This window comes from Heptranchias perlo, chromosome 7 (genome assembly GCF_035084215.1).
Source record: "Heptranchias perlo isolate sHepPer1 chromosome 7, sHepPer1.hap1, whole genome shotgun sequence".
Lineage (NCBI taxonomy): Eukaryota > Metazoa > Chordata > Chondrichthyes > Hexanchiformes > Hexanchidae > Heptranchias > Heptranchias perlo.
This window is the reverse complement of record NC_090331.1, coordinates 72,727,406-72,960,062: the sequence shown is the minus strand read 5'-3', so window position 1 is coordinate 72,960,062 and position 232,657 is coordinate 72,727,406. Positions and strand designations below refer to the sequence as shown.

General features: G+C 42.2%; 9 protein-coding genes, 1 long non-coding RNA gene and 2 pseudogenes across 16 annotated transcripts; 10 read left to right on the top strand and 2 right to left on the bottom strand.

Annotated features, from left to right (window-relative positions):
* Positions 1–5,801: 5,801 nt before the first annotated feature.
* LOC137323871 (uncharacterized) lies at positions 5,802–12,303 on the bottom strand. Of its 2 annotated transcripts, XR_010963459.1 has the most exons (4): positions 12,012–12,303; positions 10,453–10,576; positions 10,175–10,265; positions 5,802–8,830 (listed from the first exon to the last, which is right to left on the bottom strand). It is a non-coding gene; the product is annotated as an uncharacterized lncRNA (long non-coding RNA). The 2 variants fall into 2 exon arrangements; XR_010963458.1 differs by having other exon boundaries at positions 10,175–10,576.
* On the top strand, positions 11,842–30,312 carry idh1 (isocitrate dehydrogenase (NADP(+)) 1). Of its 2 annotated transcripts, XM_067987887.1 has the most exons (9): positions 11,842–11,974; positions 13,040–13,179; positions 16,932–17,223; positions 22,744–22,849; positions 23,567–23,744; positions 24,193–24,344; positions 24,753–24,893; positions 27,508–27,670; positions 29,041–30,312. In XM_067987887.1, the coding sequence occupies exons 2-9, from the start codon at positions 13,055–13,057 to the stop codon at positions 29,132–29,134; spliced, it is 1,251 nt and encodes a 416-aa protein (XP_067843988.1). In that variant the 5' UTR covers positions 11,842–11,974; positions 13,040–13,054; the 3' UTR covers positions 29,135–30,312. The 2 variants fall into 2 exon arrangements, with proteins under 2 accessions (XP_067843988.1, XP_067843989.1); XM_067987888.1 differs by lacking the exon at positions 13,040–13,179 and having other exon boundaries at positions 11,858–11,974.
* Positions 30,313–31,422: 1,110 nt separating this feature from the next.
* LOC137323869 (shugoshin 2-like) lies at positions 31,423–69,403 on the bottom strand. Its single transcript, XM_067987886.1, has 9 exons — positions 69,264–69,403; positions 64,821–64,988; positions 61,679–61,854; positions 59,254–59,358; positions 56,708–56,781; positions 54,656–54,897; positions 49,047–51,329; positions 39,397–39,559; positions 31,423–35,190 (listed from the first exon to the last, which is right to left on the bottom strand). Exons 2-9 carry the CDS (start codon positions 64,960–64,962, stop codon positions 35,055–35,057), a joined length of 3,321 nt encoding a protein of 1,106 aa, XP_067843987.1. The 5' UTR covers positions 64,963–64,988; positions 69,264–69,403; the 3' UTR covers positions 31,423–35,054.
* Positions 69,404–69,811: 408 nt separating this feature from the next.
* Positions 69,812–111,351, top strand: LOC137323356 (uncharacterized protein C2orf80-like). Of its 2 annotated transcripts, XM_067986842.1 has the most exons (10): positions 69,812–70,029; positions 76,712–76,772; positions 76,940–77,051; positions 77,691–77,772; positions 86,229–86,311; positions 87,230–87,317; positions 97,177–97,254; positions 106,557–106,641; positions 107,672–107,787; positions 108,729–111,351. In XM_067986842.1, the coding sequence occupies exons 3-10, from the start codon at positions 76,999–77,001 to the stop codon at positions 108,780–108,782; spliced, it is 639 nt and encodes a 212-aa protein (XP_067842943.1). In that variant the 5' UTR covers positions 69,812–70,029; positions 76,712–76,772; positions 76,940–76,998; the 3' UTR covers positions 108,783–111,351. The 2 variants fall into 2 exon arrangements, with proteins under 2 accessions (XP_067842943.1, XP_067842944.1); XM_067986843.1 differs by lacking the exon at positions 87,230–87,317 and having other exon boundaries at positions 97,182–97,254.
* Positions 111,352–127,081: 15,730 nt separating this feature from the next.
* On the top strand, positions 127,082–128,774 carry LOC137323867 (gamma-crystallin M2-like). The gene is made up of 3 exons (XM_067987881.1): positions 127,082–127,236; positions 127,323–127,565; positions 128,488–128,774. The coding sequence occupies exons 1-3, from the start codon at positions 127,228–127,230 to the stop codon at positions 128,761–128,763; spliced, it is 528 nt and encodes a 175-aa protein (XP_067843982.1). The 5' UTR covers positions 127,082–127,227; the 3' UTR covers positions 128,764–128,774.
* A 7,800-nt stretch (positions 128,775–136,574) lies between these two features.
* On the top strand, positions 136,575–140,218 carry LOC137323868 (gamma-crystallin M2). Of its 3 annotated transcripts, XM_067987885.1 has the most exons (4): positions 136,575–136,583; positions 137,224–137,466; positions 137,659–137,660; positions 139,948–140,218. In XM_067987885.1, exons 1-4 carry the CDS (start codon positions 136,575–136,577, stop codon positions 140,216–140,218), a joined length of 525 nt encoding a protein of 174 aa, XP_067843986.1. The 3 variants fall into 3 exon arrangements, with proteins under 3 accessions (XP_067843986.1, XP_067843985.1, XP_067843984.1); XM_067987884.1 differs by lacking the exon at positions 137,659–137,660 and having other exon boundaries at positions 139,943–140,218; XM_067987883.1 differs by lacking the exon at positions 137,659–137,660 and having other exon boundaries at positions 136,575–136,595; positions 139,943–140,218.
* A 9,825-nt stretch (positions 140,219–150,043) lies between these two features.
* Positions 150,044–161,346, top strand: LOC137324042 (gamma-crystallin M2-like). Its single transcript, XM_067988213.1, has 2 exons — positions 150,044–150,278; positions 161,072–161,346. The coding sequence occupies exons 1-2, from the start codon at positions 150,044–150,046 to the stop codon at positions 161,344–161,346; spliced, it is 510 nt and encodes a 169-aa protein (XP_067844314.1).
* A 6,958-nt stretch (positions 161,347–168,304) lies between these two features.
* LOC137324041 (gamma-crystallin M2-like) lies at positions 168,305–170,147 on the top strand. Its single transcript, XM_067988211.1, has 2 exons — positions 168,305–168,664; positions 169,872–170,147. Exons 1-2 carry the CDS (start codon positions 168,305–168,307, stop codon positions 170,145–170,147), a joined length of 636 nt encoding a protein of 211 aa, XP_067844312.1.
* A 1,482-nt stretch (positions 170,148–171,629) lies between these two features.
* On the top strand, positions 171,630–176,965 carry LOC137324040 (gamma-crystallin S-1-like; annotated as a pseudogene).
* Positions 176,966–183,946: 6,981 nt separating this feature from the next.
* Positions 183,947–191,837, top strand: LOC137323866 (uncharacterized; annotated as a pseudogene).
* Positions 191,838–197,108: 5,271 nt separating this feature from the next.
* Positions 197,109–200,277, top strand: LOC137324039 (gamma-crystallin M2-like). The gene is made up of 3 exons (XM_067988210.1): positions 197,109–197,238; positions 198,811–199,157; positions 200,002–200,277. Exons 1-3 carry the CDS (start codon positions 197,109–197,111, stop codon positions 200,275–200,277), a joined length of 753 nt encoding a protein of 250 aa, XP_067844311.1.
* Positions 200,278–207,603: 7,326 nt separating this feature from the next.
* On the top strand, positions 207,604–213,363 carry LOC137323865 (gamma-crystallin S-1-like). Of its 2 annotated transcripts, none has more exons than XM_067987879.1 (3): positions 207,604–207,621; positions 211,499–211,741; positions 213,088–213,363. In XM_067987879.1, exons 1-3 carry the CDS (start codon positions 207,604–207,606, stop codon positions 213,361–213,363), a joined length of 537 nt encoding a protein of 178 aa, XP_067843980.1. The 2 variants fall into 2 exon arrangements, with proteins under 2 accessions (XP_067843980.1, XP_067843981.1); XM_067987880.1 differs by lacking the exon at positions 207,604–207,621 and adding an exon at positions 211,387–211,395.
* Positions 213,364–232,657: the final 19,294 nt, after the last annotated feature.

Genomic DNA, 232,657 nt, shown 5'->3' with positions numbered 1-232,657 from the left:
TGCGGTCTCACCAATACCTTATATAACTGCAGCAATACCTCCCTGTTTTTATATTCTATCCCCCTAGCAATAAAAGCCAACATTCTGTTGGCCTTCTTGATCACCTGCTGCACCTGCATACTAACTTTTTGATTTTCTTGCACTGGGACCCCCAGATCCCTTTGTACTGCAGTACTTTCCAGTTTCTCGCCATTAAGATAATAACTTGCTCTCTGATTTTTCCTGCCAAAGTGCATAACCTCACATTTTCCAATATTGTATTGCATCTGCCAAATCTCCGCCCACTCACCCAGCCTGTCTATATCCCCCTGTAGGTTTTTTATGTCCTCCTCACTCTCCACTTTCCCTCCCATCTTTGTATCATCTGCAAACTTTGATATGTTACACTCGGTCCCCTCCTCCAAATCGTTAACAGACCTCATTGAGTGGAGATTTTGGTAGGGGTGCAATTTTGAAGGATCCTCAGCGTGTTTCCCGTGCTGTGGGAAACACTCCCTGTTAGAGCAGACGTGATTCAGCCAGCAGTTGGGGGCAATACCTCATTTATTGCAGCAGGGCACTCTGTCACTTCAGACAAAGTTTTGGCTGCAACACTTTTGTCTTTCCACTCAAAATTATTAATTTATACCCTAAACTCTGCTGTGCAAACACATTTACCTACTTTGCAGACCCCCTCAAACTCACACCATCAGGATGGGGGGGCACCATTGCTACATTCATCACTTCATCCGAGGATGAGCAACATCACCAGCCTCGCCAGGCACGCCGTCCACCTCCGCTACGTGGAGCTCCACAGCACAGAGCTGCGCCACAGGCGCCTGCACAAAACTGTCGTGCAACTACACATATACCCACTGTAGGGTGACCCAATGGGTGGCATCAAGTGTGGGTGTTCTTGGTGAACCTCATGAAAGGGACTTATTACACAAGCCAGTCAAGAATGGCCAAGACGTGGCAGTAGTGGTGACCATAATAATATTTAAAGTGCCATTAACAAAAATCAAATATAAATTAAAAAATGACAAACCGTTAAACACCTTTGTGCTCACAAAACCTTTGCCTTACGCTTACGAGTACTCCTACATGGTGCTTCACCTGTGGCTGCAGCAGAGGTAGTGGCAGGTTGCTCTTGTTCATGCCCTGACCGATTAGATGCTTTGGGCCTACGCCCTCTGGGTTTTGATGCCCATGAGGGCCTCTCCAAAGACTGCTCCACCTGCACCTGTGCAGGGGCAGACTCGACCACCTGGAGATAAGGCAGCATTGCAGGTACTGGTTGAGAGGGGGGCAACGGGTGAGATGTGGGAGCGCTTTGAGTGGCGTCCCCACTTCCATGTCCCCTTTTGCCATCATCCCTCTCCTGGGCCAGGCCCACATCACTCCTACCACCCTGCTGGACAACAGTTTGGAGGACATGTGTGAAGCCTTGTAAGGCCAGTGCTAGTGTATCTGCCTGCCCGTTTAAGGCGACAGAAAGTTGCTCACCCTGAGTCCGAAGGGTCGTTGTCAGGGCCTCAATGGACTCATTGGTGAGCCGTGCTTGAAGCTCGATGGAGGCTGGCCTTCCCTCCATCGCAGACATTTGCGCACTTACCCACGACACTATCTCAGAGATGCCCTCGTCCCTGTGACAGTATCTCAGAGATTCCCTCCTGTACCTGTGCCACCACTCCACTCATGCAGGAGTCCATCCATCCATCCATCCTCTGCGCGATTGTGGAGAGATTGCGTGGCATCTGTTCCAGCAACTCGCAAATGTGCTGCTGCCCCTCGATCATTCTCCTTTTAAAGGATGGCCCCCAGGGTTCAGCATCTGTGTCAGCTGAGCAGAGCCAGGAGAAGAATGCTCCCACTGACGCGGAATCTCTGCAGCTGCCCCTGCCACCAGTGTCTGCTCGTGCTCACATGTGTGTGGTGACTCACCATGTGCAACCCCAACTAAGTGAGGACGGGGACTCACTGAGGTGTGTGTATCTGCGCTGGTGGATGGCTCGCTTAGATGTGACGGTGCCCCCTCAGAGGCCGGCAGGTCCTCTGAGGAATCGCCCTCTGCTGTCACAGCAGTCACTGAAGGCCCTGTAAGAAAACAGAAGACAATATTAAGCATGATGACAGATGTTGAGGTGCAGAAGATGGCAAGGCATGTTAACATCATTTGCTGTTGTGAGTGCTGAATGTTAAAGTTCCATCACCAGCCATTTGTCGGGTGGCAGTCTCGGCGCCCCGATGGACAGACACTCGAGGGTGCGGCTCACTTCAAGAGCCTCCTGCTCCGCGTCCGTGAGGACGACCTGATGTTGCGGCCCCCCTCCGGTCTTTGCCCTCTCCCGTGCATTCTGGGCTCTCTTCTCCAATAAGGGGAGAAAGTAGAGAGGCGTGAGTGAGGGATGGTGACATGGCCAACCGCTGAATGCATTAGTTTGGGTGAGGCTGACCGTGAAAGATGCATCAGAGGATGAGTATGAGACAGAGCCATGACATTGTGTGAGGATTGGGTTGAGTGGTAGTGGTGGGATGAGTACTGGGGAGGTGAGTAACTGCAGGTAAGTTGAGGATGAGGTTTGAGTGGGTGTGAGGAGTGATGTGATATAGTGTTGACATGTACAGAATGAGTTGTGGGGGTGGGGGCGATGATGTGAAAGACGGAGTGTAGAATGAGTAAGTGTACTCACTTTGGCTGACCTAGTTAGGTCATTGAAGCGCTTCCTGCACTTGATCCATGTGCAGGAGACGTTGCTGCTGCTGGTGACCTTCTCTGCCACCTCGAGCCAGGCCTTCTTGGTGGCAGAGACAGGCCACTTCCTCCCGTCTGCCGGGTAGAAAATATCCCTCCTCCTCCTCACCCCATCCAGTAAGACCTGGAGTGAGACATCAATAAATCTGGAAGCAGCCTTTCCCCTGGGCTGCTCCATTCTATAATTTTGGTTCTTTGCTGCAGGAGCAGCCATTGGAGGACTGACCCTTTAAATAGGGCTCCTCCAGCTGACAGCTTGTGATTCAGGTGTGCAGTCCGCCCGCTGCGCAGGTTTCCGACGGGAATCCTGGAAGCCACGTTAAGTTGCCCAGTTGCCCCCTGCTGCCATCCCGCCTCCCTGGTAATATCGGGCCCTTGAAGTTTCTGTTCATAAGCCACTTAGGCTTGCTTCTAAACTACTAGTAACCTACTAGTCTATAATACATGATAGAATTACAAACCACTTGGAGAAATATGAGTTAATCAGAGCCAAACACATTTTTATAAAGGGAATGCTGTGCTTAGCGAACCTTATAGGCTTCTTTGAAGAATTAACAGAGAATAGGTAAAAGACATGAAATGGATGTGGTTTATATGGATTTTCAAAAAATATTTGATAATGTACCACAGAAAAGACTTACGACAACGATACTGGTGTTTCAAATTATGGGGGATGTAAAAAGCCATTGATAAGGAGATATACACTGACACGTGGAATTAAGGAAATGTAGCCACATGGATAGAGATGATTGGAGGGCAGAACACAAAGGATAGAGGTAAAGGAAAGTTCTTTGGACTGAAAAATATGGCGGGTGGTTTCCACAGTGGCATGTGTTGAGGCTGCACTTTATTTGGAATTGAAAGAGCAATATCAAAATTTGCTGATGAGGCCAAATTGAGGGTTATGGAAAATTTTGACAAGGACTGCAAAAAGTTAGCACAAGAACATAGTTAGGCTAGCAAAATGGGCAAATCGGTGTCAGATGCTGTTGAATGTACAGAAGTATGAAGTAATCCATTTTTGAAATAAGAACAGGGAGAGGAAATACATCTTAAATGGTAAGGCTTAAAATGAAGTAATTAAGAAGTGTGCAAATACACAGGTTTTGAAAAGTGGCAGTGCAAGTAGATAAGGGCATTAAAAAGATAAACAGAATCCTTGGTTTTGTAGCTAAAAACATGGAATACAAGAGAGGTAACACTGAACTTGTACAAGACTTCAGTTATGCCATAATTGGAATATTGCATATAACTTTGGGCATCCCATTATAGGGTATAAAAACAATGGGAAAAGTGCAGTGCAGATTCATTAGGATGTTATCATGGATGAGGAGTTACTGGCCTAGAAATTGCTGGGGCATTTTGCTGCGAAAAACATGAATTGGATTTTTTACCTCATCCTTTGGATCGCACTATATTTGCACCCAAATTGCTGGAAATGCGAATTGATGACACCACAATGTCAACGTTGCATCTGGGACCTTTTGAGCATTGTACCCAATGGTTTATCTCACAGACCAACCACATGGCACTATAAATAGCTGAAAACAGATGCCATAATTCAGTTAAGGTGTGGCACCGAGAGGTAAGTGACCTGTAACTTCTGAAATGACCTTAAACTAACTTTAAAAAGTTAATATTTTAAAAAACTTTTATAAACTTTTTACAAAACAGTAGAAAGGAATTAGCAGCGTATTGCATATACACTTTTTCACAGAAAAGAATTTTAAAAAGATGTCGCGCAAAGTCGCAAGAGGAGAAGAGGTCCCAAGCTTTGTGGATGAGGACCTGAGGGCACTCTTAGACCAAGTGGAGATGAGGCGTGAGCGGCTGCTGGGGAATGTGAGGTCCAGGGCTCCCCACAAGATATGCATGATGGCATGGAAGGAGGTGGTAGAGACTCTCACCGCAACATCCACAGTCCACGGACAGCAGGTCAATGCAGGAAGTACAATGATCTGACCAGAGCAGACAACGTAAACATTCACTATTTTAAAAACTGCAGTCTGTGTACCTTCTTGCAGATGGTGAGCTCTTATTTGGTTTACTACTTGTTTGTTCAAGGCTGAAGCCAAAGGCAAGTAAGTTGTAGAAGTCAGTTACCATGGGAAACAGCCTTTCCAAAGTGACAAATTTCACACCTTTATTTCTGCTGGAGAGAGCAGATTTGAATGCATCCCTCGCTCAGTAAGCATAAAAAGAACTCTCCAGTAGGCAACCCATGTGATGGTCTCTCTCCTCTTTAATCTGTGCAGGGCAAGATGGCTCATAATGCATGGGAGCGGATAATGATGTGTGAGGGTACTCCCTTCCCGAGGGAGAATAGCCCCCATGAGGACAGGGGTCTGTAGATGCAAGGTTACAAGGGTGCAGCAACTGTGGCCCAAGCAGACGTTGGGGTCAATGTGGCGTGGCAAGATGAGTGTCACATCCTCATGCTTTGTCTCCTGGCCAAGAGGCACCAAAGGTTGAGACAGAAAGGAGGGGCATCTGAGATTTGTGAAATGCATGTGTTCCATGGGCTGCATGTTTAAAATCTCCTTTGCGGCTGCAGAGTGGGAAAAGAAAATTAAGGAGTGGGAGGATGCTTATACAGCATGTGAGCACTTGCATAGATCGCTTGAGGTGAATTGCCTCTTTCCATGTTGTGCATTGAATATGAAGATAAAATTTATGTGATGTGGCAAATGAACATGCTGCACCATTGTAACATTTTGTTCTTCCTTCCCACAGGTCCACAGCAACCTCAGGAGGCAAGGGTCGCAGAAGGCACTAAGGACTGTGACTGAGCGGGTGAAGGAGGAACAAGGAGTGGGGGGGGGGCTGCAGGAAGAAGAGGTTGCATGCCTGGGGTGGGGGGGGGGGGGGTGGGGGAGGGAACGGAAAGTGGCATCAGCACTCCTGTCCCCACGCTGCACCTTGAGGGTGCTGATGTGGGGGAGATGCTTGACTGTAACAAACTTCCCTACATCTCACCTGGGAGCCCACTCTCTCCAACTCCTGGATCCTCTTGCTCTGGGCGAAACACATGTGCCTCCCCTCTCACAGGCAGCCATTGTTAGACTCGAATTTTTGGAGCAAAACCAGACGGAGACGGAACTGCTGACCAAGTTAAAGTTTATTAGAAAACCTTGTGCACAAAGGGAGAGTGGCAAGCTTCCTCAAGCTCGTGACTACTCTCAAAGGAACGTCAGCACTACAAGCATGTTTATACCTTTCAATAAGCAACACCCACCTGCTGTGGAAGGTGGTACAGGTCTACGTAACTACAGTGGGTTTCATTAGGTGGTATAGCCTGCCACTCACTTGTCAGGGCTACCTTGGGTTGTCCCATGACATTAAACATCTCACATTCCTGAGGAGGACCCTTATGAATAAACACAAATCCCAGACATTGAAACTACACAAAGGGTCTTCAGAGTTCTGAGCAGCTGCTTCCTATCTGACTCCCTTTTGAGCTGGGGTAACCTTGGAGACATCCACCGCTCACCCTTAATCATCCGAAGTGAGCTAATTAGGATAAACAATGTCGGCTTCCGCTTTGGATAAACTTTCCCTAGTGTGTTCTGGAGATAAGCGAGGTGGTAGCCACAAATCCAACAAACCTGCCTTTGTCAGCTTTTACAGTGTGGGTTACAAGCTGCTCCCATAATGGTCAAGTATCCCATCATGTTTTGCTGCTACCTAAATGTGGCTAATCATTCTTTAATATATATATATATATATACATACATAATCAGGTAAGGTAAGGGGAGGCTGGAGGTTTTGGATTTCTGTTCACAAGCCTATTTTTCCAGCGCAACACCATGAAGCTGCTGCCATGGGGCTTGTGAGAGGGGATTTGCAGTCTGAGTCCGACCTGTCAGGGGGAATGAGGGACCACTGGGAGATGCATCCTGGTCCCCTGTAAGATGGGGTAGACATCAGGGCCAGCATGAGGTCAACTGGGAGGAGGACTACGGTGGTCCAGAAATGCGAAGCAAGTTGATTGAAAAGCATGACAGGTACCTGCAATCTTTTGGGTCCATGCACCAGGAGATAAGGCTCCTCAATCAAACTGTGGGGTAACTGTTGCCAGCTTGCTGCACGGGATGTTGACGTGTTCGTAGCAAGTACCACTGTGCTGCAGCTGATACCTGTATGCCCCCCCTGCAGCGGCAACCGTTACAGTGACAATTCAGGGCCATGAAGGACATGCTGATGACCAACACTAAGGCAGCAGGTGCCAGGACTACTTCCTTCCACCCCTCCAGGTTTAGTGCCAGACACACAGGCCTTGCAGGACCTGGCTGCTGAGGATGATCCTCCAGTGATGCAGCCAACAGCTGTCAGTAGTTGCAGCTCACCTGCTCCCCATGTCTCCTTGGAGCAGCATCAGGAACCCAACTCCCTGATCCCAACCAACAGGCCCTACGAAGAGGCCGTGCCCTTGGCACAAGAGTTTGTGCACGTAATGGGGCGAGGTGTAGGAGGGAATAGGGTGCCCCTCTCGCGCAGAGTCCACCTCCTCCCGCTCAGTCTCACTCACATGCCTGTGAGGCTTCTGGTCATGTAAATAATTTCACATTGCTATTGTTGTTGTGTTATTTATTGATAGTTATTTTTATTAATTACTCTTAATGCTATTGTTGTAGGAGGCATATTCCTGCTATCCGTATCCGAATGACTGAGCCACCAGCTGCTCTCTAGCCGGCCTACCCACGACAGCCGTGCCTTCCATGGCTCCTGCGCCATCCAGGTTTGGATCCTCTAGATCCACTGGGATCTCATCTGCCAGGTTATGGGTTAGTGCTTACTGCAGGGCAAAGTTGTGCAATGCCACCACAGTCCTCACCACTTTGCTAGGCAACTACTGCAAAACACCCCCTGACATATCCAGGCACCGGTAATGTGATTTCAGCACCCCTATTGTTCTCTCCCACTACTTGGCGTGTACACACGTGTGCACTGTTGTACCGCTCCTGTGCTGCATTATTGGTGATGCGGAAGGGTGTCATCAACCAAGGCTTCAGCGAGTATGCCTTATCCCCTAAAATCCATCCACTTCCTTGTCCCACCCTGGCGAATAAGTCATGTAAGTTCGAGTGTCGAAGGACGAAGGCATCATGAGCACTTCCCCGATGCTCTACATTAAGATTTATAATCTGCAGTGGGTTCCATCGATGGCCGCCTGCACTCTGGGGAAGCCAGCGATTCTGTGGAATGCGATGGACCTCTCTCCTTGCTGCACTGGGGACATATCAAAGCTGATGAAGTCAGATACCCTATGGAATATGGCATCTGTGACCTGTTGAAGGCAGGCCCTCATGTAGCCCTGGGCGATGTTACACATGTCACCAGTGCCTGCCTGAAATGAACCGGATGCATAAAAGTTGAAGGTTACCTTCATGGCCATCGACAAGGCCCTGTGGGAGGTAGACCATGGCTGCAGGTCATCTTTACACAAAGGTGGCCGATTGCCTCCTTGTTGAAGCACAGCCTTCTCATACAGAGCTCCTCTGATATCATCTCAAAAGACATCTGCCTGTAGACTCTCTGGGGGGGCCATAATAGTTCATCCTCGTCAGCTTCCGGCCATGGTGCCTCACCCTGCAGGCCTGTTCTCTGCACTCCTCTTCCAGGTTTTCGATTAACAGCAGAAACAGTGGAATTCCAAGTGGATAAGCCATTTTACTTCTTTCGCCCTCTTCTGAGTCTCACAAGAGCTTTGGGTCCTGGAAATTATCACCTTCAAGCAGTTGCAGGAATGTTGATGGCAGATGAATTTAACAAAAACAGATTCCAGAGACAGATTTAGGCTTCAGAGACTCTTACAAACAATTGCTGTATCTGCAGTAGAGATTTCCAGTGCTTGAATGCGTGGATCATAAATCACATCTTTGACAGGGTTATTGCGACATGAATTACCAGCCCTAAATGTCTGCGTCAAGATTATTTCACATTTATAGTGCAAATCCATCAATTTCATGTCAATGGAGAGCCTCATGGTGAGTTGAATAAGCAAATATTTTCAGTAACTTGGTGATTCAGCAATTTTTGAAATTTCAACTCAAAGTATGGTGAGTACATTGACTCAAGTGCACCAATCGGCATTCCCTGTTTTATGAAACAGAGGCAGAAGAAAAAAATTGATTGCCTGAAAATATAGCAATAATTTTCATTTTAGTTAAGTTCAAAAATATCAATATGGAGGAATGATGTGGCGATGCCGGTGATGGACTGGGGTTGACAATTTCTTGTCAACCCCAGTCCATCACTTGATTCTTCAGAATCAGTTTCTTTCTTGGACACACGAATCTCCATCAAAGACGGGCACCTCAGCACCTCACTCTACCGCAAGCCCACGGACAACCTCACGATGCTCCACTTTTCCAGCTTCCACCCTAACCACGTCAAAGAGGCCATCCCCTATGGACAGGCCCTGCGAATACACAGGGTCTGCTCAGACGAGGAGGAACGCGATGGACACCTACAGACGCTGAAAGACGCCCTAGTAAGAACGGGATATGACGCTCGACTCATCGATCGACAGTTCCGACGGGCCACAGCAAAAAATCGCATAGACCTCCTCAGGAGACTAACACGGGACGCAACTAACAGAGTACCCTTTGTCGTCCAGTACTTCCCCGGAGCGGAGAAACTACGCCATGTTCTCCGCAGCCTTCAACATGTCATCAATGACGACGAACACCTCGCTATGGCCATCCCCACACCTCCACTACTCGCCTTTAAACAGCCACCCAACCTCAAACAGACCATCGTTCGCAGCAAATTACCTAGCTTTCAAGAGAACAGCGTCCACGACACCACACAACCCTGCCGCGGTAACCTCTGCAAGACATGCCAGATCATCGACACAGATACCACCATCACACGAGAGGACACCACCCACCAGGTGCATGGTTCATACTCCTGTGACTCGGCCAACGTTGTCTACCTCATACGTTGCAGGAAAGGATGCCCCAGAGCATGGTACATTGGCGAGACCATGCAGACACTGCGACAACGGATGAACGGACACCGCGCAACAATCGCCAAACAGGAGGGTTCCCTCCCAGTCGGGGAACACTTCAGCAGTCAAGGACATTCAGCCACCGACCTTCGGGTAAGCATACTCCAAGACGGCCTTCGAGACACACGACTCAAAATCGTCGAGCAGAAATTGATTGCCAAGTTCCGCACCCATGAGGACGGCCTCAACCGGGATCTTGGGTTCATGTCACGCTACACGTTACCCCACCAGCGAACAAATGTTATCTGTTTTTAATATAACGGGTCAGTTGCTGTCTTTTCTATGTTTCTACCTCTCTATCTCTGTTTTTTTTTGTTTGTTGTTTTTTTGGTGATTTGTATATTCTGTGAGACCTGGCAGGTAACACCTGTCTGTCTGCACACTGATTGCCTTGGCAACGGGCAGTTGAAAAAACTGTCTGTACTCACCAAGCATTGTTCTGTGAATTATAAATGCGACTTCATTTCGAGGATTTCATTTCCACATCGTTCACCTGAGGAAGGAGGTAGCCTCCGAAAGCTTGTGAATTTAAAATAAAATTGCTGGACTATAACTTGGTGTTGTAAAATTGTTTACAATATGGAGGAATTGAAGAATTATTTTTTAAACAAAATATGGATTTCATTCATTTTCTTTTTTGTTGAGTGATTAAAAACAAGCTCAATTAATAAAAGCTACATGTTTTTAATGTTCTTTAAAATACAACCTGTGTAGGTCTATCTCCATATAGGGGAAGAGGAGTTTCTCTTTGATCTGGTCATCTCATCTCCTTTCATTTCCACCACAGAACCAACTTGGATCTTTTTGGTTGACATTGTTTTGTTTAGCTTCTGCAGAGAAAAAATAGCCATTAATGACAAATGAACCCATTTAGAGTTGTTTTTCTACTAACAGTAGCATACAAGGACGTGAATCTATGGGCTATTTCCTAAATGTAGGTGTTGTTCTAGCCTTGATCCTTGACAAATCAGGTCTCAAATTTCAACAGCTAAATTTCACAATAACGCCAAAGAATTTAGCAAGGTGGAACTGACACGCTGAACAGGTTTGTCGGATCTCATAAATCAGGTCACCTGAGCTCCAAAAACTGGCGTTACAACTTCACACCTTTCCACTTCATACTAAGTACGATGCATACACCCACTTTAATGCGGATCTGCCTCAGTCTGTGTCCCGTCACTTGTCAAACGTTCATCTGTCAGTGACTCTAGATGATCACGAGATTAATATTTACTAAAATCTATAAAGACCATTGGATGAGATCAGCATAGCAGGACCATGGCCAGCGCTATCAGGACTCTGATACATGCTACTCAAAATGAGCTGATTTTTGCAAAAATACGGCCTAACCCATTCATCATCCTCCTGTCAGGAATGTTTGACAAGTAATTTCTCCACAGCAAAACTTGGGATCTCAAGGTGCATTCCCCAAACGAAAGCTCCGTAAATAACGGCACAATTTGCGCCACCTTTTGACCCAACTCCCTCTTCGATCGCACCCAGAGTGAGAAAGGCGATGCTATCCGTCTGTTGAAACCGCCGCCCTCGAGCACTAACCGCCCGCCCGCCCTCGAGCACCAACCGCCCGCCCGCCCTCGAGCACCAACCGCCCTCCCTCGAGCACTAACTGCCCGCCCGCCCTCGATCACCAATCCGCCCTCCCTCGAGCACCAACTGCCCTCCCTCCCTCGATCACCAATCCGCCCTCCCTCGAGCAGCAACTGCCCTCCCTCCCTCCCTCCCTCGAGCACCAACCGCCCGCCCTCCCTCGAGCAGCAACCCGCCCTCCCTCGAGCAGCAACCCGCCCTCCCTCGAGCACCAACCGCCCGCCCGCCCTCCCTCGAGCACCAACCGCCCGCCCGCCCTCCCTCGAGCACCAACCGCCCGCCCTCCCTCGAGCACCAACCGCCCTCCCTCCCTCGAGCACCAACCGCCCTCCCTCGAGCACCAACCGCCCGCCCTCCCTCGAGCACCAACCCGCGCAGCCTTCCACTGGCTCCCGACTCAGAACGCTTCGCTGATTCGATGTGGTGCGTCCCAATTGGCCAAACCAACGCTACCCCGCCTTGCGTCCCGCTGATTGGACGGCGCGGATCACGTGACGCGCGAGGCTGCTCGGGTTGAGACACCGAGCTCGAGCTGTCACCGCAGTTGAATTGTGTAAACGGCGACTGCAGCAGCGATCAGCGAGAGCCCGCAATCCCCTTATTGACATTGACTTAAACAGGTGAGGAATTTTACACCAAGCTAGTGGGTCTTCTCACTCTTATTTTGGTGCCGTGTCGTTTGGAAATGATGTGACTTAAAGTAGGTCGAAACTTCTGGCGATGAATTGCTGTCTTTGTGCCAGATCTGCGGCTGTGCCAGGAGAGGAACTGCTGGTGATACCCAGAAGTGGCTTCCCTGTTTTCCTGATGATTCATGCGGGGATTTAAAATGTAACGACTCCTGTCATCTTCTGTGTTTTGACCTTGAGCTGTACTGCTTGTTGTTGTGATCGAGTTGCTTCCTCCCGTTCCCGGTTCGATCCCATTCAATGGATTGTAGGTGCGTTTCCCGGCACACCCAAAGGACGCACGTAGCATTGCAATGGGGGAATGACTCATTGGTGCAAAGTGCAAGATCTGTGAAAGAAGTGGCGACAGGCAAAAAGACGGTTGTATGGGGAATATTGTGATTAGCTCGAGAATAACCATTAATCTGGAATAATGTGTATCTTTAGGTCAGCGTGCTTTTTTTTTTGCATTTTTTGGTCGTTTGCCTGTCACTTGGCTGTTTAAAATCGACTGGACACAGTTCACGGCGTGGGAAATTGCAGTGGCAATGTCGGCTCTACTGCCCTTATCTTCATATTTCCTAATATCAACTGATGATCCAAACGATTTTTTTTTCATGTGATCATCTAGAGTCACTGACAGATGAACGTTTGACAAGTGACGGGACACAGACTGAGGCAGATCCGCATTAAAATCATTAAAGTGGGTGTATGCATCGTACTTAGTATGAAGTGGAAAGGTGTGAAGTTGTAACGCCAGTTTTTGGAGCTCAGGTGACCTGATTTATGAGATCCGACAAACCTGTTCAGCGTGTCAGTTCCACCTTGCTAAATTCTTTGGCGTTATTGTGAAATTTAGCTGTTGAAATTTGAGACCTGATTTGTCAAGGATCAAGGCTAGAACAACACCTACATTTAGGAAATAGCCCATAGATTCACGTCCTTGTATGCTACTGTTAGTAGAAAAACAACTCTAAATGGGTTCATTTGTCATTAATGGCTATTTTTTCTCTGCAGAAGCTAAACAAAACAATGTCAACCAAAAAGATCCAAGTTGGTTCTGTGGTGGAAATGAAAGGAGATGAGATGACCAGAGTTATATGGGAACTGATCAAAGAGAAACTCCTCTTCCCCTATATGGAGATAGACCTACACAGGTTGTAATTTAAAGAACATTAAAAACATGTAGCTTTTATTAATTGAGCTTGTTTTTAATGGCTCAACAAAAAAGAAAATGAATAAAATCCACATTTTGTTTAAAAAATAATTCTTCAATTCCTCCATATTGATATTTTTGAACTTAACTAAAATGAAAATTATTGCTATATTTTCAGGCAATCAATTTTTTTCTTCTGCCTCTGTCTCATAAAACAGGGAATGCTGATTGGTGCACTTGAGTTAATATACTCACCATACTTTGAGTTGAAATTTCAAAAATTGCTGAATCACCAAGTTACTGAAAATATTTACTTAGTGATGATTCAACTCCTTTTTATTGTATGGTTCAGCGATTACTCCAAACAAAATTAAATTAAAAGGAGTTAGTCAATAAATATCAAACTATGCCATGTTTACTTTTGAGTGTGTATTAAGTTGCCTTGCTGGGTTTCCAGAACTCTCCAAATATGTGCTAGATAACTTATAAAATACCAGACAGATGTACTTAAATAAAAGTTTTTTTCCTTAATTTTTGTCTCCTTACACTTTTGCTGAGGGTGATAAATACTGATGGGTTTGGTTTCCCAGGTAATAGTTGCCTCAAAGCTGTTGACAAGTATTTCTGTATGAGCCAAGCCAGATGGTATTTTCTGGAACTATTACAGTTGGGAGCATTACAGCTGAGCTTTTTTCCTATTCTCCACTGACATTCACACATGGCACACTTCCAGCAAGGGGTACTGGAAAGAAATCAGGAGTAGGTCATGACTGATGTGTTTCTTTCCCTAACTTGGCCACATTAAAGCAAATTGTAATGTCTGTATCTTCCCCCACCCACCCTGCACTATCCTGGTTTACATTTGGCTAACTCTATACAAACCAAGGCTCGAACATGGGTATATATAGCTCAGTACCACACCAATTGACCCAATAGGTGTGTCAATTTATTAACCGGTGAGTAGAAAGGTTTATAATTTCCCTATAAGCAAATGGCTCCCATTAATCAGTATAATTAACCTGTGCCTCGCAGGAATGTTTAGCTAATGTGTGCTAATGATTCTTTGCAGCTGCTTGACTTTTAAAACAAAAAATTTGATAATGACGATGCACTCTCACTTATTTTATGGACGTATTTGAAAAACTCTTTGGAAATCCAGAAAATAAAGTTGAAACAAAATAAAAAATGTTGTCTTTTAATTTTTTAAATTGAAATTTGTAACATTCACCATTTTGTAGATTATTGGTAATTAGAGTGTTGTGTAATTACTGTGTACGTTCGAGAGTTTGGGTTTAACCTGCTGTCTCTATGAACTGGATCGCCAATAGCCAGTGAAAATGAAAGAGGAGACTAACATTTATAAGGCTGGTCAGTTAGGCTGCTTGTTATAGATGGAATGAATTTAGAGACCTTAGTACGTGTATATTCAGCCTTGATTTCCCTCCCCCTCCCCCACCCCGGCTAAGGTAACAAACATACAGTTGAGCTATTTTTTGGATGTAAAACACAATCTAAATGAGTTCTTATGGTAGAAATTAATGGAAAGTGTTATTTTGCAAAATGTGCTTTTAACTTTTTAAGTGCTTATTGCCATAGTAAGGTAGAGAACAGATAAGGATTCTCTAATCTCAGAATTTGCCTTTGGGGGAAGAATTTGGAACTGGGTGAAAGTTGAAGCTGGAGATTTTATGCAACACAGTGCTGCCTTTTAATGCTGTAGGAATTGTGGTTAGATGAATCTCTGGAGATTTTGTTCTGTATCTCCTCTTGAAAAATGCTTGAGTTTTTTTTGAATGGGAAGAAGGAGGAATAGTGCTTTCTGTTGAAGTTGGTGCATATTATAATTTCTTCATTTTCAAAACTATGCAAGGGTTTGTTTGTGTTTGTCTTTACAACATTGAATTCACTATAAGTATAAATTCTTTCTCCTATTTTTTTTTAACCTCTTCCTATGCGTGATAGGAATGATATAATGATATAACAGTACTCTGTATCATACCTGTGATCGCTGACCAACATTGGCTCCCAGTCCAGCAATGCCTCGATTTTAAAATTCTCATTCTTGTTTTCAAATCCTTCCATGGCCTCGCCCCTTCCTATCTCTGTAGCCTCCTCCAGCCCTAGAGCCTTCCAAGCTCTCTGCCCTCCTCCAATTTTGGCCTCTTGTGCATCCCCCCGTTTTCATCGCTGCACCTTTGGCAGCCGTGCCTTCAGCTGCCTAGACCCTAAGCTCTGGAATTTCCTCCCTAAACCTCTCTGCTTCTGTACCTCTCTCCCCTCCTTTTTGACCAAACTTTTGGTCACCTGTACTAATATCTCCTTATGTGGCTCAGTGTCAAATTTTATTTTATATCGCTCCTGTGGAGTGCCTTGGGACGTTTTACTAAGTTAAAGGTGCTATATAAATGCACGTTGTTGTATAATAGAAAATTGAGCCTATTTGCACCCATCTTTTGCTTGCAGAAAAAACTATGGCCGAGAGTAATAGAGCATTAAGTTTTGTTACTATCTCTCTATTTTAATGTTTTCCTTGGTTTATTTTTGTAAGTGATTTTCATCCCACTGTTTTACCATTATTCTTTCAAGTAAAAGGAGGGGAAAGGTGAAGGGAGCAATTTTGATCCAAAATGCACCCTTCTGTTCTATCTCGTTTAGAATAAAGAATAAGATAATATCTGCTAGCTAATAGTTTTGTGGTTTGAGAACCTCTGGATCAACCTGCAGGCTGGTTTAAGCACCTTGAAAGGAATGGAGCCACTGCAACATAAATTGCCATAGTGACTCAGGGTGCAAGCAGAGACCTGAAATGGCCAGTCTCTGGGAGGGGGATAACTGATGTCTCATCAGATAAGAGATGCATTCTCCATTTTAAAAAAATAGTAGATGCGAGTACTTTGTTTGCAGTGAGTTAATATGTGTCTGATAGTGGAAAAAAAAGCTTTGTTCTTGATAGGAGAAAGCAAAGGAGGCATGATTGAAGTTGAATGAAGTGCAAGAGAGTGAGAGTAGCAGAAACTGCATTCATGGATTTACACAGTGAGTGTAAACTGGATGTTTAGAAGCAGCCTAATTGCAGACTAGCAGTAGCTCAGCTATTAAATTTCATACTTTTATGTGAAAAAGTATAAATGCATTCACATTTAATTACTGACTAACAAGATGGAAAGCCAAGTAATGGTAATTTTAAAATAATCAACTTGCACTAATAATTCCTGGTTTCAGGGTTTTTTTGCCATCCTGCTCTGCCCAAGAAGAGCTTAAATTGCCTGTTTCACATACAAAAAATTCTGGAAGCTTTCTGTGCTACAGAAAATATTTTTTTAGCAGTATAAACAAAATCAATGTTTATAATAAATCAATATTTTTATGCTGAAACCTGGGGCTTGGAGAAACAGCTTGAATGCGCCAGGAGACTTTGGAACGAACGGGATGACCTTTAATTTGTGGATACAAAATGAGACTGTTCCTTTAGATTTCCCTTTTAGTTTTAAGTTTTTGGATTAACTCACAGTCTGAACCAGAAACTCCAGTCACTTTTGAATAGACATAGGAGAAGTTCTCTTTCATGAATTCATAACAGTCCTGCATATAGCTTATTGGAGCAATGATACCATAACATTCTTTAATTAGGTGCACATTCAGAGGAGAAATACAGAATTTTTTTTTAGAAAATGCTAACATCAATATCAAATATGTTTCAAACTGATCTTGTTTAAGAATAGAATCTTGAATTAACTTTTTTTTAAATTTAAGTTATGACCTGGCAATTGAGCAGCGTGATACTACTAATGACCAGGTGACCATCGATGCCGCTGAAGCTATTAAAAAATATAATGTAGGAATAAAATGTGCCACCATTACCCCTGACGAGGGCAGAGTGGAGGAATTCAAGTTAAAGAAAATGTGGAAATCACCCAACGGGACCATCCGCAACATCCTTGGAGGCACAGTGTTTCGAGAAGCGATCATCTGTAAGAACATTCCTAGACTGGTATCTGGCTGGATCAAGCCAATCATCATTGGACGTCATGCATATGGTGACCAAGTAAGCTGAAATCACAGTATCCAAAAAGAAATTCCATATTTAAAAATTTGCAGAACAAAATACAGCCAAGTAATTTTTTAATAGTACTTTTAAGTCCCTTTCTAAAAGAATTTTGACCTAGAATGTTATTTTGAGAATCCTTGAAAAAGGTAAAATCTTTTAAGCTTGTTTTATAGGTTTTTAAGACCCTGTTGATCTTAACTGAATATATTTGAATTGTTACCTGATTTAGTGTTTTGAACAACATCGGTTGAAGGACATGCAGCAGTTGCTCCGAAGTTTCTGCCAATGCTTCACTGTAACCAGCTATTGAAAACAGACCAAACTTTTTGACCCTCCTCCTTTGTTTCCTTTTGTTGGCCCATCTTTAAAAGAATTACTTCAAGGAGCCATTCAACCTTCCAGTGGCCAGAAAACATGGTTGCCCCTGCTTCTAGTGGCAATATTTTATATAACCACAAAGCCAGAGTGTCAGCAAAAAATATCTTTTTAAGTAGGTCCTAGATCTTAGAGAGGCAGCAATGCTGTCTCATTTACTGTGCTGGAACTAAAGTCATGATTTACTGTCAATGATAGTGTAGTAAAGTATTTGGAGCTTCAGTTTGGTTGTAACAGTATTATATGGGTCACATTAATCTGCAAAACCTTTGATCCAAATGTTTTATTTCAAGTAAAGATGAGTACAAATATCTCTCCTGCACTGATATTAGCAAGTTGCTGTAACTAAGTGAACATTCAAATGTGAGTTTCCAGTCTCCAGTGTAAATAGGTCTGTTGCCAGTCCAATCATTTAAAATATTTTCTGATATATTGTCACTGATCTATCTTTTCTTTGGGATGTCCTGAGGTCACAAAAGGCACTATATAAATGCAAGTTTTCTTTTCTGCATGGGTTTTACTTTGCAGATTTGGTAATAAATTATAACCTAAATAGGAGATAGACCGGTTAATGCATATAATATGGATTTCATCCAAGATCAAACTTGACTATGTAAAATAACTGCAACCCTGCCTGTACTGAATAAAATAGAAGGAAAGTGTGGAGAGTTGGAGTACTCTCAATACGTGACATACTCATTTATTGATTGTGTGGATGAGGGGGGATCCTACCTGCCCATGGATACCTGCCTTTTTGATTCTCTTCTCATATGGAGCTGCTCTGATGACCTAGATTATGGGAGCATTCCATATATCTTCATTGACTAAGTTAAATCTCAGTACTTTGGACTGGCATGGATGTAAATCTGGAGGTGCCCAATTAAGAAAAACTCAACACTTGTATTTGCTTTTCCTGCCTTGGATGCCTCCAGATTGGCAACCGGGCCAGTCTGAAACACTGACTACTGGGTTAGGCAATGGAACCACTCCAAGGGGGTGATTTTAAACCCCAAGAGCGGGTGGGTTGGGAGCAGGTGGAAGTTGAAAATAGTTGTTTTTTTGGGTCACAACCGCAAAATTTTTGAACTTTGCATTCCCAGTGGGAATCCTGTACTTTTACGCGCCAACGTTAAACCCAGAAATAAAGCCGGGTTGCGGTCGCGACCCAAAAAACAACTATTTTCAACTCCCACCCGTTCCCAGCCCACCCGTTCTTGGGGTTTAAAATCACCCCCCAAGTGTCAGAGGGCAGCCAACATGATGGTTCTCAAAAGGAAGGAAAATTAAATTGTCTTTTTTATTATTTGTTCATGGGATGTGGGCATCGCTGGCAAGGCCAGCATTTATTGCCCATCCCTAATTGCCCTCGAGAAGGTGGTGATGAGCTGCCTTCTTGAACCGCTGCAGTCAGTGTGATGAAGGTTCTCCCACAGTGCTGTTACGTAGGGAGATCCAGGATTTTGACCCAGTGATGAAGGAATGGCGATATATTTCCAAGTCGGGATGGTGTGTGACTTGGAGGGGAACGTGCAGGTGGTGTTGTTCCCATATGCCTGCTGCCCTTGTCCTTCTAGGTGGTAGAGGTTGCGGGTTTGGGGGGTGCTGTTGAAGAAGCCTTGGCGAGTTGCTGCTGTGCATCCTGTAGATGGTACACACTGCAGCCATGGTGCGCCGGTGGTGAAGGGAGTGAATATTTAGGGTGGTGGATGGGGTGCCAATCAAGCGGGCTGCTTTGTCCTGGATGGTGTCGAGCTTCTTGAGTGTTGTTGGAGCTGCACTCATCCAGGCAAGTGGAGAGTATTCCATCACACTCCTGACTTGTGCCTTGTAGATGGTGGAAAGGCTTTGGGGAGTCTGGAGGTGAGTCACTCGCTGCAGAACACCCAGCCTCTGACCTGCTCTTGTAGCCACAGTATTTATGTGGCTGGTCCAGTTAAGTTTCTGGTCAATGGTGACCCTCAGGATGTTGATTGTGGGGGATTCGGCAATGGTAATGCTGTTGAATGTCAATGGGAGGTGGTTAGACTCTTGTTGGAGATGGTCATTGCCTGGCACTTGTCTGGCGCGAATGTTACTTGCCACTTATCAGCCCAAGCCTGGATGTTGTCCAGGTCTTGCTGCATGTGGGCACGGACTGCTTCATTATCTGATATAAAAAGGGTGATATGACATACATGGTAAAAAATATATTCCCATATTATATGAAAAGAGCAGAGGGGTGGTTTATACTGAAAGTACTCCTCTTTCCTCTGCCCGTCCTCACTTTCCATTGTGCTGTCCTTCATCTTTATCTTGTAAGTATGTGTGGCCATTGTATTGTAAAGTTATCAAGAAAATACTGTGTTTTGGATAATGTTTGAAAACAAGAGGTCACTTAATACTTAACACCTTTTGGATGATGCCTGTTAAGAGTAATTAACATCTGCTTTTGGAAGTCACTGGTAAACATTTTGCTCCCTTTATTTTACGGATATCTGGTCCTTAGCCCTTGTCCACATACAGGGACTAGGGATACCAGTGCAGAGACTGCACAATATGAAAATAAATTTATATAATTTATAATTTTTTGTAGAAGTACAAAGTGGCACCATTTAGTGGTTGCATTGAGATGCATGCAGAATTAATCTGCAAACAATGTTGCAAAGTCAAAGTCAGTAAACGTGTGATCCTAGTGTGCCCATAGAATTGTGAAACCAAATGTGAACTTTGCTTTGCAAAGCAGTTCTGTATATTATGCAATCAAATTGAAGGTGAAGAGGGTTAACTAATCCAGTGATTGATGTCACAGCTTTATATAGAGTGTGAATCCTAGTCTTTATACAAGCCTAATTTCAGCAGATCTTACACATAAACTAAAAGTTGTACAATAATTTAAATTAAATATTAGTTGGTCTCCCATGTATACTTATAGAAGAAAAAATACTCACCCTTAAACTGCTTCTTTCCCTGTAATTTTCTGTTTCCTTGCTTTCCCCCATACTTTGCATCACTCTCTCTTTTCTCCCTGCTTCCTTATTTCTCTATCACACCCTTTTTCCTTTTACTTGCTCAGTTTCTGTCTTCCCACATATTTTTACTTAGCTCATCTCTTTCCTCTTTCTCACTACGTAATTTACATTCTCTGAGTTCAGGCTTTAGGTCGTGGTGTCACTTGTGCATATATCAGCCATGTGCACGTCATTGAAGGGCATAATGCAGCATGCATGTGAGAAGACCTGAAAAAAACAGTACTGAGTGGCACAGAAGTCACACAATCATGGAGCAGTAAAAGTACTGGGGGAGATGCCCCAGCTGGACAGATTCAGGATTGGAGCAGAAAGCAAGCCTAATCTCCATCTTCCAATCTTTACTTACTAGCAGCTAGTAGGTAAAGACAGGAGGAAGGAGATTGGGTAGTAAGGTTTAAAAGGAGGCGACAATGTCAACTTTTTAGTCACCTGTCATATCTCCTTCTTTGGCTTGGTGTCAATTTTCATCTTATTACGCTCCTGTGAAGCATCTTGGGATGTTTTCCTACATTAAAGCGCTATACAAATGCAAGTTGTTGTTCTTGTTTTCATTGTGATTAATAGTTGAAAAGGCTGATAGGAAGGAAGGAAGGTTAAGGTTAGTATACTGGACTCATTTTAGAAACAATGTATTCTAGAAGAGACCAAATAGGTTGAAAGGTTATTTTTCATCCAAACCTATCTTGTGGTACAAAGATAACATTTTTGGCCTGTGTAGACATTCATGAATTTGAGAAACACCTGGCTGATCAGTTCCACTGGGTCAGTCAAATATACCTTTCCAAAGGCAGCCTATGTTAATTTAAACAATACTATAGACTATGGATAAGCATTTCTATCATAGCATGATTTCTTTCTGAGAGAAATGCTTACTAAGAAATGCCACAGAGAGAAAGGAGATCAGAAAGAAGGCCGAACTGTGCTGATGTGCCAGCACACAACAGCCTGTATGATAGAGTGCTAGGATGTGGGTTCACGTAAATCTCATAGTAACTAATTTCTATCATGTTGGTTGGGGAATGGCCAGTGGAGATGCACAAAAGATAATAAATATATGGAATATATTACTAGAGCAGGGCATTGATGCAAATAGTACAAATAGATTGAAGAAACTACTAGATACATTTCTGGAGAACAGGGGATTAAGTGATTTGATCAGAAGGTGGAGTTGAAAATTCTTCACATGTTGAGATCATGATATATTAAGAAAGGTAAATTTCTCCACAATATTGTCCATGAATCAATAGAATAACTAAAAAGAGATATTAGCTGAATATTTTCAACTTTTATTGAGTGGAGCTGGGTGCACAACATAATAGTCAATTTTCTAAACAGAATTGACATGGTCTTTTCAGGGCTGAAAATCATACATTACTTTTTGCGCACTGAACAATTCTATCCCTATCCACCTGTAATCATGAGGTCACTGGCTATCTTTCAGTTGGAGAGTTATTGTAGCTGGCATCAGCAAAGAAAATATGCTTTTTGATGTCAAAAATTGGATCACCAATGAAGATTAGAAACCATTTAAAACAGCTTTCAAAATATTAATGCTATGCACAATTGAATTAGGATCATAAATGTTGATTTGAATTAGTGATGTTTTTATTCTCTTTTTTGTTACTCCTGGTAATTTGCAATCCTGATATTAGACTTGGGATCAGTTTTTCCACGGCAGACATATATTTACATTAAATTAACAAAGTGCACGCGTGAACGTTAAATGATGACAGAATCAGCCTCAGCTGTGATTGCCCCTGTAATTGAAAAGACTGTTGACACTCATTGTCAAAGCTCAGGCATAAATAATAGCCACATGGGTGAGATCCCAGATGATAACTGACACCATGGAACTGTATTCCAACAAGAAGTTAATGCCTTCAGCAGGGAGAAAATGAAACAGAAAAAGAGCAAATAAAAACATAATGCCATTTTGACTGTAACATTACTACTTGTAAAGTGCTTATATAATTGTTTATTTTCTATCTGGATTTTGGCTGATGAACTTTAGTTCCAGTAGTACAAGAATGCTAAATTTAAACCTCCCACTGAATGTGGTTTGCAGAATATTAAGTGTAAACATTTATCTTTTTGGTTCAAATTTAGTAACAAATATTATACTTTTTGTCCACAGTACAGAGCTACAGATTTTGTTGTGCCTGGTCCTGGAACAGTTGAAATCAAATACACACCTGATAATGGTGGTGAGCCTGTCACCTATGCTGTTCATAACTTTACAGGTAAAGTTTGCATGATTTGCAGATGCATGCGTTATGAAATTAGTATGTTTACATGTTCTGAACTATGCATGGTAAGTGATGCTTTAAGTTGACTAGACTATGTTAGACCTCAAGTTTGTTAATGCTTAGCTGGCCAATAACAGAGACATATTCAGTAACACTTTTATATGTTTGCATCAAACAGCTTACACTGGCAGCACCATTGCCTGTGTGCTGTGTTGTGCTTTCTTTAAATTTTGGAAGAACCCCCCTCACCCCACATTGTATAGAGACAGGGGTAACCTGGTTACGCATATTAATTACTGGCATGGATCTACTGGCTGTATCGGCTAGACTTAGAAAGGTATAGGAGAGTTTCAATTCACACTCCTTTTTAGGGTAGGTTAGGATCTATATAGCAAGCAAGAAAAAAATGATTGCATACAAATTGAGAAGAGCTCATGATTATAAGCTAGGTTTATAGTTAGGTCACCAGTGTTCTGGAGGAATGGAAGGAAAATTCAACACTGGTACATGAATATAAGTTGGGTTCATTTTTACACTTGCAAACAGGATAGGAGTGGGAAGAGGATCTAGGAATCAAAGAGTGCTTTTGATAATAGGTGTTAAGATTTAAAAGCAATTGGAGTACATTATGACAAACACAAAATGCTACTTTTGGTATATGTAGTTATGTGGCTTGGTAACCAATGTCACAGTACTTGCTTTCTGTTACAGATGGCGGAGGAGTTGCTTTGGGAATGTACAACACTGACTCCTCTATTAGGGACTTTGCTCATAGCTCCTTCCAGCAAGCTCTTGCTAAAGGTTGGCCGTTATACATGAGCACAAAGAATACCATACTAAAGAGATATGATGGAAGATTCAAGGACATATTCCAGGAAATCTATGAAAAGTAACTTTTTTAAAATAACCATTTCAAAAATGTTGTTTTTCTTTCCCTCCCTCCCCCACTCACTTCTCTCCCACTTCATTACTTTATGTTCCTGCAAGAAACTTTGCTGTTGGAAACTCCTTCAGTTGCAAGAGGATGGGCTCTTTGGGCTGAGGATTACTCGCTCATGTCATTCCTTGATTAGTGAACAAGAGATGTGATCACTATGGCATTGAGCCATAAGGATGTCTGTGGACCAGACTGGCTAGCCCTACCAACTGAAGGAAGAAACGCAGTGGCAGGAGACAATAGTTGGGAACCTAAAAAGAGGAGGGCAGTGTAAATTTAAACATTTGGAAAGCTTGACTTTATGGTACAATTGTTGAGGTAAGAAGAAAGGCTAATGATATGTCTTTGTTTTAGACCATGAAATATTGTTCTGTAACTAAAGAATTCCTTTCTCTTGCAGACAATACAAAGCACAATTTGAAGCCAAAGGAATCTGGTATGAGCACAGACTAATTGATGACATGGTAGCTCAAGCACTAAAATCTGAGGGAGGCTTCATCTGGGCCTGTAAGAACTATGATGGTGATGTGCAGTCCGATTCTATTGCCCAAGGTAATTTTGCCAGTAGCAGCTATATTTATCTATATGTTAGGCTCTGCTTGATAATGTGTAGTAAACAGCTAATTCTGATAATGGATTTATAGATTATATTGTACAGTTTGACCTGACATTTCTGCATCAGAATAAGTTGAAAATACTTTGCAAATTCAGAAATGTTCTTACAATACCAGATTGCCCAGCAGATGATGAAGAAATGGCTCGTCAAATTTGCCAAAAAATTCAAGAATTATTGAGAGAAGATTGCCTCTAGTTCTGTCAAATAGGGACACTGAGTAGAGATTAAGAAAATTAGAAACTGTTACTCCAGTCTATTTTTTTAAGCTAACTACTCCTGTACTGAAATATGATTCCTTTATTTTGATTGTGTTTTAAAGAAAACATTTTTCTAATTGTGTGCAGGATATGGCTCACTGGGAATGATGACAAGTGTATTGCTTTGTCCTGATGGCAAGACAGTGGAAGCTGAGGCTGCCCATGGAACTGTGACACGTCATTACCGTATGCACCAGCAGGGCAAGGAAACCTCAACCAATCCAATTGGTAAAATTCTTTTGCTTTGCCTCCCTTATACAAATTTAATTATAAGTAAACGCCAGTCTGTTTATTTGATGTACGATAGTGCATTGTGTTACAAGGCAGCCCCAAGGTATTGCCTTGGAACATATTCCAGATTACATTACTTGATATTAGTCCTTGATAGAAACCCACAATTCCCATTCTGCAAGTAGTATAGTTTATTTGATAAGAAGTAAGTTTTCATCATGGAAGAGATAATAGGAGTCACGGCAATAATTCCAAATCATTTCTATTTTATGAAAGGCAGGTTATGCAGATTTGGGTAATGTGGTGTATATTTGATATTTAGGGGGTAAATTTCCCACTCCCACTCATCCACTGTAACTTGGGCAGAAGAGCTGTGGAAACCCTGGGATACAATGTAAATATTTTACCGGAGTTTCTGTAGCTCATCCACCGAAATTGTAGCAGACGAGTGGGGAGAAGCGTCGCGGAAATTCATCCCCTTAAACTTTCAGAAAGCAAATCGTAGAGTCTCATAAGATTTGGAACTAAAAGATTATGAAGACAACAACATCAACTTGCATTTATATAACACCTTTTAATGTAGTAAAACATCCTAAGGCGCTTTCACCGGAGCGTTATCAAACACAATTTGACACTGAGTCACATAGGAGATGTTAGAACAGGTGACTAAAAGCTTGGTCAAAGAGGTAGGTATTAAGGAACATCTTAAAGGAAGATGGAGAGGCTTAGGGAGGGAATTCCAGAACTTAGGGCCTAGGCAGCTGAAAGACACAGTAGACTGGGTAATAAATTGGTTATATAACAGGAAACAAAGGGTAATGATTGGTAGTTTTATTTTTATTTGTTTTCAGGATGTGGACAATGCTGGCAAGGCAGCATTTATTGTCCATCACAGTTGCCCTGAGGGTATGAATAGTTAACCACATAGTGTGGGACTGGAGTCATGTGTAGACCAGACCAGGTAGAGATGGTAGGTTCCCTTCTTTGAAGGGCATTAGTGAACTAGATGAGTCTCTACAACAATCCAGCAGCTTTCATGGTTATTTTGTTTTCCTGGTGCTAGACTACAAATTACCAAATTTATTGAATCCACAACTTGCCCTGGTAGGATTTGAACTCAGGATATCTGGGTTGCTGGTCCTTTTACCATAACCACTACACTGGGGATAGGTGTGGCCAGCAGAATGCTCCAGGATCTTGTTCTCAAATTAATGATAGTCAAATTAATGAGTATTTAAGTTTGTGGGCGATACCATGTCTTGTGTGAAGCTCAATGTTTAGAAAAAAGCATAAAATTCATCAGTTAATAACCAGATAGGTGAATTGTAAATTGTAAATTTTAAGAAATGTAAGGTAATATAGAACTGTTCAAGTTTAGAACCATTGACATTTACGTCACACGAGGCCATTTGTGTCTGTCATCTTTGTTAGAGTAATCCAAAACTGATCCCACTGCCCTCCTCTCTCCTCTCAGTCCTGTATCTTCCTCTGATTCAAATCTGTATCTACTTTCCCATAGAAGTGGCAATGGTCGCTGCCTTAACCATTTTCTGCTTAAACAAAGCAGTCCACACTCTACCAACCCGCTAAAGAAATTTCTCCTACCCCTTCACACTTTTAATGCCAACTTTAAATTGATGACTCCTTGTAACTGACTCCCCAAGAAATGTTTTTTCTCGAATCACTATCAAAGCCCTTTATAATTTTATAAATAATATATTGCCATATCCTTGCCACTTCTCAGATCTCTGCCCACTTCCTAGTCTCCCTTACAACCCACATTGTCTTCCTCTAACTGAACTATCCTCGCCCTTTACTTTCCACAGCTTCTTCACAAATTCCTTACTACCTGAGCTGAGTTTCAAACCCCCTATCCTATCCTTTATCAAGACTGCTTACTTCCATCTCCACAATGTCTTCTGCCTGTGCTACTAATTCACTCACTGCCACTAAAACCTTTATCTGTACTTTTGACACCTGCCAGACTTGATTTCACAGTCTTCCTTGCTAGTCCCCCATCCTCCCAATGCATTCAAAATTCATCTGCCTGTATACTGTCCTGCACTGCAGTAAGCCCTGCTCGCCCATCACCCCTGTCCGGACTAAGCCCTGCTTGCCTATCCATGCTGAATTATTCTGGTTACCTGTTCCTAAAGGTTTGAATTTAAACTTCTTGCTCTCATCTTCAATCCCCTCCATGGTCTCATGTACTTTATCTTTGCAACTTTCTCCAACCTTATGCCCCTCGCTTCAACCATCAATGATGGTAGAGCCTTCAGTTGCTTTAGCCTTATTATCTGGAACTCTCTCCTTAAAATCATCAGCTTCTTTATTTCTCTCCTGCCTTTAAAAGCCACGTTCAAACCTGTCTTTCCACTGAACTTTTGGTCACCTTTCCTAACTCTTCCACCGTAGCTCAGCAGCCGTTCCTTTTTTATTTTTCCTTCTGTAAACCGTGAAACACCAGAGGATGTTTTTCAGTATTTAAGATGTTATAATAATGGTGCAATAAATACAATCTATTGAAGCATAAGTTTGGTTAAAAGGACTTTTCTTGCCCTTTTGTACATAATGTTTTAATGAAAGTCTCTTCACCTCCCATTGTTTAAAGCCTCCATCTTTGCTTGGACTCGAGGACTAGCCCATCGAGCAAAGCTGGATGACAACTCTGCGCTGCAGAACTTCTGTACCTTGTTAGAAGAAGTTTGTGTGGAAACTATTGAGTCTGGTTTCATGACTAAAGATTTGGCTGCATGTATCAAAGGTCTACCAAAGTAAGTATAAACACTACTTGGGGCGAACATTCTCATTCAGTTTAAGGAATGCTGAGTTTTTCTTGTAAATCTATTACTCACTTATTTTCCTGGTGTGACAAAATCTATTTTGGATTGTTAATTAACTTTCCTGCCAGTCACAGTGCACACATAGTTAATATTAAGCACTGTGTACCAATTCATAAATCAGCAGAGAATATACTTTATGGTCTGATCTGCTGATGGTATCAATATGCACTTCTAACTTGTTCCTACTGGGACAAAAGGCAATTAAATATATTAACGTCTGTTCAGTTCAGAGCCATAAACCATATTCTGTCCCAAGTTTCCTTGATAGTTGATTAGACAAGTGTTAAGTTCCTGCAATCACAGGTTAAGCAAAGTGGTTCAAACAAATTAATGGGTATCTTGGAAACAAGCCACTCCATTCAATTAATACATTCTATATAAATTGACATCCTGGGTATCTTTTTAAAAGTAAAAAATTTGATTGGTAAAGATACCTGTGTCGGAGACTTTAATCAGATGTGAAGCAGGTCGGCCATGACCCTTGGTGAATAATTCTGTGCCAAAGACCTGCAGGTTGTAGGTCTAGTTTTGGCTGCCTACATTCAGCTCACTAGCCAGTCTTGAAGCCACTAAGGTTTGACTCTAGTCAGAGGACTCTGGTTAAGACTCTTATGGTAGTGGGTACCATGTAAGAAATAAAGGATTGAAAGGATTTTGACCTTAAGGAGATTAGTTACTGTAAATACATTTGTATTGAGTACTGTTCTTTTACTTGTTTTATTTTCAATAAATTTGTCTGGTGGTTTATTGCCTGAATCACAGTCCAATATTATTCTTCTTCCTCTTCAACTTCAATAGGAAGAATATATATCTCCTGTAAACTGGAGTATAGTTATAAGGGTTTTTTCTTTGACTCCTAGGCATAGCTACATTTACCTAGATATTGGACAGGTAAAGGCACTCTGGTTCATAGGGAACTCGAGGTCCACGAGTGATCAGTTACACTGAACCCAAGAAAATACCTAGGATAAAAACTTAACACTTGGTAACCATAAGTTGGAAATGTATAATACCATCTTAATTCATAAATAAGTATCCTCCCCTCATCTAAAATTTTAACTCCCTATACATTGTTCTGTCAAAATTCTTTATCACTGGTTTAAAGTGCACTTGAAAATTTTGTATAAGTACTAAAATAGCATCAATGGAAATGTATTGTAGGCAAATGTGAATTAGAAAGAGATCAAGCTTTTATAAAGGGGTCAAACTGGCTTCTTAATAAATACTTAGTTTTTGTGAGCATTTCTTATTACAAGTTTAATTCTTGATTGAAATTCACTAATTTTGTTTTGTTTTTGAAGAGTGCAACGCTCTGACTATCTCAACACCTTTGAATTCATGGACAAGCTTGCAGAAAATCTAAAACTGAAGCATGTGTCATCACATAAGCTTTAAAACTGTCTAAGTATGCAATGTAGACGGTACACTACATTATTAAACATGGTCTCTTTAATATACTGAATACTAGAATGTCTAAAAAAAACTTTAACTCAATCTAGCTTTTATATTGATAGCCATAATCTGAATATTAAATTTGCATTGAGGGCGTCACTGTATTTAGCAGGTAATAAAACTTGGAACACTCATTGTTACATACTATTTTTGAGCAGTTGGAAAAGTTGCTGCTGGTTTTGATCATGACTTTTTAACTGATGCATTTTCTGAGACTACTTAGTATTCATTGCTAAATAATCAAGTGTAATGTTTACAATATGACACTTCCATTACTTTTGAAATGGTGGCATGTATATACCCCAATACAACCAGTCAGAAGACACCATTTAATAATACTCTTAATGGCTACACACAACTTGTAGAAATCTGAATTGTTTTCAGGTATTAATGAATGTAATGTCTTTTTTCAGTCCATGTTCATCATATGTACTGCAGTTTTTAAGACTTAAAGGGGAGGAAAGACTGAGGGGAATGCTCTTTGTTCAAAGCATTCTCCTGTTTTAGAATATTAGCCTTAGGAGAAAACAATTTTCTTACCAGTGTTGAGGCCATTGGTTGCTATGCCACTCTAGTGATATCAGAAGGGATTTAGCTCCAAAAGAACCAGTGAAGACTGACTGCTACTCTGACAAACCCTGCTAACAAATAAAAATGATAAGTTCCCAGCCAGTTGCTTAGTTTCCTAGGATCAGGAAGTTCTGGGCAAGTTTTTAAGTCCACAGGTGGCACTTTTGGCTATGGGGTGCTCCTTTTGCTGTAACCTAAGTGGCTTAAAAAAGGTCTTCATGATGATGATTTTTGCCTGGAATTTCTGCAGGGATTCTCCCACTCTTCTGCCATAACATCGGTAGGGAAACCCATGGAAATTCTAGCCCTAAATTTTTAAGTCAGTTAAAATTCTCTCGAGGCTAATGTTTCTTGTATAAAATGAAGGAGTATTTTGAACGAAGGATAAACTTTTTGTCCCCATTAGGCTTTGATGACTTCAGGTCTATTTTCACATTTGTAAAATAATTGTCAATAATTGTTCTTGTAAACCTGCTAAAGATAATTTACTAATGTTAATGTATAATTGTTCATGAGAACATTGTTACTCAAATAAAATTTACTTTAAAACATTTTCCTCCTGAGAGAATTTGTGTTTTACCTCTTACAAAATAAAGCTACCACTTGAAGACCCTACAAAGGAGATACTCTGACTTTGACACACATGAGGATGGACCCATTGTCAAAAAGGGGAGAATCAATGACTAAGGGGTTTATTCACTTCAATCTTATGAAAAGTGATCTTTCCCCTAAACTGTGCTGTACTGAACAACAGCTGTAATCAAGCTTAGCTGAAAGAATTTTTTTGTAACTTATTAAACTGACTCAATTTGAGATTAACAAGGGAAGAACAAGAACTATGCATGTGGAGGATAACTTTTAAATCAAGAAATGAAGAAACTATACTGAATAACCTCCAAATATTTTCAAACTATATGCTACAATAGTGCCAAAAATGGAAGGGATTGTGTTTGGAAACAGTAGCAATGGTGTTATAAAAAAACAACTTAACTTCCCAGGTTAACCAACCAGGATTATATATAGTATTACTGGAGGCCATCTGCACAATTGCAACACAAAAGAAGAAACACTGTCTATGTGGGTAATTACATTTGAAAATAAATAGGTTCTTTTCCCACATCTGATCATGCCAATTAACCATTTCTGATTTATTGATGAATTGTGCCAATGCTTCAGATATCCATCCTGGGTATACAAGTCCCACTTTTGTTAATGCAGCCTCTAACTCACAACCAACAGAAATTTCTGTTACTGTTCTGAATGCTAATTGCTCAAAGTTAATATTGTCTAGAATTGCATTGCTCCAATGCACAAATTGTCCTCTCTGCATTTCTATGATCTGATCTACTGATCTCTTCAGTCTAGCAATATGGTTTTGGAGGCAAGATTACATAGTGATTCCAAGTGCACGTGACCAATGAATTATGTAAAATAACCCTGCTGATTCCCACAATTTGACATTATCTAGGTTAAAGACATGGGTATTATCTTAAAGGGAGTCTCTGTCAGCATGTTGCATGTGCCTCTTTAGATACCACTGGAGTCATACCCAGCTAGAGGTCATCAAAAAGGGGCAATGCCCTTTTGAGCTATTAAATCAAGAATGTTACCCTGTCGATGTTTTTTCCTTCTGATATATAAAAAAGTTAGGAAGTCCAATGTTAAGTTGACAGTGTTTACCTTTAATACTTTTAACTTTGCTCATTAATGCTCTAATGGGAACTCCAATGTTAAATGACAACACTGACAGTTAACAATTATGGCATTCCACTAGGTGGTGCTACATTATTGTTTGCTCAAAAATCACAATGCTTTCTGAAAAAGAGAATTCTCAGCAACTACAATTTCTAATGTCCAAAAGATGGGTTTTTAAACAAAAATAATACATTTCAGTTAAATTGTCTTTTAATGCCTGAAAGTTTTTACTTGAAGGCCCAACTTCTCCAAACTTTTTGGGAGATATTTTTTGCTCAGAGCTGCAACACTGTTCGCTGACGGCAGAGTGTGCAGTCTAAACATCTGTAGCTTACTCAATTTTTCAGGAAGCATCAGTAGCATTTAGTCAGCTCCTAGTTTGTGCTCAGTTGCTCTTCAAAATTATTTGAAGAAAAGCTAGAGGACAAATTTCAGAAGCTTTATTTTGGTAAAGTTTATTTAAAATGTTTTCTTTAAAAGGTTTCTGAGCAAGAGATGACAGACTCTACTGATTATAGAGCAGTTGTAGTTTTTGTTGTATTCTATAAATTTATAACCTATTAAACGGAGACCAGTCATTGCTCATCCTAATTTAAGTTCATTTAGGTTAAGAGCTGAAGTTGGAAGTATAATTTGTTAATAATTCTACTAGCTATCAGACAGCGTATCTTTCCTCACCTTCAATTGAGTTCTTCTTTTACCGACAAATAAATTAGTTGAATTTTGAAAGCAATCAGAAAAGCTCCATTTAAAAAAAAATGGAGTGAGCTATAGACACTTGTTGGGCATTCCCAGGCAGCTCACCGGTAAAAGGTTTGAATTTTGGACTGCTGGAAGTAGCCCTCATATGTTCTGAGGGAGGGGAGTGACCGGTAATGGGGGGGGTAAGGGAAGAAAGCAGCAACCGAGAGAGGGTGAGCGGCCCGTGGTTTTAATGTGAAGTTGGGAGGAGCACTCAGCTCCACATTCAGGCAAGTACTTTTGGTAGTAAGAATAAGGAGGCCACATATTCCTTGGAAAATAAGAGTTTAAATGGGGTGCAGGAGCAGAGGGATCTGTGGATACAAATACATGAATCACTAAAAGTAGCAACGCGGGTTAATAAGGCCATAAAAAAAGCAAACCAAGCACTGGGGTTCATTCCTAGAGGGAGAGAACTGAAAAGCAGAGAAGTTATGTTAATCTTGTATAAAACCTTGGTTAGACCACACTTGGAGTGCTGCGAACAGTTCTGGTCTCCATATTATAAAATGGAGTCACTGTAGAGGGTGCAAAATAGATTTACTAGGATGATACTAGAACTGAGAGGTTATACATAATCAGGAAAAATTGAGTAGGCTAGGGCTCTTTTCTCTAGGAAAAAGACTGAGGGATGACTTGATAGAGGTCTTTAACGGTTTGATAGGGTAGAAGTAGAGAAGATGTTTCCATTTGTGGGGGAGACCAGAACTAGGGACCATAAATATAAGACAGTCACTAATAAATCCAATAGGGAATTCAGGAGAAACTTCTTTACCCAGAGAGTGGTTAGAATATGGAACTCGCCAGCACAAGTAGTTGAGGTGACTAGCATAGATGCATTAAGGGGAAGCTAGATAAACACATGAGAAAAAGGAATAGAAGGATATGCTGATGGTTAGATGAAGTAGGGTGGGAGGAAGCTTGTGTGGAGCATAAAGACCGGCACGGACTTGTTGGGCCGAATGGCGTGTTTCTGTGCTGTCCATTCTATGGATGGATTTTTTTTTTAAACATACCTTTTTGGAGGTGGCTTGCAAGGATGGTGAGAACTCAAGTGGAACCATAGACTGAAGTAGACATTTTCAGAATGTGCATAAATTCAAAAACTAAACATGTATCGCTATTTTTGAACGGTAGTAAATTCTTGATTACAAATTGCAGCCAAGAGATTTTTAAAAAAATACAAAATCACCGTAATCAAATTTGTTGTATGGATTTCACCCTTTCAGCCCAGTTATAGCAGATGGAAATAAAAATCTATTATGGAAAAACAATATACACCAGGGGGCTGGCAATTATTTGCAGTGGAGTATGTAAGGTTAAGCAGTTTTCAAAGCAGTAATATAACTTTCTAATTACAGATTGGAAAGAATTCTAAGACAGTAGTAACTTGTAATTCCAAAATAACCCATCATTTTGGGTGAAAGTTTTCATAACTTTCCTGTCCATTGCTGGTTTGAAACAAAGATCCAGTGGATATAATATATTGTAGTGACAATTTAATACAACCATATAAGTTGTATTGCACCATACAGGTTTTGTTTTCATTTTCAACTATTACTTCAAAAAGCAGAAACACGCAATAAAAAGATACACTAAGCTAAAACCTACTTCAAAACAAATCCATGACAGTGAGTGGATAAATGACATAATGAACTGAGCAAAGATTATGAACAATTGTAAATAAGCTGGCCAACACATACACATTATCTAAAATAAGTGATAATTTACCCAATTTATACAAATCTTAATAAGTCAGTTGCAAATCTGTTATGGCAACTTTAAGTGTCAAAATCGCAAAGGTGTTTTTGCAACAATTTGTTAGTTATGTACATTTGCACAATTGGTACTTTCTGCTGTTCTAAAATATTATTAACAATTTAACTCCTATAGAGACGAACAGGTGTGGATTTTGAGGCCTCCCGCCCATCAGAAATGGGGCAATAGCACCAGGAAAATGGTGGGGAACGATTACTCCCATTCCTGGCTGCCGCAATCTTCCCATGGGCCTACCGCTAGATGGCCGGAATAGCAGTCAGGTAGTAGGCCCTTTTAATATAAAAATCATGATCATATGACCTGATTTGCCATTTTAGGATAACACAGGGTGGAGCATGTGCTGCACACAATCCGCCCAGTATTATATGGTGGTCCAGCTGAAAGGCAAGTTTTACTGTATTTGAGAGGCTGGAAGCAGCCTGGGCCAACGCTGCACTGGCTCGCCCTTACCTTCTTCCTGCCCAGAAGCCGCCCAATATTGCAGAAGCTGGCAGGCTGCCCCAGTGCGCATACTTTCCGTCCGCGGCCCCAATGCTAATGAGGCCCGGCCAGGCATCCTGCTGGGACTATCGGGTGGCCATTGGGCACGCTCTGCTATCACATAGTCCCTACACGGATCCTATAGCTATCTTACCTGACTTTATACTTTGACTGTCTGTACACATTTATATACACAGTGTGTATTAACTTTATATTGCACTAGAATATACAAATTGGTAGTTTTAATATTAGCATATTTGCAATGGTTTTGAAATACCTCCACTACAAATATGCCAACCCAATTTGATCTATTGTCATGATGCACCTCTAATAACAGATTCTAAGTTGCACACAGATAATCACAGACAGTTTTAGCTATCTTCTCTGATAACTATTTGAAAACTCTCCTGTACCAAACTATATAATCTACATTGTAATGACAATATCACATAATACATTGAGGCAACTTTATTCAGGTAGCATGACAATAAAATTTCAGAGAAAGGAAAAAAACAGTAAGAAACGTAAGTGCTACTTTTCTTGATCTCTGAAATTTTTAGTTGGAAATTAAGGTCATTACAAAATCGAAGAAAATCAACTAAGTTGCCTCTTCTGCATCCCATGTGTACTTTTCTGTACTTTTGGTACACCTTTTATTTTTTTTCTTTCCCGTTTTAAACATAGGTGAATGCAGAAACTTTGAGTCTGTGAATTGATCCCCTCGACGCAGTTTGCTGCAAAAGAAAAAATAGTTTTGCACAATAGTTCATTACTGCCATTGGAGATATTGTAGCACTAAGCAGGATAAATCAGCATATAAAATTACCATTTTTAAAACTTTTGTAGGACAATTTTTAAAAGTTAAACCGAAATACTACAAATAATCACAAATTCATGGAGCAAACCATGACAATACAACGTAATCAAAAGTTTCAGTGCTGTACCACAAGTATATAGGAAAGCAAGTAATATTGAGAACGATGTAGTTGTACTGACTGGAAGAAGGCAGCCAGTTATATCTAAAAAGTCAAGTGAGGCAACAAACAGAAACTGAAGCTTGTAGAACTAAGCTATATATAGGTCCCTAACCCAATAAGATGCCATAAAACTGCCATGATGCATTTCTACTTTTGTGGTCAGAGGACTATAGTAAACAGCTCAAGATAAATGATCAGAATGAAGACTGAACACTGTACTGTCCTCCTCCCTGCATCCCCCGTATCTGTTGCTGAACCACTGTAATAGTGTTTTGTCCTGGCCAACATTTCTCCCTTAACTAACACCACCAAAAAAAAAATCATCTCATTGTTGTTTATGGAATCTTATACAAAATGGCTGCTATATTTGCCTATATAATAGTCATTGTGCCTCAAAAGTAATTAATTGTCTGTGAAGTTTAAGACATTTTTTCCAAGTTCAAGAGAAGTGTCTTACATAGACTCCCTGCCACAGCGCACTGAATTTAAACTGCTCTTCAAATTCCGCCACAATTTCACTACAAATCATTTTTGCAACCTCCTCCAGTCTTCTAGACCTTCCTGTACCCTCTGGTTCTCCAACTCTAAGTTTTTTGTACACTCACTTTGTCCTATCACTGGTGGCAGAACCTTCTTATTTTCCAAAATTACCTCCCTAAAAGCATCGACTTTTCAAAACCTTCTCAAAATTCAACTTTTCAAATCAATAAAGAAGAAAAAAACTTGCATCTATATAGCACATTTCACAACCTCAGGACATCCCAAAGCGCTTTGCAGCCAATTAAGTATTTTTTTGAAGTGTAGCCACTGTTGCAATATAGGAAACATTTTGCGCACAGCAAGGTCCCACAAACAGCAATGTGGTAATGACCAGATTGCTTTATTTTGTATAAGAGTGGTATTGGTTGAAGGATAGATGTTGGCCAGAATACTGGGGGAAATCCCTGCTCTTCTTCGAAATAGTGCCATGGGATCTTTTTCATCCTCTTTAGGAGGCAGATGGCACTTGGTTTAACGTATCATTTGAAAGATGGCACCTCCAACAGTACAGCACCGCACTGGAGTGTCAGCCTGGATTATGTGCTCAAGTTTCTGTAGTGAGGCTTGAACACGCAGCATAAGCCCTAAGCTCTGGAATTCCCTCCCTAACTCTCTCCGCCTCTCTATTCTCCTTAAAAGCTACCTGTTTGACCAAGTTGCCCTAATCTCTATGTGGTTCAGCGTCAAATTTTGTTTGATAGTAAACATCCCAGGGCACTTCACAGGAGCACTGTGTTAAAAAAGGTGCCATATAAATGCAAGTTGTTTTGTAGTGACTTAGAGGAAAGAGTGCTACCAATGAGCCAAGGATTTGTATCACCTTTTCTAACTTCCCACCATGGTTCAGCATCCTTTCCTTTATCTATTTCCCCAGCTCCAAAAAAAACTTGGCTGTTTTCTACATTAAAGATGCTATACAAATGCAAGTTTTGTTGAAACGATTAGAGGATTTGTGTGGAACCTACACAGAAATATTGATGGTTTGCCTGTACATCTTCAAAGTTTGAAAAGGTGCCTTCCATTTTGTTTTTGGAAAGTTCAGACCTTTGGACGGATGGACGGACACACACAATTGACTGATTTCTTTGATATGAGGCAGATATCATGAACTGGGTAATGCATTATTTGAAATCCTGTCCCATCTGATGGTAGATAAATGCACCAAGTATATTGCATAAATGTTGATGCAGTCATGCATGGTGTCCGTTTTGATAAAAATATACATTTTTGCTGAAATGCTCTGTCTGTGGAATTGTACTCAGTAGGAAATTCATACACTTGTTTGAAAAACACAATTGGAAGTATCCCTATTCAACGCAGCTTCTAGGAACCTTCTCACAACTGACTGCACTGGTCTTAACTGATAAGAACATAATTTTTATGATCAACTGGGCCCAGCAAACCTAGAGATAAACCCACCTATTCGATTTCTCAATTCCTTCTATCTCCCTCTTCCCCCTAAAAAATGTATTCAATATTCACAAACACATTTATACTCAATGCCTCAGTGACCTTCCACAGTAACTTATTGCACAAGAATCATAGACTGTTACTACACAAATAGATCATTTGGCCCATCAAATCTGAGTCAGTGTTTCTTCCCCCCCCCCCCCCCCCCCATATAAGCCCCAGTCTAATCCCACTCTCCTGATCACTCCCCATACATTTCAATATTTCTCTTTTTCAAACAACTATCCAATTACATTTTAAAAGTCTATCACTATTTGGGTAAAAATGTTTCTCCTGACTTTATTAACTTCCTAATTTGTGAACATTGAACGGTAACTGCCGCCTATGGGCCCAGTTACTTAAAGGATCTAAAACCGTTAGATCTGAATGCATTCTTATTTACTCCACCTCCTCTGATTTTGATATCATGTGTAAAACGAGATTTTGCTTAGAATACCTCAATCTAATTATCTTTAATCCACTCTAATCCATAATTTAAAAAAAATTGTTCTCCTCCCCCTCCCCTGAAATTTGATGTCAATTAAGTGTATGGTGGTACATTTTGGTTTTTAAAAAGTAATAAATCTTGAATGGGGGAAGGTTGCATGATGTGGAAGAGCAGAGATTTGTGGTTCACAAGGCATCTCAAGTGAATAAGGCCATAATTAAAAACCTAATGGAATACTGGGTTTTATGGCAAGAGGTACAGAATATAAATTGGAGGCGTAAAGGCAAATCTATATGAAACCTTGGTAAGATCACAGTTGGAGTATGGTGTGTAGTTTTGAGCCTCTCACCACAGGAAAGATGTTGAGGCAATAGGGAGAGTACAGCGCAGATTCATTAGGACGCATAAGGAAATATAAATATGATGAAACATGTATAAAAATTGGGATCATTTTCATTAAAGCAGAGGAAATTACAGGATGATTTGACAGAGGTGTTTTAAATTATGAAGGAATGGGACAAAGCAGATAGAAACACTTTCCAGTAGTTGACGTGTCTAGAATAAAGACATTGATATAAGATTGAAGACAGAAAGAGAATTAAAAAAAACCATAAAAGGTTGTGAGTTTGTGGAATGCATTACTAGAGTTAGTAATTGAAGCAGAGAACATGTCAACTCTTAAGAATAGCTGGGATTGGTGGCTGAAGGAAAAGGCATAAAGGAAACAAGTGGACACACAGAATTAGGACTATTGCTTACGTGGAGCATAAAAACCAATACGGACTGGTTGGGCCGAATAGCCTGTTTCCACGTTGTAATTTCTATGTAATTCTATGCATGACCCTGTAAGGTTCTAAATCACTTATAAAATAGCATAAAGATTTGATCAAGAGGTAATTCTTACAGTAGGGAACTGAAATCCAGTGCTCGCAAACACTACCTCGCCCAATGCTTGATCATTCCAAAACACAGGTCTCTACTCATCATGGATGAGATGGTATCAAGATAAATGAATCATATGGGCTGGCTCATTTAAGCCATGCCTTTCCTGGTTGATGAACTTAATCTCAAAGCCTTAACCTTGGAGTGTACCTATATCAGCGGCAGGGACACAAATGGCTCTATCAGGATCATCTACGGGTAACAAGGCCTTGAATCACTCAGGCCACTGCATTTTAAAATATTTTTGGTTTCCGAAGAAAACCTTCAATGTTAGACCCTGTCTACCATGGGTAAGACGACATCTGCAATCAGGGATATAATTTTTTCAATGTTCTTTCCTGCAGAAACCAATTGATCTTTCACTACTGTATCTAATAAAGACTGCTCCTTTGCCTAGCCACTTTATTTTCAACCAGATTTGGAATCTTAGTATAAAAGGATTTGTTAAGAGATTTACAAACACATTCCCCAGGTTTGGGAGAAGAAACATAATTCTTGAACATGAATTTGATCCAGTATGCTATTTGAAAGAATTTGGCTTTCGAAGTAGCAAACAAAGTGATGAACAAAATTAATTCACATACCTGCGGAGCAGTGGTTCTTTGTAGTTTAATGTTGTAGTAGCTCGACGTTTGCTGCGCAAATAGACAAGACCTTCTTGGTTTCCTTTAGTGAGTTTTGACTGACAATCAAGTTTGCTAGGAGTTACATTTGTCATATCTTTTAGGGCTTTACATTCTTTATTGCCTGTATAAGAGATGGGAGGGGGGAAAAAAAACTAATTTTAAGACTGCTATAAGTACAAATCAAACACATTTAGGCCTATACAAACATTTACAGTTAATGATGCAATCTAGTACAGATTAGGGAAAGAGATAGGTTATTCACCTTTACATGTAGTAACATTTCAAAAGAAATGTAAAGGGAAATTACTTACCTGTTATTTTATTCCAGTGTAAAGTGTAAAGGGAGATCATGAACGATATAAGCCCTACAAGACCATTGGCATGACATTACCCCCATGATCTTCCCTTCTAAAAAAGGTAGAGAGTGTTACTAATTGATTCCACTTGAACACACTACTGGTGGAGATTCAAGATTTAACAACACTTTCTGGGAAAGAAAGACAACTTGTTGGCAGACCATTGGAACATTGCATTTCTCTTCATGAAACACAAACCACTCAAAGAGTAATAGAAAGCTGATAGATTGGTCAAAGCTCCATGGCAGTGTAAACAGAGCCAAATAACATTGCAATTGAGTTTGCTCTGCAATTCCTAGTGCAGGAAAAGGGAATTCATTGGGAAAAATTAAGGCAGCAATTGCTTCATCTTAATAAGATCATGGAAGCATTTGTCTCAAGTTCATGTACTCAAACGCCAAAATATTAAGCAATGGTCCAGTAATTGATACTTCATTGGATTAGTTCACAGCTCAGTTCCCATGCAGTGTGCTGTGGGGAGGGGAGAATTACAGTGTAGTTTAGAGATTAATGACTAGAAAAATTTGGTGAATTGACAAAGTGTATGGGTCTCAAATCTTCACACTAGAATCATACGAGTCAGAAATTCTTGAAATTGTAAACAAGTATTTCAAGCTAGACGAGGGAGCAGTGGAATTGTTAAAAAAAAAGGGCAGCTTAGGATGTATGCATCAGAGCCAGAATAAAGAATGAAAAACAAGCACCAAATGCGAAGTCTGAAGAGGGAATCTGAAATTTGGCTGCAGCCTTTTTTCCCTGAAGTGGGAACATGCAGTTTGTCAGCTAAAGACCGTTCTTCCTGTCCTGCAAAGCTGTGTCAATCACAATAGAAATTTTGATCGATGCCATGACAGTGCTGAAGTTTTTGATAAGAACTCCTGCTCATCAGTGATTACACTTTACTTTCTAATTTAATTTTGCTCAGAACTCTGCAGCTGCTTTGTTGTAAGGCTGAGTAAATTTGTAATTGTGCTGGAAGAAATTGCCTGAGCTTCTGAAATAACGGGCTCGATGTTAGCAGGGCTGCGGGTTCGCAGCGGGGGTGGGGGGGGGCTATTGGGCGCGTGGGTAACGCGCCCGGTGAAATCAGTGTGCTCCTCGCACAATTATGGGATAATTGAAGCCACTTACCTTTGGTTCTGGGTTTGCCGCTGCTCAGCTGCACGCCTGCGGACTGCGCATGCGCAGTGACGTCCGAGAGCTGGTGGAGCTCTATTTAAAGGGGCAGTCCACCAATGCTTCTCCTGCTGCAAACAAGGACTAGAATACCATGAAGCACCCCAGGGGGAAGGCTGCCCCAAGATTTTCAGACTCCTCACTCCAGCTGCTGCTGGATGGGGTGAGGAGGAGAAGGGAAACGTTGTTCCCGTCGGATGGGAGGAAGTGCCCTCCCTCCACCACCAGGAAGGCACGGTCGGAGGTGGCAGCAGAGGCCTGCAGCGGCGGCAACATCACACGGACGTGGATCCAGTGCCGCAAGAGATTTAATGACCTAACTAGGTCCGGCAAAGTGAGTACACTTACGCATTCTCCCACACTCCGTCTTCCACATCACCTCCACCACCACACAACCCCTTCTGCACTGCCACCACAACGCTCTCGCATCACTCCTCACATCCACTCAACTATCATCCTCACCATGCCTGCACGTACTCACCGCCCCTGTCCCCATTCGAACACTACCACACACCCCAATCCCCATACAATGTCATGGCCATGTGGCACACGCACCCTCCCATCCATCTCCCTCACGCTCAACCCACCCACACCAATGCATGCAGTGTCTCACCATGCAAGCATCACTCAATCACGCCTCTGTTTTGCCTAGACAGGAGAAGAGATGCAAGAACGCCCGGGAGAGGGCACGGACTGGAGGGGGCCCGCCACACGAGATGGTGCTAACAGACACGGAGCAGGAGGCGTTAGAGCTCAGCCACACGCTGGAGTGCTTGTCCGTGGCGGATGGCGAGGCTGGGGCTGCAGAAACGGCCGGTGACAGAGAGCTGACACTCAGCACTCATGATAGCGAATGATCTTAGCATCACTTGGCATCTGCCGCACCGCAACATCTGTCCACATGCCTAATATTGCTTTCTGTTCTCTTGCAGGGCCATCTGCGAGTGCCGTGACTGAGGAGGGCGATTACTCAGAGGACCTGCCGGTCTCTGAGGGTCCATCGTCACATCCGAGCCATGCATCCACCAGCGCAGATACACACACCTCGGTGGGTCCCCGTCCTCACGTAGTTGGGCTTGCACATGGTGAGTCACCACACACACGTGAGCACGAGCAGACCCTGGTGGCAGGGGCAGCCGTGGAGAGTCCGCGTCGGTGGGAGCACTCTTCTCCAGGCTCTGCTCAGCCGGACCCAGATGCTGAACCCTGGGGGCCAGCCGTGAAAAGGAGAGTCATCGAGGGGCACCAGCACATTGCTGAGGTGCTGGAACAGGTGCCACGCGCACTCTCCACAATCGCGCAGGTGGCGGAGGAGTCCAACTCCTGCATGAGGGGAATGGTGGCACAAGTATAGGAGGGTATCTGCGTGATAGTGTCGCGGGTAGGTGCGGGAACGTCTGCGATGGAGGAAAGGCTAGCCTCCCTCGAGCGTCACGCACAGCTCAACGAGTCCATCCAGGCCCTGACAACAGCTGTTCGGATTCAGGGTGAGCAACATTCTGCCGCCTCAAACAGGCTGACAGATACTTTACAAGTGGCCTTCCAAGGCCTCACACGGGTCCTCCAAACTGCCGTCCAGCAGGGTGGAAGGAATGATGTGGGCCTGGGCCACAAGAGGGATGATGGTGAAAGGGGACATGGAAGTGGGGATGCCACTCAAAGTGCCCCCACATCTCACCCGTTGCCCCCCTCTCAACCAGTACCCGCAATGCTGCCTCCTCTCCAGGTGGCCGAGTCTGCCCCTGCGCAGGTACAGGAGGAGCAGTCTTTGGAGGGACCCTCATGGGCACCGAAACCCAGAGGGCGTCGGCCCAAAGCATCTACTCGGTCAGGGCATGAACAAGAGCAACCTGCCACTACCTCTGCTGGAGCCACAGGGGTAGCACCACGTAGGGGTTCCCGGAAGCGTAAGGCAAAGGTGTTGTGAACACAAAGGGAATGCACAAGGGTGTATGACTGTCATGTTTTTATTTATATTTGTTTAGTGCACATCCACAATAAACCCCATTGTTATCACCACTACTGCCACGTCTTGTCCATTCTTGACCGGTTTGTGCAATAGGTCCCTTTCGTGGGGCTCACCAAGAAGACGAACACCTGGTCCCACCCATTGGGTCATACTACAGTGGGTGCAGGAGTAATCGCACCACTGTTCCGTGCAGGGGGCAGGGGAGGGGGCTGGTATGGCCGCTCCTCTGTCCAGGTGATGAGGTCTGGACTCTTCAGACAGTCTGATGTTAGGAGAACCTTTGACATATCAGTGCCTCCCTGGCCTGACTAGCAGCCAGGTGAGCCGATGTTCTGCCCATGGGTCGTTCCTCCTCCTCGGCCGCCTCCTCCTCCTCGTCGTCAATATGGGTGGCGGATGTGGAAGGGGCCTCCTCCAGCGGCACCCCTCTCTGTAGTGCCATGTTGTGCAGGGCACAACAGACAACTATAATGCGTCCCACTCTGCGTGGCGCGTATTGGAGCGCTCCCTCAGAACGATCAAGGCACCTGAAGCGCATCTTGAGCAGCTCTATAGCCTGCTCAGTTGTAGACCTGGTAGTGATGCGGCTGTCGTTATATCGACGCTGTGGCTCGGTGGTGGGGTTCCTCATAGGTGTCATAAGCCACGAGTGCAGGGGATATCCCTTGTCGCCGAGGAGCCAGCCGTTGCCGGTGTTGGGTGAGTGGAAGAGGGGCGGCACGGTGGACTCCGAGGATGAAGGAATCGTGGCAGCTGCCAGGGTATCTGGCGCACACGTGTAGGAATCTCTGGCGGTGGTACAGATGAGCTGAGCGTTCATGGAGTGATACCCCTTCCTGTTGATGAACAGTCCTGGCTCATGTGGAGGTGCCCGTATTGCTATATGGGTGCAATCGATTACACCCTGCACCCGTGGGAAGCCAGCCACATCATGGAATCCAACCGCCCTCTCCATCTGGCTGCGGTCATCCATGGGGAAGTTGATGTAGTGCGAGGCCCTGTGAAACAAGCCATCGGTAACCTGCCGTATGCACTTGTGTGCAAACGACTGACAGACCCCGGTGATGTCCCCGGTGGCACCCTGGAAGGATCCGGAGGCGAAGAAGTTGAGGGCAGTAGTGACTTTGACGGCGAGGGGTAAGAAGATGCTGCTTGGTCCGTCCGGGAGCAGCTCGTCATTAAGGAGGCTGCAGATGTCCGTGACTACCTGGTGACTGACTCTGAGCCTCCGTATGCACTGCTCCTCAGAGAGGTCCAGGAAGCTGAGCCTTGGTCTGTAGACCCTGTGGCGAGGGTAGTGCCTCCTGCGACGCATCTCTCTCTGCGGTTGCCCTCCCTCCTGCTGTGCAGGTGGATGTGCCACAGCACCGTGTTGTGGAGTTCCACGCGTCAGGGGCGGATGGCTTGGCCGGCGAGGCTGGTGATGCTGTTCGTCCTCCGAGGAGGTCATGACTGCGACTACGGCGGCCCCCATCTGGAAGGTGTAGGTCTGAGGGGGTCCGCAAGGTAGGTAAGTGTGTCCTCACACCGGGGTTGCGGTTCCAGGTCGGTGAGTTTTCTTGTTAGGGGGAGGGCGGTGGAGGCCAACCTTTGTCCAATGTGACGGAGTGGCCTCCTGCGATGGTGAAGGGTCTCCCCCACCTGTCGAATGGACCTTTGCAGCTGCCATAGGTTGCTGGCTACAACACCTCCGTTTGAACTGGGAGTGTTTCCCCCATTATGGGAAACAGTCTCAGTTCAGTGTAAAATCCCACCCCTAATAAAACAGCCCAATCAGGTCTGTAAACGACCTGAACTAGCAACATAAATACTTTCAAGTGGCATCCCGCTGGCTTTAATTGCCTGCGGGATTGCCACCTGCGGGGGCTGCGCGCGCACGCCGGCGCGTCAGTGGGGAACCCGGAAGTGGGCGCGTTGGAGCTGGGCTCCGGACCCGCTCCGGGATTCCCCGATTTTCGGAGCCCCCCCTGCCAGGAACGCACCCGATAGCGGGTGCTAAAATGAAGCCCCATGTCCCTGCTACATGAATTAGTGTGGAACACTTGTCCAACTGCTAAGTTTTGTTGAACACTCCTGACACCACTCTACCCCACTCAAATTTTTCTCAGAGCCTGATATTGAGATGGAAGAGCTGGAATGTAATCTCTTTGCATTTGGAGGAATTAAAGTTTGCAGATTTTGCAGCAAATGATGGTCACAATGAGCCCTTTTGCTGAGTTTGGAGCTTGTTTCAGTTTTGAAAATTGCTCAATGTTGCAAGCAGGTGTTTTGGGCACTGATCACTGGGAATGATCTGTTACTTTAGTGTTAACTAGAGGCCAAAGAGCCAACTGAAACTGATGATTCCAGAGGTGGGCCTTGGCACACTAACAGAGGTATGAATAAAAAGGGTGAAATTACTTCTAACAGAAATTTGGAGAATGTCTGTTTCCGCCCCCCAATTAACAACCCATGAGTAGAATTTTCAGAAAATTGCACTTTCAAACCCTCGTCTTGCAATTTTGATAGCAGTTTAATTATGGAGAAAAACAGGATTTTTTTGGTTGACAGAGCAATTTCACCTCCATAGAGTTTAGAACGAGAGGGGATCTCATTGAAACATAAAATTCTGATAGGGCTTGACAGACTGGATGCAGGGAGTATGTTTCCCCTGGCTGGGGGGTCCAGAACGAGGGGTCAGTCTCAGGATACAGGGTAAGTCATTTAGGACAGAGATGAGGAGAAATTTCTTCACTCAGAAGGTGGTGAACCTGTGGAATCCTCTACCACAGAAGGCTGTGGAGGCCAAGTCACTGAATATATTTAAGAAGCAGCTAGATAGATCTCTAGACACAAAAGGCATCAAGGGGTATGGGGAGAGAGCAGGAATATGGTATTGAGTTAGGGGATCAGCCATGATCATATTGAATGGCGGAGCAGGCTCGAAGGGCCTAATGGCCTACTCCTGCTCCTATGTTCTATAGTGCAATTCAGCGGAGATGATGTTTAAAATCAGAACTTTGTCAAAAACTAATTATTGCTGTTGGTGACAAGAGCACTTACTCTTGACCATAGCTGAACTGACAGAAGAACCAACTGGTCTGTCAATGGCAGTAAAGGTGCAACATTAAAGTATGAGACAAGTGCATTGTGGCCAGCCACTGCAGAATGATGTCAGGGTCCCACCACGTATGGCGTCCAAACTGCAAATGAATAATCCAAATAATGGTCTGGAGAGTACTGGCCCTCTGCGGTGGCTCCACAGACTACAAACAGATATGGTAGGGAAAAGTTTCTCATGTGGGAAGAAGGTTTACATGTGATTTGGTTAGATCAAACCTCTCAAAGCTATGAACCAAGAATAAGCCTTTGGAAACTTGCGATAAATGCCTAAAAATGCAAACATGGGCTGTGAGAAGCTTTTAACAGAAGTGTATTGGAATAGATATAAAGAATAAATGCAAAGATTTTAGGTCCAAGTGAATTATAATGGAATTATATTGGAAAGTTAATTAGATTGAAAAAAGGTTCCAACTAATTTGCTCTGGATCAGAAAAGTAGAGAAATGGTATGTGAATTAATACACAAGAAAGTAGCCAAAAGCATTTTTCAGATGGGAGGCTTGAAATTGGAAACAAAATAATTCATTGTTAACATAATTCAACTATATGCACTGGAAAATATGAAGATGTGGTGGCAGAACAATTCTATGAGGAGGTAGAGTCAATGCTGAAAATGGAAAAAAATATTCATCACTTGATATGAATTCTACAGTAAGAAAGGAAAGTTATGAGGTTTGATGGAACTAAACATACCTGGTATAGAAAAATGAGGAACCAGACTAAATTGTGTCAAAAGTACAATTTGGTTGTGATGAATGCTTGGTTTAACCATCTGCTTAGATGGTTATACAAATGGAAAAGGATCAAAAGGCAATGAAGAGCAAGTCATATTAAAAAAAAATCAAACAGACTACATCATAACAGGAATGCAACTACAAAATACAGTAAAGAAAATGGAAAAAATACCTCATACTGACTGCATAACCATTGTTTGCAGAGATAATCATTAACAAAGCCTTGTTAATAATTAACATTTATGGTTTAAAAGATCAAATTGCAAAAAATATGCTGAGGAGCTTGAATCAAATACAGAAGCATAAGAATGTATTATTTGCAAATACACAAACAACTTTAAAATAGCTTCAGGTGGAATAGCAGAAAATTCATTGGGAAGACGACAAAGGAAAAGAGATCATTGATAACAAAAGAAATCCTCAGATTAATGAGCAGGAAATGCAATGGAGGAGATGATTTAAAATATAAGGAACTAGATAAAAAAGATAAACTGTTTTGAAGCAAAAGAAATTAGACGGAAGAACATGGCAAAAAAAACTGAAGAATTAAACACAGATTTTCCTGTGGGTTTTTCTGCTTAGAAGTGTAGTCATTGTTGTAATGTAGGAAAATGTGGCAGCCAATTCACATACAGCAAGGATTTTTATACAGCAATGAGATGAATGACCAGATAATTTGCTTTACTGATGTTGATTGAGGGATAAATATTGGCCAGGACACCAGGATAAATCCCCTGCTCTTCTTTGAATAGTGCCATGGGATCTTTAACGTCTAGCTCGGAGTGCAGATGGGGTCTTGGCTTAACATCTCATCCAAACTACAACACTGCAGCACACTCGCAGTACTGCACTGAAGTGTCAGCCTAGATTATGTGTTCAAGTCTTTGGAGTGGGGCTTGAACCCACAACCTGCTCACTCAGAGGTGACTGCTACCACTAAACCAAGGCTAACATCTTGAACTATGACAAGATTACTTCCGACTAGTGAAAATGAACTAAGACTGAAACAGAATGCAGCTCAAGTAGTTGAAGATCATGACCAAAGAGGCAGTCCCTGGCAACTTCTTTCAACTTGAAGATGATAGCAATTCTTATTTATATGTAGATGGTGAATGAATATACAAGTAGTATCAGGAAAGTAATTTGTTGGTGGGAATAAATATAGAAAGAAAGCCTACAGCCCTCATGTAGTGGAAACCCAGATTAGGAAGTTGAATCAAAATAGATATTGGAGGTTGTGGGGGGGGGGGGGGTGCAACCTCAAGAGTTCAGGTAGATAATCATTAATATTTAATTTGTCAGTGTCAGTTTGGCTCAATGGTAGTGCTCTCATCTGAGTCAGAAGGTTATGGTTTCAAGCCCCTTTCTAAGGCCCGAGGACATAATCTAAATATGACACTCAGTACAGTGCTATGGGAGTGCTGCACTGTTAGAGGTGCTGTCTTTCAGATGAGACATAATAGAGGCCATGTCATGTCTGCCTGTTCAGTTGGATGTCATAGTGTAGATATTCCTGGGTCTGCACCCAGATGCCCTGGATCATTCAAGCACAATAAATATCAGAAAATTGGGTGGATCAGAGAGCATTTAAATAAATAAAAGAAAAATAGTGCAGGTTCCTTTGAAGGCATGCACTTTGATTGCAGTGATTTTCTGACATTCACTGCACCCTGGCAATCTAGTACATTTGGGTGTAGACCCAGAAAAAAAGTCCCCTAAAAAGGTCCCATGACACTTTGTCGAAGAGCGAGGAGTTCTTCCAGTGTCCTACTCCACACAAGCCTCCTCCCACTATGCCATCATATCCCTTTATTTTCTTTTCCATCATGTATGAATCACACTTCCTTTTAAATACATCAATGTTATTCTGCTTCAGCCACTCCATGTGGCAGCAAGTTCCACATTCTCACCACTCAAGAAATTCCTCCTAAGTTCTTTATTTGATCCGTTCGTGACTATCTTATATTTAAGTGGGAACAGTTTCTCCACATCCACTCCATCATAATTTTGAAGACCTTCATTAAGTCTCCTCTTAGCCTTCTCTTTTCCAGAGAAAAGAGCCCCAACTACGTTACTACTAGGACCTTGTCGTCATACTTGTCTGCAGAACAGTGATGATAATTCAAGACAAAAAGTAATTCATTGTAAAGTGCTTTGGGACATCTTGAGGATGGAATAAGTATAGTCTTATTTCCATATAGTACATTCTATGCAAGTACACAGTTAATTTTTTACCCAAAGACTGAATTATGCAGTTCATATCTTGGCATACCTTGAACCTTTGAACACTCTGCAGTTGAAAGATCCATGGCAATACTGTCCTCTCCGGATAGCTGCAGAACAGATTCACTGGAGGTGTTTACCCAGATTTTTCCTGCATGTTTTCTTCCTTTTTTTGAAATAGCCATCCGATCACTCTTCTTTAAAATTACGTGGGTGTTCGGTTCCCACTCTACTTGTTCATTCTTCACTTTATACTGCAATGCATTTTGCTCTGGCTCAACTGAATCAGTTGCAACTTCTTCAATGCTTTTACAAACTACAATTGTTCTATCTGACATTTCCTTTACATTGCTAAGGTTTTCTGGAGAAATATCTATATTCTGGTTGCAGTTTTTCAGGTTCCTCCCCTCCAAGTTATTCAAATGATGTTTAATCTCCATTGGATACAGTTCTTCACCTTCCTTCTCCATAATTAGATTAGATGAACTTGCAACATTCTTTGGTATTTTGTATGCCACAAATGTCCTTTGGTCAGCTATTTCTTTCATATTATCTCGTGACACATTAGAGGTTCCACTGCTTTCTTCTGTACTAGATAGATGGTCAGCCATCATGTACTGTTCTTCATCTTTTTCCTCTTTAATTCGTTTAGAGAAACGTTGTTTACACACAAACGTTCTTTGGTAAGCCTCATCCTTTTTATTGCTGAAGTCTTTTTCTGAGGCATCACAACTCTTGTTGCCCTCTTCCAGACATTCACCCATTACCATTTCATGCTGCTCTCTACATTTCTCTTGCTTAGATGAATTCTTTTGCCTTTTAGGCACTATAAACGTCCTTCGGCCAGCCTTTTTATTATTTTCATTACCATCTTCTAGGTCACCTATATGCTCAGCCATCTCCACTTCAGGTTGTTCTCTGCTTTTCTGCCGTATTACTGAATTTGACGGACATTCTTTAACAGTCTTGTGCTGTTTACACACCACAAGTGTCCTTCGGCTAGCCCTGCCTTTATTACTAATATTTTCTTCTAAAGCATTACAGGTCCTGTTATCCTCTTCTGGACTATCCGAAGAGTCATTTATTACCATTTCATGCTGCTTTCTACGTTTCTCCTGTCCAGTTGGTTTAGACAAGCTTTCTTTAATGCTCTTATGCTCTTCTGCCATCACAAATGTCCTTTGGCTAGCCTTTCTGTTACTTAAATTCCCATAACCGTCCCTACTTAAATGTTCAGCCACCTCAACTTCATGTTCAGCACTTTTTCGTATAGCTGGATTAGATGTACTTCCTTTAATGCTTTTGTGCTCTTTAGTCACACTAAATGTCCTTCGGCTAACCTTTTCTTTTACATTACAAAGGTTTTCTCGCAAAGCACTTGAAATTCCACTGCTCTCTTCCACATAGTTTGGATGTTCTCCACTATTCCACTGTACAATTGAATTAAGTGAACTTTCTTTAATGCTCTTTTTCCTTTTATGAACTCTAAATGTTTTTCTCTCGGCCGTTTCTTTTATATTACTACGGTTTTCTTCTGAAGCATTGATAACCTGGCTACACTCCTCATTACTGTTTATGTGGACATTTTCTTTATGCGCTAGCCAATCTTTTAGTCCATTGTTTGGAATACCAATATTGGACTCATTGTTATTTATAAATCCTTGGTCAAAGACAGAAAATTCCTCATTATTTTGAGAATACTTTCTTTGTTTCTTTTCACACACCAGAGAATCAGTGCTGCAATTCCTTTTAGCACTGTTGGAATTCTTTCTCTTTGTCTGTTTTACTTTTCTCAGTGTGTCCACATTCTCAGAGCATGTTTCAATTTCCACATTATTTCCTTCAGGCTTTTCCATTCTGCCTTTTGTGGATTTAGTTGGAACAGTAACAATTTCTACTGCTTCATTGGTAGTTAGATCCATTTCTGCATCAAAGATAGTCTCTTCAGGTTTCCGTAGCTCATCTGACTGTTCCTCAGTGAACAGTTCTGCACCACACTTTTTTAGATCAGAAAGCTGTGGAGTGTATCGTACTGGAGTAATTACAACTTGTGGGACAACTAAACTTGTCCTGCTAAATTCACAGGTTATAGAATTTCTTGAAAAAGATGTTCTTGCCAAGGAAGTACTGTTTTTCGCGATTAATTCCACAGACATTTTAGAACTTCGAGAACAGGAATCTTTCTTTCTTAAGGTAATATTTTGATTTGCAAATATAGTCTCGCTCAGCTCAGTTCCAGGCATTTGCTCAGTAAACGTTACTGGAATATGAACACTATTCAGGGTCGATGTTCCGGAATTCTGAGGAAGACCAGGATGATTTGAAACACTACCTGGAATACATATAAAAACAAAGGTTTCAATTTTTTTTTGAAAGGGGCAACAAAAATCACCATTTCTACCCAGCTGCATACTGATGTACAACAAAACTGAGGCTCCAAACAAATTAACTCAAAAGGAGTTGCGAAAGTGAAAATTCAGCTAGTAGGCACCATTCTAGTAACTTTTACTTTCCTAGTCATTCCCCAATCAAACTGAACTTGCAACACCATCACTCATGGTTTCTATTGACAAAAAAGTCTGAAGCTGGAAATAGCAATTTCAACAACTTGAATTAGCAATAGCAATTTCAGCACCTTTGTAATGTAGAAAAATGTCCCAAGGCACTTTACAGAGGTGCAATCAGAAATAAATGGACATCAAGCTAAAGGAGATATTAGGAGGGGTGGCTAAAAGCTTAGTCAAAGATATGAGTTTTAAGGAGGGTTCTAAAAGCACAGAGGGCCTCAGGAAGGGAATTCCAGAGCGTGGGTCATAAGCACTTGAAGACATAGCCACTAATGGTGGGGTGAAGGAGGAAATGCACAAAAAAGTCAGAATTATTGGAATCAAGAGTTTGAGGAAGATTTCAAAACTGGAGGAGATTACAGAGATAGGAAGGGGTGGGGCCATGATGGGATTTAAAAACTAAGATGAGAATTTTAAAATTGTGGGCTGGGGGGGGAAAAGAGGTGGTGGTGGTGGTGGGGGGTGAAAAACAGGAGCCAATGTAAGTCAGCAAGGGCAGGGATGATAGGTGAGTAGGACTTGCTGCAGGACAGGATATGGTCAGCAGAGCTTTGGATAAGTTGAAATTTACGGAAAGTGGCAGATGGGAGGCTGGCCAGGAGAGCATTGGAATAGTTAAGTCTGGAAGTCACAAAGGCATGATTGAGGTAGGAGGTGGAGGTGGAAGTAGGTGGTCTTTGTGATGGAGAAGATATGAGGTCAGAAGCTCAGCTTGGGATTGAAGAGGACACTGAGGATGCAAACAATCTGGTTCAGTCTGACACAGTGGCCAGGGAGGGGAATGGAATTGGTGACAAAGGCATGGAGTTTGTGGTAGGGGCCGAAGACAGTCCACCTAATGTTTAACTGAAAGAAATTGCAGTTCATCCAAGGCTGGATGTTGGACAAGCAGTCTGACAACACAGACTGTTGAGGTGGTGGAGAGGTACAGATGGGTGTTGGCAGAGTACATATGAAAAGTGACCCATGTTAGACAATGTCGTCAAGGGGCAACATGTAGATGAGGAAGAGAAGGGGGCCAAGGGGGATTCTGGATGCTACAGTGCAGGGGTGGGAAGAGAAGCCATTGTTGCATATTTCATTCATATGCAGATGTAACTTAATGAATGACTTGCACAATAGTTCAAAACTATGCATTTTAGTACACTGTTGGAACACAAAATACAAATCTGGAATTATCCTCAGTTATATAGAAACTATATAACTCACTCCTTTGATTCACTATTGCTGGCAAAGTTATCCTTTTTAAAAGAAGTTTTAATTGTTGGATACCTTAATCTTAACAGCACCAACTCTTGCAGTAAAATGAAGAATTACAAAGGTGTTAAATACCACATCTTTACCTTCAATTATGTATGATGTGGAGATGCCGGTGATGGACTGGGGTTGACAAATGTAAGGAAATCTTACAACACCAGGTTATAGTCCACCTGTTTTATTTGAAAATCACAAGCTTTCGGAGGCTTTCTCCTTCGTCAGGTGAGTGTGGGATTCCATGGAAGGTTACCGCATTTATAGTCAGAGAACAATACCTGGTGATTACAGATAATCTTTCCAACTGCCCGTTATCAAGGCAATCAAAGTGTTCAGACAGAGAGATGTTACCTACAGGACCACCGAATATACAAACGGCCAGAACAAAAGACAGAGAGAGAGAGAGAGAGAAACATCCGAAAGGAAGAGAAAGACAGAGAATGACCCGTTGTATTAAAAACAGATAACTTTTTTTCACTGGTGGGGTTACGTGTAGCGTGATATGAACCCAAGATCCTGGTTGAGGCCGTCCTCATGGACCATGCAGACACTGCGACAACGGATGAACAGGCACCGCGCAATAATCGCCGGACAGGAGGGTTGCCTCCCAGTCGGGGAACACTTCAGCAGTCAAGGACATTCAGCCACCGATCTTCGGGTAAGCGTTCTCCAAGGCGGCCTTCGAGACACACGACAACGCAAAATCGTCGAGCAGAAATTGATAGCCAAGTTCCGCACCCATGAGGACGGCCTCAACCGGGATCTTGGGTTCATGTCACGCTACACGTAACCCCACCAGAGAAAAAAAGTTATCTGTTTTTAATACAACGGGTCATTCTCTGTCTTTCTCTTCCTTTCGGATGTTTCTCTCTCTCTCTCTCTCTGTCTGTCTGTCTCTTTTGTTCTGGCCGTTTGTATATTCGGTGGTCCTGTAGGCAACATCTCTCTGTCTGAACACTTTGATTGCCTTGACAACGGGCAGTTGGAAAGATTATCTGTAATCACCAGGTATTGTTCTCTGACTATAAATGCGGTAACGTTCAAGAAATCGCACACTTCACCTGACGAAGGAGAAACCTCCGAAAGCTTGTGATTTTCAAATAAAACAGTTGGACTATAACCTGGTGTTGTAAGATTCCTTACATTCAATTATGTACACAGTGAATGGACTCAAAATATAGAGAATCACAAATCTGATATATCTTAAATCATGTAAAAAGTTGGTTTGTATTTTTTACATTTGGTCAGATCTTCCACACTCACACTTCAATAATTAACCACCAGTACAGTAGAAAACTTATTGGGATTGGTTCATATTTTCTTGCAACTTTCTTGAGATAAGTCTCCCTCTCACTCTAGCTTTATGAACAAAGCAACAAAATTCCACACATGTGGATGCATTTATTCAAATCTCCCACATACAATTTCTAGAAAAAAAATATGGTGGCTGTTTTGGTGGCCAATGGTTTCCAGTAGATATACAAGCTGAGTTGTTTTCCCAGTGCACACCATAGGAGGAGGTGTATTCAAACACACTATTCTTCAGTTCCCGATCTGAGCCAGTAACTCTGGAGAGGCACTAAGTTAAGGCCAAAACAGAAAGCCAAGTAGGTGAGAGGGAAACAAGAGCTAGCCAGTCACTCTAAAACACACTCAAACCTTTTGAGTGACTATATGGTGGATCACTTACTCTTACAGCAGCTATTTACCCCATTTCATTTCCCAGAACTACATTAGTTGCTTAAATTTTATGTAGACAGTGAATGTAATAAATGAGCATCAGCAATAGTAGCATTAATATTTTTAAAATTTTATTTTCTTTCTTAACTGTACTTACCCCAAACAGGTTGTCCAACCTCAATCTGCTTTCCAATATTTGGGTCATTTACAGAAACATTTTCATGGAAATTCACAGTAAAGGCTTGACATGTAGGTGCACCAGTTGAAGACGCAGGTCCCTCTAATGCAATCTCTACAGCTTGTTTAAAGGAATCAATCTGGTCATCCTGGATGTCATTGGCTTGGTATCTTTCTTCAATTCCAAGCTTTTGTAGGACACTCTGTGGTAACCTTGTGTTTCTGTAATCAAGAGAGCCCGGCATTCATGAGGTTAATTTCTTTCACAGAGCAGTTTTTATTTTGCTTTTGCATTTCATTGTACCTCCTAAGAAACATCATGGCTCTTATCGCTAAACTTACTAGTCTAAGACCATACTTAAGTCATCTTTAACCTTCCAACACTTTATCCTCCACACATCCAAGGATTAAGGCCAGACAACTAAAGGAAAGATTTCCTCAAAAGATAGTTTTGTTGTTGGAAATGCCATCTTGTTGCCCTTGTTAAACATACGGACAGTAAAAACGATATATCACTTACTAGAACGAAGATAATCATTCGAGTTGTAGGATCCTTCACATACCAGGAGTGAACCCAAATCAAATCATAAATGATAGCAACCTTTTAAGTGTCCAAGATGTCACCTACATAACCCTTCCTGGGTAGTCCGTCACTTAACTTTACCCAGTGATGAATAAAACACAAAAATAAAGAGATGCTTAGAATGATGAACCAATGGAAGAGAAGGGGGGGGGGGGGGTGGAGGAAGAACCTGGAGGTGCTTCAATATAAAAGTAAGTCACCCCACCAAATAAATAATCTTCCTTTCTTCCATTTCATTTTTGTATGTTCAGCATACAAGATAGTCTGCCCCAGTAATTACATAAACTTAAGCTCATCCAAAACTCTGCTGCCCATATCCTAACTTGCACCAAGTCCCATTCACCCATCACCCCTGTGCTCCTGGTCCGGCAACACCTTGATTTAAAAATTCTCATCTTTGTTTTCAAATCCCTCCATGCCCTCGCCCCTCCCTATCTCCAATCTCCTCCAGCCCTTTAACCCTCCGAGATCACTGCGCTCCTCCAATTCTGGCCTCTTGCACATCCCCGATTTTAATCGCTCCATCATTGGTGGCCTTGCCTTCAGCCACCTAGGCCCCAAGCTCTGGAATTCCCTCCCTAAATCTCTCTGCCTCTATTTCTCTCTCCTCCTTTAAGACCCCCCTTAAAGTCCAAGCTCTTTGACCAAGCTTTTAGTCACCTGTCCTAATATCTTCTTATGTGGCTCAGTGTCAAATTTTGTTTGATAACGCTCCTGTAATGCGCCTTGGGAAATGTTACTACATTAAAGGCGCTATATAAATGAAAGTTATTGTTGAAGCTCTTGCAACAAGAAGAAACTTCTAGAGCCAGGTCGGATTTTCCAATTGGAGACCAGTTTTTGCTACAGAAAGGAATGTTTCATGAAGGGAAAGGGGTTGCTCCATTTGACTAAGTTACAGATGATTGCAACTGAAATTTTTTTTTTTTTGAGATTAGCCCAAACACCAGTCTGGAACCTATTGACCTAAGCTAGGTGCTTCACTGGGGTAAAAACTGGGCTGTCACCCAGAACCAGTTAGGAAACTGGCCAAAACTTGGACACAGGTTGGATGCTTTCCCTCTAGGATGAGGGATGATGTGTGACAAGAGAGAAAGCTTTAGAAGCAAAATAAAAAAGTTAATTGCAGCTGTCTGTGAAATTACCAAGCATCACATTAAAGGAAACCAACAGTGAGGGGTTGTTGAATCAAAAAATGCAACTCATTTCACAAGAAATATTCTTCACTTAAGCATTCCTATACAATGGGAATGGCATATTTGAACTACTTCCATCAGTTATTAAAATTTAATTCCACTGTAGTTGAATCTCGTAAGTTAACTCCTGCCTTGAATTTAGAAGCAGTTCAATGTGTCAATTAATTAAATAAATAGATTTATTTTTTTTCCTTTTAGCTTTGAAAGATCATTTTACTCATTTTAAAGTATGATGATTTTGTTTATTACTTACAAGTTAGAGCTGCAACCTTGACTTACACTACTACTTCTTTGGAATAATATACTTCTCTGCTGATGTTCTTGAAACTACGTAAAAAAAAAGTCAATACTTCAATGGGGATAATAAAAGTTGATACAATAAGTGATCAGTCTAATTTTCACTACTTTAATCAAAATATTATGTAAAAAGTATTTTAGAAGATCTATATACAAAAAAAGTAACCAATTAGTGCATAACTTGTTTTGTTGCCGGAGGGGGGGTGGGGCGGGTGGCGGAGAGAAAGAGAAGGGAGGGGAAAAGAGGAGTCAGGAAATCAGCACCCGACTATGAAGTCTGGCAACAAAAGCTGAACCAACTACCTTCAGGTAACCTCCACATAATGTGAAGCATTTGCATGTCAGATACAACATGGATCAAATACACCAAATTGGGGGGGGGTATAGTTAATACAGAGGAAGACTGCAACAAAATACAAGATATCAATAAACTTGCAGAATGGGTGTGCAATTGACAAATGAATTTCAATATAGATAAGTGTGAGGAGGTACATTTTGGTAAGAAGAATAAGGAGGCTTGGAGTAATGAAGCTAAATCGGGTAGAGGAGCAAAGGGATCTAGGGGTACAGATACACAAATCACAAAGTAGCGATGCAGATTAATAAGGCCATAAAAATAGCAAACATTGGACTGGGGTTCATTACTGGAGGGGTAGAATTGAAAAGCAGATAAATTATGCTAAACTTGGTTAGACCACACGGAGTACTGTGCACAGTTCTGGTCTCCATATTATAAAAAGGGTATAGAGGCATTGAAGAAGGTACAAAAAAGATTTACTAAGATGCTACCAGAACTGAGAGGTTATATCTATTAGGAAAGATTGAATAGGCTGGGGCACTTTTCTCTAGAAAAGAAAGAGGGCCGAGGGGTGATCAGAGTGTGGTCTATAAGATTATGAAAGGTTTGATGAAAGAGAAGATGTTCCCATCTGTGGGGGAGACCAAAATTAGGAGCCAAAATATAAGATAGTTACTAATAAATCCAATAGGGAATTCAGGAGAAACTTCTTTACCCAGAGAGTGATTAGAATGTAGAACTCACTACCACATGAAGTGGTTGAGGTAAATAGCATAGATACATTAAGAGGAAGCTAGATAAACACATGAGGGAGAAAGGAATAGAAAGTTATGCTGATAGGGTTAGATGAGGGGTGGGAAGTGGCTCCTGTGTGCAGAAACACCAGCATGGACCAGTTGGGCCAAATGGCCTGTTTCTGTGCTGTACATTCTATATAAATCTATGTAATAAAAAGCAAAGTCACCTCTACTCTCCCCAAATCACGTGCCTTAATACTTACCTCAAAGTAGCACCGTTTTCAGCACCAGCACAAATCTTTTCCATTTTCAATACCAACTTTTACTGTGGCCAGAGTGTCAGCCAATTAATTCTTAAATTATGCTAAACTATAAGCAGTTTTCTACTGTGCACTTATTCACAGTAAAAACAAACACATACAACATGGTCAAATGCACGGTTGCCCAAACTGCGACAACCGCTACCGGGCAACACAGATACAAGGGACTGTGGCCTGGCCGCTGGCTTCTCGGCAAAAACACAGCTGGGAATGGAGGCTGTGGTCTCCCCAAAAACCATCTTTTGTACAGGCTACTCTCCAACTATCTTCAAAAAAGACTGAAAATTTTAGATGTGCCTCGCTGTCATTATGATAGGAAGAAAGCTCCTCTGTTTCTGCTGCCTAGTAGGCAGAACCAGCAAACATAGGCTCAATCAAGAGGGAATACAGGGTCAGCCATGCTCTGTGGTCTTCCAAATTGCTGCTGGGAAAGGTTGAATGAGGGATCAGAATGTGTGCAATACTGTACCCATCTCACCAGATCTCTTCCATTATTTGTCCTTTAGGGAAGGATGGATTTGGTGGACTAGGTGTGGGATGCGTTAAACTCGATGTAATATCTATAACGTACCAATGTGTATGTCTAAGTACCATGAGATAAACTGCATAGCGGCGTTATATATATATTTTAAAAATATTTTATATGAAAATTCACAGAATCAAATCAGGTTACTTGACATCACCACCATTCTTTTCAAGAGAAAAACTTACAGAATCTTACAGCAAAGAAGTAGGCCATTCAGCAATCGTGCCTGCTCTTTGAAAGAGCTATCCCATTAGTTCCACTCCCCTGCTCTTACCCTGGAGCCTTGCTAAGTTTTCCTTTTCAAGTATTTATCCAATTCCCTTTTGAAAGTTACTATTGAATTTGCTTCCATCACCCTTTCAGGCAGTGCATTCCAGATCATAACAACTCACTGCATAAAAAAATTTCTCCTCTTCTCCCCTCGGATTCTTTTGCCAATTATCTTAACTTCACTTATGTACTAAAGAATAACAGGCCACTATCATTATTGTAAAATTCTAGATTTCACTTAAAATAAATAAGGCTGTTGCATATACTTTTTGATGCAGTATCTGGATTCTATTAAAACCTGCACCATTCACTTCACAGTCATAAAGAAACTGGACAAAGACAAATCCTTACATCACATTCACAGGTACTGATTGCAGTTGACAGGTGATCAGTAGCATCTGAGAAGCAGCTTTTTATCTTCATCAAGACTTCTTCCAAGGTTGAAATTTTAGCATTCTGTTTCTCAAAAGAAATGAAACTCAGATGTGATATTGACAGTATTCAAATGTACAATAAACCCAAACTGAAAGTTCAGACTGTTTTGAACTGATGCATGGGATCTTAGAGTGGAAATAGTAATACATGAAAAAAATGTAATCTACCATTCTACACGATTATGAAGGGGGGGGGCGGTGGTGGGGGGTGGGGGAGTGGCAAATGAGAGCTAAATTCAATCCTCAACATTCTCCCAGCCCAGTCTGTAACTAATTCAGTTTTGACTCCATTGCCTTCAATCCTGCCTAGAAAACTGATTTCAGAACCAATTAGATTTTTTCTTAGCTTGTTCATAAATACAGTTCACTCGACAGACATAAGCTGATTTTCCTAGATACAGATTTGTAATTTTTATATTTTCAAAAAGAATAGTTTGAAGTATTATGTAAACTAAGTTTACATTCCCTAAATAGTACACATTCACTAATCCCAAGAGCTGCACTCAGAACACACAGGTTGGAGAATCAGCACTAAAAAGGGTTGTAACTTTCGCTCCATCTCACTTCTTTTGTTTAACTTATGTTTTCCATCTGTAAAATATTAGTTATTACCAACTGGACCTTTTTATTTTACATCGTTAATCAGTACACTGCTGCTTCCAAATGCAAGTTGACTGCATTAAACACCAAACATCGGATTACCATATTTTTTTTGCCTCTAATATGAAAAGTGAATTAGTACCCTTCAGCTGCTGAGTTACCAGCAACTTGAGCACCTAATCTAGGCTGACACTTCTGTGCAGTACTGAAGGAGTGCTGCATTGGTCAGAAATGCAGTCTTTCTGATAAGATGTTAAACTGAGGCACGGTCTGCCTGCTCAGCTGAATATAAACCATGGCAACTTTTCAAAGAAGAACAGGGAGTTCGACCAGTGTCCTAGCCAACATCACTCAACCAACAGCATCAAAACTGATCATTCATCTCACTGCTGTTTGAGAGACCTTGCTGTGTTCAAATTGGCTGCCATGTTTGTCTACAAAAACAACAGTAATCGCACTTCAAAAAGTAATCCATTAGCTGTGATGCACTGAGATATTCGGAGGATGAGAAAGGCACGATATAATTTTAAGTCTTTCTTTCTTTTAATGGCAATAACATACTTTTTGGTAACAGAATACGCCAAAAAATGTGGTAATGATAATAATCACTTGATCAGTTATTTTAATACAATATATTGATTCCACAAAATCAATTACTCATTATGTTGATTTTCACAACAAAACAAAATTTGTCTTCCCACAATGTATACTGATTGACTAAGTCTGATAATTCTTGGAAACAATTACCTTTAACATAGAAACATAGAAAATAGGAGCAAGAGTAGGCCATTCGGTCCTTTGGGCCTGCTCCGCCATTCAAAATGATCATGTCTGGTTGCCTAACTCAGTACCCTGTTCCCGCTTTCTCCCCTATATCCCTTGATCCCTTTAGCATTAAACTTGGTCTATCCAGATCAGTCAGAATTAAGGAGGAGAACTATTCAAACATCCTCACACTAAGTTTGCAGAATTTGATTAAAAAAAAGACAGGGGGTGGGTGGGGAAAAGGAGCTCACAAAAGAGAGAGTATTAGCTGTGATGGACTGAGATATCCTGAGGATGAGAAAGGCACTATATAAATGAAAGTCTTTCTTTCTTTTAATAGCACTTTTTGTAACATGGAAATATGATGTTTGGTGTTTAATTTGGTCAACTTATATTTGGAAGCAGAGGTGTACTGATTAATGACGTAAAGAAAAAAAGTGCCCAGTTGGTAATAACTAATATTTTACTTATAGAAAACACAAGTTAAACAAAAATGTGAGAAATGGAGAGGGCTACAACACTTTAGTGCTGAAACCCAATGGTGAGTATTCCAAAAAAACAGGTTCACAACAAAATTCGCCTTTTGAAAACACCCGTGTCAAGACATATTAGTCAAAAGTGACATCATCCTTGGGCACCTCTCAAAGCCTACCCCTTTGACCACATCTTTAGTCATCAGTCCTAACCTTTTCCTCCCAATTTCTGGTGCGTCCACCCCCAACTTCATCAAGTACCCTGGGGCACGTGTTGCAGAATGACTTCCTATGCTCATTTCTAAAAGCCAATGCTCTATGAACTTCCAAGGTGGGAGTGGCATTCTGAGTCCAACTGATTAGGAGCCAGATAAAAATGAAGTAATATTCTTAACTAAATGGGCAAAAGAAACCCAGATGGATCCTAAAAATTGCTCGATTACAATGCAAAATTAAATAAGGCTGATTGACAACCAGAGGGAATCAGCAATCCATCCTTATTACCTGAGTAGTCAGCCTTTGCTGGAGCATAACTATGTCATAATTTTGAGTACATATTTCTTTTTGAAGAATTACTTTTTCCTGTTCAACCATTCTGTATTTTTTCTTCTCTTCAGCAAGAGCTAATGCCAAAGCTTTGTTGTTATTTTTAAGTGAGATCTTCATCATGGAGGAGTTGTCTGAAAGAAAACAGAGTTGCATTGGACTAAATTCAGAACACAGTTTGGAAATTATGCTACAATATACGTTTTTATGGTGTCAAAGTTGCTCACTTCAGTACCAGCTGTTCAAGCATTGATGAATTCAGATCAATTAATAAAGTTAGACACATTGTGGAACCGATTTGAAATGCTGCGTATTTGTAAGAAAGAGAGCAGAGTCCAGAAGGAAGAAAAAGTCTAAGCTATCCTAATCATGAGAATCCTGCAAATCTTCCTGCATTTGCACCTATCTTGGAGCTAGTCAATTCTTTTTAGTTTGTTTTAACTTACTTCACCATGGTCTGCTGCAGCTCTTGAGAAAATGGAAATTAGGGTTGGGAGCCAGTCACATAGGAAGAATGACCTACCTTGACCAGTGAGCACCACAAGGTATAGAGTGTCTAATTGAGATAAACAACATGATGATTTAGAATGATAAAGTCTAATTAATTAAAGAAACCCATGTCTAAATTATATTAGTGGCGCCTCCTTAAGGAGGGGGCACACGTGGAGCTGTCTTTCTGTTGGCGACACCAGGGAAGAATGACCCAAATCAGCTGTAACAAAAATCTGTCTAGTAACATTTGACTGGATTAATTTTGGGATGATCATAACATATTTTACTATAAGAGAGAGAAGGGAAGTGCACGACAGACTCAAGACTTATTATAGATATTCTAATCAATCGCTCATGGTTTTAGTTTGATGTTTACAAAGAATGTGATGACAATACGCTTTAAAACTGGCGACAGAAGCTGCTAATATAAGATTGGGATGAAAAATTAAATGGAATAAAGTGAAGAACTTAAATTACAATAAAGTGGGTTATTGTTTTGATACTATACAAATGCAACAGGGAAACTCAACTCACAAAAACCAACCGAAACCACAAGCATCACCACTCACTGACAAACGCTGCTGCATAGCTAAGTAGGGACCAGTGAACTGATATGATAACAGAGCACCAGCGAGCACAGAAAATAGCTTAATACAGCAATTAATTTTAAAAAGGAGCAGCAGATACCAGTCAATCAATAAATTATTCTAGCAATGAATTAATGAGGCAGAGGGAGCTGGGACTGGAGATCCTGGGAAGAAGGGAATGAGTAATAACCAAAGCCAGAACAAAAGTTAATAGAGCAGGTGAAGGGCTTAAAAATGGAGATCAGAGCTGGAACAGTGGGGGGGTGGGGGACGTGGAGACAGAATCTCTTTACCCATTTGAATTCTTTTATTATTTTAAATTAAATTTTTCAAGCAAACAAAACCTCTGAAAACATAGGAATTAAGTCAGGAGGAGGAGAGGAGAAGAGTCAATTGCGGGTTACAGGGAATGTGAGTGACAATGGAGCAAGAAGACGGCGTGGTGGGGGGGCGGGGGAGTAGAAAGGGGTTGATCAGGTGGTTCAATGGAGGAAGAATTAGCGGCAGTGATATGAGTGAAACTGTGGCAGGAAGGGAAGTGGATAACAGGAAGGTGTAAGGAACACAATGTGGTGATGGGGGAGGTTGGGGGGAACATTAGTGATTGTGGAGGAGATGGGAAGGGAGTCGCGAGGGCCACATTTTCCCTGCAACCCCCACCTAAGATGTAGTTTGTAGCCTTTGGTGGTTCCTTTCTCCATCACACCATGTCATCCACAACCTCCCACCTGAAATGAAAGAAAAAAGGAACAGAGAGGGAAAGCCAAGAAGAATTTAAGGCGTGCAAGGTAGAAAAAGAGAAAGAGACAGAACCAGAGGAGAGACAGATTGTTAAACAGCAACAGAAAAACATCAGGGACAGGTAAAAGATTGCTGTGTGCAACACCACAGAAAAGCGACAACTAATATTTAAAGTCTTATATTTGTGCACACTTCCAGTCAACTTTTTCCATTATAATTTTCTATCTCCATATTTTTATTGGAAACTTCCTGCATAAACTTATCATACTCCAATTAAATCCTTCTACCAGTTGACATCCTGCAGCATCACCACTGGCAGGAAGGTGCAATTACAATCTGATAAGTTTACATAGACAATTTCCATTGTAAATGTGAATATTGGGATTTATAATGGAAATACATAAAAATAAAGACAGAACGTAGTACTTCAAAATGTAGAGTAAATTATGTCTGCAGACCCTCACATTCTAACACGCTTCACCTGAACACCAGATCTTCACTTCCTGTATGCAACACCACGGGAGATCGACTAGTAATTTAAAGAAAATCTTACATGTGCACATTATGAATTCCAATGTCCACATTTATAATGAAAATTGCCAATGTAAACTAATCATGCTGTAAATACTCCCTCCCCTCAGAGAAGCTGCAGCACCAACCGCAGGAGGGTGTAATTACAACATAATGTTACCTTAAAATAGGGACTGAATTACATCTGTGCACTAAGGTCCTCTAATCCTGCTTCATCTGAAAACAATAGTGAGTCTCGACTCCCTATGTGCAACGCCATAGAAGGTCAACCAGCAACATATTAAAAGTCCTGCAGCTAGCCCGCACTTCCTTTAACCAAATTTACCTCCGATTATAATTTAGCCACCACACTTAAGATGTCACTTTAGTGTCTGATTCACTGTGATCAATACCACAGGACATCTGCTAATTCAGTTTATAATTTTACATAACAGTTATTTAGTAGTTCATATGTCCATAGCACTTTGAAATCTCTTATTGGTGACACTTGTCAGGACAATCTTTATGAATAATGATTGCAACCCTTAAGTATAATTTAGTCAGTTTTATGTACATACAGATGACTCAAAACGGAAATTACAATTTTACTAATCTGGTTTACTCAGACGCACTGTACTGTTTAAATCAGAATTTTTAATTTTATTTCAAACATCAATAGATTGTTGCAAAAGTGGTCTGAGTAGCAATAGGTTGAAGACAAGGTCTAAGATTTCCCCTACCATCAGGGTAGGGGAAAATGGAACACTTACTTAGAATCTTGGTCTTAATCTTAGAGATCAGGGATGCATTGTATTTTGTCTTCTTCAAAATACCATTCCTGCGTTCTTTCATTTTTTCTGAGAACTCCAAGTTGCTGCTGGATACAGTTGCATACATCACTCCACTTTCCATAATTTGAATGTTGCCACTTGGTACACCTTAAAAAAGACACCACACACTTTAATAGCATGCAATCCTTCACTTACCAATGTTGTCACACAGCACAATGAATATTCAATCTAATGCTTCAAAGAAATGCAATCTCACTTATCACAAATATTATTAAAAGCTGTTTCAAAAATCCTCACAATTCTACTTATCCAATAGAAAATCACATCTTTAACCATGACTCCTGCAATTTTTAATACTAGTCACCAACCCCCCCCATCCCAATCCCAACTCCAACCCCACCCCCCAATGCCATCACCATGGCGAGTTCTGCCACCCCATCTCATCCCACTATCCCCGGGCCAGTTCCGACCACCTCGCCCCCGGGCCAGTTCCCACCACCTTATCCCACTGTCCCTGGGCCAGTTCCCACCATCTTATCCCACTGTCCCTGGGCCAGTTTCCCCACCGTATCCCAATGTCCCTGGGCCAGTTTCCCCACCGTATCCCACTGTCCCTGGGCCAGTTTCCCCACCGTATCCCACTGTCCCTGGGCCAGTGCCCCCATCTTATCCCACTTTCAAAAGGAAGGGTGGGACCGATTAGGGACAGAAAAGGAGATCTTCTTGTGGAGACAGAGTGCATAGCTGAGGTACAAAATGAATACTTCGCATCAGTTTTCACTAGAGAAGAGGACTCTGCCAATGTAGCAGCAAAGGAGAACGTAGTAGCAATATTGGATAGAATAAAAATAGATTAAAGAGGAGGTTCTTAAAAGAATGGCAGTACTCAAAGTAGAAAAGTCACCGGTCCAGATGGGATGTATCCTAGGTTAGAGGGAAGGAAAGGTGGAAATTGCAGAGGCTCTGGCCACAATCTTCCAATCCTCCTTACATATGGGAACAGTGCCAGAGGATTGCAAATGTTACACCCCTGTTCAAAAAAGGGGAGAGGGATGAACCCAGAATTACAGGCCAGTCAGCCCAATGTCAATGGCGGGGAAACTTTTAGGGACAATAATCCAAGACAAAATTAATGCGTGCTTGGAAAAGTATGGCTAACAAATGAAAGTCAGCATTTATTTGTTAGTGGAAAATCATGTTTGACTAACTTGATTGAGTTCTTTGATGCAGTAACAGAGTTGAGGAGGGTAATGCAGTTGATATGGTGCATATGGACTTTTAAAAGGCATCTGATAAAGTACCACATAATAGACTTATAAGCAAAATTAAAGCCCATAGGATTAAAGGGATAGTGGCAGCATGGATACAAAATTGGCTAAGGGACAGAAAGCAGGTTGTTTTTCAGACTGGAGGGAAGTATACAGTGGTGTATTCCAGGGGTCAGTATTAGGACCACAGCTCTTTTAGATATATATTAATTACCTGGACTCGGGTATAGAGGGTATAATTTCAAAGTTTGTTGATGATACAAAATTCAGAAATGTGGTAAACAATTTGGAGGGTAGTAACAGACTTCAGAAGGACATAGACAGACTGGTGAAATAGGCAGACACATAGCAGATGAAATTTAACAGAGAAGTTCAAAGTGATATATTTTGGTAGGAAGAATGAGGAGAGGCAATGTAAACTAAATGATACAATTTTAAAGGGAGGGCAAGAACAGAGAGACCTGGGGGTGTACGTACACGAACCTTTGAAGGTGGCAGAACAAGTTGAAAAGACAGTTAAAAAAGCAAATGGGATCCTGGGCTTTATTAATAGAGGCATAGAGTACAAATGCAAGCAGGTTATGCTAAACCTTTATAAAACACTCATAAGTGCTCAGCTGGATTATTGTGGCCAATTCTAGGCACCACACGTTAGGAAGGATATTAAGGCCTTAGAGAGGGTGCGGAAGAGATCTACTAGAATGGTACCAGGGATGAGGGACTACAGTTATGTGGAGAAACTGGGGTTGTTCTCCTTACAGCAGAAAAGGTGAAGGGGAGATTTGATAGAAGTGTTCAAGATCATGAACAGTTTTGATAGTGTAAATAAGGAGAAACTTTCTACTGACAGAAGGATCAGTAACCAGAGGACACAGATTTAAGGTGATCGACAAAAGAGCCAGAGGTGACATAAGGAAACATTTTTTTAAACCCAGCAAGTTGTAATTATCTGGAATGCACTGCCTGAAAGGTTGGTGGAAGCAGATTCAATAGTAACTTTCATAAGGAAATTGGATAAATACTTGAAGGGAAAAAATTGAAGGACTATGGGGAAAGAGCAGGGGAATCTTGAGGATTGGGAGCAGTTTAGAATTCAGCAAAGGAGGACAAAGATTGATTAAGAGGGGAAAAATAGAGTATGAGAGTAAACTAGCAGGGAACATAAAAACTGACTGTAAAAGCTTCTATAAATATGTCAAAAGAGATTAGTGAAGAGAAATGTAGGTTCCTTACAGTCAGAAATGGGGGAAATTATAATGGGGAACAAAGAAATGGCAGAATAATTAAACACATACTTTGGTTCTGTCTTCACAAAGGAGGACACAAATAACCTCCCGGAAATGTTAGGAAACCAAGGGTCTAGTGAGAGGGAGAAACTGAAGGAAACCAGTATTAGTAAAAAAAAGTGCTAAGGAAATTAATGGGACTAAAGGCTGACAAATCCCCAGGGCCTGATAATCTACATCCCAGAGTACTAAAGGAAGTGGCCCTGGAAATAGTGGATGCATTGGTGATCATCTTCCAAAATTCTATAGACTCTGGAACAGTTCCTACAGATTGGAGCGTGGCAAATGTAACCCCACTATTTAAAAAAGGGAGAAAAAAAACAGGGAATTACAGACCAGTTAGCCTAACATCAGTAGTGGGGAAAATGCTAAAGTCTATTATAAAAAATGTGATAACAGAACACTTGGAAGGCATTAATGGGATTGGACAAAGTTAGCATGGGTTTATGAAAGGGAAATCATGCTTAACAAATCTACTGGAGTTTTTTTGAGGATGTAACTAGAATAGATAGGGGAGAACCAGTGGATGTGGTGTACTTGGATTTTCAGGAGGCTTTTGATAAGGTCCACACAAGAGGTTAGTGTGCAAAATTAAAGCACATGGGATTGGGGGGAATATACTGGCATGGATTGAGAATTGGTTGAGACAGGAAACAGAGAGTAGGAATAAACGGGTCTTTTTCCAGATGGCAGGCAGTGGCTAGTGGGGTACCGCAGGGATCAGTGCTTGGGCCCCAGTTATTCACAATATATATCAATGATTTGGATGAAGGAACTAAATGTAACATTTCCAAGTTTGCAGACGACACAAAGCTAGGGTGGAATGTGACCTGTGAGGAGGATGCAAAGAGGCTCCAATGTAATTTAGACAAGTTGGATGAATGGGCAAGAACATGGCAGATGCAGTATAATGTGGATAAATGTGAGGTTATCCACTTTGGTTGTAAAAACAGAAAGGCAGATTATCTGAATGGTGATAGATTGGGAAAAGGAGAGGTGCAACGAGACCTGGGTGTCCTTGTACACCAGTCGCTGAAAGGGAGCATTCAGGTGCAGCAAGCAGTTAGGAAGGCGAATGGTATGTTGGCCTTCATTGCAAGAAGATTTGAGTACAGGAACAGGGGTGTCTTACTGCAGTTGTACAGGGCCATGGTGAGACCACATCTGGAGTATTGTGTGCAATTTTGGTTTCCTTATCTGAGGAAGGATGTCCTTGCCAAGGGAGGAATGCAACAAAGATTTACCAGACTGATTCCTGGGATGGCTGGACTGTCGTATGAGGAGAGATTGGGTGGACTAGGCCTATATTCACTAGAGTTTAGAAGAATGAGAGGTGATCTCAGCAAAACATATAAAATTCTGACAGGACTGGACAGACTAGATGCAGGGAGGATGTTCCCGATGGCTGGGGAGTCCAGAACCAGGGGTCACAGTCTCAGGATACGGGGTATGCCATTTAGAACCGAGATGAGGAGAAATTTCTTCACTCAGAGGATGGTGAACCTGTGGAATTCTCTACCACAGAAGGCAGTGGAGGTCAAATCATTAGATGTATTCAAGAAGGAGACAGATATATTTCTTAATGCTAAAGGGATCAAGGGATATGGGGAAAAAGCAGGAACAGGGTACTGAGTTAGACGATCAGCCATGATCATTTTGAATGGCGGAGCAGGCCCGAATGGCCTACTCTTGGTCCTATTTTCTATGTTTCTATGAATGGGGCCAATTGTACAGCTCTTTCAAAGAGCCCGCACGGACTCGATGGGCCGAATGGCCTTCTCCTGTGCAATACCTACGTCCCCGGGCCAGTCACACCGGACTCCAGCCACTAATCTAATAATCGCAAACTAACATGAAGTGATATTTACCTTCACAAGACTGCAGCTGACCGCTCCCTGAATGAAGGCGCTTAGTAATGTCGCCGCCCCACAGGTCTGAATCCAATCACAACACGGGGTCCAGCTGTTTCCAGACGTTTCTCCGCCGCTGGAGCCGTTGGAACTCACGTTCCACGCGGGCCAACGAAAACAAAATTTTAAAAAAACAGTAAAAATCCTGATTGGTCGAATAACAAGAGCACGCTCCAGGGGAGGACGGCAGGTGGCTCTTTTATTGGTTCATATGATAGAGGGGCGAGCCGCGCTGCGACAGGAACTCCGTTTCTATTGGAGAATCGTCGGACGTGAACCGGGAGGCGGGAGGCGAGGAACACTCGGGCGGACAGACACTTCCAATTGGCCACATTTGTTCACGTGGTAGAGAGGTTATCGTGAAGACAACCGCAGCTTCCAGTGGCTCGGGGGCGAATCACGTGATGCCTTGAGCGGCACTGTGCGCTCTTGTGATGTCGCGAGCGCGGCGACATGGTCACGTGACGCGTTGAGCCACGTGATGCTGTCAGTAGTGAGTGCGTAGTGACAGGGGTAACTGGAATGGTGGTTGTGGCAATGTGTTTGCATATGGTTTAACCCGTTGGAAATATCGGTAGACCGATTGTGATGGACTGTTAACGGTGTCACGGGGAACCACTGTCAGCACTGAGAAGTAGTGAATTTTGGGGAGTCTTTTATTTTGAAACTGGACACTCGGAAGAATGGATATGGCCCGTTGTGCTCGTCCAGCACACCGTCAGAGGTGAAAAGCAGAGATAGGGTCAATTAAGGGCTAACCTGGTTAGGTGATACCAGGCTTGAGCGTTAAAAACCTGCATCTGGAGCAAAAGAAACTAGTGTGGGTGGAAAGGACATACACGATTGTGAGGTCTTGTGAAAGCATTAATTAAAATAGGAGACTGATTAGCCTTGATTTTAACGGTGAGGATGCAGGGAGGCGTGTGTATTGCCATAAATTGCCAGTTTAGTTTAGTTTAGATTAGATTAGATTCTGAGTTTTTTGATTCTTCTACCTTTCTGTTACTGATAACATCAGTACACACTTATTAAAGAATTTTACACATTACATAGGATGCACTGCACAGAATCAGGCCATTTGGCCCAACTGGTCCATGCCGGTATTTGAGCTCCACACGAGCTCCACAAATGTTTTTCAAAACATTTGCCTGAGGAAGGAGAAAATCTCCGAAAGCTTGTGAATTTAAAATAAAATTGCTGGACTATAACTTGGTGTTGTAAAATTGTTTACAATTGTCAACCCCAGTCCATCACCGGCATCTCCACATCATATCAGATAGTTGGCATTGTTTTATTTTGCATCTTCCCCCTACTTGAAGTGCAGTGAGAGATGAAGTGTAACTCAGTAATTAATCCAGTTCAGTTTGTCTCCTCTAGAAAATCTAGTTGCTTTTCTTTAGGATGTTTTCACTTTTTGAAAAATAAAATAAAGCAAAATTTTAAATTAAAGAATGAAATGGTAGGAGAATCCACATGGTACTATCAGGCAGATCAGCACAGATTTCAAAAGGGAAGATCATGCTTAACCAACCTTATTCTTTGAAGAAGTAACAGAAAGTGTAGACAAGGGCAATGTAGTGGCTGCAAAATACTTGGATTTTCAAAAGTACCTCCAATAAGGTACCGCATAGTAGACTCATAACTAAGGTCAGAGCGTATGGAGTCAGGACAAGTAGCAGAGTGGATAGAATAATAAAACAGAGTAGGCTTCAAAGGTAGTTCCTCAAACTGGCAAAAGGTGGGAAGTGGTGTTATAGAATCATAGAAGTTTACAACATGGAAACAGGCCCTTCGGCCCAACATGTCCATGTCGCCCAGTTTATACCACTAAGCTAGTCCCAATTGCCTGCACTTCGCCCATATCCCTCTATACCCATCTTACCCATGTAACTGTCCAAATGCTTTTTAAAAGACAAAATTGTACCCGCCTCTACTACTGCCTCTGGCAGCTCGTTCCAGACACTCACCACCCTTTGAGTGAAAAAATTGCCCCTCTGGACCCTTTTGTATCTCTCCCATCTAACCTTAAATCTATGCCCCCTCGTTATAGACTCCCCTACATTTGGGAAAAGATTTTGACTATCTACCTTATCTATGCCCCTCATTATTTTATAGATTTCTATAAGATCACCCCTAAACCTCCTACTCTCCAGGGAAAAAAGTCTGTCTATCCAACCTCTCCCTATAAGTCAAACCATCAAGTCCCGGTAGCATCCGAGTAAATCTTTTCTGCACTCTTTCTAGTTTAATAATACCCTTTCTATAATAGGGTGACCAGAACTGTACACAGTATTCCAAGTGTGGCCTTACTAATGTCTTGTACAACTTCAACAAGACATCCCAACTCCTGTATTCAATGTTCTGACCAATGAAACCAAGCATGCTGAATGCCTTCTTCACCACTCTATCCACCTGTGACTCTACTTTCAAGAAGCTATGAACCTGTACTCCTAGATCTCTTTGTTCTATAACTCTCCCCAACGCCCTACCATTAACGGAGTAGGTCCTGGCCCGATTCGATCTACCAAAATGCATCACCTCACATTTATCTAAATTAAACTCCATCTGCCATTCATCGGCCCACTGGCCCAATTTATCAAGATCCCGTTGCAATCCTAGATAACCTTCTTCACTGTCCACAATGCCACCAATCTTGGTGTCATCTTCTAACTTACGAACCATGCCTCCTAAATTCTCATCCAAATCATTAATATAAATAACAAATAACAGCGGACCCAGCACCGATCCCTGAGGCACACCGCTGGTCACAGGCCTCCAGTTTGAAAAACAACCCTCTACAACCACCCTCTGTCTTCTGTCGTCAAGCCAATTTTGTATCCAATTGACTACCTCACCTTGGATCCCGTGAGATTTAACCTTATGTAACAACCTACCATGCGGTACCTTGTCAAAGGCTTTGCTAAAGTCCATGTAGACCACGTCTACTGCACAGCCCTCATCTATCTTCTTGGTTACCCCTTCAAAAAACTCAATCAAATTCGTGAGACATGATTTTCCTCTCACAAAACCATGCTGACTGTGCCTAATCAGTCCCTGCCTCTCCAAATGCCCGTAGATCCTGTCTTTCAGAATACCCTCTAACAACTTACCCACTACAGATGTCGGGCTCACCGGTCTGTAGTTCCCAGGCTTTTCCCTGCCGCCCTTCTTAAACAAAGGCACAACATTTGCTACCCTCCAATCTTCAGGCACCTCACCTGTAGCTGTCGATGATTCAAATATCTCTGCTAGGGGACCCGCAATTTCCTCCCTAACCTCCCATAACGTCCTGGTATACATTTCATCAGGTCCCGGAGATTTATCTACCTTGATGTGTGTTAAGACTTCCAGCACCTCCCTCTCTGTAATATGTACACTCCTCAAGACATCACTATTTATTTCCCCAAGTTCCCTAACATCCATGCCTTTCTCAACCGTAAATACCGATGTGAAATATTCATTTAGGATCTCACCCATCTCTTGTGGTTCCACATATAGATGACCTTGTTGATCCTTAAGAGGCCCTACTCTCTCCCTATTTACTCTTTTGCCCTTTATGTATTTGTAGAAGCTCTTTGGATTCCCCTTTGCCTTATCTGCCAAAGCAATCTCATGTTCCCTTTTTGCCCTCCTGATTTCTCTCTTAACTCTACTCCGGCAATCTCTATACTCTTCAAGGGATCCACTTGATCCCAACTGCCTATGCATGTCATATGCCTCCTTTTTGACTAGGGCCTCAATCTCCCGAGTCATCCAAGGTTCCCTACTTCTACCAGCCTTGCCCTTCACTTTATAAGGAATGTGCTTACCCTGAACCCTGGTTAACACACTTTTGAAAGCCTCCCACTTACCAGATGTCCCTTTGCCTGCCAACAGACTCTCCCAATCAACTTCTGAAAGTTCCTGTCTAATACCATCAAAATTGGCCTTTCCCCAATTTAGAATTTTAACTTTTGGGCCAGACCTATCCTTCTCCATAGCTATCTTAAAACTAATGGAATTATGATCACTGGTCCCAAAGTGATCCCTCACTAACACTTCTGTCACCTGCCCTTCCTTATTTCCCAAGAGGAGGTCAAGTTTTGCCCCCTCTCTAGTCGGGCCATCCACATACTGAATGAGAAATTCCTCCTGAATGCAAGCAACAAATTTCTCTCCATCCAAGCCCCTAATGCTATGGCTGTCCCAGTCAATGTTGGGAAAGTTAAAGTCCCCTACTATTACCACCCTATTTTTCTTCCAGCTGTCTGTAATCTCCTTACATATTTGCTCCTCAATTTCCCGTTGACTATTTGGGGGTCTGTAGTACAATCCTATCAAAGTGATCTCTCCCTTCTTATTTTTCAGTTCTACCCATATAGACTCAGTGGGCGAACCCTCGGATATATCCCCTCTCACTACTGCCGTGATGTTCTCCCTAATCAAGAACACAACTCCCCCTCCTCTCTTACCTCCTGCTCTATCTTTCGTATAGCATCTGTACCCTGGAACATTGAGCTGCCAGTCCTGCCCCTCCCTTAGCCATGTTTCAGTAATAGCTATAACATCCCAGTCCCATGTACCCATCCATGCCCTGAATTCATCTGCCTTGCCCATCAGACTTCTTGCATTGAAATAAATGCAGTTTAATCTAGACTTCCCTTGGTCTTTGCCCTGCTTTCTCAGACCATCTGTCCGGTCATGTTTTGTACACTCTCCCTTACTGCCTTTTGTTTCTGTCACCACTTTACTTCCCACTGACTTCCTGCATCGGTTCCCATCCCCCTGCCATATTAGTTTAAACCCTCCCCAACAGCACTAGCAAACACTCCCCCTAGGACATTGGTTCTAGTCCTGCCCAGATGCAGACCACCCAATTTGTACTGGTCCCACCTCCCCCAGAACCGGTTCCAATGGCCCAGGAATTTGAATCCCTCCCTCTTGCACCATCTCTCAAGCCACGTATTCATCCTAGCTACCCTGACATTCCTACTCTGACTAGCCCGTGGCACTGGTAGCAATCCTGAGATTACTACCTTTGAGGTCCTACCTTTTAGTTTAACTCCTAACTCCCTAAATTCAGCTTGTAGGACCTCATCCCGTTTTTAACCTATATCGTTGGTACCTATATGCACCACGACAACTGGATGGTCACCCTCCCCCTCCAGAATGTCCTGCAGCCGCTCCGAGACATCCCTGACCCTTGCACCAGGGAGGCAACATACCATCCTGGAGTCTCGGTTGCGTCCGCAGAAACGCCTGTCTATTCCCCTTACAATCGAGTCCCCTATCACTATAGCTCTGCCACTCTTTTTCCTGCCCTCCTGTGCAGCAGAGCCAGCCACGGTGCCATGAACCTGGCTGCTGTCACCTTCCCCTGGTGAGCCATCTCCCCGAACAGTATCCAAAACGGTATACCTGTTTTGGAGGGAGATGACTGCAGGGGACCCCTGCACTGCCTTCCTACTCTTCCTCTGTCTGTTGGTCACCCATTCACTATCTCCCTCAGTAATTTTTATCTGTGGTGTGACTAACTCACTGAACGTGCTATCCACGACTTACTCAGCATCGTGGATGCCCCAAAGTGAGTCCATCCACAGCTCCAGAGCCGTCAAGCGGTCAAACAGTAGCTGCAGCTGGACACACTTCCCGCAGGTGAAGGAACCAGGGATACAGGAAGGATCCCTGAATTCCCACATCCCACAAGAGGAACATGACATGGGTCTGGGATCTCCTGCCATGACTTAACCCTTAAGTTAGCTTAACAACAACTACAATGTCAAGAAGTTGCACAAGGATTGGTGCTGGGACCAGTGTTGTTCACCATATACATAACGATTTGCACTCAGTAATCGGAAGTACAATTTCAAAATTTGGGGATACTAAATTTGGGGTATAGTTAATACTGAGGAGGACTGCGACAAAATATAGGAAGACGTTAATAATCTTGTAGAATGGGTGTGTAATTGGCAAATGAATTTCAATGTCGATAAGTGTGGGGTGGTACATTTTGGGAGGAATAATGAGGCCACATACTCCTTCGAAAATAAGAGTCCAATGGGGTGCAGAGGGATTTAGGGGTACAGATACACAAATCACTAAAAGTAATGATGCAGGTTAATAAGACCATAAAAATAGCAAACCAAGCACTAGGGTTCATTTCTAGAGGGAAAGAATTGAAAAGCAGAGAAGTTATGCTTAAGCCGGTACAGAACCTTGGTTAGACGACACTTGGAGTACTGCGAACAGTTCTGGTCTCCACACTATAAAAAGGATATAGAGGCACTGGAGAAGGTGCAAAAAAGATTTACCAGGATGATTACCAGAAATGAGAGGTTATACCTATCAGGAAATATGATAGAATTTCATATTGAGTTTGAGAGTGAAGTAGTTAAGTCCAAAACTAGGCTCTTAAATTTAAGCAAGGCCAATTATGCAGGAATGAGGGGTGAGTTAACTCAGGTAGATTGGGAAATTGGATTAAAAGATATGATGGTAGATGACCAATGGTGACACAGGCATGGACCTGTTAGGCCGAATGGCCTGTTTCTGTGCTGTTAATTCTTTGTAAGGAGGAGAAGTAGACAAAGAATGAAGAGAAGTTATTATAACATGCCATGCTTCAAATGACCTGCCCCTTATGTAAAGAGAGATTGCTTTTGAGGCTTGGAAATTCCAGGAAAGGATGAATAACATGGCATTGAGCCATAGAGACCAGGAAGAGTGAAAATTCAATCCCTTGAGAAGGAATCTTGGCAGGATTCCCTGCTGCTGATTGTTATCTAAAGTAGAGATTTGTATGGAGTCAACTGGAAATTTCACCATATCAAATAAATACAAATTGTATCACTATTAATCCAATATTATATATAGTCTGCTTTCTATGTATAGTATAAAATTATAAATGTAACCCATTTAGCCAATTTACAGTAAGATTTTGTATTCCCTGATGCACTATTAAGGTAAGAGTAAATCTAATTATATTTACACATAATTTAAGCCACAATGTTTCCTATATTCTATCAAGTACTTGGGTGTTCTACAAACATTTGGTCAGAATGTCTGAAACCTGCCCTATATTTATAAAACAAGTATCTCTTAGTTGCCATCTATTTGCAGGTAACTTGGCTAACTAACCATTTGGGATGTATAATGCTGTGAGAGACACACATGTAATTTAAGACCAGGATAATCAAGACCAGGGCACTCGTTGCCATTAGTGTTTACCACAAGGTCTCCTAGCAACAGAAAAGTACTTTGGTCTTTTGGATTGAGTCCAGAAACCAGAGTATTGTATTTCAGCAGTGAAGAAATTACAGACACACAGAGGAAGGCATCCTCTTAGAATTTATTCTATGGACATATTGTGACATCTTATCAGTGACTCTAAATTATATTTAAAAAAACTAAAGTATGTTGCATTTTAGTTTTTAAGGATAGAACTCCTGTACTCCCCAGAACAACACTTCATTTGATAGACATATTCAGGTACAGTACACTTTTTTTTAAAGAGTTTTTAAGAGAGAAATTTCCATGCATGAAAAAATTCTAAATTGCTTTCAACTATTTAATCCTCAAAGTATTTTGTCAGTAAACACGGTCGGAGTAAACGTCATAGTGTTACTATAAGTAAAGAAACTTGCCCTTCATTACAGAGGATAAGCTAAGGAATACAGTCTCTGGGCTTTATACCCAAAGTGATTTTTGAAGAAGAATGGCGCTGAAAGTGGAAAAAAGGCGTATCAAGAAAGAAATTGAAAAATTATTGTACGTATCAGATGATAATTTCCCTCTCTAAGTGTGTTTCAGCTGTGTGCTTAAAAAACATCTTAAGGATATTTAATTTGAAAGATAACCAGAATGGTCAATCAGTTCTATTTTTCGCTCCTTCTTTCTTAAATGTGCTGACTTTTGCTGGGGTATGATCGCACAGATGCTGGCCACACTCTGGTGCTTAATGAAAGTGGCCATTCTTCATGTGTGAGCCCTGATGTGAATGTCGGCAGATTATTTGTCCATTGTGGGAATAATAGCTGAACCCAATCTTGCTCTCACTCTACATCTGTACATGTGCACTTTCCACCAGAGGTCATTGAATAACAATCGGGAGTGGGAACCTTGTATGATTACTTATATGTAATTTACCCTCTCTTTAGCCCAGGGACACTGAGGCCAATTATGGTGCCATAGCTAAGATTAGCTAACTCAGTATAGACCGAGAATCGAACCCAGAATCTTTTGGTCTGTATGGCTTAAAATTACACAGGGCAATGCTTTTACCCACTCGGGGAAGTTCAATGATCTGTTATAGGTAGGAAATTGTACTTTTCATAAGATGAGCAACAGAGTTGTTATTGTCACCTATTGTACTTCTCCAATGTAACCAGCATCTATTTCTATATAAAGGAGAAATTATGTTGGCACCAGACTTCGTGAAAACAGCTTCGATCCCAAGGGAAAAATGGAGTCAACCTACCTCAATGATTTGGTAAAGCTATAAACAGTACAGATAATTCATGTTAACTGGAGAATCTGAAATAAATGCTCAGTTGTTAGGAATATTCCCTTATCAGGAATTCACATAACGAAACCTGCTTGTTTTACAAATTTTTTAAAACCCTTATAAGAACTCTGGGATTAATATCCGGACAAGAATATTTATCAAAGGCACCAAACAAATCCTTAACCCCTTCACCTTAACTCCTCGTCAAGGAACTGTCTGGGTTTACCAGTCACTCTATGCTTAGGAGTTAATGGTGCCTAAATTTGGCTTACTGAACTGTCTTCTGTCAACCAGTTCAGATTATATTAGCATTTGCACTACCAAGCTCCTATTAAGATCTGCACAAGGTACTGAGTGAACGAATTAACCCTTCCTTGCCAATTATTAAAGAAGACAACTAAGTCAATAGCTAACAATTGTTTATTAGGCCTTGGAATTATAGTTAGCACTTAAACTTAGTAGATAGAGTTAACTGATGAAATAAATATCAGATTACAAAGGCAGTTCAGTTATGTCACAGTAATTCAGCATTAACTGCTTGTAAATTTGCTGTTTAGATCAGTGGCTGAGAATGATATAAATTGGTGAAATTAATATGGGCTTAGACTCCTTAGATAGCTGACAAGTTAACAGCATTACGTGGCCAGTTTATCGAATAGATTCATGTCTATATGCTTGTAGTTAGCCCTGTGTCCAGAAGATACTACCTCGTCCTTATCAGTTGGCGTTGATGAACTTGTTGCCTTGTTTTCCTCTGGGAGGATGGTGTTAGCCTTCTGAGACGTCGGTGATGAACCTCGGTCTGTGGGGGTGCTATCCATTCCTCCTGGATCCTCTGCTCCTGGATAAATTCACCTTCTGTGCTGGTAGCTGTATTTGGACTAATTGGGCCGAATGTCCTGTTTCTGTGCTGCAAATTCTATGAATTTCTATGTAAAAGAAAAAAATTACTAAACTGGGGAGGTTATAAGGACAGAGAAATATCTCCAAGTAAGAAAAATGGTAAATTGGAAGCTAATTAAGATTAGCTGTGTAAATAAAAAGGGCTAAGAGTAAAATCTAATACTAAATGGATGAATTATTAGGCTAGAATTTAATGCTGTTTTGTGGTTTGGGATTCTGTGATAATAATAGTGAATGATAGAAAGGGAATGGTCTAATGCTAATTAAACCATTAAGCCTAATACAAGTAAAGCATTCCTTACCAGTGATAGAAGATCGCCGGTCCAAAGATTGTTCATTAAGGGAGACATTAAGATGCCATACCTTATCTGAGCCTGTCTGTGGCCCTATGCTAGGAAATCTTACCTCTCTCAATCCCAAGGAAACTTGCACATCAAAGTGATACACTTATATTTGGCGGATATAACCGTACAATCTTAACTTCTGTACTCTTTCTTTCACTCTGTTGGAGATGCACGTTCTGATTTTACAGACACACCCTTCTACATATACTAGACACAGAATTTCTACACTTTCTACTCCAAAGACCTGAGAACTACTAAAAGAACTAGAACTAAACAGAGGACTGAGTACTTTAATATCTAAAACACCATACATTTATAATATATATATCAATTTTTCCAAAGAAACCATCTCAATTCTATTGACCAATCTGAGTTCAGCCCTTCTGGTGTCAATGATCACACACAGGCCTGCTGGTATCTGATGACCTCCAAATCAAAGGATCACTGGCATTTAGACATGCCAGGTTGCTTGTTTCCTTCCTAGCTTCTTGGGTCTTTCCTAGCATAGGGCCACATAGAGGCTCAGATAAGGTATGGCATCTTAATGTCTCCCTTAATGAACCATCTCTGGGCTGGTGATCTTCTATCTCTGGTAAGGAATGCTTTACTTGTATTAGGCTTAATGGTTTAATTAGCATTAGACCATTCCCTTTCTATCATTCACTATTATTATCATCACAGAATCTCAAACCACAAAACAGCATTAAATTCTATCCTAATAATTCATCCATTTAGTATTAGATTTTTTTTTATTCGTTCATGGGATGTGGGCACTGCTGGCAAGGCCAGCATTTATTGCCCATCCCTAATTGCCCTTGAGAAGGTGGTGGTGAGCCGCCTTCTTGAACCGCTATAGTGCGTGTGGTGAAGGTTCTCCCACAGTACGTTAGGTAGGGAGTTCCAGAATTCTGACCCAGCGACGATGTAGGAACGGCGATATATTTCCAAGTCCGGATGGTGTGTGACTTGGAGGGGAATGTGTAGGTGGTGTTGTTCCCATGTGCCTGCTACTCTTGTCCTTCTAGGTGGTCGAGATCGCGGGTTTGGGAGGTGCTGTCGAAGAAGTCTTGGCGAGTTGCTGCAGTGCATCCTGTGGATGGTACACACTGCAGCTGGTGGTGAAGGGAGTGAATGTTTAGGGTGGTGGATGGGATACCAATCAAGCAGGCTGTTTCTCCTGGATGGTGTTGAGCTTCTTGAGTGTTGTTGGAGATGCACTCATCCAGGCAAGTGGAGAGTATTCCATCACACTCCTGACTTGTGCCTTGTAGATGGTGGAAAGGCTTTGGGGAGTCAGGAGGTGAGTCACTCGCCGCAGAATACCCAGCCTCTGATCTGCTCTTGTAGCCACAGTATTTATGTGGCTGATCCAGTTAAGTTTCTTGGTCAGTGGTGACCCCGAGGATGTTGATGGTGAAGGATTTGGTGATGGTAATGCCGTTGAATGTCAAGGGGAGGTGGTTAGACTCTCTCTTGTTGGATTTTACTTTTAGCCCTTTTTATTTAAGCTAATCTTAATTAGCTTTCAATACACCATTTTTTCTTACCCGGAGGTATTTCTCTGTCCTTATAACCTCCCCAGTTTAGTAATTTTTTTTCTTTTACATAGAAGTACGTAGAATTTGCAGCACAGAAACAAGCCATTTGGCCCAAAAGCTCTATGTCGGTGTTTATGCTGCACACGAGCCTTCTCATTGTACTTCATCTTAACTTCATTTAACTTTTCACACAGAATAAAACATATTTTCATTGGTCTAAATATGAGTGGCACTGTCACCATAGTAGGTCCACAAACATAGCATGGGAACAGTCTTGGCCTTTGTATTTACATTATTCCCCTCTTGTGGACATTGTTTTTTTTTACTTTTTTTTATATACAGCACAAAATTACTGTTTTCTAATTTTGATTTGTATTCCTTTTATTTCACTTTTAGTTCCATTTGTTTCTCCCTTCTAAGTTCTACAATTCTTAATTTTAGGCTGAAATATTGGGAATAATGGTAAGGAGGCCTCACTATGTTGTGACCTTGTCCTGAATTTTCTGCATTTTGAACAATCTTTTGAGTTGATTTGTGAACTTGCATTTATATAACCCCTTTTATGACCTCAGGACTTCCCTAAGCGCATTACAGCCAATGAAGTACTTTTTGAAGTGTGGTCATTGTTATAATGTAGAAAACATGGCAGCCAATTTGTGCACAACAAGATCCCACAAGTAGAAATTAGAAAAATGACCAAATAATCTGTTTTTAGCGATGTTGGTTGATGGATAAATATTGGCCAGGTCAATGGAAGAACTCCCCTGCTCTAGTTCAAGTAGTACCATGGGATCTTTTAAGTCTACCTAAAAGGGTGGATGGGGCCACTGTTTAACGTCTCATCCAAAATACAACACCTCCGACAGTGCAGCACTCCCTCATTACTGCAATGTAGTGCCAGTCTAGATTTTGTGCTCAACCCTCTGGAGTGGGGCCTCAGAAGTGAGAGTGTTACCACTGAGTCAAGGCTGACACTTGTTGTTTAAACACACTGTGTATTTAGTTTCCAATAGGCAGTGCAGATTATATCCTAATTAAATCTGCAGCAATGTGTCATTCATTAATCCATTTTAAATGAAGAGCATCATGCACCTAGGATACAGAAGACAGCATCTGCCATGCCAGTAGCTGTCTGCACAAAAACTGAGTAGCATGACTGTACAGCCCCTCAACCAACAGAAAGTGAAAACATATGAACAATGACGGACAGGAAAAGACCCTCTGGTCCAGCCAGCCTGTCCTATACAATCGTGGTGCCTTGTGTATCACAATATGCACACTCCACACCTCTCACCATGTGATCTCCTGGGAGAGGCAAAAAAACAGATAAAAACCCAGGCCAATTTGAGGGAAAAAATTCTGGGAAATTGCTCTCCGACCCTTTTGGCGACCACTTCCTAACATCTAACCTAGATCTGGTCTTGTACAACTTAAAATTGTGACCCCTGGTCCTCCCTAATGTATTTAATTGGAACAAACTGTCAACTGGAACACAATCTATTCCTTTCATCATCTTATAAACCTCAATTAGATCATTTGTAAGTCTACGCTTCTCTAAAGTGTAGAGTCCCAGCTCTTTTAGCCTATTTTGATATCTGAGATGCTTTAAACTGGGAATTAATCTAATGGCCCTCCTCTGCACCCTTTCCAAAGCCTCAATATCATCCACCATGTGAAGAGATCAAAACTGGACACAGTATTCCAAATGAGGCCTGACCAAGGTCTTGTACAAGGACAAAATAGTATGCTTTGTCTTATTGTTAATTGTGCTATAAATGCACCCCAATACCCTATTTACTCTAGCTATTGCTTCACAGCATTGCTCATGAACTTTTAGAGATCTATGTACTAGAACGCCCAGATCTCTTTCTTTTTCCACCTGCTTTAATGCTTTTCCCTGAAGGGTGTATGTACGGTGAACGTTTGTCCTGCGCACATGCATAACATTGCACTTCTCCAAATTAAACATCATTTGCCAGTCACGAGCCCAGACCCCCAACGCATCAAGATCCGCCTGAGTGCAGTCGAGCATCGTCTACAGTCCTGACACTCGCACAGATCTTGGTATCATCTGCAAATTTGCAGATCAAACCCCCAACATCTACATCTCGATCATTAATAAAAATAGTAAAGACCAACACCGATCTCTGTGGGACACCACTGGTGACCGGTCTCCAAATAGATCCAAACCCATCTATAACTACTTTCTCCCCAAGTCCTTCCAGCCAGTTATCAATCCAGCTCAATACATGACCACTAATAACTGAGACTTCGATCTTGTAAAGAAGCCTTTTGTGCGGTACCTTGTCAAATGCTTTTTGGAAGTCTTAAGTAGACAAGGTCTACTGGGCTTCCCTCATCCACCATCTTGGTGAGTTCTTCAAAAAATATAATCAAATTTGTTAGACATGATCTTTTTGTTTGAAGCCATGTTGGGTGTCCCCAATATGTCCTTCTCTATCCAAGCAGTCTTATATTACATCCCGAATGATATCCTCAAGCATCTTTCCTATTACTGATGTCAAATGAATGGGCCTACAGTTAACCGGGTCCGTCTTGTCTCCTTTTTTAAAGTTGGGGACTACATTAGCCTCCTTCCAGTCTATGGGTCTATACATATATAGAATTTAAATTTCTAATCTAGCCTTCAGGTAATTGTAATAAATTGGTTTAGCTGTATTGTTGTGCTTTATGCTATTATCTGATCCTCGATGTTCGAATGATGTGTTTAAAATTATTTCCAGGTATCTGTTCTTCTGTATTATGAGCCATTGGTAATTATTCAGTATTGGATGGTGAATGTGAACATCGTCAAATGCGTACACGCACAGACGTTCAATTAGTAGAAATTTGTGGCTAATTTGTTCAGTTACTATGCCTGCAAATGAATACCATGATTCTCTATTTCAGTGGCACTTACTATGATACCACACAATATTTTTTTATCTCATATTTATCTTATGTTGGCTTGCCAGCTGAAGTTTACAGATCTGGTGGAAGTCATTTTGTATGTTTATGGTCACATCCAGCTTCCTCTTATCCATCTCTTTCACTCTCATCCCCATTGCTCAGGTAACCAGATTGTATTTTTCTTTTTGGTAATGTTCATCAACGTGAGGGCTGTCAGTGCTGGGGAATAGAACACTTTGGACACCCAAGTATCAGCATCAAGCACTCCCCAGACTCAGATACAGCACAGGTCCAATACTGGGTAAAGTTTCCTCCTCTTTATCCAACAACGTATTAGCTAGCTGGCTGGACCCCATGAAATCTCATGGCATCAGGTCAAACATGGGCAAGCAAACCTCCTGCTGATTACCACCTACCGTCCTCCCTCAGCTGATGAATCAGTCCTACTCCATGTTGAGCACCACTTGGAGGAAGCACTGAGGGTAGCAAGGGCACAAAATGTACTCTGGGTGGGGGACTTCAATGTCCATCACCAAGAGTGGCTCGGTAGCACCACTACTGACCGAGCTGGCCGAGTCCTGAAGGACATAGCTGCCAGACTGGGCCTGCGGCAGGTGGTGAGCGAACCAACACGAGGGAAAAACTTACTTGACCTCGTCCTCACCAATCTACCTGTCGCAAATGCATCTGTCCATGACAGTAATGGTAGGAGTGACCACCGCACAGTCCTTGTGGAGACAAAATCCCGTCTTCGCACTGAGGACACCATCCAACGTGTTGTGTGGCACTACCACCGTGCTAAATGGGATAGATTCAGAACAGATCTAGCAGCTCAAAACTGGGCATCCATGAGGCACTGTGGGCCATCAGCAGCAGCAGATTTGCATTCCAGCACAATCTGTAACCTCATGGCCCAGCATATTCCTCACTCTACCATTACCAACAAGCCAGAAGATCAACCCTGGTTCAATGAGGAGTGTAGAAGAGCATGCCAGGAGCAGCACCTGGCGTACCTAAAAATGAGGTGCCAACCTGGTGAAGCTACAACTCAGGACTACATACGTGCTAAACAGCGGAAGCAACATGCTATAGGCAGAGCTAAGCGATTCCACAACCAACGGATCAGATCAAAGCCCTGCAGTCCGGCCACATCCAGTCGTGAATGGTGGTGGACAATTAAACAACTAACGGGAGGAGGAGGCTCTGCAAACATCCCCATCCTCAATGATGGCGGAGTCCAGCACATGAGTGCAAAAGACAAGGCTGAAGCGTTTGCAACCACCTTCAGCCAGAAGTGCCGAGTGGATGATCCATCTCGGCCTCCTCCCGATATCCCCACCATCACAGAAGCCAGTCTTCAGCCAATTCGATTCACTCCACGTGATATCAAGAAACGGCTGAGTGCACTGGATACAGCAAAGGCTATGGGCCCCGACAACATTCCAGCTGTCGTGCTGAAGACTTGTGCTCCAGAACTAGCTGCGCCTCTAGCCAAGCTGTTCCAGTACAGCTACAACACTGGCATCTACCCGACAATGTGGAAAATTGCCCAGGTATGTCCTGTCCACAAAAAGCAGGACAAATCCAATCCGGCCAATTACCGCCCCATCAGTCTACTCTCAATCATCAGCAAAGTGATGGAAGGTGTCGTCAACAGTGCTATCAAGCGGCACTTACTCACCAATAACCTGCTCACCGATGCTCAGTTTGGGTTCCGCCAGGACCACTCGGCTCCAGACCTCATTACAGCCTTGGTCCAAACATGGACAAAAGAGCTGAATTCCAGAGGTGAGGTGAGAGTGACTGCCCTTGACATCAAGGCAGCATTTGACCGAGTGTGGCACCAAGGAGCCCTAGTAAAATTGAAGTCAATGGGAATCAGGGGGAAAACTCTCCAGTGGCTGGAGTCATACCTAGCGTAAAGGAAGATGGTAGTGGTTGTTGGAGGCCAATCATCTCAGCCCCAGGACATTTCTGCAGGAGTTCCTCAAGGCAGTGTCCTAGGCCCAACCATCTTCAGCTGCTTCATCAATGACCTTCCCTCCATCATAAGGTCAGAAATGGGGATGTTCGCTGATGATTGCACAGTATTCAGTTCCATTCGCAACCCCTCAAATAATGAAGCAGTCCGAGCCCGCATGCAGCAAGACCTGGACAACATCCAGGCTTGGGCTCATAAGTGGCAAGTAACATTCGCGCCAGATAAGTGCCAGGCAATGACCATCTTCAACAAGAGAGAGTCTAACCACCTCCCCTTGACATTCAACGGCATTACCATCGCTGAATCCCCCACCATCAACATCCTGGGGGGTCACCATTGATCAGAAACTTAACTGGACCAGCCATATAAATACTGTGGCTACGAGAGCAGGTCAGAGGCTGGGTATTCTACGGCGAGTGACTCACCTCCTGACTCCCCAAAGCCTTTCCACCATCTTCAAGGCACAAGTCAGGAGTGTGATGGAATAGCACCGGAGTATTAATTCACTATTGAAGAGAAAAAAAAATGTTTATAAGGGCAGCTGTTTTATAGTCTACCTTTATATGAGCATGGTTGGATGCTAATGCTCGCCAAATAAAGAAGAGTCTAGCTAAGTGCTAATAGCTCTGTTTCACAATAAAATGACCCTCCACAAATAATCACTCCAATGTGCAAGCAGTTTCTCTATAAACATACAATATAGGGATAATTCTAGTCAATAGATTAAACAAAATAAAAATAACCTTGTAAATTTTAATGCTGCAGGCACATTATGACTTGGCTATCAACGTTGCTTTGCTTTGGTTAAATGAAGATGAAGATCAGGAAGTTCTTGAAAATGAAAAAGTGTGAGTACTACCTTTCACAAATAAAGGACCAGTAATTAAATTATATTTTACAACAAGCCAGATCACTTTTTACCAACTGAAACAAATACTACATTAACTTTTTTTAAACAAACAAGGGTCATCTTTACCTCAGTTGAAGAAAAACACTAATCCATTTTTGAAGGGGCAAGAATTCTCACAGCAGTACTCAACATAAAACAAATAAGCTGTTCGTGCTGCCTACCAGCAGTGCACCACTCTGCTAAAATTAACATTCAGATGGGAATATGGCCCCCAAGAGTACCTGTTGGAACCAGGAGAGATGTGTAGTTTGGAATTATTTTTAATTGCTAATGATTTAATCATGGTCAATTTCTATTGAGTGGACAACTTGTTTGCCTCAACATTGTATTTATACATTAGGAAACGCACCTCCATAACTTTCATTGTAATGAAATAATTCTGGAATCTAGGCTGTTCTTTAATTCAACCAGCTGCAGTTTAGTCAGCTGTTTAAATGTATTAGTCCTGCAGTGCATTAAAAGAAAATGATTATATTTTGTACATAACTGGTGCTGTAAATAGTGTATCCTCTGAGCAAAAATGTTTAGAAGGATGTTGTTAAGACATCTTGGCAGACATTTCAAACTGTTTTGTATACAGCAATTGATATGTGAGTACAAATTTAATCGAAACATGAAAACTGGTTTAATTGAAACTTATTTAATACGGGTGACTTGCTCTCCAATTTTCTCTCCTTGTGAGGAATTAACTAGCCTCAGCTCAGCAATCCTCTCTGTCAGAGTGTAAACTCCATGTATGGACAACTGAAGTTGTAAAGTTGTTTTGGCACACTCTATAATGCAGAATATTTCAACACTATTCTGAAACACCTGGTATGATTCTAAACTACGCCTAATTCCACTCTCATGTTTTTAGGGTAATTTCAAGTCCTGCTGGTTCCAAATACCCAAATAAAATGGAAAGGGAAGCAATGATCCTATCTTCCTTTGCTGGAATTCTAATGGCAAGTCAAATTTCTGTACTAACAACTTTCATCGGCAGAGTTTTTTTTCTTTTAATTTAGTGAATGCATGTACAATAATATTTTCTATTGTGATCAGCCTGAAAATGACATGTACATGTATAACACTAAAGCAGTTTTGGGAATTGTTCCCTTGTAATGGTCTCAATCTTCCAACTCCATCATAATCTATGCTTTGAGTAAACTTAAACCAAAATCTCTTTGTTATGGATAAGGTACTTTGTGCTCAGTGTTCGTCTCTAAATATCGGGAAGACCGAAGCCATTGTCTTCAGTCCCCGCCACAAACTCTGTTCCCTAGCCACCAACTCCATCCCTTTCCCTGGCCACTGTCTGAGGCGGAATCAGATTGTTCGCAACCTTGGCGTCCTATTTCACCCTGAGATGAGCTTCTGACCACATATTCGCTTCACAACCAAGACCACCTACTTCCACCTCCGTAACATTGTGCGTCTCCATCCTTACCTCAGCTCATCTGTGGCTTGAAACCCTCACCCATAGCTTTATTACTTCTAGACTTGACTATACCAATGCTCTCCTGGCAGCCTCCCATCTTCCACCCTCCATAAACTTGAGCTCATCCAGAACTCTGCTGCCCGTATCCTAACTCGCACCAAGTCCCGTTCACCCATCAACCCAGTGCTCGCTGACCTACATTGGCTCCCGGTCCAGGAACGCCTCAATTTTCAAATCCCTCCATGGCCTTGCCCCTCCCTATCTCTGTAACCTCCTCCAGCCCTACAACCCTCCAAGATCTCTGCGCTCCTCCAGTTCTTGCTTCTTGCGCATCCCAATTTTAATCGCTCCACCATTGGTGGCTGTGCCTTCAGCTGCCTAGGCCCTAAGCTCTGGAATTCCCTCCCTAAACCTCTCTGCCTCTCTCTCTTCCTTTAAGATACTCCTTAAAACCTATCTCTTTGACCAAACTTTTGGTCACCTGTCCTAATATCTCCTCATGTGGCTCGGTGTTAAATTTTGTTTGATAATTGTTCCGCTGAAGTGCCTTGGGACGTTTTACTACATTAAAGGCGCTATATAAATGCAAGTTGTTGTTGTATTTCCAAAGTGATATCTTAAAAAAAATACAAAATTAAAAAAAAAATTCAAACTTTATTCTTTTCAGAATAAATTACCTGCTACAGAGATAAATTCTAACATAGCTAGAACACAAATCAATTTGCACAAACTTGCCAATGGATCCAACATCAATATGGTTTAATCTCAGTTTGGGTATGCTATATAGTATTGGTGAGCTGAATTTCAGATGTTTTAAAGTTGTATCCAATACAAAGACACTTCTGTTAATTTGCATCTCATCGCAACCGTGCGCAGAATAAGCCCACATTGAATTTTACCTCGCATCCCAATACCTAGTACCTGCATAGACTCCATATCAACAGAATGATAACAAGTAGTTTAGTAATTAAGTTTTAGAGTATATATATTTCATTTAAATAGACCAAAACCTGTATTAATACACTTTGTGCCGAAGTAATAAGTTTGCATAGTTTGTGGGTACAATTAATTTGACTTATTTTATTTATCAGCTTTTACAATAATATTGATGCAACAGTACAAAAGTGGTAAGAAATTATTTTTGAAATGTTGGAATAAGGTATGATTCAACATATTATTTAACAAAACAATAGGGATCAAGGGATATGGGCACAAAGCAGGAACAGGGTACTGAGTTAGACAATCAGCCATGATCATTTTGAATGGCCTACTCTTGCTCCTATTTTCTATGATTCTATCAAAATCATTTGCTGTAGTAGAAGAGGATGAAATTTCAACTTGTCTGAAGCCCAAGTCCTACTTTTAATCAGAATTGATCATTGTAACAAACCGTGTTCCAGGCTGATGTTGGAATGATGGAGCCTGAGGGGGAGGTGCTCATAAGGCAATGTCCTGGACCAAAAAAACTAAAACAGAAATTTAAAATACAAACAACAAATTAAACCAAAAGGCAGATATGCCAACTGGTCTGAGGAACAAGGGCAGCTCCACAGGAACAGGTCAGTGCACCCTCCAGAGAATCACCAATTCCGAGACCCATAACAAATAGGGCATTAATATGGCTGCCATCTAGAAAACACATATTATTCCCACATCCCACAAGTCTGAGGCAGATTAACTTCTGAAGTGCATGAGACTCTGGGAAGAGGGTGCATTAAAACAGATATTCATGATCGTACAACACCACTGTTAACTTCCCCTAGATTACCACTAAAACCTTCTCCCAAATTTTACCCCAAAATAATACTGACCTATCAACCCCTAGAACAGAGAGAAAGGAAAGAGGGAAATCCTGTTTAACCAAAACCAGACTGAGGCAACAGGATCATTGCACAGTCAAAGAGGCAGAACCCAAACCCTGAAAAATGATGACACCCCAAAAGTAACCCCAAAAAATTATAATGTAGAAATTGGAACTAAATGACTTTGATAATAGGGGACTCAAACCTGTCCAAACTAAAAAGTTTCCCCCAGTGCAATGACAGAAATAGACAGCTTTCCAGGGGCAAAGATGAGGCATGCCACAGCAGATCTGGACAAATTGGAGCCCCATTCAGAAACAAAAAAAAAGTTGTGCATCAATAATAGACACTGTAATTAAATAACTGCAGTTACTACTGAAAGTAGCAAAAACAAAATTTCCCAATTTACAAATCTGGGTTCCTGAAATTGAACCGTTCACTCCACAAAAGGAAAAAGATAATGGCAATGGATTTTCATCCTCAGCGCCTAGGTGGTAATCTGGCGGAGCAGATCACCAGCCCATATAAAAATCTGCCTGACTTTCAATCCATTGAAATCAATATCTGGGAGTTAAACCAATCCTTTAAAAAGCAGACCTACATACTAATGATCACTGCCAGAACCTGCAGAGTGGGTCCTGACTAAATCTATTGGACTGAATACACAGTACGTATGAAAACCCATTGGGTGAAACATTCAAAAAAGCACAAGCACAAGAAAAGTGGAACTTATACCTAGCAACAAACATAATTGGCAAAAATACCAGGGGGGGAGATGAGAAATTTTTTTACTCAGCGAGTTGTTATGATCTGGAATGCACTGCTTGAAAGGGTGGTGCAAGCAGATTCAATAGTAACTTTCAAAAGATAACTGGATCTCTACTTAATAAAGGAAACATTTGCAGGGCGATGGGGAAAGAACAGGGGATTGGGACTAATTGGTTGCTCTTTCAAAGAGCCGGCACAGACCCAATGGGCTGAATGATTATATTATTATATGATTTTGCTTGTGCCAAGTTGAGCAAAGCTTCTCATTTCACATATTCCAAGAAGGCCGTTTCACCGTGGCTTTGGATCCTAGAATAGCATTCACTTCATTTAGATCCACTTATTTCCTTTGCAGCACTTCCTGTTTTTAGAACTAAGAAAGAATACAGAAGGTATAAGATAGGTTTATAGTGTATGTGTGTAAACGCATGAAACATGGTAAATAAGGTTGGTGAGCTGCAGGCGCAAATAGCCACATGGGAATATGATGTAATAGCGATAGCGGAGACCTGGCTTAAAAAAGGGCAGGATTGGGTACTAAATATTCCTAGATACAAGGTGTTCAGGAAAGATTGGGAAGGAAAGAAAGGAGGTGGGGGGTGTTGGCAGTATTGATTAAGGAGAATATTGCAGAGCTGGAGAGAAAGGATGTCCTTGAGAGGTGAAAGACAGAATCTATTTGGTTAGAATTAAGAAACAATAGAGGTGCCATTACACTACTGGGTGTATTCTATAGGCCACCAACTAGTGGGAAGGATATAGGGGAGCAAATTTGCAGGGAAATTAGAGAGAGGTGCAAGAACTATAGAGTAGTGATAATGGGGGACTTCAACTATCCTAATACAGACTGGGATAGTAATAGTGTAAAGGGCAAAGAGAGGGAGGAATTCTGAAGTGATTAGTATACTTCCAGCCCAACGAGGAAGGAGACATTGCTGGATCTGGTTCTGGGGAATGAAGTGGGTCAAGTGGAGCAAGTTTTAGTGGGGGAACATTTAGGGAACAGTGATCATAGTATCATAAGGATTAGATTAATTATGGAAAAGGACAAGGAACAATCTAGGTCAAAATACTTAATTGGAGGAGGGCCAATTTCAGTGGGTTGAGAATGGATCTGACCTGGGTAAATAGGAATCAAAGATTGGCAGGCAAAACCGTAATTAAACAATGAGCAGTCTTTAAAGAGGAAATGGTTCGGGTACAGTCTAGGTACATTCCCACTACCATAGAAAAGATACAGCACAGAAGGGGGCCATTCGGCCCATCGTGTCCGCGCTGGCTCAAAGAACAACCAGGTGCCCATTCTAATCCCACCTTCCAGCACCCAGTCCGTAGCCCTGCAGCTTACAGCACTTTAGGTGCAGGTCCAGGTACTTTTTAAAAGAGTTGAGGGTCCCTGCCTCTACCACCAATTCGGGCAGCAAATTCCATACACCCACCACCCTCTGGGTAAAAAAGTTTTTCCTCGTGTCCCCTCTATTCCTTCCACCAATCAGCTTAAATCTATGTCCTCTAGATCTTGAACTCTCCGCTAGGGGAAACAGGTACTTCCTGTCTACTCTATCTAGGCCCCTCATAATTTTGTACACCTCAATCAAGTCTCCCCTCAGCCTCCTCTGCTCCAAGGAAAACAACCCCAGCCTATCCAATCTCTCCTCGTAGCTGCAAATTTTCAAGCCCTGGCAACATTCTTGTAAATCTTCACTGCGCTCTCTCCAGAGCAATTACGTCCTTCCTGTAATGTGGTGACCAGAACTGCGCACAATACTCCAGCTGTGGTCTTAACAGCGTTTTATACAGTTCCATCATTACATCCCTGCTTTTGTGTTCTATACCTCGGCTAATAACGGAGAGCATTCCGTATGCCTTCTTCACAACCTTCAGGGACCTGTGCACATGCACTCCAAGGTCTCTCACTTCCTCTACCCCTCTCAATATATTCCCGTTTACTGCATATTCCCTTTTACTGTTTGCCCTCCCTAAGTGCATTACCTCACACTTCTCTGGGTTGAACTCCATTTTCCACTTTTCCGCCCACTTCACCAACCCATTGATATCTTCTTGGAGTCTACAGCTATGCTCTTCACTATCAACTACACGGCCAATTTTTGTGTCGTTTGCAAATTTGCCAATCATGCCCCCTACATTCAAGTCCAAATCATTAATATATACCACAAACAGCAAGGGACCCAACACTGAGCCCTGTGGCACACCACTGGAAACGGATTTCCATTCGCAAAGACATCCATTGACTTTTACCCTTTGTTTCCTGTTACTGAGTCAATTTTGGATCCAATTGGCCACATTTCCCTGTATCCCATGGGCTTTTACCTTTCTGACCAGTCTGCCATGTGGGACCTTGTCAAATGCCTTACTAAAATCCATGTAGACAACATCCACTGCACTACCCTCATCAATCCTCCTTGTCCCTTTCTCAAAGAATTCAATCAGATTTGTAAGGCATGACCTTCCCTGAACAAATCCATGCTGACTATCCCTGATTAAACCATGCCTTTCCAAGTGACAGTTTATCCTATCTCTCAGTATTGATTCTAATAGCTTGCCCACCACCAAGGTAAGACTGACCAGCCTATAATTGTTCGACCTTTCCCTCGTACCCTTTTTAAACAATGGTACTACGTTTGCAGTCTTCCAGTCCTCCGGTACCTCCCCTGTATCTAGTGAGGTTTGGAAAATGATCCTCCGAGCATCCTCTATTTCCTCCCTGGCTTTCTTCAATAGCCTAGGAAACAATCCATCCAGCCCTGGTGACTTATCAACTTTCAAGGATTCCAGTCCCTCCAGTACTTCCTCTCTCATTATGTTTATCTTATCCAATATTTCACACCTCTCCTCTTTAACTACTGTGTCTGGATCATCCCTTTCCTTTGTGAATATAGAGACAAAATATTCATTAAAAACCCTACCCACATCCTCTGCTTCTATATACAAGTTACCCTTATCATCCTGATAGGCCACACCTTTTCCTTAGCTATCCTCTTGTTCTTAATGTACTGATAAAACATCTTTGGGTTTTCTTTAATCTTACTAGCTAATATTTTTTCATGCCCTCTCTTTGCTTTCCTTATTTCCTTTTTTACATCATCCCTGAACTTTCTATACTCCTCTAGGCTTTCTGCAGTATTTAGTTGTCTGTGACAGTCATAAGCTTTCTTTTTCTGCTTTATCTTGCCCCATATACTTCTAGACAACCAGGGGGCTCTAAATTTGGCAGGGGACGTGTCTGCATTGTACCCGTAGAATTTCACTTTTAGTGCCTCCCACTGGCTTGCCACTGATTTCTCCTCAAGTAGTTGTGTCCAGTCCACTTCTGCCAAATCACCTCTTAGTTCTGAAAAATTTGCCTTTCCCCAATTTAAAACATTTACTCCTGATTTAACTCTCCTTTTCCATAATAATGCTAAAACTAACTGAATTGTGGTCACTATCCCCAATATGGTCATCCACTGTCACTTCACCCGCTAGGGGGAAAGGTTGGGCAACCAAAGCCAGAGCTCCCTGGATGTCAAAAGAGATGGAGAGTAAGATGAAGCTGAAAAAGGGGGCGTATAACAGATGTCAGGCAGATAACCAGGCTGAATATAGAAAGTAAAGAGGAAAAGTGAAAAAGGAAATAGTGGGGGGGCAAAGACAGAGTATGAGAATAGACTGGCGGTTAAGATAAAAGGGAATCCAAAAGTCTTCTATAGACATATAAATAGTAAACAGGTAGTAAGAGGAGGGGTGGGGCTGATTAGGGACCAGAGGACATGGCTGAGGTACTAAATGAGTACTTTGCAACTGTCTTTACCAAGAAAGAAGATGCTGCCAAACTCACAGTAAAAAAGGAGGTAGTTGAGGTACTGGATGGGCTAAAAATTGATAAAGAGGAGATAAGGCTGGCATTATTTAAAGTAGACAAATCACCGGGTCCGGATGGGATGCATCCTAGGTTGCTGAAGGAAGTAAGGGTGGAAATTGCAGAGGTGCTGGCCATAATCTTCCAATCCTCCTTAGATATGGGGGTGGTACCAGAAGACTGGAGAATTGCAAACATTGCACCTTTGTAAGGATGAACCCAGCAACTACAGGCCAGTCAGTTTAACCTCGGTGGTGGGAAAGCTTTTAGAAACTTCCCCACCACCGAGGACAAAATTAATAGTCACTTGGACAAATGTAGATTAATAAAAGAAATCTAGCACGGATTTGTTAAAGGCAAATTGTGTTTAACTAACTTGATTGAGTTTTTTGATGAGGTAACAGACAGGGTTGATGAGGGAAATGCGGTTGATGTATATATGGACTTTCAAAAGGCGTTTGATAAAGTGCCATATAATAGGCTTGTCAGCAAAATTGAAGCCCATAAAATAAAAGGGGCAATGGCAGCATCGATACGAAATTGGCTAAGTGACCGGAAACAGAGAGTAGTGGTGAACAGTTGTTTATCGGACTGGAGGTATACAGTGGTGTTCCCCAGGGGTCGGTACCAGGACCATTGCTTTTTTTGATATATATTAATGACTTGAACTTGGATATACAAGACACAAAACGTGGAAGTATAGTAAACAGTGAGGAGGATAGTAATAGAGTTCAAGAGGACATAGACAGGCTGGTGGAATAGGCGAACACATGGCAAATGAAATTTAACGCAGAGAAGTACGATGTGATACATTTTGGCAGGAAGAATGAGGAGAGGCAATATAAACTAAATGGTACAATTCTAAAGCTGGTACAGGAACAGAGCGACCTGTGGGTATATGTGCACAGATGTTTGAAGGTGGCTGGACAGGTTGAGAAAGTGGTTAAAAAAGCATACAGGATCCTGGGCTTTATAAATACAGGCATAGAGTACAAAAGCAAGGAAGTTATGTTGAACCTTTATAAAACACTGATTCGGCCACAGCTGGAGTATAGTGTCCAATTCTGGGCACCGCACTTTAGGAAGGATGTGAAGGCCTTAGAGAGAGTGCAGAATAGATTTACTAGAATGGTTCCAGGGATGAGGGACTTCTGTTACGTGGATGGACTGGAGAAGCTGGGGTTGTTTCTCCTTAAAGCAGAGAAGGCTGATTGGAGATTTGATAGAAGTGTTCAAAATCATGAAGGGTCTAGATAAAGTAAATAAAGAGAAACTGTTCCCATTGGCAGAGGATTGAGAACCGGAGGACACAGATTTAAGGTGATTGGCAAAAGAACCAAAGGTGACATGTGGAAAAACTTTTACGTAGCGAGTAGTTTTGATCGGGAATGTGCTGCCTGAAAGGGTGGTGGAAGCAGATTCAATCATGGATTTCAGAAAGAAATTGGATAAATACTTGAAGGGAAAAAATGTGCAGGGCTACGGGGAAAGAGTGGGGGAATGGGACTAACTGGATTGCTCTTACAAAGATCCGGCACGGGCTTGATGGGCCAAATGGTCTCCATCTGTGCTGTAACCATTCTATGATTCTAGAAACAAAATTCTCAAAATGGCAGCATTGCTTTTACTTTTAGGAAGCACAAGATCAAATCCTCGACTTGACAACAAACTTAGCTGCTCCACAACAGCAGAGTTCCACTGGCTCCTGCTGGACCAGTGGAGGAGCCATTTTGTGACAGTGGGCTTCTTCATCCTGAGTTGGGGAATCAATGGGGAAGCTTAGCTCTTGCTAAAATAGTGCTTCTTGTCAACTGACATGGAATGGGATTGAGGGATATTGTGTAGAGTCTTGCTTTCAGTGACAAGAATAGCAAGAAGGCAGTTCAGGGAGAGAAGGAGCATTTCAAAAGGTGATGTTCAGAGTAACAAGAAATAGATATCCAAAAATGTAATTTTAAGTTGTGACTGTATTAATAAGCATGATCAAAATTCAATCATGTTTTATGGTGCGGCATGGAACAGGAAGCAGGTCACAGCACAGAATGCAGCTGACTGGATTAATCAGTTGAAGGTTCCCTATTCCAATACAAAACCTGCCAGTACACTCAGTATTGTTAATTAGGAATATAGACTTTTATTGTGCATTAAATGCTATTGTTTAATCAATCACTTAATCTCTTCTGTTGATTGTTGTATCACATTCAAAGAACTTTGTGTATTGGAGTAAAAGATGCAATTTTCCTGAACATTGTTCTGGACAAGGAAGGCAAACTGAAGACTAATTGCCGTAGCCAGAGAGTGGGTCTCCCATCCATACAGCCTGATATGGCACCCTGGAATGGACAAATTCCTGAACTCTGTAAATTTCAGTGATGAAATTTGCTAGTTCTTGGCCGAGCTGTTAATGGAGTGCTCCATCATGGGGATTTGGGGGAGAAGAGTTGAAATGATTTATCCTGTTCTGGAGATATAGAGCAACTGAGAAGTCCATTGTTTTAGATCATCCAAGTCTCTCGACCAAAGCATTTGTGTAGCATCAAAGGGGAAAAATGAGTCAAGATGGGATCAAATGCTAAAAATCTAATGTGAGCAACAAACAATCTGTTTCGCTAATAATGCACAACAATTTCTTTGGAAATTCAGACAGTGCAGTTTTGGTATCAATTATTGGAAGAATAATACTGCCATAACTGGACATACTGCAGGGGCTCCATTTGTTTCCTGTTATATTATTGCAATCGTAACATTTTCAGCAGTCAGTACTTTTAATATCTGTAAATCATTACTGTAAATTATCATTGTTAAAATGTGAAGTCAGAGGAATGCACAAAAACAATGGATGTTGTTTAGTTCATTCCCAGCATGTTGTCAGTTTAACAGCTATGCGTTTATTATGGTCCTGAAATGCTCCTGATCTCCTTTTAAAGGGTTCAGTCTACTTTTTCTTCTGTTTTCAGAACAGTATACCACTAGAAGACATTCTTGAGCTTTACAGATATAGACCCACAGTTACTCAGTTCTGTAAGACAATTAAGGTAAGATACCTTGTATAGGGACAAGGACAATGGTAACTAATTTGAGAGAAATGTACTCTCGATCATTGCATAGATCTTACTTCAAACATGCTTCTCTCATTAGTTGTTAAAGTTTACTTGGTTTTTAAATCATCCAGTTGTCATGGCAAACTACAGGAAACTAACATGTTAAAATGTTAGCTATAGTGACGTTAAAGTCCTAATAAGATATAGGAATGATGTTTTTCCCCTCCTGTTCATCATGACCATTCTGTGCACAGCTTTAAAGCAAAAAGACACACGTCACTTTTTAATGTTGCCACTAGGTTGCAGCCTTTGACCGCAGAACACACCTTTCTTTACCGCAGCTAACTCTTAATGCAGAGGCACAGATTATGTCATTGTTTAACTCTTCTGGTTCAGTATTGTTCCCTTAATGACCACTCACTGACTTTGATAACCTTTTAATTCTTCTAACCTGTAAGTGGTTAAAAAGTAGGTGTAAACTGTCGCAGCTGTTTCCACTTCTGTCACTTTGTTCTGTGTAAGTACACAGAGAAAAAAAATCACCAATAAAGCAGAAGTTGTCTCAGCAACTCCTGACAATCACATTGATTTATATTACTAATCCATTGGATCATTTTGTGAAAAAAACATCGAAAAGCCTTCTTTCACAATTAATGAATAGTCACATATTTGAATATTTGTTCCATAGTACATAACTGGGCTTAATTTTAATCTTAAATATACTAATTTAGTGGCAAAATGAGAAACATTCTGGCTTTCCAAAGACAAGGTTCACGAGGGCGGCGAAAATCTGCAGCGAATTTCGACCTGTGCCTTTGCTGACTTTGATTCACTAAGAAAGTTCTGGATGAATTATTCCTCTTTCTGCACAATGACCTGCAGCCCAAATCTTTAACTAAATGAACGCAAAATACTGCGGATACTGGATATCTGAAATAAAAACAGAAAATGCTGCAAATACTCAGCAAGTCAGGCAGCATCTGTGAAGAAAGAAACAGAGTTAATGTTTCAGATCGACGATCTTTCGTCAGAACTGGAGGAAGGTAAAGATTTAACAGTTTTTAAGCAAGTTCAGAGCCAGGGAAACGGGGTGGGAGGGTTGGTGGGCGGAGGAAGGGGAGGGGAGGGGAGGAAAGAACAAAAGGTAAGGTCAGTGATAGGGTGCAGGACAGGAGTGATTAAATGACAAAAAGGATGATGGTGTAAGGCAAAAAGGGTGGTAATGGGACAAGTAAAGAACAAAAGATGGGTCTAGAGGAGCTGTAGCTGGCAACAGCAGAATTATTACCATCACCTGCTGTCCGAAAAAATGGGAGCAGTAGTTATGATCTGAAGTTATTGAAATCATTATTGAGACCGGAAGGTTGTAAAGTGCCGAATCGAAAGATGAGGTGCTGTTCCTCGAGCTTCTGTTGAACTTCATTGGAACAGTGTAGGAGGCCGAGGTCAGAGTGAGAGTGGGACCGAGAATTAAAATGGCAAGCGATCGGAAGGTCAGGGTCACGCTTGCGGACTGAGCGGAGATGTTCAGCAAAGCGATCACCCAATCTGCGTTTGGTTTCCCCATTATACAGGAGACCGCATCATGAGCAGCAAATACAGTGTACTAAATTGAAAGAAGTACAAATAAGTCACTGTTTCACCTAGAAGGAGTGTTTGGGGCCCTGAACGGTGGGAAGGGAGGAGGTGAAAGGGCAGGTGTTGCATCTCCTGCGCTCACATGGGAAGGTGCCGTGGGAAGGAGAGGGGGTGTTGGGGGTGATGGAAGAGTGGACCAACGTGGAGGGAACGGTCCCTTCGTAATGCTGAAAGGTCAAGGAGGGGAAGATGTTTGGTGGTAGGAGTAGCTGTGGGAGTTGGTGGTGGCATCACGCTGGAGGGGGCAGAAATGGTGGAAGATGATACGTTAAATGTGGAGGCTGGTGGGGTGGAAGGTGAGGACAAGGGGGACCCTATTGTGGTTCTAGGAGGGAGAGGAAGGGTGTGGGCAGAAGCGCAGGAAATGGGACGGACACGGTCGAGGGCCCTGTCAACTACAGTGGAGGGGAATCCTCGGTTGAGGAAAAAGGAAGACATATCGGAAGGACTGGTATAGAAGGTGGCATCGTCAGAACAGATGCGTTGGAGATGGAGAAACTTGGAGAAGGGAATAGAGTCCTTACAGGAAGCGGGGTGGGAGGAAGTGTAATCAATGTAGCTGTGGGAGTTGGTGGGCTTATAATAGATATTGGTTGACAGCCTATCCCCAGAACTGGAGATAGAGAAGTCGAGGAAGGGGAGAGTCGGAGATGGACCATGTGAAGGCGAGGGAAGGGTAGAAATTGGAAGCAAAGTTGATTAAATTTTCCAGTTCGGGGAGAGAGCAGGGAACAGCACCAATATAGCCATCAAAAAGAGGTGAGGGAAGGGGCCTGAGTAGGACTGAAACAAAGAATGTTCCACGTATCCCACAAAAAAGTAGGCATAGCTAGGACCCATACGGGTTCCCATAGCGACATCTTTTATTTGAAGGAAGTGAGTGGAATCAAAGGAGAAGTTGTTTAATTTAAGAACAAGTTCAGCCAGGTGGAGGAGGGTGGTGGTGGATGGGGACTGGTTGGGCCTCCGTTCAAGGAAGAAGCGGAGGGTCCGCAGGCCGTCCTGATAGAGGATGGAGGTGTAGAGGGACTGGATGTCCATGGTGAAAAGGAGACGCTTAGGGCCGGGAAACTGGAAACTGTTAAATTGACGGAGGGCGTCAGAAAAGTTGCGGATGTAGGTCAGAAGTGACTGGACTCCCCTATGTCTTCCTTTTTCCTCAACCAAGGATTCCCTTCCACTGTAGTTGACAGGGCCCTCAACCGTGCCTGTCCTATTTTCCGCACTTCTGCCCTCACACGTCCCCCTCCCACCCAGAACCATGGTTATGTCCCCCTTGTCCTCACCTTTCACCCCACCAGCCTGCACATTCAATGTATCATCCTCCACCATTTCCGCCACTTCCAGTGTGATGCCACTATCAAACACATCTTCCCCTCCCCTCCCCTTTCAGTAGTCCGAAGGGACCGTTCCCTCCGTGACACCCTGGTCCACTCTTCCATCACTCCCAACATCCACTCTCCTTCCTATGGCACCTTCCCGTGTGAGCGCAGGAGATGCAACTCCTGTCCTTTCACCTCCTCCCTTCCCACCATCCAGGGCCCCAAACACTCCTTCCAGGTGAAACAACAAGTTACTTGTACTTCTTTCAATTTACTATACTGTATTTGCTGCTCACGATGCGGTCTCTTCTACACTGGGGAGACCCATTGCAGATTGGGTGATCGCTTTGCTGAACACCTCCGCTCAGTCCACAAGCGTGACCCTGACCTTTTGGTCGCTTGCCATTTTAATTCCCCGTCCCGTTCCCACTCTGACCTCTCTGTCCTCGGTCTCCTACACTGTTCCAATGAAGTTCAACGTAAGCTCGAAGAACAACACCTCATCTTTCAATTCGGCACTTTACAACCTTCTGGACTCCACATTTATTTCAATAACTTCAGATCATAACCACTGCTCCCATTTTTTCGGACAGCAGGTGCTGGTAATGGTTCTGCTGTTGCCATTTACAGCTCCTCTAGACCCATTTTTTTCTTTACTTGTCCCATTACCACCCTCTTTGCCTTGCACCATCATCTCGTTTGTCATTTAATCACTCTTGCCCTCCACCCTATCACAGACCTTCCCTTTTGTTCTTTCCTCCCCTCCCCTTCCTCTCCTTCCCCACTTTCCCTGGCTCTGTACTTGCTTAAAAACTGTTAAATCTTTAACTTCTTTCAGTTCTGACGAAAGGCCATCGACCTGAAACGTTAACTGAAACATTCTTTCACCACAGATGCTGCCTGACTTGCTGAGTGTTTGCAGCATTTTCTGTTTTTATTTCTTTAACTAAACAGCTCTTCCAGAGGTTTCAAAGTTAGTGCAGGTCTCAACTTTTATACCTCTGACTCCTTCAAATTGAGAACTTCTGCAACTTCACCCAGGGCGCTGTCTGGGTCTACATATGACAAGTAATTTACCATTCTGAAGAGAACTGGAAATGTGACAGGTTACAGATGCCACCTTGAGGAGAGCTGGGGAATTGATCCATCTTGGAATGACTCCGAGGCAGCAGCATGACAAAGTGATTCAGTTCTGTCATGTTGCTGGTTTTCCCAAAGTTTAGGGAACAATAGTTGGCACCCACATTTCATTCTGCATTTCATTTGTGAACCTATTTCATTTCCTCAATAGAAACCGTAACCTACAAGGCCACGGACCAAGAGCTGGAAAGTGGGATTAGGCTGGACGGCTCTTTTTCGGCCGACACAGACACAATGGGCCGAATGGCCTCCTTCTGTGCCATAAATTTCTATGATTCCATGAAAGGAATTCCACTTTCTTGGTGATCAAAGTCTCTGTGACCAGCTACAATGAATCCTGCATGTCAATGCCAAATTTTTAGGGAATTGTCATAATGTTTTAGTATGAAGAACTCAAACCTACCGGCTCTGTTCAGGGAAGATTGCTCCGAACGACAAGGCAAATCCTTTCATCAACTAGAGTGGTCATTGGGAGGACTAATAGGGTTCTGAAGCCATGGTTTTGCTACCTTGATATATCTGGAAGGATACTACAGGGTCCATGTGGGTCTCACATTGTGGTTGCTTGCTATATCCTTCACAAATTTACTATTCAGAAAGGACTGGAAGTAGAACCCTTGGAGGAGGTGGGCCTGGTTGTGGAGGAACCTGGAATCCAGCCTCATGAGGATCAGGGCTCAGAGGACTCTTGCATGCTGGCTGCTAGGAAAGATCATTTGTAATAAATTCTTCTTAGATTTAAGTGGTACCCATTGCAAACTTCCATCACTACATCTCCCCAACCTTTCTGTCAACTCCAATCATTCCATACATAAACATCACCCTTTCTGGTCTCCATTAGCATACTTCACCCCAACCAGACCTCATGATACCTCATCTGATCAAACAACAGAACAAATTCAAGGTGCAAGAACAGATTTATTTTACAATTACAGTGATAAAATCGGTGCAATATCCTCATCCCTACTATCTTGATCTCTCTCAGGTGACTAACTCTAAACTGGTCCTTGGGTTAGAGAAGGCGAGTAACAAAGGGTATGAAATTAGAGTCATAGAGTTATACAGCACGGATAGAGGCCCTTCGGCCCATCGTGTCCGCGCCGGCCATCAAGCCCTGTCTACTCTAATCCCATATTCCAGCATTTGGTCCGTAGCCTTGTATGCTATGGCATTTCAAGTGCTCATCCAAATGCTTCTTGAATGTTGTGAGGGTTCCTGCCTCCACAACCCTTTCAGGCAGTGAGTTCCAGACTCCAACCACCCTCTGGGTGAAAAAGTCCTTTCTCAAATCCCCTCTAAACCTCCCGCCTTTTACCTTGAATCTATGTCCCCTTGTTATAGAACCCTCAACTAAGGGAAAAAGCTCCTTAGTATCTATCCTATCTGTGCCCCTCATAATTTTGTACACCTCAATCATGTCCCCCCTCAGCCTCCTCTGCTCCAAGGAAAACAAACCCAATCTTCCCAGTCTCTCTTCATAGCTGAAGCGCTCCAGCCCTGGTAACATCCTGGTGAATCTCCTCTGCACCCTCTCCAAAGCGATCACATCCTTCCTGTAGTGTGGCGACCAGAACTGCACACAGTACTCCAGCTGTGGCCTAACCAGTGTTTTATACAGCTCCATCATAACCTCCTTGCCCTTATATTCTATGCCTCGGCTAATAAAGGCAAGTATCCCATATGCCTTCTTTACCACCTTATCTACCTGTTCCGCCGCCTTCAGGGATCTGTGAACTTGCACACCAAGATCCCTCTGACCCTCTGTCTTGCCTAGGGTCCTCCCATTCATTGTGTATTCCCTTGCCTTGTTAGTCCCTCAAAAGTGCATCACCTCGCACTTTTCCGGGTTAAATTCCATTTGCCACTGTTCCGCCCATCTGACCAACCCATCTATATCGTCCTGCAGACTGAGGCTATCCTCCTCGCTATTTACCACCCTACCAATTTTTGTATCATCAGCGAACTTACTGATCATACCTTTTACATTCATATCCAAGTCATTAATGTAGACCACAAACAGCAAGGGACCCAGCACCGATCCCTGTGGTACCCCACTGGCCACAGGCTTCCAGTCACAAAAACAACCTTCGACCATCACCCTCTGCCTTCTGCCACTAAGCCAGTTTTGTATCCAAAGTGCCAAGGCACCCTGGATTCCATGGGCTCGTACCTTCTTGACCAGTCTCCTGTGGGGGACTTTATCGAAGGCCTTACTGAAATCCATGTATACCACATCCACTGCGTTACCCTCATCCACACGCCTAGTCACCCCCTCAAAAAATTCAATCAAATTAGTCAGACATGATCTTCCCTTGACAAAGCCATGTTGACTATCCCTGATTAATCCTTGCTTCTCCAAGTGGAGACTAATTTTGTCCTTCAGAATTTTTTCCAATAATTTTCCTACCACTGATGTTGGGCTCACTGGCCTGTAGTTCCCCGGTTTTTCCCTACTCCCCTTCTTGAATAATGGTACGACATTAGCGGTTCTCCAGTCCTCTGGCACATCCCCTGTGGCCAGAGAGGTTCTGAATATATGTGTTAGAGCCCCCACAATCTCCTCCTTTGCCTCACACAGTAGCCTGGGATACATTTCGTCCGGGCCTGGGGATTTATCCATTTTTAGGCCTGCTAAAACCGCCAATACCTCCTCCCGCTCGATGTTAATATGTTCGAGTAAAATTGAGGGAGGTGGGCAGGGGCACCTGTGGTACACAGTATGAGATGGTCACCACCATCATTATTATCTTCCTCTTCATAATCTTCCCACAAATATTTATATCCATCATCACCATCCATCCATCAACCTTTTCTGCCACCTTTTGTTGTGCTGAACCTGTGGAAGAATGGACATACAACATCCAGAGAAGGTGAGGAAATGGAGACAGCTTTGGAGTTCAGTGGCAGATTGGTTCTTTAAAGTGCCGGTGCAGGTACTGTTTGAAACCCAATCACCTGTAGCTGGCACTGGCCCACAATCTTGCCATTGTCGACTGCCAGTGCGGCTTGCTTTCCCAGCAGCTCGAGTGCCTGCTCCTCAAAATCAGCTAGACCCCTTAAATCCAGGATGTCGCCTCCGAGTGACCAGCCTTTCCCGAGCATTCTGTGCAAATTTCTCGTGGAACAATATTAACAGAATTAAATGAAGGCATACACGTGAAGGATATCTCCCAGGTGGCAGCCGATAGCTGATGTAGCAGACAGGACAAGTGCTAGAAGGGCCCGGTAACATGAGAGGTTGGCGTTGTAATGGGTTACTTGCATGAAGGGCTTGTGAGGAGAGCTCCAAACACAGGTTCCAGGTGGACGAGTTATAGAACTATTGAACCACAGTGTACTGTGAATGAAGACTTATCATTTCATTTAAGAAGTGAGTGTGATCAGTGGAGGGGATCCTGTGGTGCCAAAGTGGAAAGGGGAAGGTCGCTGTTCTCTTACCTTGCCTGCCCTTGTCAGGCCATTAATCTCTTTCCAGCACTGATCTGCTGTCCTGGGGGTGAGAGAGATGGCACTCAGCACCATTGCTACTTTGATCAACCTGGCTCTGGTAACTGCCTTTGGTGGCCTCCTTCCGTGCAAATCCAGCTCCTCTGGCGAATTTCATCCAGAAGGACCTGTACGTCCGTGTCAGAAAAATTTTGGGCTCACCTCCTTGTTCTGCCACCACTTGCCTGAACCCTTTCTTGCAATCCTCCAGTGCCAGATGTAGATGCCATGAAGTCTTCAGAAAACACAAAGAATTCTTTGGTCCAGTTGAACTGTCTTGTCAAAAGTTGGAGGAGAAAACACACCACTTACTCATTGTGCTTTCAGAAATCTGCTGCCACTCTAAATTTAAATCCTGGAGCAATAAGTTTCCTCTTTTCTGCCCTCCCCCGCAATTTGCTGCCATGTTACACAGGAATGGCGCTTCTCACCTGCCAATCAATATGCTGATGAGCTGACCCCATGAATTTACTTCACCGGCAGTTAGAAATTGTGCCTCATCAGCATTACTGCAGATTAAATGGCTCTGTGGATTTTCGGCCCCATGATTTGTACTCCTAACTGAAACATCCATCCTCCTGCTGCTCTGTTTCCTTCCCTCCCCCCCCACCCCGATATCTTGTAAAATAGCAAGGGTTAAAACTGTCATCAATCCTAGTTCAAAGCTTTGTGAAACTTCATCATATGTACGCAGTGGCAACATTAGAACATAAGCTCCTGTTGAGGTGTAGGCGAGAGGGGTCTAAATTTGGCGGGGGTGGGGGGGAGAATTCTCAAATATATTAAAGAATTAATGTTTGAAATGGGAAAGTAAAACTATTTTAAAAATAATTTCATGTCAATACAATTCTTGACTCACTAGAAAACAAAAGGATATGGGTTTTGGTTAGAAAATGATTGTAAATGGGCAAACTGGACCTGGAAGACTAAGAAAGCTAGATGGGCTGAATGGCTTTGTGTTGGCCCATATTACTTTCCTATGATGTAATCGGTTTCAATTGTATCTGCTATTTTCACCTTTAATATATTGAATTCCACTCTATTCAATTGGCAGACCATAAGAAAGTTTTTGCAATTAGCATTAACCCCAGTGATGTACCATATTGAGGTATTGGCATGTTTCTCAGCTTCCCTTGTATAAATACTCAATTGCTCTAACTATACTTAAAGCAGCCAGTGAGCCAATTTTCCTAACAGCTAGGGTTAAAAACTGCTGTTGTAAACCTGTTACCACTTCTGGTATATTTTGCACCTAATGAAATTTTACCAGACATCAGAAGAGATTAATCTGAGTCCATTTTTCTTTTTGTTTTCCATGGGAGACACAATGGAGATTTGGAATACTTAAGTACAAGAACTGTGTTACTAAGTCTGTCTGAACAGAGCTCGAGTCATGAAAGGAACATGATGCAATATTTCAGTTGTTGCCAATCTGTAATATTTGTCCAGATGCTTATCTTTGCTTCAATTATCTCTCACATCAGGTTAACATTTCTGTGTGGCTTTCATCACTAGTACTAACTGGCAAAAATCAATTTCAAATATTGACAAATATTTAAGAGTAATACACCTAAATGTGTAATGTTAACTGGTCTAATCTGTCAGAATGAGTTCACTATTTCTTTGGGCTGTGAAGCTGCTGCAATGTGCGTTTGAGAGAATGGATGTTAGAGAACTACTGTCACCTATTGGGTTTGTTTTGTTTTCCAGGGACATGTTCAGCCATCCAGTCTGTCCTTGCATCCTTTTGCAATGCTGACTGCAGCCTGTGCTGCCGAACATGCTAGAAAACAGAGTGAGTGAGTGAGTTCTATCTTTTTTGGGGTGAGGGGGAGTAGCCCCTTTCCGAAGTTCTTCCCAGCTAAACCAAAGTCTGGTTAATCCAGTTATTACATAAGCGACATCTGCATTTTCTGTTCAATCTTCAAAACTATGTCAGCCAACTTGGGAAAACTTGTATGATTGATTTTCTTTTATTCATTCTCAGGATGTGGACATCGGTAGCAATGCCAGCATTTATTGCCCATGTCTAGTTGCCCTGAGAAGGTGCTGGTGGGCCTTCTACTTGTACTTCTGGTAGCGGTTTGATACAACTAAGTGGCTTGCTAGCCCACTTCATAGGGCAGTTCAGAGTCAACCAAGTTGGTGTGGCAGTTGAGTCACATATAAAGCAGACTGAGTAAGGACAGCACATTTCCTTCCCTAAAGAGCATTAATGAATCATACTGGGTTTTTACAACAATCCAACAGCTTCATGGTCACTTTTACTGATACCACCTTTTTATTTCCAGATTTCTTAAATTAAATTCAAATTCTCAAGCTGTCATTGGTGGGATTTGAACTCACATTCTGTGGACTATTCGTCCAGTAACATAGCCATTACATTACCGTACCCCTAAATGCTATTGTCATTCACACTGATATTAATTTTTGCCTATTGCTGGAGTTTTGCATTTGCTATCGAAAAGGCAAATATAAGATACAGCAGTACACAGAGTGCTGCTTAAGATAAAGTCACAAGAAGGGTTTCAACCCAACAGGAGAATTAAGACCACAGTTCTAATAATTTATACTAGATTTTGTTTTGAAAATTTTAAAGACGGGTGCAATCTGTCATTTTTGACTTTCTCCATAAGCAATGTTTTATTTACTTCTCCATGCCAGAAACCTTAACAGACAAGCCACTCAGCTGTTCAGGGCAACTGGGGACAGGCAGTAAATTACATGTGTGCAGATACAATTTACAACAGTGTGTAAAACTAGTAACTAGATGGATTACCATTCTTTTGCTTCATTTTTATATGCTTACTTTTTTTTCTAAACAGGTATCAAACTGAAAGTAGGAAAAATAACCTCAAAACAGAACTTTATGGGCCCCTCTATGACAAGCAGATCAGCAGACCAGCCTCCTGATAATTGCAGTGGTACACAGCAGAATGCAGTATGTACAGTTAATACAAAGATCTTTACAGACCAGTTGTATTGGAGGGAGGAATAGCAATTGTCATCACAGTCAGAGATGGCAAGTTTTGGATGGCTGATTGAGGGTCAGTCTCATCAGCCACCAATAACTTGGAGAGGCCTTGTCAAAAGTGAATTGACCTCTGCTGACCTCCCTTTCATCCATAAAATCCATAAAGAACATGCTACGTTATCAAAAATAGTCTGCAAAGCAGGTTAGTATGGAAATATAGTTATAAATTGGATTCAAAATATTTGATAGACCCGAAGTCTCTCACATCTTTGAGGAGCTGAATGGACTTGTGCATTTCATTATTAATGTGGAGACCTTACTAATGGCTTGCAGGCTATTTAATATCTGCAATTTGGATCATGAAAAATTTGAGTTGTACTAGTGCTTGTCATTCAAAACTTTCCCTTTGCTGCAGACTACCGTTCCCACGATAATGTATGCTTGGGTGAATCATTCTATCCATATAGGTTATCGTGCTCAGATCATTATGGGAATCGGCCTGTTTTGCTTTATTAATAGGAATGAGCTCAATTAGACAGATTGGCTCACAAACCTGAAGGGGAAGATTGTTATACTTTGACTGATGACTGAGTGATGCAGATGTTAGGGCAATACTGACTGAGTTTTCTTGATCATTGATATTTGTATATTGGAAAAGAAAATGAAGCATGGGTACGAACAGAGAATACATGGCAAGTTCCCACTGGACACAAGTGTATGTACAAATGAACTCTGACCAAATACCATGGCACTGACAGCCATTTGTGTAAAAAATATTTCCACTGGAATCCTGCTGTGTCTTCATTTTATAATGCTCAGTTAAAAGATAGCGGTGTTGTGTATGTGAATGAAATGTTATTAAAGTATTGTAATAACAATGATTGTGGGATCCTGTATTCTCCCAACAGGACACGAGTAGCCATCCTGGAGAAGAGAAGGCAGAGGAAGAAACTGGCATTTAACTAGAGTTAGAAGTATAAATGATCAGTTTGCTATCACTAATGAAAACAGGCTCATGTCCAACAAAGGAAGAAAGAAAGTCACTGGGCTCAAAAATTTATCATTGTGTAATTTTTTTGCAATTAAAAGCAATTTAAATTTCAATAAGAAAAATTTTAGTTAAAAGCAAATGTTCTTTTCCTTTCACTTATTTATTGAAAATACAATTTGCTTCTAAAAATATTTGATTGAATTCCAAATATTTTAAATATTATGGAAATCAGAACATTTGTAATTTCAATTTCCTTTGTTAAATTACAAACTGGGATTGATGGGGAGGTGTGTGGTCATGGGTGTGTAAGATGGGGAGGTGTGTAATAATGGGTATGTAAGATGAGGAGATGTGTAGTAATGGGTATGTAGGATAGGAAGGTGTGTGGTAATGGGTGTGTAGTACTGGGTATGTAAGATGGGGAGATATGTGGTAATGGTATGTAAGATGGGGAGGTGTGTAGTTATGGTATGTAAGATGGGGAGGTGTGTAGTTATGGTATGTAAGATGGGGAGGTGTGTAGTAATGGTATGTAAGATAGGGAGGTGTGTAGTAATGGGTGTGTAAGATGGGGAGGTGTGTAGTGATATGTATGATGTGGAGATGATATGTAAGATGGGGAGATGTGTAGTAATGGGTGTGTAAGATGGGGAGGTGTGTAGTGATATGTAAGATGGGGAGATGTGTAGTAATGGGTGTGTAAGATGGGGAGGTGTGTAAGATGGGGAGGTGTGTAGTAATGGGTGTGTAAGATGGGGAGGTGTGTAAGATGGGGAGGTGTGTCGTAATGGGTGTGTAAGATGGGGAGGTGTGTAGTCTTGTGTATGTAAGATGGGGAGGTGTGTCGTGATATGTAAGATGGGGAGATGTGTAGTGATGGGTTTTTAAGATGGGAAGATGTGTAGTAATGGATTTTTAAGATGGGAAGATGTGTAGTGATGATATGTAAGATGGGGTACATAAGATGCAAATAAACTGAAAAACAAGATGACACTAGTTACCTTTTATTCTTCATATAGTGGAAGCATTGCGCTGATTTTTTCTCTGTTGGCTGAAGCGGACAGCAGTCCTGTGACTTACTGCCTTAAGGGTAGCACTTTAAACTTGTAATCACCAAGCTGCTGATTTCCCTGTTTTCAGTTCTGCAAATGAAAAGCTACATTTTGGATGCACAAAAGCAGGGATGCTGTCTTCAGTAGGGGAGAATGAGGTGGGGGGGGGAAGAGAGAATCAATTTCACAACTTATCTACTTTCTGATATCACTTGCAGTATGACAATGAAGACTTCAGTTGGAAACCAGTCTTGTGATTCCTGCCATCATACTTTCTGTTTGTATTCTTCATGTCTCTTGGTGTACATTCCAATGATGATCTGTGGACAGCTCCATCTTCTCTTGCCACGCACCCCCTCCCCCACAGACATCCTGCCAAATAAGTGGAGTTTGAGGAAGAACAGTCTTGTGAAATTTGATAGAAATTGAAATATTTAAATCTGTTTGTGCCAGTTTAGATGGGAAAATACTAATTTTAAGCGGAGAGGATTTTTTTTTGTCTATTGATGGCAAATCTAGTGTTCTCCAACACAGAGAAAATTGGTTCAATACGTCAGCTAATTTACAATACACAATAGAACATTCTACTATGAATATAACTGCTAACCATAAAATATAAGGTGTAGCAAGATAGGAATCATGATCCTCTCTCTGATTGTAGTTTGGTTTTATGACTGAAAGAGACAGGTCTTATCCCAACCATATTTTTTCTGCCTGTGCTTTGAACCTCTTGTGCTTCTCACACTGTGTCCAATGATAGTCACTGGACACAATGTAAACCTCTATATTAAATTTATTCTTCGGAAAGAATAACTTACAGACCTTGTATGAAATGCCTAGCAGCAGTCATATATTTGCAAGTTAATATAAAAGGAATATTCAGAAATCTGTCGTTCTTCATAATGTGCCTACAGATGACACAGCGGGTTAGCACACAGATCTTTCTCCTCAGTCCAGACTAAAGGGGTGAAGATCTCCTCCCTTTAGCAGATGTAAAGACATAAACTGAAATAGGTTTGTTAGTCTCAACCTAGTTCCCAGTGGCTGTGCATTTCCATAATTTGAAACAATTGTCAGTCGTACTCAGAGGTGCCATATAATGGTTGGTGTGGAAAGAGTACGGAGATGGGTTGATCTTATGAGGTTAGAATTAAGGAACACTATTGGAACACGATATAAGGAGGTTTACTGTGTAGCTGGCCACGCTATTTCTGACCTGGGAATACTTGTTACTGACAGTGGATTGTCAAAATAAAATGTACTTCATTCCCCAGCACTGAGGGCCAGCAATCCAATGAACAAACAAAATCAGCAAAAAAAAGTTTTGAAAAGTGTACCATCAGGAAAATAGCAATAAATAATGCTCAATTATGAAAAATGTAAATTATAAAGCTTTGTTCAAAGAATGTAGTAGTAAGAAACACCTTATTTGATTTTCATATTGCTGATTGTATTGTATTTCTTCACAGACTATTAAATAGTTTCATATGTACATTTCCTCTGTACAATTGTTTCAATAAACTGCGAATACTTTTTTTGCTTCAATTTTACTTTTTAAAAAAGATTCCTTCTTGCTGCTGTCCTCCTTTAGGTGGGATGGCCAAACAATCCGCAACCCTGATTTCTCCATTGTCACTGTTAAGTGCTACTCCACATTAACGGCCCTGAGGCATGCTTTGAGGGGCCTGATGTCCATCTCCTGCTTTTTGCCCCCCATACTCCCCAACGTGTAGTACTCTGCCACTGCTAACGTCTCCATCTAACAACCTGTTTAAAAATTTGCAGGATTAGCACATTGGGACAAATTTGAGGATGCTTATGCAGATGTTGGGATGAGGAGTTGTGCTCCCGTTTATCATGACCTGATATATGAAAGATTGACAGTATTCAAAGTTCTCTGGGCCACTTAATTCGATGGACTAAGGAATAGCAGGTGGATTTTAATGTTGATGTAAACGACAGGGAATATGAAACATTTTTGCAGGATGAACATTAGCAGAAGTGAAGAGCTAGAAGGATTTGGGTAGGATTATTAATCATTCTTTAAATGTTAAACAGGTGGAATTCATCTCAAGGGCGTTTGACTATAGGTAAAAACAAGTTATTCCAGCTTTGCACAGGTCATTGGTGAAGCCACATTTGGAATTTTGAGGCCGCTGTGCATTGAGGACTGGCGACCCATTATGTAGTGTGCTGAGGCCTATTAACTGCCCAGCTCTGAGTGTCTGATAAAGTGGTCAGCAAACTCCTTTGGTAGAGAGCCTGTGCACCTACCAATCATTAGCTCATTACTGCCCTTAATTATATTCAAATAAGATGATTACCCCATACTGCGCTTGAACACCTGAAGAGTGTTCCAGAGGCTTATTCACCATATTAAATAGGCACTGCAGTGAAAGACCCTTCCTAATATGTTGCGTCCTTTAGGTTTCAAGGGAGTGACTTGTTGCTAGTAGCTGCTTTGCTTCTTTGATGCTATTTCTGTGGTTCTTTGGTGTTCTCCTGTTGGTATGTTAATATATTTGTGTGTTAGGATGCTTTGCAAAAATTCAAGTTACGTACCTTCTTAAGGTTTGATCCATCTGGCTCCATGCCATCCCAACTGATAGAACTGGGACAGACACCAACGCATCTCTCTGCACAAAGGGGCAGTCCATCAGGAGGTGGACGACAGTCTCCTCCTTGCCGCAGCCTCAAGGGCAGCTCGCGGTGGCGCTGAGATTCAGTGCATGTAGAAAGGACCGCACTGAGAGGGCCTCTCTCACCACCACCCAGGCTACATCCTAGTGCCTGTTGGTCGGTTCCGGCGATGAGTCTGGTCGGGGAAAAGCCCGATCGAGTCCACCCTCTCCTTTACTTGCAGGACTGTCAGAGCGTTTCGTGTCGACCACTGTCTGATGACCTTGTGGCCGAAGGGGTTTCCTCCTCAGGAACTTCTCTACCTGGGACAGGTGGGGGGGCGGTCCAGATGGATGGGGCGTCCTGTGCCTCCTCGGCCAGTGTGGCCAGACCCAGCCTTCTCAGTGTGTTGGACAGGTAGAAACTCAGCACGTAGTGACACTTGGTGTTTGCCTACTGGGGCTCTACACACATCCTGAGGCAGCCACATGCAAAGTTGGCCATTAGGATCAGAGTGCCACTGGGGACGCTCTTCCCCCGCCTTTGTCTGCAGGCTTTTACATAGTGACCCTGCAGACACGTTCTACTTTGGTCCTCCAGACAAAGTGGAAGATAGCTTGGGTGACAGTGATGGTGGAGTTGTGGGGAATGGGCCAGACCCTGGCCACATAGAGCAACACCGTGAGTACCTCACAACTTATCACCAGGTTCCTGCCAGTGACATACCTCTTCTCCAAAGGTGCTCCCAATGTGTCACATGCTGAGTGCTGGGAGTGCCAAATATTTATTTAAATTACTTGACCTTGCATTATAGCGTGAAATCAACAGGAAGCATTGCAGGAGTGTGCAGTCATCCTATCGCTGCTGCACCAGGACATCATGTGCAATTTTGGTTACCCTACCTTCAAAAGGATAATGATGTTTGGAGAAGGGTGACAAAGATGAATCTGGGCCTTTGGGTTGGGTAGAGCCAGTGTTATACTGGACAATATATTGTTTCTGGGAGGAATGAGCTTAATGCGCTAAATGGCCTCTCCTCACTTTGTGCACTCCTATGTACTTGTGATGCTTACGTTCAGCAGTTCAACAGCAAGTGAGTCATTCTCCTGCTGCTCAGTAGAATACTGCGGAGTCTTGGCCCCATGTCTTCAGGGGGTGCGAAGTGTTCTCCCATCACAAACATTTCCTTGTCCTCCTCCCTCATCCTGGGCATTCTGGTTGTAACTATGTGGAAGAATCATCTGTGGATATATAGAAAGTTATTTTCATTAATTGATTTTGGACTATCTATGAAATGAAATACAGTAAGACTGTTCCAGAATACACAACCAAAAATTTACTTCAAACACAAGGAAGTGATGCACAGGGTATTCTACATGTCTAAAATGGTACTAGATATTATTGTTATGAATATCACAATAATCTTTCATAACTTGTATGAATGAAATAAAGTAGCATATCAATTAGCAAAATTGGAATCTCCATTGTGTAGGACAGAGGCTCCCAAACTGGATGGGGGGGTTGCGATTAGATTATCTGGTGGGGTGGGAGGGGGCGAGGAGGAGAGGCTGGGGTAAGAGCACAGGGCTGAAGTCCACCTGCTCTGCCTCTCCCAGCAGCACATCCCTGGTCCAGGTTGACCCCCACAGCATTGCTTCCTTTCTTATCTTTGGGTCTGGTCAAATGGAAAGCGTGTCATTTTCTGTTCTGATTTTGCACTGCTGTACTTTATCAGGAGGTTTCGGTGCAGTTTTCTTATTGAAAGAAAGGTTTGGATTCAAATGTTCATGTATGATTCAAGATAGGTCTGTAAGGACATATAACCGTTGCTTGTTTTTTCCCCATGTTATTCCATAAGATTATATGGGTCTGTACTGAATGACCTCATTGGACATTACATTGATACACTGGAGTTAAAAACAAACACGTAAGAAATATGCACTAAACTCACAAGTCTGTGTGAAACAGACTTAACCAGAGTCCCACTGCTATATTTGTCTTTACCATGGCTCCATATTCTTCATTTTTATTGTGAATATAAGGTAATAGTTTTTCTAATGTTTCCAATTCTTTATTCATTATTATAACATAATCACTGTGATCCCTGCAAACATTTAACATTTTTATCTTGGTATTTTGTGCATCAATGGAATTCCATTCAATTGAATGGGAGAAGCAAATGGTTAAAGTTGCAGTATCTCTTGTTAAAATGAACAATTACAGTTGCGCCTACCAATTATTTTGATGATCTAATAGATTGAAATATTAACTGAATATTCACATGATTAGACCACCTCTAGTCTGGGCAGCTTCTTGTTGAATGAGGATTGAGAGCATTATCAGTAACATGCTAAACTTGCACTATCCCAGTGCCAGTGCATTCTCGTTCTGATTACTTTTTGATCAATGCAAATACTAATCACCAAGCGAATGAACTATAGATCAACACTATTTGTTTTATCATTATAATAATGTTAACACTGGCATTCAATTAGTAATTTCCTTTAGAGAGGCTTCAGGGCGATTGGGGTGCAAAATGCCAATATTTCACACTGGTACAGTGGGGGATGCTCTTCTGCGGTTAGAGTTGATGCAGAGTAGAGAGGATTTGCTAATCTTAACCCAAGAGTGCTGCTCACCTCAAAAGCAAAAGAAAGAATTTTAAAAATGTATTGGTTTATCATTTACATAACTATTTAATATACATTTAAAATTGTTTACTAATTATAGCCTGGAAATTATTGTTGGTAAAAGACTGGACAAATACTGTTTCTTAGAAAGGGGGGCGCACATGGGACATGAACTTTCGAAGAGGGGCTCAGCAAAACAAGTTTGGGAACCTCTGATGTAGGTTCATTTGTTAGGTTATCTGGCCAACCATGTTTGTTCCCTACAGAATATTTATTTAACTTTTAAGCAATTGATATTCAGGATATTCTCCCCTGCTCAGAATGTACTGGTATCCCATGTAATTAGGTCTCTCATACATCACCCACCAGTCACTCTCAACATGGATGGAGTTGCAGTCTTTCTGCAGCCCCCTGCATTGGTCATTGCCCTACTGTTGTGGGCAGCAATGCTTGATTGTTGTAAGAAATACGATTTCTAGACCAAATTATAGTCATGTATCCCATCCTGCAAAGTTCAGATACTTGGCTAAAAAGCGAAGTACAGGCCTTACGTCTGTGAGAATACTAAGGCAGCCAAAGTCCCACAGGAAATGATTTACCTGACATCAGACAAAGCGATTGAGAATATTGCAGAGACAATAAAACTGTGAACCAGAAACATTGAAGACCAATTGTCAGAAACAGATAACAAAATGTCCCAAGACATAATCAAAGACTCAGGACCTGGACACAGACTAATCCTGTTATGTTAATTGCAGGATCTTTGTTCAGATAATTAGGTAACTTTCGTGATTGGCATATACAGGATGAGTATCTTAAGTGTCTGCATCCAAACAATCAAAATACACAGAAAGATAAGGGCATGTCCCTTCCCCATAAGATACATAGAATGGACAACAGTTAACACCATAGAATGGATAAAGATGTCTGGAACAATGGGCACCCTGTGAGGGGGGGGGGGGTGATGTCCAGGACAGATGACATCATGGGACTAATGTTAAGCTACCAGAAGCAAATATACTTCAGAAAGATATATAAACTGGGACACTGTCCTACTAAAATTAGAAGCAGCTTCTGGGGCGACGGAGGCCCACACAACCTACGATACCAGGCCTGATCAGCTTTAAATTTCTTAGGGACAGGTTGTACTATCCTTGTTTATTTGATATAACTGTATTAGGATATCATTGTATAAATACTTCTTGTTTGGTATAACCGCATTAAAACAGTGTTCTTGTGTCTATAATAAAGCTTGTATGTTCGGTCACACTCAGGCCTGGAACATTGTGGAAGTTATTATTAAGAAGGATTAACAACCCTTGGTAACATTAATAATAGCATATTTCCAATAAGTATCAAAGAAAGCACGTCTGAATTGGATATACTATTTAATAGTAGAAACAAATCAGCTTCGCTAAAGCATGATCTCTCCAATCACCGCATACCGTTACCCGTAGTGTGTATAACATTTAGCTGCATAGGTCATGTCTGACTTCCACTCTTTAGAGCAGCAAATTTTAAATGATTTCAATTAACATCTGGCAGTTTGAACTTACTAATATGTCTAGTGCCTTTATATTCAACAGTCTGAAAATATGACTCCTTACCTTGTGACTTTATTTGTCACATTTGTGTCAATTATTAATAATTGCATTATATTTTCATTCATTAAGTCAAAGTAAAGTTTCACTTGTAGTAATAATATGCTATGGAATCATGGGCCTAAATTTTAACCCGGGAGAATGGGTGGGTTGAAAGCGGCCGGGGGGGTGGAGGGGGGGAGTTGGTGGGGCAACCCGCCTCCATCCTGCCCACTTCCGGTTTTAATGGACCCGCTATTAGGAGGTGGGTCAGTCTCTGAAAGCTCTCAAGGAGGCTGCAGGTCTCCATTTTTACAGCTTTTTTATTTTTAACCTCTGGGGCTGGGATTCCTGGGCCTTCTTCTTCATGCCATGTGAGAGGAGGTGAGAAGGCCTGAAACCTCAGGTAAGTGCCTTTATTGCACAGCTTGTGGGCCCGGAGGAGCAGGAGTGCTTCTCCCAGGCCCAACAGGCCTACCCCTGCAGCGACCCCCCCCCCCCCGCCAACCATGATCTCTGACCCCCACCCCAATGAGCCCCATCCTCCCAATGACTCCCCCCCCCTGCTGATGACTCCAGATCCCCCCCCCATGACTCCTGACTCCCAATGACTCAGGACCCCTCCCCGATGACTCCCGACCCCTCCTGATTACCCCTGATGACTCCTGACCCGCCGATGACTCCCGACCCCGACCCCCGATAATTCCCGACCTCGACCCCCGATGACTCCCGACCCCAACCCCCCACCCGTGACTCCTGACCCCGACTCCCTCCCCAATGGCCCGGCCCCAATCCCCACCCCCCCATCTAAGACTTACCTTCTCGCATCCACTTCCTTGCTCTCCTCCCATCCGACTGACAGCCAGCCTGTCAATCAGGCTGGCCTGTCGTGCGGGAAACTGGCAAAAAAAAGACATCCTTACGTCAAAATCGTATGGACATCTGAGAAACCTGTACTTCCGGATTTCCCATCAGGAAATCCCCCCCGCCACCCCCTGCCATTTTCCCAGCTCCGTGTTAAAATTTAGGCCCTGGCCATTGGGCAAACAAAATGGAAACAGTAAATTGTTTATCAGTGAGTTAGGATCTACTCTTTAACCTGGCACTGAGAAATAACAGAAAATTCTGTAATTTATTTCCAAATTTGTTAATCTATTTTATTAAGTAGTCGTTTAACTCCTTTTGAATGTACCAGTATTTTGAAATGTTTAGACTGAGAGCCCAGCTTCACTGTGACCTTTTTACTTTAATCACAAAGGTCTGATCAGCCTTTCCTTTTCAACACAAAAGCAGCTTCTTTTGTGAAAGACAAAAATCAGCAGAAAGGAAGTGGGTGGGGGAGGGGGGAAGCAGAAACAACAGACTACAAAGGGTTGTAAAAAATGGAAAACAATGTACTGAATAATTTTGCTGACATTAAAACATGGGTTATTTAAATGATAAAGCTCTTGCTTATCTGCAAGCGATGTATAAAAACTCAGTCTTCTCAGCCTCGAGCAAAATATGAAAGGTAAGGTTGGAGTGGGCACTCTTCTTCACAAAAAGTGGAATTCATTTTCATAGTTGTATATATTGGTTTAAATATACATCCCATACTTTTCACATGTCACTCCTTCCAATCTTCCCAGCCAGATGGAATACCTTGGTTTTGGTCATGTTTCATCCAGATACCCGTGTGAGAATTGAAATGACTCCCCATCCCAACTATTGGACAGCACTGCGACTCAAACATGCATCTTTATTGGGAGCAAAGAATTCCGTTGCTTAAGCAACTGTGCTTGTCGGTAGCAAAACAAATCAAATCTTTTTCTTTCTTCTGTGGCACTATCGATCATCTTTTACAAGGACAGGAACTTCCAGAGTCGGCACTACGAGTGCAGTACTGACTGTGCTGACCTGCACTCTTACTTCAGCCGCTGCAACTCCATCCATATTGAGAGTGACTGCTGCATGGTGTATGCAAGACCCAATTACATGGGATACCAGTATGTTCTGAGCAGGGGTGAATATCCTGACTACCAGCGCTGGATGGGATTCGATGACAACATCAGGTCATGCCGCAGATACAGTTATGTGAATGGTTCCTGAATGATTATTTCTATAAAACAGAGCGTTGACGCCTTTTAACAATTCCATTAAACAGAAACATCCTCACTTTTTTACAAGGTGGAAGTGTTTACTTGTAAGTGTTGCTCTGTTTACAATTGAATATATTTGATAATAACAGATGGCTACAAATACATTATAAAGGTGCATTTGGTCCTGACCTTATTATCCTTGTGCACATATCAGCTTATACAATGGGCTATCTTTTATTTTAAATAACATGCATATTACAGCTCATCAAAAATTATTAAGATACAATATTCGAATTGCTTGCCATAATGAAAGTACATATTTGTCAGTAGTTTTATGCAAGTGAGAACATAGTGATGTTTGTAGCCATAAATTGTCGATGATGATTTCGGTACCCGAACCGTAATGATTGGTGCTTGGGCCTCAGCTATTTACAATCTATATTAATGACTTGGATGAAGGGACCGAGTGTAATGTATCCAAGTTTGCTGATGATACAAAGATAGGTGGGAAAGTAAACAGTGAGGAGGACACAGAGTCTGCAAAGGGATATAGACAGATTAAGTGAATGGGCCAGAAGGTGGCCAATGGTGTATAATGTGGGGAAATGTGAGGTTATTCACTTTGATAGGAAGAATAGAAAAACAGAATATTTTTTAAATGGTGAGAAACTATTAAATGTCGGTGTCCAGAGAGACTTGGGTGTCCTGGTACAAGAAACACAAAAGGTTAGCGTGCAGCTACAGCAGGCAATTAGGAAAGCAAATGGCATGTTGGCCTTTATTACAAGGGGGTTAGAGTATAAGAGTAAGGAAGTCTTAATGAAAATTGCACCGGGCTTTGGTGAGACCTCACCTGGAGTATTCCGTACAGTTTTGGTCTCCTTATCTAAGGAAGGATATACTTGCCTTGGAGGGGTGCAACAGAGGTTCACTAGATTAATTCGTGGGATGAGAGGGTTGTCCTATGAGGAGAGGTTGAGTAGAATGGTCCTATACTCTCTGGAGTTTAGAATGAGAGGTGATCTCATTGAAACATATGAGATTCTGAGGGAGCTTGACAAGATAGATGCTGAGAGGTTGTTTCCCCTGGCTGGAGAGTCTAGAACTAGAGGGCATAGTCACAGGATAAAGGGTCGGCCATTTAAGATTGAGATAGGGAGGAATTTCTTCACTCAGAGGGTTGTGAATCTTTGGAATTCTCTACCCTACAGGGCTGTGGATGCTGAGTCGTTGAGTATATTCAAGGCTGAGATAGATGGATTTTTGGACTCTAGGCGAATCAAGGGATATGGGGATCGGGCGAGAAAGTGGAGTTGAGGTTGTAATTCAAGCTTGATCTTATTGAATGGCGGAGCAGGCTCAAGGGGCCATATGGCCTACTCCTGCTCCTATTTCTTATGTTCTTATAGCATATTCTGACATAATATAAAAGTTACAAGACATTTTTCTTCCTCAAAAATTGTTGGTTCTATTAGTATTAATGAGATATTCAATAGCAAAATGTTTGTATGGTGATATGTAGACTTGAAAAATTCAGTTTGTGAGTTACTGGTCCAGTAACATAACCACTACACTACATTGTCAGATCTTTCTCATGTCTAAAGCAATTGTTTGCCTCTTGGATACTCATTAACACCAGAGTTATGGTGGTAGAGCAGGGAATATGGGACGAGAGGTCGACTGCCAGATCCCTGCCCCTAAATCTGGTATTGGAAGTTTTCCTCCCTTACCTTTCCCAAGCAGGGACTTTGACAGCCCGCCACATTTAAATGATGACAAAGACAGGCTTAAGGAAACCAGTAAGAACAGAACACGGGTGGCATTGCAGTCCTGGCCTCCTCTTCCTCTTCTATATCCTCCTCATGCCAGCTGCCACTATGCGGGCTCATTCCAAGCCATTTCAGCAAAATGGTTTTCTGTCCTTCAGGGGGCTTATGCTCCCACAGAAGTATCATTCCTCCCCTTTCTGGTGAGTATCCCACTGCAGCACCATTTGCTTTCCCCTCTGTGTAGTGATGGAATTAGTGCTGGGAGCTAATTCTCCATGTATAATTGACCCTAAGCCAGGAAAATGGGTCGGTGTCAGGTTGATGGGCAGATGTTCCAACCTGACCCATCTCCAGCAATAACACCCCAGAGGAAAATCCAGTCCAAAGTGTGTTTTTATTGCATTATGACCCTGGGGTTACACAACCTCTACCCCACTTTTATTTTGGACAGTCTCTTTTCAGTTGAAGATTCCAAATATTTAGTTATCAGGGATGTGATACTTTTCTTTAAAGATGTCGATGCATCAACCCTGACCATCCTGAACCTTTATTTGATTTGATGTATGCCTTATTTTCCGCATTGCTTGAAAGTAATTGCTTTTCCTCCAATCAGTGAGGTTTTCTTGGATTACAGTATAATTTCAAGTTACCAATATTTCAGCGCCTGGGAATTTTCACACATATTAATGGGATTGCTGATGATGAGCCTGTGCCATTTGATGTGCTGTAGGTTTATGGGCCCCGATATTTACGGGAAGGCGGGGAGGGTACAAGGGAGCGCGGTAGCATCGGGGAAACTTGGCAAGGCCAGGTTGCGGGGGTCCGGCCAAATAGACAGGCTGGCCGGCTGCCGAGCGGGAAAACCAATGGCAGGAGGCCACAGCCGGGGACCCTTGGGGACGATCCCCGTCAGTCGGGAGGGGGGAAGGAGAGATCAGGGCTTGGTTGGAGTGGGCAGAGAGTGGCAATCGGAGGGGAGGGAGCCAGAGATCGGGGCTGGTGGGGGGAAGGTTGACAATCACAGTAGGGGAGAGAGCAGCTGTGATCGTCAGAGGAGAGGCCGAAGGCATCCTGGAGGGGCCGGGGGGAGCAAGGAGTTTTGCAACAGACACTTAACTTCCTGAGCTGGAGCTCCTTCCTGCCTTTCACTGCGGGTTTCCCAACCTGGGAAACTTGGCCGGCAACCGTTAAATTTAAATCAGGCTCCCAATTCCACTGTGGGAGCCTGACATGTTAATGAAGTGTCTCGTCTCTCGAAGGCAGGACTCTCACATGGCATGCTACCTGTTGCCATAAAAACGGCAAAGGGCATGTTGAGTTGGGGAGGCATCCCCCGTTTTAAAATTTTTAACACCACCCTCCCTCCCGACACTCTCCCGCCCGTCATGGCAGGGGCGGGGAGGGAGGGGGTGATTGTGAGGGTGAGGGAGGGGTTAATATTGAGGCCATGGAATTTGATGGGAGCATTAAGTATTTTGCACTTTGGGCCCAATCCTGGTTTCCATTTTTTTTCTCTCCAACTAATTCTTTAAGACTTAGGCCGAGTAACTTCCATCCAATTGATTCTAATTTATTTGCCGGCCAGTGGGGCAAAGTGAAGAACTGTCCTTTTTTTTTGATGGTCATTTATAAATTAATTTGGACCACAGCTAACTGGTATCTGATCTGTGGGGTCAGGTCCCTCTATAAATTTTGATTGGGTCAGAGATCAGCATAGGGCATTCCACATCTCTACGTCTGAATTTGCTTAAGGGACCAAAATTGTGTTTTTTTTTATTCATTCATGGGATGTGGGTGTTGCTGGCAAGGCCAGCATTTATTGACCATTCCTAATTGTCCTTGAGAAGGTGGTGGTGAGCTGCCTTCTTGAACTGCTGCAGTCCATGTGCTGAAGGTTCTCCCACAGTGCTGTTAGGTAGGGAGTTCCAGGATTTTGACCCAGCGACGATGAAGGAACAGCGATATATTTCCAAGTCGGGATGGTGTGTGACTTGGAGGGGAACGTGCAGGTGGTGGTGTTCCCATGTGCTCTTGTCCTTCTAGGTGGTAGAGGTCACGGGTTTGGGAGGTGCTGTCGAACAAGCCTTGGCGAGGTGCTGCAGTGCATTTTGTATGGGTTGTCTTGTATGGGTGTAACTTTCATGGTTATTTATCTCTTTTGACCTATTAGATCTATAGATATTTCAGTCCTTCTTTGGGCTAAAAGAATGTGGACTGGGGCACCAATCCTTTATTACAGTGAGCTGAAATGATATTTTATGTTGAAACCATGTAATATAATAGATACAAAACAATTGATATTTAGGAAATCAAAAGCAAAATACTGCAGATGCTGGATATCTGAAATAAAAATAAAAACAGAAGATGCTGGAAATACTCAGCAAGTCAGGCAGCATCTGTGGAGAAAGAAACAGAGTTAATGTTTCAGGTTGATGACCGTTCGTCAGAACTGGAAGAAGTTGAAGATTTAACAGTTTTTAAGCAAGTTCAGAGCCAGGGAAAAGGTTGGGGGGGGGGTGGGGGAGGAGGAAGGGGAGGGGAGGAAAGAACAAAAGGGAAGGTCTGTGATAAGATTGGGCAGGAGTGATTAAATGACAGAAGGGATGATGATGCAAGGCAAGGAGGGAGGTAATGGGACAAGTAAATAAACAAGAGATGGGTGTAGAGGAGCTGTAAATGGCAACAGCAGAATCATTACCATCACCTGCTGTCCGAAAAAATGGGAGCAGTGGTTATGAACTGAAGTTATTGAAATAAATGTTGAGTCCAAAAGGTTGTGAAGTGCCTAAAGGAAAGAAGAGGTGCTGTTCCTCGAGCTTCTGTTGAGCTTCATTGGAACAGTGTAAGAAGCCGAAGACAGAGAGGTCAGAGTGGGAGTGGGATGGAGAGTTAAAATGGCAAGCAACCAGAAGGTCAGGGTCACCTTGCGGACTGAGCGGGGTGTTTAGCAAAGCGATCACTCAATCTGCATTTGGTCTCCACAATGTAGACAATTTTACAACACCAAGTTATAGTCCAGCAATTTTATTTTAAATTCACAAGCTTTCGGAGGCTTCCTCCTTCCTCAGGTGAACGTTGTTGATTTTCCAACAACGTTACAATTGTCAACCCCAGTCCATCACCGGCATCTCCACATCATGTCCACAATGTAGAGGAGACCACATTGTGAGCAGCGAATACAGTATACTAAATTGAAAGAAGTACAAGTAAATTGCTTTTTCACCTGGAAGGAGTGTTTGGGGCCCTGGACAGTGGGAAGGGAGGAGGTGAAAGGGCAGGTTTTGCGTTCGCACAGGAAGGTGCTGTGGGAAGGAGAGCGGGTGTTGGGGGTGATGGAAGAGTGGACCAGGGTGTCGCCGAGGGAATGGTCCCTTCGGAATACTGTAGGGGAGGGAAGGGGGAGACGTGTTTTGTGGTGGCATCGTGCTGAAGGTGGCAGTAATGGCGGAGGATTTGAATCCATTGAATGTGAGGCTGGTGGGGTGGAAGGTAGGGAAAAGGGGGACCCTATCGTGGTTTTGGGAGGTAGGGGAAGAGGTGAGAGCAGAAGTGCGGGAAATGAGATGGGCACGGTCAAGGGTCCTGTCAACTACAGTGGAGGAGAATCCTCATTTGAGGAAAAAGGAAGACATATCGGAAGCGCGAGTGTGGAAGGTGGCATCATCAGAACAGATGTGATGGAGACGGAGAAACTGGGAGATGGGAATAGAGTCCTTACAGGAAGCGGGGTGGGAGGAAGTGTGATCAAGGGTGACTGTGGGAGTCAGTGGATTTATAGTAGATATTGGTTGACAGCTCATCCCCAGAAATGGAGATAGAGAAGTCGAGGAAAGGAAGGGAAGAGTTGGAGATGGACCATGTGAAGGCGAGGAAAGGGTGGAAATTGGAAGTTGGTGAAATTTTCCAGGTTGGGGCGAGAGCAGGAAACGACACCGATACCGACATCAATGTACCGGAATAAGAGGTGAGGGAGGGGACCTGAGTAGGACTGGAACAAAGAATGTCCCACGTATCCCACAAAAAGGCAGGCATAGGTAGGACCCATGTAGGTTCCCATAGCGTCGCCTTTTATTTGGAGGAAGTGAGTAGAGTCAAAGGAGAAGCTGTTCAATGTTCAGCCAGGCGGAGGAGGATGGTGGTGGATGTGGACTGGTTAGGCCTTTGTTCAAGGGAGAAGCGAAGGGCCCGCAGGCCGTCCTGGTGGGGGATGGAGGTGTAGAGGGACTGGAAGTCCATGGTGAAAAGGAGACGCTTAGGAGCGGGGATCTGGAAACTGTTAAAGTGGCGGAGGGCGTCGGAAGAGTCGCGGATGTTGATTGGAAGACACTGGACAGGGGGAAAAGAAAGAGTCGAGATAGGAAGAAATAAGTTCCGTGGGGCATATTTAGGAATGTGAATTAATCAGAGGAGTCCTGTTTTATTTTTCAGCCTAACTGAGGCTCTTAAAAATAAAGATAATAGTGTAATATTTACACTCAGTATTTTCCAGCATTATTTATGCAGTTCCATAAATCATGATTTGGTTTTAAACGTAAATAGTCATTTACAGTGATGCTTCATTAAATAACTTAGTTGTTTGGAGATCTGATTCAAAATTGCCAGTCCTGCCAATGTGAGAGAGAGAGAGATTAAATCAATATCTCTTTAAAAGAAAAAGTATACATTTTTTTTTAAGAAATTGTCCTGGCAGCACCTGGACTTAAATAGCTATAGTTTGGATATAAATCATTTTTTGTGATTTTGCTTGTGGCATACAGCTCCTTTTAAAAGATATCTTGTATTGCAACATTTACTTAATTCTAAATGCAGTTAATCATTACTGTGGTGCTGTTGGTTGCGTGCAGATCACTGCATGCCAGTGAGTGAGTACAAGGCTCTGTCATTGTCAAGTCATATAGCTAAAATCGAAACTCATAAAGAGTGGTTTATAAATGTTATACAAACTCCAATCTCAGGTTATAATCTTGAAAAATCATTCCCTCCTACCTGCTATTATTTATAAAATATTCCAGTCACTTTAGTTTGTCTTTACATTTGTTGGTCTTATTTTCCAGCCACGGTCCTTTGTGGGGCGGTTTCAGTCAGCAAGTTGTTTTTGTGATTAGCAGTTCTCACATGAATAAAAATATCGGCTTCCCTGTCACTGGGAGTGATGATAAAAAGGGCTGACAGAAGCTGAAGTTTGTTTATAATGTTATAATTTGAGAGAGTTCATTTTTTGCCCCTTTAATGGACTCTGGTATTGGAGACAGCTTGACTCCCAACCAGTGAATAAGTTTAAGTCCCAGAGATTCTCGTCATTGTGGCTCTGATGCTTCCGTTGTGTTGTGTCTGTTCTTAGCCGCCCTGGTGGCAAATGGAGTTAAGATACAGATCAGTCATGATCTAATTGAATGGTGGAACAGGCTCGAGGATCTGAATGTCCTACTCCTGTTTCTATGTTCCTATGATGGGGAAGCCTGTGTGGAGGCCCAAAATGTGCATTTCACTGGGATGGAAAAAGTGGGTGTGTTTTGGCTTATCCTCCAAAATAGTTACTGCTGCTCCTGAGAATTGCCACCGGCGGCTCTGAGACTACTGCAGCTTCAGATTAACCTTCCTTAATGGACAACCAGGACCGTCTACAAGGAAAAGTATAGTGGCAAATGGGGAAAAGTTATAATAAAAAGTTAACATGATCTCATTTTCAATGATAGCAGCCAATTTTCAAAATTTATGCCAATTATGCAAGTATTGTTAACAGTCCTGTGAAACGGATTTTTATTTTGCGACCAGATTTCCACTTAACTCTAAATGCACAAAGCCAGTGCCTTACAGTGATCAATTGTGGGTGTCCAGCCACCAACAAGCCTTGACTTGGAGCTTTGGCAGGAATAAAGGCAAATAAGGGAGAGAAGTGCATGGAGACTGAGGGTCTCCATTTGAGCACTGGTTTCCAGGACATCAACTTAAATGTGTCTTAAGTCATTCAAACATAATTAAATACAATAATTGTAACAAATAATGAAGAGATACTGAACATAGTTGGACAATTTTATAGAATATATCTTGTATCTCTTCAAGAAATGTTATAGAATTGAGTAACTCTAACTCTGCAATAAAAGTAATTTGCAGCGGTTTCGTCTTCATAAAGGTGGCTCTGGCACCTTTTTTTTGGAGGGTGGGGTTGGGGAGGTGAGGTGAGTTGAGGATTAAGAAGGATCCATTATTTTAATTTCCTTGTTGTCCCATTACATTACACGGTATGATGTGTTTTGAAAACAAATGAGAAAATGGTTTGCCAAGCATTTATTTCATAAGGCCACTGCCCCTTTAAAACAAATTACAGTATGATTGAATGCTTTCATTCAGACCAGACACTGCTAATCCCAGTTGTTACACACTGTTGATTCAGAATTCCTTTTGTTCAAGAGATTAATGTGCTGTTGTACGTAGGCCAAAACAAAAAGCTTCTTTTGACAGAAATGATAAAACACAAAGCAACAAAAATTTGTGATACTGGTGATGAATCAGGATTTTTTTTCTTGTTTTGAAAGTATACTGCACTGGTCACATAAAGGAAAGATTTTATAATAACAATGGAGCGTCACTGGGACCTTATTAATTGAGTTGTATAAAAGAAGCCGTTACTCTGCTGTGAGTGAAGTCTACCGAAGAGACATTTTCGGATCCACTCCAATCAGACAAAATGGGAAAGGTAAAACAAATTCATGTTGGATTTTTTTTTAAATGAACATCTCTGAATGTGTGCAGTTCCAGCTAACATGTATCTATTTTCCACAGGTCACTTTTTACGAGGACAGGAACTTCCAGGGTCGGCACCATGAGTGCAGTACTGACTGTGCTGACCTGCACTCTTACTTCAGTCGCTGCAACTCCATCCGTGTTGAGAGTGACTGCTGGGTGATGTATGAGAAACCCAATTACATGGGATACCAGTATGTTCTGACCAAGGGTGAATATCCTGACTACCAACGTTGGATGGGATTCAATGACAGCATCAGGTCATGTCGCACATACTCATATGTAAGCTATAACTTCTTTAATGATTTGCAAATCTTTCTCTATTTTGTGAATTTCATCTTTAGTATAATAATTTGATAATGACTGATTTATATCAGGATGTAGAGTCCAGCAAAGTGATGGATAGTTACAAAACACTGAAGGAATTGAATTTAGACCTGAAGTCACTGGCCAAACTAATAACTCAATTGTCTAAACAATCTACAGCCTGTGATATCTTTAGTTACAGCTTCCATGTTATTTTACTATATTTATAGATAATCTAATTTAGATGTAAATTAAAACAACAGAATCTTATGGTGCAATAGAAAAATAACTGGAACTGTATGTCATATACAGTAATGGGAAGCCCTGTACAGCACTGTATTAACTACACTGAAATAGGCAAGTGAAATGAGGTATTTTGATATAGGTAGTGATTATAAGTATATAAACTGTAAGGGAGTGCTTCCATGTTGTATTACAGTATAATAATGTTACAGTACTATATGTGCAGAGATACACATACAGTACTGTAACACTGATCTAGCTGTGGCTTCTTATGTATCTTTATTTGGAATAGAAGAAGCAACAAAAATTGCAAAGATTCATAATTCATTCCTGGGAAGCAATTAGGAACCTATAACATCACTTACAGAACTATTCAGATTTCACTTCAAATACAACATGTTATTCACAAGTAAAGTGGATATTTATGTCGGTGTAGATTTCAGTGAGTGGTTATCATTTTATTATAAATATTTCATTTAGATATAAGTGGGACCAGATAGAATTGTATATAAACATAACAAAAAAGCATGTTAATAAATACAGGGAATCTCCATTCACAGAATTATTGTTTTTATGGGTTTTACATTTCTCATATTTACATATAGATGTATTTACTTATAGTAGTAAGAGTTTAATGATTTTCTAAATTTTATAGCCTAGCGATGGATCCTACAGAATGAAGATTTACGAGAGGCCTGACTTTGGAGGACAGATGATGGAATTCACGGATGACTGTCCATCTGTCTACGATCGTTTCCGCTACCGTGACATTCACTCCTGCCATGTGACGGACGGTTACTGGACCTTCTATGAACAACCCAACTACAGAGGCCAACAGTACTTCATGAGACCTGGTGAATACAGGAGATTCAGTGACTGGGGCGCAACTTGTCCAACTATCGGATCTTTCCGCCGTGTAATGGATTTCTAAATATTTTAAAACCTCCATGTTAATTCAGAAATAAACACGGTTTTGATCACTTTAGTTATGAGTCTTCCATTCTTCTTTAGAAAGTAATGCAAATATTTCTCAATATTTCTAGCTGTGCTTTAAGTGCTGTATTTAGACCTTATTCTACAGTTTCATTGAATCTTGACCCACCCAAATGGCACTAATTTATTTAATTAGTGGTGCTGGTGCTGTATTAGACAATCTACTTCTGATCTAGTTGCAAAAACTGATCCAGTTGCAACAACAATCTAGTCTATGAGAAATCATTGATATTAGCAGCTGCATACTGACATCAATCAAATTTTACAATAAAATCACATCATAACATGTACAGATGATTACACATCATTCAGAGGCCGGTCACACATCAGATTGTTCCAAATTTTTGTTAAACTGTCTTTTTGAAACATCCCAGAGTTCTGCATACAGTAAGTTCCTGATTTCAGCCATGTTGTTGAGTCAAAGAGTAGGCCAGGCAGGAGAAGACAATGAAAGGAGAATGCCTCTGAGCAAATTTTTTTTAGAAGTCCCCTGCAAACACTCAAAGCTCGAAATTTAAATCATCTCTGCGATGAATGCTCGAAATATAACATTTCAGGATGCATGGCTGCCTTTAATTTTAATTGTAAACAATTTTACAACACCAAGTTATAGTCCAGCAATTTTATTTGAAATTCACAAGCTTTCGGAGGCTTCCTCCTTCCTCAGGTGAATGTGGAAAACTTCAATTGCTGCTGGGAGCACTTAGAAATGGTGACCAAGCAGTTGTGGGCTGCAGTAAAAAACATCTAAGATGGCATCGTGTGGAGAAATGGAGAATTCTTTGCCCACAAAATTAATCCTATTAAAATCAATAATGTACTTAACAAAATTATATCCTACTCTATATTGAATGTGATATTTCTTAAAAATAGGCATTGTGGTCAGCTATGAAATGATTTCTGTATTAATTTGGGAGGTTAACCATGACTCATTCACAACTTTGCGACAATTTTGATGATGTATTTCCACAGCTTCCAGCTTTCTCATGAGGGCGGCATGAGGCACTAAGTCAAAGGCCATTCGAAAGCCAATGAAATATTGTAAGTGGAGTTTCCTCTGAGGCGTACAACACTCTAATCTCAAATAACAGCAAAACCTGACCTATACATTCCTTACAAGAGCTAAATCCTTTCTGCAGACCCCCAGAGCATTTGATATACATGGCGCAATAACCCAAATAACCAATTGAAGAGCCACTGATTTCAGCCAAAATTCTTCTGTAGATTTCTAGCTCACTACGACACCCCCCCCACCCTCAACCTTCTTGTGGATAGAAGTCATAATTGTACTTTGGAATACTGAGATATGCATGCCTCAAACAGAATCCTAGTCACCAGCCTCTGAAGTGTGGCTCTAAGGCAAATTGGTGGTCTCAGGCACCGTTTACCAGGGCTACTGCTGCCTCCTTTACTTCACCATCCCCACTTGCCAAGTTCAGTTTATAGAAATCTGGCATGAACACGTCTACACTTGCTGTCCTGTCTTCAATTGGGCGACGCATTGTGAAGTCCATATCTTTCTATCGAACTGATTCATTAAGGCCTTCTATCTGTGTAGCACACTCCACCAGTATTTCCACCCTCCATGTTCTTCCTACTCCCAGTTGGATCAGGCAGACATTTGAAGAAGTAACATATTATGAAAATTGGGGAACATATAATAAATATTATAAAAATATGTTGGTTTAAAAACAAGCTAGTTCCTAATTCCACAAAATGGGACAATACTTACAAATTGCAGGATAACTGAGTTAGAATTACTTACCTTTTTGTGGTTTGTCTGCACATGAACATGGGTTTGTTTTTCAGACTCAAGTGGCTATATTTTCCTCTGTTTGCTAATTTTAGCAAAAAAGATAGATGTGTGGATAAAGTGGTGAATTGTGTACTGTTTGCAAAAGATGTCTTGGCTTTTAGATATAAAGTCACTAGGGGGAGTAGGAGGGTAAAGCAAGTGTCAGCTTGATGATGAACAGGTTATGCCTGGATTGTGGTGATATTTCAGCCTTTTCATCAGTCTTTCCTGCTGGAATTCATTGGTCTATGTTTACCCATTTTTATAATTTTCAGCTTAAATATTTGCGTGTGCTATTCAACCTTCTATAATCTTATGTAAAGATGCAACAGTCAAAACGCAATGTTGGTTGTCTTGACACTGAATGATCCTGACTGGATTTGTTGGAATGTGTTGCTTACAAGCTTTTGACAGATTTTCTCTCTGATCATATGAATTCTGATGAGGTGAAATAAGGTTGCCACAGCTAAAGAAGAGAGATTTTTAAAGTTTTAACATCGAGGGCTAGATATATTTAAGCAATGTGCCGGCACACATCTATGCACTGATAAATATTGGGTATCGTGGGATTAAATATTAAAACTGGAAATATTTTGGTAATTTCTTTCTCAGTTTGGATACACAAAGCAGAAACTCTTCAGGCCACTTGATTCATCAAACCCAGTACAACTGAACCAAATAAAATGTATCCTATTGTGACTGTATTCCACATATTAAACTTGCAGCACAAATAATCCCTCATCGCCAAAAGCAAACAATCAAAACTCCAGAATATATATCTTTTCCCACACCTCCACTATTCAACTCTAGCCTGCTGGCCTCTGTAAACAACTCCCCCTCCCACTCGACCTCAGTAGCACAGGAACCATCATGTAGAATATCTGATCATCTCAGTCTACACTTTTCCAAAAAATCTTCAACCAGATATTTATCCATCTCTTTTAAAGGAGTTATTTGATGAGCATTAACTGTTTTTTTTTGCTGAGAGTCTGTTCCACATTTCCAGATGAAAAATAATTCTAATCTCCAGTCACAATTGAGGTTTTTATCATTTTAATCCCATATTCTTTATGTTTATTCAATCCAAATTAAATTGCCTCCTTATATCCACATAATTTGTGCTCTTGGCAGTAAAGACTTGGATCATGTTCCCTTCAATCTTCTTCAATGAGCGAATCACTCCTCATAACTAAGGAAGGTTTCTTTCTCACTTTCTGGGCAGGAATCCTTCAAATAGTTTTGTTTTCATATTTGCTGCAACTCTTTCGCTCACCATTCTTGTTTAGAGTGCAGTAAATGGTTGTAGCACAATTTAAGCAAATGGAAATGAGTTATTTAATCAGTCACATGCTCTGCTGGCAGCAAATATAATCTTATAATGCAACTGACGGTAATATTCATGCACCTCAGCTTATTTTAAGGCAGAGGTGTCAATCTAACTTTGATTGACGTGGCTAAAGATATTGCAACCAGGTTTATCCTTGTCAATGTTACCTGCGATTCTTTGGCTGACAATGTTAAAATATGATTTCAATAACCTGTTCATATTCATGCAGCAAGTAGTTTAAAATTACAATCAGTCGCATTCCCAGACCCAAGTCCCAAGCTTCAAAGGGCTGGATGAACAGCCGTGGAGAAGGCAGAGTCAAAGGTGGGGCTGTTCACCAAGAAATTTCAGAGCGAATAGCATCTATGCCTTATCATTTTTTCACAGGTTATACTGAAACAAAAGTCATGATAACATTTTTACTCCTGTTTTATTAACCATCATTATTTTGATGGTAGAGCTTTCCCAGGACAGGAGAAGGACCCTAGTTACTTATCCTCTGATGTGATTCCAATTGTTCACAATGCAATGCCCACCGTTTGCTAGTTCTCAGGCGATTTCCTCCAAAACAGTTGCTATACTTCAACATCTGGTTCACTAACGTCCTTTAGGGAAAGAAACCTGCCATCCTTACCCGGTCTGGCCTATATGTGACTCCAGACCCACAGCAATGTGGTTGATTCTTAATTGCCCTCTGAAATGGCCTAGCAAGCCACTCAGTTGTAAAATCTCGCTACGAAAAGTCATAATAAGAATAAAACCGGACGGACCACCCAGCATCGGACCACTAGGCACCGGACACGACAACGGCAAACCAAGCCCTGCAAAGTCCTCCTCACTAACATCTGGGGACTTGTGCAAATTGAGAGAGCTGTCCAACAGACTAGTCAAGCAAAAGCCTGACATAGCCATACTCACAGAATCATACCTTTCAGCCAACATCCCAGACTCCTCCATCACCATCCCTGGGTATGTCCTGTCCCACCGGCAGGGCAGACCCACCAGAGGTGGCGGTACAGTGATATACAGTCAGGAGGGAGTGGCCCTGGGAGTTCTCAACATTGACTCTGGACCCCATGAAATCTCATGGCATCAGGTCAAACATGGGCAAAGAAACCTCCTGCTGATTACCACCTACCGTTCTCCCTCAGCTGATGAATCAGTCCTCCTCCATGTTGAACACCACTTGGAGGAAGCACTGAGGGTAGCAAGGGCACAAAATGTACTCTGGGTGGGGGACTTCAATGTCCATCACCAAGAGTGGCTCGGTAGCACCACTACTGACCGAGTTGGTCGAGTCCTGAAGGACATAGCTGCCAGACTGGGCCTGCGGCAGGTAGTGAGCGAACCAACACGAGGGAAAAACTTACTTGACATTGTCCTCACCAATCTACCTGTCGCAAATGCATCTGTCTATGACAGTATTGGTAGGAGTGACCACCGCACAATCCTTGTGGAGACGAAGTTCCGTCTTCGCACTGAGGACACCATCCAACGTGTTGTGTGGCACTACCACCGTGCTAAATGGAATAGATTCAGAACAGATCTAGCAGCTCAAAACTGGGCATCCATGAGGCACTGTGGGCCATCAGCAGCAGCAGAATTGTATTCCAGCACAATCTGTAACCTCATGGCCTGGCATATTCCTCACTCTACCATTACCAACAAGCCAGGGGATCAACCCTGGTTCAATGAGGAGTGTAGAAGAGCATGCCAGGAACAGCACCAGGCGTACCTAAAAATGAGGTGCCAACCTGGTGAAGCTACAACTCAGGACTACATGCATGCTAAACAACGGAAGCAAAATGCTATAGACAGAGCGAAGCGATTCCACAACCAACGGATCAGATCAAAGCTCTGCAGTCCTGCCACAGCCAGTCGTGAATGGTGGTGGACAATTAAACAACTAACGGGAGGAGGAGGCTCTGCAAACATCCCCATCCTCATTGATGGCGGAGTCCAGCACGTGAGTCCAAAAGACAAGTCTGAAGCATTTGCAACCATCTTCAGCCACAAGTGCCGAGTGGATGATCCATCTCGGCCTCCTCCCAATATCCCCACCATCACAGAAGCCAGTCTCCAGCCAATTTGATTCACTCCACGTGATATCAAGAAACGGCTGAGTGCACTGGATACAGCAAAGGCTTTGGGCCCTGACAACATCCTGGCTGTAGTGCTGAAGTCTTGTGCGCCAGAACTAGCTGCGCCTCTAGCCAAGCTGTTCCAGTACAGCTACAACACTGGCATCCACCCGACAATGTGGAAAATTGCCCAGGTATGTCCTGTCCACAAAAAGCAGGACAAATCCAATCCGGCCAATTATCGCCCCATCAGTCTACTCTCAATCATCAGCAAAGTGATGGAAGGTGTTATCGACAGTGCTATCAAGTGGCACTTACTCACCAATAACCTGCTCACCGATGCTCAGCTTGGGTTCCGCCAGGACCACTCGGCTCCAGACCTCATTACAGCCTTGGTCCGACCATGGACAAAAGAGCTGAATTCCAGAGGTGAGGTAAGAGTGACGACCCTTAACATTAAGGCAGCATTTGACTGAGTGTGGCACCAAGGAGCCCTAGTAAAATTGAAGTCAATGGGAATCAGGGGGAAAACTCTCCAGTGGCTGGAGTCATACCTAGCACAAAGGAAGATGGTAGTGGTTGTTGGAGGCCAATCATCTCAGCCCCAGGACATTGCTGCAGGAGTTCCTCAGGGCAGTGTCCTAGGCCCAACCATCTTCAGCTGCTTCATCAATGACCTTCCCTCCATCATAAGGTCAGAAATGGGGATGTTCGCTGATGATTGCACAGTGTTCAGTTCCATTCACAACCCCTCAGATAATGATGCATTCCATGCCCGCATGCAGCAAGACCTGGACAACATCCAGGATTGGGCTGATAAGTGGCAAGTAACATTTGCACCAGGCAAGTGCCAGGCAATGACCATCTCCAACAAGAGAGAGTCTAACCACCTCCCCTTGACATTCAACGGCATTACCATCACCGAATCCCCCACCATCAACATCCTGAGGGTCACCATTGACCAGAAACTTAACTGGACCAGCCACATAAATACTGTGGCTACAAGAGCAGGTCAGAGGCTGGGTATTCTGCGGTGAGTGACTCACCTCCTGACTCCCCAAAGCCTTTCCACCATCTGCAAGGCACAGTCAGGAGTGTGATGGAATACTCTCCATTTGCCTGGATGAGTGCAGCTCCAACAACACTCAAGAAGCTCGACACAATCCAGGACAAAACAGCCCGCTTGATTGGCACCCCATCCACCACCCTAAACATTCACTCCCTTCACCACTGGCGCACCGTGGCTGCAGTGTGTACCATCCACAGGATGCACTGCAGCAACTCGCCAAGGCTTCTTCGACAGCACCTCCCAAACCCACGACCTCTACCACCTAGAAGGACAAGGGCAGCAGGCACATGGGAACAACACCACCTGCACGTTCCCCTCCAAGTCATGCACCATCCTGACTTGGAAATATATTGCCGTTTCTTCATCGTCACTGGGTCAAAATCCTGGAACTCCCTACTTAACAGCACTGTGGGAGAACCTTCACCACACGGACTGCAGCAGTTCAAGAAGGCGGCTCACCGCCACCTTCTCAAGGGCAATTAGGGATGGGCAATAAATGCTGGCCTTGCCAGCGACGCCCACATCCCATGAACGAATAAAAAAAAGGTGGCATTCACATTTTGTTTTCACTTCCATTTTGGATAAAGGTTTGACTCCTCCCTTTCTTGCCTTTGTGCTTTTGTCTTTCAAATTGCTTGACAGTTGACCCTCAAATGTACACAACATTTCATACTTCTTTGTGGCAATTCAATCAGTCGAGCTCATCTTGTGTCAGGTGTCCGTTCGGAACCCACTCACATTATTCTCTCTGTCTGTATCTGTACCTGTTTCTCTCTTGCTCTCTCTCACTCTCACTCTCTCTCTATCATGCCTTCTGGTGCTGTTAACAACACTGGAGCAATATTAGGAGACATGTTATCAGCAAGAGTGACACAGATTGCAAGTAATTTCAAATTATTCATTTTTCGAAGAGACTGTTTTATGTTTTTATTTTCTTTGGAGTCTGTGCTGCCGTTATTTTGCAGAATGCATCCAGGCTGCTGATTCCCTTAGGGTTCAGATCTTAGGGGCTCAGGCAATCAGTTTGGTTATTTCCATGTTTGCACTCTTATCAATGTAATTAGCCCACCAAAAAAAGCTAATTTTCCATGATATTCCTGCAAGGAGAAAAAGCAATTACTGTATGTGTTTTACACAGTAGAATTTTCCACACATTCTCCACCTTTGTAACGTTAGCTGATTTGTAGGCCTATTTTGCTTGCCTTTATACAGGGATTACTAGTCTTTCACTAGTGCTTCTATTTGTGAAGACTGCTATTCAGTAAAATAAACGCTGGAAGCAATGAGAACAAAAACTCTCCTCTTGAGTCAGGTTTTTTTTCTAAATGGAACATACCACACCAGCAGCATTTTGCTGACTTGAATAAAAGTTAATTTAAATGTCAATGTTCTTTGTAGACTGAACAGACCATGGAAAGTATAAAAAAGGGCAGCCTTCTGACTACAATTCACCGAGGACTTCAGCAGGAAAATCAACATGGGCAAGGTAAAAAAAAAAGTTTTTACATTTTTGATTAAATATGTAATTTTTTAGGATTCATATTCTCTCAACATGTTTAGTTTACATTCTCCATAACACAGTCTACTCCAGCTGGGAGAATGGGACAGTTTGGGTGAATAGCAGAGTCCACAGCCATGGTCGATACCATTGCAGAGTTGGTCAACAATAATATGAGCATGGTGAGACTGACAGTTCCCCTTCCCCCACCCGCCAGGTGGAACTGGTCATGTTTCATCCAGATGACCATGTGTGAGTTGAAATTACTCCTCTGCCCAACTATTGGACAAATGTACGGAGTCGTACAACACCAGGTTATAGTCCAACAGATTTATTTGAAATCACAAGCTTTCGGAGCTTTGCTCCTTCGTCGGGTGAGTCAAACAGCTTTATTTGAAAGCTTGTGATTTCAAATAATGCTGTTGGACTATAACCTGGTGTTGTACGACTCTGTACATTTATCCACCCCAGTCCATCACCGGCATCTCCACATCATGGCAACTATTAGACAGCCTTGTGACTCAAACATGCATCTTTGTTGGGAAGAAAGAATTCCGTTGCTTAAGCATCTGCGCTATTTGGTAGAAAAACAAATTCAACCTTTTTTCTTTCTTCTGTGACACTATAGATCATCTTTTACGAGGACAGGAACTTCCAGGGTCGGCACTACGAGTGCAGTACTGACTGTGCTGACCTGCACTCTTACTTCAGCCGCTGTAACTCCATCCGTGTTGAGAGTGACTGCTGGGTGGTGTATGAGAAACCCAATTACATGGGATATCAGTATGTTCTGAGCAGGGGAGAATATCCTGACTACCAGCGCTGGATGGGATTCAATGACAGCATCAGGTCATGTCGCACCTACCCATATGTAAGTTTCAACTTCTTGTGACCATTTCCCTATTTTCTGCAAACAATACTGCCTTTTCATTGTGATTATTGTTAATTCTATCTGGACATATATGGAGTTGAATATACAATATCTAATTAATAAGAACAAACTGGAAAGATATCACACCATACTGTGCAGTCAAGAGACAAGCTATTAAGTTAGAACTATAAGCAGTTACTTATTACATGTTAAATATAAATTATTTTGCATGTAAGATAGTGATATTTAATTATTTACAAAAGTTGGGGTTGAAGCAAAAGCATCTAATTAAAATTGCATCCAATAGGAACTTATTAATATGGAATAAACTGCCCAGAATGTCACACTAATCGACATTGTACAGGATTGTCATTGTATGTACTATGTAAGGGACTGTTCCCATCATCGATTACAGTACAATAGTATATACAGAGAGGTAAAAGTAAATCACTGACTAGTTGTGCTTTCTTATCCGTCTCTACTTTTTTTATTCGTTCATGGGATGTGGGCGTCGCTGGCAAGGCCAGCATTTATTGCCCATCCTTAATTGCCCTTGAGAAGGTGGTGGTGAGCCGCCTTCTTGAACCGCTGCAGTCCATGTGGTGAAGGTTCTCCCACAGTGCTGTTAGGAAGGGAGTTCTAGGATTTTGACCCAGCGACGATGAAGGAATGGCGATATATTTCCAAGTCGAGATGGTGTGTGACTTGGAGGGGAACATGCAGATGGCGTTGTTCCCATGTGCCTGCTGCCCTTGTCCTTCTAGGTGGTAGAGGTCGTGGGTTTGGGAGGTGCTGTCGAAGAAGCCTTGGCGAGTTGCTGCAGTGCATCCTGTGGATGGTACACACTGCAGCTACGGTGCGCCGATGGTGAAGGGAGTGAATGTTTAGGGTGGTGGATGGGGTGCCAATCAAGCGGGCTGCTTTATCCTGGATTGTGTCGAGCTTCTTGAGTGTTGTTGGAGCTGCACTCATCCAGGCAAATGGAGAGTATTCCATCACACTCCTGACTGTGCCTTGCAGATGGTGGAAAGGCTTTGGGGAGACAGGAGGTGAGACACTTGCTGCAGAGTACCCAGCTTCTGACCTGCTCTTGTAGTCACAGCATTTATGTGGCTGGTCCAGTTAAGTTTCTGGTCAATGGTGACCCGCAGGATGTTGATGGTGAGGGATTCGGCGATGGTAATGCCGTTGAATGTCAAGGGGAGGTGGTTAGACTCTCTCTTGTTGGAGATGGTCATTGCCTGGCACTTGTCTGGTGCGAATGTTACTTGCCACTTATGAGCCCAATCCTGGATGTTGCCCAGGTCTTGCTGCATGTGGGCACGGACTGCTTCATTATCTGAGGGATTGTGAATGGAACTGAACACTGTGCAATCATCAGCGAACATCCCCATTTCTGATCTTATGATGGAGGGAAGGTCATTGATGAAGCAGCTGACGATGGTTGGGATATTTGAAACAGAAGCAAATCAGAAATAGCTTAGATTCCCAGAGCATTCTTGGGATGCAGTAAAGAATTTATAACATGACTTACAGAACTATTCAGACTTCAGATCAACTACTGCATATATTCTCTATAACTAAAATAGATATGTAATCAAAATAGATTTCAGTGAGAGATTGTCACATATTTTGTTTTGTTAGAAAGAAGTGGAACTATATAGAATTACATCTAAATAGAACAAAAGAGCATATTAATAAATACAGGAAAATTCCATTTCCAGAACTTCTGTATACCATGGATTTTATCTGTTTATTATATTCCAATGCTCTCCTGGCCGGCCTCCCATCTTCCACCCTCCATAAACTTGAGCTCACCCAAAACTCTGCTGCCCGTATCCTAACTCGCACCAAGTCCTGTTCACGCATCACCCCTGTGCTCGCTGACCGACATTGGCTCCCGGTACGGGAATGCCTCAATTTTAAAATTCTCATCCTTGTTTTCAAATCCCTCCAGGGCCTCACCCCTCCCTATCTCTGAAACCTCCTCCAGCCCTACAACCCTCCGAGATCTCCGTGTTCCTCCAATTCTTGCCTCTTGGCAGCCGTACCTTCAGCTGCCTAGCCCCATAGCTCTGGAATTCCCTCCCTACTGCTCTGCACCTCTCTACCACTCTCTCTTCCTTTAAGATGGTCCTTAAAGCCTACCTCTTTGACCAAGCTTTTGATCACCTGTCTTAATATCTCTTTATGTGGCTTGGTGTCAAATTTTGTTTGAAAATTGCTCTTATGAAGCACCTTAGGACATTTTACTACGTTAAAGGCGCTATATAAATGCAGGTTGTTGTTGTTATTATTATATTTGTAGCATTTTCAAGAGATAACATTATTTTATGATGCGATTGTGGATTTTTATTGTAAAGCATTCCAGGAAAGGAATTTAACATTCATCAGATTTGCAAATAAAAGCGTATCATTCTGTTAGTATTTTAAATTACATTTTTACATCGATTTAATGATTTTGTTAATTTTATAGTCCAGCGGTGGTTCCTACAGAATGAAGATTTACGAGAGGCCTGACTTTGGAGGACAGATGATGGAATTCACGGATGACTGTCCATCTGTCCATGATCGTTTCCGCTACCGTGACATTCACTCCTGCCATGTGATGGACGGTTACTGGACCTTCTATGAACATCCCAACTACAGAGGCCGCCAGTACTTCATGAGACCCGGTGAATACAAAAGATTCAGTGACTGGGGCGCAACTTGTCCAACTATTGGATCTTTCCGCCGTGTAATGGATTTCTAATTCATTAATCAAAGATTTTTGTTGCTGAAAATTACTCAGTCTGTAATTAAGAAATAAAGAATGATAATATTCTATATGGTTTATGTATTCTTGTTTTGTGAAGTACTAAAAGCAGGGAAATAGTTTTAGAATGCTGAGATTGGTGCACCAATAAATCTTGTAAGGGATATTAATTAAAGGGCACCACATGAATTCTTGACCATTGCACCTTAGTTCATCAAAGAAACCTCTGGTAATATACCATCCATGTCTAAGGAAGTACTAAATCCCTAAATTTGTCTCACTTGAACAACCTTAAATCAACTAATCTGGTTTGTCAGCATGATGAATCTCTTCAGCCGCCTGTTATATATTTGTCCTGATTTTAATTTCCACCTTGTGCTACCTTTGTGTTCCGCTTTATCCTAAGTTGATTTTTAAACCCCATATTCTATCCATCACCAAAACTGCATACTTTAACCTTTGTGACATCACATGACTCCATCCTTACCTCACTCTGATCACCTTTTAAACCATAACCCATTCGCATTCTGTCCACACTGGGACCCACTCACCCATTACCCATACCCTATCCTTGACAACCATCATTGTCTCCCCATCATCCAGTACATTAAATTCAAAATCCCGACTACATGGAACCTCCCCCAGCCCTACGTTCTACTCGGCCTTCAACTCTGGCCCCTGTGCGTCTCCTTCCCCACTCCAACAGTGGTGGCAGAGCCTTGGTGCTAATCTCTGGAACTCTCCTAACTATTCCACCTTGTTTACATCTCTACCCACCTTCCCAAGCCTTCCCAAAATCTCCTTCTTTAACCATACATTTGGGGTCTTCTGATTTCACTAAGCTCTTCGACTACTGCTTGGTGACTGTTTCTTCTCTGTGAAGCACCTTTGGACAATTATTATATTAAAGGGTTAATATAAAAGCAAGATGTCCCTTATCCAATGCAATGGAAACACTAATGGTTTAGAGCAAAAATTTACACTGAGATTTCAGTTTTTTGCCTCAATTTAGCCATTATTTTTTCCTGATAGGCAGTAAAACCTACATATGAAGAGGATTAAAACATAATGAAGACAAGGCAGGATTTTCCTTACATTTTTGCTGCAGGAAAATGTTCCATTGCATTTGGCCCATAATGTCTCATTTTCTATAAATCACATGAAAAATTTCTAGACTTTCGTTAGATGGTCCCTTTTCAACTTAAGCCAATAATATTACACATCAGACGGTACTACAGTATGGTCCAGCTAAGATCAGTCCTCATTTTTTGCATAAGCGGTTGTAAATACTTAAAATAAAAACAATTGCAAAAGGTTCATTTATGTTTTGGTAAGAAAGTAACCTGATGCCCTGTGAACTCTGATTAGGTTTTCGGTTCCTAAGTAGATGAACTAGTGTGACTGACTGGAAGTTGGATATTTATGTTTAACTGGTAGTCATGAGGAGGAAAAGGGAAAGTGGGAGACACACAGGCCACATTAATTATAACTAACATTAAGCAGCTTATCTGGTAGCTCAAGCAAGAAGAATTACTTAGTACCCAACTAGACAGGTTTGAATCAAAGTTCCACAACTGCCAAACATTTCAATACAATTACCCAACCCTCTGTATGTGTTGACAAATGTGGAGCCACCAGCTCTCAGGCTGTGGAGGCAACATGGCACAGAGGTGAAGTGCTGTATTGCAGGAGAAGGTTAACACATGAAACTCTACTTGAATTGCACATCCTGTCAGCTGCTCACAAAGTCTTTCTGACAGAGCTGTGAAACAGTCTATGTGCAGACCGCGTCATTGTCCTTTTCACACGGAGAAAGGGTTGTGTGTTTGACAAATAACTGCATAGAAAGCAGAATCTGCTTGGTAGGAATTTATAGGTCTTGTACGTTTTCATTTTTAAATAGTTGACTCTAGGGCAGCTATTGGCATAGCAATCATCTTTTAAATAGTGAGCATGGTTGGCAGATTATCACTGTTGGCAGCAATGACTTGATTCATAACCAGGCGATGAAAGCGTAGTGGATATGTCTGGCAATGAATGTGCAACAAGCCTAGGGAGTGTGATTGGCATAGTTATCGGAGGCCACCATTTCTATAATTGGCTCAGCCAAACACAGATAACACAAGGTCATGTTTAAGCAAGAGAGCTATGTTTAACACTGTTGACACAAATTTTGTCGTTGGCAGGGAAAACACAGTTGGCACAGTGAAGGTGGTTAGCATGATATAAATAGATAGCACTGGAATTGTGATTGTTTCCAAGACTATGAACAGTTGGCATTGGAAGCATAGGCAACAAAAACGCATTGGTCAGTAGTTTAAATTGATTCAAAAATAACTACAAATTTGGAAGTTTAACAAAAATAATCATTATTATTAGTACATGCATTTATGTAGCACCTCTTCAGGGGGCGGGGGGGGGGGGGTATATTGAGGAGGTGAAAAATTCCAGATTTGAGATACTGAGTAAGAATAAGTTAGAATAGGAGATGAGTAATAAGTTTTTATTGCAACACAGTGAGCATATAGAGAGGGAGAGAGTGCCAGTTTGGAGAATAGGAAGCAAGGGAGAGAAAAGTACAGAGAAGCAAATCAAATAGTTTATCTGCAAGGCAGTGGCTTGATTCTAAATGTTTTTCCCGTACAGAGCTAACCAACGCAGTGTGCAGTAATGTATCAAGATTGTTGAGGTACACACACGAAATTACTTTGTATGGTCTTAGTCAAAAAGTGCAGCAAAGAACATAAAGAAACAATGAACCATTCGTAACCATATAATACAGCAATGTTTTGCAAACAATGCCGTGCACATCACAAAATCCTTTTGTTGATATTAGACCTCTCAATAAATAACAAAGGTTTTATTCATATTTGCTGCCTCATGCCACCTTACAAAGGGCCAAACCATGTCACTGCTTTTCTGGCGCTGACCTCAGAAATGGAAAGGCAATTTTTGTGTGGGGTATTTTATTTGCAAAACGTTCCAAACACACAAATGCATTTCATAGTTTTAAGATCATCTTTTACGAGAACAGGAACTTCCAGGGTCAGCACTACGGGCTCATAACTGACTGGGCTGACTTGCACTCTTACTTTAGCTGCTGCAACTCCATCTGTGGTGATAGAATTCTAGAATTATAGAAATTAATGCCCAGAAGGAGACCATTTGGCTCATTATGCCTGTGTTGGTGTCAGCTCTTTAACTGAGTCATCCATTTTAATCGGTCAGGGAACAAATACAGTTATTATACATATGTACAGAATGACTGTTAAAAACAAAGTGAGAGGAACAATTACTAAAAACAAATTAAATTGCCTATACAACAATGTGCTCAGCATCCGAAACAAAACGGGGTACTGGAAACAATAATTCATAGCGAGGAGCTAGAAGTGGTAGGGATAACAGAAACATGGCTGCATAAGGAACAGGACTGGCAGTTAAATATTGCAGGATATAATGTATTTAGAAAAGATAGGGAAGGAGGAGGTGGTGGGGTGGGTTAGCTATACTAATTACAGACACCATAATGGTAATAGAAAAAAGGGACACAAGTAACATTAAGATAGAAACATATGGATTGAGACAAAGGATAAGAAGGGATTGATTACATTAATAGGTATATTCTACAAACCACCTAATAGTGGAAGGGAAGTGGAGGAAGAAATATGTAGACAAATCTATGAAATGAGTAAAAAACATCGAATAATAATCATGGGAGATTTCAACTGCTCCCAAATAAACTGACAAGAAGAGGTAGGGAAAGGGGAAAGGGGAATGGAGTTTTTACAGTGTGTACATGACTCCTTTCTTACCCAGTATGTGAGAAGTCCAACAAGAGAGGAATCACTGTTGGATCTAGTAATGGGAAATGTACCAGAACCGATAAGAAAAGCATAGGGGAACATCTAGGCAATAATGACTATAACATAATAAGATTTAAAATAATGATTGAGAAAGCCATAAGTAAGACAAAGACCAAGGTAATAGATTGTAAAAAAACTAATTTTGAGGGGATGAGAATGGAACTAGGGCAGGAAAACTGAAAAAAAATTTGACAGACTAAGAAATAGAACAACACTGTGTAATATTTAGAACGGTGATCAATAGAGTTCAGGAGAAATATATTCTTCTAAAAAGCAAAAACAAACGAGCTAATAATGAAACATCATAAATGAATAAAGAGATAAGGGTAAAATTGAAACTAAAGAAAAAGGCATACTCTAAGTACTTAGACAATAAAGGAAAGGATGACAAAAGAGAACACGAAAAGGTTAGGAAAGAAGTCAAAAAAACAATTAGGAAAGCAAAGAGGAATCATGAGATTAAATTATCAAGAAATATAAAAAGAAATAGTAAAGTATTCTACAGACACATATATAACAAAAGAAAAATCAGGCTAGGGATAGGGCCATTAAGGGATGCTCAAGATAAACTCATAGGTAATGACAGCGAAATGGCAGAAATATTGAATAGTTACTTTGCCTCCGATTTACAAGGGAGACTAACAAGGTGGGCAGGACATTAGAAGAAGAGATCAAAAAAGATATTAAAACATTTAAGATAGAAAGGTGGGGAGATAATTCATAAACTAATCAAACTTAGGGAGGATAAGACCCCTGGTCAGGATGGATTGCAGCCGTGAATATTAAAAGAAGTTAAGGGAGAGATAGCAGAGGAGCTATTACATATATATAAAAATTCAATAGAAAAGGGAATAGTGCCAGAGGACTGGCGGACTGCTAGTATTATTCCTATATTTAAAAAGGGAGGTAGGACAAGTCTAGGGAACTATAGACCAGTTAGCTTAACATCACTGGTAGGAAAGATAATGGAATCTTTACTCAAAGATGTAATAGAAAGACATCTAGAGAATGAAACTATAATAAAGAATAGTCAGCACGGATTTCAGAAGGTAAAGTCAAGCTTGACCAACCTTATTGAATTTTTTGTAGAAGTAACAGAAAGAGTAGATAAGGGTAATCAGTAGATGTAATATATTTGGATTTTCAAAAGGTCTTCGATAAGGTACCGCATAGTAGACTCATGGCTAAGGAGTCAGGGGACAGGTAGCAGAATGGATAGCAAGTCGGCTACAAAACAGAAATCAGAGAGTAGGGCGTTGGAAAATATTATTACTGCTACCAAGGGTTGTTAATGCTTTTCAATAATATTCCACTTGGTTCGGACATGACTGTGTTTCTAACAGCAAGCTTAATACAGACCCAAGAACAATATTCTAATACAGTTATATCAAACAACAATCATTTGTACAACCTGGTTTTTACCCTGACTTCAAGGGTGATCAAGCTTGGCTTTCGTAGGGTTGTGGACCTCCGACTGTCCTGAGAGCTCTAAAACTCCCACATGCCCTGTTTTTATATTATTTGTCTGCTATGTTCTGCTGATATCAGTACTATGGTGTTAGACTGCTTCAGCAGTCTTTCAATGATCAATAATTTCAATTGTTCTTAGTAATCACATCCCTTTTCTAGCTGCAGACTTCATGACCCAGCATGTCTTTGTCAACCAAGAATGACACCCTCTTGGAAATGCCTGGGGCTTTGAATACTAACAGTACAAGTAGGGGAGTGCTCATCCAGGGTGAAACCACAAGCCGGGATATTGTTCTGGGTGACATCGCACCGACACATCCACATGATTTTGATCCCAGTACAGCAAGTTAAATCTGGTGCTACCCAGGTTTCACCATCCGTTAGCAATACCTTTGGATGGTTAACCAATTCCTTATGTATGTCACCTTCGAGGATGCCTATGGACTCTACCTTGAAGACCCCTGAAGGCTTCTGATCGGGTGAAAGGCATCGATTGGCAATAGTCACTGCAAAAACTTATCCATCTTTTCTGTCTTCACAGGAGTGTTTCACTGGGTATACTGATCCCAGCACTTAATATTATAATGGTTTCCTCCATTATCACCAGTCCATTTATCTAGCTGTTCATCAGTTATAAAAGAAGAAGATACGCTAGTTCTCAATATCTTCCAATCCCTTTTCCATCTGAGACAGCATAAATGTGCTGCACGTAATCCCTTTGGAGATCTGAATCGTAAATGTCTTTATGTCTCTTTTTACTTTATTAATTTTCTCCTGAGTCTGCCAAAAGTTGTCAACATCTCCTTCAAAGGAACCAAAACATGTTGTTGTTCATCCAACGACCCTGTCACTACCCTATTCTCCCCTTTCATAATGCCCTTTAATTGCTTTTGCATGGCTTCATCATGTTCTCACATGCTCTTTATATCGATCCTGTTCCAAGCGGCCGTCCCTGCTGTTGCCCCTATACCCAACCATTCAGCCACTTTCTGTCTTCCTCTCTATCTACTGGGCGGTATGGGGTTATACCTTGGGACTGAATCTCTAGCTCAACCTGAGTTTCTCTTCACAAGCTGTCTAAGTTTCTCTGATAACATCTATTAGTAGAATCTCTCATAAGTTTCATTACACAAACTTGGTAACAGAGCAATTTTTGAAAAATTAAACAGAACAGGGAAGATTTCAAATCTCATATTGTTATATAGGGTCTGATATGTTTTGAAAACCAATAAACCATTGCTGGGATCTTTGTCTGCAACCAGGCATCTGGTAGAGGCCGAATGGGTGGTTGCATCTGACAACTCCGCATTCTTGATTACTTTAAAGCAGAAGGACCAGGATGACCTCCTATTGGGTATGCACCCATAACAATCAGCATGTTGCTTCCAGACCCGAGGGAAATTGAGGGAGCTATTCATTGCCCGTGTCCCATTAGGGAACGCAAAGGTGTTCTTAGTGTCACCCATATAGGGTATGCCAAAAGGCCCAATGTCATGGTCTTTACTGATGTTCGCACTCATCCGATGCCTCTTGATAGCAGTTGGTTCTTAACCCTTGCTGATACGTGCACACGTCAATCGAAGGTCTTTCCCTGCTGGTACGTGTGCCAAAAAATCCTGTATTGACCATGGCTTGGTATTATTGGTGGTATAACTCATGAGGACGCAGCCCCAGCTGTCCTGAAGGTGTTCAGCTTCACTGAAGGGTAAGACGCAGCCCAACATAATAGCTAGCAATAGGTTTATGGTTCAACTGTGGTAATATGTAATATCCCTGCAAGATGTAATATATAAGATATAATGTCTGATACAATTATTTATTCACTCATACAGTAAGTGAAAAATATATGATTTGCAGTGACAAGATTAAGAAAACAATGTTTTGTACAAATGTAAAGCACAAAAGTTTTCTTTAAATCTCACATATTTTGGAGGCACAGTCTTAAATTGAAATGAACATACTCTACAACCATATTCACACTTTCACGCATCTTAAAAAATATTGATCCCTGTAATGGGTTATGAACTCAGGGAGCACCACATTTTATGTGATAATCCCAGGTCTCAAGCCGATATGGTTTAAATAGCTAACTGGCTGTAGTGGCCACCGCCAGAAGCCAGTCATATAATTTGATAATCTAATCAAACTCTCAATCTGTCAATTACTCCAAATCAGTTCAAAACCAAAAACAGAAAACAAACAGCAGCAGTTTCTGCTAAACAGGTTATCAGTTGATAACATCACTGTTAACTTTCAAGATCACGTAGCCAGCAGCAAACTTTCACACATTCACACCCACTTTCAGAGACTGAAAACAAAATCCATCAGTCTTTTCTTTTTCAAATAGAAGAAGAAAATGCTGAGAACACTTATCCTTTTGCTTTCTCACATCAATTTTAATTTTTGCTGTGGGCTTTTAACTTCTTTCTTTTTTTCCTAACCCTTTTGTTGCACCTCAAGTGTCCAACCCAGGGTTTTTTATGGAACTCTTTTAAAACATTTGTCTGCTGTGGAAGGCCTGATATTAACTCTGCTGATATTAATTCTGAGCAATAGCAGCATCTGACCCACCTCGTTCCAACAGGAATTTACCAGGTTCCAGACTACCTCATTTTCCAATGCGAATTTTCCCATATGTAACCATGCCTTGGCCACATCATTTGCACAGATCTGGTCGCCATATTACAGAATGGATATAGAGGCATTGGAGAGGGTGCAAAAAAGATTCATAAGGATGATACCAGAACTGAGAGAATATCCTTATCAGGAAAGGCTGAACAGACTGGGGCTCCTTTCTTTAAAAAGAGAAGGCTGAGGGGTGACCCGATAGAGGTCTTTAAGATAATGATAGGGTTTGATTGGATAGATGTAGAGAAAATGTTTCCGCTTGTGGGGGAGACCAGAACTAGGGGCCATAAATATAAAATAGTCGCTGATAAATCCAATAGGGAATTGAGGAGAAACTTCTTTACCCAAAGAGTGGTAAGAATGTGGAACGTACTACCACAAGGAGTAGTTGAGGCAAATAGCATTGATGCATTTAAGGGGAAGCTAGATAAGCATGTGAGGGAGAAGGGAATAGAAGGATATGCTGATAGGGTTAGATGAAGTAGGGAGGGAGGGGGCTCGGGTGGAGCATAAACACCAGCATAGACCAGATGGGCCGAATGGCCTGCTTCTGTGCTGTAGTTTCGATGTAACTTGATGTAAGGCCATGGAAAAGGTTCTGAGGAGGTTTACCAGGATGATACCAGGGATGAGGGACTTCAGTTACATGGAGAAATTGGAGAATCTCGGATTGTTCTCCTTAGAGCAGAGAAGGTTAAGGGGAGACCTAATAAAGGTATCCAAAATTATGAGGGGTTTTGATAGAGCAAGTCTGTTCTACCTAATTGAACTCAAAATGGGGCAAGGTTAGGCTAACTGTTATATTTCGCACTTTTTGTGAATAATATTTTTGTAAAATTAAAAAAATATTAATTTGGTAAATTACTGAACGTCTTACTTCAGCCGCTGTAACTCCATCCGTGTTGAGAGTGACTGGTGGGTGCTGTATGAGAGACCCAATTACATGGGATATCAGTATGTTCTGAGGAGAGGAGAATATCCTGACTACCAGCGCTGGATGGGATTCAATGACAGCATCGGGTCATGTCGCACATACCCATACACAAGCTGCTAATTCAGCAAATTATTTGCTGATAATGCTTTATATTATTTACTGCCTCTCAATGGATAATGTACCCTTCTCTCTTTTAAGTAATAATTTTATTCTTGTTCTATCTTATTTAAGGAGATGACACTTTTATTATTGGCACCTTTCCCCCCCCAAAGTAAAGTCTAACAGATAGTTTAGAATCTGTAACTTCTGTACTGTACTGTAACATCAAAGTGTGAGTAAAATAAATGATGTAAGGCACTGAATAGTTAAAGGATAACAAGAACTAGAACAAAAGGAACTTTGATATCGAGGTTGTTACTTCAGTGGCAGATCACACTTTATTGGAAATTGGTACTTCAGTCACAACATTGTTGGACTATAAATTGTAAAGGGTTATTTATCTCTGCTGTTAATAGCACCACCACAGATAAGGGAAAATAGAATGGTAGGATAATAGCCCTGTTAGGCTGATTAACCTCCATCACTGAACATCGGTGATTGCTCCTTCAATAGTGGTGGAGATAAGGTGAAAATTTGAACCTTGGCAGTGGCTCTGCTATAACAATCGTATAGAGTTAAAAAAAAATCACAAACCTGCTGGGTTAGATCCCTCTCCAGTTACCCACAGGATAAAACTCTACTCCCAAAGCTTAAAGTCAGATCTACAAGTTGGCATTGCTTGAAAAATAAGCATTGGATTAGTTGTGAGGGGGTTACAGGATGTAATTTAACAAAGGATTCCTAAAAACATTATCAAATTATGCTTTGGATTCACAGTTAATAAATATTATTTTACTTATATTACAGACCAGTGGGGGTTCCTACAGAATGAAGATTTACGAGAGGCCTGACTTTGGAGGACAGATGATGGAATTCATGGATGACTGTCCATCTGTCAACGATCGTTTCCGCTACCGTGACATTCACTCCTGCAATGTGATGGACGGTTACTGGACCTTCTATGAACATCCCAACTACATGGGAAGGCAGTACTTCATGAGTCCCGGTGAATACAGGAGATTCAGTGACTGGGCGGCAACAGCTCAACTATCGGATCTTTCAGGCAAATGAGGGATTTCTAGGTTTTTCTTGAAAAACACAAATACCCTTGTTGAAATGATTAAAAAATAAAGTACATGCCTCAGCTTACTTCACTTAGTTTTTGGATTCTCGTGTAAACGATACAGCAGAAAGTGTATTACAGGACTCCTCCAATATTTTACTCAACAGATCTGACCTAAGGAATACCTTTTACATATATACAAATCCTACCAATGACATGCCAATGAATGTTGACCGAGGTTGTTCAATTTATATAATGGTCAGATTAGTTGACATGAACTGGTAGAATGCAGTGACACTGTTCTTTCAGGCATCGGCAATTTGCTAAAAAAACATTATTTTTCTTATAAATATTTAAATCCCAGTTGAATGTCAAATGACAAGGCAGCCATATGGTCCTCTTATCAATATAATTTATAGGTTTAATCTGTCTTCTTGATAAAAAATGTCATATTAACAACAGAGAAAAATCATATTAACGACATACTTATACTGAAGTATAAATTTTCATATGAATCATTTTGAATTGATTATTTGTTTTTCTGCCTATGGAAGGTAGTTACATTTTTTCTTAGAATGCAAAGTTCCAGCTCCAGCTTTTGTCCTAAAGTGAAAAAGTCTTTAGCTAGGATTTATGGAAACTTCCCCAAAATATTGGACTGACGTTTTAAATGAGCCCTTATTAAATAGCTTACAAGATAATCTCCTATGACACAGTTCAATGTAAAAAATAGTATGTGTCCCTCTTCCTGTAACCTTGTCTATGCTTTTCTTCCCCTCTTTAGTTCTTTCTGTTAACCCGCTGTCTATCTTTCTGTTTATCTGCCGTTGCAAACCAAATGCTGGAGAGTTAATGAAAATGGTTCTCCGACCCTAAATTTAAAGACTGCCCAAAAATGCACAAAAAGATACCCTGGAGGTATTTCTATCTCCCAGCAGAAAAATGTAGTGTAGTCTTTCTGTGGGACACATGAGGGTGGAAATTAGTTATGGCCCGTTTACCCACAGTGTGCACAGAGCCCCAATTAGTGCTGATCGGGTGAAATATTGGCGAACATGTAGGAAAGCTACCAATGAACAGACGCAGACAGGAAACCTACTTAAGAACAAACAGCTATCAATAAACAAGGAAGAGAAACAGTACCAATGAAATAGCTCAAAGTAGTTTTTTGAAAATGCTTTCAGCAACCATCTTGCTTTGTCAGTAACCTAGGGTTATAGTAATAAACATAAGCATTCCAAAATTCCTGGAGCCCGAAAAGGCAGAAAGCAAGATGTCAATCTGTGGAGACTCAGGAATTTGGGCGGGGCTCAGTTACACCGGGATTCTGCCCTGTTGCACTCGCCTTTTAAATTCTGGTGGTAGGGCCCATGGGCGGATCTTTTGCCTGCCCTCCATGTCTGGGGATGTTCCTGGGCTTTCCTGAGAAATTCCACCTTTAAAAGACGTTAGTGGAATTCAGGCTTGAGTTCTGCTGAGTCCTCAAGTAAGGTTTCAGTAGCTCCCGAGAGAAATTCAGTTAAAATGTCTGCATACAGTTCCCATGGGAGCAAACAATGAAGATGGAGGCAGCATTTCTTTGGCCTTGGAAGGGCCCCAGATTCCCTTGTTGGAGCAGTTAGGGGCTGCTATGACATCGGCCAGTGGATCGGGGCAGGGGCCTTTTTTACCAGCAGACGCAATTTGCCTACTCAGGTCATTTAATTGACTCCAATGCCGGGGTTTGTGACGGGGTCTCCAGCTTGGGACTATGGTGGATCAGGTTCCTCTCCAAAACAATTGTGTTGGTGGAATGGACCCCGTCAAATTTCAGGGCCAAGCTTTCTATCACAAATGCACATAACTTAAATAATTCACAAAAATATCTTTAAACTTACCCATAAAAATGTTTCATGTCATGTTGAAAATTTGCCCAATAACTTTTGCCCCCATGCCCTCTTCCCTATCCAGTGCACGGAATTTGAGTTTGCTGCTTTCCTGGAGCTTCTTTGTGTGTAACTAACCCTTCCATCCTGCTAATGTTCAGATTTTCTGAACATGCACAACCACTGGCCTCCCAGCAGGTTGCTCCAGCTGTTATTAAAACATTTGACTCGTCACTTGTGGCTTGCCCCAAGTGCCCTGGATCCTTGAGTCCTACAGCTCTGCTTAGGGCTCAGATTTTTGTTCTGACTTTTGTTCACAGACGCTCCTTCAGGGCACCTGTGAACAAAGCACGAGGGATCCCCTGATATCGGAAAAGGACGAATGCAATTAAAATGAATATGCTTCCCAGGTCATTATTTCTGTTTCAATCTCCTCCTGTCATTTTAGTTAAAAGCTGGAAGTTTTTTTGGGCCAAATAGAAATTCACAGTTGTCTGCTCTGAATATGGACAGGCATTCACAAATTTACAGCATTATTATTGGGAAGTTTAAATGGACCACATTATATATTATGTACAATATGCTATAAACTATATGCTATATGCTACATACTATATACAACTATCCGGTTGCACTGCTTGGATTTTGAAGACTCATTACCCCATTTATTTCATGTTAATATTGGACAGCAGTTCTTGCATCAACCATATTCAACTATATTCCCCACTCTTGTAATGCCAGATAGGTAAAAGACAGAATTGATATTTATGTTAGTACATTATCACAGCCTCAGGGTGACTCAAAGTATTTCACAACCAGTGAATTACTTTGAAGTGCAGACAATGTTGATATGTAGGCATACACAACAGCCAGACAACTGCACACAGTAAGGTCCCACAAACTTGAGCTCATCCAAAACCCAGCTGCTCATATCCTAACTTGCACCAAGTCCCATTATCCCTGTGCTCGCTGACCTACATTGGCTCCCGGTCTGGCAACGCCTTGATTTTAAAATTCTCACCTTTGTTTTCAAATCCCTCCATGGCCTCACCCCTCCCTATCTCTATAACCTCCTCCAACCCTACAATCCTCTGAGATCTCCGCACTCCTCCAATTCTGGCCTCTTTCGCATCCCAATTTTCATCGCTCCACCATTGATGGCTGTGCCTTCAGCTGCCTAGGCCCTAAGTTCTGGAATTCCCTCCCTAAACCTTTCCGTGTCTCCACTTCTCTCTCCTCCTTTAAGGTGCTCCTTAAAACCTACCTCTTTGACCAAGCTTTTGGGAACTTGTCCTAATATCTCCTTACGTGGCTCGGTGTCAAATTTTGTTTGATAATGCTCCTGTGAAGTTCCTTGGGACATTTTACTGTGTTAAAGGCGCTATATAAATGCAAGTTGTAGTTATAGTTGTAGTGGTAGCAAATTAGATGAATGACCAGTCAATCTGTTTTGGTTGAGAGAGGAATGTTGGCCAGGGCACCAGGAAAACTCCCTTGATCTTCTCCAAATAGGACCTTGGAATTTTTTAATAAGTCCACTTGAAGAAGCAGGTTTAACATCAAATCTGAAAGATGGGTCCGCTGACTGTGCAGCACTCCCTCGTATAGCATTGAAGTGTCAGCCTAGATTTAGTGCTCAAGCCTACAACTTGCTAATTTGGAAGTACTGGCAACTGAACCAAGTTGAGTCAAATATATTATGTCACTATAGAATATCAGAAAACACTTTGAAGTCGCCTATTAACTGTCACAAATAAACCTATATGGGCAAATCGTGACTCATCTGAACTTTGTTAAGTGGCATAATTTTGGGAACTGATGTTTTTTAGCCCTTATCCTAGGAAGAAATTAAGTAATTTCAAGAGGAAGATGAAGTAACAGATTGTAAATTTACATCATTAAATTGAGTAGTGACAAAGATTTGCGAATACAGTTTGGTGGGTTCTATGACAATAAAACAATATTTGTTTCAGCACCGTTTGCTGACTTTGTCTAATAATTCAGACACTGTGATGCATGAGGCAATTAATATTGGAGGTAAAATAAATTGCTGAAATTATTGTAGTACAGTATTATTGTACATGGATTTAAGGGGTTGATGAAAACCAATTACCTCAAAGACATGGCACAGAAGAGATACACAATAGGACTTGGCAGCCAGAAAAATATAAGCCACAAAGCCAATCGGACTTAGATAACTCAACTGCACCAAAACTAGCCGCGCCTCTAGCTTAGCTGTTCCATTACAGCTACAACATTGGCATCTACCCGACAATGTGGAAAATTTCCCAGGTATGTCCTGTCCACAAAAAGCAGGACAAATCCAATCCGGTCAATTACTGCCCCATCAGTCTACTTTCCATCATCAGCAAAATGATGGACGGTGTCGTCGATAGTGCTATCAAGCGGCACTTACTCACCAATAACCTGTTCACCGATGCTCAGTTTGGGTTCTGCCAGGACCACTTGGCTCCAAACTTCATTGAAGCCTTGGAGCTAATATGGACTAAAGAGCTAAATTTCAGAGGTGAGGTGAGAGTGACTGCCCTTAGCATCAAGGCAGCATTTGACTGAGTGTGCCATTAAGGAGCCCTAGTAAAATTGAAGTCAATGGGAATCAGGGGGAAAACTCTCCAGTGGTTGGAGTTATACCTAGCACAAAGGAAGACCTAGACAATATCCAGGTTTGGGCTGATAAGTGGCAAGTAACGTTCACGCCAGACAAGTGCCAGGCAATGACCATCTCCAACAAGAGAGAGTCTAACCACCTCCCCTTGACAATCAACGGCATTACCATCACCGAATCCCCCACAATCAACAACCTGGGGGTCACCATTGACCAGAAACTAGACTGGACCAGCCACATAAATACTGTGGCTACAAGAGCAGGTCAGAGGCTGGGTATTCTGTGGCGAGTGACTCACCTCCTGACTCCCCAAAGCCTTTCCACCATCTACAAGGCACAAGTCAGCAGTGTGATGGAATACTCTCCACTTGCTTGGATGAATGCAGCTCCAACAACACTCAAGAAGCTCGACACCATCTAGGACAAAACAGCCCACTTGATTGGCACCCCATCCACCACCCTAAGCATTCATTTCCTTCACCACCAGTGCATCGTGGCTGCAGTGTGTACCATCCTCAGGATGCACTGCAGCAACTCGCCAAGGCTTCTGCGACAGCACCTCCCAAACCTGCGACCTCTACCACCTAGAAGGATAAGAGCCTGCCCATTCCCTCCAAGTCACACACCATCCCGACTTGGAAATATATCACCGTTCCTTCATTGTTGCTGGGTCAAAATCCTGGAACTCCCTTCCTAACAGCACTGTGGGAGAACCTTCACCACACGGACTGCAGTGGTTCAAGAAGGCGGCTCACCACCACCTTCTCAAGGGCAATTAGGGATGGGCAATAAATGCCGGCCTCGCCAGCGACGCCCACATCCCATGAATGAATCAATAAAAAACCTAATCTGGCTGCGTTAGTGACAATTGGCTGCTTCTTGGTAGACTACAAATCCTGTTGTGCATCGAAAACGGACTTAGCAAGATGTATATCTGTTTTTTAACATACCTATGTGCTGCATCTGGTGAACCTTTCATTGACTAGTTAAACTTTGAAGTAATTATTGTTAATTTCAAACAGAATTTATGGAGAAACAAAAGATACAGGCCTGAGATGAATTGATGCAGTGCAAGAGGAGTGTGGTCATCGCCACATCTCTGTTGTGTTCAAAGTGAGGAGAATAGCTGGCACATGTGATGGAGAGACAACAGGATTAAAGAGTGATAAATGGAGAGAATGGGTACTTGAAATGGACTGTGGCATTAAACAAAACTTGCAGTTTAATAGTAGGCAGAAACAGCAACAAAAATTAGAGTAAAGATTAAAGAGGGTGAGAAGTTACATGGTTGACAGTCAACAGTGTAACAACTCAAAATAGCAGTGTGTCTGAAGTATGGAGTAAGAATGGAAGAAAAACTCAAACACCAATACAGGGAAGATCAAAAGTGATTAATTTTTTAATACCATATGTGTGAAACAGCTGCAGATAGGGCTTATGGTAAACACAAAAGTTTATGCATATTAGTTTGATGGTACTTTTTAATTTTCAGAACAATTTACAAACATAATCAGAGGTAAAAATTGCGAACACTGAAGCAGTTTTTAATCAAGTCCATAAAGTAAAAGAAAACACAAAAAAAGTCTCAGCAGTGACGAGAATTCAACACTTTGTATTGTATCCATCATGACATCAGCCAATAGAAGCAATTTAGATTCTCACCCTTTGACTCTTTGTCACAGAACAATAAAAATGGCATGAAAGCAAAATGAAAAGAATTGATGACCTGATTGTTAATGTGAATACAGGTATTTTTGTACAATATATGTTTTGTTTTTTATTTATCTATTGCTGACTTTCAGTCCTGAATCATTAGAATAACAAAAGTATAGCCCAGGGAGGCCTTTCTGTCCAGTGTATAAATACCAAGCTGTGTGCAGCTGTTAAACATTGAGTCAGTTACAGATCTAACTGTGAGCTCAAAATGGGAAAGGCAAGGAGAACTCCGAGTTTATACATTCTCCATTAATTATCTCCTAGTTTGAGAAACTATTAATTTGCAAACCTAAGGGGGTTAAATTGGTTAACCCCCGAAAACAGGTGCGGGCATCGCATTGTGCAATTAACCCACATGCGGGCGACCCATCGCAGGTAGAACAAGACATCCGTGCTACCAGAGGTTGTACCTTGTGCATGCGATAAAGCCAGATCCTGACACAAAAATACCATGAAATTTGCAGTTTCCACCAGTAGGGGGAGCCTGAATCTCTTAAAGGCAGGCTGTATCTCTGACAGGCTGCCTGCATCTCTTAATGGTAGCCGGTATCTGCTATTTGCTAAAAATAAGATACGGGTCTGCACAGAGTCTGAACGGAGATCAGACATAATATACATAAAACACAGATGCAGGTCCTGTCGCTATGTTTACAAACTGATGAGTTATGTTATAACATAAAGATTCCACACTACTAGTTCCCACATCCTCCAATCTTCATGCTAGACCTCACCAATCTGCCGATCTGAGTTTGTACCAGGCCTGTGAGAGTGCGTGCACCAAGGTTCTCTGCTGATGCACTAGAGGCCTTGGTTCAAGAGGTGGACAGAAGGAGGGGTATCCTATATTCGCAGGGCGGTGGTGGGGGGAATAGGCCCTCCAGACATATGCTCAAAAGGTAGTGGGAAGCAGTAGGGGATGAAGTCAATGCCAGGCACATAGCACCATCAACATGAATGCAGTGCAGGAAGAAGTTCAATGCTTTGACGTGAGTGGTCAAGGTGAGTGAGGTCAACTGTAAAATGGCGCCTCCTACCAACTGCACCACTAGCCGCATCAACTGCTCCACAAACTACACCCCCATCACCCACACACCAACAAACTCTTTCAATCAGTACTCAACTCTTCCAATCAGATTCTTCCTCTTACACATTACCACTGATGCAAGCCGCACACCCACAACTCACAGGCCACACCCACTGGCAGCTATTCAACCATGACAGGCACATCACCTAGACACACTTCTCGCTTTCTTGCAAGAGACGATGGCACATATCAGGAGGCAGCAACCATGACAGGCACATCATCCAAACATCCTGCAGTACACTCACCAACTCACGCCCTGTTTTTTTGCAGGAGAAGTTGGCGCATAACAGAAGGCAGCAAGTGGCAGTGGCATTTAGCCCCTCGAACGATGTTCCACCATTCAATGAGCTCATGGTTGATCTGTGATCTAACTCCATAGGCCCGCCTTAGCCCAATATCCCATAATACCCTTGGTTCACAGAAATCTATCAGTCTCAGATTTAACATTCACAATTCAGCGAGCATCAACTGCTGTTTGCAGAAGAGAGTTCCAAACTTCTACCACCGCTTGAGTGTAGAAGCGTTTCCTAACTTCACTCCTGCAAGTCCTGGCTCCAATTGTAAGGCGATGTCCCCTTGTCCTAGTATTCTAGTATAGGAGACCTCCAAAAACAGATACAAATGCATCAGCAGCCAGAAGCAATAATCCAGCAACTAAACTGTAAATCCTGCATGGTCCCTTTAAATAGTGCTGGCGGGGGGTCCTCCCGGCACTCTAAGACATGTTTGGATTGTCGTGGTTAAGACAGTGCAAGTAACAAGTAAGTTGAGTGGAGCGTTAAGTGCCAAAATGGTGCCTATCACATTAAATCAGCGTTAAACACTGATTGAATGCATATTCTCCCTACTTTACATGATGCTGGCGTTCGTTATCCGAGCATGCGATAAACCCTTTACGAAGATGGTGTCCGGCGCATCCAACTTGGATATTCGGGAGGCGCCGAAACAATGGCGCTACACGGCCCGATTTGGTGCCCTATATCTTTTCACTGATCACCTTTTATGAGGACAGGAACTTCCAGGGTCGGCACTACGAGTGCAGTACTGACTATGCTGACCTGTCCTCTTACTTCAGCCGCTGTAACTCCATCCGTGTTGAGAGTGACTGGTGGGTGCTGTATGAGAGACCCAATTACATGGGATACCAGTATGTTCTGAGCAGAGGAGAATATCCTGACTACCAGCGCTGGATGGGATTCAATGACAACATCAGGTCATGTCACACCTACCCATATACAAGTTGCAATTTTTATGGAGAATTAGCAAAACCAGATTATACGCTGAAATTAAAATTCTGAACTATTTTTAAAGTAGTGAATCTGTCATTAAATCCATATTGAGTGTAGGTTACACAAATCTACAAGTAGAAGAAATACAACCTATTGTGAGTGTTTTTCAGATAATTTCATTCCTTGCCCTTCTGGTGCATAAACTAATTTACATTGAGTTACTTTGAGTCTACAGTACAGAAGCAGGCCATTTGGCCCAAATGGTTTATGCTGGCGTTTATGCTCCACATGAGCCTCCTCTCTCCCTACTTCATCTACCCCCATCTAGCTTCCCTTTAAATGCATCTATGCTATTCACCTCAATTATTCCTTGTGGTAGCACATTCCACATTCTAACCACTCTTTCGGTAAAGAAATTTCTCCTGAATTCCCTATTGGATTTATTAGTGATTATCTTATATTTATGATCTTAAGTTTTGGACTCCCCCACAAGTGGAAGCATTTTCTCTACAATTACCGTATCAAACCCTTTCATTATCTTCATTATCTTAAACCCTCTATCAGGTCACCCCTCAGCTTTCTCTTTTCTAGAGAAAATAACCTTTCTTGTCTTTACTTGTTCAGTCTTTCCTGATAAGGATATCCTCTCAGTTCTGGTATCATCCTTGTGAATCTTTTTTGTGCCCTCTCTGATGCCTCTTTATCCTTTTTATAATATGGAGCCCAGAACTGTGCACAATACTCCAAGTGTGATCCAACCAAGGTTCTATACAAGTTTAACATAACTTATCTGCTTTTAAATTCTATCCCTCAAGAAATGAACCCCAGTGTTTGGTTTGCCTTTTTATGCCTTTATTAATCTGCGGCGCTACTTTTAGTGATTTGTGTATCTGTATCCCGAGATCCCTTTGTTCCTCTATTCCATTTAGACTCTTATTATCCAAGCAATATGTGACCTTCTTATTCCTCCTACATTAGAAAAGCTATAAATTGTAGCCTGATCCAAGCTGAGTGTGATCACCGGATGTGCAATAGAAATCCAAGTACCAGTCATGCAAATAGTTTAAAAGGACAGAATTCTATCCTGCCCACAACATTTAAACCTTTGGGCAAGTTTTACTTTGTGTGCTAGCTGTAGCAAAATCATAAACCTGTTTATAAGGCAACCTTATCCCCTTTATGTTTATACTTTGGCTTTCTTATTGAATTTTCTTTTGTTTTTTTTTCTTATTTCCCATTCCAACTTTCTCTGCACACCTCCAGTGTTATTACTCTGGATGTCAAATCTGTGCAGCCCACAGACATCTCAATGCACACCGTCAGTCCAAGCAATTGACTGACAAACCAAGCAACATGCTTAAACAGTGCGTGGGGAATTGCTGCAGGCAACACTTCTTCAGCCCCTTAGGTGACTCAGTTGACACTAATGAAATTCATTCCTTTAAGCAGAATGAGATCCAATATCAGACCAGATAAACAAAGATAATCTAGGAACAGCAAGCATTTATTCTCTATCACAATAAAAATGAAAGAATGAGACCTGAACTTGTATTAAGAAATTATATGTTGGACTTTTATGTAGGTAAAAATCAGCAGATAGCAGCAAGCTTAGGAAGATCAGTTTTTGAGTATGCAAATCTAAAGAAGCCAATCAAGTGCTAATTCTAAAGATCTGATTATTTGATTGGATCTTTAGAATGTAAAAACACTACCATTAGCTGTTTCAACTTGTACAGATGATCAAAGCCAAACATTCCTGAAGCCACCCCTTAAACAAAGGCCAATATTAAAGATAGTGCCCATCTTGCTTTCATATGGAGTGTGTAATTGCTACATATGCAGGTTTCGGTTGACTTCCCAGTTGGTGCTCACTTACTTAGCAACTGGGAGGACTGGAGCTGATTCATGTTGAGTTCCTTGCTCAAGGGGATAATTTGTGAACGGACATTTAGCAATTTAGAATTCAAACTGAGAACCTGCTGACCGAAGAACCCAATTTCTGCAATTTGATCTAAACCATATGATTAAATTTTGCTATATTTTGCTATATTTATCTTACTATATTAAAGGTCTTGAGTGTAGTGTGCACTTCCTGTAGACATTATGCTTACTCCTGTGACACATTTCACCCTCACACTTCATTAGTAACACCCTAATTGTTACAAAACGGCGCATCTTCCAATTTACAGTGGGTAATGCCATGGGAGATTTGCTAATATAAAATTATGTATATGTTTCCAGGTAATCACAGACATTTTATTTATATATTACAGTACCAAGGTGGAAACTACAGAATGAGATTTACGAGAGGCCTGACTTTGGAGGACAGATGATGGAATTCATGGACGACTGTCCATCTGTCTACGATCGTTTCCGCTACCGTGACATTCACTTCTGCCATGTGATGGACGGTTACTGGAACTTCTATGAACATCCCAACTACAGAGGCCGACAGTACTTCATGAGTCCCGGCGAATACAGGAGATTCAGTGACTGGGGTGGCTACAGATCAACTATCGGATCTTTCAGGTGTATGAGGGACTTCTAGATTGTCTCGGAACAACTTGACCCTGTTTTGCTGAAATGTTTTTGAACGTAATACAATACTGTTATTGAATTTAGTTTCTTTGATTTTGGATTTTTCTGAAAGTTACATAGAATAATAATTACATTCACAGTAAAATATTTAACACAGTGATGTGAACTAATGAATACCTTTAGCTGGAAAGTAACCTGGTAGTATAGAAACAAATCACACCCATGAAATTGTCAACAGGAAAGTATTCATATTAACTGACCTTCAGTCACTTTAATTGCTCAAGGAAGTTATTATTAACATGTGCCAGCACAACTGGACCATTTATTAGTGCTCTGGCAAACAGAAATATTAGACCAGCCACCAGCTACAATTTTGTTTCCACTTTGAAGAACCAAAGTATGTTACATGACTATCCAATCTATGCAAACTACTTTCCCTACAGAGTGTATCTCTCTAGATATTAAGAAAGAAAGAACTTGCATTTATATAGCGCCTTTCTTAACCTCAGCACGTCCCAAATCACTTTACAACCAATTAAGTACTATTGAAGTGTAGTTACTGTTGTAATGTAGGAAACGCAACAGCCAATTTGTGCACAGGTCCCACAAACAGCAATGTGACAATGGACCAGATAATCTATTTATAGGTTTTGGTTGGGGAATAAATATTGGCTAGGACACCAGGGAGAGAGGGAAAATACTTTCAATGAGATTGTAAGCGATCTTTTAAATGGTTTGGTCTTTAATCAAAAAGACTAAGAGGTGTTTCGTTCCAAAGTATAATCGCTTTATTAATAAGTTATAAAAGAAATAACAAAAATTAAAATACAAGAGTACAATTATAAGTAAAATTATAAGACATTGGGATACAATCTGGCAAAGGTTATCACTATGCAAGGTTCCGAGGTGCACTTCTCGAAGGTCCTTGAAATTACAGTTGAGCGGTCCAGTCTTGCTCTGAGAACGTTCTAATATGGACAATTTACTTCTCAGCTGATATATGTTATTAACACATTAGTTTTACAGGACCGTGTGCAAATATGGGCCTCCCATCAATAGCTTTCTCTGTCTCCAGGCTATGACTCATTCTTTAAACATTTGTTATTCACATTACTCGACCCCTTATCAAAACTGCTCAGGGTCTGTGTGTACAAAGATACCCCGGACACTCCAGATAACAGAATACCTGACATCATTGGGCCTCTTTGATTAGTTGTCTCCGACTTATCAAGGACACTATAGAGGTTAAATTGAATAGGGCCCGAATCCGGGTATCACGGTGCGTGATTAACTTGCAACCAGTGGTTCTGATACAGGCAGCACGAGACATTCGTTCTGCCTGCTCACTTATCTCATTCAAGTGCAGCAATCATGCCTTGCACCAGGTTTGCACTTCTCACCAGGGGGCCCAAATATCGTGTAATTTGCTCGCACCTCTTAAAGGCAGACTGCAACTTTTAAAGGCAGCCTGCACCTCTTATTTGCAAAAAATAAGATACAGGTCCATATGGAGTCTGAACGGAGATCAGACATTGCACACATAAAGCACAGATGCAGGTCCCGTCCCGACGTTTACAAACTGATGAGTTATGTTAAAACATTGAATAAAGGTTGCGCACTACTAAATCCCACATCCTCTAATCTGCATGCCAGACCTCACCAATCTTCCGATCTGAGTTTGTACCAGGCCTGCGAGAGTGCGTGCACCAAGGTTCTCTGCTGATGCACTAGAGCCTTGGTGCAAGAGGTGGACAGAAGGAGGGGCATCCAATATCTGTGGGGAGGGGGGGCAAAAGTCGCTTCTGACATATGCTCAAGAGGCAGTGGGAGGCAGTAGGGGACGCACTCAATGCCAGGCTCATAGCATCATGAGCATGGATGCAGCGCAGGAAGAAGTTCAATGCTTTGACACGAGTGGTCAAGGTGAATAAGGCCAACTGTCAAGGGGCATCTCCTACCAACTGCACCACTAGCCACATCCACGCACTCCATCCCCCAACACCTACCTACCAACAAACTCTTCCATTCAGTACTCAACTCTTCCAATCAGATGCTTCCTCTTACCCTCGCACATTACCACTGTTGCAAGCCGCAAATCCACAACTCACAGGTCACAAACACTGGCAGCTATTCAACCATGACAGGCACATCATTCAAACATCCTGCAGGACACTCACCGACACAGGTCCCGCTTTCTTGCAGGAGAAGGTGGCGCATAACAGGAGGCAGCAAGTGGCAGTGGCATTTAGCACCTCGAACCTGTCCCGTCATTCAATGAGATCATTGTTGACCTGTGACCTAACTCCATATGCCCGCCTTAGCTCCATATCCGTTAATACCTTGGTTCACAGAAATCTATCAATCTCAGATTTAAAATTCACAATTGAGTGAACATCAACATCCGTTTGCAGAAGAATGTTCCAAACTTCTCCCACCCTTTGTGTGTAGAAGCGTTGCCTAACTTCACTCTTGCAAGTCCTGGCTCTAAATTTTAGGCTATTTCCCCTCGTCCTAGTAATCAAGTATAGGAGACCTCCAAAAACAGGTACAAATGCATCAGCAGCCAGAAGCAATAATCCATTAACTTACATGTAAATCCTGCATGGTCCCTTTAAATAGCACTTGTGGGGGGTCCTCCAGGCCATCTAAGACATGTTCAGGTGTTGGTGGTTAAGACAATGCATTGAGTGGAGCGTTAAGTGCCAAAATAGTATCTGTCACTTTAAATCAGCAATGCACACTGATCTAACGCATATTCTCCCTACTTTACATGCTAACCCTGCGTTCGTTTTCTGTGTGTGTGTGAAACCCTTTACCAACATGGCGTCCGGCGGACATAACGCTAGAAGCATGCGCGCATATCCCAGACGTCATTTTGGAGCTTCGGGAGGCTGCGTAGCGCGAAACAATGGGTGTTACACGGCCGAATTTCTAGCCCCATGTTTATCCCAAAGCATCCTGTATTCTTACTAAACTCTGGCCAACTCCCTTTACCCATCTTATGCACATGAGATAGGAATGAGACATAATTCCCATTACTCAAGGGTGCATTATCTACAGAAGGTGAGCAAAAGCCTGTTGGTGCTTAATAACAGAGAACAGAAAGCCTTGCTCACAGGGAAAGCCTATATAATGCTTTTCCTAACAAGGTTAGCAATATTATTTAGAAAGTTTGCATAATGCTTCTCTTACAGAGATCCGTGGGGATTCTACTCCTCCTTGTTAATTTAGATTTATTAAATATTATTTGCCTGTTGATAATGCCAAGTGATTTAGCAATTTTGATTATTGTTCTGGATTGTGATGTTCCCTAACAGTTGGTCTCCCCCAAGATATGGAAATGACCTTTAATAGTTGAGTGGAATTGTCCCCTTTTAGCTTTGCAGATATATAGAATTTTTTTGTGCTTTGTATGACTGAAGAACATCTTCTGCCATGAATCCTTTATTATTACAATGGCCTGAGTTCCTTCTTCTTTGATTTTACACCAGAAAGCAAGGCTAGCATGTCCCTCTTACTCTCATCACTTTTCATAAATATATCAATGAGCTCTACATAAGTAACTAAGTATTTAAAGTTTGAGCTTAAATCAGGTTTTTATGCCAGTCAAATATTGGTTAATTCATCTGTATGTGGGAACAAGGCTGAAGGTAACTGGTTCTCAAAATGCAAATTGTTTTCAATCGAGAAAGGAAAGGAAAATTAAGAAGAATTTTGATGCTGGTCTTAAAGATCCTGAGATCTTTAAGACCAGCATGATATAAATGGAAACAGGTTATTTAACTTAAACTATGATCACATAGCTAGAAGACATGCATACAAGTCAAGTGAGGCCAGAGAGTAGAGGATGCTTAATCTGTTTGGATTTGTTTTCAGGATGATGATGACGGTGGTAAGGCCGCATTTATTGCCCATCCCCAGTTGCTCTGAGAAGGTGGTGGTCGGCCTTCTCTGTGAACCACTACAACCCTTGTATTGATAATAGTGTCATGATGGGGGAAGGTAGGGAATTCCAGGATTTTGACTCAGCGACAATGAAGAGACATTGATACATGCTAAAGGGGAACTTGGAGGTGAAGCTGTTTCAATTTATTGCCAGGAGCATCACACCAGAAACATTAAATATGCTGTGCAATTTGATGGCAAATCATTGGATTTAGTGTCAATCCAAAATACATTTACTGGCTGTTCATTTCATCTATTAGTTGAGGAATTCAGGAATGACCAAGAATATTTTAATTAATACTGCAATTCAGATATTATTCATGAGTCAGAAAAAGCCGTAAGATAATTGCTTGATTGTTTAACTTAAAAATTGGAAATATTAAGGTCACGTGTACAACTGATCTCCTAAAATCTAGTCACAGAGATAGAGAATTTCCTTCCGTACTGATTTAAAAAGAATTCAGTTAAAATTTACAGCTTGATATAGCTCACCCATTGTCTGATCAAATAGAATATGTATGTGTGGGATATATGACATTGATAAAAGGCATATGTGGAGATGTTTTAGGTCTATCCCAAGACTGTACCTCTCTGGAAAAAAATTAAGTTCTTTTGTATAATTTCCTTCCTTTTTAAAATTTGGAACCCCAGATTAATCTTGAAATGAAAGCAACCAAATATCTATTCAGGAATGCAATATAGTGGATAACAATATCTCAGGATCATTTGATACGGATATAATATCAGCAAACAATTGAAAGGTTCTAAAATTTTCTGATTGGATTTCTTAGTCGAGATCATTTTAGGTTTCAAAAAAGCAAACTGGTAAGTAAACTCCATTCAATCCTCACCCATCATTAAACAGATTTACATATGCCATGTGAGCAAAATTAGACTTAACTCTTGTAAAGAACCATTGCACCATAGAGGTTTACAGTGCAGAAGGAGGCTGCTTAGCCCATCGTGTCTGTGGCGCCTCTTTGCTGGAGCAACCCAAAACTAATCCTACTACCCCAAGCTCTTCCCATAGCCCTCTGCTTCAAATATTTAACCTTAAAAGATGCAATGATTCCTGCCTCAGCCATTCCCTGTGGAAAAGTACTCCATATTACAACAACCCTTTGTGTAGAGAAATGTCACCTAACCTCCCTCTCTTAATGGTAATTTTAAATTGATGGCCCCTCAACACTGACTCCCAAACCAGAGGGAATAGTCTTTCATTGTTCACCATAGCAAAACCCTTCATAATTTAAACCCCCCAATTAAACCTCTTCCTTGTTCTCTCTGCTCCAATGGAAATTGTCTGTTTTCCAAGGTTCTCCTCATAACTTTTGTTTCCCATCCTTGGCATCATCCTGGTGAATCTATGCTGTATGCTTTCTGAGGCTTTCATGTCCTTCCTTTAATGGGGTGCCCAAATCTGCTCATAGTACTCTAACTATGGCATAACCAATGTTTTGTACAAATTTATCATTGCTCTTTTATTCTTGTACTCTATGCCCCTATTTATAAAACCTAAAGTTCTATTGGCTGTTTCATGGCTTTATCTACCTGCACTTTCAGGGAATTATGTATTTGAATCCTCTCTCTGTTCATTCACATCCTTCAGTGTCTTTCCATTGAGTGTGTACTCCCATTCCTTGTTTTTCCTTCCCAAATGTAGAGTTCTGAGATCTATTCTAAACTTATGTAGCATGTGGGGAATTAATTTCTTGAGTAAGACACATCTTCCTAATGATATTGATTAAATTACGCTATAGGAATTTAGGAAACAGTTATCACAAAGCACTGCTTGCTATAACTCTGAAATAGTTTTAATCCCATTTTATTAATAATACGATGGATATAAAGTCTTAACTGAACCTATGTATGCAATTAGAATTCTATTGAACTAATTGAAATTAATTAAATGTCAATACATTTTAATTTTTTTTGTCATCAAGTTTAATAATGATGAAGATTTAAGACCCTGATTTATTCTCTGATAATGTTCGTATTTTAATTAAAGATTTTGGCTGATCAGATAAATATAATTTTCTGTAATTAAGCAATTTCTGAATTAGAAAAAAAATGAATAAAACATTCCCAGCTATAGCAGAATGAGATGATGAAAATAATACTAACAGAAACATAATCCATCAGCAATTAGGAGGTAAACCTTTGGTAAAAAATCAATGGCTTTTAACCAGAAGGGTTATAAGGAGCAACAGAAATGTCAAAATACTTTTATTAGACTCAGCAAAGTAGGAAATTAAACATTTTGTGTGTTTTGCATGACACCAGCTCTTAAAAGCTCTGTGGAATCTCATCCTCTGATTTTCTTTTTGTCACAGAACAATAAAAGTGAATGAAGGCAAAATGAAAAGAATGAATGACATGTTTGTTAGTATCAATGCTGGTGTTTCTCTGCAATGTATATGAAATGTCCTTTGTTCCTTTTTTGCTGAAATACAGTTCTCTCATTAAATTAACAAAGCTATTCTCTACCATGGCCTTTCAGTATAGCATATAAATACCAAGCTGTATGAAGCAATAGCACATCCAGTCAGCTCAATCTAACTGTGAAGTCAAAATGGGAAAGGTTGGCCTGCCCATTGTATTTTGCATATTATATTAACTATTTTATAATAACTCTAAACTGTTTAAACTATCGGTTAAATTATGTTTTTTCCTCAGATCATCTTTTACGAGGACAGGAACTTCCAGGGTCGGCACCATGATTTATTTATTCCTGTTATTGGTATGGGGGGAAATGATGTGCAGGGCAAAAGCCTTGCCCTGGGTAGACTGGATAAGCCAGGGTGTCCCACCTGGGGCATGGGGGCTCCTTCTGCCCAGTGTGCCCTGCTAGCATGGCCCACAAAGCCCAAACAACTATCTTACATTTCTTACTCTCTGGCTGGTCCTGTTTGAATTTTGCAAGCCTATAGGTTTCCAAAGGATCGTTCTTACTACTGTTCCCTCCCTTTTAGATAAATCCTAAATCAGATCTTCATGATCTGTTAGTATCAGTGACTTGAGGTATGAAGTCAAAATGGGAAAGGTTGGCCTGCCCATTGTATTTTGCGTATTATATTAACTATTTTATAATAACTCTAAACTGTTTAAACTATTGGTTAATTTATGTTTTTTTTTCTCAGATCATCTTTTACGAGGACAGGAACTTCCAGGGTCGGCACCATGAGTGCAGTACAGACTGTGCTGACCTGCACTCTTTCTTCAGCCGCTGTAACTCCATCCGTGTTGACAGTGACTGGTGGGTGCTGTATGAGAAACCCAATTACATGGGATACCAGTATGTTCTGAGCAAGGGAGAATATCCTGACTACCAGCGCTGGATGGGATTCGATGACAATATCAGGTCATGTCGCACCTACCCATATGTAAGTTTTGGTTTTATGGTCATGATAATGATGTAAATGATTTTCTTGTGTGATTTATATTGTTGGGCCGTTAATAGATTTTTGTTACCAGCTGCCTTTTTAATACAGGTTTATTCTAATTCCCTCATTTTTTCAATGGGTAATCTTTTACCTAACAGACTATTGTCAATTCCTGTCTCTGAAGATGAATTAACATTTTAATTTAAAAGCTAGCATTAAATCATTGCTGCACCACACTGTTACATCAACGGTGTAAGAATAGAGAATGTTATAATACTCTGACCAATCATAGTAAGACAAGTTCTTGAAATTATGGTTAATATTGTAGTATCTGGTTGCAGGTTTGTTACTCAGTCACAGGAAGTATTGAAATGTAATTGTTCTGATTTATTTATTCCTCTCATTGGTATGGGGGGAAATGATGTGTTAGCGCAAAAGCCTTGCCCCGGGTATACTGGTTAAATCAGGGTGTCCCACCTCGGGCATGTGGGCTCCTTGTGTGTCCTGGTAGCATGGCCCACAAAGCCCAAACAACTATCTTACATTTCTTACTGTCTGGTTAGTCCTGTTTGAATTTTGCAAGCCTAGAGGTATCCAATGGATCATTCTTACTGCTGTTCCCTCCCTGGTAGATAAATCCCATGTCATAACTTCATGATCTGTTAGTATCAGTGGCTTGAGATATAAATTAAATTAACAGGAACAATGATTTAAACCTTATATCTGGCCCACGAGGATTTATCTAAGCGGCCCACAAATACAAAAACTGTGGCTACCCCCAAGTTATCCTCTTTGTTAAGTGCTAGTGGTATGCTCCTTTAATTATAAAGAGAAAAGGACGATCTAAAACCTGGTACCAGCGTTACTTTACTGAGAGAATTCGCTGAAATCTTGGGTGAAGTATCTCCCAGTTATTGTCATTATGAAAATCCAGCATCTTCAGTCAGCCTAAAATCAGCTTCCAAGGTAGTCACAATAAATGTTTCATTGGGTAAGCAGTAAGGGAGTTACAATGGCGTAACCCGATCAAAAGGTTCCAAATATTTTAATAGACTGTTTATGATTTGCTTTAATGGTTAATAACTTCATCTATTGCTTGGTTTTGTTATAACCTTCTGCCGCCTTATAGCAATCTGTTTTCCTAAATATGCTGCAGTCATGTTGGCATGATGATATGTTAATATGTTAATTGTTATTTATATTATAGTACAGAGGTGATTCCTACAAAATGAGGATTTATGAGAGGCCTGACTTTGGAGGACAGATGATGGAATTCATGGATGACTGTCCATCTGTCTACGATCGTTTCCGCTACCGTGACATTCACTCCTGCCATGTGATGGACGGTTACTGGACCTTCTATGAACATCCCAACTACAGAGGCCGACAGTACTTCATGAGACCCGGTGAATACAGGAGATTCAGTGACTGGGGCAGCTCTTGTGCAACTATCGGATCTTTCAGGCGAATGAGGGATTTCTAAATTGCTGTTGAAAAGCTTGATATTATTTTACTGAAACATTTCTGAGCAGAATAAAATATGCTTCACTGCACTATAATCTTATTCATTTTTTCTGATTCTCATGGAATTATATAGAACAATAATTGTATTTGGGTGACTAATCCGATAGATTACATAGAATTACATCGAGTCTACAGCACAAAAACAGGCCATTCGGCCCAACTGGTCCACACCGGCGTTTTTGCTCCACACGAGCCTCCTCACACCCCTCTTCATCTAACGCTAGATAATAATTTACATTGTAATTGGACTTGATAAATACTTTTGATTGAACAGCTGATTACATAAACACAGTGATTACCTTGATGATAAGAAAGTACCTCAACTATGTTATATTTACTTTCAATTTTGTAAATAGTTCTTAATGTGACAGAACACCCAGTCTCACTTCTCCCTCAGTCACCAATAGCACACCAACTCTCATAACTAGGATTTGGCATGGCACGTCAACTAGGGTTGCCAACCCTCCAGGATTGCCTTGCAGTGTTCAGGAATTGAAGATTAATCTCCTGGACACTGCTGCGAGAAACCCAAGAGAAAGATCATAGGGACATGAGAAAAAATGCTGTTCTTTTTCATTTTCTTTAAACACTTTTATTTATTAGTTATAAAAATATTGGAGATGGAAAAAAAGATTGTTTGATTGGAAAGGGCGGTTGGAGGTGGAAGGTCATGTGATGAAACCTTCAGGAGTACGTTCAACCAGAGTTGGCAACCCTAATGACAACCCATAACAAATCCCGCAAATTTCGTAATTAGCTAACTGAGCAATTTTGCATCAAAGGTCCCAGAGGCAGTGAATATGCCTATTTCTGAGCAGATGGCACAACAACAAAATCACTTGACTTAATATAATTCTCTACTGGATTGTACGTCAAATAGTTAGGTTCCAATTAGAAATCTCTGCTGAGAACAGCCAATCTGTGCTGCCTTCATGATAATCTTTCTTTCTCCGGACAGATTCCAAAATGCTAGATACTGAGGGTAGAACTGATTCTAACAATAATTCTTAATATGAATTAGATTGGGTCTTTATCTCTCACTTTTTTTCTGAGCAATCATTTTAGCTAAAAAGCTATATTTTTAGTAGATGCAGAGATAGCTTTTGGAAGAATTGAATGGAAATATTTCCTGCCTGATTCATGAACTTTTTAACTGGAACCCAGTTTCCAACAGTGGTAAAATAGTCAATTGATTATGCAATTATCCCTGTGCAGCGATTATTAAAAAACATTTATTTAGCCTTTTATTTGGACAGTGAATCAAGACTAGAATGTCCCCTTTCTCCATTATCATTGCAACATGCAACTAATACCATAGATTGGAACAATTTAATTTCACTAAGTTTTTGAAGGGAATTTATGTAGATATCTTGAAATACAAAATTCAGTGGATGCACAATGTATTACACAACAATTTATGTGATAATTAATGATACCGGGCATGTTGGTTTATTTGAAGCCAAATACTTTGAAAAGTGTGTCAAAGCTGGATCATCAGCAACAATATCTGTGAAGTAACATAGTGAAAATTAAATATAAATTTGCCCCAGGAAGTGTCTGTCTGATCCTGAGGTGATTGACCAGGCTTTTATTTAATTATGCAAAACTGAGATGACTCCTTATAATTTGGTAAAACCAAATGTTGCATTCTTTGTCCCCAAGAAAAAACTTTAATACTTACAAATGTAATGATTTTCTGTCTCTAATCACTTACTCTTCTCAGTTCAAGTTATAAATTGCAGCCAATTGTAATTTCTGACAATGCTGCAGTCAGTCCTCCATTATGTAATTGCTTACTTTCCAAAGCAAAATATGGAGGAAATGTATAAGCATGCTTTTCTTTCCTAAATCTATACATTGCATAAAAGAGCACATCAACTATGCCACTACCAACCTCCCCATCAAGAAAATAAGAATCAATTGAAGTCTTTGGGCAAGATCTGACTTCACGGGCTCGATTTTTGCACCCCCGATCGGGCGCGTTCGTGGCGGGGGGGGCTGCGAAAATCGGGGATTCCCGGGGCGGGTCTGGAGCCCGGCTCCAACCCGCCCACTTCCGGGTTCCCCAGTGATGCGCTGACATGTGCGTGCAGCCCCTGCATGTGGGACTCCCGCCGGCAATTAAAGCTGGCGGGGTGCCACTTAAAGTATTTATTTAGGTATTTCAGGTCGTTTAGAGACCTGATTAACATGATATTTTAGGAGGGGTGGGATTTTGCAAACAACTGGGACTGTTTCCCGTACTGGGGGAAACACTCCCAGTTCAAATGGACGTATTGCAGCCATCAGCCTGTGGCAGCTGCAACGGTCCATTTGACAGGTGTGGGGGGTGGGGTGGTGGGGGAGACCCTCAATCATTGCAGGAGGCCACTCTGTCACTTTGGACAAAGTTTGGCCTCCACCACCCTCCTCCTAACAATAAAATTCACAAACTTGCACACTTACCCCGGTGTCCAGACACATGTACCTACCTTGCGGACCCCCTCAAATGTACATCTGCCGGATGGGGGCCGCCGTAGCTGCAGTCATGACCTCCTCGGAGGGCAAACAGCATTACCAGCCTCGCCGGCCACGCTGTCCACCTCTGACACGTGGAGCACCACAACACAGTGCTGTGACAATCCACCTGCACAGCAGGAGGGAGGGCAACGGCAGAGAGAGATGCGGCGCAGAAGGCACTACCCTCGCCACAGGGTCCACAGACCGAGGCTCAGCTTCCTGGACCTCTCTGAGCAGCAGTGCACACGGAGGCTCAGAGTCACTCAACATGTAGTCGTGGACATCTGCAGCCTCCTTCATGCCGAGCTGCTCCCGGTTGGCCCGAGCACCATCTTCTTGCCTGTCGCTGTCAAAGTCACCACTGCTCTCAACAACTTCTTCTCCGCATCCTTCCAGGGTGCCACTGGGGACATCGCCGACGTCTCTCAGCCGTCTGCACAAAAGAGCCCTGCAAATACACCTACACCCACTCTGCAGTGATACAATGGGTGGCATCAGTTGTGGGTCTTCATTGTGATCCTCAGGAAAGGGCATTATTGCACAAACCAGACAAGATTCGCAAAGACGTGGCAGTAGTGGTGACAATATAATATGTTATGTGAGTTGATCAGAAATTAAATATAGGTAAAAACCATGACAAACCCTCAAACATCCTTGTGCATCCCCTTCATGCTCATGACACGTTTGCCTTACGCTTCCTACTGCACATATGTGATGCATGCCCTGTGGCTGCAGCACAGGTAGTGGCAGGTTGAGTGAGGCTGACTGTGAAAGAGATGCACGAGAGGGTGAGTATGAGATAGAGCCATGAGATTGTATGAGGATTGGGTTGAGTGGTAGTGGTGGGATGAGTACTGGCGAGGTGAGTAAGTGCAGGTAAGATGAGGATGAGCTTTGAGTGGGTGTGAGGAGTGATGTGACAGAGTAGTGTTGACAGTGCAGAAGGAGATGTGGGGTGGGGGCGGTGATGTGGCAGACGGAGTGTAGGGGAATGAGTAAGTGTACTCACTTTGGCTGACCTACTTAGGTCACTGAAGCACCTCCTACACTGTATGCAGGTGGGCGATATGTTGGTGGTGCAGGTGGCCTCCTCTGCCACCTCGAGCCAGGCCTTCTTGATGGCAGAGGCAGGCTGCTTCCTCCCGCCCGTTGGGGAGAAGATCTCTGTCCTCCTCCCCCCTCCTCCTCACCCCATCCAATAATACCTGGAGTGAGGCATCATTAAACCTGGGAGCAGCCTTTCCCCTGGGCTGCTCCATGCTGTAATTTTTCCTTTTTCTGCAGCATCAGTCAGTGGAGGACTGCCCCTTTAAATAGAGCTCCTCCAGCTGACAGCCTATGCTGCACATGCGCAGTCCGCCCGCTGCGCAGCTTTTCAGCGCGAAACCCGAAAGCAAAGGTAAGTGGCTCCAATTAGCCTGCGATTCCGAGAGGAGCACCCCGATTTCACTGGGTACATTACCCACGCGCCCGGTCGACCCCCCGCTGAAAACCCGCCGCCCTGCTAATATCAAGCCCCACATGACAGCTTTCCATGTTGCTTCCAGATAGATGTAGTTGGGGAATATAAATCAATACATGTAGGGGAAGAAGTATCAACTAACTTTTCTATGGTCCAACAGGCAACTGTAAGTGTACAAATCAGTGTTTGTGATATTGGAATACAAGCACTGAAGATGTCCATATGATATATTCATTCTATTTTAATGAAGGTATTAACCCATCTAAAATAAGGGGGTTGACACCTCAATTGAAACAGTGAACAGAGGAAGGACAGGTAAACATGTTAAGTGTTTGTATACATATATCACAAACATTTACATTTACACTACAAATCTTAGAGGCTTTGACTACATTTTAATTAAACTGAAAAATTCTGAAACATCATCCATTAATTAATTTTGAACATATGATTGAAATTGGATAGTTGCTGGAATGTGAACAATTCAATAAATTATCAGTATTCCTGCTATTTACATAACTCACTTCCTCCTGTCACTGGGGGAGCATCTAGACAGAGCAGTAGGTTAGATTGTGGAGCACACAAAACATCCACTGGCAAACAGAAGTTGTAAGAATGCTGGGATCGATACCCTGACAATTTGATTGTTTTAGGGGTTGGATTTATCCTACGTCCTTCATCAATTCCAGTGAAAAAAAATCCTATGTAGTTGGTGTATCTCCAGAACGAAACCATGCTCTATATCTCCAAATGATTTCAGAACCAGAATACTGAGGACCCCTATAAATAACTCCTGCATTATGGCAGTGGGAACGCATTAAGAAACCTCGCAGTAAAATAAACCACCATAAAGAACCTTGTGATGTATGCACACATTTTGCTTATTCTGACACCAATTTCATACAAATTCCATGCACTTATTTTCTTAGAAAACTTTTTCTAAGAAAAAAGCATAACAGTTTTTAAAAAAACACGAAATAAACTCAAAGTAAATAGTGTGACTGAACAGAGTTGGAAATTTGCCATTTTGAGTGTCTATCACACCACCAGCCCCGAGAAGCATTGTGAACTCTCCTTCTTTGAGTTTATTTTGTGGCAGAATAATTAAAATTACGTAAAAGCAAAAGAATACATTCGATAACTGATCTTTAAATACATGTACTGTACTGGTGTTATTTTTGCAACGTATGTGACATGTTTATTTTTTTTGCTGATATAGAGTTCAGTGTCATCAGAATAATGAAGCATTCTTTACATTGACATTTCAGCCCAGCATATAAATACCAAGCTGTAGGAAGCAGTGGCACATTCAGTGAGCGGTTTCCTAGCTGTGAACTCAAAATGGGAAAGGCAAGGTTCACGGTTTAATTTCATGCATTGTATTTCTCATTTTTTACATTGCAAAAATACCTCAACTTGTTAAATTATTGATTTACAATTTGACTTTATCTCAGATCACTTTTTACGAGGACAGGGACTTCCAGGGTCGGCACTACGAGTGCAGTACTGACTGTGCTGACCTGCGCTCATACTTCAGCCGCTGTAACTCCATCCGTGTTGAGAGTGACTGGTGGGTGCTGTATGAGAAACCCAATTACATGGGATACCAGTATGTTCTGAGCAGTTGAGAATATCCTGACTACCAGTGCTGGATGGGATTCAATGACAACATCAGGTCATGTCGCACCTACCCACACGTAAGTTATATATTTGCGGTCATTACTGGCTATAAATTTGTTGCTCACATAATTTACATTAATTATAGTCCATTAATCAATTTTCTCATTCTCTTTTTTAATAGTTTATTGGCATCCTTCACTTTTCTTTGTATTGTTGTTTTCACTCTTCATTTAGTGATTATAGGCCATGTTTTATTAGTCTGGGTATCTCCTTCATGCAATGAACTATATCAGAGAAGTTATAATGTCAGTGTTATAATTGAGACACAAAACTAATAGCTCACATTGACTGTAGATGTTGCTTGCCGTGGTGCTGATCTCTTATACTAGCTACACATCATCTTTATTATAATAGTTTGTTACATTCCTGCTATTGGTCTCCACATCATGGCGGGTTAAACATTAAATGATGAGGCAATTGTTTAATTCAATGGGCTAACTCTCTTCTCCAAAATGCCTCCATGTTGTCAGCGCTGGAGAAAAGGTAAAAATCTTAAATATGGCAGCAAATTTACTTGTGGGTTGAAGTTCACTAATCTGCTGGGGTAGGACAGCTAGTGCTAGGATGAATATATGGAGACAACTGATGCCACATCAGAACTGGTATGTTGCAGCTATGGTTCATTATATGTAATAGAATAGCAGCAAGGGAATCACAAAGGTTTCACTCATTGATACGGTTGCAATGATGTTGCTCAGTTATCTGCACTTTGTTTTGAGGGTGAATAGCTTCCTATTAGCAAAGTCCTCTAAATTCTACTAATTCTGCCATAGCCTTGCAAATCCTTCCAAGTGATCTGTTTTTCTATTAGTCTGTATACTTACAGTCTCATCACAGATATGATATTATTTATATTACAGTACTGAGGTGGAAACCACAGAATGAGGATTTACGAGAGGCCTGACTTTGGAGGACAGATGATGGAATTCATGGATGACTGTCCATCTGTCTACGATCGTTTCCGCTACCGTGACATTCACTCCTGCCATGTGATGGACGGTTACTGGACCTTCTATGAACATCCCAACTACAGAGGCCGACAGTACTTCATGAGACCCGGTGAATACAGGAGATCCAGTGACTGGGGCAGCTCTTGTGCAACTATCGGATCTTTCAGGCGGATGAGGGATTTCTAGATTGTTGCTGTAAAACATAAATTTGCTTTACCAATGTTTTAATGAACATAAATAAAATATCCATTATTGAGTTATCAGCGTAATGCATTTTTTGAATTTTCATGGAAACCATTTTGGGGCGGTTCTAATGGACCATATTTTACCTTAGTGATTTGACTCAGTTTAATGAAGGCATTAACCCTTCATAAATAAGTGGGTTGATGCCTCAATTAAAACAGTGAACAGAAGAATGACAGGCAAACATGTACACTTGTACACTTACATCACAATCATTCATTTTTACACTACAAATCTTAGAGGCTTTGACTACTTTTTAATTGAACTGAAAAGTTCTGAAACATCATCCACGAATTAATTTTGAACATTTGATTGAAGTTGGATAGTTGCTGGAATGTGAACAATTAAATAAATTATCAGTGTTCCTACTATTTACAGTGCCTCACTTCCTCCTGCCACTGGGGGAGCACCTAGACAGAGCAGCAGGTTAGATTGTGGAGCACACAAAACATACACTGGCAAACAGAAGTTGTAAGAATGCCGAGATCAATACCCTGACAAGCAGATTTATCACGGGCACCAGACAAATCCTTAACCCCATCACCTTAACTGCTCATCAAGAAACCATCTGGGATTTACCACCCAGTCTACGCGGAGAAGTTAATGATACCTAAATACCGAACCTCCCACATCAATCAGTTTGGATTATATTAGCATTTACACGACCAACCTCCCATTGGAATCCACACATGGTACTGAGTGATTGACTTAACCCTTTCCTGCCAATTATGAAAGAAGAAGTTGGAGAACAGAGTCATGAACTAATAATTGCTTATTTACCTTAGAATCACAGATAGCAACACTTAAATTTAAACATTGAGTATGCAAATAATTAGTAGAAAGTGTCAACTGATGAAACAAATAACTGAGGTTACAAAGGAGTTCAGTTATGTCACAGTAATTCAGCAGTAACTGTTTGCTGATTATAAATCTACAGTTGAGATCAGTGTCTCAGATTGATATAAATTGGTGAGATCAATTTAGCATTAGACTCCTTACATGACTGACAGGCTAACATTATTAGACAGGCAATTTATTGAATAGATTAAAGTCTGTATGCTTATCTTAAAGAATGTTTTCAGAATTTATATGCCCTCGTCCTTATCAGTTGGTGTTGATGAACTTGTTGCCTTGTTTTCCTCTGGGAGGATGGTGTTAGCCTTCTGAGACGTCGGTGATGAACCTTGGTCTGTTGGGGTGCTATCCATTCCTCCTGGATCCTCTGCTCCTGGATAAATTCACTTTGTGCGCTGGTAGCTGTATCTGGACTAGCTGACTTAAACCTCACCTCCCCCGATCTCAGGAAAACTTGGACATCTAGGTGACACAAGTCTCTGCCTGCATCGGACTGCTATATTCATACAATATTAATCTCTGTAACCTTTCTTTCTCTCTCAGTCAGAAGTACATTTTCCAATTTTACGGAGACTCTTCTACATATACTAAACAAAGAACTACAACACCTTCGCCTACAAGAACTAATTAAAAATTAGAACTAAACTAAGAGCTAATACCCGAAGCTTTGGTGTCAAACTCTCCAGTTTATATATTGTTAATTTTTTTTTATTTGTTCATGGGATGTGGGCATTGCTGACAAGGCCAGCATTTATTTCCCATCACAAATTGCCCTTGAGAAGGTGGTGGTGAGCTGCCTTCTTGAACTGCTGCAGTCCATGTGGTGAAAGTTCTCCCACAATGCTGTTTGGTAGTGACTTCCAGGATTTTGACAGCGACGATCAAGGAACGGCGATATATTTCCAAGTCTGGATGGTGTGTGACTTGGAGGGGAATGTGCATGTGGTGTTGTTCCCATGTGCCTGCTGCCCTTGTCCTTCTAGGTGGTAGAGGTCGCGGGTTTGGGTGGTACTGTCAAAGAAGCCTTGATGAGTTGCTGCAGTGCATCCTGTAGATTGTGTAGGGGGTGGTGGTGTGTGTCAGCTTCACCTCTGACTTCTGAGCGGTCCGAATCGCTCCCACTCCCTGGGTTCTAGACCTTGGACTTATTTGGGGGTTGTGACAAAGTGCAGCAGACAACTAGTTTTAGTGCAAGAAACTTTGACCTTTATTCAAGAGAGAAAATACAACACAGCAATCTTAACACTCTAATAAAATGGGGAACACTTCAGTACACACGAGGGAAATTACAGTAGAAAGATACCTCACCCCTCCTAATCCCACTTCACTAGCTAGGTTGGACTCTAAAGGGCCAGAGATAATGCTCACCAAACGAAACCTTGACACTAATTCACCCAGAGGCAGGTCAGAAATAGATTGTAGAGTGGAAACTTTGCGGATCTTCGGTTTTCTCCCGAGTTGGTTTTCTTTGGTCGCGGTGGCTCAATATTACCCGGTTGGTTGGTGGTAATATTCGGTTGGTTGTTTCGTAAGGCCCTTGTTGCTGCGAGGTGTCTGATGGTCACTGGGGCTGTTCCTCTGGTTTCTTCTTGTGTGTCGGCCTGCTTCTAGAGCTGCTGATCTTCCCTGTCGAACTGCCTTCCCCTCGTCTTGTTGTTTGCTGGAAACTGCTCTTCTTTCCAGACACAGGCAGAACCAAGACAAGCAGCCCACCAGAGCCAGCAAGCCAGAGAGAGAGAGAGAGAGAGAGCTTTCGCCTTGTGGATGTCTCTCTTACAATGGTCTGTTTAAACAGTTCTTACAAAGCCCTTAAGAATCTTTGATGGCTTTTTGATGGTCCCAATCATATTGCAAATTGCTTCTCCCAATGTGTCATTGTTAATTCTGATTTTGAGCTTGTCACATAAGGCTTCCTTTTGTATCCAACGTCCTAGGTGTTGATGGTTTTGCTTTAAAACAAAGGCATGGCCCCACCATGTCTGGAAAAGTTGCCTCTTTCAATGGGAGTGATTGTCGACCCCCTGCGGTCGGTTTTGCATTAAAACAGAGTCATGTCTGAAGCTCCACGGTGTGTGTGTTGTTGATTTCATCTGGTGACCTCTCAACTATCCTTCCATTTTAGGATTATAGTCAAGTTTTCCCATACTCAGTGTTTTTTTTAGGGTTTTTCTCCGAGTTTTGGGGGATCTGTGAATTTTGAGAATCTTACAATGGTACACACTGCAGCCATGGTGCGCTGGTGGTGAAGGGAGTGAATGTTTAGGGTGGTTGATGGGGTGCCAATCAAGCGGGCTGCTTTGTCCTGGATGGTGTTGAGCTTCTTGAATTTTGCTGGAGCTGCATTCATCCAGGCAAGTGGAGAGTATTCCATCACACTCCTGACTTGTGCCTTGTAGATGGTGGAAAGGCTTTGGGGAGTCAGGAAGTGAGTCACTCGCTGCAGAATACCCAGCCTCCGACCTGCTCTTGTAGCCACAGTATTTATTTGGCTGGTCTAGTTAAGTTTCTGGTCAATGGTGACCCCCAGGATGTTGATGGTGGGGTATTCGGCAATGGTAATGCCGTTGAATGTCAAGGGGAGATGGTTAGACTCTTGTTGGACATGGTCATTGCCTGACACTTGTCTGGCATGAATGTTACTTGCAACTTATTAGCCCAAGCCTGGATGTTGTCGAGTCTTGCTGCATGCGGGCACGGACTACTTTATTATCTTTGGCATTGAGAATGGAACTGAACACTATGCAATCATGAGTGAACATCGCCATTTCTGACATTAAGATGGAGGGAAGATCATTGATGAAGTAGCTGAAGATGGTTGGGCCTAGGGCACTACCCTGAGGAACTCATGCAGTAATGTCCTGGGGCAGAGATGATTGGCCTCCAACAACCACTACCATCTTCCTTTGAGCTAGGAATGACTCCAGCCACTGCAGAGTTTTCCCCCTGATTCCCATTGACTTCAATTTTACGAGGGCTCCTTCATGCCACGCTCGGTCAAATGCTGCCTTAATGTCAAGGGCAGTCACTCTCACCTCACCTCTGGAATTCAGCTCTTTTGTCCATGTTTGGACCAAGGCTGTAATGAGGTCTGGAGCCGAGTGGTCCTGGCGGAACCCAAACTGAGCATCAGTGAGCAGGTTATTGGTGAGTAAGTGCCGCTTGATAGCACTTTCAATGACACCTTCCATCAATTTGCTGATGATTGAGAGTAGACTGATGGGGCGGTAATTGGCCGGATTGGATTTGTCCTGCTTTTTGTGACAGGACATACCTGGGCAATTTTCCACATTGTCGGGTAGATGCCAATGTTGTAGCTGTACTGGAACAGTTTGGTTAGAGGTGCGGATAGTTCTGGAGCACAAGTCTTCAGCACGACAGCTGGGATGTTGTCAGGGCCCAAAGCCTTTGCTGTATCCAGTGCACTCAGCCGTTTCTTGATATCACGTGGAGTGAATCGAATTGGCCGAAGACTGGCTTCTGTGATGATGGGGATATTGGGAGGAGGCCGAGATGGATCATCCACTCGGCACTTCTGGCTGAAGATGGTTGCAAACGCTTCAGCCTTGTCTTTTGCAATCACGTGCTGGACTCCACCATCATTGAGGAGGGGGATGTTCACGGAGTTGTTTAATTGTCCACCACCATTCACGACTGGATGTGGCAGGACTGCAGAGCTTTGATCTGATCCGTTGGTTGTGGAATCGCTTAGCTCTGTCTATAGCTTGTTGCTTCTCCTGTTTAGCATACATGTAGTCCTGAGTTGTAGCTTCACCAGGTTGGCACCTCATTTTTAGGTACACCTGGTGCTGCTCCTGGCATGCTCTTCTACACTCCTCACTGAACCAGGGTTGATCTCCTGGCTTGTTAGTAATGGTAGAGTGAGGAATATGCTGGGCCATGGGGTTACAGATTGTGCTTTACAAGGTAACCTCCTTGATTCTATTGACCAATCTGAGTGATGTGTTATAGTTCGGCCCTTCTGGTGTCAATCATCTCACACAGCAGTTTTGGTACCTCTGATGACCTCCAAATCGATGATGCATTGGCATCTAGATTTTCCAGATTTTTCATTTACTTCCTAGCTTCTCAGGTCTTTGCTCGGTCTTTTTGGTTTGTCTTTTATCCCCGGTAAATAACTTTTTGTTTGTATAACCCTTCATGGTTTCATTAGCGTTGATCCTTTCCTTTCCAGCCTGACTAGTGACTCCATTTTGTGGAAACATTTAAGGCAATTCTTGGGACTTTTGTCCTTTGTCAAATTAATGGACATCTGGAAATCATAGTTTCGAACAGACGCCCATTTAGTTGAATGACACCAAGGAAAGGATCCTTATGACATCCATAAAACCATACTTAATTTAAAGAAGGTTTCCAAGAATTTTCAGAAGCTTCCAAAAAGTCTAGCAGAAGGTTGTCAGAAAGTTTCTAGAAAGGACAGAAAGTTAATAGAAGTTCGAAATAACTTTTGAAGTAGTTCTGCAAAAAGACTTAAGAGTAACAGCTGGAAGACTAAGTGGTGTTAATTGTTTAAATGAACAGAAGTAAAATCTGTGAAGTATAACATATTACATTTCTGAACCCAGTCCGTAAATTAAGATTATACTTTACAGAGAGACAATTTGTGTGCAAGGTTAATTTAGCTGTGATGGTGCTGGAAAATGACAAAAGAAAGAAGCTGACAAGAAGGTGACTTAACACAGACGCCCCCAAAGGAGAATCCAAGCATCCCAGAGGAAGGCAGAATCGCCCAACTCTAGACAAACCAACCTACCAAAAGGAAGAGATACGGGGCCGCTTTTAACTGTAGGTTGGTAACAGATGATGGCAGGTCGAATTCACCTATCACTTGCTTGTTGCCGGTGTGAGGCCTAAGCATTAAGCTAAGATCTTGATACTTTTGTCCTAACTACCATGCAAGTCAGCAGATCTACCAATACCTCTATAACCCTCAACTGACTTTCTCGACTAGTGTTGATAAAATTAATTTTTAAAGGTTTTGATTGATCCATGATTAACTAGTTCTGGGGGGAAAAAAGTTCTATTCCTCCACTCTAAACTTGCTCAAAGCTTGTGAATTTTGTAATTGTGTCCTCATGTTCTGTGCTCACTGTCTAAACTAAATAGTCTAAACTCATTTCTCGATCATAACCATACCATTCGTTATTCTAAAGTATGGTGGCCCCAATGTTCCACTTCGGTGAAATCCCACTGCAACTTTGCTGAGGTGGAAGTTCTGCCCGTCCAAGAGCTCACCCTGGACCCTGGGCAATTTTCCAGGGTCAGTATAATTTAAATATTGCAAAGTTGTTTCTATTTTTTTAAAGAATGTCCCCAATCTGTTTTAACTGATCCACCCATTTAAGGGTTGGATTTATCCTACGGTTGGATTTTTCCTACATTCCCTATCAATTCCAGTGGGAAAAATCCTGTGGAGCTGGCGTAACTTCAGAACGAAACCATGCTCTATATCTCCAAATGATTTCAGAACCATAATACTGAGGACCTCTATAAAGAACTCCTGCATTATAGCAGTGGGAACGCATTGAGAAACCTGGCAGAAAAATAAACCATCATAAATAACCTTGTGATGTATGCACACATTTTGCTTATGCTATCACCAATTTCAAACATATTCCATGCACTTATTTTCTTAGAAAACATTTTCTAAGATAAAAGCATAACAGTTTTTAAACAGATGCAAAATAAACAATAAACTCAAATTAAATGGTATGGTTTAACTGTGTTGGAAATTTGCCATTTTGAGTGTCTTTCACACCACCAGCCCCCAGAAGCATCATGAACTCTCCTTCTTTGAGTTTATTTTGTGACAGAATAATTAAAATGACGTAAAAGCAAAATGAATACATTCGATGACTGGTCTTTAAATACATATACTGCACTGGTGTTATTTTTGCAACGTATGTGACATGTTTTTTTGCTGATATAGTGTTCAGTGTCATCAGAATAATGAAGCATTCTTTACATTAACATTTCAGCCCAGCATATAAATACCAAGCTGCAGGAAGCAGTGGCACATTCAGTGAGCGGTTGCCTAACTGTGAACTCAAAATGGGAAAGGTAAGGTTCACGATTTAATTTCAAAAATTGTATTTTTCATTCCTTTACAATGCAAAATTTGTTAAATTATTGATCTATAATTTGCCTTTTTTAGATCACTTTTTATGAAGACAGGAACTTCCAGGGTCGGCACTACGAGTGCAGTACTGACTGTGCTGACCTGTCCTCTTACTTCAGCCGCTGTAACTCCATCCGTGTTGAGAGTGACTGGTGGGTGGTGTATGAGAAACCCAATTACATGGGATATCAGTATGTTCTGAGCAGGGGAGAATATCCTGACTACCAGCGCTGGATGGGATTCAATGACAACGTCAGATCATGTCGCACCTATCCACGTGTAAGTTACAAATTTGCGGTCATTACCGGCTATAAATTTATTGCTCACGTAATTTACATTAACTATAGACCATGAATCAATTTTCTCATTCTCTTTTTTAATAGTTTATTGCCTACGCTTTTCTTTGTATTGTTGTTTCCACTCTTTATTTAGTGATTATAGGCCATGTTTTATTAGTCTGGGTATCTCCTTCATGCAATGAACTATATCAGAGAAGTTATAATGTCAGTGTTATAATTGAGACACACAACTAATAGCTCACATTGACTGTAGATGTTGCTTGCCGTGGTGCTGATCTCTTATACGAGCTACACATCATCTTTATTCTAATAGTTTGTTACATTCCTGCTATTGGTCTCCACATCATGGTGGGATCAACATTAAATGATGAGGCAATTGTTTAATTCAATGGGCTAACTCTCCTCTCCAAAGTGCCTCCATATTGTCAGCGCTGGAGAAAAGGTAAAAATCTTAAATATGGCAGCAACTATAGTGGACCCTTGTGGGTTGAAGTTCACTAATCTGCTGGGGTAGGACAGCTAGTGCTAGGATGAATATATGGAGACAACTGATGCCACATCAGAACTGGTATGTTGCAGCTATGGTTCATTACATGTAATAGAATAGCAGCAAGGGAATCACAAAGGTTTCATTCATTGATACGGTTGCAATGATGTTGCTCAGTTATCCGCACTTTGCTTTGTGGGTGAATAGCTCCCGATAAGCAAAGTGCTCTAAATTCTACTAATTCTGCTATAGCCTTGCAAATCCTTCCAAGTGATCTGTTTTTCTATTAGTCTGTATACTCACAGTCTCATCACAGATATGATATTATTTTTATTACAGTACCGAGGTGGAAACCACAGAATGAGGATTTACGAGAGGCCTGACTTTGGAGGACAGATGATGGAATTCATGGATGACAGTCCATCTGTCTACGATCGTTTCCGCTACCGTGACATTCACTCCTGCCATGTGATGGACGGTTACTGGACCTTCTATGAACATCCCAACTACAGAGGCCGACAGTATTTCATGAGACCCGGTGAATACAGGAGATTCAGTGACTGGGGCGGCAACAGCTCAACTATCGGATCTTTCAGGCGCATGAGGGATATCTAGATTGTTGCTGTAAAACATAAATTTGCTTTACCTATGTTTTTATCAACATAAATAAAATATCCATTATTGAGTGATCAGCGTAATGCATTTTTTGAATTTTTATGGTAACCATTTTTGGCCTTTTTTTAATATTCGTTCACGGGATGTGGGCGTCGCTGGCGAGGCCGGCATTTATTGCCCATCCCTAATTGCCCTTGAGAAGGTGGTGGTGAGCCGCTTTCTTGAACCGCTGCAGTCCGTGTGGTGACGGTTCTCCCACTGTGCTGTTAGGAAGGGAGTTCCAGGATTTTGACCCAGCGACGATGAAGGAACGGCGATACATTTCCAAGTCAGGATGGTGTGTGACTTGGAGGGGAACGTGCAGGTGGTGTTTTTCCCATGTGCCTACTGCTCTTGTCCTTCTAAGTGGTTGAGGTCGTGGGTTTGGGAGGTGCTGTCGAAGAAGCCTTGGCGAGTTGCTGCAGTGCATCCTGTGGATGGTACACACTGCAGCCACTGTGCGCCGATGGTGAAGGGAGTGAATGTTTAGGGTGGTGGATGGGGCGTCAATCAAGCGGGCTGCTTTATCTTGGATGGTGTCGAGCTTCTTGAGTGTTGTTGGAGCTGCACTCATCCAAGCAAGTGGAGAGTATTCCATCACACTCCTGACTTGTGCCTTGTAGATGGTGGAAAGGCTTTGGGGAGTCAGGAGGTGAGTCACTCGCCGCAGAATACCCAGCCTCTGACCTACTCTCGTAGCCACAGTATTTATATGGCTGGTCCAGTTCAGTTTCTGGTCAATGGTGACCCCCAGGATGTTGATGGTGGGGGATTCGGCGATGGTACTGCTGTTGAATGTCAAGGGGAGGTGGTTAGACTCTCTCTTGTTGGAGATGGTCATTGCCTGGCACATATCTGGCGCGAATGTTACTTGCCACTTATGAGCCCAAGCCTGGATGTTGTCCAGGTCTTGCTGCATGCGAGCTCGGGCTGCTTCATTATTTGAGGGGTTGCGAATGGAACTGAACACTGTGCAAACATCAGCGAACATCCCCATTTCTGAACTTATGATGGAGGGAAGGTCATTGATGAAGCAACTGAAGATGGTTGGGCCTAGGAAACTGCCCTGAGGAACTCCTGCAGAAATGCCCTGAGGCTGAGATGATTGGCCTCCAACAACCACTTTTCTAACGCGCCATATTTTACCTTGGTGATTTGACTCAGTTTAATGAAGGCATTAACACATCGAAAATAAATGGGTCAACCCCTCAATTAAAACAGTGAACAGAGGATTGACAGGCAAACATGTTAAGCACTTGCACACTTACATCACAAACATTCATTTTTACACTACATATCTTAGAGGGCTTGATTACTTTTTAATTAAACTAAAAAGTTCTGAAATATCATCGACTAATTAATTAATTTTGAACATTTGATTGAACTTGGATAGTTGCTGGAATGCGAACAATTCAATAAATTATCAATACTCCTGCTATTTGCAGTACCTCACTTCCTCCTGCCACTGGGGGAGCACCTAGACAGAGCAGCAGGTTAGATTGTGGAGCACACAAAACATACACTGGCAAACAGGAGTTGTAAGAATGCTGGGATCGTTTCCTTGACAAGCAGATTTATCACGGGCACCAGACAAATCCTTAACCCCATCACCTTAACTGCTGATCAAGAAACCATCTGGGATTTACCACCCAGTCTACGCAGAGGAGTTAATGATACCTAAATACCAAACCACCCACATCAATCAGTTTGGATTATATTAGCATTTACACGACCAACCTCCCATTGGAATCCACACATGGTACTGAGTGATTGACTTAACCCTTTCCTGCCAATTATGAAAGAAGAAGTTGGAGAACAGAGTCGTGAACCAGCAATTACTTATTTTCCTTAGAATCACAGATAGCAACACTTAAATTGAGTATGCAAATAATTAGTAGATAGTGTCAACTGATGAAATAAATAACTGAGGTTACAAAGGAGTTCAGTTATGTCACAATAATTCAGCAGTAACTGCTGATTATAAATTGACAGTTGAGGTCAGTGTCTCAAGATTGATATAAATTGATGAGATCAATTTAGGATTAGACACCTTACATGACTGACAAGTTAACATTATTAGATAGGCAGTTTATTGAATATATTAAAATCTATATGCTCATTACGAATGTTCCCAGAACTTATATGACCTTTTCCTTATGAGCTGGCGTGGATGAATTTGTTGCCTCGCCTTCCTCTGGGAGGATGGTGTTAGTCTTCTGAGATTGAGTGATGAACCTCGGTCTGTGGAGGTGCTATCTATTCCTTCTGGTTCTTCTGCTTCTGGATAAATTCACCTTCTGGGCTGCTAGCTGTATCTGGACAGCTGGCTTAAATCTCACCTCCCTCCATACCAGGAAATCTTGGACATCTATTTGACACACTTATATCTGCCTGCATCGGACTGCTATATTCGTACAATATTAACTTCTGTAACCTTTCTCTCTCTCTCAGTCAGAAATACATTTTCCAATTTTACGGAGGCACTCTTCGACATATACTAGACAAAGAAATCCTACACCTTCAACTACAAGAACAAATTAAAAATCTAGAACTAAACTAAGAACTAACAACTGAAGATTTGGTTTCAAAACAAACTATTTTTTATATTGTTAATTTACAAAGAAACCTCCAAGATTCTATTGCCCAATCTGAGTGATGTGTTATAATTCAGCCCTTGTGGTGTCAATCACCTCACACAGCAGTGTTGGTACCTCTGATGACCTCCAAATCAATGATGCATTGACACCTAGATATGCCAGGTTTTTCATTTACTTCCTAGCTTTCAGGTCTTTGCTAACAGGAGGGTTGCACATAGGTCTAGATAAGACAGGACACCTTTATATCTCCCTTCACGAGGTGCCTCCGGGTCTGTGGTCTTTTTGCTTTGTCTTCTATCACCTGTAAGGAACGTTTTGTGTGTATAACCCTTCATGGTTTAATTAGCGTTAATCCTTTCCTTTCCCAGCCTTACTATTGATTCCATTTTGAGGAAATATTTAAGGCAATTCTGAGGACATTTGTCCTTTGTCAAATTAATTAACATCTGGAAATCGTAGTTTCCAGCAGTTACCTATTCAGTTGAATGACACCTAGGAAAGGATCCTTATGACAGACGTAATTCTGTTGATTGGTCGCAAGTATTTCTGTTCTGCGTGTGCGATTGCTTTGCTAAAAATTAACATATATAAAGCCATGCTTAATTTAAAGAAGGTTTGCAAGAATTTTCACAAGGTTCCAGAAGGTCTAGCAGAAGGTTGTCAGCAAGTTTCTCGAAAGGACAGAAAGTTAACAGAAATTCTAAAGAACTTTTGAATTAGTTCTGCAAAAAGACTTAAGAGTAACAGCTGGACGACTAAGTGGTGTTAACTGTTTATTTGAACAGACTTAAAATCTGTGAAGTATAACGCAGCTATTAGTGAATAGCTTACATTTCTGAACCCAGTCCGTAAATTAAGATTATACTTTACAGAGAGATAATTTATGTGCAAGGTTAATTTAGTTGGGATGAAGCTGGAAAATGACAGAAGAAAGAAGCTGACAAGAAGGTGACTCAACACAGAAGCCCCCAGAGGAGAAGCCATGCATCCCAGAGGAAGGCAGAATCGCCCAACTGTACACAAGACAACCTACCAAAAGGAAGACATACAGGGCAGATTTTGACAATAGGTTGATAATGGATGATGGCAGGTGGAAACAGCCTGCCCCTTGCTTTTTGATGCTGGTGTGAGGCCTCAGCCCTCAGCTAAGGTCTTGATACTTTTGTCCTAACTACCATGCAATTCAGCAGATCTGAGAATATCTCTATAACCCTCAACTACCTTTCTCGACAGGTGTTGATATAATTCATTGTTAAACGTTTTCATTGATGCATGTTGATCTACTTTTGGGGGAAAAAAGTTCTATTCCTCCACTCTAAACTTGCTCAAAGCTTGTGAATTTTGTAATTGTGTCCTCATGTTCTGTGCTCACTGTCTAAACTAAATAGTCGATGAACTTCTCTACCATAACCATACCATTTGTTATTCTAACGTATGGTGGCCCCAATTTTCGACTTTGGTGGAATCCCACTGCAACTTTGCTGAGGTGGAAGTTCTGCCCATCCAAAAATTCACCCCTGACCCTGGACAATTTCCCTGGGTAACTTAAATATGGCAAAATTGTTACTATTTCTTCAAAAGAATGTCCCCAATCTGCGTTAATTGATCCACCCATTTAAGGGTTGGATTTATCCTACGTCCCTCACCAATCCCGGTGAAAAAAATCCGATGTAGCTGGTGTATCTCCAGAACGAAACCATGCTCTATATCTCCAAATGATTAAAGTACCAGAATACTGAGGACCCATATAAATAACTCCTGCATTATAGCAGTGGGAAAGCTTTGAGAAACCTGGCAGAAAAATAAATCATCATAAAGAACCTTGTGATGTATGCACACATTTTGCTTATGCTGACGCTAATTTCATACAAATTCCATGCACTTATTTTCTTAGAAAACATTTTCTAAGAAAAAAGCATAACAGTTTTTAAACAAATGCAAAATAAACAATAAACTCAAATTAAATGGTATGGTTTAACTGTGTTGGAAATTCACCATTTTGAGTGTCTTTCACACCACCAGCCCCTAGAAGCATCATGAACTCTACTTCTTTGAGTTTATTTTGTGACAGAATAATTAAAATGATGTAAAAGCAAAATGAATACATTCGATGACATCTTTAAATACATATACTGTACTGGTGTTATTTTTGCAACGTATGTGACATGTTTATTTTTTTTGCTGATACAGAGTTCAGTGTCATCAGAATAATGAAGCATTCTTTACATTGACATTTCAGCCCAGCATATAAATACCAAGCTGTAGGAAGCAGTGGCACATTCAGTGAGCGGTTGCCTAACTGTGAACTCAAAATGGGAAAGGTAAGGTTCACGCTTTAATTTCACGCATCGTATTTTTCATTTTTTACATTGGGAAATTACCTCAACTTGTTAAATTATTGATTTATAATTTGACTTTATCTCAGATCACTTTTTACGAAGACAGGAACTTCCAGGGTCGGCACTACGAGTGCAGTACTGACTATGCTGACCTGTCCTCTTACTTCAGCCGCTGTAACTCCATCCGTGTTGAGAGTGACTGGTGGGTGCTGTATGAGAGACCCAATTACATGGGATACCAGTATGTTCTGAGCAGAGGAGAATATCCTGACTACCAGCGCTGGATGGGATTCAATGACAGCATCAGGTCATGTCGCACCTACCCACACGTAAGTTACAAATTTGCAGTCATTACCGGCTATAAATTTGTTGCTCATGTAATTTACATTAACTATAGTCCATTAATCAATTTTCTCCTTCTCTAATGGTTTAACAGTTTATTACAGTCCTTCACTTTTCTTTGTATTGTTGTTTCCACTTTTCATTTAGTGATTGAATACCATGTTTTATTAGCCTGGGTATCTCCTTCAAGCAATGAACTATATCAGAGAAGTTATAATGTCAGTGTTATACTTGAGACACAAAACTAATAGCTCACGATGTTGCTTGCCGTGGTGCTGATCTCTTATACTAGCTACACATCATCTTTATTCTAATAGTTTGTTACATTCCTGCTATTGGTCTCCACATCTTGGCGGGTTAAACATTAAATGATGGGGAAATTGTTCAATTCAATGGGCTAACTCTCTTCTGCAAAGTGCCTCCATATTGTTAGCACTGGAGAAAAGGTCAAATTTTAAAATATGGCAGCAACTCTACTGGACACTTGTGGGTTGAGGTTCACTAATCTGCTGGGGTAGGACAGCTCGTGCTAGGATGAATATATGGAGACAACTGATGCCACGTCAGAATTGGTATGTTGCAGCTATGGTTCATTATATGTAATAGAATAGCAGCAAGGGAATCACAAAGGTTTTACTCATTGGTACGGTTGCAATGATGTTACTCAGTTATCCGCACTTTGCTATGAAGGTGAATAGATTCCTATAAGCAAAGTGCTCTAAATTTTGCTCATTCTGCTTTAGCCTTGCAATTCCTTCCAAGTGATCTGTTTTTATATTAGTCTGTATACTTACAGTCTCATCACAGATATGATATTATTTTTATAACAGTACCGAGGTGGAAACTACAGAATGAGGATTTACGAGCGGCCTGACTTTGGAGGACAGATGATGGAATTCATGGATGACTGTCCATCTGTCTACGATCGTTTCCGCTACCGTGACATTCACTCCTGCCATGTGATGGACGGTTACTGGACCTTCTATGAACATCCCAACTACAGAGGCCGACAGTACTTCATGAGACCCGGTGAATACAGGAGATTCAGTGACTGGGGCGGCAACAGCTCAACTATCGGATCTTTCAGGCGGATGAGGGATTTCTAGATTGTTGCTGTAAAACATAAATTTGCTTTACCAATGTTTTAATGAATATAAATAAAATATCCATTATTGAGTTAGCTGCGTAATGAATTTTTTGAATTTTCCTGGAAACCATTTGGGGGCTTTTCTAAAACGTAATCATAGAATCATAGAAGTTACAACATGGAAACAGGCCCTTAGCCCCAACATGTCCATGTCGCCCAGTTGATTCCATTAAGCTAGTCCCAATTGCCTGCACTTGGCCCATATCCCTCTATTCCCATCTTACCCATGTAATTGTCCAAATGCTTTTTAAAAGACAAAATTGTACCCGCCTCTACTACTGCCTCTGGCAGCTCATTCCAGACACTCATCACCCTTTGAGTGAAAAAATTGCCCCTCTGGACCCTTTTTTATCTCTCCCCTCTCACCTTAAATCTATGTCCCCTCGTTATAGACTCCCCTACATTTGGGAAAAGATTTTGACTATCTACCTTATCTATGCCCCTCATTATTTTATAGACTTCTATAAGATCACCCCTTAACGTCCTACTCTCCAGGGAAAAAAGTCCCAGTCTATCTAACCTCTCCCTATAAGTCAAACCATCAAGTCCCGGTAGCATCCGAGTAAATCTTTTCTGCACTCTTTCTAGTTTAATAATATCCTTTCTATAATAGGGTGACCAGAACGGTACACAGTATTCCAAATGTGGCCGTACTAATGTCTTGTACAACTTCAACAAGACATCCCAACTCCTGTATTCAATGTTCTGACCAATGAAACCAAGCATGCCGAATGCCTTCTTCACCACCCTATCCACCTATGACTCCACTTTCAAGGAGCTATGAACCTGTACTCCTAGATCTCTTTGTTCTATAACTCTCCCCAACGCCCTACCATTAACGGAGTAGGTCCTGGCCCGATTCGATCTACCAAAATGCATCACCTCATATTTATCTAAATTAAACTCCATCTGCCATTCATCGGCCCACTGGCCCAATTTATCAAGATCCCGTTGCAATCCTAGATAACCTTCTTCACTGTCCACAATGCCACCAATCTTGGTGTCATCTGCAAACTTACTAACCATGCCTCCTAAATTCTCATCCAAATCATTAATATAAATAACAAATAACAGCGGACCCAGCACCGATCCCCGAGGCACACCGCTGGTCACAGGCCTCCAGTTTCAAAAACAACCCTCGACAACCACCCTCTGTCTTCTGCCGTCAATCCAATTTTGTATCCAATTGGCTACCTCACCTTGGATCCCGTGAGATTTAACCTTATGTAACAACCTACCATGCGATACCTTGTCAAAGGCTTTGCTGAAGTCCATGTAGACCACGTCTACTGCACAGCCCTCATCTATCTTCTTGGTTACCCCTTCAAAAAACTCAATCAAATTCGTGAGACATGATTTTCCTCTCACAAAACCATGCTGACTGTTCCTAATCAGTCCCTGCATCTCCAAATGCCTGTAGATCCTGTCCCTCAGAATACCCTCTAACAACTTACCCACTACAGATGTCAGGCTCACCGGTCTGTAGTTCCCAGGCTTTTCCCTGCCGTCCTTCTTAAACAAAGGCACAACATTTGCGACCCACCAATCTTCAGGCACCTCACCCGTAGCTGTCGATGATTCAAATATCTCTGCTAGGGGACCCGTAATTTCCTCCCTAACCTCCCATAACGTCCTGGGATACATTTCTTCAGGTCCCGGAGATTTATCTACCTTGATGCGCGTTAAGACTTCCAGCACCTCCCTCTCTGTAATATGTACACTCCTCAAGACATCACTATTTATTTCCCCAAGTTCCCTAACATCCATGCCTTTCTCAACCATAAATACCGATGTGAAATATTCATTTAGGATCTCACCCATCTCTTGTGGTTCCGCACATAGATGACCTTGTTGATCCTTAAGAGGCCCTACTCTCTCCCTAGTTACTCTTTTGCCCTTTATGTATTTGTAGAAGCTCTTTGGATTCTCCTTTGCCTTATCTGCCAAAGCAATCTCATGTCCCCTTTTTGCCCTCCTGATTTCTCTCTTAACTCTACTCCGGCAATCTCTATACTCTTCAAGGGATCCACTTGATCCCAGCTGCCTATGCATGTCATATGCCTCCTTCTTCTTTTTGACTAGGGCCTCAATCTCCCGAGTCATCCAAGGTTCCCTACTTCTACCAGCCTTGCCCTTCACTTTATAAGGAATGTGCTTACCCTGAACCCTGGTTAACACACTTTTGAAAGCCTCCCACTTACCAGACGTCCCTTTGCCTGCCAACAGACTCTCACAATCAACTTCTGAAAGTTCCTGTCTAATACCATCAAAATTGGCCTTTCCCCAATTTAGAATTTTAACTTTTGGGCCAGACCTATCCTTCTCCATATCTATCTTAAAACTAATGGAATTATGATCACTGGTCCCAAAGTGATCCCTCACTAACACGTCTGTCACCTGCCCTTCCTTATTTCCCAAGAGGAGGTCAAGTTTTGCCCCCTCTCTAGTCGGGCCATCCACATACTGAATGAGAAATTCCTCCTGCATACACTCAACAAATTTCTCTCCATCCAAGCCCCTAATGCTATGGCTGTCCCAGTCAATGTTGGGAAAGTTAAAGTCCCCTACTATTACCACCCTATTTTTCTTGCAGCTGTCTGTAATCTCCTTACATATTTGCTCCTCAATTTCCCGTTGACTATTTGGGGGTCTGTAGTACAATCCTATCAAAGTGATCTCTCCCTTCTTATTTTTCAGTTCTACCCATATAGACTCAGTGGGCGAACCCTCGGATATATCCCCTCTCACTACTGCCGTGATGTTCTCCCTAATCAAGAACGCAACTCCCCCTCCTCTCTTACCTCCTTCTCTATCTTTCCTATAGCATCTGTACCCTGGAACATTGAGCTGCCAGTCCTGTCCCTCCCTTAGCCATGTTTCAGTAATAGCTATAACATCCCAGTCCCATGTACCCATGCATGCCCTGAGTTCATCTGCCTTGCCCATCAGACTTCTTGCATTGAAATAAATGCAGTTTAATCTAGACTTCCCTTGGTCTTTGCCCTGCTTTCTCAGACCATCTGTCCGGTCATGTTTTGTACACTCTCCCTTACTGCCTTTTGTTTCTGTCACCACTTTACTTCCCACTGACTTCCTGCATCGGTTCCCATCCAATATTTTACCTTAGTGATTTGACACAGTTTAATGAAGGCATTAACCCTTCATAAATAAGTGGGTTGATACCTCAATTGAAACAGTGAACAGAGGAATGACAGGCAAACATGTTAAGCAGTTGTACACTTACATCACAAACATTCATTTTTACACTACATATCTTAGAGGTTTTGAATACTTCTAAATTAAACTGAAAAGTTCTGAAATATCACCCATTAATTAATTAATTTTGAACATATGATTGAAGTTGGATAGTTGCTGGAATGCGAACAATTCAGTAAATTAACTGTATTCCTGCTATTTACGTAACTCACTTCCTCCTGCCACTGGGGGAGCACCTCGACAGAGCAGCAGGTTAGATTGTGGAGCACACAAAACATACACTGGCAAACAGAAGTTGTAAGAATGCCGAGATCAATACCCTGACAAGCAGATTTATCACGGGCACCAGACAAATCCTTAACCCCATCACCTTAACTGCTCATGAAGAAACCATCTGGGATTTACCACCCAGTCTACGCATAGGAGTTAATGATACCTAAATACCAAACCACCCACATCAATCAGTTTGGATTATATTAGCATTTACACGACCAACCTCCCATTGGAATCCACACATGGTACTGAGTGATTGACTTAACCCTTTCCTGCCAATTATAAAAGAAGTTGGAGAACAGAGTCGTGAACCAGCAATTACTTATTTACCTTAGAATCACAGATAGCAACACTTAAATTTAAACATTGAGTATGCAAATAATTAGTAGATAGTGTCAACTGATGAAATAAATAACTGAGGTTACAAAGGAGTTCAGTTGTGTCACAATAATTCAGCAGTAACTGTTTGCTGATTATAAATTGACAGTTGAGGTCAGTGTCTCAAGATTGATATAAATTGATGAAATCAATTTAGGATTAGATACCTTACATGACTGATAAGTTAACATTATTAGATAGGCAGTTTATTGAATAGATTAAAATCTATATGCTCATTACGAATGTTCCCAGAACTTATATGACCTTATCCTTATGAGCTGGCCTGGATGAATTTGTTGCCTCGCCTTGCTCTGGGAGGATGGTGTTAGTCTTCTGAGATTGAGTGATGAACCTCGGTCTGTGGAGGTGCTATCTATTCCTTCTGGATCCTCTGCTCCTGGATAAATTCACCTTCTGCGCTGCTAGCTGTATCTGGACAGCTGGCTTAAATCTCACCTCCCTCCATACCAGGAAATCTTGGACATCTATATGACACACTTATACCTGCCTGCATTGGACTGCTATATTCGTACAATATTAACTTCTGTAACCTTTCTCTCTCTCTCAGTCAGAAATATATTTTCCAATTTTACAGAGGCATTCTTTTTTTTCTTCGTTCATGGGATGTGGGCGTCGCTGGCGAGGCCGGCATTTATTGCCCATCCCTAATTCTTCTACATATACTAGACAAAGACAACTCCTACACCTTCTACTACAAGAACTAACTTAAAATCTAGATCGAAACTAAGAACCAATAACTGAAGCTGTAGTGTTAGAACAGACCATTTTTTATATTATTAATTTACAAAGAAACTTCCTAGATTCTATTGCCCAATCTGAGTGATGTGTTATAATTCAGTCATTGTGGTGTCAATCACCTCACACAGCAGTGTTGGTACCTCTGATGACCTCCAAATCAATGATGCATTGACACCTAGATATGCCAGGTTTTTCATTTACTTCCTAGCTTCTCAGGTCTTTGCTAACAGGAGGGTTGCACATAGGTCTAGATAAGACAGGACACCTTTATATCTCCCTTCACGAGGTGCCTCCGGGCATGTGGTCTTGATGGTTTGTCTTCTATCACCGGTAAGCAACGTTTTGTTTGTCTCACCCTTCATGGCTTAGTTAGCGTTAATCCTTTCCTTTCCCAGCCTGACTACAGACTCCATTTTGAGGAAACATTTATGGCAATTCTTAGGACATTTTGACATTGTCAAATCAATTGACAGCTGGAAATCATGGTTTCTTACAGATGTCTATTCAGTTGAATGACACCAAGGAAAGGATCTTTATGACAGATTTAATTATCTTGATTGGCCGCTAGTATTTCAGTGCCGTGCGTGCGATTTCCCTGCTAAAAATGAACAAATATAAAACTATGATTAATTTAAAGAAGGTTTCTAAGAATTTTCAGAAGCTTCCAGAAAATCTAGCAGAAGGTTGTCAGCAAGTTTCTCGAACGGACATAAAATTAACAGAAGTTCTAAAGAGTAACAGCTGGAGGACTAAGTGGTGTTAAGTGTTTAAATGAACAGAAGTAAAATCTGTGAAGTATAACATAGCTATTAGTTAATAGCTTACATTTCTGAACCCAGTCCGTAAATTAAGATTATACTTTACAGTGAGTTAATTTGCGTGCAAAGTTAATTAAGCTGTGATGAAGCTGGAAAATGACAGAAGAAAGAAGCTGACAAGAAGGTGACTCAACACAGGCGGTCCCAGAGGAGAATCCATGCATCCCAGAGGAAGGCAGAATTGCCCAACTCTATACAAACCAACCTAACAAAAGGAAGAGATACAGGGCCAGTTTTAACCATAGGTAGCTAACAGATGGGTGGCTGGTGGAATCCGCCTGCCCCTTGTTTGTTGTTACCGGTGTGAGGCCTTAGCACTAAGCTAAGATCTTGATACTTTTGTCCTAACTGCCATGCAAGTCAGCAGATCTTCTAATACCTCTCTAACCCTCAGTTCCCTTTCTTGACAAGTGTGAATCTAATTCATTTTTAAAGGTTATCATTGATCCATGATTATCTACTTTTGAGGGGAAAATATTCTATTCCTCCACTCTAAACTTGCTCAAAGCTTGTGAATTTTGTAATTGTGTCCTCATGTTCTGTGCTCACTGTCTAAACTAAATAGTCGACTAATTTCTCTATCATAACCATACCATTTGTTATTCTAAAGTATGGTGGCCCCAATGTTCCACTTTAGTGGAATCCCACTGCAACTTTGCTGAGGTGGAAGTTCTGCCCGTCCAACAGCTCACCCTGGACCCTGGGCAATTTTCAAGGGTCAGTATAATTTAAATATTGCAAAGTTTTTCTATTTTTTTAAAGCATGTCCCCAATCTGTTTTAACTGATTCACCCATTTAAAGGTTGGATTTATCCTATGTTCCCCAGCAATTCCGGTGGGAAAATCCTGTGGAGCTGGAGTAACTCCTGTACGAATCCATGCTCTATATCACCAAGTGACTTCAGAACCAGAATTCTGAGGACCCCTATAAAGAACTCCTGCACTGTAGCATTGGGAACGTATTGAGAAACCTGGCAGAAAAAAAATCACCATAAATAACCTTGTGATGTATGCACACATCTTGCTAATGCTGACACCAATTTCAAACATATTCCATGCACTTATTTTCTTGTGCAACATTTTCTAAGAAAAAGATTTTAAACAAGCGCATAATAAACAATAAGCTCAAATTAAATGGTATGAATCAATAGAGTTGGAAAATCGCCATTTTGAGTGTCTTTCACACCACCAGCCCCGAGAAGCATCATGAACTCTCCTTTCTTGAGTTTATTTTGTAACAGAATAATTAAAATGACGTAAAAGCGAAATGAATACATTCGATGACATCTTTAAATACATATACTGTACTGGTGTTATTTTTGCAACGTATGTGACATGTTTGTTTTTGCTGATATACAGTTCAGTGTCATCAGAATAATGAAGCATTCTTTACATTGACATTTCAGCCCAGCATATAAATACCAAGCTGTAGGAAGCAGTGGCACATTCTGTGAGCGGTTTCCTAACTGTGAACTCAAAATGGGAAAGGTAAGGTTCACGCTTTAATTTCATGCATCGTATTTTTCATTTTTTACATTGGGAAATTACCTCAACTTGTTAAATTATTGATTTATAATTTGACTTTATCTCAGATCACTTTTTACGAGGACAGGAACTTCCAGGGTCGGCACTACGAGTGCAGTACTGACTGTGCTGACCTGTCCTCTTACTTCAGTCGCTGCAACTCCATCCGTGTTGAGAGTGACTGGTGGGTGCTGTATGAGAAACCCAATTACATGGGATACCAGTATGTTCTGAGCAGAGGAGAATATCCTGACCACCAGCGCTGGATGGGATTCAATGACAGCATCAGGTCATGTCGCACATATCCACACGTAAGTTAAAATTTGTGGCCATTACCGGCTATAAATTTGTTGCTCACATAATTTACATTAGCTATAGTCCATTAATCAATTCTCTGATTCTCTTCTTTAATAGTTTGTTGCCATTTGTCACTTTTCTTTGTTGTTTCCACTCTTCATTTAGTGATTATAGGCCATGTTTTATTAGTCTGGGTATCTCCTTCATGCAATGAGCTGTATCAGAGAAGTTATAATGTCAGTGTTATAATTGAGACACTAAACTAATAGCTCACATTGACTGTAGATGTTGCTTGCCGTGGTGCTGATCTCTTATACTAGCTACACATCATCTTTATTATAATAGTTTGTTACATTCCTGCTATTGGTCTCCACATCATGGCGGGTTAAACATTAAATGATGAGGCAATTGTTTAATTCAATGGGCTAACTCTCTTCTCCAAAATGCCTCCATGTTGTCAGCACCGGAGAAAAGGTAAAAATCTTAAATATGGCAGCAACTGTACTGGACCCTTGTGGGTTGAAGTTCACTAATCTGCTGGGGTAGGACAGCTAGTGCTAGGATGAATATATGGAGACAACTGATGCCACATCAGAACTGGTATGTTGCAGCTATGGTTCATTATATGTAATAGAATAGCAGCAAGGGAATCACAAAGGTTTCATTCATTGATACGGTTGCAATGATGTTGCTCAGTTATCCGCACTTTGTTTTGAGGGTGAATAGCTTCCTATAAGCAAAGTCCTCTAAATTCTACTAATTCTGCTATAGCCTTGCAAATCCTTCCAAGTGATCTGTTTTTCTATTAGTCTGTATACTTACAGTCTCATCACAGATATGATATTATTTATATTACAGTACCGAGGTGGAAACTACAGAATGAGGATTTACGAGCGGCCTGACTTTGGAGGACAGATGATGGAATTCACAGATGACTGTCCATCTGTCTACGATTGTTTCCGCTACCGTGACATTCACTCCTGCCATGTGATGGACGGTTACTGGACCTTCTATGAACAACCCAACTACAGAGGCCGACAGTACTTCATGAGACCCGGTGAATACAGGAGATTCAGTGACTGGGGCAGCTCTTGTGCAACTATCGGATCTTTCAGGCGGATGAGGGATTTCTAGATTGTTGCTGTAAAACATAAATTTGCTTTGCCAATGTTTTAATGAACATAAATAAAATATACATTATTGAGTTATCAGCGTAATGCATTTTTGAATTTTCATGGAAACCATTTTGGGGCTTTTCTAATGCACAATATTTTGCCATAGTGATTTAACTAAGTGGATGCAATTTAAATTAATAGCTGCTGATTATATAGAAACAATTCCTACAAGTGATAGAAAGAAAATACAAATTAACTTTACTTTGTTACATTTCCAGGCCTGTTTAATCTGTGCGAGTCGATTAGATGTACCATATCTTTGTTTACACAGTCAAAAATAACAACTTGCATTAATATAGTGCTGAATCCTCCCAATTTATTTCACCCACATCAAGCCTTGAGGGGAGAGTAAATTTAGGGGAGGTGACCAAAGGCATTGTCAAAATTTTGAGAAATGCCTTTGAGTGATGGGAGAGAAGTCGCAAGGCAGAAGTGTTTAGTAGAACCGTCAAAAGTTGGCTCTGCGACCCATGGTGGAATGGAGTAAGGTGTCAAGGAGGCAAGGGTCAGAAGAGCGGAGGACACACTATTACAGTTTGGACAATTGCTAACAACCTTTATTCGTGCTTGTCTCAAAAGATAGCTTTCATAAGCAACCTCTTATAATCTGAAATTTAACCTATACTTGTTGTGAATGGGTTGTAGTATGCTTCAGGGCCAACAATCTACACTTTTACATAGGGTCATTCTGGATAGAGTCCACTGAAAAGCACTGACCTCTTCGATAGGCAAAAGAAAATGCCGACAAACTACTAATCAGAAACTAATCTAAGAAATATAATTGTACAGAAGCAAGATAGATCAGTAGAATAAGAACAATATCGTTATTAAATCTCTGACACTTTAAACTGTTTTCTGAGGCTAACATAAAACATTTTGGGATTTTTAGAGTCTTTTTTTCTCTTGACTCCTTTAAATGGAGTTTGAACAGATACAAATATGTGCACCATGGATTTCTGTCTCATCACTGCTTACTAGGAGAAGGGAAAGATGGCCACAAAAATAGCAGGACCGCACGAGAGAGGGCTCCACGCTTCTCTGATGATGCTTTGGAGGCCCTGGTGGAAGGGGTGGACGAAAGGAGGACCAACATTACCCATAGGATGGCAGGAGACCCTCCTGACTGCAGCTCTGTAGGCATTGGTAGGCTGTGATGCAGGAAGTCAACGTCAGGAGCATCACACCACGCACATGGGTGCAGTGCCGAAAGAGGTTCAATGATTTGACACGAGTGGTCAAGGTGAGTGAATGCAAGTGTCAAGTGGCACATCCTCCCAACTGCACCAATATTCCATGCACAACGCCCCCCGTCACCCACCCACCAACAAACACTGCCCATCCATACGCAATGCTCCACTGGGCATGCTGCATCTCAAACCGCACATAGAACCACACTTGCAGGCCACATAACCACCACTCAAGTCACACAAACTGGCAGCTATTCGACAATGACAGTCACATCACCCACACACCTTGCAGGATACTCACTGACACACTGTCCTCTGTCGTGCAGGAGAAGGTGGCGCATAACAGCCGGCAGCAGGAGGGACCTGAGGCTGGATGGGCAAGTTTACACATCCTCACCCCCCTGACAGTGCTTCGGATCATTGGGCGGGCTGTCGCTGCAGACTTGACAACATGCCGCGCAGGAGGTCCGGATGAAGGAGGTCTCTGCACATCTAACGCTCCTTCTCCTTTTCCACATCTCCCTCCTCCCATAATCTTTTCTGACTCACGTGCTGCAAATGCTGTCAGCATGCACGTCTTACTTGCTCCTCTCCCCACTCCACATCTCAACCTGTTTCCATTTGTCTTTGCAGATACCCAAGAACATGTGGCAGCACCGTCTGAGGAGGAGGAGGACACTGAAGCCACACTGTCATTCGATCTGACACTAGCTTCCACCAGCTCAGAGACTGACACTGCGCGTCCTTTAGAGGTTAGGTTAGAGGAGGGATCTGCACGTGGTGAGACACTGAGCACAAGTGCGCAGGAGCCGGGGCGGGGGAAACTGATACCACAGGTGCCAGCTCGCTGGAGGGCGAGGCCGCTCACAAGTTCTGCTGCAGAGGAGTCAGATGGGGACTTTGATGGGCTGGGCTGCAGAAGACGGCTGATGGGCGTACACCAACAAATGCTTGGGGCATTGGAAAGACTGCCAGAAAGCCTGAGCACAATGAGAAGGGGCATGGGGGAGTCCAGCTCCAACTTGGCACAAGGCTTTGCGCAGAGCTTGGAGCCCATCCTTTCCAACATGGAACGGGTGGTCACCTCCATCAGCGCACCTGTGGAACCCACCATGATGCAGCATCTGATGACTGATGTCACAGCATCCATTGCAGCACAAGCATCTGCCATCCAAGGTCTGACTGCTGCATTTGGAGCTCAGACTGCTGCTATCGTGGGTCTGGGGACAATTGTGAAACGGGGCTTCGAGGTCATCACAGCACACCAGCAATCCATTCTCCAGCTAATCGCCAGGATTGCTGAGGTGCCGCCTCGTTCAGTGGCGCCATGGCAGTCGGACCTGCTCTCCTCTCTCAGGACAACAGCATTCCTGCTCCCACCCCTGCCACTCCGTTACTGCCCCTGTTATTGACTATTGGCCAGCCAGGCCAGACTGCTGCATCCCATGCTGAGATGGTGCAGTCTGAAGCCGGGCCCTCCTGGCCCAGAGCTGCTCGAGGTCGTCCTCTAAGGCCATCTGCACGCTCCTCGATTGAAGGCCAGCAGCCTTCCACCACTCATGCTCCAGCCACTGGGGAAGCAGCTCATAGGAGCACGAGGATAGGTAAAGGCACACGGACAACAGGCACTAAGGGAATGCACAAGAGTGAATAGTTCTGTTCTGTTTGCATCATTTCATTTATTCATTGATAAATGAGACTTTTGCATTTGGTGATGGTTTTTATTTATGCAATCAGATGGAGGGCGATTTCATTGTCTTGTGGGAGTAGAAAGGTGGGGAGTGTAGGACTGTTGGTGAGTTGGGGGCTGTAGTTCACATTATTGATAGTGGGCACGGATCAGGCGAGCACACACAGCCCTTGCAAACAAGGCATATGGTTCCTGTTGCACCCTTGCGACTTCCTCCACTTCCTCTTCTGGCTCCACCCCCTCCTTCTCCTCTTCAGCCTCTTCCTCCTCCTGCTCCTCCTCAGCCTCTTCCTCCTCAGCCTCCTCCTCCTCCACCTCTGGCTCAGGGTCTTCTCCAATCATTAGTGGCAAAGGCTGGTCCCTCATGATGGTGAGGTTGTGCAGCGTGCAGCAGACCACCACGAATCTGCCCACCCACTCGGGGGAGTACTGCAGGGCTCCTCCAGACCGGTCCAGGCAGCGGAAGTGTTGTTTGAGGAGGCCTATGGTGTGCTCCACGATGTTGCGTGTGGCAGCATGGCTCTCATTAGAGGCCTGCTGTGCAAGTGTGTGTGAATTCCTGACCGGTGTTATGAGCCACGTCGTGTGGGGATAGCCCTTGTCGCCCAGTAGCCAGCCTTTGACTTGTCAAGTCAGGGGAAAGGTAGATGGCACGTTGGACTGCTGCATGACGAAGGCATTGTGACTGCTCCCAGGGTGGCGGGCATCAACCTCCATGATTCGAATCGTGGGGTCGCACACCAACTGCACGTTGAGGGAATGGAAGCCCTTTTGGTTGACGAAGACAGCTGAGTTGATATGGGGGGCACGCAGGGCGATATGCATTCAGTCAATGGCACCCTGCACCATGGATAAGCCAGCAATATGAGCGAACCCCCGTGCTCGCTCGTTCAGCTTGTCTCTTGAAGGGATTCGCAAAATTTCACATGTTCCCCCCACCCCGAAGATTTATTGGAGTTATTAAAGAAACCCTGGTGTGACTGTTTTAAAAAATCCAAGGTCTCTCAAAATGGCTGCAGTCAGACACATGGCCGAGGACCGGCAGATTTGAAATTGCATTCTCAACAACTCGACAGGCTTCGTGTCTCAGACAGGTTTCTTTAAACAATGCAGCTGCATTCTAGCCCTGAGGCAAGCTATCAACATGGCCGGCCAACACATCAAAATTCGAGCAGGAAGTGATCGCAGGACAAAAGGTGAACCATCAAGGTACATTCGGAACAATGGTAAAGCAGTTAGCGAACAGATCGATACAGGAAATGGCCATTCATGTAAATGGGCCAGAGATGGGGTCCTTTGTCTTACGTTTCGTGCTTAAATCAAACAATGAAGCAAGCTGATAAGGTATGAAAAAAACCTGTTACCAAGAGGGTATAACTGGGGCTGCCCAGTATCTCTGGCTTGCTTCTTCTCTCTTCGCCTCTTGGCCCTGTCCTGTCTGTCTGCTAGCAACTAAGAAGGAAGCCATCCAGTAAACCTCGCAACCACATGTCGACGGCAGCAGCAGGCACAGGGGCCAGGCCTTTTCATCTGTTTCACCGGTGAGCATTAATTTTCTGGCCGCCACAAGACAACCTAGCATAAGTGTAAGGTTGGGGGTTAAGGGATATTGCTAAACTTGTGATTTTAGAATTTTCCCTCAATGTGTCCGTTTCTTTCAACCCGATAAGTGTAAGACTGTATTACATCCATAGTGATTTCTTTATCTTCTGTATTATACTGTTTACCTTGTAGTTTTAGTTTTCTTATTAATAAACATTGGTTTTCCTTGTACCAATCCACTGGTCTGTTTGTCTGTCTTTGTTACCACTCGATAAGTCCTCAGCTCAGAATCAGGAAGGGGTAAGCGATTCGCAACCGCACTGCGGGCAGGGCAGCTCAGGAAAACATAACTGGCTGACCGATTATAAGCCCGAGAAACAGTAAAAAAAAGAAACCCCTGACAGAAATGGCGAGCCAGGTAGGAGCTGAGGCGAAAGTGTGTAACAAGGCAGACAGTGGTGCGGAGGAGGAATCCGCAATGGAGATAAGGTTGTCTGCCTATGTGTGCGGCAAGGTAAATATCGCGAAAAAGTGGGTGGGCGATATGTTAAAGCCCGAGCGTCCCATAGATGCAGCCATCCAGTGGACAGCAAGTAAACAGTATAAGAAAGGTATTGAGAAGGCGGTCTGGCTCTTGTGATTTAAAAAGCAGGTCTTTGTACTAGACCGTGCTGTAGCAGTACAAGCAGCCAAGATTAAACAGTTGACCCTAGAGCTGCAGGGAAAGACAGCAGCGGAAGAGAAAGGGGTAGCGGCGCTCGAGGCAATAAGCCAAGAAAGGGCGCAGATGGCAAGGGACCACCAGGCAAAGGTAGAGCGCCTGGAATACCAGATCGCTGAGCTCAAAAGTAGCGCTAGAGGTAGAATGGAACACCTGGAATACCAGGTCAGAGAGGCGAGAGGCAGTGAGGTTCGGTTAATGGATAAGATCCACAGCCTCACGCAAGAATTAAAAGAGCAGGAGGAGAAAGTAGGCGAGGTAAAGGCAGCATATAAGCTGGCCTGCGCCCAGGGGTTTGAGGACGCAGATCATGGCCCCTGCAGGCAAGAAATAGAACGTTTGGGCATGGCCTTAGCGAGGGCGAAGGGCATGGTATGCCTCCTTAGCCCGAAGGCGGGCCAGTCGGATTTTACCGGCAACCCAAACAGGGAAGTCCCACAGGCAGCTCCCAGAACGACACTGGTTAGGGAACCAGAGGCTTCACGGCCACCACCCATAGCCCCGAGTTTTCAGGAGGTCTGGCAGCAAGGGGGGGTGGAGGATGAAGCATTAGGTGAGACCCAGCAATTCCTGGCAGATAGACCAGGACCGGGACCAGTGTACCCCCTCCGACAACAGAGGTACGGCCCGCCCGCCGATGGCGAGGACCTAGGGGCCATCCAGAACCAGTTTGTAGTGCCGCATGGCACCCCACAGCTCAGGGCCATTGTTAGCCATATCCCTAAGCTTACAGGGGTAAGCGATTCGCAACCGCACTGTGGGCAGGGCAGCTCAGGAAAACATAACTGGCTGACCTATTATAAGCCCGAGAAACAGTAAAAAAAAGAAACCCCTTACACTCTGTGGTGAGGGAAGGTGATGAACCTGTTCCTCATCTGATACAGTGCGTCTGTGACCTCCCTTATGCAGCAGTGCACTGCATACTGCGAGATGTTGCACATGTCGCCTGCAGAGGCCTGAAATGCTCCTGAGCCGTAGAAATTCAGTGCCACGGTGACCTTCACAGCTACAGGCAATGCTGTCCTCGCCCTGCTCTGAGGCTGCAGTTGTGGCCGCACCAGTTGACAGATCTCGGTCACGGCCTCCTTGGTGAACCTCAGGCATCGGATGTAATCCTCCTCGGTCATGTGAGGCAAGAGAATTAGTCCCGGAAGGCCCTCATTGAGTAGGGCCTCCTGCTCAGTGCCCGGTGCCTTTTTGTCCTCCGTCTCCTCGCAGCTTGATCTGCTGTGCGTGGCCTCTCTGCATGCACCCAGTCATGCTCAATGCCCAGCGGGAGCCCTGGCATGCCTCCCATGGTTGCCAGGAATGTTGTTGAACCACGGTTGTAACTTTCCGAACCATAAGACAATTCCTGCCAAAACACTCTCATACATAGTCTAGGAACTCTCAGTAGGAATAGAGAGCTTCAAAAAACACTTCCTACTCCACCAGCTGCCAGAAGCAATAATCCAGCAACTAACCTGCAACACCTGCATGGCCCCTTTAAATAGCACTGGTGGGGGTTCCTTCAGGCACTGTAAGATATGTTCAGATGGTTGGGGTTAAGACTGTGCGTTGAGTTGAGCGTTAAGGTCGAAAATGGTGTCTATCACTTTAAATCAGCGTTGCACACTGATTGAACGTATTTTCTCTCTACTTTACATGCTTCCAGCATTCTGTATTTGCGCAAACGTTAACTCCTATACCAAGATGGCGTCTGGCGCACGTCATGCTGGAAACGTGCATGCACGTCCAAGCCATCTTGGATGTCAGAGAGACCATGTCGTGCCGAAACAATGGGCACTACATGGCCCAATTTAGCGTTCATCACATTTTATGATTTGCAGCAGGTCAGAGGCTAGCCTCAATTACAGCATCCTGGCATGTAGGGCTGGAGAAGGTTAGAGAGGTGGAGGAAATTGTAGACTTGAACAAGGATTTGAATGTGAATACATTGGGGAGCTAATGGTGGTTAACTGGAACAGAAATGATAGGGGAACTATGATTCAGTGTGAGATATGATTCGGTTGATATAGCTTTGGATGTGTTATAGTTTATGCAGAGCCAGGAAGGAGTCCATTGGTGCAGATGAAGCTAGAGGTGACAAAGGCATGGTTGAAGGTTTCAGTGGCAATGGGGACGAGTTAGGAGCAGAGGCAGGTGATGTTGACTAACAATCAAGTAACAATAGACCTACGGTCATAATATTCAGAGCTATATTACCTGAAGTTGTTCGGTTCCAACTGGAAATCTTTGGAAAAGCAATGCTATAAACATCTAATCTATACTCTCATCCAGCTTGCCCCTCTCCTATAATTTCAAAGTATTGGCCAAAAGCACTTGCATCCACTCTTGCCACCCTGGATGAATTAGATTTATTAAATATTACTTTTCTTTTGACCCTGCAAGGAATTCTGTCTCCTTTGTTGTTTGGCTAGAATTCTAAGTTACCCATCAGCTGATATTTCCCCAAATGTTGAATGTTTCTGAAGTTATTCCTTGCATTTTTCCCAAAGAATCTAGCAAGGCCCATATTTCATAAATTGGGTCAGTGCTGTTTGTAGCCACCGAGATTATTGGAACAAGTTTAATTTCCTCTTTCTTTTATTTACATCAGTGAGCCAGATAAATAGCTCATTATTTTTGAGACACGTCTGTGGAACCAGAAGTAGAGGCCATTCTATTTGGCCTGGCTGATTATTGATTTATCACCTTACCATTACATCCTCTTCATTCCTTAAATTCCAATTGATTAATATTCAGCTATTTATAACTGTTGCTTTTTCCTATTGTATATGTTTATCCCAACTTATTGTGTGGGTATAATAAAGCAAAACTGCAATAAAGTATATTTTTGAAAAAAAATCTTTATTTAGCAACACAATGAGTACAAAGTTCAAAGACTGAAAACAAAATAAATAATATATCGTCATTGAGTTGGCAAATTCAGAAAACATACAAAGTCTTATTTGAAAAGTAGGACTGTTCTGATAGAAGATCAATGTTCTTTTCCTCTGATTGTATTTTCCTCTGTTCACTAATTTAACAAACGGCAGACATGAGTATCAACCATGCCTATTTTTGTACTATGATGTGGAGATGCCGCATAATTATACTATAATTGTACTATAATTGTACTATAATTATATACACATATTGTACTATAATTGGTGAACAGAAGGTATCTCTGAGGGCCAAACATTACTCTTTTAGCTTAACAAAACCTTTCTTAGAGGCTAAACATTTTAAATAAGCAAATTAACTGATCATTTGTCGCATTGCTGTTTGTGAGACATGCTATGTGCAAAATGGCTGCTGTGTTCACCTACATAACAACAGTGATTGCACATCAAAAATAATGCATTATATGTGAAGTGTTTTGGGATGATTTTAAGAGACACAATGAGGCGTTATATAAATTCTTCTTCCTGTACCTTTACAGTGTACGTAAAAAGGACATTAAAGCATATGTTATCTTTTCAGGTGGTTAATCAGGAAAACAGATATGTTTAAGATTGTGCACTGACTTCCATTTTTTTGCAAGCAATGCAATAAATTTCAGTTATTTCAAGCGAAGCTGGGCTAAAATCTGATACATTAAGAGGAAAATGCCTGAACAGGATCTTGTCACATTGTAACTCAGAAACACAACTTTTTAACCAAATAAACTAAAAGAAAAAGCGGGAACAGGGTACTGAGTTAGACGATCAGCCATGATCATTTTGAATGGCAGAGCAGGCCCGATGGGCCGAACGGCCTACTCTTGCTCCTATTTTCTATGTTTCTATGTAAAAGAAATGCCCAAAACAAAAATACTTTGTTTAGATGATTAAAAGTTAGATGGAGGCAGAAAGGAAAGCTCATAACAAAAGCAATTACTGTCAATTGAGCATTCTTCCAGGTGTTAGGTTGTACTGCAATCTTTAATCATTTATCCGTGAGCTTTCCAGGTAAGTTAATTCAGAGGCTCATGTATGATGTTGCTTGAAAATAAAACATTATGTTTTTCTAAGAAAGTCCGGGGATCGAAAAGCAAATAACAAATGTAATGATCTGTATGGCAATAAAAGTGGGTAATAGCAATTGGAAGCAATAAAACTGTTTCTGACAAAATAGAAAATTAACTTACTCTTAAATTTGGATTTTATTTGTGTTTCAGTGTTGCATTGCTGACTTTAGCAAAATACATCAAAACATACATTCTGAGTACATTAAAAGGAGAACTTTCCACCATCTATACATCTAGTACTTGAGATTTGAAAAGGTCTCCTTTCCGTCTACCTCCAACAATGGGGGGAGAAATTTGACTTCTGGCCAAAACGGCCGCAAAGTAGGAAGGACAAGAGCTTCGTGCCCTGGCCCATGTTGGCCTGAAGTCCGAGCTAAATTTGGCTTCAAGCCTTGATTAATGACCGCCAGCAAGCTGCAGGCATCAAATGAGAGCTCCACTGCAGCTCACTGGTTGGGGACGGAAGGAATCCACCGGCTTACACTGAGCTGGCTGACAGGTTAGACCTGGCGGGGATGTGGGGGGGAGGGGGAGGTGATCCCGGGAAAGGCTTCAAATGGACCGGCAGCGGCTGGAGTTTTTTGTCGGTCCAGAAGGAGCAATCCTGCTTCTCCTGCGACCACTAAAATAGAAACTGAAAATTTCCTGGGACTTTTAATGAACAACCTCCAGTGGTCCCTTTAAGAACCGCTGGTTAAGCCGCTCAACACCTGGAACAACTAGACGGAGCCTGTGCGATGCAAACTCTACTCATTTGTACCTGAATTTCGCATTCGAGGTCCTAAACCGATGTACAATCGCGATTTGGATATTTAAGGAGCCTAATGCCTGCTTCAGTTGGGCCCCCTGGACGACTAAAAGTTGCCTGAGTCAATATAGCATCTATCGCACTTCCAGCGCAGTTCAGGAGCAGCAAATCACAATGCAAAATTCAGAGTTCGAATACCGATTTTAGGCCAGAAAATCAGGTGGCCATGAGTTGAATTTCTCCACTCATTGTGTTCATTTAGACACTCCCAATTCGCAAGCTAGATGTGGATGAGAAAGGCCAATTGACCCATCCTCGCTTATCCACAGTCTCCCATCGCAGCATCTTTAATGCACCATTTCGTGCAGCCACCCACCTGAGGTAGTACATCTCTTTGTAAATTCCATGTCATCCCTGTGAACCATCTATAACAATTAGTAACTGTGCCGTATCACATTGAACTATAACCACCGACTAGTTTTATCAGTACTCTTCCAATTATGAGAGTCAATCAGTAACCACAGCAGCAGCTTCTCCTCTGTATTGAGTTAGAAGCTGGGCTTAATTGATACTGATAAGTTTCAGGCCTGAATTATTATAATAACAAAAATACAGCCCAGACAGTCCCTTCTGCCTAGCATATACATACCAAGCTGTTTATAACCTCTTTGCATAAATCCCTGCCACATTTTGGTCCACATGAGGACGACAAGTACAGAGAAAGTTCATGATGGTTAAAAGCACCATGCCTCATGTATGAACTGCATGTGAACTTTCTTTTTAAAACATTTTTACAAAAATCATGAATACTGTAGACAATTGTCATTCAGATTTGAAATCAACAAAAATACTTAACTCAGCAGAGCTGAAAATCAAACATTTTGTGCGCAATTGTCACCGCACCAGCTCCCAGAAGAATCATAGGCTCTCATTCTTGGATTTGTTTGTCACAGAACAATGAAAATGACACGAAGGCAAAATGAAAGAATCAGTGACAAGCCTGTTACTATGAATGCAGGTATTTTTCTACAATGGATATGCTATGGCTTTTTTCTGCTGATTTTCAGGCCTGAATCATTATAATAACAAAAGTAATGCCCAGAGAGACCCTTCTGCCCAGCATATAAATACCAAGCTGTTTGAGGCAGTGCTACATGCAGTTGGTTGCTTAGCTAACTGAGAGCTCAAAATGGGAAAGGCAAGACTAACTCTTTCAATTTATATGTTATATTGTAATTACTTAATTTGCTAAATTATTGATTGAAGTTGTCTTGATATTTAACCCGTGTCTCTTTTTTTAGATCACCTTTTACGAGGACAGGAACTTCCAGGGTCGGCACCACGAGTGCAGTACTGACTGTGCTGACCTGTCCTCTTACTTCAGCCGCTGCAACTCCATCCGTGTTGAGAGTGACTGGTGGGTGCTGTATGAGAGACCCAATTACATGGGATACCAGTATGTTCTGAGCAGGGGAGAATATCCTGACTACCAGCGCTGGATGGGATTCAATGACAACATCAGGTCATGTCGCACCTACCCATATGTAAGATATAAATTCATGTCCGTGAGCAGCTGTAAATTGTAAATTATTTTCTCGTATGTTTTATGTCATTTATTATACATCTCTTATTAATAGTCAATACGTTAATATAACCTCCATTCTTTTGTTTAATTCTTTGTTACCACTTTCGTTTAAATTTTGGATGAATTTCATTCCCTTTTTCTTGATTTAATGGTGAACCAAAATGTTATCTATAAGTTATTTTTTAATCCGTACATACGATAATGTACCATATTACTGCTATATAAAATTTTATGCCCCGTACCTCAGTTTTCTCCCCAAGAAACGTACTTATGCTGTAGTACAATTCCATGGGGGAAGCAACTTTATGATACCTCACCAAGTAGCTGATCTACATTTATGACCCTTGAGCATTAATGGGCTGCTTAACTATAGGCGTCGCATATCATCTCAAAACTATCCTCAGCAATATCTGTACATGTGCAGTTTCCAGCAGGAGTCACTGGATAATTATCAGATGTGGGAACCTTGACCATGTTCATCTCGGTCCCCTGTGTAAGGGGGCTGATTGGGAATATTTTTTTAAAAGTTGCTTTTGGCTTCTTTGGGGGTCCAGGCCACTTCTCTGGCCTGGACCTCACTGTTGTTGCTCACATTCGCCCATGTAGAGGTGGGTACACCTTTTCCCACTGGGAATACCATCCTGGATAGATATGCCAGGTTCCAACTGAGCCACTAGAGCTGCAACTCCTGGAATAGGAAGTCTCCCCCTCATTCTCGGCACTGTTCCCTTGGTATTGTTTGCCCTGTAAGGACTGGATGGAGGTACTGCCCCCTACAAGGTAAATTGAATAATCCTGGAAGTGGCACGACAATAGCTAGTTGCTACTTTTCATTCCTGCTGCTAAATTCTCTCAACAGGAATGGAAAACGAAGTGACAAGGCAGTTGTCCCACTGACCCACTCCTTATTAAACTGGCAAACTCCTTTCCCTATGCATCAATGATTACTCCATAATGCCAGTGCTAGCAACAACTTTATTTTCACTACTTCATTTCCATAATGGCTGGAGTAAGACCATGCCCAGTTACAACCAACATGGGCATCCTGCCCAATGAACATTCAGCTGAATCTCCTCATATTAAAAACTTGAAATAATATCCAAATGTTGTAGAAATTGATAAATTAGGCATAGATCACTAAACACAAGTTAAGGTACAAATTCATTATTTGTGCTTTATTTCATGATCACTAAATGGATCTAAACAAAATGATTGTGCCGTAGCCATGTATCTCCTTCCAAATGATCTATATTACTGTATGTACATTATCATACTTATATATTGCATTAAAATGCTATATTATAGTACCGAGGTGGAAACTACAGAATGAGGATTTACGAGAGGCCTGACTTTGGAGGACAGATGATGGAATTCATGGATGACTGTCCATCTGTCTACGATCGTTTCCGCTACCGTGACATTCACTCCTGCCATGTGATGGACGGTTACTGGACCTTCTATGAACAACCCAACTACAGAGGCCGCCAGTACTTCATGAGACCCGGTGAATACAGGAGATTCAGTGACTGGGGTGGCACCAACTCAACGATCGGATCTTTCAGGCGCATGAGGGATTTTTAAAATGGTGTTGAAAATCTGACTTTTTCTTGCTGAAGTACTTCTAAATATAACTGAAATATTCTGAAGTATAAATAAAATACAATTTACTTGACTAATATTTTATGTAATTCATTAAATTGTTCTATGATTAAGATAATGAATAGCTTTTGGATTGAAGAAGCGTAGATAACAATTCCACCAATGATATATATAAAAGTATTGCATATGCTGCTCATCTGTAGCATATCGCCCCTCAAAAGTTGTCATCACCCTTTATGATGTCACACATTTGGTCAAAAATCATGATTGATTGAAATGACCACTGTCTTTTAGCAATCATTTCTGATTGATTAAATGTGAACAAACCAAAATCAGTTGCCAAACGCCACCAATGAGGGACAAGTGACTGGCATAACTTGCGGAATCAAATTGCCCAATTCAAATTTGAAGCTACCATTCACAAAGCAGCAACTTCCAAAAACAAATCACATTGCTCCAATGATATTTTCCAAGTAGTTTCAGTGGCCGTGTTCTTTTCTGACCCTCGGCACAGTATAAGAGTAAGAGCTAAATTTAGATAACATAATAAATACATAAAATAATTACATGATAATTCCTTAAAAAAATTCAAACATCAATTTGGTTCCAATAACTTTCTCGCCCTTTTTCACCAACACCAATGTGCACTCTGTCAGGCCTCTCAATATTAGTCCCACTACAACTATCCTCCCTGTACTTTACGACCAACTCACTCTTTATGATCCCTAATCTAATTGTCTATGTGAAGGAGTTCTTCTTCCACATAACAGGCTACAGCTACCATGAGCTACCACTTGCTCAAAACTCTGGAGTTCATTTCTTTTCTGCTTACTGCAACTTGATGAGAATTTTACCCACAGCAGCTCCCACTCCAGCTCACGTTTTGGTTCCTGCTCTGGTTGTGGCTGATGTTCCTGCTCTTTTTCTTGTTGTCACTCGTGTTCTCCCTCCAGCTCATTATCTGGGTCTCGTGACAGCTCCAGATCTGGCTCCCACTCCCAATGCAGCCAGACACCAAACCTCCCTCGAGAGGTGCTAGACCCCAATCTTTACCCAGATGATGCCTGAATCCAACCCCCTTAGTACTCCCCTATTCCCAGTCCTCACCCAGAGCTGCCAGAACCTGAAATATCCCTGATACTGGACCCTGATATACTCCTGATGCCAGACCCCAATTCTCAATCTGGTGTTGCCACATCCCAACTTACTCCCCCTCCCCCACCCCCCCCCATGCCCCACCAAGTGATGTCAGGCTCCAGCTTCATCCCACAGGACAAATAATCTCCAACCCTCCCACTTTCCCTGGTTTTAGCCTCAGCCTTAACACTGCAGTTTCTCTCTCATGTGTACATGTTGCACCAACTCCCAGACAGCTGATCCCCACTTGATCCTAGTACCCAGCTCTCCCACTCTGTATATCTTGGCTGCCATGTTGTTACTTACCCTGGGCTTTAACAAAGGCATAGAAAATGAGTATACCAGTAAAAGAATATATGTGAGAGCCTTATTGGAGATGTATAGAAGAGAAAGGAGACAAAGGGAAGGAGAGACTTACAGAAACAGCGATAAAGAGTAAGAACAAGTTGCACACAAGTAGAGAGATGCAGTTACCGCAATGAGATAAGTGTGAGAGCTGTAAACAGAGAAAGCAAGAAAGAATGGAAAGCAAAGACAAGAAGGGAGCTAGAAATAATGAGAGAGTGGGATAGAAGCAGAGAAATAAATACAGGAAGAAGGACTTTTTTGTTGTTGAGCAACACCAGTTATCAATAAAAACATAAGACAACTGAGCTTTTTCACATTTATTTTCAGATCTGCTAATTAACATAGGTCAGCATAACAGGTGGACAGCATCGATGCTCTTACAGTCAAGGCTATTCTAATCAACAGTCATAACTGTAATGATTAGTCGGAATCTTCCCTTAGGTTCCATTTGGGAAAGTCACGTGGGGTCATTAATTTGCTCAATGTTTTAGACGATCTTGCTTTGAAATGAAAATCTCAACAATATGCATATATGCCAACTGTGAGCTTTTCATGTGGACATCAGCCTTTTCAGCCCATCTTTGCACTGTTTGCACTGGAGACTGGAAAACAGTTGACTTTGAGCTCCCTGAAATTAACCATGGTGCACCTCTTCTCCAAATTCCAATCCAAACATGTTCTTCCTTGCTGCACCTACATGGTGTTGAAATCGAGATTCACTGAACAATCTCCTGCTCTAAATAATATTTTCCTCAGGAGCAGCTTACCTCCCTCAGGTATCTCCTTCCTGTCCTGCAATCCACAGGCTATTAAACCTCAAGTTTACTCAGGTCATGACCAAGCTCTGACCCCAAGTCTTAGGAAGCTTAATAATATTTGTTTGTCTTTTTGTTGCAAGACCCACAGCACATTATTCAACTCACTGCACCATAACCCAGATAGGTCTTGTCCCGATCCAGTCAAGAAGATTCCATTTCCTTTAACCTTCTGGTAACACCAGGATATATTGGTACTTTGCTCAAGTTTCAGTTTTGCAGAACTCGAGGATTAACCCTTTCTTTTACAGAATGCCTGTAGTGTGTTTTAGAATGACCAGCTATCCTACAATTTGGTGGGAGGATATTTAAAAGGGTTTTGGGCCCTTGGATCAATTGACTCATTTTTGGGTCCCCATGTGAATCTTTTTCTGCCCCAATGTGTTGGTGGCAGGATTTTCAGGCACTGTCTCAGGCAGTGCCCAATCCAACCTACCAACATTCAGCACTTCCCTGAGCTTGATGACTCTCAAGGTAAGACCATGTACTCCCATCAACTATGCATTAAGAGAGGCATGCATAAACAAAAATTGCAAAGAAATGGCTTAATACTTCGAACAACCCTATGGTTGAGAGGGATAAAGAGAGATAGATAGATGGAGAGAGAAAGAGAGAAAGAGAGTCTGTTTGACAGCACAAAGCATCATGTGTTCAGCAGGTCCCAGACAAAGACAGCTACAATGGGGCAAAATGCCTCAGCACAATACAGAAGAACTTTCTGTGGTAGCCTAGGCTGTTCAGCTATGCTTAAAGAACATCCACTTCTAGTGCACACGACGATGGAGGACTATCTGTGTAAAGGGGTCTCTGCAGCATATGGAGCAGGTGGGTGTAGATGCTGATTCACTGTCTTCCTTCAGTGTTAGCCTCAAAAACCCTGCCAAAATCCAATAAGCCAAGGGGCAGCTACGGACAACCAAATAATATAAAGGGTACCAGCTAGTTTACTATCAAAACTCTAACCTTGTAGGACACCAATCACAGCAAATCTGACTAGCTTGATGGACAGTGTCCTTTAGAGGTTCAGGCAGACTCTCAGTTACAAAATATGTGTGATGCTCCAATCAAAAGATTGCAGCTCATTCAACAAGAATTGCATTTTCCATTGCCCTACCAAGAGCCTGCAGAATTTGTTCCAGTGGGTGGGGATTCACTCACACATAACCACTTGAAGCAGATCTTCATTGTAATTCTTCATTGTCTGCATATTAAATGCATCTTAAATTTCAAGGAGCACATGGTTGGAGTAAGCCAATAGGACTACAAATTGCTTGTACGGTCAGTCCCAGCAACCTCTTATGCAAGAAGATGGGCTCCATGTAGAGAGGGTAAAGAAGACCTGACATGGGTGGGGGGGGGGTTGAGGGGGAGGAAGGTGGGGGTGTACTCAAAGAGTGTCATCAAAGATGCAATAAACTTCACCAATCAGTGAAGAATGTTCAAAGGGTGAAGCGAACTGTAAACTCCTATAGAGTGTGGAGGGATAACTGACGAGTAAACAGAGTGTGGAGGGATAACTCACGAGTAAACAGAGTGTGGAGGGATAACTGACGAGTAAACAGAGTGTGGAGGGATAACTGACGAGTAAACAGAGTGTGGAGGGATAACTCACGAGTAAACAGAGTGTGGAGGGATAACTGACGAGTAAACAGAGTGTGGAGGGATAACTGACGAGTAAACAGAGTGTGGAGGGATAACTCACGAGTAAACAGAGTGTGGAGGGATAACTGACGAGTAAACAGAGTGTGGAGGGATAACTCACGAGTAAACAGAGTGTGGAGGGATAACTGACGAGTAAACAGAGTGTGGAGGGATAACTGACGAGTAAACAGAGTGTGGAGGGATAACTCACGAGTAAACAGAGTGTGGAGGGATAACTGACAAGTAAACAGAGTGTGGAGAGATAACACACGAGTAAACAGAGTGTGGAGAGATAACTCACGAGTAAACAGAGTGTGGAGAGATAACTCACGAGTAAACAGAGTGTGGAGGGATAACTGACGAGTAAACAGAGTGTGGAGGGATAACTGACAAGTAAACAGAGTGTGGAGAGATAACACACGAGTAAACAGAGTGTGGAGAGATAACTCACGAGTAAACAGAGTGTGGAGGGATAACTGACGAGTAAACAGAGTGTGGAGGGATAAATCACGAGTAAACAGAGTGTGGAGAGATAACAAACGAGTAAACAGAGTGTGGAGAGATAACTCACGAGTAAACAGAGTGTGGAGAGATAACTGATGAGTAAACAGAGTGTGGAGGGATAACTGACGAGTAAACAGAGTGTGGAGGGATAACTCACGAGTAAACAGAGTGTGGAGGGATAACTGACGAGTAAACAGAATGTGGAGAGATAACTCTCGAGTAAACAGAGTGTGGAGGGATAACTCACGAGTAAACAGAGTGTGGAGGGATAACTGACGAGTAAACAGAGTGTGGAGGGATAACTCTCGAGTAAACAGAGTGTGGAGGGATAACTGACGAGTAATCAGAGTGTGGAGGGATAAATAACGAGTAAACAGAGTGTGGAGGGATAACTCACGAGTAAACAGAGTGTGGAGGGATAACTGACGAGCAAACAGAGTGTGGAGGGATAACTGACGAGTAATCAGAGTGTGGAGCGATAAATAACGAGTAAACAGAGTGTGGAGGGATAACTCACGAGTAAACAGAGTGTGGAGGGATAACTGACGAGTAAACAGAGTGTGGAGAGATAACTGACGAGTAATCAGAGTGTGGAGGGATAACTGATGAGTAAACAGAGTGTGGAGGGATAACTGACGAGTAAACAGAGTGTGGAGGGATAACTGACGAGTAATCAGAGTGTGGAGGGATAACTGATGAGTAAACAGAGTGTGGAGGGATAACTCTCGAGTAAACAGAGTGTGGAGGGATAACTGACAAGTAATCAGAGTGTGGAGGGATAAATAACGAGTAAACAGAGTGTGGAGGGATAACTCACGAGTAAACAGAGTGTGGAGGGATAACTGACGAGTAATCAGAGTGTGGAGGGATAACTCACGAGTAAACAGAGTGTGGAGGGATAACTGATGAGTAAACAGAGTGTGGAGGGATAACTCACGAGTAAACAGAGTGTGGAGGGATAACTCATGAGTAAACAGAGTGTGGAGGGATAACTCACGAGTAAACAGAGTGTGGAGAGATAACTCACGAGTAAACAGAGTGTGGAGAGATAACTCATGAGTAAACAGAGTGTGGAGGGATAACTCTCGAGTAAACAGAGTGTGGAGAGATAACTGATGAGTAAACAGAGTGTGGAGGGATAACTGACGAGTAAACAGAGTGTGGAGGGATAACTGATGAGTAAACAGAGTGTGGAGGGATAACCGACGAGTAAACAGAGTGTGGAGAGATAACTGACGAGTAAACAGAGTGAGGAGGGATAACTGACGAGTAAACAGAGTGTGGAGGGATAACTGACGAGTAAACAGAGTGAGGAGGGATAACTGACGAGTAAACAGAGTGTGGAGAGATAACTCACGAGTAAACAGAGTGTGGAGAGATAACTCACGAGTAAACAGAGTGTGGAGGGATAACTGACGAGTAAACAGAGTGAGGAGGGATAACTGACGAGTAAACAGAGTGTGGAGGGATAACTGACGAGTAAACAGAGTGTGGAGAGATAACTCACGAGTAAACAGAGTGTGGAGAGATAACTCACGAGTAAACAGAGTGTGGAGGGATAACTGACGAGTAAACAGAGTGTGGAGGGATAACACTCGAGTAAACAGAGTGTGGAGGGATAACTCTCGAGTAAACAGAGTGTGGAGGGATAACTCACGAGTAAACAGAGTGTGGAGAGATAACACACGAGTAAACAGAGTGTGGAGGGATAACTCTCGAGTAAACAGAGTGTGGAGGGATAACTCTCGAGTAAACAGAGTGTGGAGGGATAACTGACGAGTAAACAGAGTGTGGAGGGATAACTGACGAGTAAACAGAGTGTGGAGAGATAACACACGAGTAAACAGAGTGTGGAGGGATAACTCACGAGTAAACAGAGTGTGGAGAGATAACACACGAGTAAACAGAGTGTGGAGGGATAACTGACGAGTAAACAGAGTGTGGAGGGATAACTGACGAGTAAACAGAGTGTGGAGGGATAACTCACGAGTAAACAGAGTGTGGAGGGATAACTCTCGAGTAAACAGAGTGTGGAGAGATAACTCACGAGTAAACAGAGTGTGGAGAGATAACTCACGAGTAAACAGAGTGTGGAGGGATAACTGACGAGTAAACAGAGTGTGGAGAGATAACTCACGAGTAAACAGAGTGTGGAGAGATAACTTTCGAGTAAACAGAGTGTGGAGGGATAACTCACGAGTAAACAGAGTGTGGAGAGATAACTCTCGAGTAAACAGAGTGTGGAGGGATAACTCACGAGTAAACAGAGTGTGGAGAGATAACTCTCGAGTAAACAGAGTGTGGAGGGATAACTGACGAGTAAACAGAGTGTGGAGAGATAACTCACGAGTAAACAGAGTGTGGAGGGATAACTGATGAGTAAACAGAGTGTGGAGAGATAACTCTCGAGTAAACAGAGTGTGGAGGGATAACTCACGAGTAAACAGAGTGTGGAGGGATAACTCACGAGTAAACAGAGTGTGGAGAGATAACTCTCGAGTAAACAGAGTGTGGAGGGATAACTCACGAGTAAACAGAGTGTGGAGAGATAACTCTCGAGTAAACAGAGTGTGGAGAGATAACTCTCGAGTAAACAGAGTGTGGAGGGATAACTGACGAGTAAACAGAGTGTGGAGAGATAACTCACGAGTAAACAGAGTGTGGAGAGACAACACACGAGTCAACAGAGTGTGGAGGGATAACTGACGAGTAAACAGAGTGTGGAGGGATAACTGACGAGTAAACAGAGTGTGGAGGGATAACTGACGAGTAATCAGAGTGTGGAGGGATAAATAACGAGTAAACAGAGTGTGGAGGGATAACTCACGAGTAAACAGAGTGTGGAGAGATAACTCACGAGTAAACAGAGTGTGGAGGGATAACTGACGAGTAAACAGAGTGTGGAGGGATAACTGACGAGTGAACAGAGTGTGGAGGGATAACTGACGAGTAATCAGAGTGTGGAGGGATAAATAACGAGTAAACAGAGTGTGGAGGGATAACTCACGAGTCAACAGAGTGTGGAGGGATAACTCACGAGTAAACAGAGTGTGGAGGGATAACTCACGAGTAAACAGAGTGTGGATTGATAACTCACGAGTAAACAGAGTGTGGAGAGATAACTCACGAGTAAACAGAGTGTGGAGGGATAACTGACGAGTAAACAGAGTGTGGAGGGATAACTGACGAGGAAACAGAGTGTGGAGGGATAACTGACGAGTAAACAGAGTGTGGAGAGATAACTCACGAGTAAACAGAGTGTGGAGAGATAACTCACGAGTAAACAGAGTGTGGAGGGATAACTGACGAGTAAACAGAGTGTGGAGGTATAACTCTCGAGTAAACAGAGTGTGGAGGGATAACTCTCGAGTAAACAGAGTGTGGAGGGATAACTCACGAGTAAACAGAGTGTGGAGAGATAACACACGAGTAAACAGAGTGTTCAGGGATAACTCTCGAGTAAACAGAGTGTGGAGGGATAACTCTCGAGTAAACAGAGTGTGGAGGGATAACTGACGAGTAAACAGAGTGTGGAGGGATAACTGACGAGTAAACAGAGTGTGGAGAGATAACACACGAGTAAACAGAGTGTGGAGGGAGAACTCTCGAGTAAACAGAGTGTGGAGGGATAACGGACGAGTAAACAGAGTGTGGAGGGATAACTGACGAGTAAACAGAGTGTGGAGAGATAACTCACGAGTAAACAGAGTGTGGAGGGATAACTGATGAGTAAACAGAGTGTGAAGAGATAACTGACGAGTAATCAGAGTGTGGAGGGATAAATAACGAGTAAACAGAGTGTGGAGGGATAACTCACGAGTAAACAGAGTGTGGAGAGATAACTGACGAGTAATCAGAGTGTGGAGGGATAAATAACGAGTAAACAGAGTGTGGAGGGATAACTCACGAGTAAACAAAGTGTGGAGGGATAACTGACGAGTAAACAGAGTGTGGAGGGATAACTGACGAGTAATCAGAGTGTGGAGGGATAAATAACGAGTAAACAGAGTGTGGAGGGATAACTCACGAGTAAACAAAGTGTGGAGGGATAACTGACGAGTAAACAGAGTGTGGAGTGATAACTCTCGAGTAAACAGAGTGTGGAGGGATAACTGACGAGTAATCAGAGTGTGGAGGGATAAATAACGAGTAAACAGAGTGTGGAGGGATAACTCACGAGTAAACAGAGTGTGGAGAGATAACTTTCGAGTAAACAGAGTGTGGAGGGATAACTCACGAGTAAACAGAGTGTGGAGAGATAACTCACGAGTAAACAGAGTGTGGAGGGATAACTGATGAGTAAACAGAGTGTGGAGAGATAACTCTCGAGTAAACAGAGTGTGGAGGGATAACTCACGAGTAAATAGAGTGTGGAGGGATAACTCACGAGTAAACAGAGTGTGGAGGGATAACTCACGAGTAAACAGAGTGTGGAGAGATAACTCTCGAGTAAACAGAGTGTGGAGGGATAACTCACGAGTAAACAGAGTGTGGAGAGATAACTCTCGAGTAAACAGAGTGTGGAGGGATAACTGACGAGTAAACAGAGTGTGGAGGGATAACTCACGAGTAAACAGAGTGTGGAGGGATAACTGATGAGTAAACAGAGTGTGGAGAGATAACTCTCGAGTAAACAGAGTGTGGAGGGATAACTCACGAGTAAACAGAGTGTGGAGGGATAACTCACGAGGAAACAGAGTTGTGGAGGGATAACTCACGAGTCAACAGAGTGTGGAGAGATAACTCTCGAGTAAACAGAGTGTGGAGGGATAACTGACGAGTAAACAGAGTGTGGAGAGATAACTCACGAGTAAACAGAGTGTGGAGAGATAACACACGAGTCAACAGAGTGTGGAGGGATAACTGGCGAGTAAACAGAGTGTGGAGGGATAACTGACGAGTAAACAGAGTGTGGAGGGATAACTGACGAGTAATCAGAGTGTGGAGGGATAAATAACGAGTAAACAGAGTGTGGAGGGATAACTCACGAGTAAACAGAGTGTGGAGGGATAACTCACGAGTAAACAGAGTGTGGAGAGATAACTCTCGAGTAAACAGAGTGTGGAGGGATAACTGACGAGTAAACAGAGTGTGGAGAGATAACTCTCGAGTAAACAGAGTGTGGAGGGATAACTGACGAGTAATCAGAGTGTGGAGGGATAAATAACGAGTAAACAGAGTGTGGAGGGATAACTCACGAGTAAACAGAGTGTGGAGAGATAACTCACGAGTAAACAGAGTGTGGAGGGATAACTGACGAGTAAACAGAGTGTGGAGGGATAACTGACGAGTAAACAGAGTGTGGAGGGATAACTGACGAGTAATCAGAGTGTGGAGGGATAAATAACGAGAAAACAGAGTGTGGAGGGATAACTCACGAGTCAACAGAGTGTGGAGGGATATCTCACGAGTAAACAGAGTGTGGAGGGATAACTCACGAGTAATCAGAGTGTGGAGAGATAACTCTCGAGTAAACAGAGTGTGGAGGGATAAATAACGAGTAAACAGAGTGTGGAGGGATAACTCACGAGTAAACAGAGTGTGGAGGGATAACTCACGAGTAATCAGAGTGTGGAGAGATAACTCTCGAGTAAACAGAGTGTGGAGGGATAACTGATGAGTAAACAGAGTGTGGAGAGATAACTGATGAGTAAACAGAGTGTGGAGAGATAACTGATGAGTAAACAGAGTGTGGAGGGCTAACTCACGAGTAAACAGAGTGTGGAGGGATAACTCACGAGTAAACAGAGTGTGGAGGGATAACTCACGAGTAAACAGAGTGTGAAGGGATAACTCACGAGTAAACAGAGTGTGGAGGGATAACTCACGAGTAAACAGAGTGTGGAGGGATAACTGACGAGTAAACAGAGTGTGAAGAGATAACTGATGAGTAAACAGAGTGTGGAGAGATAACTCTCGAGTAAACAGAGTGTGGAGGTATAACTCACGAGTAAACAGAGTGTTGAGGGATAACTCACGAGTAAACAGAGTGTGGAGGGATAACTCACGAGTAAACAGAGTGTGGAGGGATAACACACGAGTAAACAGAGTGTGGAGGGATAACTCACGAGTAATCAGAGTGTGGAGGGATAAATAACGAGTAAACAGAGTGTGGAGGGATAACTCACGAGTAAACAAAGTGTGGAGGGATAACTGACGAGTAAACAGAGTGTGGAGGGATAACTCTCGAGTGAACAGAGTGTGGAGGGATAACTGACGAGTCATCAGAGTGTGGAGGGATAACTCACGAGTAAACAGAGTGTGGAGATATAACTCACGAGTAAACAGAGTGTGGAGGGATAACTCACGAGTAATCAGAGTGTGGAGGGATAAATAACGAGTAAACAGAGTGTGGAGGGATAACTGATGAGTAAACAGAGTGTGGAGAGATAACTCTCGAGTAAACAGAGTGTGGAGGGATAACTCACGAGTAAACAGAGTGTGGAGGGATAACTCACGAGTAAACAGAGTGTGGAGGGATAACGCACGAGTAAACAGAGTGTGGAGGGATAGCTCTCGAGTAAACAGAGTGTGGAGGGATAACTCACGAGTAAACAGAGTGTGGAGAGATAACTGACGAGTAATCAGAGTGTGGAGAGATAACTCTCGAGTAAACAGAGTGTGGAGGGATAACTCACGAGTAAACAGAGTGTGGAGGGATAACTGACGAGTAATCAGAGTGTGGAGAGATAACTCTCGAGTAAACAGAGTGTGGAGGGATAACTCACGAGTAAACAGAGTGTGGAGGGATAACTGACGAGTAATCAGAGTGTGGAGAGATAACTCTCGAGTAAACAGAGTGTGGAGAAATAACTCACGAGTAAACAGAGTGTGGAGGGATAACTGACGAGTAATCAGAGTGTGGAGAGATAACTGACGAGTAAACAGAGTGTGGAGAGATAACTGACGAGTAAACAGAGTGTGGAGGGATAACTGACGAGTAAACAGAGTGTGGAGGGATAACTGACGAGTAAACAGAGTGTGGAGAGATAACTCACGAGTAAACAGAGTGTGGAGGGATAACTGACGAGTAAACAGAGTGTGGAGAGATAACTGACGAGTAAACAGAGTGTGGAGGGATAACTGACGAGTAAACAGAGTGTGGAGGGATAACTGACGAGTAAACAGAGTGTGGAGAGATAACTCACGAGTAAACAGAGTGTGGAGGGATAACTGACGAGTAATCAGAGTGTGGAGGGATAACTCTCGAGTAAACAGAGTGTGGAGGGATAACTCACGAGTAAACAGAGTGTGGAGGGATAACTGACGAGTAATCAGAGTGTGGAGAGATAACTCTCGAGTAAACAGAGTGTGGAGGGATAACTCACGAGTAAACAGAGTGTGGAGGGATAACTGACGAGTAATCAGAGTGTGGAGAGATAACTCTCGAGTAAACAGAGTGTGGAGAAATAACTCACGAGTAAACAGAGTGTGGAGGGATAACTGACGAGTAATCAGAGTGTGGAGAGATAACTCACGAGTAAACAGAGTGTGGACGGATAACTGACGAGTAAACAGAGTGTGGAGGGATAACTGACGAGTAAACAGAGTGTGGAGAGATAACTGACGAGTAAACAGAGTGTGGAGGGATAACTGACGAGTAAACAGAGTGTGGAGGGATAACTGACGAGTAAACAGAGTGTGGAGAGATAACTCACGAGTAAACAGAGTGTGGAGGGATAACTGACGAGTAATCAGAGTGTGGAGGGATAACTCACGAGTCAACAGAGTGTGGAGGGATAACTCACGATTAAACAGAGTGTGGAGGGATAACTCACGAGTAAACAGAGTGTGGAGAGATAACTCATGAGTAAACAGAGTGTGGAGAGATAACTCATGAGTAAACAGAGTGTGGAGGGATAACTCTCGAGTAAACAGAGTGTGGAGAGATAACTGATGAGTAAACAGAGTGTGGAGGGATAACTCACGAGTAAACAGAGTGTGGAGGGATAACTCACGAGTAAACAGAGTGTGGAGGGATAAATAACGAGTAAACAGAGTGTGGAGGGATAAATAACGAGTAAACAGAGTGTGGAGGGATAACTCACGAGTAAACAGAGTGTGGAGGGATAACTCACGAGTAATCAGAGTGTGGAGGGATAACTCACGAGAAAACAGAGTTAGGAGGGATAACTGATGAGTAAACAGAGTGTGGAGAGATAACTCAAGAGTAAACAGAGTGTGGAGGGATAACTCACGAGTAAACAGAGTGTGGAGGGATAACTGATGAGTAAACAGAGTGTGGAGGGATAACTCACGAGTAAACAGAGTGTGGAGGGATAACTGATGAGTAAACAGAGTGTGGAGAGATAACTCCCGAGTAAACATAGTGTGGAGGGATAACTCACGAGTAAACAGAGTGTGGAGGGATAACTCACGAGGAAACAGAGTGTGGAGGGATAACTCACGAGTAAACAGAGTGTGGAGGGATAACTCATGAGTAAACAGAGTGTGGAGAGATAACTCTCGAGTAAACAGAGTGTGGAGGGATAACTGACGAGTAAACAGAGTGTGGAGAGATAGCTCTCGAGTAAACAGAGTGTGGAGGGATAACTGACGAGTAAACAGAGTGTGGAGAGATAACTCACGAGTAAACAGAGTGTGGAGAGATAACACACGAGTCAACAGAGTGTGGAGGGATAACTGGCGAGTAAACAGAGTGTGGAGGGATAACTGACGAGTAAACAGAGTGTGGAGGGATAACTGACGAGTAATCAGAGTGTGGAGGGATAAATAACGAGTAAACAGAGTGTGGAGGGATAACTCACGAGTAAACAGAGTGTGGAGGGATAACTCACGAGTAAACAGAGTGTGGAGAGATAACTCTCGAGTAAACAGAGTTTGGAGGGATAACTGACGAGTAAACAGAGTGTGGAGAGATAACTCTCGAGTAAACAGAGTGTGGAGGGATAACTGACGAGTAATCAGAGTGTGGAGGGATAAATAACGAGTAAACAGAGTGTGGAGGGATAACTCACGAGTAAACAGAGTGTGGAGAGATAACTCACGAGTAAACAGAGTGTGGAGGGATAACTGACGAGTAAACAGAGTGTGGAGGGATAACTGACGAGTAAACAGAGTGTGGAGGGATAACTGACGAGTAATCAGAGTGTGGAGGGATAAATAACGAGAAAACAGAGTGTGGAGGGATAACTCACGAGTCAACAGAGTGTGGAGGGATATCTCACGAGTAAACAGAGTGTGGAGGGATAACTCACGAGTAATCAGAGTGTGGAGAGATAACTCTCGAGTCAACAGAGTGTGGAGGGATAAATAACGAGTAAACAGAGTGTGGAGGGATAACTCACGAGTAAACAGAGTGTGGAGGGATAACTCACGAGTAATCAGAGTGTGGAGAGATAACTCTCGAGTAAACAGAGTGTGGAGGGATAACTGATGAGTAAACAGAGTGTGGAGAGATAACTGATGAGTAAACAGAGTGTGGAGAGATAACTGATGAGTAAACAGAGTGTGGAGGGCTAACTCACGAGTAAACAGAGTGTGGAGGGATAACTCACGAGTAAACAGAGTGTGGAGGGATAACTCACGAGTAAACAGAGTGTGAAGGGATAACTCACGAGTAAACAGAGTGTGGAGGGATAACTCACGAGTAAACAGAGTGTGGAGGGATAACTGACGAGTAAACAGAGTGTGAAGAGATAACTGATGAGTAAACAGAGTGTGGAGAGATAACTCTCGAGTAAACAGAGTGTGGAGGTATAACTCACGAGTAAACAGAGTGTTGAGGGATAACTCACGAGTAAACAGAGTGTGGAGGGATAACTCACGAGTAAACAGAGTGTGGAGGGATAACACACGAGTAAACAGAGTGTGGAGGGATAACTCACGAGTAATCAGAGTGTGGAGGGATAAATAACGAGTAAACAGAGTGTGGAGGGATAACTCACGAGTAAACAAAGTGTGGAGGGATAACTGACGAGTAAACAGAGTGTGGAGGGATAACTCTCGAGTAAACAGAGTGTGGAGGGATAACTGACGAGTCATCAGAGTGTGGAGGGATAACTCACGAGTAAACAGAGTTTGGAGATATAACTCACGAGTAAACAGAGTGTGGAGGGATAACTGACGAGTAATCAGAGTGTGGAGGGATAACTCACGAGTCAACAGAGTGTGGAGGGATAACTCACGATTAAACAGAGTGTGGAGGGATAACTCACGAGTAAACAGAGTGTGGAGAGATAACTCATGAGTAAACAGAGTGTGGAGAGATAACTCATGAGTAAACAGAGTGTGGAGGGATAACTCTCGAGTAAACAGAGTGTGGAGAGATAACTGATGAGTAAACAGAGTGTGGAGGGATAACTCACGAGTAAACAGAGTGTGGAGGGATAACTCACGAGTAAACAGAGTGTGGAGGGATAAATAACGAGTAAACAGAGTGTGGAGGGATAAATAACGAGTAAACAGAGTGTGGAGGGATAACTCACGAGTAAACAGAGTGTGGAGGGATAACTCACGAGTAATCAGAGTGTGGAGGGATAACTCACGAGAAAACAGAGTTAGGAGGGATAACTGATGAGTAAACAGAGTGTGGAGAGATAACTCAAGAGTAAACAGAGTGTGGAGGGATAACTCACGAGTAAACAGAGTGTGGAGGGATAACTGATGAGTAAACAGAGTGTGGAGGGATAACTCACGAGTAAACAGAGTGTGGAGGGATAACTGATGAGTAAACAGAGTGTGGAGAGATAACTCCCGAGTAAACATAGTGTGGAGGGATAACTCACGAGTAAACAGAGTGTGGAGGGATAACTCACGAGGAAACAGAGTGTGGAGGGATAACTCACGAGTAAACAGAGTGTGGAGGGATAACTCATGAGTAAACAGAGTGTGGAGAGATAACTCTCGAGTAAACAGAGTGTGGAGGGATAACTGACGAGTAAACAGAGTGTGGAGAGATAGCTCTCGAGTAAACAGAGTGTGGAGGGATAACTGACGAGTAAACAGAGTGTGGAGAGATAACTCACGAGTAAACAGAGTGTGGAGAGATAACACACGAGTCAACAGAGTGTGGAGGGATAACTGGCGAGTAAACAGAGTGTGGAGGGATAACTGACGAGTAAACAGAGTGTGGAGGGATAACTGACGAGTAATCAGAGTGTGGAGGGATAAATAACGAGTAAACAGAGTGTGGAGGGATAACTCACGAGTAAACAGAGTGTGGAGGGATAACTCACGAGTAAACAGAGTGTGGAGAGATAACTCTCGAGTAAACAGAGTTTGGAGGGATAACTGACGAGTAAACAGAGTGTGGAGAGATAACTCTCGAGTAAACAGAGTGTGGAGGGATAACTGACGAGTAATCAGAGTGTGGAGGGATAAATAACGAGTAAACAGAGTGTGGAGGGATAACTCACGAGTAAACAGAGTGTGGAGAGATAACTCACGAGTAAACAGAGTGTGGAGGGATAACTGACGAGTAAACAGAGTGTGGAGGGATAACTGACGAGTAAACAGAGTGTGGAGGGATAACTGACGAGTAATCAGAGTGTGGAGGGATAAATAACGAGAAAACAGAGTGTGGAGGGATAACTCACGAGTCAACAGAGTGTGGAGGGATATCTCACGAGTAAACAGAGTGTGGAGGGATAACTCACGAGTAATCAGAGTGTGGAGAGATAACTCTCGAGTCAACAGAGTGTGGAGGGATAAATAACGAGTAAACAGAGTGTGGAGGGATAACTCACGAGTAAACAGAGTGTGGAGGGATAACTCACGAGTAATCAGAGTGTGGAGAGATAACTCTCGAGTAAACAGAGTGTGGAGGGATAACTGATGAGTAAACAGAGTGTGGAGAGATAACTGATGAGTAAACAGAGTGTGGAGAGATAACTGATGAGTAAACAGAGTGTGGAGGGCTAACTCACGAGTAAACAGAGTGTGGAGGGATAACTCACGAGTAAACAGAGTGTGGAGGGATAACTCACGAGTAAACAGAGTGTGAAGGGATAACTCACGAGTAAACAGAGTGTGGAGGGATAACTCACGAGTAAACAGAGTGTGGAGGGATAACTGACGAGTAAACAGAGTGTGAAGAGATAACTGATGAGTAAACAGAGTGTGGAGAGATAACTCTCGAGTAAACAGAGTGTGGAGGTATAACTCACGAGTAAACAGAGTGTTGAGGGATAACTCACGAGTAAACAGAGTGTGGAGGGATAACTCACGAGTAAACAGAGTGTGGAGGGATAACACACGAGTAAACAGAGTGTGGAGGGATAACTCACGAGTAATCAGAGTGTGGAGGGATAAATAACGAGTAAACAGAGTGTGGAGGGATAACTCACGAGTAAACAAAGTGTGGAGGGATAACTGACGAGTAAACAGAGTGTGGAGGGATAACTCTCGAGTAAACAGAGTGTGGAGGGATAACTGACGAGTCATCAGAGTGTGGAGGGATAACTCACGAGTAAACAGAGTTTGGAGATATAACTCACGAGTAAACAGAGTGTGGAGGGATAACTGACGAGTAATCAGAGTGTGGAGGGATAACTGATGAGTAAACAGAGTGTGGAGAGATAACTCTCGAGTAATCAGAGTGTGGAGGGATAAATAACGAGTAAACAGAGTGTGGAGGGATAACTGATGAGTAAACAGAGTGTGGAGAGATAACTCTCGAGTAAACAGAGTGTGGAGGGATAACTCACGAGTAAACAGAGTGTGGAGGGATAACTCACGAGTAAACAGAGTGTGGAGGGATAACTCACGAGTAAACAGAGTGTGGAGGGATAGCTCTCGAGTAAACAGAGTGTGGAGGGATAACTCACGAGTAAACAGAGTGTGGAGAGATAACTCACGAGTAAACAGAGTGTGGAGAGATAACTGACGAGTAATCAGAGTGTGGAGAGATAACTCTCGAGTAAACAGAGTGTGGAGAGATAACTCACGAGTAAACAGAGTGTGGAGGGATAACTCACGAGTAAACAGAGTGTGGAGGGATAACTGACGAGTAATCAGAGTGTGGAGAGATAACTCTCGAGTAAACAGAGTGTGGAGAAATAACTCACGAGTAAACAGAGTGTGGAGGGATAACTGACGAGTAAACAGAGTGTGGAGGGATAACTGACGAGTAAACAGAGTGTGGAGAGATAACTGACGAGTAAACAGAGTGTGGAGGGATAACTGACGAGTAAACAGAGTGTGGAGGGATAACTGACGAGTAAACAGAGTGTGGAGAGATAACTCACGAGTAAACAGAGTGTGGAGGGATAACTGACGAGTAATCAGAGTGTGGAGGGATAACTCACGAGTCAACAGAGTGTGGAGGGATAACTCACGATTAAACAGAGTGTGGAGGGATAACTCACGAGTAAACAGAGTGTGGAGAGATAACTCATGAGTAAACAGAGTGTGGAGAGATAACTCATGAGTAAACAGAGTGTGGAGGGATAACTCTCGAGTAAACAGAGTGTGGAGAGATAACTGATGAGTAAACAGAGTGTGGAGGGATAACTCACGAGTAAACAGAGTGTGGAGGGATAACTCACGAGTAAACAGAGTGTGGAGGGATAAATAACGAGTAAACAGAGTGTGGAGGGATAAATAACGAGTAAACAGAGTGTGGAGGGATAACTCACGAGTAAACAGAGTGTGGAGGGATAACTCACGAGTAATCAGAGTGTGGAGGGATAACTCACGAGAAAACAGAGTTAGGAGGGATAACTGATGAGTAAACAGAGTGTGGAGAGATAACTCAAGAGTAAACAGAGTGTGGAGGGATAACTCACGAGTAAACAGAGTGTGGAGGGATAACTGATGAGTAAACAGAGTGTGGAGGGATAACTCACGAGTAAACAGAGTGTGGAGGGATAACTGATGAGTAAACAGAGTGTGGAGAGATAACTCCCGAGTAAACATAGTGTGGAGGGATAACTCACGAGTAAACAGAGTGTGGAGGGATAACTCACGAGGAAACAGAGTGTGGAGGGATAACTCACGAGTAAACAGAGTGTGGAGGGATAACTCATGAGTAAACAGAGTGTGGAGAGATAACTCTCGAGTAAACAGAGTGTGGAGGGATAACTGACGAGTAAACAGAGTGTGGAGAGATAACTCTCGAGTAAACAGAGTGTGGAGGGATAACTGACGAGTAAACAGAGTGTGGAGAGATAACTCACGAGTAAACAGAGTGTGGAGAGATAACACACGAGTCAACAGAGTGTGGAGGGATAACTGGCGAGTAAACAGAGTGTGGAGGGATAACTGACGAGTAAACAGAGTGTGGAGGGATAACTGACGAGTAATCAGAGTGTGGAGGGATAAATAACGAGTAAACAGAGTGTGGAGGGATAACTCACGAGTAAACAGAGTGTGGAGGGATAACTCACGAGTAAACAGAGTGTGGAGAGATAACTCTCGAGTAAACAGAGTTTGGAGGGATAACTGACGAGTAAACAGAGTGTGGAGAGATAACTCTCGAGTAAACAGAGTGTGGAGGGATAACTGACGAGTAATCAGAGTGTGGAGGGATAAATAACGAGTAAACAGAGTGTGGAGGGATAACTCACGAGTAAACAGAGTGTGGAGAGATAACTCATGAGTAAACAGAGTGTGGAGGGATAACTGACGAGTAAACAGAGTGTGGAGGGATAACTGACGAGTAAACAGAGTGTGGAGGGATAACTGACGAGTAATCAGAGTGTGGAGGGATAAATAACGAGAAAACAGAGTGTGGAGGGATAACTCACGAGTCAACAGAGTGTGGAGGGATATCTCACGAGTAAACAGAGTGTGGAGGGATAACTCACGAGTAATCAGAGTGTGGAGAGATAACTCTCGAGTCAACAGAGTGTGGAGGGATAAATAACGAG

Coding starts and splice junctions, on each gene's coding strand:
- LOC137323867 (XM_067987881.1), top strand. Junction 127,566..128,487: donor CATGTCGCACATACTCATAT/GTAAGCTATAAC, acceptor TAAATTTTATAG/CCTAGCGATGGATCCTACAG.
- LOC137323865 (XM_067987879.1), top strand. Junction 211,742..213,087: donor CATGTCGCACCTACCCATAT/GTAAGATATAAA, acceptor GCTATATTATAG/TACCGAGGTGGAAACTACAG.
- LOC137324041 (XM_067988211.1), top strand. CDS start 168,305: ATGAAGTCAAAATGGGAAAGGTTGGCCTGCCCATTGTATTTTGCGTAT. Junction 168,665..169,871: donor CATGTCGCACCTACCCATAT/GTAAGTTTTGGT, acceptor TTTATATTATAG/TACAGAGGTGATTCCTACAA.
- idh1 (XM_067987887.1), top strand. CDS start 13,055: ATGTCAACCAAAAAGATCCAAGTTGGTTCTGTGGTGGAAATGAAAGGA. Junction 22,850..23,566: donor TGCTGTTCATAACTTTACAG/GTAAAGTTTGCA, acceptor TTTCTGTTACAG/ATGGCGGAGGAGTTGCTTTG. Junction 23,745..24,192: donor TTCCAGGAAATCTATGAAAA/GTAACTTTTTTA, acceptor TTTCTCTTGCAG/ACAATACAAAGCACAATTTG.
- LOC137323868 (XM_067987883.1), top strand. CDS start 136,575: ATGGGCAAGGTAAAAAAAAAA. Junction 136,596..137,223: donor TGGGCAAGGTAAAAAAAAAA/GTTTTTACATTT, acceptor GTGACACTATAG/ATCATCTTTTACGAGGACAG. Junction 137,467..139,942: donor CATGTCGCACCTACCCATAT/GTAAGTTTCAAC, acceptor TTAATTTTATAG/TCCAGCGGTGGTTCCTACAG.
- LOC137324042 (XM_067988213.1), top strand. CDS start 150,044: ATGAAGATTTACGAGAGGCCTGACTTTGGAGGACAGATGATGGAATTC. Junction 150,279..161,071: donor TCAACTATCGGATCTTTCAG/GCAAATGAGGGA, acceptor TATATATTACAG/TACCAAGGTGGAAACTACAG.
- LOC137324039 (XM_067988210.1), top strand. CDS start 197,109: ATGAACAAATATAAAACTATGATTAATTTAAAGAAGGTTTCTAAGAAT. Junction 197,239..198,810: donor ATTAACAGAAGTTCTAAAGA/GTAACAGCTGGA, acceptor AAAATGGGAAAG/GTAAGGTTCACGCTTTAATT. Junction 199,158..200,001: donor CATGTCGCACATATCCACAC/GTAAGTTAAAAT, acceptor TTTATATTACAG/TACCGAGGTGGAAACTACAG.
- LOC137323356 (XM_067986842.1), top strand. CDS start 76,999: ATGGCGCTGAAAGTGGAAAAAAGGCGTATCAAGAAAGAAATTGAAAAA. Junction 86,312..87,229: donor GTTCTTGAAAATGAAAAAGT/GTGAGTACTACC, acceptor TCATGTTTTTAG/GGTAATTTCAAGTCCTGCTG. Junction 87,318..97,176: donor CCTTTGCTGGAATTCTAATG/GCAAGTCAAATT, acceptor TTCTGTTTTCAG/AACAGTATACCACTAGAAGA.
- LOC137323869 (XM_067987886.1), bottom strand. CDS start 64,962: ATGGAAAGTGGAGTGATGTATGCAACTGTATCCAGCAGCAACTTGGAG. Junction 51,330..54,655: donor GGTTGGACAACCTGTTTGGG/GTAAGTACAGTT, acceptor TATGTATTCCAG/GTAGTGTTTCAAATCATCCT. Junction 35,191..39,396: donor AAAGAACCACTGCTCCGCAG/GTATGTGAATTA, acceptor TTTCTTTTGCAG/CAAACTGCGTCGAGGGGATC.